This window comes from Anabrus simplex, chromosome 9, assembly GCF_040414725.1.
Source record: "Anabrus simplex isolate iqAnaSimp1 chromosome 9, ASM4041472v1, whole genome shotgun sequence".
Lineage (NCBI taxonomy): Eukaryota > Metazoa > Arthropoda > Insecta > Orthoptera > Tettigoniidae > Anabrus > Anabrus simplex.
In genome coordinates, this window is record NC_090273.1 from 11,326,894 (window position 1) to 11,615,251 (window position 288,358).

General features: G+C 40.5%; 3 protein-coding genes across 4 annotated transcripts in view; 2 read left to right on the forward strand and 1 right to left on the reverse strand.

The window, feature by feature from the left end:
- LOC136881031 (uncharacterized) overlaps positions 1–2,498 on the forward strand; it is a 5,218-nt gene extending 2,720 nt beyond the window's left edge. Inside the window, exon 3 of the mRNA XM_067153629.2 lies at positions 1,726–2,498. Coding sequence (XP_067009730.2) covers positions 1,726–2,124 — 399 coding nt within the window. The 3' untranslated portion in view covers positions 2,125–2,498. The remainder of the gene's footprint in view (positions 1–1,725) is intronic.
- A 19,676-nt stretch (positions 2,499–22,174) lies between these two features.
- Positions 22,175–112,709, forward strand: LOC136881251 (amino acid transporter heavy chain SLC3A1). Of its 2 annotated transcripts, none has more exons than XM_067154010.2 (8): positions 22,175–22,215; positions 31,223–31,449; positions 37,657–37,791; positions 41,144–41,310; positions 43,213–43,461; positions 58,919–59,854; positions 80,904–81,145; positions 110,689–112,709. In XM_067154010.2, exons 2-8 carry the CDS (start codon positions 31,239–31,241, stop codon positions 110,912–110,914), a joined length of 2,166 nt encoding a protein of 721 aa, XP_067010111.2. In that variant the 5' UTR covers positions 22,175–22,215; positions 31,223–31,238; the 3' UTR covers positions 110,915–112,709. The 2 variants fall into 2 exon arrangements, with proteins under 2 accessions (XP_067010111.2, XP_067010110.2); XM_067154009.2 differs by lacking the exon at positions 22,175–22,215 and adding an exon at positions 22,447–22,609.
- Positions 112,710–125,012: 12,303 nt separating this feature from the next.
- On the reverse strand, positions 125,013–227,648 carry ex (expanded). Its single transcript, XM_068229185.1, has 12 exons — positions 227,529–227,648; positions 204,118–204,217; positions 180,675–180,754; positions 167,826–167,905; positions 156,548–156,743; positions 154,288–154,518; positions 151,912–151,977; positions 146,071–146,245; positions 143,970–144,278; positions 137,370–139,528; positions 134,946–134,957; positions 125,013–132,865 (listed from the first exon to the last, which is right to left on the reverse strand). Exons 1-12 carry the CDS (start codon positions 227,646–227,648, stop codon positions 132,281–132,283), a joined length of 4,113 nt encoding a protein of 1,370 aa, XP_068085286.1. The 3' UTR covers positions 125,013–132,280.
- Between the last annotated feature and the right edge of the window lie 60,710 nt (positions 227,649–288,358).

Here is a 288,358-nt window from a genome sequence, read left to right on the forward strand (position 1 = left end):
CAAATTCACATATAATGAATTCATAATTTGCACTGATGTCCGCCTCTGTGGTGTAGTGGTTAGCGTGATTAGCTGCCACCCCGGAGGTCCGGGTTCGATTCCCGGCTCTGCCACGAAAATTTGAAAAGTGGTACGAGGGCTGAAACGGGGTCCACTCAGCCTCGGGAGGTCAACTGAGTAGAGGAGGGTGGTTTTCCGTGGTTTCCCACTTCTCCTAATTTAAGGCCACGGCCGCTTCCTTCCCTCTTCCTTGTCTATCCCTTCCAATCTTCCCATCCCTCCACAAGGCCCCTGTTCAACATAGCAGGTGAGGCCGCCTGGGCGCGGTACTCGTCATTCTCCCCAGTTGTATCCCCCGACCAAGAGTCTGAAGCTCGTCTGAAGCTCCAGGACACTGCCCTTGAGGCGGTAGAGGTGGGATCCCTGGAGGGTAAACAGATGATGATGATGAATTTGCACTGATGACTGCCATCAGTACCATGCTATAGAATCGCTTATAATTGAAAGAATACGAACCACTCTCTGGCGGTGGTACAATCATGACTTGTTTACCATCATGGCAATCAATCAATCAATCAAGCAATAATGATCTGCATTTACGGCAGGTGGCAGATTCTCTATATGTTTTCCTACCCTTTTCTTAAATAATTGCGAAGAATTTGGAAATGTATTGAACATCTCCCTTGGTAAGTTATTCTAATCCACAACTCCCCTTCCTATAAACGAATATTTGCCCCAATTTGTCCTCTTGCATTCCAACTTTATCTTCATATTGTGATCTTTCCTACTTCTAAAGACACTACTCAAATTAATTCGTCTACTAATGTCATTCCACGCCATCTCTCCGCTGGCAGCTCGGAACATACCACTTACTCGAGCAGCTCGTCTCCTTTCTCCCAAGTCTTCTCACCCAATCTTTGCAATATTTTTGTTACGATACTCTTTTGTCGGAAATCACCCAGAACAAATCGAGCTGCTTTTCTTTGGATTTTTCCTGGTTTTTGAATCAAGTAATCCTGGTGAGGGTCCCATACACTGGAACCATACTCTAGTTGGGGTCTTGCCAGAGACGTATATGCTCTCTCCTTTACATCCTTACTACAACCCCTAAATACCCTCATAACCATTTGCAGAAATATGTACCCTTTATTTACAATCCTATTTATGTGATTACCCCAATGAAGATCCTTCCTTATATTAACACCTAGATACTTACAGTGATCCCCCATAAGGAACTTTCATCCCATCAATGCAGTAATTAAAACTGAGAGGACTTTTCCTAGTTGTGAAATTCACAACTTGACTTTTAAACCCGTTTATCATCATACCATTGTCCGCCTCCGTAGCGTAACGGTTAGTGTGATTAGCTGCCATCCTCGGGGGTCTGGGTTCGATTCCCGGTGCTACCAGAAATTTAAAAATGGCAGGAGGGCTGTTATGTGGTGGAAATGGTACATGCAGCTCACCTCCAATGGGGGTGTGCCTGAAAAGAGCTGCACCACCTCGGGATGAGGACACGAGTTTACTTTATCATACCATTGCGTACTATCCATCTCACAACATTGTCGAGGTCATTGTGCAGTTGCTCACAATCTTGTAACTTATTTATTACTCTATACGACACTCAAGCAATGAGGGAAACTCCATTTTTTCTCAAATTCTCGTGCTATTTGTCTCCATTCCTCGTGCGAGCTTGGAACCTAAATACATATATTTCTTTTTCAGGATGAAAGTGACACAGCTTCAGAAAGGAACAATTCTACCCCAGAGCCTCGGCCACCATCACAATCATCAGCAAGCAGTTCTGTACCGGATCGTCGTCCTTCTGACGTAGGCGTGTTACCTCCTACCCCGAGCACACGCACACCGCCCAGACAACTCAAGAGGAAGAGAAAAACCGAAGTAGATAGCATACTAACTTGTATTGGAAAACAATTGACGGAAAGAAGAGCTGAGGATCGACACGACATTTATGGCCGAAATATTGCTCATAAGCTTCGGCATTTACCGAATGATCAACGCATTTATGTGGAAAAAATAATTAATGAGGCTATTTTTGAAGCAGAATTAGGGAACCTAAACAGAAATTGTTGTGTACATTTACCTACGAGGCAAATGCCTTGAAATGTGCTTGCTTATAACAACATTTCTCTGTCAGTGTACATCATCATAGGTTGCTCTGCCATCCGGCAAGTCCAATCATGGCTGTGATCTCCATATCTCTCGATCTTGTGCCCTTTTCTTTACTTCTGCATAATCTTCCTTTCTTTTTCTAATGCTGTCTAATAACTGATATCGTCTCCTTCCCCTTCCTCGTTTCCATTTTATTATTCCTTCCATTGCTACTCGTAGTAAAGTATTATGTCTTAGATTATGACCTATCCAATTTTGCTTTCTTTTTCGGATTACTGTCAGCATGCTCCTCACTTCTCGCACTCTCTTCAGAACTTCCTCATTTGAAATTTTATCTTCCCAGCTTACTCCTTAAATTCTTCTCCAAATCCACATCTTAAATGCCTCCTTTCTTCTCTGTTCTTTCTTCCTTAATGTCCATGTTTCAGTGCCATATAGAGCTTTGCTCCATACGTAACACCTTGCAAGTCCCTTCCTCAGATCTTTTTCTAGCGCGCCACAAAACAGTTTTTTTCCTTCTTGTTGAAGCTTTCCTTGGCTAAGGCAATTCGAGCTTTTATGTCTGTTATAGAGTGAAGGTCTTCATTTACAATGGCTCCAAGATACTTAAACTTATTCATGTGTTCAATAATCTCTCCCCCTATCTTGATTGTCACTTTTTCACCTTTATCTCAAAGTATCATGAATTTGGTTTTCTTCTTGTTTATGATCATTCCATACTCTTCACACTTTTCGTTTAATTCTCTCAGCATTTTGCGGAGGTCAATCACAATATTAGCTATTACTGCCATAACATCAGTGAACAATCCACATAATATCCCTTCGTACACCGCGATAAACTATCCGCCAGAAATACCGCGTTATACTCAGTCTTCTAGTGCAACCACCATGAACAGTAGCGATCTTCAAAGCATGCATTTAGGTAGTGTTGCATGAAACAGTGCTGCCGATTTTGTAAAACTTTACAAACCTGTTTAATTATATTATTAATCTTTCGCAAGGTTATTGTTAACTGCAATTATTTTAATAATTTTGTCTTTAATAAACATTGATTTTTAACTTACCTTCATGAATTCTTTGCTTAAAACCTTGTAAACGGTTCGACATGTGTGCAGAATTATTATAGACAAAGATTGATAAGAAATTGCCGTCGTAAATCTCAAGTCTCTATACGATCTTCCTGTAGCTAGAAACCTCAAAGAGCAACTCAGTCTTTCGTGTGGAGATATAGATACGCGCATCACAGTATTTCGACTTTCAATTAGAGGCGTTACCAAACGAAGCAATTCGGTATAGCCTAAATGCGTTTTCATCCATTCTTGAATAATTACGCCAGGCATCTGGATCTTTCCTTACGTCGTTCATTAAATTTACATGTGAATATATATCTCTTCCAATAGCCATTTTTTGCTCCATTTCTATCTACAATGTTTACTTAACTTCTTCTTTAGCAGCAAACAGCAAACAAAATAACTGTAGCAAAAGTAAATCGTCACTTGGTGACATTGCTGTGATATCACCTACTCGGAAGTCGAACTTCGTCTCGCGCTGTGTGGACGCTGCCGAGTGTTCAGTCGGATTTGTGCAAACTGTACCGCACAAGTAAGTAACTGACGTGTGGAGGGCTAACCAAGTGGCACATCAGGCCCACTTGTGTTACAGATCCGACCTCCTCTCTGTCCCAGTGTTGGAACAAGCTGCCAAGTTTTGTTTGTTTTTTTACGTTGCGCTAACACACCAAAGGTTTCCGGCGACGCAAGCATGGGAAGTGGGATGGTAGCGTCCGTATAGCCCCGGCTGGAACAAACAGTTGTCTGGTTCTAGATTCATTTTCACTCCTTCAACAAAATCTGTTCGTAATTCCGGATTAATCAATCACCTTTGATCTGCATTAAGAGCAGTCGCCCAGGTGTCAGATTCCCTATCTGTTGTTTCCATAGCCTATTCTTAAATAAATGCAAAGAATCTGGAAATGTATAGAACATCTTCCTTCGCCAATTATTCCAATCCCTAACTCCCTTTCTTATAAACGAACATTTGCCCCATTCCCCTTGAATTCCAGCTTTATCTTCATATTGTGATCTTTCCTACTACTCTCAAAAACACTGCTCGAACTTATTCGTCTACTAATTCATTCCATGCCATCTCTCCACTGACAGTTCGGAACATACCGCTTAGTCGAGCTGCTCGTCTGCTTACTTCCAAGTCTGCCCAGCGCAAAGTTTTCAACATTTTCCAAACACTACTCTTTTGAAAATTTCGCCTAGCGTTTTTCTGAGGAAGTTTTACTCGAGTTTAACCTCCACAGCCGTAACGTTATTATCAACCTTCATATGCTTATTCACAATCAGTCCAGTGCCCCCGTATTCAATAACATGATGATGCGTGTCTGGAAGAAAGCTACATTTCCAGTCGAATGTGATGCCTTGATTTTTCTGACAATGTGTTTTGGATACTGAAGATTCTAATTGCTCAACTCCCAACTACAAAATCCATCCAATGTGCTTATTGTCGTCTACATTTGTACTTGACAGATTTGTACAGCATGGCCCACAAACATGTTTCAGTATACGTAACGACAGTTAAAATTATAGTTTAACTAGATCTAGTTTTTACTTAACTTTTCGATAGATATTGCCAAGTATAAAACAAGTGACGATCAATTTAGTTTCCGCGCAGTAAAAACGAATGGTAGCCGCAACAACTGAATGAATGTGAATCACTCGCGTAAAGCTCACTTAGAAAATGGGAGATCTCAAACAGAGGATTATATGATCACGCGCTAGCACAATTACACTACAATTAACTAACCTAAAATGACTCAATAACATCACTAAAATTGTTATAAAATACATAACGGTATCAAGACACTAAATACTACGCTATTTGCTACATATCACGAAGGAATTTAAATAAATTTCAAACCAGTGGCGAAGCGTGCTAATATCCACTGTTACCACTGGTAACAGTTTGAAAATATAAAATTCGAATATTCTTTAATATTAATAGTTAATATTTTTGTTTCTTCACTTGGACGTGTCGCGAGAACTCTATTGCATCAGATTGCCACCGTCAAAGCTGAGCGAGAGGCTGTTACCACTCCATGCAGTGGTTTCGCTTTGAACTTCTTCTAACAGCTAGGCGAGTATTACTGCGCCAAGCAAAGACCATCTCCCCTCGACTCTGAGATGTATCCTGCTACGTTCTCCGGTCGTGTTACCACAGTGGAAAATGGAAACAAAAGCTTATATAACGTAGGAGCTGAGCTGTTCTGTCCGTTCTTTCCGCCGCGCTCGACAGTGTATTGTTATATTACTGTGTTATTGTTTTCTATTACAGTACCATGTGACTTCTCTTGTTAAAGTGTGAATTTATGTTAGGTAAGGATAGCTTATAGGACTGCACAACGTATTAAACATTAAAATCAGTGCTGTCGCTTCTACATAAGCCTCCGTGGCTCAGGCGGCAGCGCGTCGGCCTCTCACCGCTGGGTTCCGTGGTTCAAATCCCGGTCCTCCATGTGAGATTTGTGCTGGACAAAGCGGAGACGGGACAGGTTTCTCTCCGTGTACTCCGGTTTTCCCTGTCATCTTTCATTCCAGCAACACTCTCCACTATCATTTCATTTCATCTGTCAGTCATTAATCATTGTCTCAGAGGAGTGCGACAGGCTTCGGCAGCCGGTACAATTCCTATCCTCGCCACAAGATGGGGCTTCATTCATTCCGTCCCTGACCCGGTCATTGACTGGAAAACAGATGGTAGGTTTTCATTTTCTGTAGCTTCCACCTCGAAAATAAGTGAGTTGGCGGGCCCAGAATGTTCATGTATAATAAAAAGCTTAATGAATACGCCATTTTCGTTAAGAAATATTGAAGAAAAGAAAAACATAATTGAAAAAGGTAGACCCACGCCTTCTCTTAAAAATTTAGTGAAGGAATCGAAAAGAACAGTACGATATTTTCATGACTCGTGGTACATAAATCTGGACTGGTTTTGTGGTTGTGCGAAAATGAATAAACTCTACTGTTGCTCATGTATTCTATTTTCATCAGAAAATAATGCTTGGAATAAAGACGGTGTGGACAATTCAGATAGTTTCAGAGTTTTAAAGAGACGCTATGAGGTGTCTCAAGCATACATCAACGCTGTTGCCGATATGATTCAGTTCGGAAGGTCCAGAATAGAGTTCTGTTTGAGTACAGCTTACAGAAAGAAAATTGACGAGCATAATGAGCTAGTAAAAAATAACAGATATATTGTCAGCACTTTAATAGATACTGTGTGTTTTCTTTCAAAGCAAGGATTACCGTTCAGGGGTCATCAAGAAACTGAAGAATCTGATAACAGGGGTAATTACAGGGAGTTACTAGCATTAATTGCTAAGAAAGATTTCGTATTTCGGCACCACTTAGAAACATCTAGTTTTCTCAGGACTTTCATTTGATATACGAAATGATATTCTTGAAGCCACAGCTGTTTTATGACCAGCGAAATTAAAGACGAGGTTAAGAAATCAAACTTTATTTCTGTTATTTTGGATGAAAGAACACAACTCTCAACTGTATTTAAATATGTTAGTCCCAAAGGCGAAATTCAAGAGAGATTTTTATTTTCAGTGATGTAAGCGGTGACAGTTCTGCTGTTTCTCTCTCTAAACATCTCTTTGGAGTGTTACAAGAATTTCAGTGCGGTGAAAATTTAGTAGCAGAAACATTTGATGGCGCAGCAATGATGGCAGGGCAGCACAGTGGGTTGCAGGAGTTAGTCAGGGATAAATATGACCAGACTATATTTGTTCATTGCTATGGTCATAGGCTTAACTTGGTGTTACAACAATCTGTTAACCACATCAAGGAATGCAAAGTATTTCTTCAGACCTTGTCCGACTCTCAAACATGGCGAGACAGAAATAGATGTTCATAAAATTCGCGACTCCTTCTCCTCATTGACTCAATCTTTCGCTTTCCTAGTAGTTCTCCTCTTCCTCGTGCCTGGCCAACCACGATTGGGGGGGGGGGTCGAATTGATCCCATAGAACTGCCCCCAGTAGTCACAATTTTTGGAAATTATTTGAAATATACAGTTAAAATCAGTTTTAAATGCGGTGTAGAGTCCGTACTCAAAACTAGGTTAGGTTATATTTAGTGATGAAGTACGGTGCGGTAATGATTTAAACATAAATTAAATTTTAACCTTATTTCATTTTGGGGTTTCAGAATATGGTCATCATCAGCATCATCATCGTCATCATAACATGGCGTACCCTGGCGTAGAGGTACCGAATTAACAGCATTGTTATTAAATTCTCATATTTAGCAATAAATAACGAAATATGTGTTTTTGTGTTGTGTTCTGAACGATTTCCCCGAGGTACTTGAAGATGTGAACTCTTTCTATTTTACTGTGGTCTGTCTTCAAGTAATGGGGCTGCTTTGATGTTGGTTATATATTTGTAGTTTTGTTTTTCCAAAGGAAATTTGGAGTCCTGCTTTGTCTGCTTCCTGCTTTAGTATATTTATCTGTTCTGTAGCTGTATCAGTGTTTCTATTACGATCGAGAGGTCATATGCGAATGCAAGGTAGTTGCTCTTGATGCCGGTTTTTGATCCTCTAATTCGTGCATGAAAGGCTTTTGGGCGCCGCCACACCGCCTTTTCAAAACAATTTCACGTCATTTCACTCTGTAATTGATTACATAAAGAGATGAACAAATATAGCGAAGTCCAACTTATGTTATGTGCTATTCAGTTATACAATGTTATCTTTATTATTTCGGCTGTAAACATTTACCTTTTCTATCTTCAAGGAAATGGCAAAGGCTATCAGACCGTGGCTGCTGTCCAGCAAGCACGATGTTTTCTCTTTAGTCTTGAGGAGCTCGGACTGTGGCAGGAGAGCCCTGAGTAGGTCCCTACTCTTAGCAAGTGTCAGGGGGTGCGAGACCAGCCTGGAAGGACAATATCGGCTTTTCACAGAAAGGAAGAGTGCAGGCGGGTGTATGGTCTGTCCGGCAGAGCCCTACGTAAGTCCCTACTCTTAGCAAGTGTGGGGGATGCAGCCGGGAAGGACGGATATGGGCTTGTGAGGGAAAGAAAGAGTGCAGGCGGGCGTAAGAGCTGAACGGCGGAGCCCTAAGCAACATCCCCAACCACTTTGCAATGCACCTAGGCTTTTCCCCCACATCTTACAGTAATATAAAACATTTTACACAACAAAAAGAAACTAAAATAAAGATTCAAAAATAGCCATAACGTATCGGCACTATTTGTAGGTTGGTCAAATTGTTAAATACGTTTCCATTCTTTGAAATTTGAGCAAGGGGAGCGAAATTCAGGAGTGCACTGTTAATTTGTTTTCATGAATGTTATTATCACTTGTGATTGTGAAACAGTGCAGTGTCATAGTATTCGGGATTGCATTAGCTGTTAGCCTGTTAATGTGTGTGCATAAATGCCATGGTAGTGTAGTTAATTATAATTAATTAATTAATGTTTTAGTGCAGGCAAATTTCTATTCAGCCAGTGTCATCGGATTATTATTATTATTATTATTATTATTATTATTATTATTATTATTATTATTATTATTATTATTATTATTATTATTGCTAGGGGCTTTACGTCGCACCGACACAGATAGGTCTTATGGCGACGATGGGATAGGAAAGGCCTAGGAGTTGGAAGGAAGCGGCCATGGCCTTAATTAAGGTACAGCCCCAGCATTTGCCTGGTGTGAAAATGGGAAACCACGGAAAACCACCTTTAGGGCTGCCGACAGTGGGGTTTGAACCCACTATCTCCCGGATGCAAGCTCACAGCTGTGCGCCCCTAACCGCACGGCCAACTCGTCCGGTAGAAAGCCGGTCCTACCGAGTGCGATGAGGGGTCTTCATCACAGAACACCAATATTAAATATTGATGCTTTTGATAGTTACCATGAAATTATATCCAACAATCGAAATAATAGCTTCTCTACTCTTAACATAAACCGGCTGCATTATTGAAACTGTTCGTAAAATTGATCATATCGTTCTTCGTTTGTGAGGAAGTAGAATCTTCATTTAATTTGTCTTCTTAAAAAAAAAAAAAAAAAAGGAATCACTTTGGTACTACGCCCCGTGAAGGTAAAGTAAACTCGTGTCTTCATCCCGAGGTAGGGCAGCTCTTTTCAAGCACACCCCCAATGGAGGTGAGCTGCATGTACAATTTCAAACACATAGCAGCCCTCCTGCCATTCTTAAATTTCTGGCAGTACCGGGAACCGAACCCAGACCCCCGAGGACGGCAGCTAATAACACTAACCGTTACGCTACGGAGGCGGACCACGTAAAGGTGACGGACTACCTTCCAGGTCGTAGATATTTCGATTAGGGGAGAGACAAGGCAACTATTGCACCCACAAACAAGCCTGTATCTTCCCCATCCCATGCTCTTCTCAACTCTGTCAGTGCCGGAAATCGAATGCAGGATGCCTTAAGTCAAATTCTAAATTAAGGAGACCTAACAATATACAGCCGGCCCCGCAGTGTAGGGGTAGCGTGCTTGCCTCTTACCGGAGGCCCCGGGTTGGATTCCCGGCCGGGCCAGAGATTTTTACCTGGATCTGAGGGCTGGTTCGAGGTAAACTCAGACCACGTGATTATAATTGAGGATCTATCTGAAGATGAGATAGCGCCCCCGGTCTAAATGCCAAGAATAACGGTGGAGAGGATTCGTCGTGCTGACCACACACCTCGTAATCTGCAGGCCTTCGGGCTGAACAGCGGTCGCTGTGTAGGTGATGGCCCTGGAGTTTGGTTTAGAAAAGTAAACAGAGAAGGAAGTGACATCCCTGAACCAGGGGCGTATATAAGGGGGGGCCCAGGGACGCTGCCCCCCCCCCCCCCCAACGCGAAATAATGAATAAGCCTTGAAGAACTGGACCAAAATGATGGGAATTTTCGATTGTTGTTGAGATACCGAGCCAACAGTGGAGATAATATTCTTAAAGACCAATTAATGACCAGTGGTGGGAAGACGATGTACACAAGTTCTTTCATTCAAAACGAACTTATTAACACATTCGGTCACTTAATGCAATCAAAAACTGTAGAAAATGTCAGAAAGTCTGTTTTTGATTCCGTTTTAGCAGATGAAATGAAACCACTGATATCAGCCAAATCGAACAGTTTTCTCTCTGTGTACGTTAGGTAGAGGACCAAACCTTAAAAATCAAAGAAGATTGTCTGACATTCTTCCCCGTTTTTGACGTCACTGGAGCAGGTTTGGCCAACACAATATTGGAGACCTTGTCAACATTATGGTTTGACTTAAACAAAATGAGAGGCCAAGGGTACGATGGTGCTGCCACGATGAGCGGGCAATTCAGAGGAGTACAAGCTTCCATCAGAGAAAAGCTACCGTTAGCCCTGTATACACATTGTTCTTCACACACTCTAAATTTATGTTTGTCAGATGCGAGCAAAATACCTTCTATAAGAAACTGTATGGGTGTCATAAAAGAAGTCTGTGGATTCTTTCATATGTCAGCCAAAAGAACCAAAATATTGAAATCAATGATTTTTGAATGTTGTCCAGAACAAAAGAAAAGAAACTTATTTCAATGTACGAAACCCGATGGGTAGAAAGGCACGACTCAGTAATTTTATTTAAAGACATTTTGGAGCCTATCTTTCACTCCCTTTGCAATATAGAAGAGGAATTAAATGATTCAGCAACTAAGGCTCACACTCTAAGTAGTGCTATTAGTCAATTTGCATTTCTTGTAAATCTTTTTGTTTTGAGGCGGATGCTATCAACCACGCATAACTTATCTGAACAGTTTCAAAACAAAAATATAGATCTTCCACAGGCCGTGATTAACGTCACGAGTGTCTTACACCTTCCATCGAAGGAGAGGGCAAATGCTGATGGCTCATTTTAAGCCTTGTATAATCAAGTAAAGTCATTTGCTGCCAAACTTGACATTAAATAAGAGATTCCAAGAATTTGCCGCCTTCAAAAAGCACGTCGAAACGTCCTCTACACCACAGAAGAAGAAGAATATTGAGTGCCATACCTGGAGGATTTTTGTAACTCACTAAAAGAACGCTTTGAATCTCACAAGGAAACAGTTTCATCCTTACAAAACATCCTTCCACAATTGCTTATCATAACAGATTTCGGTTCACTGGAGGTTGCTTTTAGTTTCTACGAAGAAGATCTGTCACATAAAGAGATTGTGCAATGTGAGTTTATGTTGTGGAAAGAAAAGTGGAGTCAGGAAAATCCTTCAAATCTTCCACAAACGGCTGTAAGTTCTCTAGAAAATGTGACAAGACTTTCTTCCCCAACATTGATACTATTCTCAAAACACTCGCAGTTCTTCCTGTTTCTATCGCAACCGTAGAAAGAACTTTATCTAGCGTAAGGAGACTGAAGACTTACTTTAAGGAAGAGCACATCTGAAAGTAGGCTTAACGGGCTTGCTTTACTCTCTATCCACAGAGACATTATAGTCAGTGACGAAGAAGTTCTTGATAAGTTTTAAGTACCTATACCAAGAAACCTGGACTTCGTTTTGTAACCATTGGTGTACTGTATGTATGTATGTATGTATGTATGTATGTATGTATGTATGTATGTATGTATGTATGTATGTATGTATGTATGTATGTATGTATGTATGTATGTATGTATGTATGTATGTATGTATGTATGTATGTATGTATGTATGTATGTATGTATGTATGTATGTATGTATGTATGTATGTATGTATGTATGTATGTATGTATGTATGTATGTATGTATGTATGTATGTATGTATGTATGTATGTATGTATGTATGTATGTATGTATGTATGTATGTATGTATGTATGTATGTATGTATGTATGTATGTATGTATGTATGTATGTATGTATGTATGTATGTATGTATGTATGTATGTATGTATGTATGTATGTATGTATGTATGTATGTATGTATGTATGTATGTATGTATGTATGTATGTATGTATGTATGTATGTATGTATGTATGTATGTATGTATGTATGTATGTATGTATGTATGTATGTATGTATGTATGTATGTATGTATGTATGTATGTATGTATGTATGTATGTATGTATGTATGTATGTATGTATGTATGTATGTATGTATGTATGTATGTATGTATGTATGTATGTATGTATGTATGTATGTATGTATGTATGTATGTATGTATGTATGTATGTATGTATGTATGTATGTATGTATGTATGTATGTATGTATGTATGTATGTATGTATGTATGTATGTATGTATGTATGTATGTATGTATGTATGTATGTATGTATGTATGTATGTATGTATGTATGTATGTATGTATGTATGTATGTATGTATGTATGTATGTATGTATGTATGTATGTATGTATGTATGTATGTATGTATGTATGTATGTATGTATGTATGTATGTATGTATGTATGTATGTATGTATGTATGTATGTATGTATGTATGTATGTATGTATGTATGTATGTATGTATGTATGTATGTATGTATGTATGTATGTATGTATGTATGTATGTATGTATGTATGTATGTATGTATGTATGTATGTATGTATGTATGTATGTATGTATGTATGTATGTATGTATGTATGTATGTATGTATGTATGTATGTATGTATGTATGTATGTATGTATGTATGTATGTATGTATGTATGTATGTATGTATGTATGTATGTATGTATGTATGTATGTATGTATGTATGTATGTATGTATGTATGTATGTATGTATGTATGTATGTATGTATGTATGTATGTATGTATGTATGTATGTATGTATGTATTCAGCCCAAATCAATGTTTCCTTTTTCCTTACATTAATCTTCTTCTTCTTCTTGAGGCGCCTTCTCCTAGCGGAGGTTGGCGGTCCACATAGCCAGCTCTGGACGTGATGTTGCAGCATGGAAAGTATCTTCTGAAGTGCAGTTGTGCCATCTTCGGATGTCCTTCAGCCATGAATTCTTCCTCCTGCCAACAGACCTTTTCCCCTGTGTTTTACCTTCAATGATGAGTTGTAATAACTAGTACTTCTCGCCTCTCATAATGTGACCTAGATATTGGGTTTTTCTTTTTTTTTAACAGTAAGTAATAGTTCTTTTTGTTTCTTCATGCGATGAAGGACTTCGTCATTTGAAATTTTCAGCACCCACGGTATTCGGAGTAGGCGGCAATATAGATACATTTCAAAAGCATCAATTCTTTTTTCTAGATTTTGGTCAAGGGTCCAGCTTTCACATCCAAAGAGAAAAATGGAGAATACATAGCACCGAATCATTCGCATTCTTAATTGCACACTTAGGTCCGATTTTGTAAATAGCTGCTTCATATTTTCTATATTCGCCACTGCCCTGAACATTAACTTTTCGAGCATGCTGAAAAAACAACATTTCTTCAACTTTTGTGAATGAAACTTTTCATTAACTTTTCGTGTTTTCGTTAACATTTCGGTTCGCACATGCGCAAGGACGCAACTATTGCAAGCAAATTCGTACCGCGGAATAGGAAGATTTCAGTCAGTCACAACTGATCTGCATTTAGGGCAGTCGCCCAGGTGGCAGACCCCCTATCTGTTGTTTTCCTAGCCTTTTCTTAAATGATTGCAAAGAAATGAGAAATTTATTGAACATCTCCCTTGGTAAGTTATTCCAGTCCCTAACTCCCCTTCCTATAAATGAATATTTGCCCAAATTTGTCCTTTTGAATTCCAACTTTACCTTCATATTATGATCTTTCCTACTTTCAAAGACACCACCCAAACTTATTCGTCTACTGATGTCATTCCACGCCATCTCTCCACTGACAGTTCGGAACATACCACTTAGTCGAGCAGCTCGTCTCCTTTCTCCCACGTCTTCCCAGCCCAAACTTTGCAACATTTTTGTAACGCTACTCTTTTGTCGGAAATCGCCCAGAACAAATCGAGCTGCTTTTCTTTGGATTTTTTCCAGTTCTTGAATCAAGTAATCCTGGTGAGGGTCCCATGCACTGGAACCATACTCTAGTTGGGGTCTTAACAGAGACTTATATGCCCTCTCCTTTACATCCTTCTACAACCCCTAAATACCCCCATAACCATGTGCAGAGATCTGTACCCTTTATTTACAATCATATTTATGTGATTACCCCAATGAAGATCTTCCCTTATACCTAGGTACCTAGGTATTTACAATGATCCCCAAAGGGAACTTCCACCCCATCAACGCAGTAATAAAAACTGAGAGGATTTTTCCTATTTGTGAAACTCACAACCTGACTTTTAACCCCATTTATCATCATACCATTGCCTACTGTCCGTCTCACAACATTTTCGAGGTTATTTTGCAGTTGCTCACAATCTTGTAACTTATTTATTACTCTGTACAGAATAACATCATCTGCGAAAAGCCTTATCTCTGATTCCACTTCTTTACACACATCATTGATATATGTAAGAAAACATATTAAGGTACAATAATACTGCCTTTAGGAATTCCCCTCTTAATTATTACAGGGACAGATAAAGCTTCACCTACTCTAATTCTCTGAGTTCTATTTTCTAGAAACAGAGCCACCCATTCAGTCACTCTTTTGTCAAGTCCAATTGCACTCATTTTTGTCAGTAGTCTCCCATGATCCACCCTATCAAATGCCTTAGAGAGGTCAATCGCTATACAGTCCAATTGACCTCCTGAATCCGGGATATCTGACATATTTTGCTGGAATCCTACAAGTTGAGCTTCAGTGGAATAACCTTTCCTAAACCAGTTATTAATTTCGCAAACATGTCTTATACAATCAGAAAGAATGCTGTCCCACAGCTTACCGTACATGCAATGCATGTCAAACTTACTGGCCTGTAATTTTCAGCTTTATGTCTATCACCCTTTCCTTTATACACAGGGGCTACTCTAGCAACTCTCCATTCATTTGGTAAAGTTCCCTTATGCAAGCAATAATCAAATAAGTACTTCAGATAATTATGGTACTATATCCCACCCGATTGTCTTTAGTAATTCCCCGTAACCTTATCAATTCCAGCTGCTTTTTTAGTTTTCAACTTGTGTATCTTACTGTAAATGGCATTGTTGTCATAGGTAAATTTTAATACTTCTTAAAAATTGACAATCAACTCGCAAGCGAAAGTTCTAATATACAGCACCTTTAATTCTGTATGATATTCTTTTAGCTGTGTTCTAATGTAGTTTCATTTCTATCTTCGCTCCTCGCATAATGACCTAACCTCCCTTAATCGCTTGTGTATCATCAAAATAATGCTATTCTAACTAGGTTAAATGAAGATTTTCGTTATTTCGTACCTTTACCAAGAATCAAACACTTCGAACACAATAACTGATTTGCTTGTTATGATACTCTAGACCAGGGGTTTCGAAATGGCGTCCCGCGGGCCGCACGTGGCCCGCGAAGCCATATAATGCGGCCCGAGAGAGCATTTTAATAAACAATGTGAAGAATAGTTACAAAATGATATTTTATAGGTCGTTCAAAAATGTGTTCATTTTTATAGCCTATTCGTTATAGACCCAAGTTCGAATTAGTTCATTCTTTAATATCATTTCCTCTTTTTTTAAATTCACTTAATCTCAATGGATTATTTTACATTTTTTAAAATTTAAAATTCTTATTTGAGATAATAATGATTGGTTTTTACATCACACTAACTACTTTTGATGTTTTCTCGAGACGCAGAGGTGCCGTAATTTTGTAGCGCAAGAGTTCTTTTACGTGCCAGTAAATCAATCGACACGAGGCTGATGTTTTTGAACACCTTCGGAATGATTTAACATCGAACCTGCCAAGCTGGCTTCAGAAGGCCAGCGCCTCAACCATCTGAGCCACTCAGCCCGGTTCCAAATTTTATTCTATTATGCAATTGTAAAATAATATTTTACTCAAGTATTTCAAATTATCAAACCTTTATTTCAATTGAATTATGCATATTATATTTTCTTAATGGTACTTCTGTAGGCCTACTATATGCAGAATTTTACGAAAATTGACCTATTATTCAAATGCGGCCCGCAAACATGACTAAGGTTTTCAATATGGCCCTCGAGCCCTTACAAATTGGAAACCCCTGCTCTAGACAAATACAGTGACTGTCATAATTTTTTGGACAGGCAGAGTTCCTTTAAAAAAAAAAGAGATTAATAACAAACATATATAGTTTAATTTTGCTTAATTCAGAATGAATAGTTACACATACAGATACCAAAAATAAACATGCACTTCATTTCATGATACACAAAAAATTTGAATCTTATGAATGTAATTACAATAACACAAAATTGCTTGTTCATAAATATTCGGACAAAAATGCGCAAGTACAACAAAAATATAAAGGATGGAGTCCATGTAGGAATATTAATACTTCGTAATTCTTTCCTTCCTGCGAAGCACTTCAGTTAGGCATCTCGGTATGCTCTCCATGAGTTTTATTTCGGTAGAATGGGACAATTTTTCCCACTCCTCTTGCAGTCGACTCTTCACATCAGCTTTGGAATTTATGGGAAGTTTCCGGATGTTGTTTTCCAGTATATTTCATAAATTCTCTATGGGGTTAATGTCAGGACTTTGTGGGGGAGGATTTACAACTTTAGGACAGTTGTACAACAACCATAGCCGTACATTATAGGCCGTATGTTTCCGGTCGTTGTCCTAATAAAATTTAAAACACTCTCCAACTCCCATATTTTCTGTACTTTTCTTCAGGTTGTTTTCAAAAATCTGAAGATACTGTCTGTCGGTGGCCCATGTTTCCGTCTACAGAAATCAGCTCACCTACTCCCCGAACCGATATACAGCCCCACACCATAACATGTCCCCCTCCATGTTTTACCGTTGCCTTCATATTTCTTTTTTCAAACTCTTTGCTGGGCTGTCTCCAAACTATGATGCCCCCATCTGAGCCAGAAACGTTGAATTTCGATTCATCGCAGAAAATTACAGTCTTCCACCAGTTCATATCTTGCTAAGATGTTCCTTAGCAAATCGTTGCCGCTTGATTCTATTTATTTTGTTGACATAGGGCATCCTTCTTGCAGTTTCCCTGTGATAATCACCTCTATATAACACCCTCCGGATTGTACTTGCACTGATCTTCTTTCCAAACTCGTTCTCGGCTACAGCAGCAATACTGGTTGTAGTACGACGTGGATTTATTTTCACTTTTCTTACTACTGCCCTCTCTTCTCTCCTAGTAAGGACCCTCGGGCGACCTGTCTGTAGCAACTTTTCAATTCTGTATTGAAATTGGTATCAGCAGATAATATCTTTAACGGCGCTTTTCTTCGTGTTCAGTAAATCTGCGATTTGTCGACATGCTTTCCCTTTTTTTATGATGGAATATTACTAATTGCCTGTGACCAAATGTACTGTTCTTTCCTCTGCGTCCCATTTCACTCAGGTATCGTTGCATCTGCTTTGTGCATGAGGAAGGCACTGGCAGGAACCTGCCTGCACAGCGCATAACAAGTGCAAAGCATGCCTCGAGTAGCTAAACATTGTCCGAAAAATAGTCACCAGCAAGTTTTCGTATCTCAAATAAATAAAAGGTATTATTACTTTGTAAACTCACCTACAAATCGCAATTGGATAATTACAGTACCTACGAAGTGCATTAAATTCAGAGTTTAGTAATTTCGAATTTATCACCTGTTATTTTTTTAAATAACAGAGGTATTACATGTATAGATTGAAAATGAAAACCTACAACCTGTTTTCCAGTCATTGACCGGGTCAGGGATGTAATGAATGAAACATATATAGGCTATTATTATTATTATTATTATTATTTTGCTAGGGGCTTTACGTCGCACCGACACAGATAGGTCTTATGGCGACGATGGGATAGGAAAGGCCTAGGAGTTGGAAGGAAGCGGCCGTGGCCTTAATTAAGGTACAGCCTCAGCATTTGCCTGGTGTGAAAATGGGAAACCACGGAAAACCATCTTCAGGGCTGCCGATAGTGGGATTCGAACCTACTATCTCCCGGATGCAAGCTCACAGCCGCGCGCCTCTACGCGCACGGCCAACTCGCCCGGTGCTATTATTACAATGGGGTCGCCACTCCCAAGGTGATTTACTAATGAGTGATAAATGCTATGAAATGATAATGGAGAGTGTTGCTGGAATGAAAGATGACAGGGAAAACCGGAGTACCCGGAGAAAAACCTATCCCGCCTCCGCTTTGTCCAGCACAAATCTCACATGGAGTCACCGGGATTTGATCCAGCGGTGAGAGGCCGACGCGCTGCCGTCTGAGCCACGGAAGCTCTACATGTATAGATTATTCTGTCCAAAAAATTTTGACTGTCACTGTATGTATATAAGTGAAATGTCACCAGTTGCTAGGAATCTTTAAAGTTATAGATATCCTATCTGTATAAAACAACTAGCCTGTCATTAGTGGAGCCGGCTTTCCGATAATTAACATTACTTGCAATTTCAGACCCAATTACTGTCAACAAGAACTGAAAATTATCTGGGGGCATTCTCAAGATAATTTTGAAAGCCTGCTGCATCATAAATTGAAAGTTCTGACATAAGTATTCTTTCCAAACTTTATTCTACTCGCCTTTCAAATATTTTTCTTTACCACACTTTGCCTCTGCACTTTTCTCTAATTGTCATCATCATCATCATCTGTTTACCCTCCAGGTTCGGTTTTTCCCTCGGACTGAGCGAGGGATCCCACCTCTACCGCCTCAAGGGCAGTGTCCTGGAGCTTCAGACTCTTGGTCGGGGGATACAAGTGGGGAGAATGACCAGTACCTCGCCCAGGCGGCCTCACCTGCTATGCTGAACAGGGGCCTTGTGGAGGGATGGGAAGGTTGGAAGGGATAGACAAGGAAGAGGGAAGGAAGCGGCCGTGGCCTTAAGTTAGGTACCATCCCGGCATTCGCCTGGAGGAGAAGTGGGAAACCACGGAAAACCACTTCGAGGATGGCTGAGGTGGGAATCGAACCCACCTCTACTCAGTTGACCTCCCGAGGCTGAGTGGACCCCGTTTCAGCCCTCGTACCACCCTTCAAATTTTCGTGGCAGAGCCGGGAATGGAACCCGGACCTCCGGGGGTGGCAGCTAATCACGCTAACCACTACACCACAGAGGCGGTCTTTCTCTAATTGTACTCACTAAAATAATAAAAGCTGCAGCTGTAAGTATTTTATTCTTCCTGACCCTATCAATTGTAACCTCACAAGCAGCTATTTTGGTGTGGACACAATGCTGAAGAATTTTGTTTAAAAAAGTTTATTAACATGTGGAGAAATGTTTTCATTAACATTGTTTATTAACTTTCTTTTGTTAACTTTGGTGTGGACTAACCATTAGGTATTCTATACCACCTAAACACTGGAAGTTTGGACACCTATCAAAATAAAATTCACCGGGCGAGTTAGCCGTGCGGTTAGCAGTGCGCAGCTGTGAGCTTGCATCCGGGAGATAGTGGGTTCGAATCCCACTGTCGGCAGCATGAAGATGGTTTTTCGTGGTTTCCCATTTTAACACCAGGCAAATGCTGGGGCTGTACCTTATTTAAGACCACGGCCGCTTCCTTCCCACTCCCTGCCCTTTCCTATTACATTCGTCGCCATAAGACCTGTCTGTGTCAGTGCGACGTAAAGCCACTAGTAGTAAAAAAAAAAAAAAAAAAAAAAAAAAAATTCTGCATGAAGACCTACCTTAATGCCCCGCTCCCCAAACTGAAATTCTGGCTACGCTACTGCGCTGTGGTGTCAATGTTTTATAAAACAAACAGCAGTATCCAGGAGATTTATAAGGCTATGACATATTTCACAAGAAAAGTATCGTCGACGTCAGAAGTTCGAGGTCATACCGAGCCTTCACTGTACAATCACGTGGAGAACTCTGCGGTCTGTTTTATTTAAATACGTACAGAAATTAATTTTGTCGCGTTGTATATGCCTGTCTCTAAGTCTCAGCACGGAAACTGGTAGTCTTCAATAATAATAATAATAATAATAATAATAATAATAATAATAATAATAATAATAATAATAATAATAATAATAAGCTGGGCTGAGTAGTTCAGACGGTTGACGCGCTGGCCTTCTGACCCCAACTTGGCAGGTTCGATCCTGGCTCAGTACGGTGGTATTTGAAGGTGTTCAAATACATCAGCCTCGTGCCGGTAGATTTACTGGCACGTAAAAAAGAACTCCTGCGGGACTAAATTCCGGCACCTCGGCGTCTCCGAAAACCGAAAAATGTAGTTAGTGGGACGTAAAGCAAATAATAATAATAATAATAATAATAATAATAATAATAATAATAATAATAATAATAATAATAATAATAATAATAATAATAATAATAGGGATGGATACAGGAAAAGGATTGAGAGTCACCAGTGGAGTAGACAAGAGAAGGTGGATACTGAATATCTCGGAAGAAGAGCGGGAGAGAAGAAGAGAAAGGATGAAGAGGTTCTGGGAGGAGAAGAAAATGCAATCCATGAAGGAGCTGTCCGTGGTCCTACAGAGGCCGTAACGCAAGAATAATAATAATAATAATAATAATAATAATAATAATAATAATAATAATAATAATAATAATAATAATAATAATAATAATTTTCAGTCCCACTAACTACTTTTACAGTTTCCGAAGATGCCGAGGTGCCGGAATGTTGTCCCGCAGGAATAATTTACGTGCCGGTAAATTTACCATCACGAGGGGGTGATGATGGTGGTGATTATTGTTTTAAGAGGAAGTACAACTAGGCAACCATCCTCTATTAACACTAATCAGAGGAAAATATGGAAGGTATCCGAGACTTCGAAAAACGAAGGTTTCGGCCAAAGAAAGACAAGGGCCATGAAGGGCGTGAAAATGAGACTTCCTAGGCCTCGCAAACCCAACAGCGTCCGGGTCGGTAAAGAACAGGAGTTGATCAAGGGAGGTCGGATAGGATAGATGAAAGTGAGGAGCCTGGCACAAGTAAGTGGAAGCAATGTCAGGAATCAGCTAAGGGCCCCGTGGTCGCCAATTCACGCTCCCAATTTGAAAGCCCCCGGGGCCCCGTCGCTTCTTACGACAGGCAGGGGGTACCATGGGTGTTATTCTACCGCCCCCACCTACAGGGCGATACCATCACGAGGCTGGCGTGGTTGAGCACCTTTAAATACCACCGGAGTTCGTTCCCCTAAGGGTTGGGGCGGTAGAATAACACCCACGGTATCACCTACGTGGCGTAAGAGGTGACTAGAAGGGGCCCCAGCGGCTCTCGACTTGAGAGCGTGGGCTAGCAACCACAGGGGCCGTTAATGCATTGTTTCCACTTGTGTCAGGCTGCTTGCTCTTATCCTATTGGACCTCCCATAGTCAACTCTTGTTCTTTTCCGACCCCGACGGTATTAGAGCATTCGAGGCCTAGGGAGTCTTTCATTTTCACGCCCTTTGTGGCCCTTGCCGTTCTTTGGCATACTGGTACCTTTATTTTTCGAAGTGTCAGATCCCTTCCATTTTTTCCCTCTGATCAGTGTTAATAAAGGACGGTTGCCTAGTTGTACGTCTTCTTAAAACAAGAATCACCTCTACTGCCACCACCAACCCCCGGGTCAATGAAATTAACCATATGCGATTACAATCCCCAATTCGACTGGAAATCGAACCTGGAGCTCCATGAACCGAAGGTCTCAACGCTCAAACCAAGCAATCGAACAGCAAATAAAATTGGGAATATTTGGCCTATAATAAATGTATTACTACATGGGACTGTTCAAGTACCCGAATAACAAAATAAATGATAGAGCACTCGTGATACGCGATGGATAACTGCCCATCAGTTCCATCGAATTGCACGTACCAACTGTAGGCCTACTTCTTGGCTTAGTTAAAACGCTGTTTGATGAGGTTAAAATGGGCCAAATTGGCAAGAGGCAAGATAGACCTCAATCTGTTGTTATCCAGTTAAACTACCTACCAGACGCGCATTTTATAAATAGCTTGAATCAAAGAGAATGGCTTGAATGATGTGACGAGTCCGTTGGACAAGCTTCCTCTATTCAATTACACTATTTATCACGTAAGGAAAAATAGTATGCTACCGTACACGTGTTTTACTAGAGATAGAATATAAGTATTCAGCATAATGCACCATACAATATGAAAATCCAACAGGTGTCTTAGCCTATGAAACCTCGGTGCGTGCGACGATTCTGTCGATCGAATGTGTACCATCACTACATCTATTTTTACTACATCTTAACTAGACTGTGTCTTAAGTCAGTTCGCACTTGTGTGTGTACAATGACACATTAATTGGGATCAAGTGTAAGGTTAACTCAAACTTTTGGTTAACTGAAAGATCATTTCTTTTCCATACGAGAAGCGAAGCGACGTTCTGTTCATCTGTTTAGATCTGTTCCGTAGGACACTAAAACAGGATCCAAAGCGAATTTTTGACAAGCATCTCGCGGGTAAGTGAAGTCTAGCCGTTGTAAACTATGACTGTTACTCGAATTGAGGTATTACGATGATAAATAATAAATGTGAATTGTTCATTTGTCTGTATTCTTGAAATCAACATATTTTCGTTGAGTGACGATTCTAACCTCACATTTTAATGCAAACATTACATTTTTTCATGTCTGGACTTCGTGTTAGTTTTTGGTTACGATTGTGTATCGTTGGCTCTTTTACGGCACATGGTGTTCAAATGAATGATGCTAACATAATTTTGTTGAAGCCTTGTATGTTAAATGCTTTTTTTTTTTTTTTTTTTTTTTTTTTTTTTTTTTTTTTAGGTAGGATTTGGGGAAGTAGAAAAGTATATGTATAGGTACCGTTGGCAGCCTTGAAGATGGTTTGCCGTGGTTTCCTATTTTCGCACCTGCCAAATGTTGGGGCTGTACATTAATTAAGGCCACGCACGGTACCTTTCCAACCTTGGTGTCGCCGAAACTGTCGATGTGCTAGTGCAGTAGGACCTATGTCAAAATACTTATTGAATAGAATTATCTGGGTGTTCACTTAGTCTTTATGCATTATGGAGTCAAAGGACATTGTCAATCTGGTTAGTGCCCTCTCCACTTATTTACAATCAAAAAATCGTTAAAGAGGTCTTGTAAACTGGAATTCACATGCAGTAAGATTGTCTTTTTCTTCCCACTTTTCTATCTTTGATAGAATTAGGCAGTTCTCGCATTTATTTAATTCATTTGGACATCTTCCCTTTCCTAGTCATTTAAAATTCTTACCAGAGCCAGGAAACAAAACTGATGCCTCCTGTCTGTTACTGTTTTACTCTTACAGCCAGGCCTACACCCAACAAGTTAAAAAGCTCAACACTTCATTCATTTAAAACCCTGAAATTTATTTTAAATTCCAGTCACTTTTATGACACTAATCTACTATTTTATGATAAAATCTTGTGGTACCGGTACAGACTCTTTTAGGTGTCTGACAATGAAAAATACGATTTGTTATAAACAGTCTGATCGAATTAAGCCGGAGTTACAGAAACACACATGGATTTAGCCTACACTTCATGAATGAATTCACCTTCAGTTTGGTTTTCTACACTTCACTTCATGGACATCTTTTCTCATCCTTAGAAACATGTATTACCTCCCCTTGCACCAGTCACTGCTTCCAACCTTTCAGGCATGCTCCTGATCAATGCTACAATGTCCTCTTGAGGAATCATCTCCCATTTTTCCAGAAGGACCTCCTATAGGTGCTGTAAGATGTTTGAATAGTGTTTACACACCCTTCTCCTCCCCAGCTGCTCAGTAGGATTCAAATTGGGGCTTCGAGTAGGTCAAACCATAACATGAAACTCTGCTTCATCCAAGAACTGTTGGTCACATCACACAACATATGGGCATGCATTGTCCAATACCGGTATAAATGTGAACCAAGGTCGATAGCTGCAGTTGCTTAAATGCTACCAGTATCCAGTATTCGGGAGATAGTGGGTTCGAATCCCACTGTCGGCAGCCCTGAAGTTGGTTTTCCTTGGTTTCCCATTATCACACCAGGCAAATGCTGGGGCTGTACCTTAATTAAGGCCACGGACGCTTCCTTCCCACTCCTAGCCTTCTCCTGTTCCATTGTCGCCATAAGACCTATCTGTGTCGGTGCGACGTAAAGCAACTAGTAAAAAAAAAAAAAAAAAAAAAAAAAGAAACCATCAACTATCAGCAGTCCTGAAGATGATTTTCTATGGTTTTCCATTTTCACACCAGGCCAATGCTACGGCTGTACCTTAATTAAGGCAACGGCTGCTTTCCTCCCACTCTTAGCCCTTTCATATGCTATCATCCCATAAGATCTGTCTGGGTTGATGCAACATAAAGCAAATTGTTTTTGCCCATTTCTGCTTCCATGCAATGTATATCAAAGACTAAAATGTGACGGTTACAATTTTATATCAAGAAGTAAATTAGTAAAAGTTTCATTTTGTTAAAGGTAACGATTACAAGTAAAAATTGCTAAGTACGTAATCGTTAACAAGTAATTAATTAAGTAATTGTCTGTAAAGTGATCTAGGAGAAGATTGACTCTGGCTAATTGTACCTAACAACAGTTAGAAGTATTTTACATATTGCTGGCTGAAAATAGTAGGGGTAGAATGGAGGTATTATCTGACTCTGGTTAGAACTACCATTTACATAATGTCTTGTTTTACAGAGTAGTTCTATTTGTCATCTTTGACTTGGATACAGAATAGGGATCACAGACTTTGAAGTCCAAACAGTGGGATACTTTAAAAATTGTTAAAATAAATAAATATTTCGGCCTACTCATCCTTGAACTGACATTTCCAGCTGTACCACTGCTAGAAGACAAGGATGCTGCCTGCTGCCTCTTCTCGATGCTGTAAACAATGTTTTGCAGATCCACAAGTCTGAGTCAGGATCTTTTGAGCTTTTGAAAGGAATTCAAAAATTTCCCCACATGTAGAAGCACTGAAATGATTTTCAACTCTAACTACACAATGTCCATGGTATTTTGCTGTGTAGTGTACACTGCTCTCACAAGGGAGAATATGCATTTTACAGCAGCATCAGTTTCCGTAATACAGAATGAGAATTGCAACAGTTTGGTAATGTTTTTTATTAATACACTCTCTTGTTTGAAATACTGAAACACTTCTGCCAGTGCTCGATAAGAGATAATTTATTTGTTTCCCAGAATGCTTTCTTGTTGTTCATGTTAGGCTATGCTTAACATTCCTATTTTCATAACATATTTTCATTAACGGAACAATCAGTTTTCTTGTCTACTATAAGCTTGAGAGAGTTCTATGCATCTTTCCATGTATAAGGAATATATATATATTTTTTTTTTAACCAGGCAAGATCAAGAAAGACCTTTGTGAAGATATTCCTTGAGAACACAGGACTTTAAAGATATGGAGAGGCAAAATGTGCTGCTAAAGACTGAGTTAAATAGAGAAGACATATCAAAGGGGGCAAGACTGAATATCTGGTTCATGAGAGTCGTAGCGCTTGCCACATATTGGCATTTAATAATTACGTACAATTTGCAAAAAGTCGCAATTTTCGCATCTAAGTTCCTTTTTTGGACATGGTAGAATTCGCCCTTTAGGTTAAAAAATTTCTGAGACCCGAATTGGAGATAGCGTCAATATGTACCGGACCATTTTTATTTTTGTAAGGTCTTTAACTCATATTCTTATTGTTCAATATTGTTCAGAATATACCGTTTTAATCTTCACTCTTCCAACTCTGCCACTTCCCAGCTCAAGTAAATTTAACAAGTAGGCGCAGTCTGTCTTGCCTTTCTCTTTCATCTCACAATAGCACCCTCCAAAGGCAAAGCTGATGGGTGGAATTCCCCGTAACCTCACTGAAAAGATACGCATATGAAAATAGATTGCTAAATGGTTTGATCCTCGTAATGCTAGATACTGTTGGGTAGATATTGTTTGTCAATTCCCCTTCCTCCGCTCAGTAATATTTTCCTTAAATAACTTTTCTACCAAAGTTAACGCCTGTGATACACATAACTTGCCAGAAACTGTCGAGTAGAGGAAGACTTACTGCTCTTATCGCACACAGTTATCATGGCCAAGTTAAGTGAACTCCTTGACTACGTTCGCAAGTTCAGTGCTAATGTACGAGCGCAACTCAATAAATATCTGCAATTTTGCTCTTATTGTCTTTAAGTTGGCTCTATAGCGCTGTGTGCTCACCGTTGTCTACGTCTGTGATAGGTTTCAGTATTAAGAGATCAGTACAGTGTGTGCTGTTGCTATGTAAAGATGACCACGCCACTCTCTATTTGCACCAAGGAAGAACAGCATTCCGAAATCCGTTTTTTGTGGTCTTAACACTGAAACCTATCACAGATGTAGACAACGGTGCCATCTAGCAGCTGGTGAGCACACAACACCATAGAGCCAACCTAAAGACATTTAGAGCAAAATTGCAGATACTTATTGAGTTGCCTACATATTTTCAACTGATGGACATGTTTTATTGTATAAAGTCTGTGAAAAAATAGTTAATCATGGAAAAAGAAATTTTAAACCAACATATTTCCACTACTAAGCATAAAGCGGCACTTGTTGCCAGGAATGGTCAAAAGAAGATATCACTAGCAGACAGTCTCAATTTTTGCTACTAGTGTTGTGTCAATTCTGGAATTTCCTGCAAAATCAAAAAGCAGAAACAGAACTTTTATGGAAAAATATACTGGGGGAAAATGTACAAAGTGAAGCAACATCGCCAAAAAAAAAAAATTATTAACCATACGCTACGAGAGAGAAACATGAAATATTTGCAGTGAGGATCGTAGAAAGAAAATAATGTATTTCAATTGATGAAATGATGGACGTAGTGGGAAGGTCCATTGCAAATGTTATCATAGGAACAATGGAATCTGAAGGTGGAAAGCCTAAAATATTTCTGCTAACACCTGAGCAGTTAGAAAAGGTTAGCAATAAAACTATTACTCAATTATTCACCAGCCCTCTGTATTATCTTTGGTCTGAGGATATTCATCACAGTGATATTCTCCTTTTTATAATGGATACAGCACCATACATGAAGAAAATTGCAAAGGCTTTAAAAATTTTCTCTTTCCGTAAACATGCTTAGCACATGGGTTTCATAGAATTGCAGAGAATGTGCACAGTTAGGTTTCCCGACGTAGACAAATAAATTTTTAGTGCAAAGAGGATATTTGACAAAACTCCATCTCGAATGCAGGCCTTCAAGGATGTTGCTCCTGAACTTGCATTTCCTGTATGACCAGTGTTATCCAGATGGGGTACATGGGCTGCGCTTCCTGTAAATGACATCAGTTCATGGCGTGAAGAAACTTCTTACATACGCAGATGTCGGGAATCGTTTGTCTTTCATACCAGCCTATTACAGTTAATTGCTGGAAGTAATCATGAAGATTGAAAAGAGAGGAGAGGCTCCTGTGGTTTCAGTGAACATCATTGAAGAAACTGCGAACCTTATTTGGCTGTTCCAGGTGAAGTAATAAAGTGTAAGAGAGTTTTGTCTGTAAACCTAGTTTCTCAGAAACTGAGGCAAAATGCCAAGGTTTGAAAGGAGATCTCTCAGTAGATATAGATTTAAGGGGACTTGTGCGTGAACATCATAGAAAATGCTCCAATATTTGCTTATATTCAAGGTACTACTGTTACTGAAGTTTGCAATGCATAAGGTTTTGATAATTTCACAATACCTTTAGAAGTATTTTAATGCCATAAAAGTTGTGCTTTCCCAAAAATTGCTTTTGTTATAAATTTTTTAATAACTTTTTGTTTGTAACATGCAATAAATGTTGTCACATCATGGGTTGATACATGTATCTCAGAAATCGGCAACGTGACTGGAATGAAATTTTTCATAGATGTTCGCCATAATCTGATCTTCAGTGTAGACCATTATTGCAAAAAATGTTGAAAATTTTCAGTTGTTGGTCGTAACTAAATATGGAAATTAGTTCACCTAGAATCCTAAAAATGGTCTACATTTATCTAATATCTGTATAAGAGTTCTGTACAAAATTTCAGATCTCTATCTTCAATATTCTGAGATGCATGTACCAACCCATGACGTGACAAAATTTATTGAATGTTACAAAAACTCATTAAAAATTTTATAACAAAAGCAATTTTTTGGAAAGCACAAATTTTATGGTTTTAAAACAGTTCTAAAGGTATAGTGAAATTATCATAATAATTATAACCATGTGCACTGTAAATTTCTGTAGCAGGAGTACCATGAATATAAGCAAATATTGGAGCATTTTCTATGATGTTCACGTACAAATCCCCTAAGTCCATCTGTATTATCTTACTTTTAATATGCCCCCATCACATCAGTCAACATACAGCCATTCTGTCTGCTAGGAGGCAGAGTCCAAGTTCTGAGAATTTGCGGTGATATGCAATGATGTAAATTAATCTATTTTATGTGGTGATCGTACCCCAGACTTTGAAGGATCTTCTTTCAGTAATGTATAAATGTGAAAATATAATTTATGGTATCAGTATTTCCGCAGCATAACAGATAGCACTATTACCTGACGGCCTCGGATGCCCGGCTTCAATTCCCGGTACTGCCAGAAATTTAAGGGAGGGCTGGTGTAAGGTTAAAATGGTACATGCAGCTCTCCTCCTTTGGGGTAGGCTGAAAAGAGCGGCACTGCCTTGGTATGAGGACACGAGTGTACTTTAATAAATTGAAAATGAAAACCTACAACCTGTTTTCCAGTCAATGAACGGGTCAGGGATGGAATGAATGAAGCCCCCATCTTGCGGCAAGGATGGGAATTGTGCTGGCTGCCAAAGCCTGTCACACTCCTCTGGGGCAATGTTTAACAGATGAAATGAAATGATAGTGGAGAGTGTTGCTGAAATGAAAGATGACAGGGAAAGCCGGAGTACCCGGAGAAAAACCTGTCCCGCCTCCGCTTTGTCCAGCACAAATCTCACATGGAGACACCAGGATTTGAACACGGAACCCAGCAGTGAGATGCCGACACCCTGCCATCTGAGCCACAGGGGCTTCTACTTTAATATTATATATTTCAAATAGCCTCCCAAATGCAAGCTCACAGCTGTGCGCCCTAACCACACGTCCAACTCGCTTGCTTACCATTCTCTCATAATGATATTTGTGGTGGTATTGCAGACTGTATAATAATTCCTTAGATGAGATGTATGTTCTACAAACAGTGATTGCAAGCAGGAAAAGGAGTATTTATAATGTTTGTTTTATCTCAGAAATAAAATATAAAATGGCGAGACTGAATTTCAATATATTGTGGCAATAAAGGCCGAGTAGGGGGAGAAGCCTGGAATAATGCCAATGAGAGATAATAATTGCAATTCATAACTTACAAGATAATAATTGCGGCTCATTTGCGATTGTGAGCTTAATAAACTGAGAGGAACGACCAGCGAAGATCATGCTAGGAAACCATCCACTAGAAAGTGTGAAAAGCTTTATATACCTCGGCAGTGTAATATCTCAGGATACACTAGCCACAAAGGAGGTGGCAAATAGAGTGCAGAAGAACTTTCACTTTTACCAGCAAGTACGAACACTCCTCTGGGATCCCAAAGTACCAACAAAATCAAAGCTGGTGATGATCAAACAGTACTTCATACCAGTCTTAGCCTATGGTATTGAAACCTACACCCTCACTAAGAAAGTCTCATTGAGATTGCAGGCATTTGAGATGAAGTTCCTTAGGTCCACAGTTCAAAAAACCAAACTGGACAAGTTAGGGAATGATGTGGTTAGGAAGGAAGCTGGGATTGAGACATTATTGTTAGATCGGGTCAACATGTCCAGATTGAGATGGTTTGGGCATGTAATGAGGATGGAACCAACAAGGACAGCATATGTTAACTTGGAGAGACATGTGGCAGGAAAACGGATGGTGGGAAGACCAAGAACCCACTGGATGGACATCGTAAAGATGGACATTGCAGATTGGGAAGGACACCGGAGGATGTCATTAACAACAGAAAGTATCTCAAAAAGACAGAATGGAAGAGGCTCGCCAACAGTACTCGGAAAACTGGAACTGTAAAATGATGATATTGATTGAGACTGTGGATGGCAACAAGTGAAACATTAATGCTCTACAAAGGAAAGGTGCACTATTTAGCATGAAACTAACCTTTCTGCTGATGTTATAGTCTTCTTTCCTAATACTTTCTATATTGTAATTAGTTGTTGTATGCATACTATGTAAATATGATCCTTATCCTGCCTTTGCTGGCAAGATGTAGTGTTTACAGTGCACTATGTCCTCTGGTATGGGCTAGAATAAAATTGTTACTTTCATTGACCTGTCTCAGTCTTATACTTGGCTTTGACAATATGAAAGTGGCCGAGGTATGAGTGACACTAGTAATGCCATTCTTTATGCAGCCAGCCAGTGTGAACATGTTGCTCATAGGATCAGTTGGTGCATGCATTTCAGTGGGCTCGGCAGACTGATGTGCAAGAGCAACTTCTGGCTCAGTGAGGAAAGCAACGGGAAACTACCTCACTCCTCATTTCCCTAGTACGCCTCTTCAGTGACACCTAGGCCATCTATGACAGCTAATGGTGAACCTGTTGAGGATCCAACCAGCCTTCGGGCTGAATACCCGACATACATACATCCTGAACAAAATTGACAATTTCTTAGTTGTCTCACTTATGAACCAGGTGATCGAAATGTGAAAATGTAGTTTATGGTATCAGTTGTTGTATCCTGCTGTTATGAAGTACAATTCATGCTAGTATGGAGTATGATAAAGGGGCAGGCAGCTGTGAGCTTGCTTCCGGGAGATAGTGGGTTTGAACCCCGTCCCCCCTGTGGGCAGCCCTGAAGATGGTTTTCCATAGTTTCCCATTTTCACACCAGGCTAATGCTGGGGCTGTACCTTAATTAAGGCCATGGCCAGTTCCTTCCCATTCCTATGCCTTTGCTATCCCATCATCACCAGAAGACCTATCTGTGTCAGTGTGACGTAAAGCAAATTGTAAAAGAGACAATTGCAGTATGATAATTATACAGTATATATGGTTCTTTTTCTCCCTTAGGTTCAAACACTCCACTATGAATCTTGGCTCCGAGTCGGGGCTTATTAGTGGAGGCATGCCAGAGATCAGATACCCTCCTGGTGTGGAGGCTGCTGCCGGAGATAAGTCCCCGTCACCAGTCAGCGAGTTCATAGCGGATGAAGAAGCTGCTTCAATATGTCCCTTGTTGACTCCTTCTCCACCTGCAACCTTTGAGCACCCACTTGCACTCATAAATGCACCTCCAGGTAAGTCAGAAGATATAATGTAGTTTACTGACATTATTACTCCTAGAAGAAACTTCAGGCTAATTAACTTTGGACCAGGCGTCCAGAATGATCTCGAATTAGAAACTGCTTCTTTTGATAAATCCCTTCCCAGGTATGTTGTAATTTCTTTTCTAGCACAATCATGTGAAAAAATTAACGATAATATATTGTCCTCAATACGGTTCCATTATGAGATTAATTACATGTAATTTAGGCAAGTCCAGTATCACAGAACAGGAGAGGAAGTGCAGCACATTTGAAGACATTCATAAAAGAACTTTGTCCAAAAGGCCTCTTGAAATATTGTAATTGTAATAATAAAAGATTTAGCTTGCAAAGTGAAAAGTTAGGAATCTTTTCACTTTTCAAGCCTGTTACATTCCTCCATTGGTACAGAAATGCAAAGTGCAAAGAAATGAAGTGAAAAGTTTTCAGAAAACTTGCAAAGAGATGACTTCCTTTTCATCTGTTAATTAACAAGTATGTAGGTTACACTAGTTTCTTGGCATAGAATTTGGTTTAGTGATATAAACACATTACGATGAGAGCTTTTGTTAGCATCAAGTGAGGACAGTGATGAAGAATCCAATAAGAGAACCCACAAAGACAGGATTAATTTACATAACCTCACTTCAATGGAATTTTGCGAGTGATTTCGTATTACCGCAACACAGGCTGACTACAGTATATTCTTGAAATGATCGGTCATTTATTGAAACATGGAACAAAAAGAAGTCTTAGGGGTTCATCTTGGAGAACACTATAACACTGTAATTAAGCCTGAAGCATTATACACATTAGAAACCTTGATCAGTGGAAGCAGATCACTAACTAAAATTTTAGAAAAACAAGAAAGGAAAATCTTTAGAAAAATCTTCGGCTCAGTATGCATAGGAGTGTGGATGAAAAGGTCTCCAGACTTCTGAGGGAATATCAGCCACCATTAGAAAAAGACAACTGAAATTTTATGGCCATATTCAAAGAATGGACTTACTAAAAAGATACTTAATTGTGCCTCCTCATTAAAAGTCAGGAATAATTGACATTGAAAAAAACCTTCAAGAAATCAGTATAACAGGCCTGGCTTTAGAACATTGGTGGAAAAACATCATTTTGCTGAAAAAACCTGAGGTGAGAACCACCACTGCATGGATGGAAGAACACAGTGAGAGGATGAAGAGATTTTGGGACGAGAGGAAAGCTAAATTTTCAGTCGCACTCGTTGGTTGGGCACAGCGTCATATGGCCCTGTGCAGACATTTTATTTTGATGCCATTAAGGCTACCTGCTTGTTAATTTCAGTATTGGAAAGGAGCAAACAAGTGTCAAATCAAGTTGTATAAAGATAGGAACAGGAAAAGGAAGAAATAATTGGACGAACACAATGACAGTTCAGCATCAGGTGAGGGAGCAATAGAAAGAGAAGACAAGGACAATTTCCACATCTTCATACACTGCCATTGCCATCATGTTTTATCTTTTACAATCTGTATTTATCTTTATCGTATGTCTCTTCCTTTTCTTCTTATCCTATACTTCCCACATCAGTTACAGCCTCAGTCTCAAAACTTCAGACAAGGCTTGTACATCCTTCTTAAATTTATTTTATTGTGAAATAAGAATTCCGAGATTAAAATACTCTTATTATAATGCATTATTTTCAAAGTCTTGGTAAAAATGTACAATTTAAGTACTACTGTATTGAGATAACAGGAATAGAACCAGCTTTTGGGTGTTTTTTTTTTTTTTTTTTTTTTGAAAGCTATTTGTTCATGGCGTCGACCCCTAAAGATCTTTTGCTACTACTTGCACCATATGTTATGAATCTGCATGTAATTGTAATTGCAGAAGTGTAAAGTGTTGAATGTGAGGAAAGGAACGTTAAGGACGACACAAACAACCAGTCCCCAGGCCAGGGATATTAATCATTTACAATTAAAAACCCCTGACCTGGCTGGGATTCGAACCCAGGGCCGCCGGATGACAGGCGGACGTGCCGCCCCCTACACCGCGGGACATACTTTTGGTTGGTTAAGCCGTGTGCATTTTGGAGAGTTTTGCCCAGATGTGCCATTTGGGCGCATCAATTGGATTGGCACGCACATCCAAGACTCTGCTAAGCAGTGGCAGACCAACTGCTTGGTCCTGTCATGTTAGGAAGTAGGGATTGCTAACCTCCTAAAGGAGAAGTGAATTTTCTGATTCCAAAAATGTGTCCTGTTTGGTTTAAATGTTGATATTGTTTTGTTCTGTTAAGCAGTATGGTGTAGACTGTGTATTTTAACCTATTCCTCCATTTAAGTAAATGGGAGCTAAGCAGCAGTGAGCATTTATCTGATAGATGCTCACAGAACACTGCACACTACTGAGATGTTGCACTGCAAAAATTGGGAAGAAAGTGGCCACGGCCTGAATCAAGGTAGTCCCAGCATTTGCCTGGTATAACCACTGAAAATCATCTTGAGGGCTGACAAGTGCACAGCTACAAGACCCATGGAAAGTAGCTAGCGACTCAATTGCCAACTTGGAACATGATGAGTTTTGTGTAATTATTAAATTAATGTAGTAATGGTCCACCTTTCAATACTATAATATGTAATATTCTAAATTACATCAATTAGGGACTAGTTTCGACCTGGGCTGGCCATCTTCAGCCTTAATGTAAAACACCTAATAACTAAACAAATGTACATGCACACAATTGACATAAAAACAAATGAAAACAAATATATACAAAGTGACATTAAAAACTGGGATGGAATATGAATAAATTTGAAAATGAACTAGGTTCTAACATCTTGAGTATGTTCATCATTGAGAATAATTTCAAGTATTAAGTATTAATTTATATACACAGAACTGTTAGTTCTAATACTGCTGATCATTTCAATAGGAACTGGTAAATGTTGATCCTGTAGTTTGTCATCAAATCTATATGTGTGGTGTTAGCTATATGTAATCCATTGGACACTGCTGTAAATAACCACTAGCTGACAGGGAACTGTTAGATGTTGTTTCATCTTCAATCAAAATAATAAATGAGATGCTCTCATGGTGCTTGTTAAATCTTGCTGAAATCATGACAATGTCCAACAACATTTCAGCAAGATTTAACAAGCACCATGAGAGCATCTCGTTTATTATTTTGATTGAAGATGAAACAACATCTAACAGTTCCCTGTCAGCTAGTGGTTATTTACAGCAGTGTCCAATGGATTACATATAGCTAACACCACACATATAGATTTGATGACAAACTACAGGATCAACATTTACCAGTTCCTATTGAAATGATCAGCAGTACTAGAACTAACAGTTTTGTGTATATAAATTAATACTTAATACTTGAAATTATTCTCAATGATGAACATACTCAAGATGTTAGAACCTAGTTCATTTTCAAATTTATTCATATTCCATCCCAGTTTTTAATGTCACTTTGTATATATTTGTTTTCATTTGTTTTTATGTCAATTGTGTGCATGTACATTTGTTTAGTTATTAGGTGTTTTACATTAAGGCTGAAGATGGCCAGCCCAGGCCGAAACTAGTCCCTAATTAATGTAATTTAGAATATTACATATTATAGTATTGAAAGGTGGACCATTACTACATTAATTTAATAATTACACTGTACTTGCAATTCAATACGGATCAGAACCATTAAGTTTATAACCTATGATGATGATGAGTTTTATCCACTTACATAGTTGAAAATGATTACTAAACAAGCGCCAAAGGCACCAGGATCAATGGTATAACTTGTGATAATGACAGAACTCTGCAAATATCAATAATCTTGTTTCATAACTAGCATTTATCCTGTGTCTGTAAAAAACAGGCCATTTTCATATTTTATTCAAATTTACACAGTTGCATTTCATGATGTTAAAAAATAGGTCGCCGGGCTGAGTGGCTCAGACGGTTAAGGCGCTGGCCTTCTAACCCTAACTTGGCAGGTTCGATCCTGGCTCAGTCCGGTGGTATTTGAAGGTGCTCAAATACGACAGCCCCGTGTCGGTAGATTTACTGGCACGTAAAAGAACTCCTGCGGGACTAAATTCCGGCACCTCGGCGTCTCCGAAGACCTTAAAAAGTAGTTAGTGGGACGTAAAGCAAATAACATTATTATTATTATTATTATTAAAAAATAGGTCAAGGCCAACAAAAATGGAACATATAGTAACCCTATCAGTCAGTCAGTCAGTCAGTCAGTCAGCCAGCCAGCTAGTCCGTCAGTCAGTCAGTTGTTTATTTATTTATTTATTTATTTATTTATTTATTTATTTATTTATTTATTTATTTCATGTAGCCTTACAGACATCCTGCACATCTGTGAGGTTGAAGCCCCATCTATGATGAATTCTAATCCTGGAGACGGCACATGCACCCAGATCTCAAGCCATCAGAATTAACTAATGAAGGTTAAAATCCCCAACTTGACCAGAAACCCTTGAACTGAAGACCAGCAAGTTAACCATTTAGCCATTGAGTTGGACAGCCTAGCAAGTTTTATAAGTTGTATTAAGTTCTATGTTTATGAGAAGATTCTGTTAGCATAATTTTTCTTCCTGTAACGTGCAGATGATTATCAAAATCATGGAAACACTTGAACGAACACGATTAATATGACTTTGGACCATCGTTAGCCTGATGTACAACTACAGTTGCAGAATGGATGCATTCAACTCAAGAGTTATTTTCAAATTAATTTTATACCATACGTCATGCAATGCCGCTCACAGTTTCATCAGCAATAGTAGAGAAGGAAATGTACACCAGATTCTCTGCTCCGAAACTGACCACAGATGCTCAATAATGTTCAAGTCACATGATTATGTGTGGCCTCTGGAGGGACCTATTCGACTCCCTTGGGCGACCTGCACATCTGGGTGTAGGGAGAGGGTGAAACCTGGTGTCGGTAATTAAATGGGTCAGGGGAAGTGTTGGAGTTCACTTCACACCTGAACAGAGGTGGCAGAGTGAATAGGAGCGTTGTCACCTTCCAAGATGGCGTCCTTGCTAGGAAACAACATCTGTACCATATGACGAGCTTGGTCACCTGAAGTGTCCACAGATTCCTTGACCGTAATTTGTCCTTTGAGAGTAAGAAGAGGACCAAAGGAGTATCATAAAATTGCAACCCACACCATCACAGACCGGGCAAGCTGGCTGTGCAGTTAGGGGTGTGCAGCTGTGAGCTTGCATCCGGGAGTTGGTGGGTTCGAGCCCCACTGTCGGCAGCTCTGAAGGTGGTTTTCCATGGTTTCCCATTTTACACCAGGCAAATGCTGGGGCTGTACCTTAGTGAAGACCATGGCCGCTTCCTTCCCATTCCTGGGCCTTTCCTATCCCATCGTGACCATAAGATCTATCTGTGTCGGTGCTACGTAAAGCAAAAAAAAAAGACACCATCACAGAGCCTCCTCCATGTTTAACAACAGGAAAAGTAGGCAGTCCGACACATAAGTTTCTTTGGACATCCGCAATATATGTTGTTTGAACTAGGGAGAAGGATGAGTCATCGGACCGTATTACTCTCTTCCAATCATCCCTGGTCCATGTGATGTGGTCTTGGCACCGTTTGCTTCGTACAAACACGTTTTTGGTGCTGATCAGAAGTTTGGAGATTGCCACCCAGCCACAGATGTTAAATTCGCGTTTCTCGTGTTGGACTGTGATTGCAGAAACAAGTTGTTTGAGATGCTGATAAAGTTCTGACATCACTTGTGTCGCATTAGCTCTATGGTTCTTTGTGACAATCCTCTTCAATGTTTGGTGATCCCAATCACCAAGGATTCATTTGTGTCCATTATTACTCTTCGAGCTGATATCGTGCCACGAGTTGTGTTTGCAATACTGTTGCTCTCGATACATCTAACACAGTCCCCGTCTTTGATACTCTTTCTGAGCTTACCGTGCTCCAACAATCTGCTTTTGTTGCAAGTAGGTCTCCCTTTTTACCTCACCTACGTCTAGCAACTGCCCACCCACTGCCTATCGTACTGCAGACTGACATCCTTCACTGCAGTACCAAACAACAGTCACAACAGATGAAAGATCAGTGTTATCACTGTGTTCTGGAACATAGGTGTTTCCATTATTTTGATGGCCGTCTGTATATGGCTCTCTTTTTTTTTTTAAGCATATTTTGACCACGAATGTAAAATATTGTATATGTTTCAGGCATGGCTTACGAGCGTCAGATCAGCCCATCCAGCACAGATCCAGAACTCTCTGCTTTGCCAATGAATGGAGGTACGGCCTATGTTGGTTTGAACATCAGAGGCTTAGTGGATTCTGATCATGTTCCTAGTGACTGTAAGTGGAGAGCATTTCACACACCATGTGTAGGCCCTTTGAAGTTATGTCGTTTGTACCAATAATAACATTCTGTTTCTATTATTGTGCAGTCTGGTAAATTCTAGAGAGATTAATTTTGTTTTATTTGGAAGTAGTCAAATGTACTTACAGAGTTCTTTAACCCACTGATGTCAGATTGAAATATCTTGTGCATGTGTCTTAGAAATCCTAATCAAATACCCTGACAGAGAGGTCACAAGCATGCCAACATATAAAATCAACTGAATTTTTTTTTCTGATGTAGCATACGTGTAATAGAAAAAACTTTATCTCGCCAGTTATGTTGCCTTAGTACGATTGCTTGGTATGTTAGACATCAAAACATTCTTCTAAATGTAATTGAAGAATTTAGAATGGCAGCAAACAAAGCTGATACTGAAACCTTGGTCAGATTACTGAAACCAATTCTTGAAAGATATGCCACGAAGAGAAATTACTAACAAACTGGAAAAAAAGGACTAATCATAAAGATCTCAAAGAAAGGTGATACTGTGGATTGCAATGACTGGAGATGCATCACACTGTTGTCCATCCCCTGCAAATTACTATCAAGAATCATCCTCAATCAAACTAAAGACACAGCAAGTTGCAAATTGCGTCAAGAACAGGCTGGCTTCCACTAAAATCGCAGCTGTAGCGATCTCACAAACACTTTGCATCATACTAGAACAAAGAGTTGAATAGCAGAGCTTTCTGTATCTCACATTTGACTCAGTGAACTGGAACACAATGTGGAATCCACTCAATGAATACAGCATTCCAGATAAAATCTCCAACATAATCCGTGAGATGTGTGATGGATAATAATATCAAATCATCCATGAAACGAACGTAACCAAGCCTATCAGCATCTTCTTTCCTCCATTGTTCTCACTCATGTTAGATCGAGTTATGAGGAAATAAGAGGAAGTTAGTTGTTTGGCTAGGGATCACAATGACGAAGACTGGCGGCACAGCGGAAGACATCAATGCTCAAATCCACAAAGCAGAATAGCTCATTCTTTCTACTACACCCTATTTGGCAGATTAGTAACCTCTCACAAGAAAACCAAGATCAAATTTTTCAATTCCGACATCAAGTTTGCTCTCCTGTACAGATGTGAATCATGGAAGGTCGTTAAACAAATCACACACCAACTCCAGGTGTTCTTGAATCACTGTCTGTGGCTTATCATCTATATAAAATGGCCTGAAGTGAACACAACCAGAAACCCATTGATGTAGAAATAAGGAAAGGAAAGTGGGAATGGATAGGACACTCATTAAGAAAACAAAACAGAACAGTTGATAAGTCAGTCTTACAGTGGCACCCAGAAGTGTTGAAGACCTAGGAGGACTTGGAGGCAAACAGTTAGAGAGGAACTGATTGGAACTGGGGAAACATGGGATTAAGTCAAACAACTGGCCACAGAACATACCAAAATGGAGAGCTTTCCTGGGTGCCCTTTTCTTTGGAAGGAGAAATAGGAATCAGATAACTATTGAATAAAATACATATTGATGGTCTAGAACAATGTTGTTCCATCATTGTACAGGTGAGCAAGACAAGCTACAGGGAGGTGATGGTGATGAACATAGAACAGAATGGCTAGATTTACTTCAGAAATGAGGGATACAGAATATGATTCATATTAGTTATATTCATTTTAACAAATAACTGAAATACAGTACACTATCATTCTCAATTTCTGACGTCATTGATACACGGTTCACTTCAGGAAACAGTTCCCTAACTCTTTGTCTTTTAATGAGAAATACTTGTAAAGTGATTTAATGTCCTTTATCTTCTTTGCGTCACTTTTACATCTTGCAGTGGAAATTACTGTTTGTTGTGGTAAACTTACAGTAGAATTAGACCTCATCTTAGTGTGTACTAATATGTTATCTTCCTTAAAATCACTACCTGTAAATGAATTTGTATTTCAATGAACTACTAACATTTTCATATTGTATTTATGCTTTTTTAGTACAATTTAGCTAACTTTGAATGTCTTTTTTGACCTACAGTTCAAACCTGAACACAGACAGTGGAATATGGAGTTCCATATTCCAAATTTGTCATTATATAACTGCATGCATTGAATCGACATCTTGAACAGCATTATGACCAGGTTCTTGGTATTTATGTTCTATAATGTTTGTGTTATGGTTGTCCCTTTCCAAAAAATTAATTAAGGCAATGGATATATTGTGTCTGACGTTACGTTGGTATTATGATTCTTAGACATGGAACAGTATGGTCCGAAAATTAATAAGGAAATATGGTCATATAACAAAACGGTTCTGTTGATATCAGGTATTTTAAATGGATCTCCACTCTCCTTGTCTTTCACAGCATTGCTCTGGACATAGAATATTGGCTGAGCTTCATAACTAATATTTAATTAGAAATGGACTTAGAACAGTATAGTTCCCGACCATTGGTATATTCTGTGAGGATACTACTAAAATTCATTACAGAAATTGCCAACATAACAAGATTTTTTTTTTTAAATTTTAAAGTTTTTTTAACTACAGTATATTTAAGTCATTACGGAACTGAAGATGAAATTTATCACATGCAATGTTAAATTTTGTCCCCATTCATAATGCAAGCAGAGCAATCGTATGTTTCAAAGTCAAAGAATGTGTAATAATAATAATAATAATAATAATAATAATAATAATAATAATAATAATAATAATAATAATAATAATAATAATTTTGTGTGGCTCTTTCTAAACGAGTGCAGCTCTTGTAAGGCAGACCCTCGGATGAAGGTGGGCGGCATCTGCCATGTAACTGCGTGTTATTTTGGTGGAGGGTAGTGTTATGTGTGGTGTTTGAGTTGCAGAGATGTTGGGGATAGCACAAACACCCAGCCCCCGGGCTATTGGAATTAACCAATGAAGGTTAAAATCCCCGATCCTGCCAGGAATCGAACCCGGGACCCTCTGAACCGAAGGTCAGTACGCTGATCATTCAGCCAACGAGTCGGACAAAGAATGTATTATGTAAATGTAATGATGGAAAAAGTGAGTGAGAACTGCCTACTAAGTGTTTTCTGCAAACTGCTGGTATCTAGTGCATAAATAATGAAGTAATTAATAATAAAGATCTGTTGTACTGGAATATTTCACAAGAGCCATGGCTACTGATAGATCGATATTTTGAAATTTTAAGGACTAAAAAGAGAGGCTGTACTGTTGTCATTTCTCTTCTAACTTTACAACTTTCTTTCTCCTGTTTATTATTAATTTTTTGTCATTTCTAAAGTCATGTAAATCATACTGTATAGAAATGTAATGCATGCATGTCCTCAATTTTCAGCAAACGAGCAGCCATTCAACCCTGCCAGTAGCGTCCAGAGCATGGTGGAGTCTTCATCATCAGGAAGCTCAGTCCTCCAAGAACCAACAGCCTGTGCACAACTTCTCAACAACCACCATTATCAGCACCTCACCAAAGGCACTGATACAGATCTCTTCACAATGCAGGTACCTGCAAACCAGTACCAGTAATAGAAAGTAACAAATTGAATCAGTTAGAGAAAGATGGGATCTTGAAAAGGAACTCTTCCATGAACATAAAATCCACCACACTTTCCGTCTGGCTGTGGGTCTGTCCAAGGATTTTTACTGACTTTCCAACAAGCTAGGAAGTTCAAACTTTGCATACTTATTTCTTCTACACTGTAGTTTTGCCCAAAAATATTTAAACTTATGGAAGTTAGTCAGAAATTCTTTAAATAATAAGAAAAATTTGAGTATATCACTGTTTCTCAGTTCCCGCTAACTCTGTCTACCTTGCACGTATGCACATTCCCCATAAAACTCGCCTGGTAGCCATGATCATAAAGCCATCAAGTCTTTATGGTTTATCACCATGGTTACCCAGTTCGAATCCTGTTGACTCAAAGCATTTACCATCTAAGTGTTGGCAGCAGGGTAGAAGAGGCGGTGGTATACAATTTCTAATCACTAGATTGTGTGCCAAGCACACATTCCTGTTATCTTAATGTTAAAACACACATTAAAAACATTTTAGCTGTGAGCTTGCATCCGGGAGATAGTAGGTTCGAATCCCACTATCGGCAGCCCTGAAAATGGTTTTCCGTGGTTTCCCATTTTCACACCAGGCAAATGCTGGGGCCGTACCTTAATTAAGGCCACGGCCGCTTCCTTCCAACTCCTAGGTCTTTCCTATCCCATCGTCGCCATAAGACCTATCTGTGTCGGTGCGACGTAAAGCCCCTAGCAAAAAAAAAAAAAATTTAGAAAATTTAAACTTAATTATACGAAAACGTGAGTCTCCGTGGCTTAGGCGGCAGCGCCCTGGCCTCTCACTGTTGGATACCGTGGTTCAAATCCTGGTCGCTCCATGTGTGAGATTTGTGCTGGACAAAGTGGAGGCGGGACAGGTTTTTCTCTGGGGGTACTCCGGTTTTGCCTGTCATCTTTCATTCCTGCAGTACTCTTCACTATCATTTCATTTCATCTGTCAGTCATTAATCGTTGCCCCAGAGGAGTGCGACAGGCCTCGGCAGCCGGTACAATTTCCTGTCCTCGCCGGAAGTTGGGGGCTTCATTCCCTGACCCGGTCATTGACTGGAAAAAGAATATAGTACATTAACATCATTAGTTCAGCCTGTGGGCCCCATTCACACAGACACGTAATGACTGTCGTTTGTTTACTCGCTTGCGGCCTTCTCGGAAAGGATGTTCTGCAGCAGTTTTCAGTGCTGCCAACATCTGTACTTAGGAACTATGCTTCGATTGTTCCCCGTTCTTGCTGTGCAGATGGTTAAGATTAGGATAGGATCTGGACAAGGCGATTGGTCTGGACAGTTAGGATTCTTGCCATGGAGAAGACCATTGGTCTGGACGGTTAGGATTCTTGCTGTGGACAAGACCATTGGTCTGGATGATTAGGATTCTGTATTTTACATTGTTTTCTTCACTTGTTACATTTACTTGCACTTTTATTGTGTTTATTTAATTTAATTTGGAGATCAATTTAGAAAGGCACAATAGAAGGGCGGGGTGCGCATTCGGGAGATAGTAGGTTAAAACCCCACTCTCAGCACCTCTGAAGATGTTTTTCCGTGGTTTCCCATTTTCACACCAGGCAAATGGTGGGACTGTACTTTAATTAAGGCCACGACCACTTCCTTCCCATTCCCAACTCTTTCCTGTCCCATCGTCGCCGTAAGACCTATCTCTGTTGGTGCGACGTAAAGCAAATTGTGAAAAGAAAAATTAAATAAATACCACTGATCCACATAGAAAATGTAAGAGGGAAATATAATCTGCTAAGCATTGCTTAGGGAAGGAATTACCTCTTATTTCTTAGTTTGTATAAATGTATTTCTAAACATCTGTTTTCCTCTCATTTTTTAGGAAAATGGTGGAAAACCACCACTGTCTGGAATCCAGCTTGCAGTGCGGAAGTCAACAGAAGATTATTGTTTCCTAGACTGGAACTGGCCAATAATAAGAAAAGTTAGCTTCTGGAGCGTCGTCTCCCTGCTCCTAGCCTGTATGAGTGTTGTAATAACACTGGTGGCCAAGTTACCATCAACATGCAACCCTCCTCATGGCTGGTGGCAAGGAACAATCTTCTATGAAATCTTTCCAGCCTCTTTCAAGGTGAGACTTTCTGTTTATGGAGAATGAATTGTCATATTGGCCCAAATATAAAATAGGCTCACATATAAGATGACCTTGAATTTTCAGAAGTAGGTTCGAATCCCACTATCGGCAGCCCTGAAAATGGTTTTCCGTGGTTTCCCATTTTCACACCAGGCAAATGCTGGGGCTGTACCTTAATTAAGGCCACGGCCGCTTCCTTCCAACTCCTAGGCCTTTCCTATCCCATCGTCGCCATAAGACCTATCTGTGTCGGTGCGACGTAAAGCCCGTGGCAAAAAAAAAAAAAAATTTCAGAAGGTATTTACAACAAAATTTATATAACGAATGTATTTACAGTAGAACGTCAATAATTCAAAATCGGTTAATTCAAAATCCTGCCTAATTTGAAGCAGCTCTCGTTCCCGGAAACATGAGATGCGGTTTTGCATGTTATTTAAATTGTTTAATTTGAAATACGGATAATTTGTAATTCGAGAAACAATGTCTGTCCCGTTACTGAAATTCAGACTTTTAATTCAAAACAGCCTTTACATTTTAAAAAAAATAGTATTTTACTGAGTAATTTAAATTCCAAATTTATCCACGTGATGAAAGAACGCGCCTTCCGATTCATGCTGGAGTAGCTTTCTGTACTTTCACTCACTTCGGTGTGTCTATAGTGTGCTTCATATCTGCTAAGTTTGAATAAAATCGTAATTCTTTTGTATTCAGTGTTTTAAGGAATGCCACAATATCATGTAACAGGCAGTGTGCGGAGAAGCAGAATCCGCGAACAATGACGATGCCAACAGTTGGCGAAAAAGCGTGGCTCATATAATAAATTTGTACACACTGAACAATATTGTCCAATATTGTCAATGCCGATGAAACTGCATTGTTTTTCTCAATGCTGAGCCCAAACGGACTTATGGTTTTAAAGGAGAGAAGTGCCAGCTAGGAAATTGTACAAGGGTGGGGGTCATTGTACCGTGTTGCAAAGCACACAGAAGCAAAACACTTCCTGCCCTCATCATAGGAAAGTTTGATTAGCCACGATTTTTTAAGGACGTCGGGCACTTTCTGTGCAAGTACAAGGCATCTAAAAAATGCAAACAGAAAAGTAATCCAAAAAATACAGCATTTGCAGAGGGGAGCCAGCATAATTTGTCCTCGTCTTTGAATCGTGTGTTTTTTTTTCTTTTGTTGCATGAGGTTATATTTGCCAGTGATTTATCCAAGTGTGTTGTTTGAATAATGTAAATGCACCTTGGATACATTTCAGAAATAGTTTTTTCCATGGCATTTGAAAGCTTTAAACTGCAAATGAAGGTTAAATGCATTCAGTAATGGGTCTTAGAATATTTTGTGACGCAACACGGGTTGGTATTACTGAATTACGAATTGGCGGTTAATTCAAAATCACGTAATTCGGAAGTCTGATTTTTGTGTCCCAACGACTTTGAATTAACGAGGTTTTACTGCACAGCTTATTCAGTATGGCTTGCAACTAAGATAATTCAACAAACCCTAAAGTAAATTAACAGTTTATTGGTGTAATCTGCCAGTAGGCATTGTGCAATAGTAGTACAACGTTATAGGCACAGTCCTGAAAGGGTGAATGCCGCATCCTTTGTTTATACCACCCGAGGCTTGCCTTAAATTCAGTTGCTGGAACTTCTAACTCATTGATGCCTCCAAAGCCTTCATTCTAAATACTTCACAACTTACTGGATAACCCTGGTTTAGTTTCTTCTGCATGAATTAGTAACAAACCTATCAGTCTGTCTGGCCCTCTGATAAAACTTACATGTTCAAAGGTGAGAAATGCTTTGGGGGTAAACTCAGTAGAGAGAGATTAACACTGCTATTATGCTGCAACAAAAATGGTATAGAGAAATTGACACTGCTCTTAATAGGGAAGTAGAAGAATCTGCATAGTTTTAAGAATGTATGTACCTTTCCGTGCCAGCGCACAGCAAATACCATTGTTTGGATGACGTCATCAATTTTTGAGAACTTCTCGTGAGATGCTAGAATGGGAGTGAATCAGAGGAAAATTGTTTTCTTCATTGTTCGATGTGCTGTGTACCCAATTGATATATCTTATTTGAGAAATGTGCGTGTAATGTTTCTTCCTGTAAACTGTACGTGTCACCTCCACTCGATGGACTAGGGCAGGAGCAGCCAACTGCGTGTACGTGTGATGTCAGGTAACACGTCACACACTCTGCTCGGGCAGCGAAGCGATGTACTTAGTACTGTAACTGAGAAGTGAAGGCTAGAGGGGCGAGGGGAAACACAACGTCATTCGTAGGGGGAGGTCCAAGGACTGCAGGTACAATGTGGTATGTGTAGTACATATTTCTCTCTACATATTTTATTGTAACATAACTTACGAGTTATAAAGCAAGTTTATTTCTATATATACAAACTAAACTTGTTTTCTGTCGGTGCATCTTCGGAACCAATATTGAACAAAAAATTGCTGTGTTTTACAATATCATGCACTGTAAAAAGAGTGCTAATAGTAAGAAACAGTACAGTTTTACAACAAAAATAGTACAAAGATTAATCTGTAAACTCAAAACATATGTTTTACCTCATGATATCAATAATCAGTTGCCACTCATGGGTTTCCGTGATTTTTGTAGTCTTTTTTCGTGGACTAGTTTTTCAATATTAGGAGTTAATGTTTGAGAAACACTAAGTTTAAGAGCACACTTCAAATTGTGATCTCACAACTGGCTTCTCTGTTTAGGTTTAGTTGTTCTTAAAATAGAAAAGAGTTGTTCACAGGCATACGTAGAACCGAAAATACTCAACATTCTTGCTGCAAACCTATGAAATCGGGGAAACCTTTTTTGTGACAAATTTCTATAAAAGTCACACAAATCCTTCTTATTTACAAATTTATCTCTTAGTTCTCTATCACACTGTAAATCTATTAACTCTAATTGTAGGTCTGGATCAACGTTATCTGCAACAACGGAATATGGCGTGGCTAAAAGTTGAAAATCAGTTTCCAGACACTCCAAATTGTTAAATCTAAAATCAAATTCCAAATAAAGGTTTTTTTATGATTTTGACATACCTATCAATATCCTCAGCCGTAGCACATTCAAACACTGTAAGCAGTTTTTGAAAATGTGGAATAGTTCTGTTCATGAACTGACGCTCCCACAGACACAATTTTAATTTGAACGATTTCACTCTATCAAACATTTCTGTAATTATTAAACCCTTTCCCTGGAGATAAACATTCAGAATATTCAAATGACCTGTTAAGTCTGCAAGAAATGCGAGGTCACAAATCCACCTGCGATCTTGTAGTTCGGGGACTGGCACATTTTGTTGCTCCATAAATGTAGCTATATCTTGTCGTAGTTGAAAAAACGCATCGAGTCCTTTGCCTCGACTAAGCCAGCGAACAGCACAATGATAAGGCAAATCACCAAGTTCACTGTCACTTTCTGCTAGAAATTCCTTGAATTGCCGATGACGTAAGGCCCTTGATCTTATGAAGTTAGTAATTCTAACCAGTGCCGTCATTACATTGTTCAGTTCAATGCTTTTCGCACACAGATTTTCTAAATGTATGATACAGTGAATTGGAACAAGTGTGTGAGCTATATTGAGAGTCTTCATTTTTTGTATTATGAGCCCAACTACTCCAGAATTTCGTCCTACCATAGAAGGTGCACCATCTGTTGCTCTTGAAACTAGTTTGTTCCATGGCAAGGAAGCATTTTCAACAACACTTACAATGCAGTTGAAAATGTCAATGCCTTTCGTCGTATTCTTCATAGGCACTAAATCCAGTAGTTCCTCCCAAATTGTAAGATTTTCGTCAACCCCTTGTATGTATTTAAGGATAAAAATTTCATTGTTCCGTATTGAAATTATTGATGTTAAAAATTAAATAACTGGAGGTTCAACCTATTCAATACTCAAAAGAAAGAAACGTAGCAATCACATTTCTATTTAAATGGGACCGGTTTCGACCTTAGTCTAGGTCATCATCAGCCATAAAAAACATGTAAAATGTTTAAGAATGTTGGAGGTCAGTTTTTCACTGTTAGGCACAAAGACACGACATCACATTTTGTTCTGCACAAAGTCACAACATTAACAATCAACTTGCGAAGATCAAAAAGGCTTGAATTCGCAGACGAACAGATCTGTAGATGAAAGCCGCCAGCTCCCGGTGACTACGTGGCACACTCAAGGTCACGCGCTGCGGCCAAACACCAAAGTAGAGTGGAGAACGTTTCGAAGGTCCAGAACCTGTCACGGCTGCGGGAAGCCAAGTACTTATATAAAAATGTACGATGCCAATTAGTATAACCGAATGAGCACCCGTACTCCAGCTAAGATCTTGGTAAACAGTTGATTTGAAAAAAAAAAAAAATCAACTGTTTACCAAGATCTTAGCTGGAGTACGGGTGCTCATTCGGTTATACTAATTGGCATCGTACATTTTTATATACGTACTTGGCTTCCCGCAGCCGTGACAGGTTCTGGACCTTCGAAACGTTCTCCACTCTACTTTGGTGTTTGGCCACAGCGCGTGACCTTGAGTGTGCCACGTAGTCACCGGGAGCTGGCGGCTTTCATCTACAGATCTGTTCGTCTGCGAATTCAAGCCTTTTTGATCTTCGCAAGTTGATTGTTAATGTTGTGACTTTGTGCAGAACAAAATGTGATGTCGTGTCTTTGTGCCTAACAGTGAAAAACTGACCTCCAACATTCTTAAACATTTTACATGTTTTTTATGGCTGATGATGACCTAGACTAAGGTCGAAACCGGTCCCATTTAAATAGAAATGTGATTGCTACGTTTCTTTCTTTTGAGTATTGAATAGGTTGAACCTCCAGTTATTTAATTTTTAACCCCTTGTATGAACACGGCTAGTTGGGCCGTGTCAGAAATATCTGTGCTCTCGTCAATTGCTAAGGACTATGCCTGGAAGCTTTTTGTCAGTTCTAATAATTGTAGTGGACATCATCAGATAGGTCTTGAATTCTTCTCGACACTGTATGCGCGGACAAGCCGGTAGCTTCGAACTCTTCAATGATATTTGGACAAAACTCCTCAGTTGCTAGAATCAAACATTCCTTTACAAATTCACCATCACTGAACGGTTTAAGTTTCTTTGCAATTAAATATGAAATTTTATAACTCGAACTGCTGACTCACTGATCGAATGCTCGACAGGGTTATTTAATTTACCTTTTAGTTCTGTAATCACACGTACCCTTCCCTTGCCTTGATATCGATCATAATCTGCAGCGTGACACAAACTGTAGTGGCGTTGTAAATTATATCTTTTTGCATACTGTAGCTCTTTTCTACAAACTAAACATTTAGCTGTAGCATTCCTATCATTTTCAACAAATAAATATAGATCTTCCCACAAAGATAAAAAGATCGGAGGGGTAGGTAGCTTGTCCCACCATGATGTGCCCGGTTCATCCATACTTATGTACTGTACTGTACCAATACCACCACCACTTCGTAAAGCACTGAACTTGTTTACTACAAAGCGGGGCTGTCTCTTCGTCTCACTCTACGACAGCGACTCCCCACCTTCTGCGCTCATACGTCACACGGGCTCTCCGACGTCGCACGGTCCCTCTTACACCACACGCCAGCCAGTTGGCCGACTCTGGACTAGGGTATCATCCAGTGTGTGGAGCAGAAATATAGAAAGAAATATAGAACGGGTTGGCTTTCCAGGAAACGGCTTTGCGTACAATCTCAATTTTGGATGCCATGTAATTCTTAAAATGTGCTTAGGAACCTGTGAAAGAGACCACAGTTCGAAACGGTTTCCTCAGAGCAGGCTTCGTTTGTTTATTCGTTCTTTCGTTGCTGACAGTTCTTTTCAAAGTCGTTGTAGGAATGTCCAACATCCGGGCGATTTGCACAAGTTTCATGTGTGGATTAGCGTTTCAATAAACTTTAATTTTTCATCATTTTTAAACTGTCTAGCTTTTTTCTTTTCTGTTACCGTGTTTTCGTGGAGCGGAAAGAGGTGCTGGGTGGAATGGGTCTATCTACTATATCAAAGATTAACGTAAAACTTTAAAAATGAAGGTTATATTTCTTTTCAAATTTCAAACTTAACAAGCTTCTTCACTAGGTCAAGAAAAGAAAGATGAGGTACAATAACAAACTTTATACAAGAATTGGAAAACCCAAGAAAAGGGAATGTAACCGATTTGGGCTTCAAGCCCTTAATTTCCAACTTTACAATATCGCCAATTAGCATTAACATAGACAAGGAGAGAAATCTCCCAAAACGTAGCACCTTGCTCCAATCGATACAAATTTTACAGCCTCCCAGAGGCACCTCCACTGTTACAGGAAGTTTAGCAAGTTCAGAAAAAGATCTTACATGCTCTCCAAATTTAACCAAGGAGACTGCGCTCCCAATTTCTTACAAAAATCTCACAAATTTTTGGCCTCTCTAGGCCCAACTTGCAATTTTACAATTTAGTACACAGGGGTAACTAGTACCCAAACTAATGGGCCTTCGTGGAAAAGAAAAACAGGTTATATTACCGGCCTGAACACAAAATGAATGGAGGCGTACACTTGCGCTCCTAGAAAATTAAATATAAAAACCCTAATTGGGCTCTCACCCTGATGATGCAGAGGCTAATCCCAAGCTACTGAAGTGACTAGAATGAAGGTTAATTAAACGCTTTACAGAAAAGAGAAACTGTTACAAAATTGTAGTCACCTCAAACTAAGTTGAAGGGGAACTCGAGAGGTTAAGGCACTCTCTATCCCCGATTTACAGTTTAAGACTTTATGAAATTTTACATTAGCCGAAAGAAAATTTACATTTTAGAAAACAGGTGGTTACATGGTTAGAAATTCGAACCTTCCCCTCGTGTGAGCCTGCGGAGGTAGCTACAGAGAGATATAACTGGTGGCCATTACCTTGGCTGTTGAACTGCCTGGCTAAGAATGAGGCGCTCCATGAATTAGGGAATTTCTGCCCTTAACTAAATCATTTTTCTTCCATTTGTAAAATAGTAAAACTCCTGTCTTAACACACACACTCTAAGAAATACGGCGATCAAAAGACATGTTAGCCTGAAAAAGCTGCAATTTATATACCCGAGGGGATGGTTCAAGAGGGTTCTGGACTAAATCTGGACACACCCTCTCATTTTTATTGGTTCAACCAAAAACCAACAAGAAGCCTGTGATTGGCTGAAATATAATTACATAAAATTTGTTATTGGCCAGATTCAAAAACTGGCAGAATGAGAAAGTAGTGTTGCAAACCTTGAAATAACAAAATAAGTGAACGTTAATTTAGTTCAGAAACATAAGAACACAAAACTTCTTTAAATCACTAATTCTTTTACCTTGCACCAGTGTGCATTACCTCAGTTTTTGTAATGACATCTATGGAGAAAAGTTTAAACTTCTTGACGTAAACCACGACAAAACCAATAAATACAGACAGTTTAGGCAACTTCACAACAACACAATTACTCCATAATTCAATGGTGACATCTTCTGGTCATTGTCCCAATTTCATGCATTAGTTGTTTCACGTTTAGTATGAGAGATAGCGTTCCTTAAGGCACTTCTTTTAAATGTGCGGAGTTGAGGTGTACCACCCGGTACATTTTCCATAACTGAATGTCCTGCAGAACATTATGTGTAAGTACAATAGGCCTAATTTATGTACGTTGCAACACAATTCGCTTATGAATGTAAAATTAAGCACCAACACGTGTCCCACGTGTATGATTCATACTGCTGCGTACTCTTCGGCATGGTTAGACAGTCCTATCAGTCTAAACTCATCCACAGTATTGTGCTTCTTTATGACAACATTATGTCCCAGTCTGCTACTGCAAAAACTAAAATGAAAGAAATGCTCCGGACAACTGTGGATCACCTCCTTTATATACTGTACTTCCCCTTGGCAATTGGCTACACGGTACCCATCAAACATAGTTTTTATGAAGAAGTAATAAGTAAACTACCACTGCAATGGGAAGTAAAAGGGTAAACATTAATGGAGGGTATGATATGTAAAAATTGTCATTTTTATAAAAAGTGGCTGAAGTAGTGCTTTTTTAATTCATGAGTGACATGCAATATGCTTTAAATCGCGTGAGTAAACAAATAATAGGTGTTTAGTCATGAGTCATACACAATTTTTTCATTGGCATTCAGATATTTTTAAATGTATAAATTTTAGGTAGTTATGAGAAATGTAGTGTAAATAACGTAGAGTAGTTGTATGCAGCATATTTAAATGTTTCTAGAAGGTGGTGTTTGTATATTGTATTGGTTTCCAATGTAAATATTTTTGGCATCTCAGTATAGAAGGATCAAATATTTCAGGTCAGTGTCATGTTCTAGGAATTAATACCTGCATAATTTTCCCACCCTTAATTTTGAAACGGAAATTTGGAGAAAAATAAATATTAGCAAAATTTTGTCACCAGATTCTGTAAAAGATTTCAGTTATCAGTGTGATTTTTATTTACTTTCTTACAAAATGTGCAGTCGTGATAACGTATGGACATCAGTTTGAGGGCAGCAACTGAGAAGCGCAAGCAATAGCGCTGCAGTGCTGGTGTGTGTACAGGCATCACATGTACGCTACTGGTGTGCAGTGTGCAAGAAAAGACAGCCTCATCATTTTAGGGGCCAAAATAAATCCATTGTCTGGAAATTGAAAATAAAATGTTAAAATATGTAACTATATTAAGAAATGTCAGCTATCAGTTTTGTATGAAGTACTACATTTAAAGGAGCTGGAGATTCCAAAGAAAAGCACTGCCGGTATAGGAACCTCATTGTTCAAAGCAAGCAGAAAGTGGCTGTGTAGATTTAGGAAGAGGAAGGACGAAATCTCTCTGCCAGTGATTGCCAAAGAACCATAGGAAAAGTGGTGGAATTCCAACAGTATTTTAGATAGAAAATTAAATTTGCATTTTCCCTCCCCCATTTTTCAAAGTTAAAAGAATGCTAAAGAAGAAGGGAAATTATGCTAGTAAGTACGGTAATGTGAAGAATATTTTTGACAGTACCATTAAAATTAATTTTTGTTAACCTGTTAATTGAAATTGTTAAGAAATTGTTCTGAAGGTATTTTTCAGACTGTGGAAGAACTAATCTTTCCTTTCCAGTCCAATATGAGGCACTCAAAATACAAGTGCTGCAAGTTCACAGCAACTGTTAATGAGATATTCATTGTTTTAGAAATAATCAAATTTTAAAAATCAGACTTTAAAATATACGGCTGAAATTAAATACCGTATTGAAGAATAAACTTGTATGCTTAAAATGTTGGAAGTATATCACTTGGCCATATTGTTCCTATACATTTAAATAATCACTTGCATGTGACTTTTGATTCTTATACAGTTCTAATAGGTCTATCAGCTCTTCTTCTTTTTCTACTTCTCGTTCTCCTCCTCAGGTCGGCTACCATCATAGAAATTATGCAGCACTAAACAGCTCAATAGTGGAACAGTTGTACCAAGTTTTCAGATTATCAGTCCGAGAAATGCATCTTCTTCCTGGTCTTCTTTTGCCTTGTCTCTTCCCTTGAATGACCAGCTACAGTAGATGATAATTCTCTTCTCGCATCACATAACTGAGATACAACAGCTTTCTGATTTTGACAGTATTTAATATTTCCTCTCTCTTTCCCATTCACCTCATTACCGCATCATTAGTGATCTTATCTGTCCAACTCAAACACAGTATCCTTCCATACGGCCATAACTCAAATGCCTCTAATCTGTCTATTTCTCTCTTCTTTATGGTCCAGGTCTCAACTCCATAGAACAAGATGGAGAAGACCTAACATCTGAGAAGTTTAATTTTTAGATGAAAAAACAAAGGTTTCTGCTACAGAACGTTCTCCTCGTTTTATTGAATGTATTTCTGGCTTGGCTGATCCTGGACTTAATTTCGTCAGTACCGTCAATGTTGTAGTTCACATTTGTTCCTAAATACTTGTACTTTGTCACTTGCTATACTATCCCTCCATTGATCATCAAGCTCTGTTGGTGTTGTATTCGGGTCACTACCATAAAACGTGTCTTACGTTAAGTGTTAAGCCCCATTGCTCACTTGCCTTCCTGACTCGGTTGGACAGTAGCTGTAAATCTTGTGGGCTTTCTGCCAAGAACAATGTGTCATCTGCAAATCTCAAATTGTTGATTGTTTATACATTAACTTAAATTCCTGCTGTTTCTTCTGCTAAAGCTGTTTTTATTATTACCGGGTGAGTTGGCCATGCAGTTAGGAGCGTGCAGCTGTGAGCTCGCATCCGGGAGATAGAGAGTTCAAGCCCCACTGTCGGCAGCCCTAAAGATGGTTTTCCGTGGTTTCCCATTTTCACACCAGGCAAATGCTGGGTCTGTACCTTAATTAAGGCCATGGTCACTTCCTTCCCATTTGTAGGCCTTTCCTGTCCTATCGTCGCCATAAGACCTATCTGTGTCAGTGGAACGTAAAGCAACTAGCAAAACAAAACAAAAAAAAAACAAAAAAAAAGAAAAAGAAAAGAAAGCTTTTATTATTTCCTCTGAATATTGGTTAAAAAACACAGGAGTGAGGGTACAACCCTGTCTAATGCCACATTTTATTACCACTTCTTCAGAGAACTCCCTACCTTCCTCTGTGATAGCAGTCAGATTGTAATAATTACAAATAACTTCCTGAAAAAATGACAAGTTAATCAGACATAATTTCATCTTTACCCATATGATGAGCTTCAACAAGGTGCGACTGGCAGCTATTTCTTCTTTATGAGCCTGCTGAATTTATTTCAAAGTAGTCTGCTTCAGAATTTATGCTGGTCTTAGGAAAAATTGTGCTTCATCAATCACTGCTGATCTGCATTTAGGGCAGTCGCTCAGGTGGCAGGTTCCCTATTGTTGTTTTCCTATCCTTTTCTTAAATGATTGCAAAGAAATTGGAAATTTATTGAACATCTCGCTTACTAAGTTATTCCAATCCCTAACTCCCCTTCCTACAAATGAATATTTGCCCCAATTTGTCCTCTTGAATTCCAACTTATCTTTCCGTAGACTATTGAAGCCAGCAGCATCAGGCACTGTCCATTTAGTTTGATCCAAATTATTATTCCATTAGTTACACAAATAATAATAATTTCATGTGACTATTTCTAGCCAAGTGCAGCCCTTGTAAGGCAGACCCTCCAATGAGGGTGGGCAGCATCTGCTATTTGTAGGTAACTGCGTGTTACTGTGATGGAGGATAGTGTTATGTGTGGTATGTGAATTGCAGGGATGTTGGGGACAGCACAAACACCCAGGCCCGGGCCATTGGAATTAACCAATGAAGGTTAAAATCCCTGGCTTGGCCGGGAATCGAACCTGGGACTCTCTGAACTGAAGGCAGTACGCTGACCGTTCAGCCAACGAGTCGGACATTACACAAATGAAAACAGCAAACTGCAAAGTAAATAGCACGTGTTGCTAAGTGAAGTGGAGTTGCTTCACTTGTCTTCTGAAAAATCACCATCTGTTTTAATGTTCTAGTGAAGTGCTGCCATCTCTGGCCAAACCATTGCATAATATATATTACTCAATGTAATTTCCAATGTCTGCCATACAAAAAAATAACAATAGTAATCGTATGGCCTCAGCTACCGTGTGCAGGCATTTTAATTTGACGCCTTCTGGTTGTATTTTGACGTTCTGTTTTAATATGGGCCTACTAGATGGCAGAGTAAACCAAATCAATCTTGGGTGTTCATGTCTGAGTTTTAATAAATTGTCGGGTAAACACCAAATGTGTCACCAGAGATCTTACATGCCGACATCGTACGACATGAAGTGTGGAATGGACTTTTCTCCTCCCTTCAAAAGTCTGACTACCTCTGCCGTATTTGAACCCGCTATCTTGGGATCCAGAGGCCGACACTCTCCCACTGACCCACAAAGGCAGCTGTCTACCATACAGATTTTACTTGTGACTTTAAAAAAATAGCTAGCCCCACGGTGTACAGGTAGCGTGCCTGCCTCTTACCCGGAGGCACCGCGTTTGATTCCCAGCCAGGTCAAGGATTTTTATATGGTTTGAGCTTCAGTCAGCCTATGTGATTACAATTGAGGATCAATCCGACAGTGAGATAGTTGTCCCGGTCTCGAAAGCCAAGAATAGCGGCCGAGAGAATTCGTTGTGCTGATCACATGACACCTCATAATCTGCAACCCTTCGGGCTGAGCAGCAGTCGCTTAGTTGGCCATTCATTCATTTTATTATTCATATAGAAAGATCTGACACTGTTGTATCTACTAATCCTTAAACTATCAAATTTTTAAATTTTGCACTTATACCACTTGTAGAGCATTATGATATTGACATTCCTTTGATGCTAGGCAAGTGTGAATAAAATTACTTTTTAGGTAATGGTAAGAAAAAATTAGTTTATTGTCTGTTTTGATATATATTAATCTATTGAACATTTTCTTTTAGAAGTCTCATTCATATTCGATCAACCCTCATATTTTGTGTACATGGGATAATAATGACTCTTGTTCATTACTTGACTTCAAAAATTATTAATGGTTATGAATTTCATGTTTTTGGTCCGTATTGAACTGAGAATAATATATAAGTAATAATAATAATAACAACGTAAACGTTTCCACCTTTTCAATACTAAAATATATTCACAAAATTATAAATTACACGGTACTAGTTTCGACCCATCTAGGGGTCATCATCAGCCGTATTGGAGCAAAGATCACTTTTGGCGAAATCCTAAGAAAATGTTATTTTAAAGAATAACAAGTGAAATGAGATGTTATTATGGTAATAGTTAATAATACAAGGAATATACATACTAAGAGGTTTTTAACAAAGAATAAAGTATAAATGGGGTGTTGTAAAAATTATAATCATGGAAATCAGTAAGTTCTTGTATTGAAATGACATATATAAAATTATATATGGCTTAGGAAGAGGGCTTAAGGTGGGGCTGAAGGGTGCGGGAGAAAGTGTAATTGTCTTGGAAAAGTACCTTTGATTAAATTTAGGATTGAGTTTAGGTTGGCTGCATTATTGTTTCTGAGGAAAGTGATAAATAGATCGAAGAGTATGTTGGGTTTCTCTGAGATTTCATTGAGATTGTGACTGGCATTAAAGTATTGGTCTAGGTGTATGTAGTAATTTTCCATTATGTTGAGTAAAGGGCCCTTGTTTGCTAATACGAGGATGTCCATGTCTTGTTCAATATTGGTGAAATTATGGTTATAATCTTGCATGTGTTGGCCGATGGCTGAAAACCTGTTGTATTTTATTGCGTTAGTGTGCTCGTGGTATCTGATAATGAAGTTTCTCCCGGTTTGCCCACTGCTAAAGCTCTTCCCAAAATTCACAAAACCGGAATTCCCATCCGGCCAATTATCAACTATAGACCGAGCCCCTTATACAAAATATCACAATTCATCCAATGTTTCTTAAGAAAAAATTATCAATTCTTATCCAAAAAGTCTATTAAAAACACATCTGAGCTAGTAGAAAAACTAAACAAGTTCAATTTGCAACCAGATCACTCCATCCACTCTTTCGATATTGTAAACATGTACCCAAGCATACAAGTATCAAAATTAATTCCGATAATTATAAACAATTTAAACAAAAACAGCCACTTAAGCAAACTAGAGATACAAGACTTTATCACAATATTAAAACTTATCATCGACAATAACTTCACTTTTGACAATGTCATATATCAACAAAATGGTTTGGCAATGGGGTCACCGGCCTCAGGCATCTTAGCAGAAATATACCTGGACTTCCTCGAATACACCAAAATTGTCAACAAATTCGAAAACATTCTCTTTTGGGCCAGATGTGTCGACGATGTCTTTGTAATCATGAATGAGAAATCAATTAACGCACCCACCACCGTCTTAAGACTCAACAATATTGATCCTCATATCAATGATGGTTATGAATTTCATGTTTTTGGTCCGTATTGAACAATATATAAGTAATAATAATAATAACTTAAATGTTTTCACACTAGAATCCGAATCAAATCAAAAAATCAACTTTCTAGATTTAACCATCACTAGAAACTCAGATTCTTTCAGTTATAAAATTTTCAGAAAACCCACTCAAACAGCCTCCACCATTCGCCAAGATTCAGTGCACCCCCAGTCCCACAAACGAGCCACATACAACAGCCTAGTTCACCGAGCCTTCAGCATACCTATGTCCAATAAAGGTCTAAAAAACGAACTCAACACAATCCGCGGAATCGCAAAATTCAACGGCTTCAGCAATCATTTTATAGAAAGGATAATCAATAAACACAAACATCGCCCAAAAACTACCCTCAAAAAAGAAATAACCAAACCTCTAACATTTTCCACCTTCACGTTCAACAATGATATCTACAAGTTAACCAACATCTTTAAGAAACAAGGCGTTAAAATAGCCTTCAAAACCAACAATAAGAACGTGAACGTTTTATACAATACTTCACACATCAACAAGACCAGCAGTTTTTAAAAATCAGGAGTTTATAGGATCAAATGTACCACCTGTAAAAAAACCTACATCAGGCAAACCGGGAGAAACTTCATTATCAGATACCACGAGCACACTAACGCAATAAAATACAACAGGTTTTCAGCCATCGGCCAACACATGCAAGATTATAACCATAATTTCACCAATATTGAACAAGACATGGACATCCTCGTATTAGCAAACAAGGGCCCTTTACTCAACATAATGGAAAATTACTACATACACCTAGACCAATACTTTAATGCCAGTCACAATCTCAATGAAATCTCAGAGAAACCCAACATACTCTTCGATCTATTTATCACTTTCCTCAGAAACAATAATGCAGCCAACCTAAACTCAATCCTAAATTTAATCAAAGGTACTTTTCCAAGACAATTACACTTTCTCCCGCACCCTTCAGCCCCACCTTAAGCCCTCTTCCTAAGCCATATATAATTTTATATATGTCATTTCAATACAAGAACTTACTGATTTCCATGATTATAATTTTTACAACACCCCATTTATACTTTATTCTTTGTTAAAAACCTCTTAGTATGTATATTCCTTGTATTATTAACTATTACCATAATAACATCTCATTTCACTTGTTATTCTTTAAAATAACATTTTCTTAGGATTTCGCCAAAAGTGATCTTTGCTCCAATACGGCTGATGATGACCCCTAGATGGGTCGAAACTAGTACCGTGTAATTTATAATTTTGTGAATATATTTTAGTATTGAAAAGGTGGAAACGTTTACGTTGTTATTATTATTACTTATATATTATTCAAAAATTAGGTTCTGATTTGGAAACCACCATTTGATTTTCACCAGTTGATAATATCAATTATAACCTTTCTAGGCTTACTTGATTATTATGTTTGAATGCTCTACATTAGAGAAAGCAATGCATTGTGTGTTTCAGGATTCCAACTCGGATGGCCTGGGAGATCTTCGCGGTCTAGCTAGCAAAACTTCGTACTTGGAGTCTCTTGGAGTGCGAGCTGTGAGACTGAACTCTATTTTCTTGTCAGAGGACTATCCGGAGCGTTTTGACCGAATACTGAACCTCACAGAAATACATCCCTACCTGGGAACACTTGAGGACTTCCATTTCACCGTGAGGTCCCTCCATAAGCACAATATTTCTCTTGTTCTTGATATTCCAATACAACCTTTCATCCGGCAACTAGTGCTAGCAGAAGACCAAGACAGACCTGTCAGTCACAGGCGAGACAATCGAGTTCTCATGGATGAAGATTTTAATGAAAATAATCAATCTGAACTGACTACTACTGAAACTTCTGTTTCATCTGCTTATGACTCAGTTGCTGGAAACATGATATCGGAGGTGCTCAGTTTCTGGCTCAGGGCTGGCGTTGACGGTTTTTATCTCAAAGGGTTAGAACACCTTGTTGACAACAAAAATTTTGCCTCTTACGTACGGGAATGGAGAAGGGTCGTGGACAGGTACAACGGAGGAGATGATGAAGAAAAGATCCTGATGTGCAGTTTGGACGTAATAAATGCTCTTGACCCAGACACAGACATGGAGAAATTGAACGCCGTTCTGAACCGCATGGATCTGGTCGATGTGTATCTCGACCTGTTTGGTAATGGTACGAACAGTATCAAGGAGCACGTCGATGCAGTGACAGAAGGACTGTTGTATCAGAAGCCAGGCTACCCCTGGATCCATTGGCACATCGGCAGTGTGGACACAAAAAGACTGTCCTCGCACATGCACACAATAGACGGAAACTTGGCTGCCCTGCTGTTCCATCTTATGCTCCCTGGAACACCATCGATATTCTATGGAGATGAAATTGGTTTGTTGGATTATACGGCTCCACAAGGAGAGGTATGTGGTGTGCTTTCTTATTGTTTGAACTATTAACCCTCTTTCAGTCAGTCTATCTGCACGGGTCTGTTCGAAGTAGTTTTGGCTACTTTGTGTAATATTATAACCAAAATATAAAAAATAAGTAATGTATAGAACTATGAGCATTTCAGAAATGAAGGTTTTCATCTGATAGCCAAGCAGGCATCAAGTTTTGGTAAAGAGACAAAGTCTCTCATAGTGCATTGGCACTGCCGGTGGCTCCAAGTACCCTACGCAGTGGCCTCCACACTATGCACTAGCCAGCGTCTTGGTAGGTTTGCTAGGTACCAACTGATGAGCCCAACCTAGCACACGAGGGCGAAACACTGACAACCAGGAATGAGTTAGCTGGAAATTTTATAATGTCCAATAACGGACCATTTATATTGGTATGGTAACTTTTGTGACGCAAAATTTTGGATGACTCCCAGCCATAATATCAATATAAATGGTCCGTTAGTGGACATTTAAAATTTTTCAGCCAACTCATTCCTGGTTGCCAGCGTTTCACCCTCGTGTGCTAAGTTGAGCTCATCAGTTGGTACATAGCACACCCACCAAGACGCATGGCTAGTGCATACCGTGGAGGCCAATCCAATTGAGAGGTTTTGATTCCCCTCCTCAACGGGGGTGGGGGGGGGGGAGGAGGGTCGGGCCACTCGGAAGGTGATGCCTTCTCTCTGGCCAGGAGGTTTGTAGGGGTTTGGTGGATTGTGGGAGTAGGTTGCTGGGAGGTGAAGATTGAGAGGGAGGGCAGAGGATTTTTACCTCTCATTTATTTTCCTTGGTTATATACAGGTGATAGTACGAAGTTTTAAATTGGTATTTGAGAGGTACATTAGTGGGTTCACAAAACGTTACAGTACATTGTGCTACTACAATATTTACAATACAATAACAATTAATAGTTCACTGTTTAAATTGATGTTGCGGAGGTACATTGGCAGGTTAACAAAACACTATTACAACATTTTACAATACAAAGTGTTCATACAAAATGTTACAATATTTACAATATGATATAGACAGATAGCTCAATGCATTTTAAGTCACAATTGATTTCTGTAAAAATAATACATACTTGGTCATAAGTGTCTATTACATTACAATGTATGCAGCTGTTTGTTGTTTCTGCTATGGAATGATGCAAATTTAATACTTGATTGTTTTTAAAGTAGAAAATTAAAATTATTACACAGAAATGAAATAGAATACATTATGTTCATAGGGGTTAATTTTATTACAGTACATATTACATTATGTACAGTGGTTGGTTGATTAATACAAATCAGTACTTCATGTTTATAGGGTAGAACAATAAAATGATTACATAGAATTTTAATACAATACAATGTGGTCATCAGGATTCATTTTGTTACATATTATCATATATACAGATATTAGTTTTTCTACTACAGCTTAATACAAAATTAATACTTAATTATTTATAGATTGGAAAACAAAATGATAACATAGACACAGGATTTTTGGTTGTAATATGGTAAATAGAAAAATAAATAGATTAGAGTAAATAACAAACATCCGTGGAGGCCACTGCGTAGGCTACTTGGAGCCACCGGCAGTGCCAATGCACTATGAGAGACTTTGTCTCACTACCAAAAATTGATACCTGCTTGGCCATCAGATGATATAGATGTTGATTCCCATAGGGAATCTGAAATATTTGTCCCGAATGAGTAAATTTATAATACCAAATTAAATGGTCCCTTATTGGACATTATAAATTTTCCAGCCAACTCATTCCTGGTTACCGGGCAAGTTGGCCGTGCGCGTAGAGGCGCGCGGCTGTGAGCTTGCATCCGGGAGATAATAGGTTCGAATCCCACTATCGGCAGCCCTGAAGATGGTTTTCCGTGGTTTCCCATTTTCACACCAGGCAAATGCTGGGGTTGTACCTTAATTAAGGCCACGGCCGCTCCCTTCCAACTCCTAGGCCTTTCCTATCCCATCGTCGCCATAAGACCTATCTGTGTTGGTACGATGTAAAGCCCCTAGCAAAAAAAAAAAATAATAATAATAATAATAATAATAGAGGAGCAAACTTCGACTCTGACCACTATCTGACAAAAATTAAGATGAAATTAACACCAGAAAGGAGAAAAAGTAGTGGTACAAAAATTACAAGATACAGAATAGAAGATCTGAAGTTCAATCAGCAGACTGTGAATGAATACCAGAACAGGATAAATAAGATTCAAAGTCACAGTTGGACTGAGATGGCAACATCAATACAACAAGCAGCGGAACAAACAATCCTACGAAGTAAAAAGAAGAAACATCCGTGGTGGAATGAAGTTTGCGAAGAAGCACTACAAAGAAGGGCTCAGGCATGGAAGAAATGGAACTCAACTAAGAAACCAGAAGACTGGGAGTCATTCAAAGCACAAAGGAAAACAACAGCTAAAACCATAAGAGGTGAACGAAAACATTATGACACACAGCAACTAAAGAAACTAGAAGAAGATTTCGTGAAAAACAATACACGTAATTTCTACCAGACATTCAGGAGGAACTTAACAAGATACAAACCGCCAACCCTATGCTTCAAAGATGACGAAGGAAATCTAATCACTGGAAATGAACAGAATTGCCAACACCTTGCAAATTATTTCCAGAAACTACTGAACTGTAAAAAACCAGAGGAAACTTTAATGTTTGAGAAACCCAAGAACCAGACACCGGACTCAGAACCACCTAATAAAGAAGAAATCAGGGGAATAATAACAGGACTGAAGAACAATAAGACGTCAGGTGAAGATTCAATAGTTGCAGAGTTATTGAAATATGCCGGAGAACACTTAGTGACTCAGCTAGAAGCACTGTTTGAGGAGATTTGGCAGACGGAGAGCATCCCAAAGGAATGGAAGACATCATTAATACACCCGCTGCACAAAAAAGGAGACAGAACAAACGTTAACAATTACAGAGGAATATCATTGCCACCAGTTGCCTCTAAAATTCTATCCAAGGCACTACAAAACAGGACTGAAGGGATAATAGAAAAAGAACTTGGTGAATACCAGGCAGGATTCCGGAAAGGGAGATCATGCAGCGAGCAAATTTTCAACCTAATCTCCATAATACAACTACGTGCACTCACAGCCAAAAATCTAGTGATTGTATTTGTGGATTTTAAGAAAGCCTATGATTCAGTCGACAGAGCAACCTTGATAAGCACGTTAGAAGAGTTTGGGATAGATAAAAAAACTAGAAATTTAATCAAAGAAACCATCACTGACACTACATCACAGGTTAAGTTTATGGGTATGTTGTCAAAACCATTCAAGATCGAAACAGGTGTCCGACAAGGGGACGGGATGTCACCACTTCTGTTTAATGTTGTACTTGAAAAAGTGGTCAGAGAGTGGAGGAAGAGACTGATGGAATTAGGGGTGAAAAATGGAATATCACTGGGAAGATCTGGAATCAAAATTGACTGTCTAGCATTCGCAGATGATATGGCAATACTGGCAGAAGACACTGAAACAGCCAAGGTACAAATTGAAACACTTCAAGAGACTGCTGTAAAGACGGGACTTCAGATATCCTTCGAAAAGACGGAACTAATGATTCAGGACAAAAAAGATCCGACACAAAATATTGTCACCAAATATGGAACAATTAAAAGAGTACAGAAGTTTAAATATCTAGGGGAATGGATAACCCCAACAGGACTACCAGGAATAGCATTACAGGAAAGGGCAAGAAAGATGGAAGCAGCATACCAGTTATGTCGAAATGTCTACAATAAAAAATCAGTTTCATTCACTGCAAAAATCAGACATTACAACACTGTCATCAAACCAGAAAGTCTATATGCGATCGAATGTATTCCACTGAACAGGAAGGGCTTACTAGAAAACATTGAAAAGACAGAACGGAAGATCTTGAGGAAGATACTAGGGCCCAGGAAAGTGGGTCAAGAATTTAGACTGCGACCAAATGAGGAACTATACAAAAGGACCGAAAAAATCACAACATCCTTCAAGAAGAGAAGACTCTGCTTCTACGGACACATTAAAAGAATGCCACCAGAGAGAACAGCCAAGCGAATTCTGGAATACATGGAGAACAGGAAGACACAAACTAGCTGGCTTAAAGGGGTCAAGGAGGATATGGAGGAAAATAATATATCACAGCAGGCAGTATACAACAGACAGGAATACAGAAAAATCATCAACAAAATTAAGGGATTCCAAGATCAAAGTAGCAAAAAACGGACCGGCAACAACTGGTCACGAGAACGTAAAGAAGCCCACTCCGAAAGGATGAAGAAGTACTGGGCCGATCGAAAGAGGAAGAACCGTAAATGAATGATGCTTAACGTGGTCCATAGTAGACCTATTCGAAAACAAGAAGGAGAATTCCTGGTTGCTAGCGTTTCGCCCCCGTGTGCTAAGTTGGGCTCATAAGTTGGTACATAGCACAACCACCACGATTCATGGCTAGTGCATACCGTGGAGGCCACTGCGTAGGCTACTTGTCCAATAACGGACCATTTATATTGGTATTATAATTTACTCATTCGGGAGAAATATTTCAGGTTCCCTATGGGAATCAACATCTACATCCCAGCCATAAACCATGTATGTCAACTGGACAGTTTTGAAGAAAGAAAAAAAAAAATGTGAAAACTGAATTCAGCGCTCATAGCTGCAGTGAAATCTATTACTGTGCTTTAACTTAGCACTGTCCTGTCTTGTTCTAGTGTAAAGTCTTTGCTGCCAATTAGTGACGAAAACTCAACTCTACCTAAGCTAACAGCTTGCCCCTCGAAGGCGCAATATACTCGGTGTTCGAGAATTCAAGGTAATTTCTTCTTATCGCGCAATTTTTTCCGACCGACCCATGGCGAGGGCTCTTATCTCTGTTGGGAATCACATTCCATACACAAGGGATGACAAAGAACATTTTCAGGTCTGGGGAATATATCATCGTACTAAGTGGTAAAGGCGAAAAATCGGGACGTGTTAAGTGAGGTATTTTTTATACAGATTTAATGCGATGGGCGTCGGGATTTCAAATTTACGATGTGCTAAGTGGGAAAACATATTAATGAAGAACGTACTAACAAGGTTTTACTGTACTAGAAGGTGATGCTAGGTAATGGAATGGTATGGCAAGGTATTCAGGAGTGTTAAGGTTCAGTATATGATGTAACAGAGAAACAGTATGTAAATTTCATCGCTCTCTTAAGCGGAGCCATGAAAATCTATCAAATGCGGGAGAAATATGGTTGAACCTTGGTATATCTTAAATAAATCGAACACATGCATTATGTGCCTTTTGGAGCTTGATGGAAAGTGAGGCGTTCAGGTTACTGTATACTATGTCACAGTAGTCGAATATTGGTATTACCATACTTTGGATAAACAGTTTTCTTACATTTTGGGGGAGCAAATATCTGAGTTTCTTAAGGGAATGTAAGGAATAAAACACTCGCTGACATATACCTATTACATGATCATTCCAACTAAGGTTTTTGTCCATTATCATCCCTAATTTTTTAACTGTGTCTTTGAATTGTAACTGAGTGCCTCTTAATGTTACTGAGTGAGTATGAACGTTTGTGAGGCGTGCGTGGGTTTTTTTTTTAGCTAAAAGAATACACTGCAATTTTTGGGCATTGATTTTTAGTGCATGATCTTCGGTCCACTTGCATATTCTTTATTGCAGTCGGTAAGTCACGAGGATGTGCATGTGTATATATGTGTATGTATTTGTACACATGATATTGACAATGTTTAATTACTTGTGTAGCTGCACTCTTTACACTGCTTTGGTTGTGTCTTCCGATTTCAACTTCACAGTCTCGACTTGGGGAACTTGAGAAGGGCGGAATTGGCCCTGACTGACTGCTTGGTGATTTGACCTCCAGTAACCATTCCACATTCAAAGTCAGTAACTCCCTTGTTTCACCCGTTCTGTAGGTATCTCATAGCACCGAGCAGCATCCAGCCACCTTTTTGTAGCATCTAACTTACATGTACAGAATGATATCCAGATACTTTTGATCAGATAGTGTATTTCTTTACAGTCTTCTCCAGTCTCAGAGTTTATTATTTTTGCTAACTAAACTGACCAATCCTTGTATAAATCATGCAGCCGGACAGATTGGTCTTATGGATGGGGCTGGGTGTCATTGCATTTACTGAAACTTCTGTGCCACAAGAAGAATCGATAAAGTTGAATGTTTTACAAGTTCATGTCACAATACAGAAAGTTAGAGATGTATGTATGGATGTTCAGTTTCAGCCCTAAGGCTGGTTGGATCCTCAACAGCTCCACCGTCAGCTGTCATAGATGGCCTAGGCATCACTAAAGAGGCATACTAGAGAAATGAGGAGTGAGGTGGTTTCCCGTTGCTTTCCTCACCGAGCCAGAAGTTGCTATTACATATCAGCCTGCCAAGCCCACTGAAATGCATGCACCAACTGACCCTATGAGCAACATTTTCACACCATTCATAGCAGGGACTGGCTGCAGAAGGAATGGCATTACTAGCATCGCTCATACCTCAGTCACTTTCATATTGTCAAAGCCAAGTATAAGACAGAGACAAATCAATGAAAGTAACAAAATTACTCTAGCCAATACCAGAAGACATAGTGCACTGTAAACACTAGATCCTGCCAACAAAGGCAAAAGTTAGAGATACCTACACAAAAAGTAGAGACAGAATATAAGGCTGTTGTGGGCAGAAATAATTAGGACAAGTTCCACTCTGTCTTTATTTCATTGGGTACACATTATGGTAAACTTGATAAATCTGAGCATTGTACATAACAGCTGGATATTATTCTTAATTAAAGCATTTAACACATTGACGGGCCCTGAATGGAGGTTCCTACCCCATGTTGACCAGATAGTACAAGCTTCCAAGGTACAAATTACACATTTGCACTCAAATTACTGTAACTCAAAAAGCATTAAAGATATCCAGCTCAAAGTTGGCATGTGTATTCACGAGGTTGCTTAGTAGTCTGTACGGTGTGATACCTTTGAAAGCAGTAGCCACTGTGGCTCCATAAGTAGTTTTCTTAGTGTAGTTTGCACTTTCACGTACTCATTGTATTCAACTATACAAGGACCTTTTTTTTAACGGTTATTCCCAGTTTAGTGTTAGCGCTTTGTTATTAGATAACCAATTCACCGTCACTCAGTACATCTGATAACTGGTCTGCAAACAAATAATCACAATTATCGGTACCCGTCAGCAACTGAATGCGCCGCACCACCTTGACATCTGCATTGAAGCTCCAGGAAGTAGCTGTACATTTCTGATTTTATTTTGTTAACTAGGTGAAGGCTTAAAGAAAGCGACATACAGCAACAGCAGCCTTGCACTTTATATTGTATTCCATGACTACACAGTTTGAAATATGTAATCTTGCTACCAATTTGTAGCAGTGATCAAGGAAATGCAAGGTCCATAAAAACAAGGATTCACATACGAGTAATACCAATATATATTTATATTGGTATTATAAATTAACTCATTTAGGACAAATATTTCAGTTTCCCTATGGGAATCAACATCTATATCACCTGAAAGATTCACATAGCCCGTCACCTACTATCGGCTGAGAAACTGTGAATATCAGATAATGAATCTTCATATAAATCTTGAAATATTTTGTCATTACAGAAGGCACGTTGCCATGGCCGTGCCATCTTGTACACTGACTCTTGACATGTAAAAGCACCTTTGTATATACTGTATGTAGTTTTCCTGGCTACAAAGAGCGTGTAAATGGAAAAGTATATCAGCACTAACATCTATGATCCCACTACTCCATGACATGCTTACAAGTAGTTTAAAATTTGTCCAACAGATAGCACAACAAACTGAAAATGATGTTGTGTGAAAAAACGTAGATTTCTTGGGCCTGTCAAGCACCACTGGCCTCGGTAATACTGAGATCTTCGGGGCTGCTCGTCACATAACGTGATAGACACCAAAAACATAGTCCTGAGGTAATGAAAACCTTTTGTAAAACACTTATATAAACCAGTCAGCAGAAGTAGGAAAAGATAGCTTGTATAATTTGCATGATGTAGATATTTTTTATTGTAAGTAATTTCCAAAAGCTGAAAAAATAAAACAGTCCATGTAGAGTGGCCACAACCACAGGACTTTCTTCTTTTACATATGGAATCGTTTTGTCTAAGTCTTGTGTTTTGTTGCATCCTGAAACGGTGCTAATTGGATCTGCTGAAGATCAGAAGGCTTCACCTTCCTCTTTAGTATGTACATTTCCGTGAATTCTTCTATGTTATTCAGAGTTGCTCAAATTTGGAGTGCCCCTGGTCATTCAGCAGTTAATTTTAGCCATGGTGCTTATGGGACATTCACATTAGTTGTGTGTAGGTTCTTGTTAGCTGTAGCTGCTGATTTACTAGTAAATTTTAAGAAATCTGAAGCTTGCACAAGATTCAGTATGAAAGGTGTTGGGAGCCTGGCTTCTGTGACAAGTTGAACTAAATCTGTTCAGGTTTCGCTTACAGTTTCTCTTCTATCTCTCGGTCTGAGCAAAATAAAGATGACAAGACATCTATGAATGTCCATTCAGCAAGAACTTGTGTTCTATTTCTGTACTCTGTAACTGTTAGAGAAAGCATCATGCTATTTTTATTTTTCCCACAGTATTTGTCTCTAAACACTGAAACTCGTCCTGGTGGATTTGGATCATAACCTGCTGATTGCAGATGTAAGGACAAAGCTCAGACACATAGGAAAGAAAGTGATACAGTGTAAAACAAAAGCTAAAGGTTTCCACCTGTTCAATACTATTTGTTGTAACCTTAAAAAAGTTACATGTATTTGTTGAAATTAGTTTTGGTCTTACTAGTGACCATCATCAGTCAAAATCAAACTAAAGGTAAGATATAAATAAATAAATAAATAAATAAATAAATAAATAAATAAATAAATAAATAAATAAATAAATAAGCTATGACGAAGAGAAGATTAATGTTCTATGGTCACATAGTCAGGATGGACAGCCAGAGACTCACTTCAAGGATCGTCAACATTGTATCTAGAGAGAAAGCAATAAATGCCAAATCGACGAATTCAGTTCAGAAAGACTACAATACCTAAACATTGATCACATTGACATTTACAACCGAGATAAATTCAGAAAGTTAATCAAGACATCTGTCTCTCTCGAGTCACTAACAGCTATATCACTGTGTACAGGAGTAGGAGTGAAATGGACTCAAGAAAGAAAAGACATCCATAGCACTAGAATGGAGGAATACTGGGCTAAGAAGAAGAAAAAAGCTCACCAGAGTTAGAACCATGTGGTCCATTGTAGGCCTAAACAAAGAAGAAGAAATAACAAAAAAATATATATATGAAAGCATGAAATTCAAGATAAGTAAAGATTTTAAAAACACTCATCAAAGTCACATGCCCTGTGCAAGCTCTCAGCTTTCCTCCAATCGGAAGACTGCACCTCACCGAAGACCTGGTGAAACACTAAAATATCAGCACTAGAGGAATCTTCTAGAACTCACCTCAGCTGAAACAAGTATGAACAGAATGATGTTGATGGGAAAGATTTGAGATGTTCATTTGTTTCCAACATAAACTTAACCATAATAGGTAATTTATTTGAGCCTGTATTGACTTGTTTGAATCTATTTGAATCTATGTGAGTCCACCTTGTCAATACACCTTATAATTATTAATTTAACATATATGTTTCGAGAAAATCAGTTCAAGGACTGACGTCACTGATGAAGGGAATGGATTATTTTCCCGAAATATGTATGTTAAATTAATAATTTTCTATCATTATAAGGTGTATTGTAGTTTCTTTAATAGATTGTTTCCAACATGGTTCACTTTTCAGTTTTCAGGCCCTATTTATGTCACCTGTGAAATTTGAGAGGGAGTATGATCACTTAATAAGTTTTCCAAATACGGCTCACCTGGGGAAGGTTGTGAAGCAGCATGGTAGCCTTCATCTGAAACTGGACTACCCTGGCCATGTTCTGAAGCCGGCTTTAACACTGATGCTTGATGTGATGAGACAGGGTCTTGGTCAGCGTGTCCTGTTATTGGGTATTCAAACTCGAGAGTCACAATGTTGGCCTTGTGATGAAGCTCCTCCAATCAGTCGAAATGGGCCAGTTTTGATTGGTCTTACTCTGAGTCTAGAAACAGCCTTCAGTACCCTTTATAAAGGACCTCTGCCAATATGTCTGAGGCTGAGAAATTCAGAAAATTCTGGGGTAAGAAGTCTGAACTATGATGATTTCAAGAGGGAGTATTTGTGAGGCTGTGTTTTGGAGTAGAAATTATACTTTAGCAGAGAAACGTTTGGTTTGTCGTCAGATTGTTCAATTCATTTTAAACCATCACTTAGGCATTTGGGTCAATAGCTTTGTATATGTAGCTAATGAAGTGTAATATTTTCTTAATCAGTCTCAGGTTCTGCCACCCTCTATTTTTTATGGAACAGGAGAAGAACAAACATTAGCTCTGCTTCATTTATTTGATGGTTTGGCAAAACAGCTGAGACAGGAGAAGGCTATACCATTAAATGTCAGTTCAGTTCAAGGAACTTCACCTGTGTTCCATTTCTGTGAAGTATTCCCTCTTATTGCTGCTGATGTCAGCATCAAAAGGGTACAAAAGTATGTTTGAAATACTCTTCTCTTAACAGAAGATGTATTGAAACACAACAGAGTTCCCGCATGGATCCCTCCAATAGAAGGATGGTTTTGTGTTCAGGTTGCGGGTGGCATATCAGTGGGAGATCGCTTTATTAAAACAAAAGATTACACCTAATGGACTGACAAAATTCCAAGATACTGAGGAGTCTTCATATTTAGAAGAAAAAATTGTCTTCCTGTCTACAATTTGGAGTACTCCATGACCTTCATCAACAGTTTTCATCATTTGGACCAACCTGTTGCTTAGCTAAGAGATGGTTAAGTGCTCAGTTGCTGGGTCCCCTTCATTTTCCTGAATTATGTACAGAATTGCTTGTGGCATATCTGTTTACACCACCAGAACCATTTGAACAACCCATTGAACCTCAGCTTGAGTTTCTTCAATTCCTATTTTTGATTGGCAGTACTGACTGGAACACCACTCCAATTATAATGAACTTTAACTCTGAATTAAGCAGAGAAGAAGTTGTTGAGATTGAAAATAGATTCCACAGTGCTCGCTCTGCCCTTCCTCCACTATTTATTGCTACCCCATATGATCAGAGGAATTCCCTAGTAACAAGAGAAGCTCCCACGTTACAGATTCTCATTCATCTTGGAATGTTAGCTTTAGAAGCTTTGACAGTTTTGGAGAATGAAATCTTTATTGTCAAACCATCCTGACTGTATGCTTGTGTTCAAGCTACGATTAGAAGTTATGATGTCATCCATCTGTATCCTCTTCAGACTCCCAGATGCCATGAGGCTGAGGAAGTAGAGAATGGCAATGTATGAAGAAAGTCTCTTAAAGTTTACAAGCATCAGTCAGAAGAGAAGATTCCTATTGTAGGATTTGATCCAGTTCAGTGCTATCTCAGAGAACTGAGAGATGGATATGGTGAGTATGCTCTCTTCTTTCATGATTGCTCATCATCATCATAATTTCTTCGCCCCAGCAAGTCGGGTGCAGTTGTGTATGAGCCTCCTCCAGTTTGTCCTATCCATCCACAGATGCTGCTTATATATGCGACGCCAGTTCATATCTCTAATTTCAAGGTCCTCCAATATCTGTCTTCCAGTTGGAGGAAGCTGAGAGCTTGCACAGGACATGTGATTGTGATGAGTGTTTTAAAAATCTTTAGTTATCTTGAATTTCATGCTTGATTTATTTATTTATTTATTTATTTATTTATTTATTTATTTATTTATTTATTTATTTATTTATTTATTTATTTATTTATTTATTTATTTATTTATTTATTTTAAAAATTTTTACTGATGATTGGTCTCTGATGATGATGATGATGATGCTTGTTGTTTAAAGGGGCCTAACATCGCAGGTCATCGGCCCGATTGGTCTCTGATAAGGCCAATGAATAGATAGAAACCTTTAGTTTTTGTTTTACACTATATTGCTCTTCAATATGGATTAATATGAAATTTATTACCTATGAAAAAAGTGATGACCACAAACAAATTGGAAATGAAGAGACTGAAAAGAGAAGGAACTACATTGACTACAGCAGTGCACCAAAATGTTTCAGTTTGTAACAGAAAGATGATGTAAATGAGAAATGGAATAACGTGAAATATATCGTTGTAAAAAAATAGAGGCAGAAATCAGGAAATGGAAGAAATCAGAGGAATGGGAAGGACTAGATAACTTGAAAAATCCTTGACAAGATGGAGGAAAAAAGAAAATGGAAATGTGATCCCACAGAAGAATGAAGAAAAGAATACTGAATATTGACCCGAGGAGTACAACAGATAAAGCTAGAGAAGAATGTATGGAAAATCAGTGTCTAGAAATAGAAACGTTTGAGGATGTTGGCAAAATGGATAAAATGTATAGATTAGCAAAGAACATGAATAAACGAGAACCAAGATAGATAGATAGATAGATAGATAAACAAGAAGGGAAGATCACCATCTGATGTAGAAGATGTAGAAGGATGTGTGGAAAACGTACATGGAGGAACGATACGATTCATATACAGTAACCGACATGTCTGCAACATTGAAATAGAAGAGGAGGAGGAATGTGATGAGGGTACTCAAGGCCCTAAAATAACTAAGGAAGATATTAAGTCATATATATCGTAGAGAGAGAGAGAGAGAGAAACAAGGAAAGGAACACATAATTGGACACAGTGACAGGTTAATTGTGGGAAGAGAGAGCACATAAAAAGGAGACAAGGACAAACATAAAAACACAAAAGGACAAGACCATTCTCCACATCTTCGCAAACTGCCGTCTTCAAATAGATAGACACTCTCCTCGTCAATCCCAGTTCTTCATCCATCTCTTCTCAGTCCCCATGTCCAAAACCAGGGCATAGTTTGTGTGTTAGAATGGCCAATAAAAAGAAGCATTAAGTATAAGGATATAACATTAGTATGTTTTTATCATCTTTATTTAATGCCAAATGAAGTAGTGTCCAGAGAGTGAGAGTCCAACACAGATACTATTCAGAAGAAGAGGATAACACACACACACACACACACACTCTCTCTCTCTCTCTCTCTCTCTCTCTCTCTCTCTCTCTCTCTCTCTCTCTCTCTCTCTCTCTCTCTCTCTCTCTCTCTCTCTCTCTCTCAAGTTTCAACCTTTATATCTGCCACGAAAAGAAAAAAATTCCAATTTACAACCTGTCAAAGAGAAGACTCTCATCCAATTTGCAAATTACTGAAAGTTGATTCAAAACTTCTAAATAACTAAAATAAAATATCACAGTCTTCGTACTCTATAAAACCGTGGACTGTCGGTGAAATCCGTGACATAAGGCAGCCCTGGATAGGTAGGAGACATACTGAGAAAGAGAATGTATACAAAAAACTTTCATAGTGGGGAAGGTAAATAGAAAGAGGAGTCGTGGATGGAGAAGAATTGGAGTGATAACAGTTTTAAAGAGAGGCACCTGTCTGGATGATGATGTATTACTCCACATTTTGAACTGCATTTTGAGTGAAAAATGTGTGCACACAAGAAGCAATTTTGCGTCAGGCTTCATAACAAAAAAACGTATGAAATGGCTGGGTTGATATTCTCCAATATCAGGAGGCAATAGTTAAAATTAGCGATCTGCTGTAAATAGTACATTTCACCTTTCCTAAGTAGTGGAATAAAACCTTTAAGGCTTCTAAGTCTGTCTGACACAAAATTTATTAATACACTTTTCCTGTGAAAGAAAATATTTTATTGTAAACAGAATGAAATGTCCCTACAATAACATCCTCAGATTCTATCAGATCACTTTCTTAACGTGTTTATATGTGTACAAAATTGTGTACATAAACTTGTCTGTGATTATGAATGGGAGATATAATGAACAAGAGTAAAAAATCATATATGAATGCTGTCTCTCTTCAACACCTTAAAAATTCGGCAGGAAATTTGAACTTATCTTAGTGCAGCCTCTCCTACTCTATGTTTAGATTTGTGTTAGCAAGCTACTGTTGAAACCAACAACCTAGTTCAATCCAAGCATAGTAGCTGGAAGGAGCAAACATACTTTGATTGCAGTTTTCATCTCTTCCATTGTGATGTCATCCTTGGCTTCTGTATCCTCACGCTGTTCCTCTGTTATCTTGTCTAAACCACATTCAGCTATTTGTTCAAATGATCTTTCCATCTTTTCTTTACCTCCTCTTCTTGGGTTATTGTCTGTCCACTTTCCTCTTCACCTGCTTTTTGTAGACTTTTTTTGTTTTTCTTCCTCAAAGTTCTTGCAGCATCCAACTCTCTTGTAAATCCCTTCAATTACTATTCTTGCACTTAATTTTTATCTCCTGATATTTTATTTTGCTTTTGTCTTTTTATGTCTATTCCATAATTGGTATGCTTTCTTCTTGACATTTAGTGCTTTCTTTCCTCTCTCATTCCAACATGAGGTCTCCTTTTCCTTGACTTGTCGGTGTTCTACTACATGCGCTCTCTGTAAAGCTTACAGATGCGTTCTTGGACATGTCCCATGCTCTCCACCTCTGTTCTGGGTAAGTGTTGTTTCAAACTGCCTTGGAATTTATCCTTTATTTCCATATCATTTACTTTCCACACTTTCATTTTCTTCTCTCTTATTGTGTCTGTTCTCAAGTATGCCATAAACTCATCTGTTACTGGCAGTGTAGAATACGAGAGATGCAAATGCAAGAGAATATGCCTTTAGGCAAAATATGACTGCAGAAGCCATTCAAAGTGCTGTGACAGTACTGTATGCTGGTCCAACAGCTGGGTGGTTGTTCCCTCAAAGATGGGAATAATAAAATATTACTTCATTAGAAAAAATATTAGATAGAGTACTTTACTTCAAAATCCTTCATAAAAATTATTTGTATAGTATTATTAAACATGTACAAATGTAAAAGATCCACCAATTCAATACACTTTATATTCAGATAAAATTATTACCTTACAGCAACTACTACGGTAGTACATGTTTTGTCCACTTAGCGGACAACTTCAGCTAATATCATCAGTTCTAAACCATTAATGCTAAAATATTAAAAGAACATTGGAATTAAAATCTATGGGAAACTAGTGCATGACTCATTAAAATCTAAAACGAAACATCAAATTAAAATATGAATAGAAAGTGCATCTATCAAGTCGTAAAATCACATGTTCTGGCAAGCCAATCACTAAAGTCTTTAAATTGTTCTTTGTGCAACCTCATCAAGAAGAATGTACACAGACATAACAATGAAATTACATTAAAGACAAAATGAAAACAAAACACAATTACTTACCATGAGGGCAGTAGCACAAAATACAACGTGTGCAGGGCCAAAACATGGAAGATAAAGGGCAGGATCTTGATACTAACACTTGAAGGGTTGCCAGGTCAATATTACTAGCTACTAAATAAGAGGCAAGATTAAAATTAAATGAAAGAATTTTACTTAATAAATAAAAAGTGAAATTTCATAATTTTTTATATGCAGTTTATATATACTTTCTTTTGAAACCCAAAACGCAATGAAAATTAAAATGAGAAACAATATTTCATAATGAATTTTGAATTAGGATAAATGAAGCTGATATCAACAAAGGATTCTTCAAATAATCAAATATTGGAAAACTCAAAACTGATACCATTAAATAAAATTGTCAATAATGTTAACTTAAAGTATAGAAAGATTAAAATATTTAAAAAAGGAAAAATTTGTTGCAACCAGAATATTTCAACGATAAACTCTAGATAATTGCTACACAGAAATTCATAAAAAAAATAGTTGGGTGATCATCAGTATGCGGGCCCGCAACTACTAATACTGCTTAAAATTGAAATTTGCTACACTACCAATACAAATAATTACAAGGCACACGCAAAGTCACATACACCAAGAAGATAGTGGCTCCAACCCAGAATAAAAATCACACAAATTAATTAAACAAGATTAAATCACAATAAAATTATAGTGGAAAGCAAATCCAACTAAATGAGGAATATCAAGGGAAAAATACTATAAACGTTCCCACATAATAACAGAACACGGACCGGGCGAGTTGGCCGTGCGCGTAGAGGCGCGCGGCTGTGAGCTTGCATCCGGGAGATAGTAGGTTCGAATCCCACTATCGGCAGCCCTGAAGATGGTTTTCCGTGGTTTCCCATTTTCACACCAGGCAAATGCTGGGGCTGTACCTTAATTAAGGCCACGGCCGCTTCCTTCCAACTCCTAGGCCTTTCCTATCCCATCGTCGCCATAAGACCTATCTGTGTCGGTGCGACGTAAAGCCCCTAGCAAAAAAAAAAAAAATTAATTAAAAAAAAAACAGAACACAGAAGCACACAACAGAAGCTACCAGTTACCGACGCCAAGCCATAATCCCATGATAGGCATCAAAGCCACCAAAATTAAAACGTGTCCATCAGATAAGATGAGATGACACAATACGTAATAATAAACAAAGGCAAGGAACCCCAAACAATGGGTAGTATGTGACAAGAAAACGTTAAGAGAATAGCATATATTAAGTTAAATATCGACCAGCAAATTTCAATTTTTCGCAGAATTGACGTTATCAAAAATCATCGTATTAATAATTTATCCAATAGGTGATAGTACGAAATTACATTCGCTTTTGTTAAACAGTTTGCCTACAGCTTTGATAATTTAGAATGGCGGGGGTTTTGGATTACAGGTCAATAACATCTTTCCCCTCCCCAATGTTGATGGAAGGTTCCACAGCGCTCCAGCCGCTCCGCCCTACATCTCCCTCCCCTCTCCACTCTATAGTCTACTCGATTTAATCATCCAATAGGAGAGATCCACATCGCTCTACAAGGCCCCTCCCTTTCTTGCCCTCCCCTCTCCACGCGCAGTGTGGCTCACCACAAACTTTCCATGACCACAGTCCTGAAATAGTATTTGGTGACAACGGACTTAACATCGGCAGTCTAGATAAATACGTAAGTTTTTCATCATATTAATAATTGTATATATTTTATTTTTTGTCATTACTGTTTCATGCTATCACTAATCTCTCTATCATTGACAAGTTTACACTACGTAAACAATACTGTACATATATAAGCTTGTTTTTAAGTGATTTGATAGAATCTGAGGATGTTCTTGTAGAACGAAACATGTCATTCTTTGTATGTTAGTGTGTGTTTTACAGATATGTTTATAGTGTTTTAATTTACATTGTATTTGCTGTGTGGTTGACAGACTGAAAAGCCTTTTGTCACATTACGCTAAGATGCGTACATGAGGTGTCATTAATTAAAGTCCCGAACAATGCAAATAACGATCACATACAAATAATTAGCCAGCAAACGCAATAGCAACACAGTAGAAGGCAAATTCAAACAACGAAGAAAAATTAGGGAGGAAAATACACACCGAAATAAATAACAGAATAAAAATAATAATAATAATAATAAAAATCACGACAATAATAATAATAATCCCAAAGAATGAGTAAACAAATAAGGTACGAACGACAACACAGTAAGTTTAAACAACTCTTACAAAATACAACCTCATAGACGCATAATTAGCGATTCCAAATTCCCACACAGTTTAGTTACATAGCTTTTAAGAATTTGGTCCAAACCGATACAAGGTTTTAAAAATGTTTTTACGGTTGTTTAACAGACGTTGCCAAAAGGGTGCGTTATGATGTTGGTCAAATCCACGATAAGATCGCTCACTTTTAATCCATGGTCATACGAGATCACCAGAATTAGGTATAATTTTCAGTACTTACTTTAGTGGAGATATATATCCAGTATAAGAACTTACATGACTAGTACAAGTGGCATGTCAGTAAACAGCTAACACACACACACACACACACACACACACACACACACACACACATGAAGTTTTCTTCTTACACGAGTGCAATAAATATGGGTTGGAGCACAAAACAAAACAAAAATATATATACAACAGGACCAAGGCATTGCCCTAGCTTCTTCACACTCATCCAGGAGAGTCACACTCCATTTCTAACACACTCCGACTACGGCAAGATGTCTTTTTACGCGCGCGGCTTAACATAGCCATGCCATGTTGGATGGTGGAACTCACCAGACTGCTTCCTCTCTCACAGAGGCGGCGGAAGAGAGAAGCTCCCAGCATTCAAAGTCCCCACTGTGCAAGCAGGCAGCAATCGATCGATAATCCAGCGAATCAGAAAGATCCAGCAAAGACGTAATAACGGGAGATACCGTTTTTAAATTAAATGTGCATGGTAAATTCCACTTTTAGACAACAGTTCCGAACAATGGGTGATAATGTTAGATGACGTAGACATGCCAAATAAATAAATATTCGTAGATGTTTTCATATTACGCTTTGATGTGTTGTTACACAAGGTCTTGATGTGGAGAGATCCAATTTATGTGTCACATATAACAAAGTGCACAAAAAGTTTAAAATTAGGATATAGATCTTCCTTTGGCATGGATTAGTCTTATTTAATGTTGTGATGAACTTCGACAGAAACCTTTTGAATATTGAGATCTTGCTATTGACAACTGAGGTTTAAAAACAAAGAAATATATCCAAATTAATTAAAGACTAAAGACAGAGAACCTGAACAGGAATTTGGAAGTTAGGTGACGGACTAACTCTCCGCTGGCCCCGTTGGAACTTGGATTTGGATCTGTCCGTTATTGCACTGTGGACACTTTCTGTAAAATCTAAATTTATGTTTCTTTTAAACTTTTTAACATTAGCCTATATATAACATAGGTATGTACTGTATAGTTTTACCTTTATTTTGTACCTCTCATTAAACATTTTTTATTCATGCATTACATCTTGATTTGGTCTTTTTTCTATGTTATTGAAGTTTTTGTAATTAGAGGTAATTAGTATGAATTACTGGGGCTCTACTGTAATTGGCAGTTAAATATATTTACATCCCTATCAGTGTATTGAAAATATCTCCTAGCCGGGCTGAGTGGCTAAGACGGTTAAGGCGCTGGCCTTCTAACTCCAATTTGGCAGGTTCAATCCTGGCTCAGTCCGGTGGTATTTGAAGGTGCTCAAATACGACAGCCTCGTGTTGGTAGATTTACTGGCATGTAAAAGAACTCCTGCGGGACTAAATTCTGGCACCTCGGCGTCTCCGAAGACCGTGAAAGTAGTTAGTGGGACGTAAAGCAAATAACATTATTATTATTATTATTATTATTATTATTATTATTATTATTATTATTATTATTATTATTGTTACGGAGGTATCCGTGGTAGTTAGAGGTGAAAGAAGGTGCGGGCTGGAATAGGTCTCAACTACAAAAGTTTGAATTCAAATTTCAACAAGGTTATATTTTCAAAACTTAACAATGGTAACATAAAATTTTGAGCGTACAACAAATAACAACAGTTAAATCAGGTACATAGCAACTTTACAAATTCTGGGCTATAAGCCCCAAAGTATGAGCTCCCAGCTCACACCCACAATTTAACAAAGGGCAGAAAACCCCTTCATTACATGGAGCTCTTGCTCCCGCTTAATAATGTCAGGCCTCCTAGAGGCACCTTGCAAAATACCAGAAAGAGCTGACCTGCTTTCGATTTTTTACAAGCCTTATCAAAGGCCACAACAACCCTTACTCCTAACTGCCCTCAAGGCACACATACAGTGAAACAGGGGTATCTAATACCCAACCTACAGGGCCTTTGCCTGAAGAAAACAAAACATCAGGATGAGTTACTGGCCCAAAGTACAGAAAGAACTGGAGGCGTGAACTTGCACTCCAAAATACACCTTTTAAAACCTAAGTGGCTCTAGGCCGATACACAGGGGCTAGTCCCAAGCTAGGGAGGTGACTTGTACGAGAAAACTTTAATACATTAAGGAAAAGAAGAAATGGTTATAAAAACGTGGTCACCTCAATTTCAAAATGAAAGGGAGTTCGAGAGGGTAAAGCACTCTCTATCCCCGCTTTACAGTGAAAGAGATTTGTAGTTTTCACATAGACAGAAGAGGAATTTACATTTTAAAGTGGTAGGTCACGTATTAAAGGTTTTGAACCCTCCCCGAGAGTTAAACTGCTGAGCTAGCAAGAAATAAGGATGCTAAAAGGCCATTACCTTGTTGAAGATCTGCTGTCTGAAGAACGAGGCGCTTCCCGCCCCCTGCTACATATTCACCCACTGAGTTAGATGTTATACTAGTGGCCAGGAGACAGGAAAATCAGCAGTTTTTATACCCTCGTGGAAAATTCGAGACCTTTCAAGAATGAGTAGACACACCCCCTCAACTTTATTGGATAGCTTAGAGCTACATATCCATATCGAAGAAGACATACATGATTGGCTGAAAATTAATTAAAGAAATTTGGGATTGGCTAAGTTCAAAACTGGCGGAAGGAAGGATTAATATTGCCAACCCAAAAAATAAAAGAACAAAATTTAGTAAAGACAGCAACTTTTGAATACAAAATTTCTTCAAGAAAGTTCATTCCTTCGCGCCAGAGTGCGTAATCATAGTTTATTAGTAGAGACATCTGTTAGAGAATATCCACACTTCTTGATCACTAAAAAACAAAAGTAAATCAGAAACACTCAGTGACATCTTCTGATAAACCGTAGAGTTAGTTCGGTTTTTAAAGTTCAGGGTTTCTCCTGTAGAGTAGATTAAATTGGCACAAGATTTGAACTTGCGTCGTAGAGGTGTACCGCCCGGTACAATTATTATTATTATTATTATTATTATTATTATTATTATTATTATTATTATTATTATTATTATTATTATTATTATTGAAAATAAATCTTAATGGTTTCTCTTGTGTCACACACAGTTTTATGGCATGTTTCAGGTTACCACTCGTATTAACTTCGCCCATTAAAGTTATATTTTCTGTTTCCTCTGTTGTAGCATCATGATCTGCATCACCCTCCTCAGCTAGTTCCCATGCACTGGAACTCCAATCCTCGTGGTCATGGCTTCACTTCCATTGCAGTCCTACCATGGATTGCTCATTCTAGCTCGTTGTCCTTTGTGGAGTCTGGCAAACAGGACATCCTGAGGATGGTGGCCAAACTTAGAGAAACTTCACCATCGATCTACATGAATGGAGTCTTCAAGGAGAGCATGAACATCCCCAACTGTGATGTCAGGTAATGTCTGTTAAAATACGGACCTCCTGCCTCTTGCTGTCCGCTTCCTTCTCACTCCCTTTTAGCACCTGGTGCCCAAACACATCCCGTTTTCTCCTCTCTTTTTACTTTTAATATATACTTTCAATCCTGAGAAACTGATTCTAACAGATCTTTCTTCCTGCATCTGTCAGCACATTTTCTACATTAAAAGAAATCTCTTAATTTTATAATGGCATAGCATATGTAAAAATCTAGTCATTTACTACCCGGGCTCGTATGGAGCCGAAAGCAGTACCACCATGAGTCAGTGTACTGAAAATGAGCTTGTTTTCTGCATCGGAAGTTGTGTTTGTAAGTGCGTTGTTCTCTGCTAATACCAAAATGGAAGATTTACATGAACAGCATGTTTGCATCAAATTCTGCTTCAAATTGGGGTAAACAGCTTCAGAGTGTTTTGAAATGCTGAAGATGGCTTTTGAGGAGTAGGCTATGGGATGTTCCCAAATATTTGTATAGTTTCATGGCTTTAAGGAGGGCAAAACATTTATTCATAATGGTGTTGGCCAGTGTTTGTTTCAGTGTCGGGAGTGATCACAAAAGTGCATCAGACTATCACCGAAGATAGTCGTTGAACCATTAAGAAGTAAATGCACTAATGAGAATCAGTCATGAAACCTGCCACAAAATTCTAACAGAAGATTTCCAGTAGTGTTTTGTTTGTGCTCAGAGTCCTGAATGATGACCAAAAGCAACAAAGACTTGACATTTTGCTAGCAATGACTGCACCTTTCTTTCCAATATAATTACAGGTGACAAAACTAGGGTTTACGTCTCTGACCTCAAAAATAAACAACAATTCAGTCAATAGAAAAGCGTAGGGTCACCTCGACTGAAGAAAGCGAGGCAAGTCAAAAGCAACACAAGTGCATGTTGATTTGGGGTTTTTATAATCAGGTAGTAATTGATTTCAGACAGTGGTCAGAAATTCAAACTGAATCACTGTTCGTTTTGAACATGCTGCGAGAAAATGACTTCCAATATTGGCTGCGCCACTGTCTAGCCTCAAAAAGGGACCACATTGAATGTGATGGAGGCCAAAGGTGCACAGTGAACTGTTTATGAGACCAGTCTGGGAATTTATTGACGTGATCTCATTGAATAAAGCAGAAGCATAGTAGCCTTGAGAGCTTCTCACAAGACAGCCAAGATTCAAATCCTGGCAAATTCAAATGAGATTTTTTTAAAGGAGTAGTCACTTTCAAAAAAAAAAAAAAAAAAAAAAAAAAACTTTTCACAGCTGTAGATCTAAAAATCACAGGAATAGAACCAGCTTTTGGATGGTTCTATTTCTGTGATTTTTAGTAGTCCCTTTTCGCTGGTTTGGATTCTACTACAAGATCCCATCCCATCGTAACGAGAGATTTCGCCACTGCAAATTATGTGGTTTCTCACCAAAATCATCATCAGACTAATATTGCAAGTAAAATTTGTTGTCTCTTTTGTATTTCAAAGAATTCCCTCACATTTATGCACCTAATATGCCTGTTTAAACAAATGTGTTGGGTGCACGGCAAACGGTGGGTTCACACCCTACTGTCAGCAGCCCAGAAGTGTTGTGTTTATGATTTCCCATTGTTTATACCACACAAATGTCAGGGCTGTACCATGCTCAAGACCATTGCAGCTACCTTCCCTTTCCTTACCCATCACCGCCAAAAACCTAGATGAAATAGTGTGACATACAAGTAGGAAAAAAATCTTCTTGTACTGGTAAAAATTGTGATAATTTTCTTACTTTTTTTGTTGTTGTTGTGCCAATTGACTGGCTGACTTTGCAGACAGTATCGGTAAGTTTTCTGTCATCATAGTATGTAGTGAAATATATGTTCATTAAGGATATATAGGGTGGATGAAAAATGGTGTCCAGGCCATGACAGTTAAAATGAGGGTAGGAACCTATCCTCTTACCAGCAGTGATAATCCAGATTCAAACGGGGCAAATAACATAATGTCATTTGGTTCTTCTTCTGGGCTGCGCCGTGTTGTTATTTTCTGTATCTTCCATACAGTTTTAAGACATTCGAATACATTGCAGTATTTTTTGTCAAGGCGACTGAAATATCCCTACTCGATCCGAGGTAATCAGTCTCCCAGGCAGAAAACAACACAGTTCAACCCGGAAGGAGAACTAAATACAAGGTGCGTTCCATAAATAATGTGACCAAATTCATAAAAAACCATTTATTGAATATATTCGTACAAATAATCAAAAATCTTCAAAATAGCACCCTCTTGCGTCGATACACTTCTGGAGGCAGTGTTTCCATGCCTGGAAGGCCTTTTCCGGAATGTCCTTTAGCGCCGATGTAACATGCGCCTGGATTCTTTCAATCGTGTCCCAATGTTTTCCTTTCATGACTCCTTTTAACCGAGGAAACAAGAAAAAGTCAGCGGGAGCCAGGTCAGGACTGCAGGGAGGCTGGGGAACCAATGGGGTGTTGGTCCAGGCCAGGAAGTCGTTGACAATGAAGGCGCTGTGACTTGGCACGTTGCCGTGATGAACTTTCCCCGTGTCCTTGATGTCGCTTCGGCAGCGCGAGACCCTCCTTTTCAGTCACAATGCGGAAAACGGTTGTTTTTGCCATGTTTAGAGTTTGTGCTATCAATTGATGGCTCAGCCGTCTGTCAAACAATCGTGCACACACGTCACATTTTCGTCGACTCGTGAGGTTGATGGCCGTCCACTGCGAGGTTCGTCGGTGATCTCCTCTCGGCCCTCCATGAACGACTTGTGCCATCGGAAAACTTGTGATTTGGACAAGCAATCAGTCCCAAAGGCCTGCTGAAGTAATGGAAACGTTTCAGTGGCGGACTTCCCAAGTTTAACGCAAAATTTGATAGCGTACCGTTGCTCTACAGAACGATCCATTGTGCCGTGTTACATGAACTCAAAACGGGCTTGACGGAAACGCACGTCCTGACTCTCCGGCAGCTCGCTGCCGAATGAGACAAAGAGCGTTTGAAGCTAACACCCCCCTCCACCTAGCCCAGCAGGTTAGAACACGCTGCGGTGTACAGTTGCATCAGCAAAAAATTGGTCACATTACTTATGGAATGCACTTTGTACCTGGGAGCTTCACTTCTAAGAAACATAACGTCATTTTGGACAACACTATGTGTCTAGTGGTCATGGTGGATTGTCAGATTTTTTGCACGAATACAGTAGTTCCTTCTTTCGCACTGTCATTCAATGTAAAAGTCAAACTGAGACCAAGCAGAATGACCTTTAGATGAAACTACTTCACCTTATTTTTCCTGGTAGACTGAATGTTAGAGAGTTGGTTCTTATCCTGTTGCCCTTTATCATCGCTGATTGTTATTGGACGGCATTTTTACTCTACCCTGTAAAACAGCTGCTGCTGTAGTAATAGTTATTGGATCATGTAATACTTGTGTGATGTTCCTCTACCTAGAAACATTGTATGTATATTATTGTGTATAGTAGAGCAAACTGCTTCAGCACAATTTTCCTGCATGAATTACAATTTAAAATCTCATAATGAGGTTGGTGTATTATTTGTTAAGGGACTTGAACTACAAACAAGTTTCTGATATTCACCAAGTTTTAGTTTCAAATGATTAAATTGTTCATTTGGTTCTATTGAAACTTCTCCATTTTCTAAACAAACTGATTTCCATGAATATGTAGAGAAATCTTCATTCTTTACATTGGCAGTATTGTCATATCAAACATAGTTGCAGACAAATCAAGGCTGCCTTGGCTCGCACCTTCGCCTGAAGGCAGCTTCCCTTCAGTATACTGTAAAGAAAGGTCTGAATTGCTGTGGTGAAATAAAAAGGCAGAGAAAAGTATTCTCGTACTCTAAGACTTTTATCACAAATATTATAATAATATTTATAGATCCACCTGTTCAATAGATACAATACAATCCACTATTTCTTGTAGTTAAAATTTATACATAATACTTAAAAGTCATAGGTACATTTTTCACCCTTTTTTTTAATGAGCATTATCAGCCTATATCAATCTTAAAGTTATTGGATATGGGATCTTTCTTATCTTATAAACTATAGAATAAAATGTTAAACAATGATCTCATAAAATGTTATACTATAACATCTAAAATGAGGATAATGCACAGAAAGTGTGTTAAAAATACTGTAAATGAACAGTTTTGAAGATTATAACGTGGTTAATCTCGAATATTTGAGCTTTTAAAACCAAAATGGATCCTCTTCTTATACACCATTAGGACTGTGACAGCCTCGAGTGTGAAAGCACAATCATCCAAGGGGGATATTTGTTCCACTCCCATAACGTGAGTTCAAGATAGTAAGATCAATGTGAGTTATTAAAAAAAAAAAAAAAATTAAAAAAAAAATTTTAAAAAGGGGGGTGAAACATGTACCTATGACTTTTAAGTATTATGTATAAATTTTAACCACGTGAAATAGTGGATTGGATTGTATTGTATTGAATAGGTGGATCTATAAATATTATTATAATATTTGTGATATACGTCATCTTCAATACAGAACCAAAATGAGAATAGTTACTTGTAACTCGTAAGACTTTACCACAGATTAACACCTACTGGGCCACTACTCATCTCTGTAATAATTATACATATCTACATCAATCATTTACAGGTGTATAAAAGTTATTTTTCGAGACCAAGCAAGTCAAGATTGAATGTTACACAATACTTTGCTAGTATTTCAAATTTACGGAATAATGTTTTGTGATGAGTGGACATGAGTGTCATCAAGCTTTTCATCGCAGACTGATTTTAATGTGTTTCCTCTCTTTTAGATGTCTTTGTATATTCCAAAGTTTTATTTATGCCAACTTTATGTCTGAAATTTCTGGCCGTACCGAGAATGAAACCCGGGCCCCCAAGGACGACAGCTAATAGCGCTAACCGTTACACTACAGAGGCGGACATGCGCTAATATTGTGATGATAATATAACGAATTATTTCACATCCTGCAGTGTTGTTCCTTTCTCAATAATGTCTGCATTTATTTGGTCCAGCCACTTTCTTCTGGGATGTCCAACAGGTCTCCTTCCAGGTAATGCCATTTCCAAGTATTGTCTGGGGGTTCTAGTCTCTTCCATCCTTTGCACATGCCCAAACCATTTCAACTGTGCAATGCTCAGTCTTTCTTCCATCGTACAGGTCACTTGCATGTCATTTCTAATGCACTCATTTCTAATTCTGTCTCTTCTTATTTTTGCGTAGCAGATCGTAAAAATCCATATGTCATGATTGGCAGGAGGTAAGATTTGAACATTGTTTGTCTTTTATGGGAACTGCTTTGTCCCACATTAGATTTTGTACCTGATAGAAGAACGTGGAACCTTTTGTCACTCTGTTCTGGATTTCCAATTTAGCAATCCCCTGGTTCGATACAGTACTTCCAAGATAGCTGAAGCTTTCTACACATTCAATTCTCTCTCCATGAAGTTTGAGGTCACATTTGCTGAGTGTTCTACTCAATTTCATTGCTACTGTTTTCTTCTTACTCACAGTTAACTTATATGTGGAGTGCCATACGAGTGTGTAATGTCATCCGGAATTGAGTACTCGATTCTGCGCTAATCCGTACACAGCTCGCGCACAACACTACAGGATAATCAAGCTAAACATTTAAACTCCGATGTATTTGATGCAATTTTGCTGAGAATTATGAAGATTATTAAATAAATAGTTTTACAGTATTTACATTTTAATTTGGAGCACCCAGCGTCTCAGTTACGTATTAATATTATGAACCTAACATATGTCTAGGTTATGTTAGCCGGGTGGCCTGTAAAAACGGCAGGGTGGTGCGCCCATTAAAAAGGTCCTAGGGAGAACACTGTTAGTGATAGAATTTAATGCTACCTGTTGTTTTGTATTCATTTTACCACTCGCGCCACATTCCAAGGTATCTACATATATGTATTACAGTTCTTTGATAAAGGACAAGTCCTACATTAAACCTGGATCAGATGATCGTACTGCATCCCTCTATCTTACGCGGCATGACAAAGCGATGTTGTGAGCGACGTGTAGGGAAAATTAGAGTTGTTATATAGCCCAAAAGTTAAATGGGTTCTTGAACTGACCAATCACAAACCGAGATTACATCATGGAAGGAAAGGAACACAGAACATGATCTGATGTAACCCTGTCACATAACACTCTTGAATAGTCCATAGATGGAAAGTTAAGTAGTTATTTAAATTTTTAACACAGTAGGACACTCAAACATCACATAGCTGGTTTCCATAGATTACGTGTGATGAACTAATGCAGAATGGAGGTGTCTGATGGTACCACTTTTCTACAGTGAAGAGACTGGATAATTAAAGAATTCAGAATGTTAAGTGAAGGGCCATTACAGAACTGAAAGGCATTATGTCAAAATATGCCCTTTTTCTCCCCCCATGTCGAGATACAAGACTGAGCCATGGACAGTGGTGGAGAATGGAATTGTGTTAGGCCTCTCCTTGTACTAGCAAACAATGCATATGGAGGAGAAAAACATCATGACTACTTGTTTTCAGTGCTGTAATTTGTTACATAATTCATTTACAGGGTGGCGGCACTTCTATGTCCCGCACTTTTCACAACTGCGTGCATGTGCTGCTGTTTCAAACAACAGTAATTACACCGGGGATAAATCATTGTTAGTGCTCGAACTGTAATCTGTGTTTTCTCTGCCATCAGTTATCAGAAATCTTCCCAAAAAGGAAAAATGAATCTAATCCCAAACTGGGCGAGTTGGCCGTGCGGTTAGAGGTGCACGGCTGTGAGCTTGCATCCGCGAGATAGTGGGTTCAAATCCCACTGTCGACAGCCTTAAAGATGGTTTTCCGTGGTTTCCCATTTTCACACCAGGCAAATGCTGGGGCTGTACCTTAATTAAGGCCACGGCCGCTTCCTTCCAACTCCTAGACCTTCCCTATCCCATCATCGCCATAAGACCTATCTGTGTCGGTGCGACCTAAAGCCACTAGCAAAAAAAAAACTAATCGCAAAAGAATGTGATTAAGAATGCTATTATGAAAGGTTTGGAATACATGAAATATAGTGACCAGCATGTTAGTGAGATTTTTTTTTTTTTTTTGCTAGGGGCTTTACATCGCACCGACACAGATAGGTCTTATGGCGACGATGGGATAGGAAAGGCCTAGGAGTTGGAAGGAAGCAGCTGTGGCCTTAATTAAGGCACAGCCCCAGCATTTGCCTGCTGTGAAAATGGGAAACCACGGGAAACCATCTTCAGGGCTGCCGATAGTGGGATTCGAACCTACTATCTCCCGGATGCAAGCTCACAGCCGCGTGCCTCTACGCGCACGGCCAACTTGCCCGGTTTAGTGAGAAAAGAACAGGAGAAGATTACAGGTTGGTAGTAATATAAACATGCTGTTATATGCCAGCCCCATGGTAGCCCCTTTCGCTACTTCCAGGAAGGGGCTGGTGACTCAGTCGACCTGGAATCTCCCAACTGGCCTTTCCGTGTATTGTTCTCGTCGGCCGGCTTACCTGTGAGTTCCTTGGAGATTCAACGGGAATGTTCTGCCTCTAGCCACCTCGCGAAAATTCTGGCTCAAAATCACCCAAGCTATAAAAAGAGAGGCTAACCGCAGACAGTGAATCGGTGAAAAGATTCATTGTGTTAGGGTTCGGTGGCTGGGCTGAGGGCGACAGAGGTGTTGGCTGTCACTAGTGTCCCACCAAGGTCTGAACCAGGAGCTGTTGTTGTGGTGTCGGAGTGTCCAGTGAGTAGATGGGGTGGAGACGACGGAATGGAAGATGTGTACTGCCTGAGAATACTTGTGTATTTCGGTGAACTGAGGATTGCCGTGAGTCAGCGAGGATAAATGGACCTGCGTTAATGTTCGCTGTTTTGAGTATCGTCCTGCTGTTGAAGACTGTTGAGCTGTTTAGTTGTTCACTGCGTGTGACTTTGTGAATTAGTGGACTGTCTGTGGAGTCAAAGCAACAGACAGTCGTCGCGTGTCTAGTGGCCCGTAGCCCTGTGTTCAGATCCAGCGGTCTACACACAGTTGTTGTATGAGGTGACTGGACTTACATAAAATCAGCTTCATGGTCCGTATCGCACTTCAATAGATTCACAATTAAGTATTTATTTATTTTCCACCTAGTCGATACAATGATTGCTTAAGGCAATTTTTAATGGTCAAAAGTGGTACATGTTTCGTATATTATCAACATCTTCGGCCACATAACACTGTTTAGATGAAAAATATATAAAATTGACAAAGTAATGCTTTAGAGGAAGTGTCCTTAAAATTAACATAAGATTGACAAGATTAAAACAAACAAATAACTCAAGAGAAAATATATAAATTATTTCTACAATAGAAAGCAGTCGTATAATTTTTAATTTATAAATTGATCTTTTTTCATGAATTATTAAGAAAAGAATATTTATTAGGACAATTTCTCTATGGAATATACTTAAAATATTTCTGAACAATCGATGATGAGTAGATGACGATCTTATATAATTCACGACATGAGTTACAATTTTCATGACCGAGCTCGATAGCTGCAGTCGTTTAAGTGCGGCCAGTATCCAGTATTCGGGAGATAGTAGGTTCGAACCCAACTATCAGCAGCCCTGAAGATGGTTTTCCGTGGTTTCCCATTTTCACGCCAAGCAAATGCTGGGGCTGTACCTTAATTAAGGCCACGGCCGCTTCCTTCCCACTCCTAGCCCTTTCCTCTCCCATCGTTGCCGTAAGACCTATCTGTGTCGGTGCGACGTAAAGCAGCTAGCAAAAAAAAAAAAAAAACAATTTTCATGACATGATCGAACTTTAAAACCTTTGCGCATAAAGCTTCGTGGTGAATAATACAATGATAAGAAAGAAATTTTGGAAATGATTCATCCTTAGCACAAAGAGAAAGAAATCCATTATATCTACCAGTCATAGACGGTGCCACATCTGTTGTCATAGCGACAAGCTTTGACAGTGGTAAGTTACTCTCTTTGGTGAATTTAACGAAAGCATTAAATATGTCTTCTCCCCTAGTGCATCCATGAAGTGGCAATAGCTTGACAAATTCTTCCTTTACTGTAAAATCATTAAAAACCATTCTAGCAAATACACACAACTCAGCAGTGTCAGACATATCAGCACTTTCATCAAACTGGAGTGAAAAATGTTCACACGATTTCAAATCCTGATGTAACTGAGATTCCATATTATTAGAAATCTGTTCAACCTGCCTAGCAACAGTTTGGTGATACAACTGAAGTCCTTTGATTGAAGATATCAATTCAGATTTATCTTTGTGAGATTCGAACAGAGATTCAGCGGCATTTAGCATAGCTTCTTTCACTACTTCCCCATCAATGAAAGCTTTTTTCCTTTTAGCTAGGACGTAACAAACTTTGTAAGAAGCTATTGTCACGTTACGCATTTGCTGAACTGGCTTCTTAAACGCACATTGTTGCAATGCTAATTTAGATTTTAGGTCTTTCACTTTGTGTTTTCTTAGTTCAGAATTAACAGCAAATTCACTGTCAAATTTTTTGTGATTAGTCAAAAAATGTCGCTGTACATTACTTCTTTTAGAAACAGACACGCTAGCATTACACAATAAACACACAGACTTTCCTTTGTTTTCAATAAAGCAATACTGGTCCTCCCATTCACTGTTAAAGTTATAATTTCTTTGCCTTTTAGCCATGTTAAGAAGAGTTATGTTTAATGAAATATAACTGATTATAAACTGAATGATTTAAAGTTTAAATATTAATGAAAAAAAGCACACGAAACATGTTGACTGTACAACTTATCACAACACAAGGCACTCATAACGTATTCCATAAGCTCTGCATTAGCTCACAAGTAATACTGAATGTTTGCCTGAAAGCTAGCAACTGGGAACATTCCAATTGCAAGACTTTCATAAATCGTTTGTTCATTGTTTACGGCACAGCTTTGTTGGGATTAAAGTTACTTTGGGGGCAAATTGGGTGTCCCATTGTCGTCCTGGTGAAACTCTGTCATGGTAGGTAGTTTATGGCATTGCAATCAAGCGAATCATAAGGAAGCGGGTCTGTTTGGCAGAATAAATATGCGGCTATATTTGGCTCCGTGAGTAGAGAGGGCCTTATACCTGGTGCTAGCCCTCCCATAGTGAGAGGTTTGTGGAGGATTTCCCTTTGTCGCAACTACTTACATGTCGAATAGCTCTCTTTCTGAACCTTTCTTCTACCTCTTCACTAATTGCGGACACGAGTCAGTTAGGCCTAGATCACTTTTATGGCTTACTCAAAGCTCTTTGTGTATTTGGAGGTACGGATATAACAAATTTCCTGACTTTGAGGACGGTATTTTTAAGAGAAAAGTAAGAATATTTATTGAAATGCAAAAGCATTGTTTTCAAATAATATTAAGTAAAATTGAATTTGGAAATTAATTGCGAAGGGCGCCATAAAAGGGCACCTCGGGCGCCGCGTTGGACAGGGCTCCTTTAGATCTTTTGGTACACCCCTATTTGACCGTATTGTTCCACATACGGCAGTGTTCTGTTCCCGTACTTGTTTCGCGAGTTCAACGCTATTGTAATAATTGTCCATATAGACTGTATACCCCTGGCCAAGATAATTTTCAAGCAGCTGAAAAACTGTGCTTTGTATATTTGCACCACTTGCATCATATATCATGAGTTTATAGATGTACCCCATGTTAGATTCGCAAACCATCCTCACTAAAATGCCATATTTTATTATTTTACCGGGGTTGTATACGCGGAATCTTAGGCGCCCTCTCCAGGCTAGCATTCCTTCGTCCAGAGCAATTGTCTGTTTGGGGGTATAAAGCTCTGTAAATCTGTCCAAAAGTTTCTGTAAAATGGGTCTGATTTTATACAATCTGTCAGTGCTGTGCTCATATTCGCTGCTGTCACTAAAGTGGAGAAATGAGAGGATACTTTCGAAGCGATTTCATGACATTGTCTTTGAGAAAATAGGAGTGGAGAATATTGGATCTTCTGTCCAGTACATTCTGAGAAATGGTTTGCTAATGATGCCGGTAGTGAGCATCAAACCCAGGAACTGTCTCATTTCTGAAACAGTCACCGGACTCCACGTTTGAGCAAGAGAGTGTTTAGAGAAGGGGCCGGCGCAGCACTGATTACATGACTCGCATACACATTTGTTTGCTCGCATAGGTATTCGAGAAATTCAGCTTTGAGAAATAGATTTACAACGTTAGTGTTTTCTGTTTCAATATGTATACCTGGTTTAGCAGTAAATGGGATTGCAGGGGGGCGATATAAAGGCAAACATTCAGGTACCGGTACTGTGTTTTCTGTCACGTGTCCAGGAGAATTGTCTTCACTGTCATCACTGTCACTTTCAATTTCACTTAGTTCAGGTATCAGTTCATCACCTGAGTCTTCATTGAAAAAGATGTCGGCAATTTCGTCAACACTTGCATTGTCCCTACACGCCATGGTTGTATTTCAGAATGTGCCTATACACCTGCTTGTACAATCACAAACCAACTACGCAGCTAGTTGGGCCAGTGCTAGGCTACCTTCGGAAACAAAAACAAAACAAAAACAAAAAAAAACAAAGAAAAGCCGGGCTGAGTGGCTCAGACGGTTAAGGCGCTGGCCTTCTAACCCCAACTTGGCACGTTCAATCCTGGCTCAGTCCGGTGGTATTTGAAGGTGCTCAAATACGACAGCCTTGTGTCGGTAGATTTACTGGCACGTAAAAGAACTCCTGCGGGACTAAATTCCGGCACCTCGGCGTCTCCGAAGACCATAACAGTAGTTAGTGGGACGTTAAGCCAATAACATTATTATTATTATTACAAAAAAAAAGTTGCATTGGGAAGGAAAATCGCCGTGGCCATGTCGTTTCTGGTGAGTAGAAACATTCATAAAGGTATTACCTTCATCTCTCCCGCACATATTTGTGACCAAAAAAGATCCCAGCTGCGTAGGAACGGCTCCAATTCAAGGTTGCACTTATCCGGGCTAACTCGGATACGGTCCACAGCATGGTCACGCGCTCTAGGCAATAACTCGGATACAGGCGTGAATGTGTTAAAATTATAAAGTAATTTTGTATTGTAAGGTTTACTAAACTGAATTGATTATTCTTTGTTTTTTGTGTGTTAAAGTTTACAACACTTCTGTCTCTTCCCGCCAACTTAAGATGTTGGCCAATAGAAAATTTTGTATATTTATTTTTCAGCCTATTGACATTTTCTGGTATTTATTTAATTAACCAATAAGAATTGGGGGTGTGTCAGGCCTTAGCCCAGAGTTTTCGGGAACTTTCCCGTTGGGTATAAAAGCTGGTACATTTTCGGACCAGGTTGTCCTATTGATTGTTCCAGTCTACAGAGTGTGTGTTTATAAAGGAGATAGGGAAACTCGTCCATCTCCGAGAAGTCCATCAGCTCAAGGTAATGGCAGTTCTGACTTAACTAAGTGATAGTCTTTGAAAGCTAGCTCGAGGGGAAAGTTTCCAATCTTTAATAATGTAACTTTAAATTTCTAAACTGTAAAGTTCAAACTTTAAATGTAAATTTCAAACAAGCCAAAGGGAATAGAGAGTGAGCTACGCTCTCGTGTTCCCTATCAACTTGATTTTGAGGTGACTATGATTTTGTAACCTTTTCCAGTTTGTAATCTTTGTAACTTAAATTTTCTCTCCAGCTAGTCACCTCAGGAATATAGGCTTAGCCTCTGTAACTTCAGGTCCTAAGCCCAAATAGGGTTTTAAGCTTTTCATTTCAATTTTCAAGAAGCGCAAGTGTGCACCTCCTACCATTTGGATTTTTGGGCCAGTAACTTTAACCTGTTGTTTTTTACAAAAGCCTTGTAGAATGGGTACGTGCTACCCCTGTTACAATCAATGTCTTTCCTTTTAATGTTAAAGATATCAGACTGTTGAGCATTCAGGACAGTGGATAATCAAGATAAATGACATAATTGAGTAGTATAATGTGTTAAATATTTTTCAGTTATGTCATCAATGTGAATCGTAACATGTCAGAATATGCCAGGAAAAAACTTCCTGATTTTTTACTTTTGAAAGTTGACACGTCTGTATATATTTCAGCTCCGCCTTTAGTTGCTTGTTCATCTGTCTTGTTGTTATATCTATATTACTATTTATTTCTCACATATCTTATTAATTTGTCCTGCCATAAAAATTTTTATCAACTGATTGTGGCACCATGAATGAAGTTATTATAAGGGGCAGTCAACTGAAAACCGAACACCCGCCATAACACACATTTTGTGCAAAAGGTAGCAACACTGTTGTTATGTGTCAATACTGCCATCGTTGTGGTAAGAGAATTGCTTAGTGACATCTCACAGGTGCACGCATTTGTTGGGTGTTGTCTTTGTTGGTGCACGGACTGGTCTAGTGTGTTTGTCAAGTTGTAGAAATGAAGGCAAGCAAAGAGGAGCAGAGCAGTGTGGTTGATTTTCTGGTGGCTGAGGATCCTGCAGTCCATGTCTGCTGTGTCCATGACGAGTGTGCACTAGTGGCATAGGAGATTCCGAGATGGGTGTACATCACTGCAAGGCAATGCACGCCCTGGACAGGCCCATTGAGCCGTTACTCCTGATGTGATATGCCGGATTAATAGCCTTATCCGGGAAAACCAAAACCTATAAATCACAGAGAAAGAAATTCGTGTTCCGGTCGGCATTAGCCGTGGCTCCGCGCATGCCATTATCAAACCTCATTTTCATTTCCAAAAAATTTGCATGCGGTGGGTTCTGCATCAACAGATAGAGGGACAAAAGATTGACAGAATGGTGTCATGTCCGAGTCATTTGCAGCGGTACCACGAGGATGAGTATGCGTTTCTGTCCCGTGGTGTCACCATTTCGAGCCCAAGAGCAAATGGCAAAGCCAACAATGGAAACATCACAATTCTCCCCTGACAAAGAAATGCAAAGCTGTTCAAACAAGTTGCGGTAAAGTCGCGATGACCTTCTTTGCCTGCTTGTCAACTTCTTCGAACATGGAATCTCAATCAGTGTTGCCAGTGCTATGAAGATCTTTGCAGAAACTGTGACACACCATAAAGTCAAAACACCTTGGAATACTGTGGGACAGAGTTAGCATGTTGCATGATAATGTTCGCCCCCATACTTCCAATCGGACGAAGGCTACCCTTCAGCGGTTTGGTTGGGAAACACTTCAACATCCGCCGTGCAGCCTGGATCTTTCACCTTGTGGTTTTCACATTTTTGGTGATTTGAAGAAAGACATTCGTGGACGTCTGTTTTGTTCAGACGAGGAAGTGCTAGAATGGGTTGTGGATCCATCAGTGACCTACCTCTTTCTACAAAACTGGAATTGATCATCTCGTCTCCCAGTGGAATAAACATATTAACGCTTTTGGTAATTACTTTTGAATAAAACCATCCCATGTTCATATTGTAGTGGGTGTTTGGTTTTCATTTGTCTCCCCTATAAGCATCAGACATGATATTTACCACAGTGCTAGTTCTCCTGCTCCTCACCAATTGCGCTTTCCCATTCTCCAGCCTTCTTTGTATGAATCTTGCTGTAACCTCTAATTTTCATTTAGTACACTCCAGGTGCTGATTTCTTTCTGATTATCTTGTCATGTTCTGTCCTCTGCACCACTAATATATGACTCTAGAAGAATTTGCAACCAAATTGTTCCGTAAATTATCTCTGGTTAACCATAAGAAGGTGCGGCCCTCATAGGATCTGGACTATGTAAGGATGGAACCTACCCAGAGGACAAATAGTGGAACCGGCAGGAAAACAGTATAACAAAGTTTATTAAGCAAGGAAAACAAACATCGAAGAGAATAGGAAAAATGTTAAGTGTTTCAAAAACTAACGTCCCTGAGGGTTTACATTGACACGTGTCCCGTAGAATTCACAGGGAACCAGCCCTGTTCACCATATGACATGCAGTGGACTCGAAAACAATAAATAACTCTGTCTACATATACCATCAATAATACGCCACTTCAAAGTGACTCAAGAAGGGGGAGCGCAAGGTACCCTTAGCGACCATTCAATGGTTTCAAATGTTTCTTAAAAGAGCAAATGCTCTGTCCAACATCATGTCTTACACCTACCAAGGAGGTACAACCTTTCGAAAACATGCTCTAAACTGCAGGAATCAGAACGCATGGTTTACCGAGAACTTGCTAATATACACTTGCTAGGTTTTAAACAACTTGGCTTTTAAAATGCCTTAAACCAATCTTTAGCGCCCATCAAGGGGCTTAGAAGAAATGAAATGTCCTCCCATCATCCACAATTCAATGAAGAGTCAAACGCTTACCTCCCATACCCCAAGCGGTCCTGGGTTCAACGGAGCCGTGCGGTGCTCAAGATGGAAAGAGAGCCGGGCACGAAGTGAACAGCTGCTCACAGCGAGTCCGTGCAACCTCGCTAAACGAGGCAATCACGCAAGACGACTCTCGCAGGCGGAGTAAAGAGAGCACGGCGCATCCGCAGGGGTAAGGGAGGGAAACAAGGGGAGAAGCATAGGGCAGATCGCTCCTAGGGCGGAAAGCTCCTTTACCCTAGGGCCATAGTTTAGGAAGATAATTTCATTTTGCCCGAGGGCATTACACAAGGGGAGAAATACCATAGTTATGCATAAAATAATCAGTAAACATTAAAATAGGCATAATAAATAGAATAAATTGAGAGGGGAAATCAAATTCATGGCACACAAATCGTTATGGGAGTTCGGCATAAATAAGTTAATTAATCTGAAATGGTTGATATTAAGAAACAAGGTTCTTTTGACACCAGACAACCGTGCAGAATCCTTCAAATCTGTGAATATCCACATTAGTAAGGCGTATCCAGAGATGCCCAGGCATTTTCTTGTTAATAGTTATTCTGTGCGGGGCAGACAAATGATTTGCCCGATACCTCGAAATCCCTTGTACATGATGGACAAAATACTGACATCCCCACGCCACATTCTAACTCCATTGAAACTCTAATAAAATCATGGGAGGAGCACATAAAGTAATTACACACGACACACCTGATGAGATTCACTTCAGGTAGTTGAAGCAGACTCATTCTTTATAACCCAAATGAATAAATTACCTGGGCCAATATATCCTGCCATCAAGTATTTTAATATGCATCAGAAAGGAAAACTGGGTCAGAAATTTACTCATTCTCTAACTAACCCAACTTGAAGATCAAAACGAGAGAGGGAAAAGAGAAAACAAGAATGCAGATATGACATAGCACAGTACAACTGTTGCAGTCGCAGAAACAGAGTAGTCGTGTGTGTTACGAAGAGCAGATCACAGCCTCAATGTCGTTTCCCATAAATTAAATTGAATACTTCACAGTAAAGACAACTTCAGTAGAAATTGAAGATAAACTTCTTCAAGTATTCAAAATATGACGATACCGTAGGTGACATAAACATATTCCTTTCCGGTATTCGGCTTGACACAGCTCCCAACCCAGACAAAATGACTGAAGTTTCGAAATGCCTAAAAAGCAGGAAAATTTATAGCTTTGCTGGGGACCACAATGATTTGATTGAGCATTGTTCCTGAAGATTTAGGAAAGGGAGGACAATTCTGATTTTCAAGGCTGGAGATCCAAATGACTTGAAAAATTGGGAGCCCATAACAATTTTCTGTATCATCAGAAAAATGATCAAGCAAAGATGATTCAGGACATTAAAAAAAAAAAAAAAAAACTACACAAGTACATAGAACGAGTGGTATTGAACTTTCAATGGTGAATGATAAAATTGACACTACTCTGAAATTATTGTGAGTTGACAACATACTGCATTTCATCTAATAAATGTTCAATTATTCTGTTTTTAATTTTCTTTTGTTATTAAACATAAAGTTTGCAGCTATAAGGAATTACATCATCATTATAAAATGACCTGTCTTGATTCAGATGCTTAAGATATAATATCTCATCCTCGATGCCATCGAAAACATTAAAACGTGTCACCTTCTTAATGTGTTTGTAGATTTAACCCACATCATCTCATTCCCTCATTCATCTTGGATCATAATCGATACACCGGAATTTTGAGATGAATAGATTGAATGCAGTGAACTTTTGATCAAGAATGGTGCATTCAGCCATCAGGTACACAAAGAGGGCTTGAATACTATCCTAACTGGTACTGAACTCGGAGACGACAATGGAGCTGTGACACCTGCTCCTTCCGGACCTGAACCAGACAACTCGCGCAAGTTTTTCACGCCTTTCAGCTAGTTCCAACGTAGGGAATCCTGTGTTATTGATTGGCTAACTGTACTCCTTGCATCTTGTATATCAGGGGTTTCCAGTTTGTAAAGGTTCGAGGGCCATATTGGAAACCTTGGGCAGGATTGCGGGCCACACTTTCACAAATAGAGCAGATTTAAACTTAAAAACTTATTATACCCAGGACAATTGAATATGGAAGAAGAGCACCCAACAGTGTCAGTTCATTTGAATTAATATTTGACAAATGGCAAAACGTAAAAATATATATACCTAAAGACAAACTGAAATGAATAATGTAGTGAAAAAAAACTTAAAGGAGGACAATTTAGTGGCTGTAGTGTGAAGTAAACTATGATATACAGTTGTAAGAGCAGTGTACTACCAATGAGAGAAGAATGAAGAATTGAAACTGCTTATTACATCAATGGCAATTAAAGTATTTCTTGGTATTCATTGCATGCTATATTGCATAAAATGTCCACAGTAAGGTTGGCATGGAGTTTAGGATTTGGTATGGATCCCATAGCCAGTTTTATAATGGTTAAGACCTAGCACTGGCATTTATGAGGGCTCATTTTCTGCTGAAGTTTGGATTTTAATTTTTTTATAAAAAATAATTATTCAGACCAAGTAAATACTTAAAAAAAAGGAAATAATATTAAGGAATGAATTAGTTCTGACTTGGGCCTATAAAGAGTAGAAAAATTAATGCAATTTTGAATATTTATGAAATATTTTTTGTACATTTTCTTCACCTCGCGGGTCACAAAGTGTGGCCTTTTGGAAACCCCCTGTTGTATATATACCGTAAGTACAGGCAACAGATGGAGAGCAGTGACTTACTGCTTAAGCACACATTGATAGACTGTACATAAAAGAAAGACTTGTCCAAGATTTGTTGCTGTAGCATTGGTAAGTAGAGGACGGACACTGCACTGCACGTCCTCCAACATCTTCTACCAACATTGCCCGCAGTACCTGGATCTTCCCGTCCAGATTTACACCTGGCAACATTTGATGATTGTTTCACATTTACCTCCATCTTCCCACCCTCTTGCCCTTAGATTCTGCAGTTGGAGCTCCACTGGTACTCAGGCTAGCCTCTTCACGTTGCTATATGAACCACATGCCAGTTCACCGATGGAGTTCCTGATGTATCACATCCTTGTTCATCCCCTGGGTCTCTTTCCCGGTACTTTACCTTCAATGATGGTTTGGAGAAGAGAGTCAGTACATGTCCAAGGAAGTTTGTTTTTCTCTTCTTTATCGCATTTAATAAACATCGATTCTCTTTTAAGTTCTTTAAAACAAGGTCATTTGTTTCTTTATCTGTCCAACATGTTTTTGTAATTCTTCTCCAAAACCACATTTCTGCAGCCTCAAGTTTTGTTTCCTCCTGTTTCCCTAATGTCCAGGATTCGCACTCATACAGTAGCACACTCCAAACAAAGATCTTGAGAAATGATTTTCTGCTCTCCAAACTGAGATAGTTGTTTAGCTATAAGTTTTTCTTACTTTGAAATGCTTGTCTTGCTACCACTTGATTTCTGAAAGGGATCTGTTATGAGATGTAATTACACTACCCAAATAGGAGAATTCTGTGACTTCTTCTATTGGTGTATTATTTAATTTTAATTTTAAGTGTTTTCTACCTGTAGGATTATTTTTGTCTACTATCATGAATTTTATTTTCTTTATATTTATTTTCAGAATGAGCTAAGATAGCAATATCATCTGCAAAGTGAATACTGTGCACCTGAATACCATTAAAATTCACCCCTTTAATATGCTCTTTCATTTCTCTAACTGTATTTTCTATAAACAGGTTAAAGAGGTAAGGTGACAGTGGACAGCCTTGTCACACTCCTGTTCTAATTTTTGCTTCTCTTGTAGTACTATTTGTCGTGACCTACCTGTCCTGTGAGACGATCTCGTAGGTTGGTCACCAGGTACTTGGATGTTGAAGTATTACCTGACCTGCCGAGCGGAATGTAGGGAGGTAAATTGTAGGTATGACTCGTCCCGCAACTCCCGAAATAAAAGATGAAATTATTTACCTGTCCTTTATTACTGAGGACAACTACAACTACTATGTACAGTATATTTACAAGTCTGAATGTAATGATCTGTAGAGAGAGCGAGCTTGTTCCACGCGCCTACTGTTCTACTACGCGTCTATCTGAATCTTGCCCTACGGCACTTGGGCTATGCCCGAACAGAATCTCGTTCTGACAAGTACGACTACTAGCTGGAAGAAGGCCCCGCGCCATCTTGGCCAGGGGTTATATCTCCGCTTCTGAACTCAAAGTTCTATCCCTACCTCCTACCAAGGGGTTGGGTCTTACAGGCATTGCCAAACTGATCATCTTGTCAGTGGCTCCCTCAAGTGGCTATTCTCAATAGTTGTCACAGTAAGTGCTGCTACCTAGGCACTACTGTCTTCTGTCTCACTTCGTCCTCATCCTTCTTTGTTTCCTAAAGTGCATCAGTACTGACCCTGAATGGCTGTGTACTCGGCTTTGTTCCTTTGTCGGTTATCGAGCGGGCCGCCTGGCTCGCTGGCATACTAGCTCTGTTTGTCGATACACAGTAAATAACTTGTTGTGATCAACAAGTCCCCGCTCTTAGTCAACACTTGTGTAAGCGCACTTCGCAAGCTCTCTCCATTACATGTAACTTCTTGAAATATTTCCCTTTTCTTACAGTAACTAAATCTGACTATAATTATTATTCAATTTACCTTAATGCTACAAGGTGTCCCCTGTCCTTGACCATCATTCTAACACTAATTAATCTCCTCTGACACCTTGAGCTCAAGACTCGGCTGCGAACCCCGGCTGCCTTCCACCTGGCAGTCCGCCGGTTCGAGTCCGTGGGAGGTCGGTGCACGACATCTCCCCTCTTAGGGAAGAAATGGATGCAACCATACGTTGCGTCCATTTCTGTCCCACACTATTTACACTCTGATGTTACTTGTGCGTAACGATCGGCGACCCAGTGGTGAAGGGGAAGGTTGTTCTCTACTCTGATTATCACTTGCATCCATTTCTGTTGCTTCTATAGATCTCACAGGCATACTAGGGCGTCCCCCAGCAGGCCTGGAGTGTAATTTCATGATCTCCGCAGACATCTCCGGGCGTCCCCGGATCCGCCTGGACGTTGGAATATAGTTAAATCCTCATCTGAAGTCTTAACCTTATCTCCCTTCGTGATTACCGTTTGTTTTATACATATATTAGGGCAATGAGCCCGTACATCATCGAACCATCTCTTTGCTGGAAACCCTAGTTTCGGACAGCAACAATTACAACAATAACAAATTAAAATTAAACTTATGATACCAACAACTATCCACACAATATATTTGTACACGTTAAGATGCTGATAGACCATTTGTCTTTGCAGTTCTTCTTCTTTTTGTCTCACCATATCTTCCACTTCTTGTGACTTATGGGTAGCCCATTGTAAATCGTTAATGTGATTTAGCAAATTATTTAATGACAACTTATTCATTTCGGGTATCTGTTCTAACTTGATTTCACTACCTATCTGTTCACAACAGTCATAATCAAGTGTGACTTCTGGTACAAAGTCTTTACTTTGTGTAGTGTTCACTTCACCTACACCTTGTATTTTACTATGTGGCCCATATACTGTGCAACCTGCACTTAAAACAAGAATACCAGTGCCTGATAACCTGATATCACTGGTGGTATCCTTACACATACATGTTACCTTAACTTCTTCTGGGGATACATATATATATATCTCTTAGCTCTGATAGGTATCCACATGAGCTGTTGAACGGGAAGTACTCTTTTATCACAATTATCTGGAATTTGACTAACTCCTAAACTAAGCTGGACAGCACAACTCTTTTGAGTGTACACTGTATTAATAGGGAATTTAACATGACATAGTTTCCAACTGGGTGTTACTACCTTACATTGATTTACTTGATCTTTGTCTAATTGAACATAAGTTTGTTTCTCTTTGTCCATAAGGATATAGTCCTTGGTCTCTTGAAGATAAACAAAATGGTGTGGATTACTCTTCATATATGTGGGGAATGGAATCATGTGATACAGTGTATAAGTTACCCTATCTGTAAGGGGTGTCTTGATGACGTACACTAGATAATTTTTGTTAGCGAACACTTCCACTGTGGCTACTTTGTAAATCAAGTAGCCGTAAGCTGATTTTAAATCAAATGGCAAGGACAATCATTTAGGGAAATCTCCCTGAGCTTTCTTATAACCTTTAATAATATCATCTGGTGAAATTATTTGCACCTGAATGACTCCTACCTGAGCATTCATTATACCTGATAATACAACACTGTAATGCTCATACAGTTGTATGAGAAGGCCTTCAATCTCAATTAAATGCCTGTTCACTGAGTTTTCTAATTCTACTTGCTTAAGTGACTCTGTAATCTGAAGCGTGCTATTGGCAAGATAGGATCTAATTTCTGCAATGTTTTGAGTTAATCTCTGCTCATTGGCTGTGACATCGTAAATGGTGCTGTTCATAGATTGCAATGTTGATTTTACTACTATCATCTGGTCTTTTGCAATTTTCATAATTGAAAGCTGTTCCTGCTCTAACTCACTAATTTTTGACTCATATTTATCAGCATCTTCTTGACTTATTGTTCCAAATAACGCCTTTGCGATGGAACCTACTGCGTTAATTAGGCCTCGTTTTCGCCTAGTGTTATCCGTTTCTCCTATTGGTTTAGTAATCCTCGTAATTAATTCCTTCGATTCCTTAATTCTATCTAATTGTGCACTTAGCATTTTAACATCCTGTTGACATGTTAGATTAGTACTTCTTTCTAACTGTGTACATATTAATTGAGTCCAGTGTATGTGTCTCTTGACATTTGAAAATACATCACTTAATTTATTCAGGTTTACATAGGTAACTAGTGTCCATTCCGTATGGTATAACTGTATCTCACCCTGATTGTCGAAGTATGCCCCTGGAGTACTCTCATATGGTGTCACCTTGACATCCAGTACTTCTCTGGCTATTCTGTAGCGGTGTGACGTCACGACTATCATTGCTACTACGATGGACAACAATCCTAGCATTCGCGCCATATCTGCTGTCTACCTGCAAGGTAAAGACAGGATATGTCTTACCCTTTTATCTGTGAATACATTCGCTTCCCAGTTCTCATTTCACTTATCTACAAGTACAATTTCAAACGGTTCTTATGTACTTTAACTCGTTTTCCTTTCTTGTTCAACTGTAGGGTGCAATTCACCCCTGAAACATCTACTATTTCGTACGGACCTTCGAATGGTGGGCTTAGCTTTCTGGATTTTCCTCTTCGCAGTGCGTCATTGCGTAAGAGAACCTTATCACCTACCTGAAAGGTGACCTCATGTTGCCTTTTGTCGTAGTGTTCTTTCTCTAATTCCTTTCGCTCTATTAAGGTCTTTCTGGCGGCCTCGTGATTTCGCCTAAGCTGTGCCGTCAGTTCCTCCACCACGTTCTGGTGTTCATTGTAATTCATCTCAGGTGGCTTTTGCAGCACACCTGGGATATTTGCCTTCCTTCCAAAAATTAATTCGTAGGGTGTGAACCCTGTACTTGTGCTCTTTGTGGTATTATACACAAAGCTAGCTGTAGGCAAATACTTGTCCCAGTCATTCTGCTCCCCTGAGCAGACATAATGCCTTAGGTACTCCGTGAGCACCTTATGGGATCTTTCTATGCTACCGTTCGATTGTGGCCTGAAGGCCGTAGTGTGTGTTTTCCGAATGCGCAGCATTTTACACAGCGTCTTAAACACATCACTCATGAAATTACTACCCTGGTCAGTGAGAATCTGCTCTGGTATCCCGTAGATACTTATTACGTTATTGATTAGCGTCCATGCCACGGTTTCTGCCTCCTGATTAGGCATGGCACTCGCTACTAGGTACTTTGACAGCTGATCTTGGCATGTCAGTATGTACCTGTTTCCTGCCTCTGTCAACGGAAGAGGTCCAACTACGTCTAGGGATATCTTCTCAAAGACTGTGTTCGGGGTATCCGTGATTCTCATGGGAGCCCTGACGTCTGGTCTGGTCCCTTTATTCTCTTGGCAGGAGGGACATGTGCGTACATAGCGCTCAATGTCCCCTTTCATGCCCTTCCACTGAATTTGTTCACGTACCCTGGCGTACATGCGCGCTATTCCTTGGTGGCCTCCCACCAAAGAATCATGACATTCTTTCAAAATGGCTAGCTTTTCAGCTTCGCCTAATTCGTCCTCTTCCTCAGATGAGCTACCTTCGGGCGAAATCTCCTCTGCGTTAGCGTCCTCGGAAACCTCGCTACCGTTCGCTTCAATTCCCTCTGCCGTAGCGTCATCGGGTTTTGAAGACAGTACCTCCTCTCTATTCTCGTCTGAGGCCTGAGTTTCTACTGTTGTCTCTGAGTGAGACCTGTGCTGAGCCGAGTTAACCACTCGCGCTTGGCACTTGGGTTCAGTGGGATTTCTACTCAGTGCATCTGCATTGCAGTTCTGTTTGCCCTTCTTATATACGACGTCGAAGTCGTATTCCGCTAGCTTCAGCCTGAACTTTAGCAGGCGTGAAGACGGATCTTGCACGTTGAAGACCCACTTCAACGGCTTATGGTCTGTCACAACAGTGAATTTTCTACCAAACAAATATGGTCTGAAATACTTTACTGCCCACACTATTGCCAACAATTCTTTCTCAGTTACGCTGTAATTCATTTCTGCTTTGTTAAGTGTTCTACTTGCATAGGCTATTGGAAGGTCTTACCCGATAGGTCCTTGTGACAATACTGCCCCAACCGCTTCGTTGCTCGCATCAGTGGTAACAACGAATGGTTTTTCAAAATCCGGATACTGCAATATAGGTTCCTCAATTAGCTTTTGCTTTAGCGTCTGGAACGCTTGTTTCTGATTGTCTCCCCATACAAAGGGAATGTCCTTCTTCACTAACTGATACAGCGGTTTCGCGATTTTGCTGTAGTTAGGTATGAACTTCCTATAGTACCCACTCAGTCCGCAGAACTGCTTGATCTGGCGGCTAGTGGTCGGCCTCGGAAAGTCCTTAACGGCCTGTACATTATGTGGGTCTGGTAAGACACCTTCGTCAGTGATTACATGTCCTAAGAACGCTACTTCGGTTCTTAGGAATTCACACTTATCTGGCTGGAGTTTCAGCGTGTTCTCTCTCAGCCTTTGAAATACGTCCCTTAGCTTCGCGTTGTGCTCCTGGATTGAACTCCCGTACACAATGACGTCATCCAGGTAACACAGACATTTTATACCCGTTAACCCTGTGAGCACGTTGTTCATCAGCCTCGTAAACGTGGCTGGCGCGGCCATCAAACCCATGGGCATTTTCCTGAATTCGTACTTGCGGCCTAGCGCAGAGAATGCTGTCTTTGGCCTGTCTTCAGGCTTCAACAACACCTGGTGATAGCCACTCGCGAGATCTAAGGTCGAAAAATATCTCGCCTTGCCAAGGGCGTCTAACAGTTCTGAAATTAATGGCAGCGGATAACTGGTTCCTATCGTTATCTTGTTTAATTTTCGAAAGTCGATCACGACACTCCATTTTTGTTTCCCTGAGGCGTCTAATTTCTTCGGAATTAAAAGTAATGGCGCATTCCAGGCTGATGTGCTATGTGTGATAATTTCATCATTCAGCATCTTATCTATCTGAGCTTGTATCTCCCCTTTCTGTGCTTCGGGAATTCTATATGGTTGTACATTAATTGGAGGTTGATCTTGGGGTGTAGGGATCTCATGCTGTAGTACATCAGTGTGAGTTAGTTTGTCTCCCTCAAGATGGAAGATATCATTGTACTCAGCACAGATGGCGTATATCCCTTCCTTATCTACCTGCGTGAGGTGATCAACTCGCAAACAGTCTATCACCCGCTGTGAACGGGGCTTCTGGGTGGCCCGTTCTCCGATTGCCACTCTACTGTTCTGCTCTACCTTTCGCACTTGTGCTAGGCAGGTTTTATCTACCTCCTGTATGTGCACTCGTGGACTGTGTAAAGTCACCGCCTTTTCAGTGGTATTCATCATGCTAACCACTGCTTCATGGTGCTCTGATTTGGTTAGGCACCCTGCGAGGTACACCCCTGGTATCACCTCTTCCTTCTCAATAATTCCTAAGGGTAGATTTCGATCTACTTCTATAACAACGACCTTCTGGGTCCTTGGTTCGAGACGGATCCACTTCGTCTCTCGCGCCCCCATAGGGTATTGTCGCCCTCTTATGGTGACATGACCTTCCTTATAGTTAATCACGCTATCTGTCAGGATGTCTCGCCCAACTATACCATCCTGTGTTAATTGAAAATCACTCCCTACCACATGAAATGTGTGACTTGTGTTTCCAATGGCAAAACGTACAGTACCTTGAGTGTAAATTATTCCCTTACTTACTCCCGCTAATTCAATCGATTTGCTCCCGTCAATCAGGCATTCCTTGGGTACCGATTGCCTCTTTACTAGGCTGACATCGGACCCAGTATCTATTAAAAATCTCAACGGTCTTCCTTGGTTTGCGACCTGAATCAGCACCGTGCCTTCTACGTCAGAATTCTTGGGACCTTCTGGTCTGCGGGCCTCCGTAACTGTCCCCTTGCTACGGGCCCATTCTAGTTTGTCGCCTGAGCCACGGAGGTTTTCGTGGCGTGCGTACTACCACCCTTCTTTTTGAACCAACAGTCCTGGGTTCGGTGTGACCATCTATCACAATGTTCGCATTGGGCTCGGTATCTTACGGCCTTGCCCCCTATGCGATCACCCTGAGTCTGGCCTTTCATGGCCCTGTTGCCCGTGGACTTGCCTTGGGCGTTTCGACAATTTCTCTGAATGTGGCCCTGTTGGCCACACGAGTAGCACCTACGGCTATCCGTTCGCATCACCGGAGTGTGTGCACCTTGCGTGCGTGAACCTTGTGTGTGTGCACCTTGTGTGCGTGCACCTTGAGTGTGTGCACCTTGTGTGCGTGCACCTTGTCGACAATTCACCTGTATGTGACCTTTTCGGCCGCAACGATAACAAGTTCTGTTTTCACCTGTCACTGTGTTTGGTTGTGTGCGTACTATGCGCACTGTTTCTCGTACCTCTGTTTCCTTGTCCCTCTGTTTCTTTCTACAGTCACGTTCAATGTGCCCTGTCTTCCCACAATAACGGCATTTTAATTTACTGAAGGTGCCCCCTATAGCTGTATTGGAACTAGCGGTCTGTGTGGTGTGAGCCCCCTGCGTTCCTGTGTTCTTACAGTTCCTTGCTATGTGGCCTTCCTTGCTACAATTGTAACAGACCACCCTAACACTAGCATGTGTTGGCTTAGTATGCCACTTTGGTGCTGCACTGCGCTCCTGTTCTGGTTTGCGCTTGCTAAACCCTGAACTATGTTTGTGTTGTAGGCCCTCTCGTGCCTTCTTTGACATTATTACGGTTTCCTCCTGTTGAGCAAGTGCAACTGCCTTTTCGAAAGTAATGCCCTTTTCTGACTGTACCTTAGCTTGTATTCGAGGGTTGGCTAACCCTTGTATGAAACTAGCAACACATATTTTTCTCGTTATTTTCAACTGTGCATCGCGGTCTTCCTCTAATTCGCCTTCAAGTATTGCCTCTCTAAAAGAAGCTGACAATGTTTCTATTTTGTGTGCCCAAAGTGCGACTGATTCTCGCGGGTCCTGCGCTGTTTGGAACATTTGACAAATGTACAAATCTAATGTGCCTTGCTGGCCATAATATTCTGTTAATGCCCGTTTGGCTTTCTCCCAATTATGTATATCACGTCTGTACAACAACTTATCTCGGGCTCTGCCCGTAACCTTAGTTAAAATGTACTTGAAAAACAACTCTTGATCCTCATCCTTAATCATACGAACAGCAGCATCTACGTTAGCTATGAACTCATGCAATCTATCTGGTTGACTGCCATCAAACTCTCGTCCAATGAGACTATGTCCTTCTACTACTGTAACAAAAGGCCCACTCATACTTACTAATTCCACCTCGTCCTCGAGCATCTCAGTGCCTCGGTCTGCTGGTACTGAACTGTTCTGTCGTGCCATTTGAAATAAATATTCAGCTTACCTTAATCTGCAATGCTGCTTCACTGCTGGGCTGGATGAGTAGTCGGCTGTATTGCTGCGTCTCCACCGGATGGCGTTGTCTGCTACTGGACTGCTACCCCTCTGCTGGGCTGACTTAGTAGGCTGCGGTAGTGATGCTCCTCTTCTGCGATGCGCGCCACACGAACGAAACTACGCGGTAGCGCGGTTCGGACAATCTTCTGCGAAGTCGCGATTTTCTCACACGGAAATCTTCTGCGAAGTCGCGGTTCTCTTACGGACAATCTTCTACGAAGTCGCGGTTCTCTCACGTTATTTCGGTGAGTTGACACTGTTCGAGGATCGAATCCGGGGACCCCACACCTGACACCAAATTTTTATACGTGCCTGTCGTGACCTACCTGTCCTGTGAGACGATCTCGTAGGTTGGTCACCAGGCACTTGGATGTTGAAGTATTACCTGACCTGCCGAGCGGAATGTAGGGAAGTAAATTGTAGGTATGACTCGTCCCGCAACTCCCGAAATAAAAGATGAAATTATTTACCTGTCCTTTATTACTGAGGACAACTACAACTACTATGTACAGTATATTTACAAGTCTGAATGTAATGATCTGTAGAGAGAGCGAGCTTGTTCCACACGCCTATTGTTCTACTACGCGTCTATCTGAATCTTGCCCTACGGCACTTGGGCTATGCCCGAACAGAATCTTGTTCTGACAAGTACGACTACTAGCTGGAAGAAGGCCCCGCGCCATCTTGGCCAGGGGTTATATCTCCGCTTCTGAACTCAAAGTTCTATCCCTACCTCCTACCAAGGGGTTGGGTCTTACAGGCATTGCCAAACTGATCATCTTGTCAGTGGCTCCCTCAAGTGGCTATTCTCAATAGTTGTCACAGTAAGTGCTGCTACCTAGGCACTACTGTCTTCTGTCTCACTTCGTCCTCATCTTTCTTTGTTTCCTAAAGTGCATCTGTACTGACCCTGAATGGCTGTGTACTCGGCTTTGTTCCTTTGTCGGTTATCGAGCGGGCCGCCTGGCTCGCTGGCATACTAGCTCTGTTTGTCGATACACAGTAAATAACTTATTGTGATCAACAAATCCCCGCTCTTAGTCAACACTTGTGTAAGCGCACTTCGCAAGCTCTCTCCACTACATGTAACTTCTTGAAATATTTCCCTTTTCTTACAGTAACTAAATCTGACTATAATTATTATTCAATTTACCTTAATGCTACAAGGTGTCCCCTGTCCTTGATCATCATTCTAACACTAATTAATCTCCTCTGACACCTTGAGCTCAAGACTCGGCTGCGAACCCCGGCTGCCTTCCATCTGGCAGTCCGCCGGTTCGAGTCCGTGGGAGGTCGGTACACGACATATTAATATTAACCTCCATAGTTTGAGCTTTATATAGATTCAGAATAAGGTGCCTGTCTTTCCAGTCAAGTCCCATATTCCTCATTACTTGAGAAAGCAATTTCCACTCAACATTATTGAAGGCTTTTTCCAAGTCAATAAATGCTGCATAAGTTTTCCTGTTGACTTCTATGTTCTTTCCAGAATTTGACATAATGCTAATATAGCCTCCCTAGTTCCTTTCTGTGTTCTAAAGCCATATTGATTGTTATCCAATTGTTCTATTTTCTTTCTAATTCTGTCTTTAATGATGATAAGTAAAATCTTAGAAACGTGAGTAAGGATCGCTAATGTTCTATAATTCCGACAATTACATGCCATTCCTTTTTTTTTTTTTTGGCGTCTTATTTTTGTACTTTTAATAAAATCAGACGGTAAAGACTGTATATATTTGGCTCCTAGTATGCTATGTCTGACTCGTTGGCTGAATGGTCAGCATACTGGCCTTCGGTTCAGAGGGTCTCGGGTTCGATTCCCAGCCGGGTCGGGGATTTTAACCATAATTGGTTAATTCCTACGGCACGGGGGCTGGGTGTATGTGTTGTCTCCATCATCATTCCATCCTCATCATGACATGCAGGCGCCTACGGGCGTCAAATAGAAAGACCTGCACCTGGCGAGCCAAACCCGTTCTGGGAGATCCCGGCACTAAAAGCCATACAACATTTCATTTCCTAGTATGCTATATCCAACTTAATTTATGAAGCATATTTCTGTGAACTCAGATGATAAGAGGTGTGTTTACAAATGTTTTGCATAATGATGTTACAGGACTGTTGCTGGAGCTATAGCCATCCTGGAACGTTGGTATCCTCGTCGCTATTCCTATGTTGTTGTCAGCAACTTAAGCCCCCAGGAGCAGACCAGAGATCTATCAAGTATCTACTATGGTGGTGAGATCCTTGTGGATCAACATGGAAGGGCAGGGAAGTATATAAAGTTCCAGTCACTTGTTATGCATCCACAGGAATCCTTCATTATCAAACTAGACAAATAAGACTGCTCAGTATTACACAATAGTAGTCTGTGAATTCCATTTCTTGGTAAGATCAGTTTATATACAATGTCCTGATCAATCAGTCATCGCCACCACTACTGTTGAGCAGCACAATTATAGAGGGTGGCACAGAAGTCGCACGTGTGTTTGAATCCTCGTCGTCATATTCTTTATATCTTTTCAGACATGTGGTGGCTATATTGTTTAGATGTGGTGCGTCTGGTACTGCTTTTCGCTGCAGTGTTCAGCCAACCGAGGTTGGTATTGAACGAGGTTTGTACGAGGTCAGTCCAGTGGCTTAGTAGCCTGCCACATCATTCCTTCACATTGAACTTCCCCTAGACCACCAGCTTATCTATGTTGGGGGCTGTGATTGATATGCCCAAAGAATGTAATGATCCTGTTGTAGACAAACTGTGCTACGATCAGACTTCCACAAGGACAAATGCTTTAGCTCTCTGTGTTGTCCATGGAATGCGAAGTATACATTGCCAGCAACCAATCCTAAATGCCTGGACGCAGTGGTGGTCAGCCACACATTAAGTCCATGTCACTGATACATAGAACATAAGCGGGAACTCCGGAATGTTGACAGATCAATTTTCATTGCATTGGTTATTGAAATGTTATGCTAAATTTTTATCAGCTGCATCACGACAATATGTGCCATTGTATCCATTTACATATCTCGGGCTCACCTACCGTGTGGTTCACCACGTCATATCTTCCAATCCTGTTGATGTTTGGCCAATTCTATGTAAATATATTTGTTTGAATGCCTTTCTTTCAAGTAAAACCTACCGTACTGAACAAGCTCATAGTTGGTACCTTCAGTCAGCATACTCGCTATCGCACTATTTCTTAAGGGGACCATACAACAAAAGGAAGTGCAAGTCTGTGACCATTTAAAAGTGGACATAGCACATATAGGCCAACTTGGAATTCAAACCAATCAATTTGTGTATTTTCTTCCCAACTCTTGGAGTTTAATTTTCTTTGTTTTGGCTCATATTTTATCCAATGGAAACCAAACTAACAAGTAAACTGTTAGTTGAACAAACCAAAGGTGCATACGTACAAGATTTTAACTTCAATTTCGTACACAAATGCTTGTATACGTTTTCTTTTTAACTCTAGCAATTTACCAGAAAATAATGCTTTTTTTATGTGTTAAAAGAGCAATTTGAGTATGTAGCAAAGGGTGTTTGCACGTCCAACGTGGGATTAGGAAAACTGTAAGTAAAATCCAGGGAAATGTTGAAAACACCCAAGATCTTCTGAAAATGAACTACACAATAAGGAATCAAGATAAAAAAGAATATGTATTTTTGATCAGCAGTATAAGTTTAATAAGCACTTCTTCTACAGCAGAATCAGATCGCTTGCATGCCAGGTAAGGAACGAACTCCCCTCCTGTCTGCACAGTGATGAAGGCAAAGAACAAGGAAAGGTAATTCGCTCCCGCAAGTCCCAAACTTCCAGTTTCTTTTGCCTTGCAGGAAAGTAGGCAGGCGTGACATACTATTGGTTGAAATTCATATCAATCCATGTGTGTGAAGCATAGGTAAACGCTAGTCCTTTGTAACTTTATTTTGAAAGAAATGCCAATGTTTCTGTCACAAACATTAAATACTTGTTTTGAAAATGAGTCTGCAATTCTTGAAAGAATTTCTCATTTAAATGATCACCACTTCCTTACAAAGATGAGCTCATAGTTCCTAGCATCAGTATCTGCTCAATTATTGTTTCTGGTTGCTGGCTTGTTAATTTAGTTTTGTTCTTTGAGATATTCACACACACACACACACACACACACACACACACACACACACACACACACACACACACACACACAAAATCCAAGGCTGCCAGATCTGGGGATAAAACAGAATTATGGACTGTTGACGTGCAAAGTAAAGTTCAGTCATTTTATCCGCTGTTTGGTATTCATCCCTTCCGTGGTTTCTTTCCTGGAGATTCCTTAGAAAACTGTAAAAGAAAAAGGGAATGTCATTGTAAAAACAAAGCTATGAGGTATTGTAACCCATCCATGACTTCTGTGTCACTCTGTATGTGTTCTTCCTTTCCTCTGACTCATTCCTCTTTCATTTATTCATCCCTTTATCATCATTATCTTTTATATTGCCGTTGGTATTCTCTCCTCATCTATGTTCTGGTTGTAACTGTGCTACTACTGCCTTGTGTTCTCATTATTGTGCATTAATTCATTCATTCTGATAATTACTCAAAGAAATGGAATTTATGATAATAAATGTTCTTTGCCTTCCATGTACAATTGTATAATATCTTGCCAGATGTTTATTAATCTTCTGTTCTGAGAGACTTGTGGGTTTCTCAGAACTTATTTTTTGTTAATTTTGTAGCGTCACATTTCACTACTTAAAAGAAGACTGAATAATTTGACATCCTAATGTTAGAAGTGAAACACTTCTACAACTTTTATTATGGTCCTTTAAGTGCATCTTCAGTTATGGTTAGTCCCAGAACTGATACATTGTTGTGTAGGGACAGTTAAAGAGAATCTCAATACATAAATTAACTATTGATTAGCTCCTTTATAATCCTCAAGGTCATTAATCTATGTGGACTTAGAAATGTCTGTAGGAATTTCAACTGGCAACTGAATATAATTTATAAAATGGAACAGGCAGGAAATTTTTATACATAGGCATGTGGATAGAAGCAAACATCTCCAAGAAAGAAGCTTTCTTCTCATGCATGAATAACGAAGAGATGGCATAAAGCTAATCAAAGTCATGTATAACAAAAGATCACTGTGACACTACCGCACTGTCAGTCATCCAGCCATAAGTCCTGTACACTGCAGAATGCCTCTTAATGAAGAAGAAATTTCTGGTTGATAACCTGGAGGCCAAAGAAAAGAGGATTTTGAGGGAAATCTTGAGCCTGGTCCAACAATTGTGACTACTGTATATAGAAGAACTATAAACACATGTGAAAAAGATAAGCTATGTAATTTGTAAAAGAAGTATTGTCTTTTATGGACACGTGACATAAATGATCCTATGAAGAGTGACCAACCAGATCTCTTCCTGGATCACTGAGGTGGGAAGGTGAAAAAACTTCAGACACACCAGGGTTTCCAAGAAAAGCCAGGCTTGAACTGAGTGGAGAACAACTTCAGGAGTACTAGGTAAAAGTTAAAGCCTGAGGAGGGAGGGTGTTGAAATTATGTGGTCCACAGCTCGCTAACAAAATGAATAAAAGATTGAAATGTTCAATTCTTTTAATAATTGTTTCTTGGAAAGAGGGTATTTGTGTATGGTGTAGGCTACTAGTCACTTGTCGCCTCAAACCGATACAGAATTGCTTTCAGATATTGAATTCTTTGCTTCTCTTCTCTTTAAGCACATTTGTATGTTCTAGTTAGATCTTAACAACATCCATAACTTTCCTACTGTCGTTGTTAATCCGTATTATGCTCAGATTAGGTTTTCTTGAGGATTTTTCTCAGTACTCCTAAGTTACTAGACATGTGTATGGTATTACTTAAAATATGTTTGTTAGAAGCAAGAGATTACAATATATTCTGTTTCATGCTTCTGCAAATTAAATATTATCTTCTAGTCATTTATTGCTTATGAAATTCACTTTTAACAAAATAAAAAATATTTTTTGTGGATTTTGTTGAACAAGTGTTATACCAGATTCCTTTTTTATAAGTTCAGAGGGCTTCTGGATAGAAGCTTTCTCTTCCTCCAAGAGTTGTGAATTGGGGAAAAAACTCTACAAAATGATGTGCTAATAATTTCAAGAATGTATAGTCTTCCACTAAGTATAAGAATGTAATTACATATCTTTTACACAATTCCTCCTCTATTTGCTAAATATACAACCTTTGTCCGGAAAGTTTCGAGACTGAGGCTGTAACTGTGATGAGATATTTTGTCGGCAAGTGGTACGGTAACCTGTAACCTTGAACTCGCACTTGGCTATGATTCCAAGCAGTTCCATCAGTGGCAGGACAGCGCTCTGTAACGCAGGTATCTGCGCTGTGGGGATATAGTTGTCTGGGTGGTGGTAGAGCATGGACATGAAATTCGAGCAGTGTGCAAGCATAAAATTCTAAGCTAAGAAAGACAGCATCCTCCTGTCATCCGTAAAACTCATGTACCACTGAAACACTTGTGCTTGTGATAACGACTGCACACCGTAAGCCTCCTGGATAAGGTTCCAGGTTTCTGTGGCTAACTTTCTTAACTTCACACAGAATTATATGCTAACACACTGCTCGATTATCACATCCGTCCTCTTAGTTTTCAAAAGCTTCAAGTTGATAAGTATGACAAGTAGGCGGTCGATCTTCCATGTTATACACAACACCTTCTCATGCTACTTGCCCCTACCACAATGCCCCCTTGATCCACCTTAGACAACTCCCCTTACTCCCTGACTCCTCCCCCCTCCTCCTTCCCCTACCTCTGCTCAATTTCTGTTCTTACTTCCTCTTATACTTCATTGCAAGCTAAACAAGGTGAGCCTCATAGTATTACTTATCTTACCATTACTCCCTGTTTTTATTTCTAACTTATTTTCCTTTTTTTCTATGGATCTCATAAATCCATAATCAATACTGATAAGTTCATATCCTACAATTTACTCTAGGAGTTTTATTATATATCATTATCCACCTAAAAACAAAATCATGTTATTCGTTACCTAGCAAGAAGTGTATATTCCTTGCCCAGCAACAATTGTAAATTAAGCTGCATTCTTCAAGATCCTTTTTAACTTCAAGATCTAGTATATTGACTTCAAAGCATGCAGCAAGAATGCTCAAGAATGTCACATTGCTTACAATCTCCATAAAAAATTTATCTTCATGGAAAAGTGTTACATTTTACTTGTATCCTTCAGTTCTTTTAACACTCACAGCAAGAGTGTAAAAACTATATGAATTCCAATTCACTTCTTCATGAAAGTATTATATATTGTAACGTGTTGGCAGGGTAAATAAGTAAATAAATGAGTACAGAACCTGGTAGCAACCTATTTCTAATATTTATTAACTAAGCACTACAATTACAGATTTACACACACACAGACGATAGCCGAGCCACAACTTACACAAGCACACGGCTACACACTTACATGGTTCGCGCGCTCTCTCTTAGTTTCTCATGTCCCATCTACAATGACACACACACACACACACATCGATTATTTACAGTACACTCTCTGTCACTCAGTCACACTCGTTAGAGCTGTCACGATCCACAGCCTACACATCAGTCTCGCAGCTCGGGATAGTATCCGCTGTTCACTCAAACCGTCGAACTCCGCAGTCTTCACACGTCGGCACCCAGTGTTCTCTTCGCGCTACTCCAGATCACCCAAGGTTCTTCTCCAGCAGCCGGTCCCAAAGAGATTCACACGCACGTTGTCAAGGAAACAGGAACGAGTCCTCGGCTCCAACAGGCAGATACTCCATCAGGCTGACACCTCATCCCAGGCTATCACTGACTGTGCTCTTCACTAACTCACACCAGCGAACTCAATCTTGCTCTCACTCACTCACTAACTAACTCTCACTGACTGCAGGCAGGTTGTTCCTCTCTTATATACCTGCACTGGCCCTTCTGGAATCGTCCGGATGTTCGATGGATCCAGGAACCTCGCGAAATAGAAGACTCCAGATTAATCTTCCAGTCATTTCTGTAGTCCTCTACTGCGGGACCACGGGCGGAAGCGAGAGAGGCTGGCCTAGCACTTAAGTGCTGCATGTGATTGGCGCGGCTGAAGTAAGGGGAAGGGCCGAATACGGTGACGAGGCGGGCCCGTAGCAAGTTGGCATGGCGGATGCTATAACCATTACAATATGTTACAGTTATCCTTTAATGTGTTTTTTTGTGTGTTGATAATTGTATACTTCTTGCCCTGTTTTTTCAATCGGCTGATGATGGCACCAAATATGTGCCGAAACCGGTCCCGAATTAAAAATGTAACATAAGTTTGTACAACTGTATATCAGTGTATTGAATAGGTGGAACCTCTCTCTTTTTAACATTGTTACCATACCACCTGCCAACAAAGTATCTCCATTTAATTTTAATTCTGGTTACAGTCTCAGAACTTTCAAGATTGTATGGTAGAGATTCTTATCAAAATTCCATTAGAGTTACAGAAAAAAAGAGAGAGTATGCACCGTTTGGATGTATGGATCAGTCTGCCATTACCTCCTGCCACAAGTTCCAGTACCACTTTGGAATGTTACTTCCACGAAAGGTCACATATCCCAAACTGGTAATGTTGATTATGATTTCGTAAATTGTGTTGTATGCACAAATAATATCTTGGATTATAGATAAATGTTATAAAATGATGGATTGTTAGTTAAGTACATACTATTGATATTCTGTGACTGTGTAAATATTGTAAAGTAGATCGTATAATGTATAGTACTGTTCTAGTCATTGGACAAAGTGTTAAATACAGAGCAGAGAATCAGGTAATGTTTTAGCCTAAAGTTAAACTAGTACAGCAAAAAACTTGTGTATATTAAAGCTTTGTGACTCAATAAACTGCCAAAAATGTTGCCAAGTGATTTTTTGTGTTCTGCTGAAATCCTTCACTGAACCAGTCCAGCCACAAAGTATTTCATTAAAGAGAAGCACTTTTCACTTGGATAATTTTTCGCAAAGAATGTCGCACATCTCTGGTCCTATTCTTCTTTCGCCACCCTTATCCAGGGAGCCCCTGTATCGAGCATTGGATCATTGACCTCCATCCACTCCTCGCACCTGCCAGGAGATATAAAAGATTTGCATAGTTTCTGGGGTATTCCCGAGATGTTCCAATACACTTTGACGCTTCATATAGGCTACTGTTAAGATGGATATGCCGCACCCAAAGACATTTTATACCTAACTGTCAGGTTTCACCATGGCTGCCTCTAATTTGGGGCACAGACGCTGCCTTCTGGGTTTCAGTGCATTTCCTTCACTGGGAGGCCACCCAAGTAAAGGAGTTCCTCCACCCAAAACCGTCTCTTTAGAGAGTGGGGGTATTTATCGCCGCCCAGCACTCGGTGGTGAGTCGCTGGCTGTATGGTCTACTCCATCCCATAGCAGGTCTGGTCCTGACATTTCCCCCTGTCGGTGGTGGTGATTGTTTTAAGAGGAAGTACAACTGGGCAACCATCCTCTATTAATACTAATCAGAGGAAAAAAATCGAAGGGATCAGTCACAGCAATAAACAAAGGTATATGCCAAAGACAAACAAGGACCACGAAAGGCTTGAATGCTCTAATACTGTCCGAGTTGGAAAAGAACGAGAGTTGACCATCGCTCTGTGGGTGGGGGCGGTATCCTCTGTCGGTCATCAGAGGCATCTAAAAAGGGAACCAGGAGCTCTGAACTTGCAGCTGTGGGTTGGTGAAAATCCCTAGCTGAATCTGGCAGTGCTTCCACTACTTCTATCACTTTCATCTTTCCCTCATCTCTAAACTGCTAGTGGCTTTATGTCGCATCGACGCAGACAGGTCTTATGGCGACGATGGGATAGGAAAGGGCTAGGAGTGGGAAGGGAGCGGCCGTGGCCCCAGCATTTACCTGGTTTGAAAATGGGAAACCACGGAAAACCATCTTCATGGCTGCCTACAGTGGGATTCGAACCCACTATCTCCCAGATGCAAGCTCACAGCTGTGCACCCTTAACCGCACGGCCATCTCGCCCGGTCCCTCATATCTATAGCGCACTATTTTACATTAAATGTTACTGTACGGAAACAATCATACGTACAATATTGAAAGTTTCAACATACCTTGAGGATGATTACTAGTTGTGCTTGAGGCTATGCTACGAGGTTTGACATTTCCCTGGATAGAGAGGCACACCACACTTTCCGCAGAACCACCTGGTTTCATGTCAGATGTTGCTTTTTGCGCACACTCTGCACCGTCTAGTTGGGAAATTGATTTCATGGCTGGGAATTATTATTAAGTACATGCTCTTTTGTTTTCCCATCAAGTCGATTATTTTTTTAAGTTTGGATTGGACTTCTGGAAAAGCATTAATGTATTTAAAAATGTGCACTCAAAGTGTAGAAATAAATTTTTTAAATTTAAAAATCATGTTAAAAATTTACTCATCCGGGACAAAAATATTTCAGGTTTCCTAAGGGACAAGTTAATATCGATCTCGATCCACCTGATATTGAAAATTTTTCAAGATCTCATCTATCAACGCACGGCCTCAGCCTTACAATAATTCTTGAACAACACAAAAATGCAAAGTTCAAGCTTAAATCATATGAGATGTTTTAGAATAGCTACACAAAGACTGTGACATTCTAACATAAAAAATCTGTATATCATAGAAATTTTGGGAATACACACTAGGTGGAACTGTTTCACATAAATATGAACAAATACCCTAATCCCATAAACAAAAGGAACAATGTTCTAGAAATTAGTATTTAATATAGTACGTCAGATAGTGTATAAAGACTGAAGATAAAGTTTTAAAAAGAACACCTTGTACTCTTCAAGGCCATTCACATATATTTTAGCTGTAAAATTTTTGTTGACACACAAGAAAGTGTTGTGTTTTATGACGTGTCTAACATCTTAAAAGATTAAGCGATCTTTGTATTTTAATCACACATATTTTAGTGTGTGTGTGTGTGTGTGTGTGTGTGTGTGTGTGTGTGTGTGTGTGTGTGTGTGTGTGTGTGTGTGTGTGTGTGTGTGACTTCAGAACACTAGATAGCATGCTCTGTATATGTTTCTATACTGCATAAATATCTCATGTAATTACCTATAATACCTTGCAAATTTTCATGGGAGATGCCGAAACCGGTACCATAATAATAATAATAATAAAAGTGTGATATTTTAAGTAAATCACTATGTCAATGTATTGAACAGGTGGAAACCCTTTATCCTTAATCAACATTGTAAATTTCAATTCAATATGGACCATAATGAAATTCTTAACATTAAATACTGTAGTAATGTAGATTTTTTTGTCTTTTCAATGGACAGGTAGGTAGGAGGTTTAGGAGATCTGATTCTGAGAAAGTACTGCTGTACAGACGTCTCATTGTCTAGGATGTCACTCTGATATATTTAGTTCAAAAGCGATTAGCACACAAGGAAATTTCATTATTTCTCGTCCAGTTCATCTTCGATGGTTACAGCCCCCTTCCCCTACCAACGAATTTCAACATATTTCAATATATTGGTCATGCTTGTAGTGCTGCAGTAAACCCCATCATACATAAAGTGAAATGCACTTCATTATCATTGTACAGTTCCAATTTCCCAGGTACTGTTAATGAGCCTCTTCCATTTCTTCCTGTCCATATACAACTTGTCATGGAGAACATCATCCACTGTCCATCCTCTGGCAATTTGATCAACCTTGATCATGTGCATCCATCGAGTTTTAGGTCTTCCTGCAGGTCTTTTCCCCTTAAGGTATAAAATTAATTAACTATGTGAAAGAGCACTGACAGAACAATTCTTTTTTGTAAAGCGTGTGAAGTTAAAATAGCAGCAGTAAAGCACAAAAGCTGCATGAATCGAAAGTCTTCTCAAGAGCGCAGCCAGGCTCTTTTGTTTGATACAGCAAAATCTTCGTGTACCAAACGTTCTGATTCTTAACAAAAGATCTGTACAAAATGTTATTTGCCAATATCCTGCTTAACAAAGTGAACAACGAGCAACTATACATGATGCAGTCTATCCCAGACGAAGCAACATTCTTAAAAGTTGCACGGTTTTCACAGGATTCTTGAAGAAATACTGCAGAACTTTCCTGATGTTGGCCGGTTATTATCAAATGTTAAGAAAATATTCCTGAAGGCTCCATTAAGGGTGGCCAAATTCAAAGATCATGTGCCTTCACTTCCTCTTCATCGTCATACAGTACTCACCAGATGTGGGCGTGGCTTAACGCAGTGGAGTCCAATAACCATTTATATTGGTACCACAAAACTTTACGAGAAATTGTTTCTGCTTTTGACAGTAGTGAAGCATAGTCGATAAAAATTGTATAGGAAGTGTTTTCCATTGATTTGTTGGGAAAATTACCACATATTACTTCAAATTATACAGATTAGTCAAAAACAACATCTGGCTTAAGAGTTACGTGTGAGTTTGGGAATAGTAAGGGACATGGTATACAAAGTGTCAGGTATGGTGAAGAACAAATTCAGTAAGATACTGAGTGCAAATGAGAGATATGTAACAGTATGGAGAATTAGTGCCCTTTAGAGGGTAGTGGATCTGGCTTTGATAGTATCTATAGACAACTCAGATCATACTCTCTGGCCTAGATGAAAATGACCCACAGCTAAGCAGCAGTGAACTGCAGAAAGCTCAGGAACTGCGAAGTTTGTCTGATGCCTGAGACCTGCGTAATTTCTATGCAGGAATAAAACAATTATATGGGCCAACTCGCCCTTCGTCCGGGACACTGAAAGCTGCTGATAATGCTACCACTATCACTGATAGTTGAGAAATCCTAGAGCATTTCTCCATTCTTCTCAATCGGAGTTCGAATGCAGCTGAAGACTTTCTCGATGAAGTGCCTATACTTCCCCAACAACCATGGATATCTCTCCCACAACATTCAAGGAATTCAATGCTGCTCTCAGTGATCTGAAACCTCTGCAAGGCTCCTGACCCACGTAACATTCCTCTGGAACTGATTCAAAGCAGAAGCCTACCTCTAAAGACCAGACTTCATATGCTTATCCCCTTAATATGAGAAACCTGCGAAATACCTGGTGACCTTAAAAATGACACTATCATTACTCTTTTCAAAAAAAGTGATCGTAGTGTTTGTGGTGACTATTGGGGTGTACCATTGTTATCTATAGCAGGTAAAATTCTTGCTAGAATTTTGCTCAGTCGCCTGCAAATTATTTCTGAGAGGATTCTACCCAAGTCACAGTGCAGTTTTCAAACGTCCAGAAGCACAACAGATATGATCTTCTGTGTAAGGCAAATCCAGGAAAAATGCAGAGAGCAACAGACTTCTTTCTAGCTAGTGTTCTACGACCTGGAAAAGGCTTTCAGCTCAGTCCCGAGACCAACTATGTGGACAGTACTGAAAGACTTTGGCCAAACAGTGTAATCCTGGAATATAACTACGGCTGCATCTTTCTTCCTTTAAACCTTCATGTATTTAACAAAGCAATATTGGATATGTAGAGTTATTACCTGGAGCTCCAGTGCACATTTAGTTGCTGATGGATACCGATATTTGCAATTAATTATGTGCAGACCAGATATCATAGGTACTGAGTGACAGTGAATTTGGAAAAAAAAAAAAAAAAAAAAAAAGAAATGGCATATGGCTTTTAGTGCTGGGAGTGTCCGAGGACATGTTCAGCTCGCCAGGTGCAGGTCTTTTGATTTGACTCCCGTAGGTGACCTGCGCGTCGTGATGAGGATGAAATTATGATGAAGACGACACATTCACCCAGCCCCTGTGCCAGCGAAATCAACCAGTGTTGGTTAAAATCCCCGACCCTGCCGGGAATCCAACCTGGGACCCCCGTGACCAAAGGCCAGCACGCTAACCATTTAGCCATGGAGCTGGACGGTGAATTGGTCATTTCTAATGTTTAACTGCTAACATTAAGTGGGGAATAACCGTAAAAAGAAATTCTTGCATACTTGAATACAATAAGTACACAAAAGGCACAAACAGGGCATTCCTATTACATTGTGCTTAGAAAGGCTTTTAAATGGAGTCATAAACAGTACTGCTTTGAAATGTATTACACCGTACAGACTACTAAGTCACATAGTGAGTACATGTTCCAAGTTTGAGGTCAGTATCTTGAATACTTTTAGAGTTTCAGTAGTTTGATTGCATCAGTGTATCCGGTATACATATGGTAGCAGCCTCCGTTCGGGGCGCGTCCTCAGTGTGCTGATTTACATTAGTGTCTACCTCAGGTGAAGGGTGGGGAAAAGGCCAGAAAAGAAAAAGAATTCACTGGTTCATCAAAAAAATATAGTCCAGACAAACTGTGTGAGGTGAGTTCCTTCCCAGCTTATGTAATGAGGGTTTGCTTTCACTAAGGAAACAATGTTTCTGATGCATGAACACAGTCCATCTTAAAACCACCTTCGCATGGGACATTGTATTTAGGAATTGTGCTAACAAAGCACAACACGCTGTGATATACTGATCCTGTGGCTCCGAACATTGGATTATACGATCTGACTTTTACGGTTAGCTTTGTTATCTTCAGCATACCTTGCTATTCTCCATTTTACTTTGGCGTTTGAAACCACAGTGCCTAATGTTGAATGTGTCGCGCTGATCACCGGGAGCTGGCAAGTTGCTTCAATGGATCTACTCGTCTTCAACTCCTGCACGATTATGGATCTTCGTATGTGTTCGATTGTGATGTGACTTTGTGCCTGACAGTGTTTAAAAACTGGCTCATTTAACCGTTCTCCGCTATTTGTAAACATTGTGGGACTTTGCCTAGCGCTGCGTGTGCCATGCTGCCGCTTAGAGAATTGCGCACTGTTTTCTTTTGAGTGACTTGCATTTTACTTCTTCTGAGTTTTACAGTGTCTACCCCCGTTCATTTTTATATCGTCTCTTCTACTGATCCGGAGTGTACTTGGTTTTTTATTTCCTTTTCCTATGCATTGTTTTTCATATTTTAATCGGCTGATGATGACCTGGACTAGGGTCGAAACTGGTACCATTTCTACTTAATATTAAATGGGAATGTAATTCACTACATTTCTTATTCTTTTGTATTGAATAGGTTGAATCTCTTTATCAATTATTTCAATTTTTAACTGTAATATTCTTCAATACGGAACAATGAAATTTTTAACTTTAAATACCTTGCTCATAGTTAAATGCCACTTTCACAAGACATTGTTCATTTGAAGCAGCAAGTATGGTACATCCGTATCTCCTTGCTTGCCTGCCTTAACACTGCTTAAACAAAAAGTATGTTCCTCCCATTCAATCAATCATAAATAGTTACACTTGTGACTAAATGTTAGGAAGCGTGGGGACATCTCAACTGTTCATGTCTGTACCTCTTTGCAAACATGCTAATCCTGAGAAGTATGGTCAAGTAGAACCTGTTTCTACTAACACAACCAGTCTGCCTGTCTTGGTACCCCACTGCACCTCCTCTAAAAGTTGAGTACACCAATGTGATGAGATACCTTCATTGTTTAAGATTTTAGAGCATGTTGACAAAATAAAGTAAATTGTCCATTATGTAGTTTCTGATATTCCCAGGCTTCACTTGATATAGGACTTTGTCACAGATTATACAGGCCTCTTCGACCCTTCTGTGGGCTACCTCAGTTTATGTGCAGCCTTTGTCGTTTTGTCTTTTCCCATTTTGTGTCATCCATCTTTTTTCTTAAATTACTTCCCTCTTCAAGAAAGATGTCTCCATTCCTGATGAAGCTGGGAAAATGGACTGCTGAAAGACCTTCAGTAACTTGGGGTCTGGAAGAACTTGAACCCAGCTACAAAAAACTCCAGTATCTTCAGATTGCGAGGCTGGCACGTGATCTTGAGCACCGATTAAGTAAGTGGCTGCTCTGCTGTTGTTCTGACAGAAGTCTTTTAACTTCAAAATTGCCTGTTTTGTATTTTCTTTGTTTACTCTTGAGCAACTCATAAAACATCTACAAGCATTTGTGATAGTAACATCTTAATTCTTTAGAATATTTAAAATCCCTGTGTTTGCAGGGAAGTGTGATAAGTTGATGATGCTCAGCACAGGAGCTCCCTTGATAAAGGTGATGGAAGAAGAAATAATAATAATAATAAAAAACTCATTTTCTTTTTCAAGTTCAACCAAAATACAGAAACACATACTGATCGCTTCTGTTTTATAGCGATGATTATTGCAACAATAAAAAGCAAATCACATTCTCTTTAGTGTGCCTGTGCCGTTATTCACTCTGACGTGGCCAGACGACTCGCAGGCTTGTAACTAAACAAGAACAGCAACATAAAACTGTACAATAGCTAGCCTCCCAGAATACTTAATCTCCGTCTACAAGTAAAATACTGAAGTGGGTAGGATACTAAGGAACAGTAACACAATAATTTTTCTTTTCACTTTATGTATGAATTAAAGTACATGATTATGATTAAACATATAAACTTGAGCAATTGATGTTTCTTACAATGAATGGGGAGACAAAAATAACATTAAAAAAAACAAGATTTACATACATATTTAACATTTAGATTATATTCTTAATAAAAAAGACTTATGGGAAAATAGAAAAATGGCACCCTGAGAATGAGAAGCCTGGTCAAGCTTCAGTGACGACAGATCTTGTTAGTTGAGTTAAAAAAAGTTTTGAGGCATTCAGTGTTCTTTGAGGAATGTTTGATATTCAAGCACCTAAATGTTTCTGGTTAGTAAATATCCAACTATCATACAAATTAATAAGATACTGTACAACTTAGTAGTCAGAACAGGCACTTGAGACTAGAATGCAAGGTACTGTCCCGAATTTCAAAGGTTTCTCACAATGATTGAAAATAATCCAGAATTACTTAAGGTAGCCTCTCCATCCAAGGGGGAGTTATCACAATATTGCACATTATCTAGAGCCTACCACTATACACATCTTTTTCTCTGCTTGTGTAAATTTCATTAAGAGTTAGGTTCCAACCTATTGTGCACTACAACAGACACGTTTAGATTTGGGCAGATTTTTTAAGGTCACATAAATAATAAACAGTGAGGAGAACTCGCCAATTTTGTCACTCATTTAGGACTTTAGAGAGACCACATGAGAACCAATTATGAGGAGCTTCTACCTACGTGATTTTTTTCTTTATAATCCATGGGACTCTGATTTCTATGACATATTTTTTATCCTGGTCTCTTTTTACAAACAAACATATTTTGTGAACATAATAAAACTTTTCATTGGTCATATGCCTGCATATCTTACCTTATTTTATCATTAAGTCATATTTAACCAAAAAAGAATGGGATAACAGCTTTGTTTTTAGTCACTGGTTTAGTCATTCTCCAAATATTATTGAAATGTTTCATGTGGTCGAATGAAGTTTGAGCAGTAGCTGTCAACATAGACAGACAAAAGAATGTTTGCTACTGGTCGGCCTCACCTGCACCCCCTTCGCTTCTTCCGAGCACTCTCTGTTTCTGTTGCCGGGTAGCAATTCTGAGCAGTCAGTGACTTATGCAGATGACAGGTGTTGGACATTTTCAGTCTTCTCTATAGAGAAGTGTGAATTGAGTTTTTGACACAATTTCGTGTTTCTGAGAGAAAAATTAATTCATTTTATTCTATTTGTTTACATGGCAAACAGTCTAATTTGGCCAAAAGGAATTAATTTTTCCCTTTTTCTTTTATAGTTTATGAAAGAAATGGTCTTTTCAAAGCAATTTTTGTATAATATTTAATTCCTTTTGCAACATACTTTGCAACTTTGTAAACATTTTGTATCACAACTCTTCATGCACCATGATGCTAAAGAAATTTTATATTCTTCTCTACTCAATATACACTCAATCATTCCTCTATTTTTTCTCCCTTTATGTGACCAAAAATTGTTATCTGCAATGAAAAAGAATGCATATTTTAGAATATACCCCCTAGCTTTTCTCTTCCCTTTTGTAAATAATCTTTCAACGCAATAGTGGCCTACCAACATTCACAATGTTTCAGTACAACAACAGGCTTGTGTCACAAAGGGCTATTATAGGCTGACATCGCACTTCATCCACAAATGTTGGTTAGGCCACTGCTGTTCTGATAGCCTCAAATTAGTTTGCCACTGCTTCAGTACATGTTTTAATAATTCCAACAAGCTACCTGTAATCTTTGTTATCATTGTGAGAAACTGTTAATGATAGTCACCAGAACTGCAGCTCAGCTCTGTGACTAGCAAAGTTCAGATCTGTTGCAACAATACCTTTCTTTATCTGTACTCGGCTAGTTCTACAAACAATAACGTACAATGTTAGACAAGTAAGATGCTAACGACATTGCTTGCATTGGATAGGTGCCATCAAATGCATTTCATGTCCCAGCCATTCTTGGTCTGCTAGTTCCAACAGCCACCCACAGTGTCTTAACAAACCACAGTTTGAACTGCACATAACTGAAGTCAAATTTTATTAAATCAAAATTAATTTGTGTATAGCGCCAACTCTTCCAATGTTTCATTCTTTTAATTGTGAGCTTTCTTTCAAAAACTCTATCTATTCCATCCATATATTGCTCTAATTTAAGGTGTAGAAGTTATGATTTAAAATTGTCTGTGCAAATTTTCTTGGCGCTCAACCTCCTAGTCATCGCTTGCTACTTCCCAATCAACTTCATGCGCGGAGCCATGAGCTTTGGCCGCCCCAACATCTCGTGATTTTACTGCTAAGCATTCGGTCTTGTCATTATTATTATTATTATGGTTAAATGGTTAGCGTGCTGGCCTTTGGTTACAGGGGTTCCGGATTCGGTTCCTAATAGGGTTGGGAATTTTAACCGTAATTGGGTAAGTATGCTGGCATGGGGGCTGTGTGTATGTGTCGTCTTCATCATCATCATCATGATGACACGCAGGTCGCCTGTGGGCGTCAAATCAAAAGACCTGCATCTGGCGAGCCAAACTAGTCCTCTGACACGCTTGGCACTAAAAGCCATACACCATTTCATTATTACTATTATTTACTTATTTATTTTCCAAAAATTGTTGCTACAATTTGTGGACGGCAGAAATGCCATGATAAAGCATTTTGTTCTCGTGATTCATGGCGGCCATGATCGTTAGGGTCTGACACTGTCGTTAGCAGTTTCAAATCCTAATTAGTGGAAATAATTTTCACCATCAGAATGTTGGCCAACAAAGTAGGGAAGGTGGTGGTGGTATACAATCACTAGATTGCGTGCCAAAAACCTCTCCACGGTGCTCAGATGGAATTAAGGCACATGATGCTGTTAATGGCAATTTGTCCGTTATATGGGCGTAAAGCATTGGGCGGACCCCTGGTGCTATTCGACATTAGTAGACCATGTAGTGGCACCGGGTTTCACCCTCTCCCTTCCTATTACCGCATATCACGTCATTCATTTCACCTCGTTAACTCCTGTAATGAAGATATCGGTCATGCAAACTTGCTACAAAGATTCACCTAACTTCATAGCCGACCCCGTAGTGAAATAGGACAAGGGTTGGACATAACATACTTGTCTTCCATGACCAATCAACAGCTGTCTATCACCAAAATTCTATCATTTTTGTGGCATCACTTCCATTTTATCACACCTACTTGCACTTGTTTTTATATCATCTCATCAGAATACAGGACATAACTGATGAAGCCAACATATTTGGAGACTGTGGCCTGATGAGTTTAAATGCAAAAATAAAACAGTATATATACGTGCTGAAAGTTTTGTTATCTGTAAACCCATGTTTTTGACTTGTTTCTTATTACTTAATTAATTTTGTGGTTATTCGCTAAATAGTCAAAATAAATCCAACTCAGGTTCCAGATTCTGAAGCTCTCTTTATATCATAGCTTGTTTTTGATCGTTCTTTTGAAAGTGAATTACATTACCACTAGAGCTGATGCAGCACAAAGCACATCACCTCTACCTCACTCTGAAAGGTACTCGTACAACCAACATGGCATCATGTAGGAGAACTTTTCTCATAATTCATTCGCCTTGTATATGTTAGTATTTTTAGGGACTTTTATATTTAACATCAGAAATAAAATATTTTAGCGCACGATTCCCTATGAACACTTTTATCACAATGCTGCGAACATTTCTTGGGACAGCGAAGTGAATGCAAGACAGACTTACATTTGCCCCCATTTCTTTCTCTGTTTGTGTATATATGTAAAATAAAGTTGCATGAAGTAAATATGGTTCAGACCGAGTTCGGTTTGTTACATTTCCCCATTTCACTCTCTTTGGTTGGCAGTACTGTGGAAATGAACACCAAACTGGCACTCTTTTCCCTCCCCTGGCCACACTTCTCCGTAAAAACATCACCCAACAAATCTTTCTCATACAGTAATTTCCAATACAAACTTCAATATTTCCTACAGAAATACTGTATCTGGATAGTAATTCACAATTTTGATGGTATATTTAAATATTTTCATGTACTTCAACGAATGTTCCTTCTACAGTAAAATATTACACAAAAGGATCAATATATAAATATCTGGAAAAAGAGATTTGGAAAAAAAGCTCAAAATTATGTTCATGATAGAAGTTTATATGAAAGGTCATTTCTAAAACGTTGGGGAATTGCATAAGCAGATAAAGTTGCTATATCTTCACTTAAACTGAAAAATAATATTCAATGGCTTGAATATTACACAGTTTATTGCAGTACTTTGTCCGCTGTGAGGCTTCAAGTCCAAAAACTGTGGTTTGTTTTCGGAAAATGTCACAGAATGAATGATTGTTAATGGTATTTAACAATATTCTCATGTTTTCTGAAGAATTCCTACTCCTTCACAAGTAATTGTGTACACCGCAAAGCATATGGACAAAATAGGCTTCTCTCCTTCCTCCTCATTTACCTTAATTTTTTCAATTCAGTATGCACCTTTTTCAAGATCTTCAATTGTGACAAGTCAGTTACTGAAATGTATATTGTGGACCAGTCTGTGTCATGCAAGAACAACTGATGAGCTATCCGACAGGGAGATGGCAGCCCCTGACTAGAAAGCCAAGACTCTCTATCAACTTGTAATCTGCAGCGGCCCATCAAGGCTGGTTTCTCTCACAAGTGCATATCAATGTAATATTCTAATTTATAGTTCTAACTAGAAATCCCAGTTGCAGTGGACCTGCTTGGAATCATATTAAAAGGCCTATGTCATGTAATGTTTTAAACAATAGTTCAAATTATATTAGGCTTATTATAAAATTTGTATAACTTGAATAATACAAGTTATCTAAAGGTGGAAAACTAATATAATAGTATGGTACATACATACCAACATGATTGTCCACCACAATACAAAATATCAGAATCGGTTCATGGTCCAACAGGTGTAATTTTCATTTCACAACACAACCATTTAGGTGCCCCCCATTGCCGATACTGCAAGAGATTTGAAACTGTTAGGAGGGCAGATACGTGGTTAAAAAGGTGTCTAAAAAGAGACGCACCACTTCAAGGAATTCAAAGTCACAAGTTTACATTACCTTTGAAAAAATGGCTTCCACCATTAAATTACTGAAAACGATAATACCAATGAACTTAATTATTTTCTGAAGGTGTTCCACACTCACAACTGTGGGGAAACCAGGTCGCTTCTTATTTCTTAAAATGATCCTAACAAATTCTTCGTTTTCTTAGTCAACATTTTCCCTCGCCATTTAGATGATTCCAAAAATATCACATGTTTGTTATTATGTCTTCTTGATCTTTTCCCCATGGATCATTAAAGTGCTTTGGAAGTACTGAGTTGAAAGGGTAATAAAACATTCAGAGAAAGCAATGTGCAAGTCTACTGGTGATTTTTGTAACCTAGTATGAAGTAACACATTTGCTTGTAGCATCATGGCTGACTGGATGGGAGTGAAACTGACCACTGCTTGGATTTGAGATTTCAGATACAGTACGGAGAATGGGACATTGGCTGCTGGAACTGTGGCGAACACTTATTGACTGCACTTGCTATGCCTCAGTATAATATGGATGTTTCAAATTTAACTAGACCTTATCAGTAAAAGTTAATACACATATAAATTGTGTTAATAATAAAGGAATGTATTGATTATCAATACATTAATGCCTTCACAGTCAGTCTTTACCTCTCAACATAACCTCATTCAGCAAAGCTCTTGTGCTGGGCCAGTTTGCACCGAGTCTTTGGACACTTTACCTAGGAACATATTTTGACATTCTGAAACATAATCAGGATATCAAACATGTGTTCTGTAAATACTGTTTTGTCTGGAGGCATAGCCTAGCAAACCAGCCTCCTCTCCACTTAACATCTAGAAAAAAACTACAAAGAACTACAAAAAAAAAGAACTTTGGATACATGTTAAAATGCAGACCATATGGTTGTGAATTCACAACTTTAAAAACTTTAAAAAATACTAAGAACATCATAACAACTCAATGTCATGCTACTGTGATCACAAGGTGGGAAAACATTTAAGATTAATAAAATTAACTAATAATAAGCTGTTGGCAGTACAGTATCTAAAAGAAACCAGTGTGTTCTGGAATTTAATTTGATTTGCATGTAGAACCCCAAAAATACAGACTTTCTTACTTCACTGGAGTAGATATCATTTCTAATTTAAATACAGTAGTATTTAATTGTAAATATAAAAATAGCAACAAAAAACTGTACAGAAGTTTAAATTTAAACAATGATATGAAAAAAATGTCATGGTCCATTCAAACAGGAAAAATAAAATATCAGAGTTCTAGATATAAATAACAGATGCATATAAGCCACATAAGTTCTGGTTCCGTCAAGGTGCAGGGTTGCCCGTCCTCGTGAAGACTAAGGGCAGCACAGTATACAAGCCTGTCCTGTGGCCATTAGTTGGAATAATAGTGTCCCTAACACTGTCATAAGGGGGAGGAGAGGCATATTAATCCTTAATTTCCTTCTTTACCTGCTTTTATTGACAATATTAGCATCTCTTAAATATCTGTATCAACTGGAACTATGAGATGCATACAAAAACTACAGGAATATCTTAAATTGAGTACATCCACAATTATTATTGGACGGCAATCAACAAAGCAACATTTTTAACGTATCCTCTATTACAGCTTCTTTTTTCAATAACTTTGTCAGTAATTTGGAGAATGAGAAAATGGTAAGGCAGCTTTATACTTCTTTCAGCACTGAAGTAAGGATAAGATCAGTCTAAGTAATTTATCATCAATCTCTCTCATTCCTGTGGGCCAAGGATTTGATGCTTTTGTTTATCTTAAATTGTTGAAGTTTAAGCCACCCACCCTATGAGAGAGATTGAATGTGTGCAATCTACATAACCCATAAAATACAATTACGTGCATGATGGAGAATTTTATCTATGATATAGAAGTCTACTTGCATCATTTGACAAGCCTGGGGTTCTACATTATCATTCGCTTACCGCTATTTCCTTTACTTGTTTAAACTGCTGGTGCTATTTGAGGGCTCAGCAGTAAAGCTAATGAGGTTATGTCAACAGCCGACTGTGGCAGGAAGAAAAATTATATAGTAGCCTCGAATAAATGCCTTCTCTTGATCTGTTTAAAAAAAAAAAAAAGTACAGTTTATGACGTGCACTTGCAAATATAATGTTCACTGCACACATCAGAACTAAAGACGCAGGATGTATATGGTATCAAGGCACTATGGTGTCCCTGTGTTGTATCACACCCGTTCCACTGTTGTTGCTGCCGCTACGACCCAGCTGTTTCTTGCCGACACTCGACGGCTGTGCCTGGACGACTTTCATGAGGTCGTGATGTGGATGGATGTGCGTGCTTGCCGACACCTTGCGCTGTGGTTTGGAAATCTGAGTGGTCGACAGCCCAGACACCGGGTATTTGAGTTTACTGTTGCTACTACCAGACATCGACCTGTTGGAAAGTAATGAGCTAAGAAGTGTCCCAGTCCCTTTCTGCTCCATCGCCACACTCGCTGAGGAAGCAACCTTAGATGTGGAGTCCGTGTGCCAAGAAACAGGTCGTTCGCTGTCCACACACTTACGCCCCCCCGACGTGGGATGCCTCGGCATCACAAATGCGTTCGTCTGCTTAAGGAGAGAACGGTCATTGCACAAAGCTGAGATGAGCGGTAGATCCAAGTTCTTGCTCTTCTCCCTAAGAGTCCGAATGTCCAACATTGCTTCTGCTCCCTTGGCAGATGGTGAATGTGCCACGTCAGCTGGTGGGGGTGGTGGGGGAGGCTTCTCACTCAGGCTTACCTGTGGAAAAAAAAACAAGTATTTATACAAAATACAGTATCATATTTTAAATAACTGGCGTACCCATGTGAGAACTCCCGCATGTGGAAACCCAACCCACCTTCTTCCATATGAAGGGTTATTTTTTATTTATCGTATGGTTTTTAGTGCCGGGAGTGTCCGAGGAAGTGTTCTGCTCGCCTGGTGCAGGTCTTTCTATTTGACACCCACGGGCGTTTGGATGTGGGATGATGATATTGAGGTAGGGAGAGGGTGAAAATCTGGTGTTGGCCAGTAGCCTCCTCCTGTTGAATAACACCAAAGGATCTGCTCAAAGCTTTATGTCTCCATCCGACAGACAAATAAGCAACAACAGAGTCATATGCCCTCACTCCTCACAAACACTGCAAGGGAGGTTTGGAATTTAATCCAGGCTTTTGGACACAATAATCTAGTGATTAGAAATTGTGTACCACCACATTTACGGTGAATATATACGGTATTTACTCGAACATAAGACCCAATTTTTTAACACAATTTTAGTCCCAAAATAGGAGGGGCTCTTACATTTGCAGTCCGGTCTCGAGAGCCAAGAATAATGGCCGTGGGAATTCATCGTGCTGAACACACGACACCTCGTAATCTTCAGGCCTTCGGGCTGAGCAGCGGTCGCTTGGTAGGCCAAGGCCCTTCCAGGGCTGTTGTGCCAGGGGGTTTGGTTCTTGCATTTGCAGTGGGTCTTACAAACAAGTATTTCAGAAAATAAAATCAATAAAAGTGTACTAAATATTATGGTGTATTAAATTATGTTTTACTAAACACTAAAGTTATACAGATTTTAAAAACCTGTTACTCGGGGCTACGTGTCACGTGACATCAGACTGTGGCTCTGTTCAGATTCACAAGTACTGGTCTGAAAACAGTAGCGAGTTTTTTTTTTTTTTTTTTTTTTTTTTTTTTTTTTTTTTTTTCCCGCAGCTTTAAGTTTATCTCTGTGATTCCTCTCTAGTAACAAACGTTCAATGGTACCTAAAGCTTATGGCCCACACATCTTTTTTTTTTTCCCCCGGTAAATTCCAAACCATCTAGCTTCACAGTGAAACTCTTTCGTGAATTAATTGACAAATACAGTAAAATAAAGCATTCTGACTTGAAACCAGGTAGCAGGCAGAAAGGTAGAAGTTGCTGAGTGAAGGTCAAATTTCCATCACCTCCATGCTAATAACTTTTTTTTTTTTTTTTCAAACACTTGAAAGCTAATGGTATGTACAGTAGCAAAAAAATTCTGAAGAAAATATTTTCTCAGAATTACATCCTTTCCAATAAGTACATTTATGGATCTAACATTTGCACATATATTTATTTTTCTAAAATTTGGCTTCAAAACTTGGAGGGTGTTACAATTGAGGAGGTCTTATTTTTGAGCAAGTACAGTATTTTAAATGACAGATTTTTTATAGTAAACTAAAGCAAGGGGAACTCTTTATTTTGTTGAGGAAATATGACAGACATGGACACAAGAGAAGAGTATATAGTATGTTGTGCTGGTATGAAGGGCATTGTAGTCAATGTTTTTTTACATGAGAGTACAAGCAGTTGACTGGTTAATTTCTGAAATGTCTGCAGTAATGGCACCTAGTGGAAATAAGTGCCAGCAGAGGAGACAGAGCCCACTTCATCATAACAAGTCAACAGTGAAAGGTTATTACTTGTAGGTCATTCCAGTTTCGTCAGCAATACCATATTATTTGCATAATTGAATAGGTGGACCCTTCCAACCCTTTGATAGTAATGAATGCCCTTGCATAATTTATGCATTCCAATATTTTTGTGTCCAAAGTGGAGAAAAAGAATGGTCACATATTGCTCAAACATCCATCACGCAACCGGATGCGTTACGGAATAAAGATGTCAACTACTCAAGTAGTAGCCTTCCTATTGCAAAAGCGGGCATTCCAAATACAGGGCAACGTGCTGTTATTAGCCAGTAGGAAATACCATTGCACTAGTTCGATGAGAAAATCAGCCCAGAAGTGCCTAGTGATGCTCTATTCCAGTCTGCTACAAAGATATTTCACGAGTGTTTCGGGTATGGACATACGTTTTCTGTGATCTCAAAGTTGTTTATTAGTCCACAGTGAGCAAGTATTAGAATGATACTGCATCATTTAAACTTGCGGTGATCAATTACGCCCTAACATACGGGAATAGGGCAGCGGGCCATAAGTATTAATTGTCCGAATGCAACGTGCGCTACAGCGGCAATAGAAAAGTGCACTTCGAGCGACCAACAAGTCTCGCAAAACATTTCGTGGACCAAAAAGCGGCAAGTTTCCGCGAGTAGAGGAGGACCTGTTAAATAAATGATTTCGTTACGCAACGTTGGATGTGCCGTTTCTCACAAAATGCTGTATTTTAAAGAACGAAATAGCCACTGCACATGGAATCAGTGTCTCAGATTTGAAGGTTAGCCGTGGCTGGATGATTAATTTTATGAAGAGAAAGTAATTTCTCTTCAACGAAGAATAACATTATGCCAAAAAATGACGAATAATTCCAACTAAAAAGTAATTGATTTTCATCGCTTAGTGATTGAGAAGCGTAAAGTGAAGAAATATTTGATCTCCCAAATACGAACTGCAGATCAGGCGCCTCTCAGTCACAAAGTCGAACAATCGATAAGAAAGGGACATCGAGTGATATCGTTCGCGTTACCGGAAACAAAAAACAATGATGTACTGCATTGCTTGTTGTAACAGCTGATGGCAGAAAGCTTGCACCTTGTTTTAAAATGAAAAACAATGCCTAAAGAAAAATTTCCGCGAGGGATCCACATTCATATACAAGAAAAAAGGGTGGGGGAGAATATAGCAGGGTCTCTCCTTAGATTCCCAGCCCTTCCCGTGTTGGACAGTTTTCTTTCTTTGCCAGTGTGTCACTGTTATGACATTACATGAATTGCACTTTTATTAGTTCATGTTTATTTCACTTCAAGTCATATTGTCAGCTCGTAATGGGAAAAATATTTTCCAGTGTTGATACTTCAAACCCACATGTCCAACTTATCTGATGCACCCTATTTGACTTTCCAGAAAAAATCTCACGCCGGAATTTTATCGCAAGTGACGATAACCGTAAATGAGTAGAACCAATTGTGTTTATATTATATTTGATGTATCTTTTAAATGTAAATGAATGGTAAATAATTTTTAAATATCTGAATTCCTTGAATAATTTACTCATCCAAAGTTTTCGCCTGTATTTTTCGTCAAAAAATTGCTTTAATTACGCGAGAAAATACGGTATTATGACATTCAAGGCCTAGGCTTTCCAAAACAAAATACTATATGATGAAGTGAACAGACAGTTTATACAAGCTCCCTCTGTATATCCCCTCCGTGGGTGGGGGTGCCACGGTATCCCCAGCCTGTCATAAGAAGCGACTAAAAGGAACCCCAGGAGTTCTTAACTTGGGAGCGTGGCTTGGCAACCATGGGGCCCTTTGCTGAGTTCTGGCACTGCTTCCATTTACTTGTGCCAGGCTTCTCACTTTTATCTATCCTATCCGACCTCTCTTGGTCAATTCTATTTTTTCCGACCCCGACTATTAGATTGCGAGGCCTTGGGGTTATTTCATTTTCATGGCCTTCGTGGCCGTTCTCTTTCTTTGGTGGTTACCTTAATTTTTGAAGTGTCGGACCCCTTCCATGTCTCCGATTAGTGTTAATAGAGGGTAGTTGCCTCATTGTACTTCCTTTTTAAACAATAATCACCACCACCACCATGTCTGTATATCATTGGCAGACTGTCGGCTCCATTTTCCAAGATCATGGGTTCAAACCCAGCAGTTGTAGTCTTATTTTTGAATGGCAGACCGCATGTCATACGATGTTGACACATAAAAGATTGTGGTGACATATTTGGTGTTTGCCCAATAAAATTCATTTTTAAAAGTCAGTCAAAGACCACCAATAGAGATCCCATTAACTCTGCCATCTGGTAGAGTAAAATGGAACATCAAACCTGACGTGCAGGCAGCCTAGGCGACATAAAATTAAAATGCCTGCATACAGTAGCTGAGGCCATTTTATTATTTTTTATTTTAAGATGGCTTTGCATTCTACGCAGTGAACAAAAGGCAACCACTACAGTTGGCAAGAAACCAACAAAGTGAACTTTCTGGTCACACGGTGAGATGCACATGATGAAAAATGCACAGTGTGGTATTTGTGGTCTGTGAGGGACCCGTAAAATTAATTTGCTTCTCTGGCTGTGAAGTGCTATTGTCAAGATTAAAGATGTGATTTCTCAGCTCCTACTTAACAGATTGAGATATTTTAATATTGGCAAGTTTTATAACAAACATATTAGCAGTTCTTGCATTAATTCAACTCAAATAAAATGAAAGAACTTTCATAAATGATTGATGTCATTTCCACAACCCACTCAATATCTGACAAAGAAAAAAAATGTACATACAAACAATACATTCTTATTAATAAAATGATTATTTTTGTTAAATTACCTGTTGATCGTAGGGCGGAGGAGGAGGTGGCGGTGGAAGACGTCGGTACTTGGGTCTCTCCAGCAGAGTAGCAGGCTTTTCATACGAGTTGAGTATGTTGTCATCCGATCGAGCACGTGTGAAACTGCTGAGTGGTGTTGGCGGAGGTGGCCGCATTTTCGATACTCCCAATTGGTGCAGTAGCTCCGAGAACTGCTGGTGGGAAGGTTCGTAGCGTAAGCTCTGTGTAGACGAAGACGAGTACGATGCAGCGGCTGAATAGAGGGGCGACGTTGAAGCGGAGTAATGACTTGGTGTCAGATATTCAGCATTATAACTTGGCTCTGAAGACAAGTTCTGGTTTGAAGCATATTTGACTCCTGATGGTATAGGTGCATTGCTGAATGTCATAGGCAAATAACCACCAGCTGCAACAGCAACATTGGGTGTACTCCGGTACATGTAGTGGCCTTTTGGACTCGTGTGGTATGATGGATAGGGTGGGGGAGGATAGTGGGCAGCAGAGTGAGCAATCATAGAGCCTTGTTTGGCATCTATGTATTCTTGTTTACTTATAGCTGGATCTTGCATTGGGTAGATGACATAATCAACATCAGAATACATCTGCTGCTGAAACTGCTCGATCTGACTACGAGTCACCTGAGATGTGTAGACGGTAGCAAGGTTTGGTGGACTGGTTTGAGGGGGAGGAGGTGGAGGTTGCCGAGGATGAATTACCGGTGGGGGAGGTGGTGGAGGTGAGAAATGTCGCTGGTGGATCTGGTAAGATGACGAAGGTGATGACATTGTTACCGTTGATCGCAGCAGACCCACACTGGCATTGGTGTTAGCACTGGTTCTGGAGGCATGAACATCCAGATAATTGTTTTTGCCAATGATAGGAACTAACGTCTGGACAGCTGCAGGCTTCATCTTGGCTCCAGGATCAGGAACAGCACTGTAACTGGAGTACGGTGTGGAAGCCACTGGCGTCTGCGGAACAGAAACTCCCCGCGGACTTGCCACAGTTTTGATGTGAGTAGGTGGATGAGTACGGGCATCGCCCGGTGGGTACAACCTCATCTGTTGTGTGCCAGAGGGCTGGTAGGTGAGGGTGGGAGCTGCAAAACTTGGGGCTGCCGTAGGAGCTACCAACGTCGTGTGTGCCGTCAAGATGTTGATGTGCGGTCTCGTAGTGATGAAGCGTGCGTTGGCTTCTTCCGCAGGTGGCACGCGGGAGAGGGGCGGTGGAGGGGGGAGAGGTTGGTTGAGGAGCTGCTGCTGTTGCGACAGAAGGGACTGCTGAGACTGGGACAACAGCTCCAGATTGGGGATAGTGGGGAGAGGTTGAGAGTTGTACGGTGGGGGCGGTGGGGGGGATCGAGCTTCTTGCATGTTTTCCACAGGAGACACACAAACAGGTTCCAACATCACGTAGTTTGTATCGCTGTCAGTTCTCGGTGGGGGGAGAGGAGGAGGAGGTAGAGTCACGTAATCCGAGTCCGAATCCATGTTCACACTGACGGTAGTCCGTGGTGGGTACACTCCGCTGGTGTGTTCGCTCCCAGAACCTCGACCAACGATGAGGTCCGAAAGTTCTTCTGCTGTTAAGGGACTCCTAGGTCCTGCATCGGACGGGTCGCTCCCGTCCCCACGAAAACTACCCGAAGCACTGACGACGGAGGCAGCACTGCTGCCGCTGCGGTCTCTCATACCACCCGTGCCAGGGAACGCACGCCCACTATCGGTACTGTCATTACTGCATATGGCGTACACACCACTGGTCTCCGAAGAACACGGGTTTGTGTCTGCCGTAGTAAGAGTGTAGATGCCGCTACTCGTATGTGCACTCTGCACCGAGTAATCCAGTTCTAGACACGTGCTGGCCGAGTCTGACACGGCCGAGTTCTGTGCAGTGTGGCTGTAGCCCAGCTCTAAGCTACTGCTCGTGCTGGCACGTCTCCTCATCAGCTCGCGTGTTGTCTGACTGGTGCTGCTGCCGGAAGGTGCTAGCGTGGCTCCTGCAACTACAACGGTAGAACACGAGCTGGAGCACTGACTACCATCAGTAGTGGCTGGAGTGGCAGCACCACCTGCCCCTGTACTACTGCTGGGAGACGACTTCTGCGGGTGAGCGCTCACACCAGCTGACGACACTCCCTCCAACTCGTCTGCATCCCCTGAAACATAACCACAATGATCTTATTACTATATATTAAGTGTCTGTTTCTCATTTAAAACTTCCATCCCTAGCTAGTCAGAATATTATGAAGCATCCTCAAATGTAAGCCACTCTTTCATTCCATTTTTCTATTTAACTGGCATAAGTCATTCTCATCATATAATCTTCAAAATGTACCAGAACTGTGCCTTTACTGAATATGTAACGAGGCCATGAAATGAGAACTTAACCCAATATGATATTAATTAATCACCTCTGTGTCATGTATCTAAATTCTTGGATATAATATTGATATTTATGATAGAAGAGAGTAACTTATGAATTTATTCATGGTGGAAAGCCCAACGCCCAAGGCACTAATAGTGCATGAAGTCTGTCAGCTATTGAGTGATATGTAAATATTCCTAATAATGCAATTGCATGAAGAGAAATCTGCTGCTATTGATGAGAATAATGCTGGTTTACAAGGAGACATTAGTCTAACTAAAGTGGAACATTTGAATGTGTAAGAGATTTCATAAATTTTTTTGCAAGCCACTTCTTTTTAGTTTCAATCTAATTAAGTTATTCAACTGAGTTTTTCAGTGTTGAAACTAATTCAAGACAAAATAAATGTAGAAAATACCTTAAAAAAAGAAAACATTTAATTACAGATCATATACCTGAAAAAGTTATCATTAACTGCAAACGGAATGACATATTGGAAGGACATCATCAGAATGAATCAAAACACACTTTTAATTTTTTTTCTGATATTATCAGAGTACTGATATTTTTACAACTTTAGTACAGATACCAAAATATCATATCAAATGTAGCATCACGACATGTTCTTCGCTTTTTAGCTTGTACCCTTGGTGTGATGCCTTGTCAGTGCCGGCGCTCCAACATTGTCAAACTCTCAACGTGATTTATTTCAAGAAGTAAATTACAAGTAAAAATTACATTTGGTAAAAAGTAATGATTACAAGTACAAATTATTTTCAAAGTCTGTTACAAGTAATTACCAAACTACTTTACTGAATGTGTAACGAGGCCATGGTACGTCAAGTGACATTTCACCAACTGTTTTCACCAGAATTATTTTTAAAATGTACTTTGCTTGTCACGTACATTGGTTTTAATAGAAAGATATTCCTGTATTTTGTGCGGACTCCTACTGTTCTGTTATTCTGACTGCGGCAACCAGAGATGTCAAGTAGTCAGCTGTCTATACTGCTCAACCTCTGAGGCCAGAGTTTAGTTCGATGGTTGGTATGTCCACTGCTACAGTTTGTCTGCAGAGAGATGTGCGGGTGAAGTATAGAGAGAGATATACGTTTCTTCTTTACTGCTGTGCTGTTTATAATAATAGTGTGTGTTTTATTAGAAACGCCACGTTCACATTGTAAAGATGAAGATAAGAAATAATTTTTAATTTTGGGCACTCTAATGAATCTCTACAAATATGTGGTACCAAAAAAAAAAAATTCACGTAAATACTACAATATTAGTTTCAAAGGGTCGTGCTTTGAGGAATTCCCATGATTGTGCTGCTCTCCAACTCTGCAGGAATTGTTTTGTTGGCCATGCTTTTTTTTTTTTTTTTAAGCAATGTCTGAAAGAGCGAAGGATTTGCTACTTTGTTGCAAATAACACGATTGTTACACAAATACCACTTGAGATTCAGCAGAGCATTCAAAGTGCCAGGTAAATTTAAAAAAAAAAAAGTTAAAATAGGCAGGCATATAGGCACTAAAAATAGCCAAATTAGGCATGTAAATAAGCACCATTGTGTTACATAAGCAACCAAATAGCCATTAAAATTGGCGGTGGGCTGCCGCTAAAGTAACGGCCTCAGGATTTTGAGGGTTTCGTAGACTTACTTATTAGAAATAATATACAACTGATCCTGATGTATTCACGACGACAGCTGAGCGCGCGAGTCAACACAGCGCCATCTCATAACAGAGTATGCATGTTTAGCACAGATTTTGCCTTACTTTGAAGCGCTACTTCATGAAAACTATATTTCATATTTTCATTTTTATGCCTACTTTGGTTGCAACGGATAGCTTCGTCCTTTATCTGTCAACTGAGACATTAAAAATAATCATAAGTTGAATACTCTCGGTGATATATGCATTCTACTCAAACACTAAAAGTGTCTTAAAATTTTCTTTCCATGTACCCATTGTCGAGGAGCGTAAGTGTACATTAAAACTTCGAAACAAATTGAAACACAATTTCAAGTCCCTGAAGGAAAGTGATAGACTGTAAACAGTGCAGTTCAGTGAAAATGTAAATTTGAACAAACTTCCCCAGCTGTTAGTGATTGATGCAGTACTTTATTTAAGTAAGTAAGAATTATGTTGTTTGTTTTTTTCCCCCTAATAGCTCTTTGACTAACTTCATTGATTAATGTTTCTATATATGACTAAATTATAAAAGAGGTTCTTAGCTAGGTTTTGCAGTATTCAGGATCCGTGTTTAAAACACAAGCACATGCTGTGCTTTGGATAACTGTAAGCAAGCTTCAACCGTTTTATAATCCATTCTACTTAATAGATGTCAGCGACCTTCCCTGTAGGGATTCATGAGCAGTAGCAAGGCTTCAGACACTGCCTGTGACTCAGCAGTCTGTGTGGGGGTTCTTCCATTATTCAATTATAATTCAATACAATCATATCTTGTCTCCTTGAAGGAGACTGGGAAAAGGTAAACCTTCCTTTCACTCATCAAGTTAAACAAAATAGCTACTGTCAAGCAATGGGGATATCAGGCCCAATACTTGGCAGTAATCTGCTTTCAGACTGTGGTGCTCAGATAACCCTCACTGCAACTATTGCAAATTTGTTGCTTTAGAGTTTAGATCCCTAGCTCTAAGCTGATAGCTATTATTGTCATTTCAGCAGGCTCGACTTGTGGAGTCACGATTGACCCTAGCGGGCGAGTTGGCGCGCAGCTGTGAGCTTGCATCTGGGAGATAGTCCGTTCGAACCCCACTGTCGGCAGCCCTGAAGATGGTTTTCTGTCGTTTCCCATTTTCATACCAGGCAAATGCAGGGGCTGTACCTTAATTAAGGCCACAGCCACTCATCATTGCCATAAGACCTATCTGTGTCGGTGAAGAGTAAAACAAAATTGTAAAAAAAAAATATTGATTGACCCTACCATTAAAACTGAGGATTCTGAAACTAACTAGCAGATGTTCATAAAGTAACACTAAGTTAACATGTATAGAAGTAGTGGTATGATGACACCACAAATTCTGCCAACTGTTCAGACTGGATAACATATTTATGTCTGGCTCATGGCTAAATGGTCAGAGGGGTCCTGGGTATGATTCCCGGCAGGGTTGTGAATTTTAACCATCATTGATTAATTTTGCTGGCACGGGGGCTGGATGTATGTGTTGTCTTCATCATCATTGCATCCTCTTGATGATGTGCCTACGGGAGTCAAATCAAAAGACCTGCACCTGGCGAGCCGAACATTTTCCTCGGACACTCCCGGCACTAAAAGCCATACGTCATTTCATTTAAAATGTTTATGAACATGGTGAGCTTGGTGGTTGTAAAGGGTATGTATAAGTTACGAGTGACAAGTGGAACCAATTGGCCTTTCTGCTTCTACAACACATCTTCTTCATAAGCCACTTATGTCTTGTCTAATGGGCAGCCTCTACTAAAATGGCATTTCCTGTTCAATAATGAAAACATCATCTTGGTTGCTCCCTCTGTGAATCAGTGATACAGTGTCGTCCTCCGGATCCCAGATCACGGCTTCAAACCCGGCAGAGGGAGGATTTTTGAAAGACGGAAAGAAGTCCATTCGACACTCCATGTCGTTCGATGGCGGCATGTAAAATACCTCTGGTGACACTTTAAGGGTTTGATTGGCAAAATTAATTAAAACCCAGTCATAGATACCCAAGAGAGATTCGGTTTATTCTGCCATCTAGTATGCCTAGAGTAAAACAGAATGTCAAAATTGATGAGCAGCCAGACAGTGTTGAATAAAATGCCTGCACATGGCAACTGAGGCCATATGATTATTATGATCATCATCATCATCATAGTCCTCATATTCGACTGTGAACCAATATAGCTCTCCAGCGAAGTCTTTTGAGTTGAAGCCCATATTGGGCCCTACCTAACATAAAACTCAATGTTGAAGAAGACACAAATATCCAGTCTCCGAGCCACAAGAAATAATAAATTGAGGTTACAATCCCCGTCTAGCCAGGAAAGGCATGGAGCTGGACACTGAGGAACACAAAAAGTAAAAAGTGATTTGCTACCACTTTGAGTTTATTAGGGAACGAATCAAGGTCCTCATTTATTACTGCCCTGAAAGGAAAAGGCTGGTTATGTAAAATCTACCTCGGCTACTTCGACTCTCCTTAGCAAACGAGTATTGTCCTCTAAACAAAGACGGTTATTTGACGTGCTTCATACCTTGCAACTGTGGTGAAGACTGCCCCATGTCGGGGGCATCCCGCAGATGCGCCAGAGCGAGCGATTCTACCGAAGGTGCTGGAGGGGAGTTGATCATGATCTCGATCTCCAGATCGTCTTCGCTCTCGTCCAGGCTTTGTACGCGGTCCGACACGATGCCAGAGGTCGTGTTGGAAGACGTGTTACTGATGACGGAGATGCGCTGGTCGCTATGATGCACCTTGTAGTTGCCACCCAGCTTGGCCAAAGTCGGAAAATCTGATCCTAAACTGCGTGAATACATGTAACAGTCGCGCATCCTTTTCCTCTCTGAAAACAAAGAAGTCTCTCTTAAACTTGATAACTGATTGCAGCACAATCCACCAGCTGGTTTGGAATTATAACAGTTATATATAAATATAGTGCCCCAAAACTACTAGGACATTCCCTACAAGAAAAGGTGTAAAAAGTGAACAATGCTCAACAAACCTGGCCCAGAAGGACACCATTAAATTGGAAACAGTCACCATTCAGTTATGACCAAAGAGCTTGTTGAATTCTTTCTTAGTTCTAAGTGAGACCCCATGGAAGGACACTGAAGACTAATACAGTAGAGAACTAGAAGTCAAAAATAGAGGAATACTAAACAAGGTATATGGAGATGGGGGAAAGGATATGAATGTCAGGATCATTATAAAAAGCTCAGTAGGAGGGGAAAAAAAAAACAAAGAATTAGTTTCAAACATATGCACCGAAAACAGGAAATAAAGAAGACCAAGAGCTGTTCCTCAAAGAAAATTAATTAATGACGACAGAAGCTACACAAATAAAAAAAGAGAAAAGATCTTGGGACCTTACAGATCTGGACATGCGGAGAAAATAAATGTGCTTCAATTAGCTGATGATATACTTATTTAGGGGAAAATGAGCATGACATCAAAAATGTGCTACAAAATATGAAGTATATCGTGGGAGAATAACCTAAAAATTAACAAAGAGAAAAGAAAAATCGTGGTGTAGTAGACAGAGAATTCCATGAACAAACACAAAATTGAATAGGCCAACCGTTTAGGAGGTGGGAGAATTTACGTATGTAGAAAGCAAAATAACAAAAGATGGAAGACCCACAAAGGAGATTATAAGTAGGATCCATCAGACAAAATTGCCCTCCCAGAAGAGGAAAGCTTTGCTCACCTCAGAAAACATTAGCCTTGTGATAGCAAAAAATTAATGCATATTTTCTGTGGAGCATCATTTTGTTCAGTTGCAAATCCTGGACAGCAGGAGCAACAGACGCACGTTAAAGGACAGTTTAGTAAACAAGACTACAAGTGAGGATTGGAAGAAAGGGAAACTTCTAGGGGAGCCTTGTGATGGAACTGAGGGGCTATTTGAGAATACTGTGAAAGGAAAGAACTACAGAGGAAGGCAGGTGTGTGAAATTAAGAGGAAAGTCCAGAATAGAGAAACGTGCAGAAGTGCCGCCAACAAATGTAAGGATTCCACCTGATGATGATAGATTTGGAAGTAAGAATCAAGAACGGGATGTGCAAATAGATTTTTACTACTAGAGGAATCACCTGGCAATAGGGAACTCTGATTAGGGACAAAGTGAACCAGAAAATAGCTGGAGAGGTAGAAGAAATTATAACAAGAGTGATGATAAAATGAAGACCACAGTGAATGTGAAATTCATGTAACATAAAAGCTTTCCAGCCTGTCCAACACTACACTATAACATACCTGTAAAAAAAAACATCATTAAACAAGGAATAGAAATACATGCTATTATTCCTTGTTTAATAATGTGTTTCTTTTATAGGTATGTTATAGTGCATTGTTCGACATACTGGAAAGCGTTGATGCTGGATAGTAAGTTATGGCTTCCTTCTTAACAAAATACAAAATTCTTGTCTTTCAGATGAAATGTAAGGGAACAAGAGAATATCAGCAACATCTTGTAAATGAGAACAGTCCAGTAGGAAGGTGGAGTTTTCTCTAAAATAAAGATCAATGTGAATATTTCATCTTAATTCGTAACCAACACATTGGACCAGAAAAAAATTGTGAGAGTTACAGAAACATGTGTAATAAGTTCCTTAATTAAAACTAAATCCAATACCTTCTTCCTCACGACGTCGAACCTCAGACAGCCGAGGTTGAATGGCCATACTGAACTGATGAGTAACTCGGCACAGAAAGAGAAGGTGTTTGCTCTTTTCGTCGCTACTTGTATAATACGTGAACTTCTCTCCAGATGCTGGCCAGTTGAGGGCTCTGATCTCAAACTTCTTCCTCTGAAACACCAAAAACAAGAAATATAGAAACACAATAGGATTTGTCTCCTGTCTGTTCCTGTTGGGACCCTTTTCTCCTTCTGTGATCGGCCTGCTTTCCTGTGTATTCATACTGTGTTGAAGCCTGCCTTCCTGATAAAGGTTGGAAGCAGAAATGATCTTGGTGGGTGCTGAGAAGAGCTAGGACTAATGAGGAGATAGTCTTTTTTTTTTTTTTTTTTGGTTTAATATTTCACCTTGTCCCGTCTTTCTGTTGCTCCTTCCAGTTTCATTGCTGTTATCCTGTTGGCTATTGCTAGCTTGGTGAGGGTAGGATGCATGAGAACTCCATGTTACGGTGTTTTGTGTGTGGTGTGCGAGTTGCAAGGATGTTGGAGGCAGCTCAAACGCCCAGCTCCCGAGGCAACAGAACTAACTGTCTGAGATCTAGGCAGGAATCAAACCCAGAGTCCTGATGACCGAAGGCCAAAATACTGACCACTCAGCCATGGCAACAGACTTTAACAGGAACTTCTCTGCAATGTTCTGGGCGCGTGACTTTGCTGATGGTGATTTGTCTGTCAGATGAGGACATTAAAGCCTTGATCAGCCTTCCTGGTGCTACTCAAAAGGGATAGGCTATGTGCCGACACCGGGTTTTACCCCTGTCCCTCGTCATCATCCCATATCCAGACATGCAGGTCGCCCAAAGGTGTCAAATAGAAAGACCTGCACCAGGTGAGCCAAAGATGTCTTCGAACATAAATTAAATAAATAAATAAATCTGTAAGCTATACATTTTTTCTGTGTTACTGTGAAATAGAATCTGTGGATTGATTGATTGATTGATTGATTGATTGATTGATTGATTGATTGATTGATTGATTGATTGATTGATTGATTGATTGATTGATTGATTGATTGATTGATTGATTGATTGATATACGGTTCAACCCAGAAAAAAACCAAATAAGCCTTTGTACTTCTAGTGGTGTAATTTTCCTTCCCGAACTCATTACCTCATTGCGACAGGCACTGGATAAAAGTATTAATATTTAAAATAACAGTTGTAATTTAGAAAACAAGTGTGAAGAAGTTGGGAAACACTGAACTAGAGACTGTTATGTTGTATCCACAACGTTTTCATCCCATGTGTAAACGTTAACAAGCCAGAAAAGCTAAATTGTAGCTGCTTATACAAATGCCTTTTCTGGTTGCACAGCATAGTTTTTGTGGTGTTTGTATGAAATAATAATGAAGCTAAGGTAATCTATCAGGAACTGTGTAAGCCGTGTGAACTGGCAGCTTATTACAGATTCCAACCACAGGCTATAACCGAACATAAATGTTATAAAAGATATTGAAATTTGTCTGTCATCTCTAAAGAGCAATAGCTGCTAATAAACCTAGCTTCATTATCAAAAGACCACATGGATTACAAACATCGCTATATCGAGAACAGCTCTACACCTCTATCAGAAACTACAGAAGGTGGTGCTTTTTTCTTCTTGCATGCCCTGCCCATCCAGCCTACATATCTTTGTGAAGGAGATCATGTCAGGTTCTTTTAAATAATTGTTCCAGGTTTGGTAAACACACAACAAAGACTCCAGTATGTGCGAATACAGGAATAGGTGAAGAGCCAAAATAAAGATGCATTGTTCATCAATCAGTGTCAAGGGCTAGGGTGGATGATGAACCAGGTGAGAAAAAGAACATCCATTGTAGTGTGATGTCTTCCTAAAGGAGGCCTCTCCGACGTGCAGCTAATACATTCTGGGTGTGACCGTCTTGCAGCCTTGATTCAGATATACAATGCTAATTAAGAAGACAAGAGTTTCCCTTTGTTCCCCTTATGGGACAAACTTTATCTCTCTACTTCCAGCTGGAATCATTGCTTCTTAAAAGGAAATTAGAACTTTATTTCTATCATCAGTTATTGGTTATCAATTGTACAAATAAGCACTGAAATACAGATGTGAGAGGGATAGTATGTATTTTCAACAGAAAATGGGCTGACACAAGCTAAAACTTTATGAGTATGCTTACAATTTCATCATCAGAGATCGGATTTTTTATGACCTAATAAATGTTGAAAAAGTATCTATAATATTACTTTTAAAATCTTCATAAATGATTCAAAATGATTGCAAAAATGACCCAAAAATATAAATGAGAACATATATTGCCCTTATTACCTATAACTTGTAATGGACTGTATATAATTAATAAGTGTTGTCAAATAATAATAATAATAATAATAATAATAATAATAATAATAATAATAATACAAAACACATAATATTTAAGTCCTCTTTTAGAAAGCAGTTCTTGCAAGCAAAATAACAGAACATCTATATGTTGTCATTGTTAGTATACTAATTATGCAATCTACTGACATTCCGAATACCACATGTCTGTTGTGACCCATATGTTTTATCTGCTGCCCCTTTCACTTTGCATATTTCTCAGAAAGATATTCGACCATCTGTAGAACTCACCAAATTGTGAAATCATTTTCCTTCAATGGACGGACAGCTAAAGCATTCTAACACTAAATAAAACTCGCACTCTATAAAACGATACTAACAAGGACGTGTATGTATGTTAGTACTCGGACACTTCAGTAACCTGAGTTAAATGTGAATTTGTACCCACTACAGTGACAATAGCCCCCTCTCTCACTGCAACCCATCCAGATCAGAAGCCATGTCTCGTCGCTCTGTAGGGACGTGGATTTCCAAACAGTTCGGAAAATGGTTGTGGAAGGTTACCTTATTTCATTGTTTTCAAACCGACTACTGAATCTTTTGATGTTTGAGTATTGTCCTTAATTGAAAGCTCAGAAGAGAGTCAAATATGTTTAATACCCAACATAAATGCATAAAAATGGCTAAAAGATTTTACTTGAAACACTAGTTATGCCAGTTTTTTTATTACTGTGATACAGTTTACATCGACAGCACTGATGAGCCACTACATAAGTTAGAGCGCACACAAAATGTAAGTGTGAGGTTCATCTGCAACCTCAAATACACAGACCATTTGACATCGTCGTACACCAAACTCCGCTGGCTCCGCACTGTCTAACCTTACTGCAACAATCTGTAAATGTCAATTCTCCTCCTTATCTGAAACTTAATCTCACATTACACCACGAAGAAAACACAAGAACACAGAACATGTATATTCTTACCATAGCCAGTCACATGGCAATTCCTTTACAGTGACTGCAAATGGAACAACCTGCCTCAAGACATCAGTGTCCAAGGAATTTAAAAGAGCATGTGCAAAATGTTTGATGGAAAAGTACAAATAGCAAGGAAGCATCACTTTCCTACTTCCTGATTTTCTTTTCTTTAAATCCTCTTCCTCCCATCTACATTATCCTTACTCTGTACCTTTCTTAACTTGGGTGAAAACTCACAGAACAAGAGCTATATTTCACAGATAATCCTATTTTGTTTAGTAATTCTCTTTTTGTTTTTACAACTTTAATGTTTTATATGTATCTTAAAACCTGCACTCCTTTTCTGTACTATTGTGCTCTTTCTCCTTGACTTTTGTACAAGTAGTTACTGTTAGCTATAATTCTACACAGTTTATGATTGATAGGTTACTTTTAAATGTAATTAGTTATCAATGTTATTTTGATACTGGTTAAATGTTAAACAGGGACAGCTGTCCCTAACTTTGCCAGGATAAATAATCTATCCATCTAAATGATAATGCAAAACAAAGGGAAAAGACTTATAGAGACAAGAATTTAATGTAAGAAACTGCTGAAAAAGACAAAACAATAAGGCAAAATGAAAAAAAATAACTAAACATAAAAAATGGCAAAAAAAAAATACTCCATAAATATGTATTTCTGTAATAAGGGTCCATGATCAGGATTTATGTGTAAGTTAACAACATGTATGATGGACCAGTTTAAAGACAACATGTCGTCAAATAGTTTTTTTTTATAACTGTTAGGTTTTTCAGTGCCGGCCCCGTGGTGTAGGGGTAGCGTGCCTGCCTCTTACCTGGAGGCCCCGGGTTCGATTCCCGGCCAGGTCAGGGATTTTTACCTCGACCTGAGCGCTGATTCGAGGTCCACTCAGCCTACGTGATTAGAATTGAGGAGCTATCTGACGGTGAGATAGCGGCCCCGGTCTAGAAAGCCAAGAATAACGGCCGAGAGGATTTGTCGTGCTGACCACACGACACCTCATAATCTGCAGGCACTCGGGCTGAGCAGCAGTCACTTGGTAGGCCAAGGCCCTTCAAGGGTTGTAGTTCCATGGGGTTTGGTTTTTTTTTAGGTTTTTCAGTCACCGAAACTAACTTTGAATAAATAAACAACTTTATTACGTTGTTTCTGTTATCGTTTTCAAGTAGTTTATAAATTAGTTTCTATAGAGTGAAGAACCTAACCAATGAGATGAAACTGATACTACATAAATCATGTCATCAAAACAAAGGCCCTGTTCATCACAGCCTTCCACCTTCTTGAGGATGGTATGTGTTGCAACAATTGCAAGAGATTTTTATTTTTATAAAACAGTTCTAGGCTAGAATCTTTATTTCGAGCAGGAGGGTCACAAAACATCTAATCACAACAGTGAGCTAATTCGATAGCAGCCGACAGCTAAGTGGTTTGTTCTCCTGATCAAGAAAACCAACATTCAATAGTGAGTTTGCCTTCTCCTATGGTAGCTCGAGGTTAACTCAACCCGCAGCAGTGCTATAGGGAGGAGTGCTCATACTGACTACTCTATTGCCACGCAGGCACAGGGAGTATTTAAAGAATTCACTGCCATTCCTGCCCTGCTTTGTATTAATTTTTTTTTTTAATTTATAAAATATTAAAACTAATTATCAGCAGGTCCGCCTCTGTGGTGTAGTGGTTAGCATGATTAGCTGCCACCCCCAGAGGCCCGGGTTCGATTCCCGGCTCTGCCACGAAATTTGAAAAGTGGTATGAGGGCTGGAACGGGGTCCACTCAGCCTTCGGAGGTCAACTGAGTAGAGGTGGGTTCGATTCCCACCTCAGCCGTCCTGGAAGTGGTTTTCCGTGGTTTCCCACTTCTCCTCCAGGCGAATGCCGGGATGGTACCCAACATAAGGCCACGGCCGCTTCCTTCCCTCTTCCTTGCCTATCCCTTCCAATCTTCCCATCCCTCCACAAGGCCCCTGTTCAGCATAGCAGGTGAGGCCACCTGGGCGAGGTACTGGTCATTCTCCCCAGTTGTATCCCCCGACCCAAGGACACTGCCCTTGAGGCGGTAAAGGTGGGATCCAATGCTGTGTCCGAGGGAAAAGCCGACCCTGGAGGGTAAACGGATGATGATGATGATGATGATTATCAGCAGTTATTATTTATTGTCTGTCAGTAAAGTTACCAGCCTATACGCTGACTGAAACCTTGATCCTGGCAAATAAAGATATGATTGCACTAGTCTATAATTATAGTCAAACAAAGTCAAGTGAAAACAGGAAAGAAGAAAGAGGGAGCACGCTAGACAGATGGCGTTGTGTTGGAGGAAGTTTATGACTAGTATGTGAACAGGATATTAGAAGAAAGTTCAATTTTGTGCATGCAAATGAACATATTCGAGGACAACAACTAATGACAAGCAAGAAAAGTCAGCGCTAAGATTACATCTAACATCTACTCTGAATAGAAAGAACTTTATACTTACATCAAAGCACAGCTTTCCTATGTTATTCCACAAAAAGGTAGCCGTTAAGGTTTTGGTGGAATTTTCCTGGAAAAACAAGAAATTGCATATCAAATAAACAAATTGCAGCTATCTTGTGATTCCTTGAAAACAACATATTAATGTCTTCATACAAAGCTCCTCAACACAGCTGAATTTACTTTGCCGGCCTGCTTAACAATTAACATTGTTGTTTTAAAGAATGCCCCACTGAATTTTCCACCTTTGTTGATTTTAGCCCAATTTAGAGTAATTCAGAGAGACAGTTAATAAAATTAAGAAAATGAAAACTTGGGATTAAATTGAGCAATTAGTTTCAGAATTTCTTCTGGAAATGAATAGTGTCCAAAGAATAGGACTTGTATTTAGCAAGTTCTTCATCAAGCTAATCTAACATAATGACCTATAATAATAATAATTTTGTGTGGCTATTTCTAGCTGAGTGCAGCCCTTATAAGACAGACCCTCCGATGACGGTGGGCGGCATCTGCCATGAGTAGGTAACTGCGTGTTATTGTGGTGGAGGGTAGTGTTATGTGTGGTGTGTGATTTGCAGGGATGTTGGGGACAGCACAAACACCCAGCCCCTGAGCCATTGGAATTAACCAATTAAGGTTAAAATCCCCGACCCGGCCGGGAATCGAACCCGGGACCCTCTGAACTGAAGGCCAGTACGCTGACCATTCAGCCAACGAGTCGGACACATAATGACCTGAGAGATGAACATCAGCATATGTACTATGTGTGACCATAAGAAATGCCCGCACATGTAATGTTACAATTTGTAAAAACAATCAATTATTCGTATACACAAATAAAGACCTGCATGGACCAGATTAAAACTCCCACTTCATGGGAGGAAAATGCAAAAGTTTCCTCAATGCCCAAATGACAAAATGAGATAGTAGACAAATTCTGCTGCCTCAGTAACAACAAAACCACAGACAACAGAACAAGGTGGTGCTGGTTTGTGCCCCTTAAGGAGTTAAAAGAAATAACTCAAGTTGCTCGCTCTGCCTACTGTGACCAACACTGTGGTCAATAACCCCATTGATGTGTAGTTCCATACAACTCTCATGACTAAAACAAAAAGCACTACCCTCAATTTCAATGTCAATTAAGAGCAGAACCCCAATTATTCAAGGTCTTTCCTAGGTTTTTTAGTAATCAATCATCCCTGCTAAAATTCTACGTGTCCACTAAAATATAATAAAGCATCCACAAAGAGATCCTGCTTGAAGCTACATTTGACATTCACAACACGTGGCATTTTTATTTGTTGAATAAGCATAAGCCTTACTGTCTGTATTCTAAGGTTTTGGAAACGATGATAAAAGTGGATGTGTGTTAAAATGTTGGTGGATTATTATTATTATTATTATTATTATTATTATTATTATTATTATTATTATTATTATTATTATTATTATTATTATTATTATTATTATTATTATTATCCTGGTGCAGGCCTTGTAAGGCAGACCCTCTGACAACAGAAAACGACATCTGCCATGTAGTGGGTTGATGACCACGCGACCCTTAGCTGAGTCCTGGCATTGCTTCCACTTGCTTGAGTCAGGCTCTTCACTTTCATCTATCCTATCCGACCTGCACTGGTCGACTCTGGTTCTTTTGCGACCCCGACATTATTACGTATGGAGGCTTAGGGAGTTTTTCATTTTCACACCCTTGGTGGCCCTTGTCTTTCTTTGGATCCTGTCCATTTTTTCCCTGAGATTAGTGTTAATAGAGGATGGTTGCCCAGCTGTATTGGTTGCCCAGCTGTATTTCCTCTTAAAACAAAATCACCACCACCACTCTGCCATGTATGGCAAACTGCGTGTTAGTGTGGTGGAGGATGGTGTTAGGTGTGGTCTGCGAGTTGCAGGAATGTTGGGGACAGTACAAACACCCAGGCCCTGAGGACCAAAAGTCAGTATTGGCCATCCAACTAAGAAGCTGGACAATAGTGGTGGAGAAAATCACCAGTTTATTGAATGTGAATGAAAAAAATCTTAATGACTGGCTGGATACAGAGTTTTGGACAAAAAATAAAAAGTTAACGGCATTAATGCTGACCCTTTGTGCGAGGCTACTACCCTGAGTGACAGTGGTAAGAAAGGAGGAGACTGTACTCCTCTACAAATTGCACTTGAATCAGCAGAAACTTTTACAAAGTTTATGAAGCAAAAAGATAACACTCCATTCTCAGACATTCCTTTACTCTGGAGGATCATAACTGTTGGTAGCAAAGTTACTCCTTTGAAAGAACTTAAAATAAGGTAAGAACAAGTCAAACAGATTATCTCTTCCTCCCCTCCCCTTCACTATGATGGATGATTGCAGTACAGTGTTTACCTCATATATGTGTATGCCCTTGGCACAGATAGCGAGCCACACGGAGCCCTGGCCCTGTTCCTGCTTCTTGTGTTTAAGACGATACAGGTGGGAGTTGTGGGTGAGCGGGGACACTTCGGGCGACGACGCCTCTCGGATGTACTGCCGCTCTGCCTCGCCCTTGCTGATGCCGCTGTTGTCGCGGTGCAGTGCTGGCACGGTCTGCAGTAGCTGATTCTCCCCTGACACCATCTGCAATGTTCATACACAACTTACAATTTTAAAAAAAGAACACTTTTTATTGGAATAATTTTACATCACTTCATAACTTTGCTTACATAATACCCACTCCTCACAGATGTGACAAGAATGAATTACAATGGCTCCTCTTGCTGTTATTCAACAACAACATCATCATCATCGATTCTCCATTCCAACATGCCAACTGTGGGAAGAAATAAGCTTCCTCCAGAATCCTCTGCCTTGTCCTCCAGTATCTTTTCTTCCTGGCCAGGTTTCCTCTTCCTTCCATTTATCTTCCTTTAGCCTTGAGTGTTGTTAATGGTTCCATTTTCATTTTTAAGAAAAGCCCACACCACAACAGTCCCCAAGGACCATGGCCTACAAAGTGACCGCTGCTCAGCCCAAAGACCTGCAGATTATGAGGTGCCGTGTGGTCAACACGACAAATCCTCTTGGCCGTTATTCTTGACTTCCTAGATTGGGTCCATTTTCATAATGTGCCAAAAACATTGCAGTTGTAGTTGAAGAATATCAAACACAGCTCTGTTGTAGCTTTGGTTGGAGGTGGATTTCTGGTCTTCTGTATGCTCGAACTAAGAACTTCATACCTGAAGCTTGTTGATGACTATTGCACCTACTAGTTAGAATTGCAATTTCCAGTCCATAGGTCAGAATGAGTACCAAATATATCTTATAAAGTGATGATTTTGCATCACATTAGTTGTGAAACAGAACTGTAGAACACTGCATCCGTTTTAACCCTGCTGCTAATTTCATATGTAACTGTGTTGTCTGCTGACAAAATACTTTCAAGGTATCTGTTCAAGTCTCCATTAGAGTGCTTTCCTTCTTCGGCTCATCACCAAACATACTGTTTAGTTTGACTGATTTTAAATCCAAACTTGTTGAATTCCCTTGTAATCGCTATTACTTCAACAGAAAGCATACGCTAATCTTCATGCAAGAAGCTTTAGGCACATGAGAACCATGTAGGTACAGTAAACAAGGCTCATTCTGTGTGTGAATCTATATGGACATGTAGCAAGTGCTTTGTTCACGTTTTTTGAACAGACTTCTTTTTTAAACTGGTGTGCACGTGTAGATACCTATTTCCAAGTTAATGTTATCTTTTTCTGCTTCCGTTCATGTGCAGTCAATATTTCTATTTACCTCCGTCAGTAACCCTGTGCTGTGACAATAGCTTTGCATGCAGAGTTTGTCCATCTTCTTCTTGGTCGTACTCTCTCTACCTCTTCCTCCCATATCTGTGCCATTCCTGCCCATAAGGTGACGATACCAAAGCAAGCATTCCTCTTTCACTATTTTAGATATTAAGGTTAGTAATAAAATAATAATAGTATATACAGAATGGTGTAAGAGTAACTTTATACCCTGTACCTGTATATTTAATGTCCCATCAACTGCTACAATGTTTAAATGAATACTCTGAAGACTGGCATATCCTGGAGGCACTGTTTATTTCAACTCCTATGTGAACTCAACACATGAATTACACATTGTGTACTGATGTAGGGCAAGTGAGAGAAGTGAAATAAAGAGAGACCACACAGAAGGCCAAAGGAACAGTGGGAGAGATTGAGATCTGAGGTAGAGAAACGGTGACTTAACGCTAAACCAGAAATGTTCACTCCCTGATATCGCTGCTGAATTTAGTATTGTTGTTGATACAAGAAGAAAACAGTGGATATTAAATACATTGTGTGGTGTTCTTGTAACAATCCTTTGCCTAACTAATAAAAAAAATAGAGATTTAATTTATTGCAATATTTAATAAATAACAATAAATTATCTTTCTCCATGAGGCTGCACTTACACATATCAATGAAATTCCATTAAACAACAACAATGTACAGCACATTATAACACACATTCAATGATGAAATGAAATAAAAATTGAGCTAAACACTTACTTTCTGTAAATGTCCTTCTACCATACATTGTGAAAACAAGTAACAACAACTGCATCAATTCAGCTGTGCGGTCTATAGGACCGTTGGCCTTGCGGTCTGTGGCTTACCTGCTGAGGGAAGTAATCTGCAGGCTGAAAATAGGAGCCCACATGTCGCTCTTCATTGTAGTCTCCCAGGTCCGCTTGGAGAGCATAGCCTGCCAGCAGGTAGAGCACCTCCTGGCTGGAGCAGGCGTGTAGCAGCCCTCGGTGCAACACATTGTCTCGCAGCTGCAGGTAATAATGGTGGCGGGTCACCTCGTCCCTATAACAGTAACTTGCTATCAAAATATCTCCTTGATTTTACATCACACTAACTACATTTTTATGGTTTTCTGAGATGCCTAGGTTCTGGAATTTTGTCCTGAAAGAGACTTTTTACAGGCTGGTAAATCTGTCAACATGTGGCTGGCATATCTGACCAGACTAACAAAGGAACCTCCTGCCTTCAAGATTCACTGAGGAGCCCATCATAAATGTTGATTTGGGAAGTGTAGTTTAAAAAGAAAGCCAGATAAACACAAGAAAGGAGAAGAGACATAAGATAAAGATCAATGATGGTGATTCAAGACCAGGAACAAAGGACAATACAGAAGGAGATAAGGATCCCAAGAGTCAATATAATGTATGTGTTCCTTTCCATTACTACTGTAGGAAGAAGTGGGCTACTTCAATAACACCATCATCACAGACGCGCAAGTCGCCCGTGCATCGCTAGTAGAGGAACAAAGAGCAACTCATTACGGCAGTAACAAGACACACCTCAGTGCATGCTGTCCCATTACTATGTACATTTGATAAATGGTGTTCAAACAAGCTTGGCAGCAGAAGATCTGTTGGCAGGCAAACCACTCTTGTTTGGAACACAACCAACTGAATGTATCGTATCGCTCTGAATGTGTAACCATGTGATGTATTGTTCTGATGTACATCTCATTGAGAAGAACAAGTGTTGAGGGGAAAGTTTTATGATGTGAATGTTGAACATTTTGCAGGTGCGTGTCCAAAGTGTTTTTATTTTATTCCAGTTCCTGATCATGGAGAAGGACAACAGTTGCAGACAACCAAGCTGCGTAGTGTTTGAGAGTTTGCCTCACATGATGGGGCTCCCACAGGATACCTGCTTTGTTGGTATTACCAATTTTGTTGAACTATCCCATCCCATCCAATTCACTTTTGATGCCTTCACACGTCATATTTAGTCTCACAATTCATATATAGTATATTTATTTATTTATTCATTCATTCATTTGATGGAACCATCAAGAACCATGTTAAGTCTTGTTACATTTGGCAGTGAAGTTTGATTTCTTTTGAGCCCAGAATTCCCTTTCTTTCTGAGTGGGCCTGCTTGCGTTCCTCTGTCCAAGGGAAAGCGTGTCTTCTTTTTGATTGTTCATTTCAGTTTAGCCCATTCATCACTATCTTTTTTTCGGAAAAGTCCTGTGTCAAAGGCGTCTTCTGGTTTAATCTGCAGTACTTGAAGGTCTTCTTTGGTATTTCTAAACCAAGGCATCGTGGTTTTACGTGTTGAATCAAATAAGTGAAAAATTTGTTTGGTCAACCTGTTTCCGTCCATTCGTTTGAAGTGACCGTAAAATCGTGCCCGACTTTTGCGGATAGTGTCCGTAATTTTTTCTATTCATTTGTTTATTTATTTTACATTTTATCACATACACTGGAGCACTCTAGTCAATTATACAGAGGAATTTTTGCTTTTCTATCAGGCCAATGTTTCTTCATTTTGAGAGATACTGCCTTTCTTTCTACAAATGAAAACACCCTTCCATTAGACCTTTTATTAATCTTGGTTTGTAGCCGAATGTGTGTGTCTTGAAGTATCTTAATTTTGTTTGTTTTATTCTTAAGATTATCTATTGTTATTTGGATTTTAGTCCTTGGAAGAGCCGACCGAAAACTACCTTTCAGCTGAGCAATTTGAAACAAGAGTAGGCTACGTAAATAAACTAAAACGCGGTGACTCAAATACAAAGTTCACAAAAGAAACAGCGACTATTTAGCAGTTCAAATCAGTTATAAACAGCGTAGGAAACGAATGATGTTGAGTTGTCCTAACAGTGCCCACGGCACCGCAGTATTCTTCCCTTATTCGTGTTTTAAGATATCCCTTTCCGAATGAATTCAAAACTTGTTTCTAAAGTTTTGCAAACATGCCACCCTGTATTCGGCCCTGATGATCATTCATCTTACAAAATATTATATTGTTTGTAGACATAACAGTGAAAGAGATGATTATATAAGATGGGCATAGTTCGTTTCAATATTGCTGTACCAATCGTCACGTTGTACTGAATGTTATATTTTCACCACTAAGTAACCAACTATTAGGTCGCAGAAATCGAATCAGTGTGTGTTTCTGAAATGAAAACAGCTTGTAACTCCGACCACCGTTTCGAAACTCGTTTGCGTGATGTGAAGTATTGTATTACCAGTGCTGCTTTATGGTGTCTAAGATATACATCAAGGGCTTCGTCAACGAACTTACTGAATGTGGATGTATCGCGGAATGATGAAGATCCCATGGGAAGAGCGGGACACCAACGAAGAGGTACGGTACTGTGTAGCGCCGGGAAACATGTGAAGTCTCAAAACACAAGAAGGCGGCCTATTTCGGTCACATCTTCCGAAATGACAAATGAATACAGTCTTATACAACTGATCGTTGAAGAGAAACGTGGAGCTGAGTGGGGAAGATCACCGCGGACTCGGAGCCTCCGACACTGATTCGACATCCACGATACAGCGATTTTGAAATGGGAAACACAAAATGGGAACAATTATTCCAGCCTTCTGTGAGAAGTTCGCATCAGAAGAAGAAGGAGGCTGTGTGCCGTGTAGAGTACAGGACTTAATACAGAGCTAAGATGGTGTGATTCAGACACAAGCGCACTTACAAATTGGACCATTCAATCTCCCTATATCAAAATAATTAGACCTTTTTCGATATGAATATGTCTTATGGATGGAGGTCATCCGAAAATTTGTGTAACGTGACGCGACAAACTGTGACGGAAGTGACGTCACATTAGTCGTTAATGTAAGCCTTGGCCGCCAAAGATGCTGTGGCTACAAGTTAAGTTCCTTCGACGTAGAGTTGCAGTTCTCTTTGATATGACATGTGAGTTTCATTTATTGAAAGACATATTCATGACCATTAGCTGTTCGCAAAGGGAAAGTGTATGCTGTAATGACCGCCAGAAGGAATGTGAACGAGGATAGTGAAACACAGATCTATGAAAACCGTTTGTAGCGTGCACATGTGTGTCTAGTTTACTTTAAACGAGCTTCGGGCAGTTTCATTTTATCTTTTTTAATAGCCATTATGCTAAGCTGGTAGTCGTGAACTTGTCTAGCATGTCAAATTAAAGGTGCAAGCCTAAGATCCCTTAAAACAAACCGAACAGGAAAGTTGTAAAATGAAATGGCATAGTGCCGGGAGTGTCCGAGGACATGATCGGCTCGCCAGGTGCAGGTCTTTTAATTTGACGTCCATAGGCGACCTGCGCGTCGTGATGAGGGTGACACATACACCCAGCACCCCGGGATTCGAACCCGAGACCCCTGTGACCAAAGGCTAGCAAGCTAGCCACGGAGCCGGACAGGAAAGCTGTAATAAAGCAAGAGCGAGTATTTTGAAGACCGTCCTTGAGCGGGGTCAGTTCAGATTGAATTTATTTAATTGAAGATTTGTACATTTTATGCTTGTTTGTACTCTAATTTATTAGAATAAAACACGTTGTTTTTGCTTGAAAGTCATATCCAGAGGCCTAAAACGACAAGTTAAATGTTCCTCAGCACTTGTTTGCACGGCCCCATTTTGTCCTTTGAACTGTTCTCCATGTAGCATCTTGTTTTATACAGAATACTGTTTGTTAATGCATGTGCTAGCCCTGTTTGCGCAATAAGTTTCTCTTTGTTTTCTCCCTGTTTAGGGGATTATCAGAGAACATGCACGTTGACTTCCTGTGTTCAGAATGCCTTGTCAAAAATAAAAAAGAGTTTGAGCAAAATTCTGGGAGAAAGAAAATGATTATATCTATAAATACAGTATAATTATTAGTGTAACTATTGTAATTCGTAAACCAATGCACACATAGTAGAAAATAACCATCATAGTGATAATAGCTGTTCTCCAAGTGTAAATATGGGTGATGCCTAAAAAAAAAAAAAAAAAAGGAATCTTCGCAGTGGCCATCACGAAGTCTGCTACTGTCTTCAGGCCATATCAGTGTGAATAGTATGAATGACAGTTTATGTTAAGATAATGATTCTGCCAGTAAAAAAAATGAACGGGAACATTATAATTAATATTGAGCTGCTGCCAATTGCTGTGTGGTCCATGTGGCAGCATAATTTGTTATGAAATCAGTAAAACGTCGTGCTACACTACACAATATACAGATGTGAAAGTTCCACTGCTTCTTGGCCAATATAAACAAACATCGCACTTTTTTGGATCCCAGAAAAATTAAAATATTTCAAAAATGGAAAAATAATGAACATTTTAATTTCAGGTTCATAAAAATGGAACAAAGCAAGGAAAGAACAGATACTGTAATCATGTGCTTAAAGTTTCATTTTTACTGATTGCACAGCAGGTACTCTATTCTGTATCTTTTATTTTCTACCTTCGCACCCTTTTTTTCAAGCCCATTCTTCAATGAGTAGGAACATGTATTTTGTTCTCTGCCTGCTTTTTCTTCTTCCAACAGAAATGCTCAGCACAAAAATGTAGGTTAATGTGCGCTGTTGAGTTTTGCTGACTTACACTATTTTTTCTTTAAACCATATAGGTGCAGGATGTTTGCATTCCTGGAAAGTAAGATGTTGAAGAAGTCCTGTAAGTGTCCTTAAAAGTTGTAGAGTCAGCGCGGAGTGTCCGAGCAGATAATCAGATTCAGTGCCAGTGACCCATCAGCACCCTACTTGGCACTTCTTCTTGATGTGGACTTGGGAAACCCTTTTGTTTTAGCTGCAAGCTGGCAACAACAGAACACACTTCTATATCTCCTAGGCACATTCAACGCAGATTACAAATCGTGCCATCAGTCGTTTATCTCAACTGTCCCCGATATTGTCCAGTGCCCTGTCTCCGTTCGGGCTTTTACACTAAAATTAGATAATTTTTGTTTGATCTCTATCTCCTATCATTCTCTCAATTTTGAGGATCGTGATCTCCTGAGAGGCTACTGGTCAGCTGTCTCAATCTCTTACGGTCCTCAGCCAGACGTTTTCAACCCAGTTATATTCTGGATAATGTTCGACCATCGAGTGGGGACTCGACCTTGCCGGGAACATTTCCAAGAATGATCAGTTTTTCTGTGCTGTCACTCCCACGTCGCATAGTGTGTCTAAAGAATTGTAAAACTTTGTTTATATGTTGTCGATAATCTGATTCTGGGGTTGTGTTGATTTATAATGGAATCATTGGTGCGAAATACAGTCCAAAGTTCGGGTAACATTCTTCGCCAACACCACATTTCAAATGAATCGATTTTTCTTCAGGACTGTAGCACGAAGAGTGGACGTCTCGGCTCCGCGGAGGAAAAATGAAAATACCAGACTGGACTTTACTCTCACTTCGAGTGGTAACAAGATAGAGCGATCCTTCCGTTTAATGGTCATGGCCGTTGTTCTATTAATCTCACAAGTACAGCTACCTGAAATGGAAATAACTGAACCAAGGTATAGCATTTCTGAGATCCTTGAAGATTTCTGTTCTGGCTCATTTAACAATCTTTATTTTGGTCTCATTTGAGCACTGACATTTTTGACACGAAAATGAGCTCTGCCATTTTCTTTCTCATCAGCATTAATGAGTGCAGTATCGTCTGCTAATGTAGGTTGGACATTTTCTTACCACCAACAGGAAATCAGTCATCCCATTCCTCAACTGCAGCTCTCACAAAGATAGTGAAGAACGCGGGTGACGGTATACAGCCCTGTCGGACATCCTTCTGGATCTTGAAATTCTCGAACACTTTGTTAGTTATGTATCTATATATATATATACACATATATATACATATATAAAGCAGAATGTCTGTCTGTCTGTCTGTCTGTCTGTCTGTCTGTCTGTCTGTCTGTCTGTCTGTCTGTCTGTCTGTCTGTCTGTCTGTCTGTCTGTCTGTCTGTCTGTCTGTCTGTTCCTTATACAAATCCATACTGTTCCACCAATCTGAACCAAATTTTGTATACTTACCTTTTAGGACCCTGCGGGTAACCCCATCTACAAGAAATTTTAACATCCCTCTCCATTCCATAGATTTAGGCCCTTTGGCACATTATCATAGACTAATATAGGTGAAATATTCAATTTATCGTTCAAGTACAAAACAAAGCTCATTTTAAACGCCACGAAGCGTAGAAAAAACTCGGTAAAGGGGGCCCGAAAACCATGTTTTATGGGCCTAAAACCAACCGTTTTGGAGATATTAGCACCACACTACCATGCTCTAGGAATTGGATGAAGAAATGGCCAGCAGTAACCATGACAACGTCATCTCAAGGATTCTGTAGTAGAATACAGGCCTGGTGTTCGAAGTAGGCACGTGCGTAAATGTAGGCTCGACCAAGGAAAGATTCTGCTACACATATGGCTGTCTGTAGAGATAGGCCACCCCTACGGGTTGTGGTCGGGGGAGGGAGGCATATATAAAAGTAACCGAAAATAGTGTCGAAACCATACGTTTCCGGGTCGCTGAGATAAACGACATGCGGAGTGTCCCTGTTCAAGTCCAAGTTCAGTCCCCATCGGCATGGGGGTGAGAAGGGGTGAAAAAAGAATGTCCAAAATGACCCAGTTTATGGATTTATGTGTGTGCATCCCTCTGAGCGGGAGTGCAAAGGGGGTGAAGTATAAAAGTAATAGGAAACGACCAATATTAAAGTAGAATCCATAGTTTTCGGTATCGCTGAGATGAATATTGACATTCCAGATGTCGTTTAAGTCCAAGTTCACCCGCATCGGCATGGGGGTGAGAAGGGGTGAAAAAAGAATGTCCAAAATGACCGAGATTATGGATGTATGTGTTATATTCCAGCATTATTCTATCACAGCTCTCAACCAAACTCGGTACGGATATGAGTTACTATCTCGAAAAGATGCTGTAGTGGTAAGACACCCCTGGGGGAGGGGTTGACATGTAAACTAATCGAAACCAGCCGATATTTGTGTCGAATTCATAGTTTCTGAGGTCACTGACATGAATAGTGTTACTCCGGGCGTCATTTAAGTCGAAGTTTCGCACCCATCGTCATGGTGATTTAGAAGGGGTGATAAAGAAAATACCCAAATTCACCGACATTAATGTTCTTTACACAGTTTTCGGTGTTGCTCGGCTGATTGTTCACAGTCCCAGTGACAGTTGGAATCGTGTACCGTAAAATGGGGTGAATGGGAACGGTTTTATAGTATTTTCTGTCGCTGTTTTCTTGATTTAGATAATTTAATAAATTTCTTCGTGTAGCAGTATTGATAAGGTCAGATAGCTAGTTATGGTACATGAAATGAACAGATTGGTACAAAAAGTTACGTGATATTGACTGAAAAATTAGTGTTCCCATTCACCCCAAATATGGGGTCAATAGGAACAGATACTTAAGTGTCCCGTCTAAACCTATTCTCCTCATACTGGGGTGAAAAGGAACACTGAAAACCTTTAAAAATGTTATTTAAGATCTGAAAAATGCATAAACAGTAAGAACTAATACAATAAGGTAATTGTCAACCTAAAACATGCTCCAAAATGTTACCATACGTGGAAATTTACATCGAATTTCAGGAGTCCCTTTCTAAAACGATTAGGGTGGTGTACCACACCAACAACGCTTGCCTTATCAATTTCACAGACATTTTCATGTTCGGACCACTTAAAAATGTGTCTGCTCTCAACTTTAGTTGGCACATACAGTAGGCCTACTTCAGAAACGTTACTGTGAAGCATTCCTAGTCCAACACTGGTGACTGTTTCAATGAAATAGGATTACTCTGAAGAATTTGGGTGATTTGATTAATGATCTGGATGGAGAAGTAAAATCTACCATAACCCAGACACCTTCTTCAATTCGTGCTTTCTTGTACACACCTCTCATTATTTTTTCAACCGGATGTAGTTCTCAGTTGCAGTCCTGCCTTAGGTGTGATTTGGGGTTCTGATTCTGGCATCCTTTGGTTGGGATTGGCAACTTTCTTTTACTAGCATGTTTATCAGTAGGAACTTCATTTTATTTTGAGATCTCCTTCTGCTGTTGCTAATCATCTGACAGATGTCCTTCTTGGCTATCATTTTCCAAGTTGTCAGCTTTCACACTCTGACAAGGAGGAATGTTTAGCTTTCTCTTTCTAATTTTTACTGTCCCAGGACTGAACCTCATATCATTGAGTACAGAAACAATGCAGTCATCAGTGATACCATTGTTTTCTTCAACATCATCCACCGTTTCTTCTGCTGATGAACGGGGCAAGCGACTTAGAATACGGTCTCTGTTCTGTTTAGACATATTCGTTGAGATAAAACATTTCCATGACGATTAAGGAAACTGAGTGCAAAGTCATAACCTGGCATATTGTTTCTGAACCTCTTCACAGTGACTCACATTCTATCAAGGTAAGCCTTAACAATACAGCGGAGTTCGTTATGCATCAAATAGGTAATCAGAGGAGAACACATCACCAGCTGATCAACCAAATGCTTTTCAGTATCTAAACAATGTCTGTCCAACTTTTGGCTATATTTCTATTCCTCCTTCACTTTTATTATATTTCATACGTCTGTTTAACACTGTTGTAGGAATGGCATACTTCTCTGAACATTTTCTGTATGATAATCCTCTTTTAATATCCTCTAATGCAGCAGAAAGTGTTTCTGGTGGGTCTTTCCTGTGGATTTTGCCCCTCTGATCTGGTTTATATTGCCTTGGCATCTTTCTTCAGCAACTGGAATACAGATAAAATAAGGGATAGAATTACCGAATAGTATTTATATGAAGACTGTATTCACATTTAAGCTCATTTTACACATCATCTCCGTGTTCCCATTCACCCCATTTTTCAATGATTTTGTTCATTAATTGTGCATAGTGTTAACGTAGAAAAGTGTGCTTGTATGTCATGGTAAAATTATGTTTAATTGTATCAAAACATGGCATAGTTACTTATTCTAGACATTAAAAGCACTTACCTCCACGTGATTTTCTAATCCAGAAGAAGATTTTATGGTCTTTAATAGCTATAAGAAATTCAAGGTTTCCTTATTGGGCACTATTGTTGCTAAAAGTTATTGTTATCCTTTCAGAGCACATAGAAATGGCGGGAAATAAGGATAGGGAATATTTTGGGTGAAAAAAATTGCACTGAACTGCTTTACATACGATGCAAACCTTCCATAAAATAAATTCCCTACTGTGTGTTCCCTTTCACCCCCATGTTCCTATTCACCCCATTTTGGTACATTATATCTATAATAAAACCAAACCAAACCAAACCCCATGGCACTACAGCCCTTGAAGGACCTTGGCCTACGAAGCGACCGCTGCTCAGCCCGAAGGCCTGCAGATTACGAGGTGTCGTGTGGTCAACACGACGAATCCTCTCGGCCGTTATTCTTGGCTTTCTAGACCGGGGCCGCCATCTCACCGTCAGATAGCTCCTCAATGCTAATCACGTAGGCTGAGTGGACCTCGAACCAGCCCTCAGGTCCAGGTAAAAATCCCTGACCTGGCCGGGAATCGAACCCGGGGCCTCCGGGTAAGAGGCAGGCACGCTACCCCTACACCACGGGGCCGGCTTATATCTATAATGCGACGCGTAAATACATTACGTTATAACGTCTTATTTTTATTATTGTTTGAAAGGATCTACTGCTTCCCAGACAATCTGGACTGCCACAAGGAAATACTTTATCAAAATAATTTCAAGCTAAAACGTAAAATTATACACATAACACTATTTCTAAATTTAGAAATTGATAAGAGAGTCCATAAACAATTAAGCAACGTCAAAATTAAGAAAAAGTAAAAATAAAACACTTGAAACAGGTAATACAAATCCTAAAAGTAAAAGGTATGAAAGAGAAAATCACCAAAACTGTAAATCTAGGCGTGCACAGTATCAACAGCTCTCAACCAAACTTCGTACAAATACGACTTACTCTCTCGAAAAGATACTGGAGGAGTAAAACACCTAGCAAACCTCGGGGAGGGAATGACGTACAAGAAAACGACCAATATTAGCGTCGAATCCATAGTTTCCGCGGTCGCTGAGTTGTATTGTGGCACTCTGGATGACATTTAAGTACCAGTTCAGTTGCGTAGGCTTGGCGAAAAGTGGTGATGAAGAAAATGTCCAAACTTACCGAGATTAGTTTGATTAACGAGAAACAAAAGAATCTATAAGACTTGAAATTAAACACATAATAATAAATTCTAAACTAACTTACAAAATAGTTCCTAATCAGTCAATGTCACAACAACGAAATCTACAAAAATTCACTTCACACATAATTAACTGGTAATAAAATACCTAAAAGTAAACGATCAATAAAATGCCCGGGCAGCGCCGGGTAATATAGTTAGTTTTAACTATAAATGAGTTGGCTTCATACAAATTCCTTATGAACCAAAACCAGATGTGCAGAACACCCATTTCCAACAAAACGTGTGACACAGTCAGAGGCCTTCCGGTAGTCTGAAACGATGATGAGAGGAAGATGACATTTTTTTCAATAAGCTGACGGATAAGGACTTACGTATGGTAACCGTTTGATTTACGGGCGAGAAATACCGTGTCATCAGGCTCATCCTACTCACTGTTCCTTGTTTTGTAGTGTATAACAGACTGATATCTGACAAAAGTTGGGATAAGGGCCGATCAAAAGCATCTTCCAGAACTTTAAACAAAATTCTGTGTACAAATATTTTAAAGCTAGCCGATGGTGAAGGTCAGTACTACACGAGCACTGGCCGGCTGATGTATTACGCATTACGATAGAAAAGTGCATGACGACGAATATTTCTCAGTTAAGAAGAACAATATTTTCTTAAGAATATAAAAATGGCCTGACTTGTCAGTATGCAACTACTTGATGTAGGTCTACCTGAAGTCTCAAGTGTACATTAATAAACTGAGGAATATTAGGGACACCTATGCAGGAAACATTTAAAACCGAGAGCAACATCTCCAGGGAGCCGAGTAAAACTTATCGGGGGGTGGGGTAGGAGAACGTTTGAAAAATGAGTGGACGTATATGTAACAATAAAGAACAATTGTATTTCATAGTGCTGATTACGGTCCCGGGACCTATTGTCCACAAACACGCATTCTTACCTGAGCAGCAGAGGGCTGTCAACGTAGAACTGGACTCGGAAATACAACACAAGTGATGGTCTGCCGTTTCCATCCAAACCCTGAAAATAAAAGAACATTTTGCAATGAAAGATGATATGGACATACAAAAACTATCTATATTCAAGGCTTCACAGACAGCTCAGAAACTCCCTTATAACAGCACGGTAGTTGAGTGCAGCAGTGCCAATACATTTAAATTGTACAAAGAACGAAAAGATTGAATAATCATGAAACAGAAACAAATGAAACTTGGAAATTATATTCATGAAAATAAGGGTAACCTTATACTGCGAGTCACCATTAGAAATGTCTGCTCGTATTTTGATGAAACAGTAGTGTTTAAGATTCACAGTGTGTGCGTGGTAACTGACCCCGTCAGTGATAATCTGATTAGTCTGTGATGAACTAAAACGGTCGCCGTTCGAGCGAAATGATCCACATTACATGCTGGGCTTCCTTTTGTTTTTTAGCGGATAAAACATTTGCACGTTCATTAAACATCCACCATGAGAGATTTTTATTAGAATAGGCTTGTATTTGAACTGAATGTCTGAGACATATCAATTCAAAATGTTAGCTCAATTATTCCTGAGCGGGAAGAAACAGTCGACATCTCATTTTAAGCTGTTACCTGAATGTTGTAAATAATTTCACGAATAATACAGTTTCAGGTCAATATTTTGAGACAAAACATAGTCATGTGACGGCTGCCTCCGAGATTGTTCGTCCAAAATTTCATGAAATTCGGACCAGCGTAGAAGTGATGTTGCGGAAAGCAGAGATTATCTTCTGCTCATGAACACCAATGATAAGAAACGGACGATACTAAGACATTTGTTTCTTTTCTGGTCCGCACGCACAGTAGCCGGCCAGAGCGCATGCCTGCATGCACACCGACCAGCTCCTTGATTATGGTCTTTACAACATTCCAGCCCTCCACAGTTTCCATGTACGTGCCATCCTAAGGCCGCCACTGATTTCTTTAAGGGTCTTCTCTTCTTTCCTCAATCCAAACATGTGTTTGTTCCTGAAACAACATTGTATTTTAAAATGGCTATTTAAATATGGTGTCATCCCCGTCAACTATCACCATGACAGCTAGAGCGAACAAACTCCTTCAATTCCTACAAGGTACAAGGAAGACTTGCACAAAATATTTTTTAAATAGCAGGTATGTCACTAACCAACATCACATTTTGAGAGCCCATTTTAACAGGGTAAAATACCTTTTAGATTCACTTATAATTATTCCTTATAGGCGGTAGTATTAACACAAAAATACCGGTAATTACGATTCGCAAAGAAATATCTTGCACCGGTACCTTAAGTTGAGGCAAACATTTCAATTTTTGATTGTGATTTGTTGCTATTTCCATCCCTGTTTGAGAAACCAAGGGAGAGAGATACTTGATATTATGCATGTACGCATGATGTTAACAGATAAGAAAAGTTTGGTAGTGTCGGAACAAATAGTTTCGCAGATATGAATCCATAAAATGGACCTTAAAACACGCATGTTTCACATCCACGTGGCCTTAAGAGAAAGTTAGAATGTTCCATCTTGCCAATGTTATTGTCCCTTTAGATCTGAAACCTTCAGAGATAGGACTTGAAAACATTTGTATCTGTATTTAACATCTGTTGAAAGTTCACTGAAGCAGAATTAAGTGACCTTTATGTTTTGTATATTAAGATTTATGATTTCCTTTCACATACAGTACCAGAGCGCATTCTTGGCTTACGCTACCTGAAACGTCAAGGATTTGTAGAATAATATTGGTGAGCAAAAGAAGAAGAAGAAGAAAAAAAAAACCGCTACAAACCTCAAAGTTAGAAACCATGTTATTTACAGTATGCAATTTGCATGAATGGTTTCAGAGTTATCGTCGTATCGGAACTGCACATACCGGTACTTGTATGTACAATATAGCCCTGTTATGGGCATTTATATTGTAGCTTACAGTAAAAGTCTACCTTGAAACAGGAACCATATGAGATGAATCACGTAACTTTTTCAAAATAAATTATTTATTCACCTAAATCTTAAGATTTAAAAAAAACAATAGCATAAGGCCTGTAATCTGCATGGATAGAACTATCGTTTTAGTGGAACTGCAGGAATGGTTTTTGTATATCGCATGACGAGATAGGCAGGCCTTTCTAAATCGCGGCTAAACTACAAACAATCTTCCCTGAGATAAAAAATCGAAGTATGGGCCAAAAATATGAAGTGCAGACAAAACTATAATTTTATTTATGCAAATAAATGGCTAGCAAAAGAACCGCGCTGAGAGAACTGTATTATTCGGTATTACAATCAGAATTGGTAACAAGAGCGCTGATGGATGATGCGACAAGTTAGCGACAACGGAACGTCTATATCACTTGAATTTCGGTAGCCGAGGATATTTTGGGTGGAGACATAGCATGCATCCACTGTAGTCTCGGCGACTCTCCCGGTGAACTAGCTACAATATTTGTGAATTTTGAATCTAAGGATCTCCCTGTTTTGGATGTCTTCTCGTGTGATTCCTGTCAATTTTGATTTCGTCAATCGATTTCGCAGCATCTGTCCCTGTTTTCATAGAATTCGACTATTAGTTTGACGCAAGTGTGATAAACTGATATAACTTGAAAACAATATTCTCTCACCCATGAGTAAATAATGCAAGTATCGAGCTAGAATTAGTATTTTACGATTATTATTATTATTATTATTATTATTATTATTATTATTATTATTATTATTATTATTATGTTATTTGCTTTACGTCGCACCAACACAGATAGGTCTTATGGCGACGATGTGATAAGGAAGGCCTAGGATGGGAAGGAAGCGGCCGTGGCCATAATTAAGGTCAGCCCCAGCATTTGCCTGGTGTGAAAATGGGAAACCACAGAAAACCATCTTCAGGGCTGCCGAGAGTGGGGTTCGAACCGACTATCTCCCGATAACTGGATACTGGCCGCACTTCAGCGACTGCAGCTATCGAGCTCGGTATTGTTATTATTATTATTATTATTATTATTATTATTATTATTATTATTATTATTATTATTATTATTATTATTACCTGTGATGTACATCCACTTATTAGTATCATTATTAGTTTACGATCGCATTATTTGTGAGGTTATGTCATAAAACATTTGTTGTATATAGATATTTATATGAGTTCAGTTAATGTAAGAACCTGTATATAATTTATTATTTCCTGAATATATGATTTGTAATCCACTACAGAATTGTGAAATACACTGTAACATCCAGAATGGTAGTGGGTAGACGAGAACTCTGTAGAATATTCTGTAAGGTACATTATATCTGGGCCTTAAGCACTCTAGAATTTATGAGAAAATGTATCTTTCCATAAGCCTGGCCAGGCACATATATAAAGAGCTGGTCTTGATGGTAGAGACGAGTTATAGTAAGAGTTATGGTTTAACAGGAATTATACTTGTGACCACGTGTTATGACATGCTGATAAGCAGTCAATTGTTTTAACGTTGCATGCGATCTCCGTGTGGCTTAGTCACTGCCTGCTGGATCTGCATCCGATGGCTGCTTATACTGCCTGCTCATTCCATGTTCAAACGTGTAACGCGACTTACAATTGATCTGCCGCTAGATGGTAGCACCAACCGTACCCAATTATCGCGTGAATACAACTAGATAAGCATACAAGCGTACAACAGTAACAGAAAAATTAAAGAATTTTCCGTATAAAGTGCTGCTCTAGGGAGTTATAGCTTTAAGACTTTTCGAGAAAGAGGTTTTGACGAACAAGAAAACCTTGAAACTTTTTCTGTATGGTACTTCCCTACATTACTAAGTAGAGGTTTCACGAATTTAGCAAACACAGCTTCCGGCACAAGTTCCTGGTGCTTATTGTTACTAAAACACTTTAAAATGTTACACTGGCACAAAGAAGGTAGAACATAGTTTTTATAGTCTGGAGCAGACTTGCAGATTTCTTGCAGTACGGTAGAGCCGCCTCAACAAATTTCTGTAGCCCAATAATTAGGCCAATAAATCTTTGCTGGGGATAGCGCAGGCCTCCTCTATCCGACTGTCTGATTAAGTGCATCAATGGGGAAGCGTTAACTGAGGTGGAAACGTTATTCAAGCACGTACTGCATTCTGTTTTTTCTTCGATTATCCGCACTAAATAACCACACACCAATGCCTGGGATGCAGTTTCCAAAGTGACACACACTGACTCAGGGGGCTCACAAATATCTTCTAGTAAATCAAGTACATACTCAGGGAGCAACACAGGTTTCTTTTTGCTAGGGGCTTTACGTCGCACCGACACAGATAGGTCTTATGGCGACGATGGGATAGGAGAGGCCTTGGATTTGGAAGGAACCGGCCGTGGCCTTAACCTGGATCCGCCCAAGATTGAATTTTTTGAGAATAAAATTGTAACTTTTAGCGTTGGATACAGTGCGCGCGGTTACAATAATAAGAGTCCAAGAAGACTGTGTAGTTTGCCGTGCCATATATGGCACGCTGGGCGGATTCAGGTTAATTAAGGTACAGCCCCAGCATTTGACTGGTGTGAAAATGGGAAACCACGGTAAACCATCTTCATGGCTGCCGATGGTGGGATTCAAACCTACTATCTCCCGGATGCAAGCTCACAGCCGCGCGCCACTACGCGCACGGCCAACTCGTCCGGTATTTTATACTACTAACAAAGGACTTGTAATGGAATATATGACAGCATATTATTCTGTTTTGTACCTTCATATTAACAGTGCAATTGTCCCCAGATTTTTTTTTTTGCTAGATGCTTTACGTTGCACTGACACAGATAGGTCTTATGGCGACGATGGGATAGGAAAGGCCTAGGATTTGGAAGGAACCGGCCGTGGCCTTAAATAAGGTACAGCCCCAGCATTTGCCTGGTGTGAAAATGGGAAACCACGGAAAACCAACTTCACGGCTGCCGATAGTGGGATTCGAACCTACTATCTCCCGGATGCAAGCTCACAGCCGCGCGCCACTACGCGCACGGCCAACTCGCCCGGTATTTTATACTACTAACAAATGACTTGTAATGGAATATATGACAGCATATTATTCTGTTTTGTACCTTCATATTAACAGTGCAATTGTCCCCAGAATTTTTTTGTTTTTTTGCTAGTTGCTTTACGTCGCACTGACACAGATAGGTCTTATGACGACGATGGGACAAGAGAGGGCTAGGAGTGGGAAGGAACCGGCCGTGGCCTTAATTAAGGTACAGCCCCAGCATTTGCCTGGTGTGAAAATGGGAAACCACAGAAAACCATTTTCAGTGTGGTTCGAACCTACTATCTCCCGAATACTGGATACTGGCCATTTACTTCCTTTGCTGTTTCCTTCCCTGGATATAATACTTAACCACTTTCGACGCAATTACGTACTTGAAGGTATTTATGAAATACCACGGCATTCTGGTTTCCCTTTCTTTGATTTGCAGAAAGGCACGCAGCAGTAATCCATTTTCACTGAAAACAAGTACAGTACTACCCTATTTCCCGCTATTTCATTCCGACAGGTCTGGAGCCGGTTGGTGCTGCCACCTGCTGTGGGTATTTATAAACGGAGTGTTTCATTTAGTGCCATGTTAAAATGTTGTAATGAGCAGGCAGTATAAGCAGCTATCGGATGCAGATCCAGCAGGCAGTGGGCTTAGTGATAGGCATTTGTTAAACATGGCGGTTTGTTGATGTGTGTATTTTGTTTGCAACAGCAGTTGATTAGGTTATGTGTATGTTTATGTGAAGTTAAGGTGAAATAAATAAGTGCACCAACTGACAGCATTTTGTGTGCGTCTTTGTGGATACATCAAGTTTAGGCGAAGTTTAAGCTCCGTCTTGTAATATTTGCTTATGCATTGTATTGTTGGGCCTAGAGTTTTCCTTACGATTTTTTCTCCATGTTTTCGTACATAAAATGAGTGTTCGGAGACACATTCGGGTTAAAATGTCCAGGCCTTCGGTTCGGAGAGACCTCGGTTCGATTCCCGGTCATTTTGACTGCGTCGACACTGTTAACTCCTCTGACGACTGGACGTTTGTGTTTGTCCCAACACACTGCTCGTCAAACGCCAAAGAAGCACGCAGTATTGAATACCCTCCGCCCCCCGCACATTAACAGGGTCCGCGTATTGCGAAAAAATATGGTAATGTCTTAGTCTTGTGTGCCTGGAAATGCATTTTTTGTTGTTGTTTTGCTGTTTCCATTTTTGGCATGTAATTACGTTTGCTTTACTTCCGATTTTGATCATTCTTCATCCGAAAGAGAACGGTGCCTGCCTCCATCCATGAAGGTCCAGGATGACAAAGCAAAATATATTGTATAATTTATGAAACAATGCATATCTAAATACTGTGTAAGACAAAAAGAACCCATATAATGTCATATAAATGACTGTTCAATATATGAACAGAATCCTTCAAGATTTCCCTTACAGTGCTCATATTCCAGGCCGCACAAACCTAGTAGACTTAGAACATGACAGGTCCTCAGAAAAGATGTCCCACAAGCACCGAAAAGAAGACCCTATGTGTAAACAAGTGCGCCCTACAGGGCAGATAACTGTACAGCCCACTGAACGTTATTTTCAAATCGAATGGTTGGGTCAAGAATCACAGCTGTATATGTTATAAATTATGATGTCCACTTGTTTACTGCTGCCATCTACCAAACAATGAACCTCTTCATAGACCTCCACCGCTTGTGGGTGGGGGCGGTAGAATAATACCTACGTTATCCCCTGCCTGTCGTAAGAGGAGACTAAAAGGGGCCCCAGGGGCTCTGAGCGTGGGTTGGCGACCACGAGGCTCTTAGCTGAGTCCTGACATTGTTTCCACTTTTGCCAAGGTCCACATTTGCATCTACCTATTTGATCTCACTTGGTCCACTCTTGTTATTTCCCGTCCCCGATGCTATCAGGTCCTAAGGGCTAAGGAGTGTTTCATTTTCACGCCCTTAGTGGCCCTTTTCTGTCTTTGGCCAATAGCTTCAATTTTCGAAGTGTCGGACTCCTTCCATTTTTCTTCTTCTGATTAATGTTGACAGAGAATGGTTGCCCAGTTGTACTTCCTCCTTAAACAGTAATCACCGAGCTCGATAGCTGCAGTCGCTTAAGTGCGGCCAGTATCCAGTATTCGGCAGATAGTAGGTTCGAACCCCCACTGTCGGCAGCCCTGAAGATGGTTTTCCGTGGTTTCCCATTTTCACACCAGGCAAATGCTGGGGCTGTACCTTAATTAAGGCCACGGCCGCTTCCTTCCCACTCCTAGCCCTTCCCCGTCCCATCGTCGCCATAAGACCTGTTTGTGTCGGTGCGACGTAAAGCAAAAAAAAAAAAAAAACAGTAATCACCACTACTACTCTATGGTATAGTAATATATTTATTGCAGAACCTAATTAGAGGGCTTTTCCTTTCTGCACACCTTAGTACGTGATAACGAACACACACAAAGCACACATGCAACCCTCGTTTGGCGAGCGATACTTCGTCGTGGAGCATAGTTTGAAATGAAAACCATGCACAGCTAGTTTTGTTACGTGCTGTAACTCGTAGTTGGCTTCATTCCTTTTGTCGTTGATTATCGCTTCCATACTGTAGAAATCCAGCCAGATTTCCGATTTCTTTCTCTGACGTTCGCGAAATAAATTTTGGTATGCTGGAGTTGATGGGAGAATGAATTTGTCCCTTACTTCCTCCAGAGGCATCATTTCCCTAGTTAGCTCATACACCAGTCTCGAAAAGGTAAATTTCGACAAACATAGGGCTCTCTTTAAAAATGTTGCTTTTATCTTCTCCACATCCTGTAAGTTCCTTACTGACAGATACTGGAGATGCCGTACGTTATTACAGGTGTTATTTTCACTCTGCATAACTTCAAACACTCTATGGTATGACATCGTGGTTAGCCGGTTCGAGTCCCGCTGGTACAATGTTCATCATAATGTTGGCCGGCAGGGTAGGAAAGGTGGTGGTATACACTACATTGCGTGCCAAAAGCCTGGATTTAATTGCAAACCTCTCTGCACTGTTCATGTGGAGTTGTCTATATGATGCTGATTCATCCGTCGAATGGTGACGTTAAGCCTCAAGCAGACTATGTGCCGACACTACGCTCACACTCAGACCCGCAGCACGCCCATGCACGTCAAATAGAAAGACCTACACCAGGCGAGCGGAACATATCTCGGACACTCCCGGCACTAACAGCAAATGCAGGTTTATTATTATTATTGGGGCAATTCTTTTCTTTTGGGCTTCAGAATAGTGGCGGATGACATCTCTCTCCCCGGGCGAGTCACGCCGCTGTATTCTTTCATTGTCACAATCCTTCCTCATTTCATGAATGATGAGAAAGTTAAAATCCCTCTGGTAATTTTTTTCTCTCGAGAAAATGAGGTATTATTAACAGAAACTTCATTCATACGATAAAAAAGACACTAAATCTAATCACAAACTGTTTTTATTTGAATATCGTTTAGTAGATGAAGGAAGGAATGCGAGCAGGGGAGGGGAGTAGTATAAAACCAGAGTGGTACGCCTCATATTGGAATGCACTGATAATAGAAACCGAAGGCATACGCCTCCAAAGCGGGAAAGCGAGTACATTTGTGGCCTAAGGCAAGACAACTTGGCATTCTCCAGTTACACTGCAACCCAAAAACATGCTCGAACACATAACTCCCTCTGTCGGTCCGTGGTAGAGTGACAGACCGAGGATACGAACCCGGCAGAGTTAGTTGGATTTTAGAAGGGTGGAATGAAACTCAACGTCGGTTTGGTGTTTACCCGGCACAATTAATTAAAACTCACGCACAAATCGCCCAATCCGACAGATTAAAACTGACTGGCAGGTGGTCTAAATGGTGGCAGAAGTCAATCTTCCTGGCATTTTCCCCACTTATTTAAGCTGGATACTGGACGTGGATTTGGCCCAGGGTCAGAACAACCTGTGGTGTCAAAGTTTCACGGAATTTGCGTGTACGTTTCGGTATTCTTCAAGCTTCCAGGCTCTTAGGACACTAGCGAACCAGATTATCACACAAACGTGGCCTTCTCGCACGCGAAGCAAATGCATTCGACAAAATATAGAGCCAATTGGAATGCGTAATTCTATAACGTGATCATTTGAGGAAAGCTGTTTTCCTAAATCTGTGTAAACGGCTCCGAGATTTTTAATAAAATGCCTGATGTGCCATCTTACGTCATAATTTATAAGTGAATTTTAATAAAGTTTTTTTACTGTTACCGTCTGTTTTTTCTTTCAGATGGTTTATAAGTTTTACTCAAAAGTTAGCAGAATAAAGACCTGACAACAATATTACTATAACAAGACCTGAAACAAATGCGACAGAGTGACCAAAACCGACTCTTATTTCTCAAAATGTAGGATATTTTCGAATTGGTGAAAATTCCTCCCAGTTCCCGAACAGGCTGCTCGAGTTGTGTGTGAATATGTCCAAAGGGCATAATGCTTTCAACACTCCGCACTCAACCACATTTACCTTGACAGAAGTTTTCACATCTTTCCAAACAGAGATTCGATCCTCATAAAAATCACGAAGATTTATTCAAAAACCGTAAATAAGCATTCTGACACAAGCATACATGATTATAAAAACAGAGGCATGATCGGAATGAATTGCATTTTAAAAATCTGCCTCTCACATCAACAATAATGTTTTGAAAAGTTTCATTACATTTTAGATCGTTTTTAAATTCGCGTATGTAAAAATGATAGCAATTTTTAGTCTATTGTCTCTTGAAAATTGGCACTTTACATTAAATCGCTAGTCCTAAGCCCAGAAGATCTAAGTACGCCTTCATGTTTAAATGCGGAAGAGAAATTTCTTCAGTACTAGGGCTCTCTAAAGACTAGGTATGCTCGCCCGCCATTATGGTTCATTCCTGCACTACGTTGGTAAGGCAGTTGACCACCCCAGCCTTGTACATCCCTCTTTTTTTACTGTTCTCCATGTACTCTCCAAACCAAACCAAACCAAACCAAACCCCATTGCGCAACCGCCCTGAAGGGCCATGGCCTACCAACTGACCGCTGCTCAGCACGAAGGCCTGCAGATTACGAGGTGTCGTGTGGTCAGCACGACGGATCCTCTCGGCCGTTATTCTTGGCTTTCTAGACCGGGGCCGCCATCTCACCATCAGACAGAGAATTCTAATCACGTAGACTGAGTGGACCTCGAACCAGCCTCACATGCAGGTAAAAATCCCTGACGTGGCCGGGAATCGAACCCGGGGTCTCCGGGTAAGAGGCAGGCACGCTACCCCTACACCGCGGGAGCATGTACTCTCACTGGATAAATATTAGAAAAAATAGCTTTCTAATAAATCAGTAAGCCTTCGCCGCGGTACCGTCAAATAAAATGAGGGACACCGTGGAATTGATATAGGCTACTCTTATACATAAATCGTGGAATTTGACGCGGTAATCAGTCCGTGTCGAAGATATATAAACTGTGATAGAAGATTTTGATACCATATGATCTCGGTCGGTATTTCATACTTGCGTGAAACTGATTCAGCGCTATTTTCATGTTGTCGAAATAATAAGAAAAAATATTCTTCGAACAAAAATAACGCTGAAATGTGATGTACGAAGATGAACACACACAAGTAACTGGGATTCTTTAAGTTTATTTCTTTCTTCTAAAATTCAGTCCCTTTCATTATTTACCAGTACAGTATTTAAAAAAGGCATTCTATGTGCAAAATAAACTTAATTTTTGGTGAGTGTTATGAATCTCACCAGCTTATGCAGTTGTATGAACAGAGGATTTTAGTTTATTCAACCGAACATTCATGAAGCAAATGTTATGTTATTATAAATTACATTCAGGAACAAAATAGGAATTGAGTAACTACTTCTATAGCTGAATCTTCTCTCCTAACCTGAAGTATTGCACTGATAATCAGTCACCAGTGACTTGTAAGAGGAGTGACCCACGAGCTGTGGAGAATATTGAAAATTTTTGATTTTTGAAAAAGGTAACAGTACTTTTTTTTTTAACAGAGATTCCTCTGATTTGAGGAGAAGTAGTATGATTTCTCAACACGATTCACTTCATTATACTTCAAAGGGTTGCAACATGGTTAACTTGCTCAGGTAGCACATTTAAAAAAATGATACTTATTAAGTAATATTTTACTAATTTACTGTCTCCTTTTATTACAGTATTTACAAAACAATAACATTCCATTCATTGTTAACGTTTTTCTCTTCTTTTCCGAACCAGTCTCATACATTTAATTTTCCGCACATTCTTGTTAAAGCCCACAACAGCAGAGGATCGAATTTTGAAGAAGTATCTAACATTTTTTCTTTTAAATTACAGCACGTTGGAGAACATGTACTGGTACGTTTATCATTCAAATTTTTCTCCATTACAAGATTTGTACCATTTCGCATTATACGTATAATATTTATAGTCCCTATGAAGACCTCACAGTCACAAATTAATTTCATAACTTCACAATCTGGTTTCTTTAGACCGCCCAAATTAAAAAAATCGAATGTTTCAGAGCTTGAGTCAGAAAGCTCATAGTTTAAAACCTGTCTGCATACAGGCCTACCACAGATCTTGGTTTTCAATAATGCATCTGTTGTAGGCCTACTACCACCAATGTTAAACAAATTATTTCTGTGATATGGATTTAGTTTTAACAAATATTGTAACTGTGGTGTTTGTATGTTGAACTCCTGTTGCCGGACTTTGGAGGCAGAACTGAATATTGTATGATCAATGTGACTGTATTAAGGGGTACCGTATAGTAATGTCAGTGGAGGCTGGCTGCAGGTTTAAGTCACCAGTTGAAGTAGAAGGTGTGGCAGAGGCAGTGGAGGCATAATCTGTATCCCACAGTAGAGACATTACTACAATTAGGTGCAGAACAACCCACCATTATGTAATAAATATCCACACCAATATCAATCAATCAATCAATCAATACTGATCTGCATTTAGTGCAGTCGCCGAGATGGCAGATTCTCTACCTGTTGTTTTCCCAGCCCTTTCCTAAATGATTTCAAAGAAACTGGAAATTCATCGAACATCTCCCTTGGAAAGTCATTCCAATCCCTAACTCCCCTTCCTATAAATGAATATTTGCCCCAGTTTGCCCTCTTGAATTCCAACTTTATCTTCATATTGTGATCTTTCCTACTTTTATGAACGCCACTCAAACTTATTCGTCGACTAATGACATTCCACGCCATCTCTCCGCTGACAGCTCGGAACATACCACTTAGTCGAGCAGCTCTTCTTCTTTTTCCCAATTCTTCCAGGCCAAATTTATTCTGTGATTAAAGCAATACGTTCAATGTGACGAAGCGAGCGCTCGTAGGAGAAACTAGAGTTTGGTCACATGGCCCGTTGCGCATGTATGAACCAAAATGGCGGCTAAGCATACCCATCTTATAGAGCCTTATTCAGTACATGTTCGTAACACTTCGCGTTATTTTCATCAAATTCCCGCGCAAGTTCGATTACCAGACTGTGACAACTTGCAGGACACGTGCTGGTCACCCTGGGTTGCGTGTTCTGAGGACTTGGCTGTAGGCGAGGTTCAGAGGTAAGAGCAGTGGAAACAGAAAGGATAACAGGAGCCCTCACACACTGAACGCTAGCGTCGGTAAGGAAAATGCATTTCCTCCGTACGTAGAATAACACGAAGTGAGCCTACTTCCACCAATATAGCAATGCCACGATGGATTCCATTGCTCTGACGTCATGCGCTAAGTGTTTCTGAACATTCTTTGGAGGCAGTGAAGGTCACTACAACTTACGTGTGTATGCGAAGATTTCCAGTGTTTAGGCGCGTACTTGGACAATTTGTTCTCGGGATCGACGAACAGATATTCTCCATCTGAAACAGACGACAAACAAGAATAATTAACAAACAGAAAATTAGCCATTTGCAGGCAGGAGCTCAATTTTGTTTGCAAAACAAAAATGATGAAATACAGCGACAGCCGCTGAAGTAAAGAGGCTCCACCAGTCAGGACAGCTAGGGACCTAGCAGAAAACTGCCCTGGAAGTAAAAATGTACTACCCCATCGCGCAACAGCCTCGAAGGGCCATGGCCTACCAAGCGACCGCTGCTCAGCCCGAAGGCCTGCAGATTGCGAAGTGTCATGTGGTCAGCATGACGAATTCTCTCGGCCGCTATTCTTCGCTCTCTACACTGGGGCGCCATCTCACCGTCAGATAGCTCCTCAATAGTAATCACGTAAGCTGAGCGGACCTCGAACTAGCCCTCAGATACAGGTAAAAATCCTTGACCTTTCCGGTAATCGAACCCGGGGCCTCCGGATAAGAGGCAGACATGCTGCTGCTACACCACTATATATTTTTTAATTTATTTATTTATTTATTTATTTATTTATTTATTTATTTATTTATTTATTTATTTATTTATTTATTTATTTATTTATTTATTTTCAGTGTCGTGTGCTTTATCAGGTGTTCCACGGTACGCTTGGACACACTACCTCTGCTTCCCAATAGCAGATTCACCGCAAACCACTTGTCTGGTCTCACTCAGATATGGGATGCTCTCCTTTTCCTGGTCAAGTTCCTTGGCCTGGGATAAGTCTTTCAAACCGGATGTTTGGAGCGTGTCTGCTGCTGGATGGCAACAATATATGTTCTTCTGTTGGACTCCGTGTTAGAGATAGTGTACTTCTTCATAAACTCTCCAATTTAAATCTTTCAGAGCAGATCTCCTTTGCGGCACAATGCTAGCAAATGACGAAGAGTTTCATTGCCGCCAGTCTGGACGACTAACTGCTCGAACCGGCGAGATGTGGGCACCGCGAAGAAGTTCGACGGTATTCTGTGAGGAACAGCCGGTGTAGCCTGCAGCTCTGGCTACCTGGCTTTACGTTCCACGCTTTATTCATTAATTCACTCTTATTGGGAGGCTATGTCTCTCTCTTTAATTGCTCTTATTTTAATTAAACTCGTACCTCGCTGGCAGCAGTATATAAACATCACTCCAGCCCAAATTCGAGCTTCGAATAGCGCATATATTGCCCGCAAATTTAGAATAGAATAAAATCGAATAATTTTATTGGTAAGAAAATACAGTTATAATTGACAAAGCCGGCGTTATAGTAACATAATCTTTCATATGCATGTAAATAAATAATTAATTTTTAACTAAACCAATGCTGAAGGCTGTAAAAACCAAAGCAAACCAAACCGCACTTTGCTACACTCCTCATGCCCTTGGCTTCACAGCCCGAAGACCTGCAAATGAAAAGATAATGCATGGTCAGCGCAACGAATCCCAGTGGCCGTTATTCTTTGCTTTCTAGACCAGGGTCGCCATTTTATCGACAGAGATTCGTGATCGATACTTGTAAATGCTAGTGTTGTTTTCTGGAATAGACCACATAGCATCACGTGGATAAACTGTAGCTGACGTAAAACTGTTCAAGGGGAAGTGAGTATTCAATGAAGATTTGCAAAGACTGTTTCCTTTCGGGAAGACCGTGAACAGGGTGCGAAATCGCGGGGGAATGGGGGTTTCCCCGCCACCACCGACAATTTTATCTCACAGGTTCCCCCCACTAAAATTATAAAATAATGAGGAAAATGTATAACACATATATTACTGAAATGAATATTCTTGCGGTACATATTGTCATGAAAACATTGGCAATAATACACATAATATAGAAATAATAGAATGACCGCCAGACTTTGAGCAATGTAGCGGTGGCAACTCCGCGCCTGCAGCACAATCTGGCAGGACCATCTGAAACTCCGGCACACCACTCCTGTACTTCTTGGAGAGGGTGTGTTTCCGATAGGTAGCCAATAGGACAATATTCACTTAAGGAGTATACAAACTGACAAATTTGTTCAGTCAGAATTTAGCCCTGATAGAAGAAGGTTCCACTAATAAAACAATAAATCAGGACAAGCTGCGCCTCGCCTGGCCATTCTTAAGCAAGGGACAGTCTCTGATAAACCTCTCAGCAGATTTTCTTTCTTTCTCATTTGCTGCATCGACTTCTCTCGTACTCCGTAGAACAGCCCTCCCGTCTGCCGTTCATCATCGGCAGTCGGTTTACTGAGCGTCGTGTCCTGTCACTTCATTCGTAACTGCATTCTTAACGAGATTCTTCCATCCTGAGCGGTCTTCAGCTCTTCTTAAGATATTGTGAAGAGGTAGACCGGTGATCTTCTTTGCTTGGTCTAACCATCTACTTGCTGTTCTGCCTCTTGTTCTGATGCCTTCAATTTTGCCTTGCAGAATGGTCTTTTCTAAATTGTCTCCTTCTCTCCTCAAAATCAGTCCCAGGAACTGGAGGTAACTTTCACTAACGCGGGAAGATAAACGTTCTGTGATGCTCACTTCTTCTATAATGGAGGCATTTGTTGTTCTTTCTGTCCATGGTATACGGTACATTCTCCGCCAACACCACATCTCAAAGGCATCTATTCGGTTCTTGTCACTAGCCTTCAGAGTCCAGGTTTCACAACTGTACAGGAAAACAGAAAACACCAGTGATTTCACCAATCGTATTTTCACTGTTTTGGATAATGCCAGGTTCTGCCAGATCTTTGTAAGTTTAACCGTTGCGGCACGACCTAGGAAAAACGGTCGTTTTATTTCTTTATCACAGTTCCCCATGTTACTGATTATGGAGCCCAGATATACACAATCATTCACCAACTCCAAATCTTTCAGGCATCTTGTCATTTGGATTGGCATTTGACTTTGCCGGTTGATAACCATTAGTTTGGTCTTTTTCATGTTAATTTCTGGACAAAATCCGAACTAATGATTTTCACTCTAGAGAGCAATTCATCAAGTTTTTGTTCACTTCCTTTAATGAGTGTAGTATCATCAGCGAAGCGTAAATTGTTGATTTTCCTACCACCGATTGAAATTCCACTATCCAGCCATCCAGTGCTCTTCTCATTACATACTCTGCATAGATATTGTAGAGTTGGGGTGACAATATGTAACCTGCCTCACTCCATTTGTCACATTGAAAAATTCTGAGCATTCACCATCCACCCTTAGGTTGCATTATGACTATTATAAAGACCTTTCAATAATGATGACGTTAAGTGTTTTGGGACTCCACATTAATTGAGCACTTCCCACAATTTGTCCCACTTGACACAGTCGAAGGCCTTTTTATAATCAAGGAAACAAATATAGGCAGGGACACAGAACTCGCGGTATTTTTCAATTATCTGCCTGATGTTTGTTATTGACTCTCATGTACCTTTACCTGCCACAAAACCTGTTTGTTCAGCAGAAATCTGGGATTGCAAGAAAGTTTTTAGTCGTTGATTCATTATGTACAGCAGAACTTTGCTAGCATGTGATATTAATGCTATGGTACGGTAATTAGAACAGTCTCTAACTGACCATCTTTTGTGAAGGGGAATAAGAACATGTGTAGTCCAGTCTTTAGGCCATTCTCCAGTTTTCCACACTTTATTACATATTGAATGTAAAGCATTGAGGCCTTCTTCTCCGATTACTTTCAGCATTTCTCCAGTAATACCATCTATGCCGGGGCTTTGTTGTTTTTCAAATGTTTGATGGCGTTCTCAATTTCACTAAATAGGATTAAGAATAGTTTAATTACTAACTTCTTTAAAACTGGTAATGATAATATACAGTCACTACCAGTCACGACGCAAGTTCGACATATGATAATGATGTGCAGGAAAAATCCAATAAAAACCTAAATGTGACGAAGTGTTATATAAGGTGACTGCAGAATGTCCTTTACACAGCGAGCACATTGTCGAATGCAACAATGAAGATAATCCAGGATCACCAATGCTGGTGGCAACCGAGAAGTTTTCGACGCCTTGGCAGAAAAATCGAGCCTGGTTGGTGTTTACTACCAATGAGAAAGACTGTCAAGTAATGATGTGTATGTAGTGTGTGTGTTAAACAATGGCAACACGTGTGAAAAATGGTAGGAACTGTATCTAATGATTTACATTGGCCAAAATACGGTGTAATGAGGAAAAATAAAAGGAAGAATCTGGACGCTGTTTATAAACACAAAATAGTGTAATTCATTCTCACTGTGTGCAGCAGGATGAAATGTGTAAGAAACAGGTTCCAGAAGCGTGTGCAGCGAGTGCTCGTGATTTGTTCATGAAAAGTCGAAAGGAAAAGTTAGATACAACTGTTAAAGTATTAAGGTCAGTTTATGTAGCAGCGAAAAGAGAGTGGAGTTTGCGTGATCATCCGCAGCTTATAAATCTACAGATCGCAAATGGCTTAGACATGGGAACAATCTTAATACAGACAAGACTGCGGCGGCAATGACCAATTTTATTGCGGAACAATTACATTTAAAATGAGTGAATTTTATCGAAGTGACTGACTGTTTTTCCATTTCTGTGGACGAGTCTACGGATAGGTTTTCTGAAACATTTGATTTTGTACATTACGTACGTTGACGAACAGAATGACGCTTATTGCTGTTTCTATAAGCTAGTACCTGTTCAAAATGCTGATGCTAAGTCGCTGGAAGAGAAAATTGTCCAAACCTTGTCAGACGATGATATAGATGCAGAAATGCCCAAAGATAAACTTGTGGGGTTTGGTTCGGACGGAGCTGCAGTGTTTACTGGCCGAAATGAAGGTGTTGCTGCTAGAATCTACACTTGATCAGCGTGCATTGTATGGCTCATAGAATGGACCTTGTTTCAGAACAAGTTTTTAGTGTTGTGAATGCTGTTCATAATTTTGAATGCGGACTAGACGAACTTTATAAAATTTTCAGTAGACCTTCTGCAGCTGCTGAACTGAGACATATTGCGGCAGTCACAGGTGTTCCAGGGTTCTTGAAAGTCAAAAAACTCTTCCAAGTTCGTTGGATTTCAAGTGAGAAGTACTGTTTATTGGCAGTTTTCAAAGACTTCCCTTGCATCATGGAGTACCTAATCCGTGAATCTGAAAACCGTGAAGTGTTGAGTAAAGATCGTTGTAAATTTGCAGCGCTGTACAGAAAGTTGTCGCAGAGAAAAAATATTATTTTGTTGGATTTTCTGTTAGATGTATCGTGGGTACTCTCGCTCCTAAGTACAACAACGCAAAAGGAATCGGTTTCTTATGGTGAAATCGAAAACAAGCTTAATTCTACAATGCAGACCCTTAAAGAAATGCGCGTGAAAGACAATGTTTATTTGACGCTTTCCAAGGAAAAGTATTTAACGTATTACAAATGCGATTCTGAGGAGGATGAAAAGATAGAGTTTGACAGAGTAAGAGGACAAATAATTCAGGGCTTAGTAGATGAAGTAGAAAGAAGATTTCCTTCAAGTGAAGTACTGAACTGCTCTGCAGTGTCTGAAAAAAGAAATAAGTAGTGATATGAGTGGTTTGGATGGTGATACTGTGGTATCGCAATGGAGGGAGTAAAAGATAGGCTCTAAAATCCTAAATGATTTGGTTCATTTGAAAGGATTAATACGAAAAATTCGTTCAGTGCCTATGTCAACCGCCATTCGTGAACGAGGTTTCAGCGTTGCTCATAGCATCAAAACAACCGAAAGAAATCGCTTGTTGGTAAACACTTTGTAGGCTCTGATGACTACTAAACTCAATGGACCTCTTTTGAGATTGTGGGATGCTGTTACCATCGCTGATAAATGGGTCAGGGCATCATCTGACAGACCAACGCTACTCATTGAACAGCAGCGAGGAGAAATACAACCTCAGGATGGTGGTGGTGATCTTTGTTTTAAGAGGAAGTACAACTAGATAATCATCCTCTCTGAAGATATTAGTGGAAAAGAAATTTAAAATAAAATTAAAATATATATTCAACGAAGGAATTTGGAAACGCAGTACAAAATAAAACAAAAAAATATTGAATTAGGCCGAAAAATTACTAACGAATCAAAAGGGAACGTGCGTTACCTGAGTAACGGTACACTTGTAACTTAAATACTGTACCCTTGATTAATCCACTGTCGCACATAAAGCGGATGACGAGATCAGCAGTAGTCGCGTCATCGGCTAGAATGCGTTCGAGAGTTCTCTGCAGGCCGATGCTCCGTCTCAGGCCAGAGAGATCGGCACACACTGTGAGGATGTGGGCCACGGTGAAGTCGGCACCACAAGAGCACACTGGGGGTCTTCCCTCTTTAGGAGATAATAGTGCGTAGATCGTCCATGGCCTATCCTCAGCCTATACAATACTATGGCCTCTTTCCGTGAAGGCCGGAAAGAGGGCCGCTACACGGTGGTTGTCTTCTTAATTGCTCTCAGCTTGTTGGGAGTTCGGATAGCTAGCCACTCCGATTCCCAGGACGCCAAGATGGTTCGACGTAGCTGAGAACAAATATATTTAGCAGGTACCGGTACAATGATAGGTCTTGGAGGTAAAAGTACTGCTTCCTCTGCAGCTTCATCCGCAAGTTCGTTTCCCGCAATCCAATGTGGCTTGGAAGCCACGCGAAAGTGATTATGGTCCCAGCATCAACTTAAACTGGCTAGAAGATCATGAATCTGCTGCACCAGTTGGTGTAGCGAGAAACAAGTTTCAATAGACTGCAGAGAGCTTAACGAATCGGTACACATAAGAATGTGGCTTCTTTCGTCACCCAGTGCAAACTGCAGAGCTTCTAATATGGCGTAAAGCTCCGCAGTATACACGCTACATACATTAAGAAGCGAGATCTTCGTGCTCATATCATCGGTGACGAAAGAGCACCAACATTTTCTTCGATTTTAGAACCATCCGTGAAGATATGTACATCTAGACGTATATCCGGTCACGGAACCAACCACGGAGGTACCTCACTGAAAGTTTGTTCAAGACAAGCACCGATATCGATATTTAAATCACAACACAAGCTATCAATTCGAAACCCGACCGGCCATGTGGCATTCGGCCGGTCGTGGTATCTCTGGTGGTAATGAGTACTAAAGATGCATTGATAGCTTGGATGTAGCGGCATTTCACGAATTTTGGCAACGTACGTGAGGAGTAACTGTTGCCTCCTTATCCGTGAAGATGGAACTCCCGCTTCAGCAAGTAGGCTGGGAATGGAGCTAGTACGCAAAGCTCCCGTTGCCAGCCTAACTCCACTATGGTGAATACTGTCCAAAAGGCTCAGAGTAGATTTTGATGCTGAGCCATAAACCGCACTTCCATAGTTAATTCGGGAGAGGACCGTTGCCGTGTAAAAACCTAGCAGCACTGCACGGTCAGCCTCCCAAGAAGTGCCGCTGAGAAACTTAAGCAAGTCTCTTCATGCAGGCAACCTTCAACTGACGGATGTGGGACTGCCACGTTAGTCTCTTATCAAAATGGAGTCCCAGGACACTGTTTCGCAAGCGGAGTTCTGGTTCATGATGTACAGGCCGACATCGACAGAAGTGTACAACTGAGGTTTTCGCCGCTAAAAATCGAAAACCATGTTGCAGGGCCCATCTGTCGACTCGGTTAATAGATTGCTGTAGCTGTCTCTCACCAAACGTCACCTTCTGGAGCTGTAATGCAGAGCTAAATCGTCTGCATACAGCCATGGAACGACTGCGGGCCCAGCAGCGGCAACTATGGCGTTGACGGCGATTGCGAACAGCGTGACAATCAGTACCGATCCCTGAGGTACTCCATTTTCCTGAACGTAATATTGATAGAATGCATTCCCTACTCGGACTCGGACCTTCCTTTTCTTTATACTTTCCCTATCTTTCGCTTTTTTCTTTTAACTGTATGTAATTTCTAACACGATACGTCTTACAGTATTAGTACTGAATGAAATGCTACTGAAGTAAAACAGTGCAGCCTATATCTGAAGAGGCTCCGGACATGTCGAAATCCTCATATCGCAATATTATAATCAAATAAATTATCCATAAAGGACACACAGAGAAAAATAATTTAAAGATTAAATGTATGTTGCACGCCACAGTTCCCCAAATTACAGAATAGCCGTATGCTCTCTTGTAGTCGTACCAGAGTGTACTATGCTCTCTTGTACTCGAACCAGAGTGCACTATGCTCTCTTGTACTCGTACCAGAGTGCACTATGCTCTCTTGTATTCACACCAGAGTGTACTATGCTCTCTTGTACTCGAACCAGAGTGCACTATGCTCTCTTGTACTCGTACCAGAGTGTACTATGCTCTCTTGTACTCGAACCAGAGTGTACTATGCTCTCTTGTACTCGTACCAGAGTGCACTATGCTCTCTTGTATTCACACCAGAGTGTACTATGCTCTCTTGTACTCGAACCAGAGTGTACTATGCTCTCTTGTACTCGTACCAGAGTGCACTATGCTCCCTTGTACTCGTACTAGAGTGCAATATGTTCTCTTGTACTCGTACCAGAGTGTACCATGTTCTCTTGTACTCGTACCAGAGTGCACTATGTTCTCTTGTACTCGTACCAGAGTGTACCATGTTCTCTTGTACTCGTACTAGAGTGCAATATGTTCTCTTGTACTCGTACCAGAGTGTACTATGCTCTCTTGTACTCGTACCAGAGTGCACTATGCTCTCTTGTATTCACACCAGAGTGTACTATGCTCTCTTGTACTCGAACCAGAGTGTACTATGCTCTCTTGTACTCGTACCAGAGTGCACTATGCTCCCTTGTACTCGTACTAGAGTGCAATATGTTCTCTTGTACTCGTACCAGAGTGTACCATGTTCTCTTGTACTCGTACCAGAGTGCACTATGCTCTCTTGTACTCGTACCAGAGTGCACTATGCTCTCTTGTACTCGTACCAGAGTGCACTATGCTCCCTTGTACTCGTACTAGAGTGCAATATGTTCTCTTGTACTCGTACCAGAGTGTACTATGCTCTCTTGTACTCGTACCAGAGTGCACTATGCTCTCTTGTACTCGTACCAGAGTGCACTATGCTCTCTTGTACTCGTACCAGAGTGCACTATGCTCTCTTGTACTCGTACCAGAGTGTACTATGCTCTCTTGTACTCGTACCAGAGTGCACTATGCTCCCTTGTACTCGTACTAGAGTGCAATATGTTCTCTTGTACTCGTACCAGAGTGTACTATGCTCTCTTGTACTCGTACCAGAGTGCACTATGCTCTCTTGTACTCGTACCAGAGTGCACTATGCTCTCTTGTACTCGTACCAGAGTGCACTATGCTCTCTTGTACTCGTACCAAAGTGTACTATGCTCTCTTGTACTCGTACCAGAGTGCACTATGCTCTCTTGTACTCGTACCAGAGTGCACTATGCTCTCTTGTACTCGTACCAGAGTGCACTATGCTCTCTTGTACTCGTATCAGAGTGCACTATGCTCTCTTGTACTCGTATCAGAGTGCACTACGCTCCTTTATACTCGTACCAGAGTGTAATATGCTCTCTTGTATTCGCACCAGAGTGTACCATGCTCTCTTGTAGTCTACCGGAGTGCACTATGCTCTCTTGTACTCGTACCAGAGTGTAATATGCTCTCTTGTATTCGCACCAGAGTGTACCATGCTCTCTTGTAGTCTACCGGAGTGTACTATGCTCTCTTGTACTCGAACCGGAGTGTACTATGCTCTCTTGTACTCGTACCTGAGTCGTACTATGCTCTCTTGTACTCGTACCAGAGTGTACCACACACAGTGCTCTCGTACTCGTACCTGAGTCGTACTATGCTCTCTTGTACTCGTACCAGAGTGTACTATGCTCTCTTGTACTCGTACCAGAGTGTACCACACACAGTGCTCTCGTACTCGTACCTGAGTCGTACTATGCTCTCTTGTACTCGTACCAGAGTGTACTATGCTCTCTTGTACTCGTACCAGAGTGTACCACACACAGTGCTCTCGTACTCGTACCTGAGTCGTACTATGCTCTCTTGTACTCGTACCAGAGTGTACTATGCTCTCTTGTACTCGTACCAGAGTGTACCACACACAGTGCTCTCGTACTCGTACCTGAGTCGTACTATGCTCTCTTGTACTCGTACCAGAGTGTACCACACACAGTGCTCTCGTACTCGTACCTGAGTCGTACTATGCTCTCTTGTACTCGTACCAGAGTGTACCACACACAGTGCTCTCGTACTCGTACCTGAGTCGTACTATGCTCTCTTGTACTCGTACCAGAGTGTACCACACACAGTGCTCTCGTACTCGTACCTGAGTCGTACTATGCTCTCTTGTACTCGTACCAGAGTGTACCACACACAGTGCTCTCGTACTCGTACCTGAGTCGTACTATGCTCTCTTGTACTCGTACCAGAGTGTACCACACACAGTGCTCTCGTACTCGTACCTGAGTCGTACTATGCTCTCTTGTACTCGTACCAGAGTGTACCACACACAGTGCTCTCGTACTCGTACCTGAGTCGTACTATGCTCTCTTGTACTCGTACCAGAGTGTACCACACACAGTGCTCTCGTACTCGTACCTGAGTCGTACTATGCTCTCTTGTACTCGTACCAGAGTGTACTATGCTCTCTTGTACTCGTACCAGAGTGTACCACACACAGTAGCTGCCACATCGAGCCAACAGAGATATATTTTGTTCTGGCGTCCCTCCCTTCTTCTCCTAACATTCCTACCCAGCTGGACCATCATCTTTTCTTATCTGGTTTTGAAAATAAAACGAACACAGGTAGCTAGTTGGCTCCGCAGCACAGCAGGTAGCAAAGCGAACGAGAGGTCACTTAAACTCGGTTAGTAAGAGACTATGATACCTTTCTACACAAGCATTTAAACCACTATTCCTCGTCATTTTAACCTTGGATGTCTCGAAATTAGATGAGGTGGACAGTTTTCTCACACCTTCCGTAGATTTTAAACTATATATTTTGAACTGTTTTAAAGACACGACAATATTGTCGAATGATTAAACAAAGACAGCAAAATTATTTAGTTCTATAAAATATTTATCAAAGAAAACTAAAATAACCACTAATCCACGTGGTGAATGACGGGGTATACACTTCTAAGGACACATTTGAACATGTAATGTACAAGTGGGGAAGCTAATTGTAATAAGGATTATTTAAAACACGTTGTGTTACAAAGAACTAGTTTCAGATAAGCCGGGACTAGGGGATATCACAGCGTATATTTAGCTATTATGCCAAAGTTTTTCAGAAATAAGAGTAGTGTAAACGAAAGTATATAAGAATACGTAGAACACAAAGAAAAGCAACCGAAAATACGTAATTTCTCAATTATAGACACCCACTGCATCACCATCACGTGTAGAAAGAGATTGTTTATACTTCCGGTGCAGTGCATTCACAACTTAGAATAAGTTAGGGGAGAGAAAGCTTTCAGATGGGTATTTCTAACAAACCAGTGAAACAGGTGTGAGAAGTAATCTGATGAATAATGTAGCCCCATAATATGGTGCACATGTACCGTCCTTGTAGCTTCTTACATCTGAAGAACGTATTGATGCCGTCAAGCACTGTCCCAGCCATGATTTCATTGATTAAACCCTCGCTTCACAACCACACTGGTGATCTCCACCCAGCTTATTTTATCCAAACGTCACCATCCCAACATCTCAAAGACTTCTAGTGTTTTATGTTCGATGTTCAGGCTTCACCACACGCAGGTCTTCACAAGCTTGTCCCTTAAACTGAGGTAATCAGAGAATGCTCCTTTCGCCATCGATAAGCGACTTTCAATTTAAATTTCGCAACGAAGATCTTCTATGGGTATATATCATTTTATTCTGAATTGCTATACTTTTGTATTGTAACTTTATACTATACAAACATTTTTATTATTCATTGATATAAATAAAATTATCAGTATTTACACTTTTCAGATCTTTCAATTTTCATACACAAATGTAGTAAAGAAGTAGCATTGCCAATCTGTAGGAGCCAATGCAAGGGTTAAATTTCGGACAATAAAAAGAAAATTACCAGTAAATAAAAAGTCAGACTTAACTTTCTTTAACCTGATTTTTTAAATTTAATGTTTTAAAAATCCCTAGATCATAGCATACTTTCCTCTCTGCTGTACAGTTGACGATTGTGACATGGAAGGTTTTAGACGCAATCGCCGATTTGTCCACTGTCCGAATATCTGAACGACCACTTTACCCAGTATTCACAACGTGGTCTCTGCGTGGCAGAAACAGGACATTCCAGGAATAATTAATGAACAAGCGGAATGTGTATGCGAGGATCTTCAAAAGGCAGAAGTATTCAGTCAGCAGTATGTAAAGATTGTTGGTTACAAGGATAATGTCCTCATAGAGCACGTGACTAATGCTAAAGAAGTATTAAATTTTACCTATGATAACAATGGCATTTACAGTAAGATACAAAAGTTGAAAACTAGTAAAGCGGCTGGAAATGATAAGATTTCTGGGGATATACTAACGACAATGGGTTGGGATATAGTACCATATCTGAAGTACTTATATGATTATTGTCTGCATCACGGAGCTATACCGAATGAATGGAGAGATGCTATAGTAGCCGCTGTATACAAAAGAAAAGCTGAAAATTACAGGCCAGTCAGTTTGACATGCATTGCATGTAAGCTTTGAGAAGGCATTCTTTCTGATTATATGAGACATGTTTGCGAAAATAATAACTGGTTTGACAGAAGGCAATTTGGGTTTAGGAAAGGTTATTCCACTGAAGCTCAACTTGTAGGATTCCAGCAAGATATAGCAGATATCCTGGATTCAGGAGGTCAAATGGAATGTATCGCGATTGACCTCTCTAAGGCATTTGATAGGGTAGATCATGGAAGACTACTGGCAAAAATGAGTGCAACTGGACTAGACAAAAGAGTGACTGAATGGGTGGCTATACTTCTAGAAAATAGATCTCAGAGAATTAGAGTAGGCGAAGTTTTATCTGACCCTGTAATAATTAAGAGGGGAATTCCTCAAGGCAGTATTATTGGACCTTTATGTTTTCTTATATATATAAATGATATGAGTCAAGAGGTGGAATCAGACTTTTTGCAGATGATGTTATTCTGTATAGAGTAATACATAAGTTACAAGATTGTGATCAACTACAAAATGACCTCGATAATGTTGTGAGATGGACAGCAAGCAATGGTATGATGATAAACGGGGTTAAAAGTCAGGTTGTGAGTTTCACAAATAGGAAAAGTCCTCTCAGTTTTAATTACTGCATTGATGGGGTGAAAGTTCCTTTTGGGGATCATTGTGAGTACCTAGGTGTTAATATAAGGAAAGATCTGCATTGGGGTAATCACATAAATGGGATTGTAAATAAAGGGTACAGATCTCTGCACATGGTTATGAGGGTGTTTAGGGGTTGTAGTAAGGATGTAAACGAGAGGGCATACAAGTCTCTCGTAAGACCCCAACTAGAGTATGGTTGTTCCAGTGTATGGGACCTTCACCGGGATTAGTTGATTCAAGAACTGGAAGAAATCCAAAGAAAAGCAGCGTTACAAAAATGTTGCAAAGTTTGGGCTGGGAAGCCTTGGGAGAAAGGAGACGAGCTGCTCGACTAAGTGGTATGTTCCGAGCTGTCAGTGAAGAGATGGCGTGGAAATGACATCAGTAGACGAATAAGTCTGAGTGGTGTCTTTAAAAGTAGGAGAGATCACAATATTAAGATAAAGTTCGAATTCAAGAGCACAAATTGGGGCAAGGATTCGTTTATGGGAAGGGGAGTTAGGGATTAGAATAACTTACCAAGGGAGATGTTCAATAAATTTCCAGTTTCTTTGAAATCATTGAAGAAAAGGCTACGACAACAACAGATAGGGAATCTGCCACCTGGGCGACTGCCCTAGTGATTGATTGATTGATTGATTGATTGATTGATTGATTGATTGATTGATTGATTGATTGATTGATTGATTGATTGATTGATTGATTGATTGATTGATTGATTGATTGATTGAATATTTCGGCTACTGGGCGTGTTGACAAAAATTCACAACTCATTGCCTGTGTTTTACTGCAGACAATAGTGGAAAAGTGCTATTTTTCTGTCTGTCTGTGGCTGTACAGCAATAGTACGTAGATGCCTACAGCGCATTCGTTCAGTATACAAGGTGGTTGGAAACAACGTGAGCCGGCTATATGAGTGTTGAAGGGTTGGTCACACTGATAAATAATTGGAAAAATAATTAGATATCTCTCGCCGTCATCATTTTATCAGCTGCTGAAGTTAGCCACTTCAGAGGGCTTTGCAAGGCGGTGTTGCTAAATCTACACGTGGCTTGAGAGCGCCAATAGAAGAAATAAACTTCTCCAGGGGAGGGACCTCCCTGCTGATAGGCTCGGCCCATAGCAAGCACGCTACGGTGCCACTGGCTGAAAACCGCAGTGTGTTACTCAAGCGCGACCAAGCCACGCGCAGATATAGGAACAGCGCTTCGTAAAGCCCATTTCAATTCGCCCTCGAAGCGATCTGACTTCACCAGCTGATAAAATGACAACAGGGCGAGATATCGATTTTTTTTTCAAATTACTTACCGTATCAGAATGAACAACGCTCTCGGTTCGCGTTATTTCCGACCATTCTGTACAGAAGGAAAATATCCCTCCAGATCAAATCTCACGTGCAACACCGTAGTAACGTCCGTAACGATCATCCGTGCTCGGGGACCCGGCTCCGATTCCCGGTACTATCAGAAATTCAAGAATGGCAGGAGGGCTGGTATGGAGGTGTGGCTGAAAAGAGCTGCAACACCTCAGAATGAGGACACGAGTTTACATCAATAATAACGAATTGCTTTAATTTCCCTTCGCGTGATTTAAATTACCACCTTGAATTATACAGTTTTGAAAGTATTATGCACACTAATAATAATAATAATAATGGTGCGCAGCCTCCGGAGAGGCCTGGTGTTGACGCCTGCGCGTCTGTATTGGGCCCTACCAAAGACGAATTCTAAAGTTGAAGCCTCAAGCCAGGCGAATTAACCAAGGAAAGACCCGACCGGGCACCGAACCTGAGACCCTTGCATGAAAGGCCAGCACGCTAACCATTTAGCCTCGGAGCCCGACTTTTGCACACTAAAAGAAAGATTTGAAGTTCAATTTTCTCTGCTTCAAAACATTTAAGTCGCGGTATTTCTTAGGCAACGTTTAAATGTATATTTATTGTAAAGATGTTGTGTAACTGTACCTCAGTCAAACTCATGGCTGCTGAGGGCTCTAAAATCACTGGATGAGGCGGGTGAATCAGTGGACGCTTTTCGCTCACCACCCTCTAAAATTAGGCGTGCGCTAACGATTCCTTTTTTTAAATGTAAATATGTCTAGTTTTAAACATGATAATTATTTTACGAGATTCGTTTATATTTAATTGAGGCGCATTTGTTGAATATAATGTGTTATTGAATCGTCTATAAATGTGAACATATAATGTTGATGAAAAATACATGATCTATTTTCTTTGGTTGAACTTCCTAAAACGCTTTTCTTTAATACAAAGTACAGTATGTACTATAAAAAGTCATCTAATTTTACAACAAATAAGGACATAATTTCTGCTGCACTGTGATAAACGTGCTCACCTTTGGTCCAAGGGGTCCCCAGTTCGATTCCCGGCCAGAGCGACTCTCGAGCACTGTGATATTAAAATCCATCATAAGTAAGGCTCATATCCTCACAAACACGCAAGCTGCCTAGAGACCTGCATCAGGCCACGCATCTCGACCGTACCTGCCCGCCACATCACCTTTCGAACATACACACTAGGACGGGCACACATACATATGACTGTGTTACACCTTATCCTACAATATTCAACTCGGCTCAGAGCTTTATGCAAAGTGAAGATTATTCCACCTGTTTACTCGGAACTGTCGCTGGGACACACCGGGTTCTGATACTGTCTCGTGGTGACTGATTAAGATTCCGAACCACGCCATTCTGCAGTATGTTCAAACTGTCTGCTGGCGAGATCAAGTCACACGATACAAGGTTTCTCTTCCATACCAGCGTTCGATTCTTTGAAACGACATTCGATATGAAATCTCCCATTGTCAGTGCACTTCCTTTATTTCTCATGAACAATGTGTATGGATTTTGTGATCAAAATTATGTAAGAAGTTGTGTGGCTATTATTTATACCACTTGGGCAAATTCCGAGCACACGAATGGCACAAACTGTAAACAGGTAAGCTTAATCATTCCTTTCACAATGCCCTTCTCGAAATATCGGAGGAATATCAGAATTATTGGTCATGTAAGATTATCTGTTTGACATAAATAAGTCTCATGGCTGGAGGGGTTCACCTGAAAATTTCCGTTACGGAAGTTAGTGTCACAAAATGTGTGTCGGAACTGTAACCCTAGCAAACGTGCAGGCTGTGATATAAGGTGTGGATGGATGGTCAGACAATGTTACCTAACAACCTGCAGGCTGTGATGTAAGGTGTGGATGGATGGTCAGACAATGTTATCTAGCAACCTGGAGGCTGTGATGTAAGGTATGGATTGATGGCTAGACAATGTTACCTAGCAACCTGGAGGCTGTGATGTAAAGTGTGGATGGATGGTCAGACAATGTTACCTAGCAACCTGCAGGCTGTGATGTAACGTGTGGATGGATGGTCAGACAATGTTACCTAGCAACCTGGAGGCTGTGATGTAAAGTGTGGATGGATGGTCAGACAATGTTACCTAGCAACCTGGAGGCTGTGATGTAAAGTGTGGATGGATGGTCAGACAATGTTACCTAGCAACCTGGAGGCTGTGATGTAAAGTGTGGATGGATGGTCAGACAATGTTAACTAGCAACAGTGCAGGCTATGTCTTATGGCTGGTGGCCATCTGAAATTACCAGCCGCTGATGGATAATCATGACCGAGACACATATTTATCTTCATTTGATTTTCGAAAAGTGAAAAGTGGTTTCTTATTCACAATTTGCTTTGCGTCCCACAAACAGGTCTTATGACGACGGTTGGCCTGGGAAGGAAGCGACCATGGCACAGCCCCAGCATTTGCCTGGTGATCAAAATGGGGAAACCACGGAAAACCATTTTCAGGGAGGGTTCGCATCCACTAACTGCCGAATGCAAGCTCAGAGCTAGGTGACCCAAACCGCGCAGCGAATCTCTCAGTGATGATACTAGTATCAGTCAGAGATCGTCGAGTTATATAGATGTATCGATTGTGTTTCAAATTAACGTCATATCCCCTAATAAAAAGGCATGGTACTAGAACCCTGGCTGGCGGACTTTGGCCTACCAAGCGACAGCTGCTCAGCCCGAAGGTGTCACGTGCTCACGTAACTCGAATCAGCCTTCAGATCTGAATGAAAATCCCTGTCCTGGCCGGAAATCGAACCCGAGGCCTACTTGTAAGAGGCAGGCTCACGCTACCCCCCCCCCCCCAAACCGCGGGGCGGGAAGTAGATTTGTGTTCTATACTACCAATCCAAAAATAACATTTTCGTCATTAATTGTTAGAAGCCTTATCAATCTCGGGCGAGTTATAGTTGTTCCTCCCACTAATCGGTCTTTGACAATGACAGCGCTGGAAGTCATCCTCTCTTAACATAAATCAGGAGTCCAACACTTCGAAAAATGAAGGTATCGGCAAAAGTCATGAAGGGCGTGAAAATAACAAGAGTTTTTGATCTGAAATGAAACAGATGCAGGAAAAGTAATTTAAGTCGCGTATATGGTACGGTACGTCAGGAAATCCCACAACAGACGAATTCCATTTCACCGTGAGTTGTACTTGAACCTAAAACAGACCAACTCATTAGTCTTTAATTTTAAAAAAATTTAAAGCAACGTTAATTTCAGGATATAAATTATAAGTAGTTTCTTTTTTCACAAGTTGCTTTACGTCGCACCGACACAGGCCGGTCTTATGACGACGATGGGATAGGAAAGGCTAGGAGTGCAAAGGAAGCGGCCGTGTCCTTAAGGTACAGCCGCAGCATTTTCTTAATAATGTTATTTGTTTTACGTCCCACTAACTACTTTTTACGGTTTTCGGAGACGCCGTGGTACCGGAATTTAGTCCCGCAGGAGTTATTTTACGTGCCAGTAAATCTGCCGACACGAGGCTGTCGTATTTGAGCACCTTCAAATACCACCGGACTGAGCCAGGATCGAACCTGCCAAGTTAGGGTCAGAAGGCCAGCGCCTCAACCGTCTGAGCCACTCAGCCCGGCTAGCATTTTCTTGGTGTGAAAATGGGAAACCACCGAAAACCATATTCAGGGCTGCCAACAGTGGGGTCCGAACTCACTATCTCCCGGATGCAAGCCCACAGCCAACTCATCCGGTAATTATAAGTAGATTTATAGACGGTAACTTAAACATATGTTACGCTTTCCTGTGTGTAATCATTTGTATGTGCGCGCTTTAAAGTTGTGTTGGATTTATGAAGCAAAACTCCAACTTTGCAAACAACGTTACCGTTTTCGTAAATACAGTATAAGCAGACATTCTGTATGGAGTGAGATTCCAGCAGTAGCCAGCCCACTTCTGATGGAATCTGCTGCGACGGGACATCTCGGAATCTTGGGCCGGGCCTAGCCTTGGACGGCCGTCCAAGAGCACTCCCCGCCAGAGCTGCCAGCACATTGTAAACAATGCTGGATTTTTTATTTCGAAAAAAAAAAGCAGGACAAATTATTTAGGGGTATGCAGAGCACACAATATGGAATGGTAATGTTGAGGCGTTGAGCTGATAGTCCAACTCGTCCTGGCTATGTAATGTTATATTCCCTCCGACTTTGTGCAAACTTGAACTGCGCAACCACTTAGCATGTGGCGAAAATTGTTGTAGTGATAAATTTGTCATGTATTGTAGAAAAAAAAAGTACATATTAGGATGCTGATTAAAAGCAAACTAATATTACACTTCGGTACATTACTTTTATACATTCAATCCGATGATATAAAATGATTTATCGTGTACTAATGTCCCAGTAAAATGATATGGCCTAGGGCTTTTAGTGCCGGGAGTGTCCGAGGACAAGTTAGGCTTGCCAGTTGCAGGTCTTTGATTTGGCACCCCTAGGCGACCCGCGTGTCGTGATGAGGATGCAATGATGAAGACGATACATACACACAGCCCCCGAGCCGTGGTTGAAATTCCCGACCTTGCAGGGAGTCGAACGAGGGACCCATGTGACCAAAGCCATGGAGCCGGACAGTATAACGATGATGATGCGACATTATTTTCACAAATTGTAATGTTGAATAATTTCCTTTTTTTGTACATTTCAGGTTGCCTCCGTAAAAACCCCATGCTTTTACACATATATTTAAAAGATCACGACTTCATTCACTGATGAATTATGATTATTCCTCAACGCCGAAGAAATCCTCGAATGTCACCTGGTGACCAGACGGGTTCATGGCTTAACAAAACGAACTTCAAATGATGACGGGACGGTCTATTTGCTTACGTTGTGAACGGATTGGCGACGAGACGTGCAGCACCGATTAAGCCTCTGTTGTCTTGAACCTTCTTCTTCTTCGTCTTCTTTCCTGGCCATATCTGTAATCCCAACGTTGTTTGTGGTCAGGATGTCTAGTTCTGAGACTGTATACTTTTCTTCCTGCTACCAAATCCTTTGGTACCCCTTCTTTCTCTTGAATAGATCTTCTCAAGGTCGCCTTTGACCTTCCTTCTCCTCTGCTCCGTTCCTCCATGTACGAGGTGGGCTCGCTGATACACGGCCCTCAGAACCAGTCCTTCAATGTTATGCCAGCAGAACCACCACTTTCTTGTCTGTGAAAACATTTTTTTTTTTTTGCTAGGGGCTTTACGTCGCACCGACACAGATAGGTCTTATGGCGACGATGGGATAGGAAAGGCCTAGGAGTTGGAAGGAAGCGGCCGTGGCCTTAATTAAGGTACAGCCCCAGCATTTGCCTGGTGTGAAAATGGGAAACCACGGAAAACCATATTCAGGGCTGCCGATAGTGGGATTCGAACCTACTATCTCCCGGATGCAAGCTCACAGCCGCGCGCCTCTACACGCACGGCCAACTCGCCCGGTTGTGAAAACATTAGGGGCAAAGAAAACGAGTAAATGTTGTGCGATGCAGCACTGGATCTAACTGCGATATGCCACCTGTCGACCTTTGCCTCGCGATCATTACGTCCAACTTTAAAACACGAATACTTGAGCGTCAAATACTTAGAAAATTGAAATTTTCGTTTCCGAGTTCCACTTCAACCACTTTTAGTTTCGGGCAAATTCGTATTATCTTATTATGAAGATATGACAAAAAAACTGATAACTAGTCGCAAACTAAAAACAGTAAAATCCGGTTCTGAGAAATCGTGGTCGTAGCTACAGGATCTCCAGTTATGTGGCTGTTGATATGGTGTCATAGCCACAGGATCTCCAGTTGTGTGGCTGTTGATATGGTGTCATAGCCACAAGATCTCCAGTTATGTGGCTGTTGATATGGTGTCATAGCCACAGGATCTCCAGTTGTGTGGCTGTTGATATGGTGTCATAGCCGCTTTCGATTCATTCGCAAATTTCCTAACATCTTCCCTCCCCATAGGAGTATTGCGTTAATTAGTAAAGAAGTTCCGTACCACCGGGTCCATTCTTAACAAGAAATCACGTAGGAGACGAACCGTTTTAACAGAGGAAAAGCTTGACGAAATTGGAGCTCTCTTGGAAACAACTCCAACAAAATCCCTGTCGCTTCTCGCCGTACATGCTAATGCCCACAAAGCAATAAAACTGTTAAAAGAAAAACCGTACAAACCCACCCCTCCTCAATATTTAAGAGGACCTGACAGTTTCGCTAGGGTTCGGTATTATAACTGGTTGCTTCAGTCAGTTCACGATGGGTATGTTGACCCAGAACTTTTATTTTATAGTGATGAAGCATGGCTACACTTATGTGGCTGTGTAAATAGTCAAAACACTCGCTACTGGTGTGCGGAAAATCCCCCCCCCCCCCAGCTGCATGTCCGTCCACTTCATGATGTAAAAATAGGAGTTTGGTGCGCAATAAGTGCTCGCAGAATTATAGGGCCTATATTTTTCCGTGAAACAATAAATGCTGATCGATATATAGACCTCATTCTCAGACCATTCTTTCAAGAGCTAACGGAAGAAGAAAGGGGTATGGTTACTTTGTGCAAGATAATGCGACGGCACACACTGCTAATCGGTCTTTAGAGGTAATACGGGAAGTTTTCGAAGATCGTGTGATTAATTATCCCCGTAGATCTCTTCATTTAAATCCCTGTGATTATTACCTGTGGGGGATGCTGAAGAGAAAAGTGTATGCGAACAACCCTCACACAAGAGAAGAACTAGAAAAGAACATTACACAAGTTATTTCGAACATCACACGGGCTGAGATTCGCCGAGTGTCTGCAAACCTATTTACGAGGTGTCAGGCGTGTTTGACAGCTGAGGGACAACATTTTGAACATCATATGTAATGCCATGTAGGTTTTAGACTGATAGCACTAGAAATTGATTTCTATGAGTGTGATTTGCCATGAGTAGTGGGGAGGAGGGAGGGAAAGCACGCATTATACCGGTTAGTGTCATTGCGCCAGTCGTGCCGTGCACTGAGTGGCGCTACGGAACCAGCTAAAAAAAAAAAAGACCCTGTACCTGTTATTTTTCCGATTTGCACTTATTTAAGACCGAGTAAGTTGGCTCTGCGGTTTGGGTCACGTAACTGTGAGCTTGCATTCGAGAGAGTGAGTGGGTTCGAACCCCACTATCAGCCTGAATATGATTTTCCATGGAATCCCAATTTCAGTCTAGGTGGGACTGAATCTTAATTAGGCCACGGTCGCTTGCTTCCCAGTCCTAGGTCTGTCGCCATAACAACTGTCTGTGTCGGTGCGATTAAAACAAATTGGCAGTAAAGTGTCATATTACCGTTTGGGAAAATAAAATGATCATAAATATGTCTTTCATTGAATTAAACTCAAATTGAACAATTGATTTATTTGCATGTAAGGAATCGTTTTCGAGAATGGAATTTGGAATCGACAGGTGTAGTCCAATGCTCCTCTTTGATAACATGTCTCTCACTACTGGCCATCCATCAATACTTCACATCACAGCCTAAAATATCATATCGACCATATGTACCCTAATGCTCCTCTTTGATAACATGTCTCTCACTACTGGCCATCCATCAATACTTCACATCACAGCCTAAAATATCATATCGACCATATGTACCCTAATGCTCCTCTTTGATAACATGTCTCTCACTACTGGCCATCCATCAGTACTTCACATCACAGCCTAAAATATCATATCGACCATATGTACCCTAATGCTCCTCTTTGATAACATGTCTCTCACTACTGGCCATCCATCAGTACTTCACATCACAGCCTAAAATATCATATCGACCATATGTACCCTAATGCTCCTCTTTGATAACATGTCTCTCACTACTGGCCATCCATCAGTACTTCACATCACAGCCTGAAATATGATATCGACTAACGCAAGTGTTCAGATGATAATGGCCTGGTGCAGGTCTTCGAATGGACGTCCATACGAATTTTCAGACGACCCCCATCCATAAGACATATTTATGTCAAAAAAGAAAACATTTATTACGAGAAAATGTTTCTTTCCAAATGATAGGAACGGGGGGAATTACCTTTGGATTGTTACCAGAACTACTTCTTTTGAATATGTGTATGTATAAGGAACAGTGGGTAAAGACTGTAAATAAATCGTCGGGAAAGGGAACCAAGTTCAATTAGATGAAAGCAAAACTGCCGCGAATTATCGATAAAAGTCGAAAAACTGGAATCGTGGAGGATGAATTTTTAAAGCAGCTCACACCTTGGAAAAGCAGGAATGCCGATGACGTCTTCTGAAAAATGTCAGGAAGATGTTTTATGGGCGGGTACGTGTTACTTAAGAATTATGAGCAGTTGACCGATAGTACGTAACAAACATACCAACAGCTTCCACCCCACATGGAAGGGTCTGTCCTGTAATAAATACCGAATGTCTACAGATTGGAAACCAGACTAGTAAATATTTCCTGACGTGAAATATTTGGACATCTCGTCACAGATTTTGTCCTCAAATAACGTAGTGCAAATTGCTCTGCTTTTAACATGGATGGGGCTGGGGGTTGCTTTCGTGACCTTGATCACCATATCAACAGCTACATAACCGCAAGACATTCTTCTTCTTCATACACACACAACACAACCAACAACCAATCATCACAGAAACACGCAATTAGTGAATGCATCCCTCCATTTGCGGTTGGCATCAGGAAGGGCAGCTCTGGCATGGAAAACAATAAATAGAAAATCTTACTCCACGTTGGTCGCCAACTTACCTGAGACCGTAGCGAGGCCGAAGAGCTCACAGTCCTGCATGCCCTGGCTGCTCAGGTGAGCACATGTCTGACAGTACAGTTCCTTGGCTCGGGACTTTGCCTGCAACAGCAACAAGCACAGAGTGGTGATGATTATTGTACAACAGAACAGGCATCCTATATCAGCACTAATAGTGGTGGTCATTGCTGTTTTAAGAGGAAATACAACCAGGCAACTATTTTAGCACTAATAGTGGTGGTTATTACGGTTTTAAGAGGAATTACAACTAGACAACCATTTCTATTAGCACTAATAGTGGTGGTTATTACTGTTTTAAGAGGAAATACAACTAGACAATCATTTCTATTAGCACTAATAGTGGTGGTGATTACTGTTTTAAGACGAAGTACAACTATCCCCTATTAACACTAATAGTGGTGGTGATTACTGTTTTAAGACGAAGTACAACTATCCCCTATTAACACTAATAGTGGTGGTGATAACTGTTTTAAGACGAAGTACAACACTAATAGTGGTGGTGATTACTGTTTTAAGAGAGTACAACTGGGCAACCATCCTATATTAACACCAATCATAGGACAGGAGGAAATACACTCGAAGTTCCATTATAAGATTACATGACATTTCCCACCAACTTTCTCCTTCTTAAATACCTTCTTACTTCGTAAATGATGATTCGTGTATGTTGAGTGCTCAGTCCGGAAGTTAGTTTGATCCTCAGCACTCCATCATCTGCCGTTGAAAAATAAAGGACAACAGGTGCGCGGGGGAGGAGGTCACTCTTGCCGTGCGTGACGCTCTAGTATCAAGTTTTTGTTGCCTAGGCAACACGTGTGACTTGTTTTCTCCCTGGAATGTGGTATCGTGAGTGACAGTCAATGAACAGTAATGATGCAACTGGTATCAATGACGTGCATCATGGGAAGTGACTGATAGACGTCAAGCAACGCAGCCAAAGCGACCTGACTTGCTGTTTTCCTGGCTTTTGAAAGGTTCTACGTGGAACAAGACTTTCAATTAAAGAAATCCGTCCGTGGCTGCCTATTGGCTGGCTCCCTCTGTAGATCAGTGGTAGTGTGGCGAGCTGGCCTTTGGTCACAGGGGTCCCGCGTTCGATTCCTGGCACGGTTGGAAATTGTAACCATACTTGGTTAATTCCTCTGGCATCGTCGTTACGACGCGCAGGTCGCCTACGACTGTCAAATCAAAATACCTGCAGCTCGCGAGCCGAACATGTCCTCGGACACTCAGCGGTAGTGTGTGGGTGTTCGCATCCCAAAATCACGGGTTCAAATTCTACGTCGTAGAATGACGGCATGTAAAACAACTGTGAATGTTTGTCTGTCATCTGTTAGCATCAAACGCAGGCAGCGTGCCCTTTACGTCCCACTAACGACTTTTACGGTTTTCGCAGACGCCGAGGTGCCGGCCCCACACAGGTCTCCCATGGGCTTCACCTGGCCACACACTACGCAGTTGTAACTCTCGTTGTGAGTTTGTCCCTCGGCAGGATAAATTTGTCCACAGTCACGAATAACGTTCCAGCTGCAGCGTCAGCCTCCTGTGTCATTAGACTCGTTAACGAAACGCAGCTTTAGCAAGAACTGTGTCTCACATATCAGACATCACTGACCCTCCTCGAACTGGCTGCGAAACCTTGCCAAATACTGCCTCCTCATTAGCATGAGTTTACCCAGCTCTCCAGGTCTTGTAAATATCTATACACAAAGGCCTCTAGGTTCAGTTTAAAATTTGGTTATTATTTTTGGAAATTAGTGTTATTTATTTCAGGCGTTTTTTTGAATCATCTATAATTGGGCAAATAACCTGTTGATGATAAATAAATCCATCTACGTTGTCCAGTCAACCCCTCTCGACAATGATGGCAAAAAGACAAACAGAAAATGAAATGTCCCCAAATATCTCGACCGCAATTATTATTATTATTATTATTATTATTATTATTATTATTATTATTATTATTATTATTATTATTATTATTGTCTCACTCTTCAAGAGGCCATGCGGCATAATGAGTGCTGGATTTCACAACAGGCAGAGTACGGTGCCGCGTATTGGCCCCGCCCTGCTCGCGGCCCCAAGATCAAATGTAGACCCCTGATAGTAAATTATGTGACTGTGTGAACTGCAGATACGTTTACGATTAAGTTTGCGAGTAGTTTCTGAATGACAATGGCGAAAAATGATCGTCGTGAGAACAGCACTTGTCTCGTCACCTGTTACACACAACGATGTCCCGACCGATCAATTTTTACTTACTTCGGTGTCATACAGCCTCGTTTTTTGAAACGAAGTGCAATCAATATTCTCAAATGAATTCATAGCACCGAGGATTTATACGAGTCTCAAGATAACAAATGTTTCTGCTGAATGGACATTTTTCAATTAAAACTTCCGTGGCACAAGAATGACTAAATTCTCTTGCTACTATTTCTGCCGAATATCAGATCTTGGCAAAAAAAGATAGACCTTCGAGATAATCTCAATGAATTCTTTGCAAGAAAGTAAGGAAAGAGAGGTCTGTATGTTGAAATTGAGCATGTTCTATAGTGCTGTATTAGCTCACCTAATCTTGTGTAATACTGTTTTTCTCTAAAGTATCTGGACTGCATTTGATAATGTTTGTTTTTGTTAGATGTTTTGTTGAAATTTGGGGATACCGGGAGAGTTGGCCGTGCGGTTAGGGGCGCGCAGGTGTGAGCTCGCATCCGGGACAATGGGTTCGAACCCCGCTGTTGGCAGCCCTGAAGATGGTTTTCCGTGGTTTCCCATTTTCACACCAGGCAAATGCTGGCTGGGGCTGTACCTTAATTAGGGCCACGGCCTCTTCCTTCCCATTCCTAGGACTTTCCTCTCCCATCTTCGCCATAAGCAAAAAAGAAAAAAAAAAAAAAGAAGGATAAAGTTACATACATGGTAGGAGGTATTTGTGTAGTCGCCACCCGAAGATCGGAACGGGGGACTATTTTACCTCCGGAATATTTTATCCGGGAGGAAGCCATAATCAGTATATAATTCATTCGGGCACAGAACTGCATGCCCTCGGGAGTTAGTTGCGGCTGTAGTTTTCCAGAGGGCCTCAGGTTGCATTCATGGCCAGACCGGGGGGTTTAAACTCAACTGCTTAATTCCTCTGGCTCGGGGACTGGGTATTTTATACAACACACTACACTACCAACCGCCATGGGAACAAGAGTAATTAATACATCCGTCCACAATGGATTGTCGTCAGAAAAGGTATCCATTCGACCGTAAAAGTCGATGCATTTCTAATCATTTCACTTGTTCATCATATATGATTCATACCACAATGACAGACATTCCATGTGAGATTTGTGCTGGACAAAACGGAGGCGGGATAGGTTTTTCTCCGGGTACTCCGGTTTTCCCTGTCATCTTTCATTCCAGCAACACTCTCCATTCTCATTTCGTAGCATCTATCAGTCATTAATATATACATCACTTTGGGAGTGGCGACCCCATCGTAATAATAGCCTATATATGATTCATTCATTATATCCCTGACCCGGTCAATGACTGGAAAACAGGTTGTAGGTTTTCATTTTCACCACACTGACAGAAAGACAGGTCTCGCGGAGGAAAGAGGAATGACTTGGAGAAACTGACGTTCATCTGTTAAAATCTCTGCAGTGCTCCGTATAAGGACAGGCTATCTTACTGCTCCCACACCTCCATTTGGCACTCCCTCAAGCACTCTCATATTAGGAGAATCTCCACGCCGCCCGGGACGGTTATCAACCTCTCGGCTCTTTCACTACAATTCACCAATGCACCGATACTTAAAACCCATTCAGTCGGAGGTTGGGAGGACCCTTCACTTACACAAGTTTAGTGACTACAGTACAAATATAGACAGTAGCCTGGGACTATTATTGTCATTGCGCTTCTTTGCATCAGTCCACAGACTGATTTGATGCAGCTCTCAATGTCACCCTACCTATCCTGTGCTTAACTTTACACTGGAACGTAACAATTATATCCAAAAGCTATTCTAATCTGTTTGTCATATTCATGCGTTCTCTCCTACAAGAAAGAAAGCAGTGTCGTTTCCGTAAAGGCCACGAGGGTCCTGGGTGGGCACTAGCTGGGGTAGAGTGGTTAGTTCCTCGCCGGTCGCCTTTTACTCCAGGAATTAATTTGGTACTCGTGAACCCCACGGCCGTATGGACCTGTGGAAATGGAAATCTCGTCTCTTGCATTTATCGACTTCCTGACGGGCAATCGAACCCACGTCCTTCCGGTCTTACCACTTACACCTCCCTCAAAAGTCCCTGCGCAAAATCGTTTTGCTCTCAGTGTATCTAGTTCTTTCTATTGACACAAGATTCTGCCATTTTTCTGCCTTAGACTTTTTCTCTCGAAATGCTTTTTCCATCTGAGCTCTTAACTACACCTAGGCTTTCTCTTCCAAAGGTTTTCTTGATTTTCCTACGTGGAGCATCTAGCTTTCCTACAACTGTACAACCTTTAACACCCTTGTACTTCTATTTCAGCCGTTCTTCCTTAGCCGTACTGCAATTTCTAACTACTTCATTCTTTAATAGCCTGTATTCTTTTCTGCCCTCCTCAGGTTTCTTTTTCTTGTTCTTTCGCTGTTCGTCAATCAGATTTACCATCTCCTGAGTTATCGATTGATTCTTGCCGTTCTTCGTAACATTTCTTCAGCAGCCCTACTAATTTCATTCTTCACGACAGTCCACTCTTCAGCTGCTGTGTTTCCTCCAGCATTTTCATTTAGTGCTCCGTCCCTCTTTTTTCCTTCGTCTTTTCTACATCCCGTCTCCTTGCATTCTTTCTTTCTTTCTTTCTTTCTTTCTTTCTTTCTTTCTTTCTTTCTTTCTTTCTTTCTGTGTTATTCAACATCCACCCTTTGCAGATCTCTGCAGCAAGAATCGCCAACTGCCGATATATCAGAAATGCAATCCTTGGATCCAGAAACCTTTCATGAAAGCTTGGTGAGGAGATGACCGAAGTTCACTTCAACGTTGATCAGAAGAAAATCCTGGCCATCTAGGTACTATCGCCCATCCTTGCAGACGACCACCTTACAAAGAACGGTGTTACCAACATTGTGGCACCGGCCGAAATCTGACGGGGTTGCAAATTTAGCACGTCTTTCTAGTCATCCAAATTTAGTTTTACCAAGTTTTCAAAACTATCCTACTGCAACCAAAAATTATCTACTGTCTGAACTAAAGCATGATCTTTCTGGAAGAAAGAACCACGGAAGATGTATTTCAGGTTGCACAAATGGGAAAAACTGCTGTGAGAGTTCCTTCTGTGACTGAGACAACGTACTACATGCAGCCATTGAACGATCTATCTAACCAGCCCCCAGCTGGCTAAATACACTAATCTAATTTAATTATGTTGTTTGTTATAACAGTTTACAAGGTCACGTGCCAGATGCGGCCGTGCCGCATGCGACCCATCAATCACTTATTATTGATCTGCATTAAGGGCTGTCACCAAGTGGCAGATTGCTGATAAGTAGCTAACTTGGTCTTTTCTAAAATAAAGGTCTGACACCGTGGTTAGCAGGTTCGAGTGCCGTTGGTCGAAAGAAAAATATAATAATGTTGCTGGCTTTACGTTCCAGTAACTACGTTTATGGTTTAAGGAGACGCCAATGTGCCGGAATTTAGTCCCGCAGGACTTACTTTACGTGCCAGTAAATCCAAGGACACAAAGCTGACGTATTTGTGCACGTTCAAATACCACCGGACTGAACCAGGATCGAACCTGCCAAGTTGGAGTCGGAAGAGCAGCATCTCAACCGTCTGAGCCGTCTGAGCCACTTAGCCTGGATGAAAAAAAATTACCATCAGAATGTTGGCCGGCAGGGTAGGAAAGTTGGTGGTAGACAATTTCTAATCACTAGATTGCATGCCAAAAGCCTGGATTCAAATCCAAACCTTTTCGCAGTGTTCAAATGGAGTGAGGGGATATGATGCTGTTGATGGCGATTCGGGCGTCGGATGGCGACGTAAAGTATTGAGCAGACCCCTTGGTATTATTAGAGAGGAGTAGGCTACGTGCCGAAACCAGGCTTCATCTCACCTTACTTCATTATCATAATCCCACATCCAGAGGCGCAGGCCGCCCAAGGGAGTCAGGTAGAAAGACCTGCACCAGGCAAGCAGAACACGTCCTCGGACACTCCTGGTACTGATAGGACACGATAAGTAAGTAGGCCTAAGTCGTAAATAATTTCAGGGAATTAGGATCTTTTCTTTTTTTTTACTAGTGGCATTACGTCGCACCGACACAGACAGGTCTTAAGGCGACGATGGGATAGGAAAGGGCTAGGAATGGGAAGGAAGCGGCCCTGGTATTAATTAAATTACAGCCCCAGCATTTTCCTGGTGTGAAAATGGGAAACCACGGAAAACCATCTTCAGGGCTGCCGACAGTGGGATTCGAACCCACTATCTCCCGGATGCAAGCTCAGGGCCGCGCGCCTCTAACCGCATGGCCAACTCGCCCGGTGGGAAAAGACGTAAACGCATCACCATGTTTCGTGTTGTAAAACGAGTTTCCCCCAGAAGTGTTATGTAAAGTAGGGGCAGTAGCTGCTTTTAGGACTTATTGAAATGGCATTGCACTACGTTTAGCTTACCTTATCTTTGGTGATGACAAAACTTATCAAATGACAATTTGCTTGTCAGCGCCGGTCGCATCCGGCACGGTTACAGATTATGCGGTCGCTAGTGGCACGGGTCGCATGCGGCACGGTCGCATCTGGCACGGTTACAGATTATGCGGTCGCTAGAGGCACGGGTCGCATGCGGTACGGTCGCATCTGGCACGGTTACAGATTATGCGGTCGCTAGAGGCACGGGTCGCATGCGGCACGGTCACATCCGGCACGGTTAGAGATTATGCGGTCGCTAGTGGCACGGGTCGCATGCGGCACGGTCGCATCCGGCACGGTTACAGATTATGCGGTCGCTAGTGGCACGGTCGCATCTGGCACGCCACCGTTTAAACATTGCAATTCCACTGTATTATTATTTCGACTAAACAATGAGTAACACGTGCAGATTGTTACGCAACGCACAAACGCAGAAACCAGAGCGTTTATCTGTTAAATGTCAATGTGAACCAGATTCCTGCGATAGCGTCATCAAGGTGACAGGAACTGTCATCATTACATTCTGAGCGCTTCAAATTCCTGCGACCTGGGAAGCGAAACTGTGGTCAGTTTTAACAGTACCGCCTGACCATAAGTAATAATAATAATAATAATAATAATAATAATAATAATAATAATAATAATAATAATAATAATAATAATAACAACATCTTACAGAAAGATATCCAGGAGAGTGCCCCACTTAAGAAAACACTCCAAGAATATCAGAGTTTCCAACCAAAGCCGAAGATGAAAACTGGATAAGCATGGACGGAAGAGCGAAAGGAGCAACACCGTATACGAATGAAGGAATACTGGGCCAACATTAAAGCTCAAGGGAAACAGTTGAAATGACGTGGTCCTTAGTTGGCCGAAACGAAACAAGAAGAAGAAGAAGAATATCTTACAGAAGTCGATGTTGACACAGTGACGACAAGGACTACATACAACAAAAGATTAACACCCAAGAATCAGACGGCAACTAAAAACTAAAGACGGCATGGACACAAGAAAGACGACTGGTCGATAAGTTTTGAGAAAATAAGAAAAAGGTCAAGATGAAGAGTACCAGTGCTATATAATGGTTCTACGAGCTCCTTAGACGGCTAAACGTAAATAATAATAATAATAATAATAATAATAATAATAATAATAATAATAATAATAATAATAATAATAATAATAATAATAATAATAATAATAATAATATAGTCACCTCCTCTATCTAGACATCATCCTTGTAACCAACAATGTTTACATACTGCTGAGTGAATACTTCTATCTTCTGTAGATCCTCACACACTCCTCTTGCTCATTAACGATACCTGGAGTGTCCTTCTTGGAACCTGTTTCTATCTTGATGTTCCTATACATACCCTTCCAATTTTTACTAAAATGTATATGCCTGCCAATTTCCTAGTACTCGGAAGTTCCTTTAATTTCTCCGTACTTTCACAACCATTTTTAACTATTTCTTTCCAACCTGCACCTCCTTCTTACTCTCTTCATTTCTCTGTTATAATATAGCGGGTCTCTACCATTCCTTACCACATTTAAAAGTTCATACCTGGTTTCACATTCCTCAACAATCGCTTTAAACCAAACCCACTGTCTGTTTACATTTTTATATACAGATTTCCACCGACCATAATTTTTTAACTCCCTCACGACTGCCTCATAACCCTACTTTTACAACTACGACGAAAGTAGCTTCGTGAACACTAATGCCATCTATTATTTCAGTCTACTGTATATAGAGCTCATCTGGGTTTAGCAGCAGCACGCCCAGAAGTTTCTTCCCTCTAATCGGTTCCGTCACTTTCTGGTTCAGCTGTCCTTCCCAGATTAACTTATTTGCCATTTGTTGGTCGCATTCCCTGTCATTGCAATTCCTTCCCAACTGACATTCGGTAAACTGAGATCAACCCGCAACAATCGCGTTCCTTGCCGTATCGTTTCCCCACATAGCTGATTATCTTATCAAATAATTCCGATCAATGTCTGCGCCACCCTTTCCAGATCTGTACACTCCAAAAACATCAAGTTGCCTATTATCTTTAGAGATGAGCCTTACGCCTAAAATTTCATGTTTACCACCTTTAACTTTTACATAGCTTACAAAGTCTTCTTTCACCAGAATGAATACTCCCCGTCCCACCATTCCTAGCTGTCCCAGCGATGAATACTCCAGTTCTGTGAGAAAATTTTTGCATCCATATCATTTTTTTCTTACAAGTTGGTTTACGTCGCACCGACACAGACAGGTGTTATGCCGACGATGGGGCTGGGAAGGAAGCGGCCGTGACCTTAATCAAGGTACAGCCCCAGCATTCACCTGGTGTGAAAATAGGAAACCACGGAAAACCATCTACAGGGTTGCCGACGGTCGGATTCGAAACCACTATCTCCCGAATACTGGATATTGGCTGTACTTAAGCGACTGCAGCTATCGAGCTCAGTCCATTATATCACTTCTTAGCCATGTTTCAACTCCTATTACAATATCTGGTAAGTATATATCTGTTAAATTACTTATTCTATTCCTGTCTTTACAATACTTCTGCAGTTCAACATTAAAATTTTTATGTTATCCGTACTTGACTTCCAAATCCCTGTGCCCTTATCACCGCTCTTTAGACCTCCCTGTAACCCTTCTAAACAACTTCTTAACTTACATGTACCATTCCGGTTTAAGTGAAGGCCATCTGAGCTCAGGTTCCTATCTCCTACCCACCCACTAGGATCTAGATATCTCACATACCCACTTCACCCCCAATCACCTCCTACACAGTACAATCTCCGCTTCCTTCAACTTCACTCGTGCTCATTTACCAGATCCCACACATCCGAATTATGTTGGTACTTATTACCTGCTTGCCTTACGTTCTTGGCATCAACATGAAAAATTACCACCTTCTCCTTTGTCTCATTTTTCTCTTCTACTTGTCCTCAACACCTGTCTTAACACTCTAACCACACACTTTTCCGAAATGTCTAACAATGGAATCCCCATGACCAGAGCCTAAACCCTACCAACCTCATTTGATTCGCTCCCCTCTTGGTCTCCCCGATTTTTCCTGACGGCTGCAGAAGCTACTTCCTCCTCCCTTTTATCCCTCCCATGTCCCTGCTCCACCTTCTTTTCCTATACACTACTCCACATTTCCCTTTCCTACCTTTTCCCATGTTCTTCAAGAAACAGGTGAAAAAAAGAAGCCTCATTAAAGAGAAGGCAATGGCTTCCTTTGGAACGTTTTCGAAGGAAAAGTTGTAGGCAGGAGGGGAATAGAGTGTTGGCCGCCCTGAATGTTGCCGGCCAGTACAGTGGATGCCAGCGCGTGCACGCAGGATGCTGCAGGTATTTGGAACACTCACTTTCACTACGACCGATTGCTCGCTGCACGGTTTCCCTCTGTGTTATGTGACCGCACTTGCTCACACAACACATCTCAACCTGACACTCGCATTAGCCATCTCCTCACAAACTGTGAGAAATCCGCTTCTAGACTTTTCGTAGTTTACGTATTTAATCTTGACGCACTATTACAGAAAGACAAAGTGAATGAATGTCAATAAGTTTACGAATCAGTATTTAAGTATTGTAGCCAGTTAACAACATGAGGAGTAGATATGATATAGGCTTTTTGGCTTATGCCGTGTCAGGAAAATACGGTGAAATTCTTTACGTTTCGCAGAGAACTTTGCTCTGGGTCGTCAGAAGAAAATCTCGACTGTCTTCGAGAAAGTATTCTAAAACAATGAGCTTTGAATTTAGACGTTACCCAATAGAAGTGGAAATGGTACGTTCATTCGTCACCAGATGGCTCCTCGGACGCCGTACAGCGCTAGCGTTCGAAGCGAAAGCTGACGGAACCATCAGAATCAGTCTGAGAGGGTCACATAACATAACAGGCGTATGCACATATGAAGGTATGACAGTGACACAAGCCTGGAATGAAACATCTGGCGATGAGGAGCGTACGAATTTGGAAAACACCGAAACTAAATAACAATATTGAAGGGACGGGGAAGGGAACTACCTACATAAATCCTTAATGGCTGGCAACCACGTATCACTTAATTGACAGCCAGTGTCCCTGTTGAAATTGTTAGGATTTCTACGGATTTCCACAGGTTCCCGTATAATCTGGACCTGTAGCGTCTTGTGTGAGTAAGATAGCGCGCATCTTGGAACATGACATCATGACCCAACGATAGAGCGTGCTCAGCTATTGCGGATTTGTCTGGCTGGTTGAGACGAACATTACGTTCATGTTCCTTGATACGAGTACCAATGGACCGGCATGTTTGGCCAATGTACACCTTACCGCAAGTACAGGGAATTTCGTATACCCCAGGATGTAAAAGTGGGGACAATCTGTCCTTGGTTTTACGCAGACTGTGAGCAATTTTAGTGACGGTGCCAAACACTGTTTTTATGTTGTGTTTGCGGAGAACCTTGGCAGTTCGATCTGTGGTGTTATGAATGTAAGGCAGGTAGGCAGTTCCCTTCACTTCTTCCTTCTGTGAGATTTGCTTGGTCGTTTCTCTGGGATGCAGGACTCTATGAATCTGCAAATCGCTGTAACCATTACCCTTGAACGTGACTTTGAGTGTGTCCATCTCCACCTGGATATTTGATGGCTCACAAACTCGTCTCGCCCTCTTAGTGAGTGTCGTGTCCGGCTCCATGGCTAAATGGTTAGTGTGCTGGCCTTTCGTCACAGGGGTCCCGGGTTCGATTCCCGGCAGGGTCGGGAATTTTAACCTTAATTGGTTAATTTCGCTGGCACGGGGGCTGGGTATATGTGTCGTCTTCATCATCATTTCATCCTCATCACGACGCGCAGGTCACCTACGGGTGTCAAATCAAAAAAGACCTGCATCTGGCGAGCCGAACTTGTCCTCGGACACTCCCGGCATTAAAAGCCATACGCCATTTCATTTCATTTCAGTGAGTGTCGTGAGAATGCCTTGTTTTTGTGCTGGATGGTGGTGAAAATCTGCATGAAGATACCGATTTGTGTGGGTAGGTTTACGGTAGACGGTATCTCCCAAGGATCCGTCCGGTTTCTTACTAGAACATCCAAGAAAGGAAGGCATCCGTCCGACTCCATCACCATAGTGAATTTAATTGAAGGATGTTGCTGATTCAGGTGGTTTAGAAATAGATGAAGTTTCTCAGGACCTTCTGTACAGAGCACAAATGTATCATCAACCAACCTCCACCACATCATAGGTTTGACGGGCGCCGAAGCAATAGCCTCCTCCTCGAAATGGTCCCTCCATAAAGAAATTAGCCACTACGGGCGAAAGTGGACTTCCCATTGCCACTCCGTCCGTCTGTTCGTAAAAATTCCCACCCCACAAGAAATAACTAGAAGTCATGCAGTGGTAAAATAGCTTAGTAATGTCCTCAGGGAACAGGTGTTCAATGAGAGAGATGCCCAAGTCAAGCAACACTTTAGTGAACAAGGACTCCACATCGAAACTCACCGAAAGTGCATTCGGTTGAAGGGTTACAGTTGACAGCTTGTTGACGAAATACCGCGAGTCCCCGACGAATGATTCAGTACGTCCTATGTGCGGCTGAAGCAATTTGCTTAGGTATTTAGCCAGAGCATACGTAGGAGAACCTATCGCACTAACAATAGTCTGAGGGGAACATCTTTCTTATGGATCTTAGGAAGTCCATGTAAGCTAGGTGGCACAGTGTGCCCCGGGGACAGATGTTTAGCCTCCTCTTTTGGAACTGAAGATTGCCTTAAGAGCTTCACGGTGGCGCTGGACACACGAGTGGTAGGGTCACGTGAGCTCAGTCTATAAACAGGGTCTGACAATATAGCCGAGATCTTATTCATATACTCGTCAGTGTCCATAACCACTGTCGCATTACCCTTAACAGCTGAGAGAATGGTCAGTTCAGAATCATCTAAGTTCCTTCAGAGCTCTCCTCTCGCCTCAAATTGGGCGCGGGTACAACAGCGGACCTTATGAGTCTCACACATTTCTGTCTTAACTCCTCAGCCTCATCCGAAGGTAGTTTGTGGATGGCTGCCTCAATGGAAGTAATTAACTCCTCAGTGGGAATTTTAGAGGGAGCGACAGCAAAATTAAGACCCTTAGCTAGAACTGCCGTTTGGTTCTCGTCCGAGGATTTCTTGGAAAGACTGACGACAGTTTTACTAGCATCCGGGTTCGTGCGAAAGACTGTTTCTGAGCTAGTCGGAGGAACTTAGATTTCTGTCTGAATGACACCTGGTTGAATTTGCGCTCAGCCTGTATAACAGTAATGCGATCGAAAGACAACCACAATTCCTGGGAGAGAGTGTTGCTTAACAACAGATGTAAAGGAAACTACTCTCGGGAGACTGAGTCCAGTTCCTTACGAGTGTAATGCACTCTCTCGATCATAAGAACCTTGCTAGCACTTGATATATTCTCCTGGCCTTCGGAGTATTTAACGTGTGCTTCAGCTTCACACAGTTATGTTATGTTATGTGACCCTCTCAGACCGATTCTGATGGTTCTGTCACACTGCCTGCTCGATCTGCATCCGATGGCTGCTTAAACTGCCTGCTCATTCCATACTCAAACGTGTAACACGCCTTACAAACAATCTGCCGCTAGATGGCAGCACCAAACGTACCCATTTACCGCGTGAATACAACTAGATAAGCATACCAGCAAAATTTAAAATCTGAAAGTAAGAGAAATATTAAAGAATTTTACGTATAAAGTGGTGCTCTAGAGAGTTATTGCTTCAGCACTTTTCGAGAAAGAGGTTTCGACGAATAAGAAAACCTGGAAACTTTGTCTGTATGGTACTTCCCTACATTACTAAGTAGAGGTTTCACGACTTTGGCCAGCAAAGTTCCTGACACAAGTTCCTGGTGCTTATTGTTACTAAAACACTTTAAAAACTTACATTGGCACAAAGAAGGTAGAACATAGTTTTTTATAATCTGGAGCAGACTTGCAGATTTCTTGCAGTACGGTAGAGCCGCCTCAACAAATTTCTGAAGCCTCATAATTAGGCCAATAAATCGTTGCTAGGGCTAGCGCAGCTATCAATGGGGATGAATTAAATGAGGTAGAAACGTTATTCAAGCACGTGCTGCATTCTGTTTTTTCTTCTATTACACGCACTAAATAACCACACACTAATCCCTGGTAAGCAGTTTCCGAAGTGACACACACTGACTCAGGGGGCTCACGAAAATCTTCCAGTAAATCAAGTACATACTCAGGGAATAATAATAATAGACGTCCTATTAGGCGACTTGCATATCTGTGAAGATGAAAGCCCTACCTAGGATGATTTCTAATGCTGAAGATGCCATACACACCCCAGCCCCCGAGCCACTGGAATTAACCAATTAACTAAATAGGCCCTACTTGCGTAAATAACAATAGTAATAAAAAGAGCAGTATATTGACACGATATTATACTGCTAGCAAAAGACTCGTAATGGAATCTTAATCTGCTTACCCTCCAGGGCAGTGTCATGGAGCTTAAGACTCTGGGTCGGGCGGATGAAACTGGGGAGGATGACCAGTACCTCGCCCAGGCGGCCTCACCTGCTATGCTGAACAGGGGCCTTGGAAGGGATAGACAAGGAAGGGTGAAGGAAGCTCCCGGCATTTGCCTGGAGGAGAAGTGGGAAACCACGGAAAACCACTTCCAGGATGGCTGAGGAGGGAATCGAACCCACCTCTACTCAGTTGACCTCCCGAGGCTGAGTGAACCCCGTTCCAGCCCTCGTACCACTTTTCAAATTTCGTAGCAGAGTCGGGAATCGAACCCGTGCCTCCGGCGTTAGCAGCTAATCACACAAACCACTACACCACAGAGGCGGACAATGGTATCTATGACAGCATATTATTCTGTTTTGTACCTTCACATTAACAGTACAGTGTCCCCAGATATTATATTACTTAGTATGTAATACTTCAAAACTTACGCTTACCATTTTCTGCAATGGTGTTTGAAGAGCTATTGTTAGACGTCTCTGTGCTTGAATCCCTTCTCTTAATCATCGCTGAAATTAGCGGTTGTTTATAAGCTGGATAATCAGGGAAAGGGCTGGGTACAGATCCTGTTTTTAATTTTCGCGTTTTGCTGGTCACTTTGAAATCGTCATTTACGAAATGTAGACTGCAAACCACGGAATAATCAGAAGGAATCCATTTACTTCCCTTGCTGTTTCCTTCCCTGGATATAATACTTAACCACTTTCGACGCAATTGTGTACTTGAAGGTATATCATGGAATGAAATATCACGGCATTCTGGTTTCCCTTTCTTTGATTTGCAGAAAGGCACGCAGCAGTACACCATTTTCACTGAAAACAAGTACAGTCTATCCTATTTCCCGCTATTTCATTCCGACAGGTCTGGAGCCGGTTAGTGCTGCCACCTGCTGTGGGTATTTGTAAACGGAGTGTTTCATTTAGTGCCATGTTAAAATGTTGTAATGAGCAGGCAGTATAAGCAGCCATCGGATGCAGATCGAGCAGGCAGTGTTCTGTCAAGTTCCCCTACGAACGCTAGCGCTGCACCGCGTCTGGGGAGCCATCTGGTGACCAAGACCCCACACCGCTGGCTACGCAGAAGCGTGTGACTGAAGAAGACATGTCCACGCGCGTACCGCCATGTTGCGGGCACTTTTCAGCTTGACGCGGAGATAGTATGGAAGTCATGCTTTAACTTTAATTTCGCACACATGAAAACATCCGCCCTACAAAATTAATGACAGTCATACTGCCGTGTACACACGCAATAAATGTACATAATATGAAGATTGTGGTAATATTAAAATATATTTCTGTAAAAAAAAATTGAACAATCTACACAAATCCTTTGGATAGCCCTTAGGTGGTTCACCCATAAAAAAATAAAAAAAACTTTAGCAGACTGAATAAGAAGACTGTAAAATACACTAGCGGAACCTAGAAAATGATCATGTCGCTCACTTTAATATAAGGGTCATGTTTGCAACTAATGTGTTTGAACATTGTTCGTATGGCAAGAAGGCCAGACTCAAAGGACGAGGATCACGTGACAATCTGTCTCTTGAGAAACCTAGACTCTACAATTCAGCTTTATTGAAAATATGAAGACATGTTCAAAAAGCAGTCTACAACTTAAGTATGATTACATGTCGTGAGATAAAAATTGCCTGTCTCTCAGCACACTGGAGAACACATACATTAAATATTTACAAACTCCTGTACCGATAACAATAATCTTCAATATCAACAAAAAAGGAAATCTGTGAAATAACATCTTTCTATGAAAGGTGCATAGCTTATGATTCCTCTCTGATAGGACCTAAGTCATTAGGCGTACAGCAATTTTTTCTTATGCTAGGGGCTTTACGTCGCACCGACACAGATAGGTCTTATGGCGACGATGGGATAGGAAAGGCCTAGGAATGGGAAGGAAGAGCCCGTGGCCTTAATTAAAGTAAGCCCCAGGATTTGCGTGGTGTGACAATGGGAAACCACGGAAAACCATTTTCAGGGCTGCCGACAGTGTGGTTCGAACCCACTATATCCCGGATGCAAGCTCACAGCTGCGCGGTCCTAACCCCAGGGCCAACTCGCCGGTTAGGCTTAAGTAAGAATGTTATCATTTAAGATGTAAAATCCTCCTCATAATATTATCTCATTCTGAATTAACATTATCTGAGCACATAAATATTGAAAGTACGTTCTAATTTTTCTCTAATATGAGCACCGTGATTTACACCAGAAAGAAAATAGATGAAACTGACAGTAAAGCACTTGCAAACAAAAAGATTAGTATCATAGTGAACAATAATTTTGATTAGCGTTTTCTAATGCAGACTAGGATTGACAAGATTGTAATGAGCTTTATTTAGACTTTATATTGTCAGATTTTTCTGGAATAGCGGATTAACAATTGTATTCTTTTATTATAAAGCAAATGGGAAAAATTGGTGAAATGAAGAGATACGATACTAATAAATCATTTTTCAGATAATTGATAATTTGAAGCAATACCTTACCCCAATATTAAAAGGTTTTATCAAGTTATATCAATCATATCTTACGGATTCTAGGCCCAGGTTTATCAGATTTGTAATACCGCTACACAGTTTGTGTGAAAAATATGTTGCCTTTTTCAGAACAGCTGTTTAGTTCTAAAACATTATCTCCGATGAATTGGAAAAAGGCAAACAAAGAAGAAGCCTAAATATTCTAAATTTCATGTCCATGCGTTCTCTGAATCAACCACCCTATAACCAGTTTAGTTCTCGATTATGGTAAATGAAAGTTATTTTATAACAGTTCAATTCCTACTCACATGTGAAAATAAATACCAGATCCCTTCCGATAGCAACCTGTTCAAATGAAGGCTGCGCACGAATTCACCCTCGTGAATATCTTTCCATTCCACAGGTAAGGCCCAGCTTTATGCCTAATATTGCCGAAACTACTGTAATGTATCAGTTCCCACATTCCTTGAAAATATTTGACAATATATTATCACTCCGTCACACATAATAGTAAAACAGATCCATTAACAGGCATGATTCAAATCGAAAACATGCAAGAGTCTGTAAACATTACCACGTGCTAGCCATGCATTCGAAACTGAAGCGCCCGCAACATGGCGATGCGCGAAAGAATTCAATATTCCGCATAGCATCAGCGCGCTCTGTGAGTCTAGATAAGTACTATTAAAGTCTTTGCTGGTGACGAATGAACGTACCATTTCCTCTTCTATTGGGTAACGTCTAAATTCAAAGCTCATTGTTTTAGAACTCGAGGACAGTCGAGATTTTCATCGGATGACGCAGAGCACAGTTCTCTGCGAAACGTAAAGAATTTCACCTTGTTTTCTTGGCACGGCATATATCATGTGAAAACATCAATGGCAACATGAGGAGTATTCTTCTTGGCCCAGGAGTACGGTCGGGTGCCAACCTTATGCGGAGGGATATATTACCATTGCGCATGTCACTGGTGGGTGGTGGTGGTGTGGAGTGTACTAGGGCGGACATAAATACAGAGTTCCCGAGCCAGAGGAATTAACCACGAGCATTCAAAATCCCCTATCCGACCAGGAATCAAACCCGGGGTCCTCTGACTAGCTAAGAAGCCATTACAGCTTCCAGAACAGGCCACTCACCGCTTATGACACAAGTAGGCCTAGTTCGCACAGAGGGCGGGGGGTGCTATTCGTCTCATCTTACACCCGGTCTCGTAGATAAACGGGACAAGGGTTCGACGCAGCATAACCTTGTAAGGCAGGTGGGTGGCACCTGTCGCAGATGGGGAAAAGCGTGTTCGTGGGGTGCGCGAGATGCGGGAAACATCTAGTCCCCGAGCTAAGCGACCCAGCCGGGAATCAAACGCGAGGACCTATACACACTGATCAGGCGGAAGGAAGACTCTATTGCTCTCTAGTCTTACGATTACCTTCGCCCGTACATCTTAACAGTGGATGTTTACTTTTCTTTTAACACTAAACATGTCGTAGGTCTCTCCAATGTATCAAATGTTAAAACGTCAATTCCAATTCTGATTGTAATAATGCACGCTCTCATTGATAATCAATCAGCTGGCTTCCTCAATATTCGTGCTGTATCTGGAAGATAAGACAGGACGTGATCCTGATGTATCGTGACGCTACTACTCCCTTGAAGCAAACACAGTAAAACCTCGATAAGACGCCGCGTAATAAGCGATATGTTTCTTACCGTGAAGGAGACTACATACTGACTATGAAATACCGATGTCGCGGCTGTGGTCATTGAGTCACGAAGACCCTCGAATTAGCGAGTTGTTTCTGTTTAATGTTTCCATCCTGCTTTCACAAAATTCCCAATTCATCCTATAAAGAAAGCGTTTCCCTTATCACTTTCAGACAAGCTTCACAACAAAACTGTCCAGGTAAGCCAGTAAGCGGTGTGATGAAAGGGTTTCTCCTCTCGCTTACTTACATATGATTTCTACATCGCTATTTAACTACTTGTTTCCAAGAAATTCTAAGTAGGCCTCTTCTCGTCCCTCTCCCCCCTGGAAAGCTGATGGCGAGATCTCTACCTGGCCTTTAACATCACGTAAGTTCCTAATTTTCTTTCGCTCCGTCAAAATTCTCTTGGCCGTCCTCTACAACACTTTTGTTCCATCTGCTATTCTTTGTTGTACTTTTAACAACTCTCTTCGGGATATTATACTTTCGTTTCATTCCTTTTTTTTTACAACTTGTTTTACGTCGTACTGACACAGATAGGTCTTATGGCAACGATGGGATAGGAAAGGGCTAGGAGTGGGAAGGAAGCGGCCGTGGCTTTAATTAAATTAAGGTACAGTCCCAGCATTTGCCTGGTGTGAAAATGGGACGTTTCATTCTTACTCTCCACGGATTCCTTATTCATAAAACTATGCGCACTGAGAACAATCTCTCGCGTTTGTCCTCTTGTCGTAAAATTCAGTTTAGAATTTTCAGCGTCGCACGAACGATACAAAGAAACGATTGGTTTGAAGCTACTGACCGCATTTCGCAAGGAGCAGCCCCTTCCCTTCCTGCATTCTACAACATGCAGTAGGTCCAGCAGCAGGCTTTTTTTTTTTTTTCTGTTTCAAGCGCCGAATTTATTGACTCGACACTTCCGAGCAGGAAGTAAAATTTTCCATTTCACCTGAATTTTGCTAAATTCACCGAAGAATAATCCCACAAAAGAGAGTGTCTTAAACGAGAGCTAGGTGCTATATAACTGTACTTGCTAAAAGCGCGTAATACAGGGGAGAGCGTTAAACATGAGCGATGTGTTCCTGTGCTTCATAATTTAATACAATATAGACTTCTCCTCCTCTGCATTCATCTTCGTGCTGCTTCTTTTTCCCTGTAGGCCTAATTCGCATTCCACGTAGGTCTATGATAACCTCATCAAGTCACAAAAAATCTATAAGCTTGCTTGTTTACGTAGGGTCGATGTCAGGAAGGGTATCTAGCAGTCAAACTTGGCCAAGTATGCGCCGCGCGGATCTCACTCATGACTCCACCTCGTTAACACGAAATTCCAAGAAACCAGAAAATCAGCAGTTCGTGTTAAACGAGTACCCAAATTTAAGAGTCAGAATATCAGTCACAGAAGAATAAATTTGTTACTTTCACAGAGCTGTGTCCGTCTCATCCTTGGCTTTAAAGTAAATTCGCGTTCTCATCCCCAGGTGGCGCAACTCTTTTCAGGCACACTCCCAATGGAGGAGTTGCAACCATATACCAGCCCTCCTGCCATTACCGGGAATCGAATTCTTAGAATTTCCTGGCGGCCAAAAGGAATTACTGTACATCGTCCAACCTCTAATAATAACAACTGTTGATCTTCGTGCACGTTATTGAAATGAGTTTGTAGCTTATGAATACAAGCTGTTCGTTGACTCGGTAACGTTCACGACTGTCGATGCAATTCCGCCAAGAAACGTAAATGTTTATCCAAATAAACTAGAGTCTTCGTGTTATTACAGCCCGGCGTCTAGCTCGCTCAGGCAGGCGAGTTGCATACATTTTCTGGTTTCTAACAGGCCATTTTTTCTAATACGTATGCAAAACTCAAAGCAGAAACGTTGTGCGGGCTAGCAGATACTTGCTATTCGCTTAAATGAATGTGCATTCTAACGTAATAATGCTTAGAAATCGCTGCATTACTATTAAGATTAATTAAATAAAAAATCCTCGTAGAAGCGCAGATCGTCCATTGCCCTCAGCCAGACCTCTCAAGAGGCCGTGCGCCATTATTATTATTATTATTATTATTATTATTATTATTATTATTATTATTATTATTATTATTATTATGGAAGTAGCGCGGTATAATGTGCATACACTCAAATATTTAATGAGACTATTCGGAAGGTATCGAACTAACAGCCCTACCAAATTGCTACTGGTCGTGCTGTCGTTAGCACCAAACATCCCAGCTAGAATACTTTCCACCTTACAAGTTCTACGGTGTTTCTATGTTGACTCACCAGCATCATCGGAACATTCGAGTGCTACAAAGCCTCCCTTGAAAAGTGCACGCACACCTGTCTCGTTCCGCGTCATATCCGCCCCAAATCAGAACGAGGGTATTAGCCACAACTATCAGTTTTACGAAACCCTCCGTACAGTAATGGTTTGCGGACAGCATATCCGCTCGCTACCAGGAGATCGCGCTCTTCCCGATGACGGAGCTTCACAGCTTGGTACCGTATAAGGCGAAAAAAAAAAAAAAAAAAACCAGACTGAAGTGTTATTTAATTGCGTTGCTTCAGAATCTCTTCAAACCATAAACCATCACGTCCCGCACATAGTTCATAACATAACATTTCTGAACATTATTTAACATGTATATTAAGAAACGACCTTGCAGTGACACAAAAAATGACGTTACCTTATCGCATAATGGGGATATATTTGTAGGCGAGTCTTGAAAATTGATTCTTTCAACATGCCCCATACTATATGTAGGTATCTGGAGCCGTGAGATCCGGGAAGCAGGAAGAGTAGGGCAATGGAGTTCCACGAGAAATCAGGCTATCTCCAAAGTGTCGTCGCTGTGGGCTATAGCTCCATTGTCGTTGGAGAGGTAAGTTTATGCCACAAATCCCGCACGAAGGGGGTAATAATGTGGTCTCCGTTCACTACCCGGTCACAGTTTTTGGATTTCTTACAGCATCCTCGACGGAATAAGGGCCCAGTATTCCATGACCGGCCTAACATCTTTTAGTGTAACATCAGGCCGTTCAAACCTTCAAAAAGTAGTTGTTAGTCTATTAACGTAGCCATCGAGGTGAATATGGCTTTCATCTGAAAATCATATTGTGCAGGAAAAATCTGGATCCTCACACGTCATGAAAAACATTCGGCTGAGATACTGTAATAGGGGTCGCTACCGAGCTCTTTAAACATCCGCCGCACAGACCTTTCATTCAAACCGAGTTTCAGCTATGTTTGTCGTAGACTACGCTTTAGGAAGTGTTACACCTGTAGGACTTCTCGTTTGTGGTCACTGTCTTGAGCGTCCTGTTGAAATATGACGGAACTTGGTGCCTCCTAATTAAACCGCTCCTCGAACTGTTCTTTAACTCGGCCCATTCCACAATAAACACCTTCTCCTCTGTTGTGAGAGGTAAAACCTACAATATATGCAATAAGTAAATGCTTCGTTGGTGGGGAAACGTGTACAGTAGATGAACAATAATTTCAGTGTTGTTTATTCTGCGTATATAAAATTGCTAGGAACAAAGAAGGAAACAGCATACAACAAGGAAATATTTCACCTTCTTACTTCTGAAACTGCAGCACATGCAGTTCGACTTGTGCTCAGCCAGCTGATCTGGAGATGGTGGAGTACCACATCCTCAGCCGTATTTGCTGCCTTCCCTACCGGATTCGATGCCTCTCGTATCAGAAACCTCATCCGTTGGTGTCAGGTACTGAGAGAATCCCTGACTGGGTTGGAATCGAACCGACGGACTACGGGTAACAGGCAGACAAAGGCTATTAACTCTACACCACGGTGCTAGCTAGAAGAAGAGGAAGAAGAGGAAGAACAGTGTGTGGCCTTCGGAGGCCTGGTGCAAGTCTTTCGAGTTGGCACCCATGAGCGACTTGCACGTCTGTGAAGATAGGTCCCTATGTAAGATGAAATCTAATGCAGTCCCCTACACAGACCAGACCGGTAATTGAACCCGAGTCCCGCTAGGCAGTTAGCTACACAGTCGGGAGTCACTTTGACATCCCGTTCCCCATTATCAGATAGCAGAGAAACAGAAATGTCTATGGCTTGGTTTTAATTAATTTTGTTAGTAAACAGTAAACGTGTCACCAGCGATGTTCTACTGGACCACTTCAGTGATCATATTCTGGTCATCTTCTTCGATAAGTTTTCTTTTCGAATTGCCAAGTAGCTTTTCTGTCGTTCCTCAGCTGTAAATACTCTTTTCATTGGATGTCGTTTGTCTATTTTTAGTATAAATCTTATTTTTATGTTTCACAGTTTTTGTTGTGTTCTGCAAATCGCCGAGAGTTAATTTTAGTTCTTCCATATCCTCTAATTCTCTTACTCCATCCTACTTGTTGCTTCAGATTCCAGAGCTTCTCTATAATTTTTCTTGATAATCTGATTTCTGTTGTCATAATGCGACCTCTTCCGTATAGTAGGTCTATCTGTGATGGGCTCCAGTTCTCTGTACACACACCATTATCCACCTTTTTTTATTATTATTTATGCACGTCCTTGCTATTCTTCTCTCTACTTTTACGATTTTGTCGATTCTATTCCTCCGAGTGACTTTACAAAGAGTTTCGCTTCCGTGTGTCACATCTGATGAAGTCAAGTTTATTTATTTATTTATTTATTTATTTATTTATTTATTTATTTATTCCTGACTTATATTTGTGGTGAAGTTAGGGCTCACGGCCCTCTCTTTCACTTAACCACTTTAAACAATAAAATTGAAAAATTGAAATACAAACGTTTAGAAATCTTTAAAAGTCTAATAGAATAACAAAGAGAAAATAATAATTTACATTCTTACATTATTGGAGAAATGTGGAGGAATGCACAGTCGTTTACAAGTTTGTAAATGGATGAAATATTTATCATACTCAAGATGCTGCGAAGTCTATTATGAAGGGTTTGAATGACGATCTGAATGAGTTGTGCTGGTACAAAGTCAGTGAAGAGGAGAATTTGCATGAGCTACTCACCTCGACAACGAAGTACAGTCTCTGTTTGGTGAGGAGCTCCACAGCAGCGTATTTCTTACTCGAGCTTGTGAGAGGCGCGCCGCAAGACTGCACGGGAGCACTGACAGTGCAACTGCGCATGCTGTCTACATCCCGACAGCACTCGGTCCGCAGCCGGCTGGAAAAACACCAACATAACAACGTTAGGCAACTTTCACAAGATAACATTTTTGCAAATGCCGCATAAAGTTATAGGGTTTTTTGCAGCGGTCAGTGAAGATTAGAGTTGTAAAGCCACCGTAGTATAGTGTACAAAACCAAATGAAAGCCTAGACTACGCCATTCTTCCAAGTAGAACTGGAAGAGTTATCGGTATGTTCAGCTGCACGTAACAATAGAGCGAGAATGATGGGTAGATATTGTAAAACTGCTGGCTGAGACTAAAACGGGGGCAGGAGGTGAAATTCTAAGATTAGCATAGCATAGCATAGCAGCACCAAATGAAACATCAAAATGAGGGTTACTGGGTGGATGGGTGTGAAGAAGTTACTAGACGACAGAGGAATGGGGTACTACTGGGAAAGAGATTTATTAAGGTATGACAGGAGATTATGTAAGAAAGAGGTATAACGGGTGAATAACATAGAAGGACAGAATGTAATAGCACGAGAACACAAGCAGAATTGCATAAAATAAATGAAAGTAAATTAGAGGAATGATTGGTGGTTGATGGGAGTAAACTTTTTTTTTTTTTTTTTGCTAGGGGCTTTACGTCGCACCGACACAGATAGGTCTTATGGCGACGATGGGATAGGGAAGGCCTAGGAGTTGGAAGGAAGCGGCCGTGGCCTTAATTAAGGTACAGCCCCAGCATTTGCCTGGTGTGAAAATGGGAAACCACGGAAAACCATTTTCAGGGCTGCCGATAGTGGGATTCGAACCTACTATCTCCCGGATGCAAGCTCACAGCCGCGCGCCTCTGCACGCACGGCCAACTCGCCCGGTGGGGGTAAACAAGAACAAATCCTTAAGAGGAAAAAAAATCAATGTATTTTTGTCATATATATGTATATACGGTATTTATATATAACAGATACATCTTCTAAACGAGTGTACAGATAATGGAAAAATCAGAGAGAAATATAGGGATAGATGGGAAAGATAACTTGACACACTTGCCGAGCTATTAAATAAAGAACGCAAGAAACCAGGAAGAACAGCAAAATTATGTAACATTATCAGAGAATATGAGAAAAGAAAAGTAAATAAGCCGAAAACTCAGAAAATACATGCAGTTAATGAAGGGTATATTTAAAGTTCAGAAGGTTACGGCTGTCCAACTTTTAAGATACAACCTGTGTCTGAAAGGTTCGGTGATGGTCGCCTAGGTTGTACACCGTGCTAGTTCGGGCGATGCGCTCGCGAGACTTGACACCAAGTCCGTCAACTCAACACAATTAAACGGAGTTGAACGCTGCAACACATGGCACGGAATCAGTGTGAGGACTCGTGTCATTGCAAAACGGCAACGGAAACACACGCACTGTACCACGCTCAAGCAGTGAGTAAAAAGTGCGTATTTGACTAGTTTAAACGCTTTCGAGATGGAGGAAGGTGTTGAGGACGAGGCGCGTTCGGGTCTACCAATCACAAGCACATCTCCAGACAACATCGAACGAGTGCGACAGATGCTTGCGAATGATCGGCGACTGTCCTTACGAATGACAGCAGATGAAGTGGGTGTAGGCAAGGACCATCGTTCACCAACATCTGAAAAAGCGGAAGATTTGTGCCCGGTTTGTACCGCACAACCTGACAGACGAGCAGAAGCAAACTCGGATGGAAACGTCGGGAGGTTTCACTGACGTTTGTGACCAAAATCCGGAGGTGTTAAAAACCATAATTAGAGGAGACGAGTCGTGGGGCTACCAGTATGATCCGGAGACCAATAGACAGTCAATGGCGTGGTGTTTAGCGTCTTCTCCGCCTCCCAAGAAAAGTCGGCGCACAAAGTCCAAGATTAAGAAAATGCTGATCGCCTTTTTCGACAGCAATGGTGTCATTCATCATGAATTTGTACCCCAGGGTACACCTGTCAACGCGGAATTCTACGAGGGAATTTTGAAACGGCTACTGCAACGCATCAGACGGGTTCGGCCTGAGCTGTACCGGAGTGGATAGTGGAAGCTCCTCCACGACAATGCCCGTCCGCACACCGCGATCCGAGTGACCCAGTTCTCGCTGAACGCCAGGTGACTGTTCTTCCACACCCTCCGTATTTTCCGGATTTGGCGCCGGCAGATTTGCTTTTGTTCCCCCGTCCTAAATTAGACCTGAAAGATCACCGGTTCGACAGTGAAGCAGGTATCCAACAACGCGTGACAAGGATTTTCGGGGAGATTCCAAAATAAGCGTTTGCTGCCAGCTTCCAGCAGCTTTACAGTCGATGTCTAAAGTGTCTTGTAGCTAACGGAGATTACTTTGAGGGCCAGTAAAGGAGTTCTGTGTGTAACTTGCGTTGTCTTTATTTCATGACACCATTCACCCAACTTTTCAGACACAGGTTATATATCTGAATAATATTCATGGGATATGTTAGTGAAATATGTTTGGAATTTTTCTGATACTAACATTAATTGTTACGAATTCTCTGTTCCCGGTTGGTGCTCATCCAGTTCTCATTCATTGTTACCTGCACATCAGGCGGTCCCATGTATTGATTCCACTGTAGTCGTTTCAAATCGATCTCGTTCACAAATGTTCTTAGAAACAGGAAACTAGAAGCTGTGTGAGGGTATATAAACGATCGCTTAGCCTAGGGATCAAAAACAGATCTTCAGCATGCTTCCTCGTTCATCGGATATATTAACACTACAGGGAATTAACCCAACCCGACTAAAATATTCGGCCCATTCGCGAATCTAACCTCAGGCCCTCTGAACCGTAGGCCACAACGCTGATCATTCAACCAATATCCGGACGAACATTTCATATGAAAGTTGCTGTGTGTGCATGTCAAATGAACTTGAAACACAAACAATTAGTTGTATCATTTACTACACAATTTCTGTATTCTACTAAAGTTATCAAACTGGTGGAAGAACACTGATGTGTGGATATCGGAGAAGGCGACTGCTCGGTGCAATTAGGACAAGTTGCTCAAGCATTACCGCATGTTTGTCACGAGCATTGAGATCCGTGCTATTTCATAGCCTCCTTTGTATCACACTTATTATTCATATCTCTATTCATACCGACCGATTTGGCCGTGAGGTTAGAGTCGCACAGCTGCGAGCTTGCATTCGGAAGATAGTGGGTTCGAATCCCACTGTCGGCAGCCCTGAAGATGGTTTTCCGTGGTTCCCTTTTTTCACACCAGGAAAATGCTGGGGTTGTACCTTAATTACGGCCACGGCCGCTTCCTTCCCACTCCTAGCCCTTTTCTATCCCTTCGTCGCCAAAAGATCTATGTGTCGGTGCGACGTAAAGCACTTTTTTTGATTCGTTATGCCCAACTAAGGAGAGCACTTGAACTTATTAGCATTTTTTTTTTCTTCTTCTCTTCCCAATACCTCTTCATCCTTTCGTTGTGTTCCTTCTGTTCAGTCTATCCTGTATTTAATCGAGTGGGTAAAGTTCTGAATTTAATTCTATCTGAAGGGCTTGCTCATTTACTGCAATTCACTGATTTCTTTTAGCCTATTATTGTGATTTTTCAATGATAATGCTAAATTTACAATTTCCTTTGTGAGCCTGTTATTATCTATTCTATATAAGTGACCATAACATTTTAATCGCCGTTTCTTGATGGTATCTGTGATTCCTTCCTGTAACTTGATGGGCTTCATATGATTTCTTTTTCATCCAAATTCCATTTTCACATTTTAGTCCTACGATTTTTCTGAGGATTTCCCTTTCTTGTTTTCCGATCATCGTTATTCGAAACTTGCCGCCAATTATAATAGATTCAGACGCATAAAGTGCTTCTGTTTTAACTACTGTGTTACAATGTTGTAATTTAGCCTTTTTTCATATAGTTCTTTTATTATATCTGTTCTTTGAAGTTTTTTTGAGTGTTCTTTGAAGTTTTGCAATTGTTTCTTTTTTTTTACGTCGCACCGACACAGATAGGTCTTATGGCGTCGATGGGATAGGAAAGGCGTAGGAGTGGGAAGGAAGTGGCCATGGCCTTAATTAAGGTACAGCCCCAGCATTTTCCTGGTGTGTAAATGAGAAACCACGGAAAACCATCTTCAGGGCTGCCGACAGTGGGGTTCGAACCCACTATCTCCCGGATGCAAGCTCACAGCTGCGCAAGCCTAACCGCACGGCCAACTCGCCCGGTGCATTTCTTTCTTTGTTAGTTTACTTATTTAACCCTGCTGGTTCAATAATTTCGCCTACATATTTATATTTGTCTACTTGAGCGAATTTTAAAGCAAACTGTAAACAATAAAAACCATTATTATTATTATTATTATTATTATTATTATTATTATTATTATTATTATTATTATTATTATTATTATTATTATTATTATTATTATTATTATTATTATTATTATTATTATTATTATTATTATTATTATTATTATTATCTGCCCAAAAAGGAAAAGATCTGACAGCAGTAAACTATTAGTGAATTAGCTAGAGTCTATTGAGCGGCACACTAGAAGTTTAGACCGAGACGTACATGTTCTATCACAATAGAATTTCGCAGTTTTAATGCAAGCGAATCCTGCCACTGTGCGGGAATAACGCTAGGAAGATGAAGATGTGGTGATGATGGTGATTATGATTCTTGTTCTTTAAAGGGGCCCACATCTAGGTCATTGGCCCCTTCAATGTAAGGATCCTCCGCGTGAATGTTTTATCTTGTTCACAGCTTAGATTTCCTTGTACAAGTTAACGACGGCGTCCTGAAACAGAGCACGTCGCTTTCCTTTTTTCATTTTAGAGGAGTTCTTACAGATTTTGTCTTGTTCCTTCGGGCATCTTGATGAAATGTAAACAGGAATTGAACGAAATAACACTACCACTGTCTCCTACAAAGAAGTCATTCGTCAATCCTACACGAAATAGGCATGCCACTATTCTGCTTCCCGGGCATTATCCATATAGATGTATAATCCTAAGAGAAATAAAACATCCATCAATTTCACAGTGAAAAGTACCAAACTTTCATGGGACAATATAAACGTTGCTAGTAGTGAATCATCACGAAAATCACGGGGGGCAATGCTGCCAACACACCAGATGAAAGATAACAGCAAGACGTACCGGACTGTATGGGTGGCAATGCGGAATGTAACCCAACTCTACATCAGTAGTTTCTGTCCCTCAGGGATCAAACTTACGTGACCCTAACTATATGTATACAATTATCTTTGTTAAAACACTAAAACGCCTACCACCTCTTCCCCGCTTAATGGGTGCTTTGTCCCCAAAGTGGTCTGGTGTGGGCTGCGAACCGCTCGCACACACATTCATACCTTCACTTCCGGTGGTGTCAATGTAGTGAAAGGTGCGGACGTGATGCTGTTTAAGGAGCTACGGATTTCCTCCCATTCCTTCAGTAATTACCGAGTACACAAGAGCTGGGAGCAGAGACACTGCTGCTCACCAGTTCTGCTCAGTTTTGAATTCACGAATAATGAGCGAGATGGCTTCCTCGTATAGTGTAAACGTTGCATTCGGGAGGTTGTCGATTCGAACCACATTTAACATGGCAGCTTTAAAAGATCACTATCCATGATTTTCCACTTTAACACCAAGCGAATTCTGCGGTTGAATCAATCAATCAACACTAATCTGCAGTTAAGACTGTCGCCAGGCACGTATTTAGAAATGTATTTTGGGCACTTCTAGCATCATTTTCTGAGAGTTGATACTTTGCCTAATTTTCGCGAATTATCTTTAAAGTACTCGTACTGTTGTATAAGATTTACAGAGAGGTGATAGGACATACAAATTAGTATTGAATGAGCACAGTAAAATAATTACCGTAATTCTTATGATTTAGTTACGATAAAGATTAAGTATGACTATTTGGTAATCCGATAAAACTATTTCTTCTTTGCAATCTTAATAACAAACGAAAATGTACGCTATCCTACTCCAGTCCAGGTCACTGTACACTGCTACCGGAACCTGAAGTTCAGGAACATTTCTATGTTGATGTGTAAATTAAATGCTTTACAGACCGTATTACATGGTTCTTCAGACAACGCTAAATATAGCGGAGGTTGATCTGCTTGCAACGTAAAGTATTGACAAATTCGCCTACGTCAAACTATACAAAAGACTGAGGAACTTTCGGAGAGGGTCTGGAAGCCCCGCTGTCGGCCAGGTGGATACTAGACTTAACTAAAGTTGGCGTCTGACAGGTAAGGTTGGAGGGAGGAGCACTGCACGTGCCATTTCACGATGTTGCCACATTCCAGCATTCCTTTCTACATACTCTTACCCCTCGCTTCCGGCTCACTTGTTCCCTCCTTCATTCTGACCGCTGTGATCTGTTGTACACTACCTGGCCAGGCGGTGTCGTCCCATTTGCGATCACTCTTATACAAACAAGCAGGTTCTTATCAGTGATAGTGACAGGTTTGGCAACTCCCAGCAAGACGAGCTGCCCTGAAGTTTTATCTCCATGGCAACCTCAGTCGCCCCACCCTCGTTTCCATGGCAACCACACAGCCGCTCCCTTTATCCCGCCTTGGCAGGCAGTAAACGGACCTCTCTCTAAGAAATGTCAGACACCAACTCTTATTATTAGCAGTATACATACTTTGAGCACTACGGTGACACATTTCAGCTTGGACACGTTCAGTCCTATCCATGATGGAACTCCCAACAAAGAGATGACACTAAGGAATATGTGCAGGCTATAATCAGTTTTCTTATTCTCAAAGATGTTAAATGTTTTGTGCCGCCAAATGCAATAACATTTCCTTCATATTGGGCTTCTTTCTTCCTTTCTGGCCAATAGCGGACATAAACTATTTGCAAATGGCGGCAGCCCGTAGTCATTTGTTTTCCGTGCGTCAAATGTAACGTTCAAATTCATATTGAAACAAAAACTGAGTTTTGGTAAACTGAGAATTTTTGTGATGAACGCAGAAGTGAACGTTATCCGAGATAATGACATTACCAGAGTTTATGACAGCAAAAGTAACTCACAATGGTTGCTTGGCTGTCTGAAAATATATTTATTTATTTTATTTTTGAAACTGCTTATATTTTCGAATGCGCCCTGTAGAATGCATATATACCGTGGCACATTTTCCCAAGGAGAAGCTAATACTTCTTGGTCTAACTCCGTACACCCACCAGGCTGCTCCCAGGTCATCCGTCTGTAAACTTGAACAAGGAACCCTCACGATGAAAAGGCTCTTTCTTGCAGTGCTTTGTGTAATCATGATTTTAAATTTCTTATTAAAGTGATGTTTTACTCTTTTATTGTCTGATTCCGTATTTAATATGGAATCACCCACAAGTTCCCCTATAGCAAACAAAGTTTGAAACGGTTAGTTTTAATACCTGGCCTCTCCCTTGATTAAAATATCAAGTAGAATGAGGCTCAACAGCACCTCCGTCGCACAACGCCAAACCGCTTGAAAAAAAAAAAAGTCAAAACTTATTGCCCATCCTCCTCCATTCGCCGCACATTGCCCTACCACCGAGGCCAGTCCATACTTACAACTTCAACCTTCGAATTTATTCCAAATCAGCCTTTACTTCCTCAACACGCTACCCTCTTGTCATTGTTCCCACCTGTTTTACCAGCGATCATTCTCGCTACCTTCATGTTTTGCTCCCAACTTATGAATTACATATCTTGAGTCTACCCAGAATTCACTTCCGTGTAGTAAAGTCTGCCTGTTAGTAACTCGCTTGTTTCTTACAGAGTACCGTTGAGTTCATTCTAGGTACTTCAACCCCAAACCCCATGGCGCAACAGCCCCGAAGAGTCATGGCCTACCAAGCGAGCGCTGCTCAGCCCAAACGCCTGCAGATTACGAGGTGTCGTGTGGTCAGCACGACGAATCCTCTCTGCCATTATTCTTTGGTTCCTAGACCGCGGCCGCCATTCACACCGTCAGATATCTCTTCAATTGTAACGACGAAGGCTGAGTGGACCTCGAAGCAGCCCTCAGATCCAGGTAAAAACTCTGACTTGGCCGGGAATCAAACCCGGGTCTCCGGGTACGAGGCAGGCACGCTACCCCTACACCGCCGGGCCGGCCTCCAGTAACTTTGCTGCACCTTTATTCTATTTCTCTTCGTACACTACCGTCCGGCTCCGGAGCGCGCTGGTCTTCGGTCCAATGGGTCCCGCAGTCGTTATTTTCTCTGACTCGGGGAATGGGTATTTGTGCCGTATTCAGCATCAGATTTCATCCTAGGTAGGGCACCACCCTCATGGACGCGCAGGTCGCCCAAGGGAATAAACTCGAAAGACCACTCCGGAGGCCATGTCATCCCTTCCTAAAAATACCTGGAATGGTCCACCTGTTCCAGCTTTGTATTCCTCAACCTGACATTCAATCCTCGCAGTTTCCTTCCTTACCGATTTTCCCTGCGGCTGAATAGCGTTCAAGTTATCACCTACCTGTCGTAAGACACGACTAAAAGGGGAGCATGGGTTGACGAAAATGCGGCCCTCAGCTGAGCGCTGTTGCGCCAGGCTCCTCTCTTCCATCTATTCTATACGACCTCCCTTGGTCACCTCTAGTTTTTTCCGACCCCAACGGTGTTCGGTGTCGAAGCCAATAAGTTTTTCATTTTGTCGCCCTTCGCGTCCCGGCTGTGCAGTTTTCTCTCTGATTAGTGTTAACAGAGAATGGTTGCCCAATAATCACCATCCCGACTGACATCACTTCAGGCATGGAAATGCTAATTTTCATACTGCACATCGTTTCAAGCAATAATAATAATAATAATAATAATAATAATAATAATAATAATAATAATAATAATAGCATCCTGTGTCTGCCTGCCGATCATCGCATTAGACTATACTGTAAATACATGAGCGGATTTTAGGTTAAAGGTCTTCATCCGTTCGTCTCTTTAACAATACGCTCCACGCAGCCACGCGTGATGCTCGGTTCACGGGAGTTACCTTGGAAGTGCCTCTCCTCTCAGGAATAGACAAGAGAGGAATTTCCGCTCACAAACAATCGCTGAGAAAACGAAAATCTAATGAGTAATAAAGCACGTAGATACCCACTTAAGTCTGAGAACCGACAGAACGACGCAAGGAATTACCTTGAAGTTCAGTGTGGGAATCACCTACAAGTCTGTGTTGGACACATTATCTACGGTTATAGTTTCCCGGAATACAGAAGTGACAGTACTTTATAATCACTTAATTTCATCTTTAATTTGCACTTGAGGCACGAGGAGAAGGTATTTTGCCACTGTTTTCCTCGTTGGGTTAGAAACTGCTGCATTAGCACGACCTGCCCATAACATTCCGAGCGCGACTAATATATCCGGGGTCGGTGTCTCGGGCCACAACTGGTCCAACAGCTCTGCACTCCGACAGAGGAGGGGTGGCCACGGCTCTACGGCGGCTAAACTCCTCTGTATTCGGTCCACACCGTCGTCTGTCCTGAGAATGCTTTTCCGTGGTTTTTCATTCTCCTGCAGCTCCTAGTACCGACTGATCTTCTCCGCACATCTCCTACACCACAACAAATCTCCTGGCCTGAGAGACGGCGTTAGCGTCTAGGAAGCCCGCCTCCCCCTTCAGGGGCGGAATGAACACGTGGCACTAGTATCTACATCACTCGTCATTCTGTCTAGTACGCCTCATTTTCGAGCCACCATCAGAATATGCAGTTTTCCCATAATCTTTGGTGTTGCTGTTTGAGGACGACACCAGCCACTAGACTGGAGACACATCTTTCAGTGCTATCTATCAACGCCAGTGTTCGAGCAGTCCTATCGTGTAAAAAAAAAATCAGCGTGATTTATCAGTCAAATGATAAACCGCTCTGCATCTGAATTTTTCAATGTTTTTGTTCTGAATAATGGTTTATTTAGGTCGCTGAAAGGGAATATGTAGTTTTGTTGCTACTTGTTGAACGCCGCAGTAACATATCGAACGGGACATCACGTCACATTTTCCTCGAAATTAACTTTTGGCTTTTCCGTTCCTTTACCTTTCATTTATTCATCGTCATGTACTAACTAACTCTCCGATTTTGAAAATACTTACATATTTGAACTGTACGCAGTTGAAGTTTTAGACCAGTTGTATTAATTTGTCCCGTTCTATTTAAAAATATGGAGTTAGTATCAATATCTCGGTTATTAATCACCCCATGAGAATACCTGGCACATTATTTTACAAGCTCCTGGGTACCATTTACGAATATGGAAACAGAATGCCGATATCTTTAATGGTTTAAAAGTTATTTCCGTGTAACAAGTTAGGCGAATAACCCTGTTCATTAGGTTTATATTCTGAAATAAAACGTAGTCCTGTGACAGACTCCTCTACCCAGTTTCATGAACTCGCGCCCAGTGGTTCAGACGTGGTGTCATTTCATTTTTAGATAGATAGATAGATAGATAGATAGATAGATAGATAGATGACTGACTCGCCAGCGGCGACATGAGATGCTGTCCACGTCTTATTGTCAATTCCTCAGAAGAGATCCATAACATACGCATGTGACAGCCGCAGCATGTGAATGAGGGAAGATCCGGGAGGGTGCAGCTGACTCAGTACCTAGTCAGTATGCTGCTGGAGCATGCATAGCGCCACTCAGCGGAACGGGCGACTAGCGACCACGGGCCCTGCCCTTCTATCCGACCTCTCTTGATCAACTCGTGTTCTTTTCCGACCCCGACGGTATTAGGTTGCAAGGCCTTGTGCGGTTATCTTCATTCTTGGAAGGCTCCGACTTCGTCCATTTTTCCTGCGATCAGTGTTAACAGAGGATGATGCTCAAGTTGTACGTCCTCTTAAAATAATAATCACCACCATTGGTAGCTTCATCTGTGGATCAGCGGTAGAGTGTCGGCCTCCGGATCCCAAGATAGCGGGTTCAAACCCGGCAGAGGTAGTCGGATTTTTGAAGGGCGGAAAAAAGTCCATTCGACACTCCATGTCGTACGATGTCGGCATGTAAAAGATCTCTGGTGACACATTTGGTGTTAACCCGACAAAATTAATTAAATCTCAGCCATAGACGCCCAAGAGAGTTTCGGTTTACTCGGTCTGCCATCTAGTGGGGGCCTAGAGTAAAACGGAACGTCGAAATTGACGAGCAGACAGCCAGATGGAGTCAAATTGAAATGTCTGCACACGGTAGCTGAGGCCATACGATTATTATTATTATTATTATTATTATTATTATTATTATTATTATTATTATTATTATTATTACCACCATTGGTTACCATGACGACTGAACAATATCTTCAGTGTTCGCTGAAAATGGTTTTCCGTGGTTTCCCATTTTCACACCAGGCAAATGCTGGGGCTGTACCTTAATTAAGGCTACGGCCGCTTCCTTCCAACTCCTAGGCCTTTCCTATCCCATCGTCGCCATAAGACCTATCTGTGTCGGTGCGACGTAAAGCCCATAGCAAAAAAAAACACTGTATGTTTAGTCCTCAGCCCGAAGGCTGGTTGGATCCTCAACAGCTCCGCCATCAGCTGTCATAGATGGCCTATGCATCACTGAAGAGGCGCACTAGGGAAATGAGGAGTGAGGTAGTTTCCCGTTGCTTTCCTCACTGAACCAGAAGTTGCTATTACATATCAGTCTGCCAAGCCCGCTGAAATGCATGCACCAACCGACCCTATGAGCAATATCTTCACACCATTCATAGCAGGGACTGGCTGCAGAAGAAATGGCATTACTAGCATCACTCTAGCAAATATATATATATATATATTCTCGCGTATATCCGTTTGTTTCTGTGATCACAGGCTAACACTTCGAGACATATTCTTGCGATTTCTATCCATTTTCCAGTCAACTGGAACATTCGCATCATACACACTGATAGAAAACATGCAACAAATTACCAATACAATATACTACAAATGTAAATTAGTTCTGTACCACCAATCCAGTAGCTACAAGAAAGATTACGAGTAAGCTAACCTCCAAGAATAACAAAACATTTACTGTCACTGTCGTGAAATTAAGTTATTATAAAAATATAGATTTTAAACAGCAAATTACGTTTATAAAATTATTTTCATATTCAATTTGCATGGATTAACCCTGTACCATTGCCTATGGTATGAAGTTTGTTATGACAAATCTAGCCTCACATGAATACATGCTCACACTAAGTTTTCTTCACTAACTAAGGACTTTTCACTTATAATGCAGTCGATGACGACTGAGTAAACATGCGGCCAACGATAAAAAATTTAATAAAACAGCGAAGAATTCACATGTAACTCAACTAAGTTCCACTCCGTTCTACTTCTCAGTCCAGAATTAAAATCTTGAACTCGCCGGAAAACGAGCTTGGGGCATTGGAATAAGAGATAACCACGATGCATCTACAACACAGGGCTGGGTAATAATAATAATAATAATAATAATAATAATAATAATAATAATAATAATAATAATAGGGTAGGGAGGGGTAAATATGACACAGAAGGTGGGGCAAATAAAAGACAAGCTTATTATGAGTACCATTTACTAGGAGAAAAAAAAATTGTATTTGATTCACAGCATTCTTTAATATGCATAGAAGCACATCTTACAGTGAAATCATATAAAATAGATTTAATAAATTTGCACCGAATTAAATTTTGTATGCATGAAAATTTTGGCAGGAAAACTTTCGGTTTATCTTTGGAATGCTTCCGAGTTAATGGTGAAAAGTGCTGTTTCCAGATTTCCCATTCAGTTTAAAAAGTATATAATCAAGAGGGGGTAAAAAAAAGAAAAGACAGTTCAGGTAAGAGTCCGTGCAGATATTCAGAATTAGCCTAGGTCTATATTGGCACTAGTGAAACTACCGAAGAGCAATATTGTTTTCCACAACCTGTTTCCAGTCATTCGACCGTGTCAGGTATGAAATAAATGAGCGGCGAGGATAGGAATTGTGGTGGCTTCCGAAGCCTTTCGCACTCCTCAGGGGCGATGATTAATGTATGACAGTTGAAATGAAATGATATTGGAGAGTGTTGCTGGAATGAAGTATGGCAGAGAAAACCGGAGTACCCGGAGAAAAACCTCTCCCGCCTCCGCTTTCTCAAGCACAAATCTTACATGGAGTGACCGGTATTTGAACTACGGAACCTAGCGGTGAGAGGCATGCACGGAGGCTCTCTCAGCCTGTTGATGTATTTGAAAAATAATGTCTGCAGGTTATCTACAATGTTTGTTTTCAATATTTTCTTGAACAATCAATTGTTATAAATTAGTGCCTAAAACACATCAGCCGATTTACATCTTATAAAAATTGACTTTTATTGGAAAAAATTATATTTTTTAAGCACATTATAGTAAAAGAAATATGCTGGGTCACATTTTTAGCTCCTGTTGCTTTTTTGTATAGAGATAAAATTATGTCTTTTATATGCCTCACGCTGTCTTCTCTTTACCCCAATTGTCGGGTAAAAAAAGGACAGTTTTATTTTCCTTAACAAAGAAGTACATATAATAGAGCAATATTGCTTTTAAAATTGAATTAAGCATGCCATTTAACATAATTTTAATCACTTACAATAAAATTAAATATATATATTTTTGTATTCCAGAAAATTAAAAATTAAAGTTTTGATTTTGTCTCATATTTACCCCTCCCTACCCTAATAATAATAATAATAATAATAATAATAATAATAATAATAATAATAATAATAATAATAATAATAATAATAATAATAATAATAATAATTAGATTAGTATTATATTGACGAGGTCTCACCATACCATCTGCATGTCGTAAGAGCCGTTCTCTCGTCTCTTAGCCCAAAACACACACCTCATTCTATGTGTAGTGGAGAAAACATACAAATTTTATATTGAACTGATATTTCTTGAGAAATCTGAAAATTGTTTGAAAATCGCAATAGTCACAGATCTCCGTTATAACTTCTGATCCGCTAAAAACATACGCAGCATAAAAGATCGGAAACGATATTTTGACAAATTTCATTGTTTACACTTGTTTGACAGATTCCTTCTCGTCTCTGGCCTCTTCCAAATTAACGACCACGCTCGGTTTCAAGCACGGTTGCCCTTCCTAGCGCATATCCTCAGTCCGACGTGTCTTTCCATGTTTTCTGCGGAGGACAACGGGTTCCTGCCAGGGAAAGCCGAGAGATTTCTCGGTATTCACATTGAAGGGAATGAAATTCCAAACCTTCTGATGTAGTATGGACAGATGGCAGGTGACAATTGCGGAACGGCGTAAAACAGACATACTGTATTTGCCGAAAAAGGAAAGCTTGGGCGGATAGGCTGATTCAGCCATTGCAAGAACTTGGGACATCGGGGGAGAAAGATTCAGACCAACATTCCACACGGCATTGCCATAGTCTTCACTCTTCCTCGACCACCCTCTCCCATCAAGAATGCTCCCGGGAGTCTTTGAAGTCGCTGGAAATAATAATAATAATAATAATAATAATAATAATAATAATAATAATAATAATAATAATAATAATAATAATAATAATAATAATAATAATAATAATAATCTTTTCTTTTTCTACCGCTTTTCCCACACCTATGGGGTCGCCAGAGGGAACTGTCTCGCACATGTAGATATGGCCCTGTTTTACGGCCGGGTGCCCTTCCTGACGCCAACCCTATATGGAGGGATGTAATTACTATTGCGTGTTTCAGTGGTGTGTTGTCTGAATATGAAGAGGAAACTGTTGGGACAAACACAAACACCCAGTCCCCGAGCCAGAATTAATCAGGCGCGATTGAAATCGCGGACCCGACCGGGAATCGAACCCGGGACCCTCTGAACCGAAGGCGTCAACCCTGACCATTCAGCCAAAGAGTCGGACAAATAATAATAATAATAATAATAATAATAATAATAATAATAATAATAATAATAATAATAATAATAAATGGTGATTTGGTCCGGGAATCGAATTCGGGACCCCCTGAACCGAAGGCCTCAACGCTGACCATTCAGCCAAAGAGTCGGACGAATAATAATAATAATAATAATAATAATAATAATAATAATAATAATAATAATAATAATAATAATAATAATAAATGGTGATTTTACAAAAAACTGCTACGGTTTTCGGAAAAGTTGACGTGCAACAGTTTTGTTCACAGGACAGTGTGGGTTCAAACCCCACCATTTTCACACCAGGTAAATGGTGGGACTGTAGCTTCATTAAACCGTTAACTGCCAAATTTTCTTCGTGTAATTTAAACTATTTCCTAATTGTCTTAAAGCATCCAGTAGCCGGGAAGAATAACTCCATGACAGTTTGAATAACTACTGTATCACCTACCGTGAACTCGGAATGAGGACCAATCATCAAATACCTCACCGTAACAACATGAGGTGAAAACAAACAAAATAATATCCTTGAATTATAGATCGTATATGACGTACAGCTTTCTTAAAACCACGAGAAACGAGGGAACGTTGAAAATCCTGTTATCTTCCTACAAGATGTTACAAAAATAGTTGCGACGATCACTTCACGCACAAGTTTGATCAAGTTGTGGACAGCAGCGGAAATAAATCGCCAGTGTCAAACTAAGGAATGTCTCCAAATCTATCTTGCAAAAGAATCCCCGAACGGGTCGGTGCGGCTAGAGGAAGCTTCACCCTGATTAGCTGGTCCAAGGTCAATTAGCGGGGAATGTTTGTCACACACATTCCTGAGCGTGACACGTGCGTCACTCGGCACAAGTGGCCCAGGGACCCGGAGACAAGTGTGGTCAGTTCCGCCGGCGATTGGCTTCAACACTTCACGTCACAAGAGTTGGAGCGCTAACAATCAATCGTGTAGCGTATTACTTGTTATGAAGCTCTCATAATTCATGGTGTTCTAATGTGCAACATCTTTCAAATTTGAGTCGGGGGGGGGGGGGGGGGAGTCTCCAGCAAAAAGTAGATCTAATGGTTAGTCCACACCAAAGTTAATAAACAATGTTAACGAAAACATTTCTCAAGATGTTAATAAACTTTTGTTAACAAACCTCTTTAACATTGTGTCCACACGAAAATATCTGTTTGTGAGGTTACAATGGATAGGGTCAGGAAGAAGAAAATACTTACAGCTCCAGCTTTCATTATTTTAATGAGTGCAATTAGAGAAAAGCGCAGACGCAAAGTGTGGCAAAGAAAAATATTGGAAAAGCGTTTAGAATTAAGTTTGGAGAGGACACCTAGGCCTATGTCAGAACTTTTAATTCATGATGCAGCAGGCTTTCAAAACTTTCTGAGAATGTCCCTACAAGACTTTTGGTTCTTGTTGACAGCAATTGGGTCTGAAATTGAAGAAATTATACAAATTATCGGACTGTCATCTCCAATAATGTTAGGCTAAGTATAACTTGAAGATTCCTAGTGACTGGTGACTCCTACTAAGGATCATGTAAGAGAAATACTCCTACAGTTCAGTTATGTATTTGTATGGTGTATACGAGTTGCTTGCGATTCGACAGTCGATTTCGAAAAATAAAATAAAGTATTGTATTCCACGCTACATATTTGCGTGTTCTAATTGCGTCTTTGCGCATGTGCGAACCGAAATGTTCATGAACAATGTTTATTAACAAAGTTAACAAAAACATCTTGGTGTGGACGCACCTTAACACTCTTCATGAAATAAAAAATGGTGATTATAAGTCATACATATAAGGGAATGGTTGGCACATTACCACCCACAACAAAATTGCTGCTTTTCTCTGAATCTTTTCAAGTTCATTTATCAAATAATCCTGGTGTGGATCCCATATGCTGTAATGGTTACTCTCATAACCATATGAAGAAATCTTTATTTGCAACCTCGTTAATGAAGAACTTTCCCTATCATCAAATACTTCACCATAACAACAGGAAATATGATGTGAAAACAAAGCGTAATCTACAAACTATAACAAACAAACTGTATATAATAATATGACCTACAACTTTCTTAAAACCACAAGAGACGAGGAAACGTTCAAAAACCTATTATCTTCCTACAGGTTGTTACAAAATACTTCCGACAATCACTGCACACACACAAGTTTGATCAAGCTCTGGTCAACAACTGAAATAAATCGACAGTGTCAAACTAAAAAAACAAAGGTCCAATAAAACTGCCCTGTGGAACCCCCTCTTAATCGTTACATCGTAATTCGTAAACATATCATAAACTATTAACTGTAGCTAATGAAAACAACATAAGTAGGTTTCTGGTAAGAAGTAATTACATTTTTATCGTAAAATAAAGAACAGAGTTGAAAAATTACTGTGCGACTCTAAGTAGTAGGTGATGCGCTGAAGACAGATACCGACAGTTCTATTTTAAAGTTACATAAAGCACTTTATACCGAAAATGAGATTTTGACAACACGAACAGAATTTCCCCTCTATAGACTTGTTACACTAATACATTCAGAACATGAATATTTCACAATACAAAAAACTTCATGATCGTTTATAATGGAAACTAAAATATTATATAGTTTGAAATCTGAGGCACCTGTATATAAACGTGCCTTTTATTGATATAACATGTTATTAGCAAAATGCTGGGTTGTGGACAGCAGCGATGTTCTCGTGTCTTCACTGATCATCATAACGAGTTTCAATCCAATGGATGCCATGTTTCATTTAAAAGTGCAGCAACAAGATGTCCTAATTAATCCTCCTGCCAAGTTTTATTGTAATCAGTGAAGTTCAAAGCAAACAGTTCCCTTATAAATCAAAACTACTCTGTTTCTAATGAGACCACCGTAGTCCCAAAACAAGAAGGATGTGTGCATTACACTTCTCTATTCACGTTCGTAGCAGTGCTGTAAGAAATATGGCTGCTACAGTTTGGCATTTGATTTGAAATAATTTAGACTTTGGTTGTTTGATTATTATTTTGTTAATTGTATGTTCAGCCCTTGTCCCTTTTCTCTACATGGTCGGGTAATAAACAATATTAATGAAAACATCTTTCAACATAGTTAATAACCTTTCTTAACAAACTTCTTCAACATTATGTCCACACCCGAAAAGCTGGTATAGGGCCAGGAAGAAGAAAACAGACGCAAAGTGTGGCAAAGAAGAATGTTTGGAGAAAACACTTATTCATACGACTTTCAGTTCTTGTGGACAGTTCATGGGCCTGGAATTGCAAGAAAAGATACAGATTATCGGAAAGCCAGCTCTACTCGGGCATTTCATTTGTCTAGAGTATCAAAGTAAGCAATTCCAGTTATTGTGCCTTTATACAACAATCTCAAGAAACTGGCAAAGGTACGAAATAAAGAAAATCTTAATTTAACGTAGTTAGGACACTATGTATCATTGTGATGATATAAAGTGAAAATGGGAGGTGAGGTTATAAGCTTGAAATAAAACCCAGCTAAAAGAATATTAAAAATACTGTATATTAGAACTTTTGCTTGCAGTCTGATAGTCAATTGTTAGAAGAAATAAGAAATCATCGTATTCCGCGCTAGAAATTTGCGTGCTCTAATTGTGTCCTTGCGCATGTGCGAACCGAAATGTTAACGAAAACACGAAAAGTTAATGAAAAGTTTAATTCACAAAAGTTGAAAATATTTTGTTTATCAAGATGCTCGAAAAATTAAGGAACAAGCTATTTTGTTTATTAACAGTCAAAAATCGTCATGAACATTGTTGATTAACAGCTTTTATCAACATCAAAGTTAACGAAAACATCTTGGCGTGGACGCACCTTTATTACACTTCAATAATTTTGTAACATTTGTTTAGTTGGATTACCGCTAACATTTTGCATTGCATTCTCTCCCAAGTGGTGTTGCCCGCGATTGGGAAAGAGACACGTGTTTTAATGCCACTCGCAAGGTTTGCAAGGTTTTCGGCGACGGTGGAAGTCGTAAGAGCTAGGATCAGGAACAAACCAGCTATGCATTTAATTAAGGTACAGCCCCAGCATTTGTCTGATCCGAAAATGTGGAAATACGGATAAGCATCAGCCATGAGGCTGGAAGTTATCTGAATCTCCTCCACTGAGAAGAAAATGTGATTCCTCGAAAACTCTACGACTGTGCAAGGCATTCTCTAGCTCAGCAGAAGTAGGTCTGAAGGCTGACGGAATCTTATTAATGAACAAGGAATGCTTGACACAAATATTTCTCTAATTACGTCAAGTGGCATTAAAGCGAGCACAACGGAGCAGATCAGAGAACAGAACAGCCGAAAGTGAGCACAGCTTTTGTTACGCAAGGGTCAAGGCTTGTGGCACCTGCTTCCACTACTAGGCTACTGACATGTCCAAGGACGAACAGTGGCCCTTCTAAAGCTCATACACAATTCCTAGCCTAACATACATACGCCCCTCTAGATATAAAATCTCTAGTCGCTCAAAAAATAAATGAGTGCATCGTTTTGTGTTTTATCAGATTTAATTTGAATTATTATCGCAATATAATTCACTATAACGTAGACAGAAACCCTGCAGATACCCACAAAAACCATCTTATAATAGGTTCAATTGTTTTTAAGAAAAGTGATGCGTTCCTTATAGTTTCTGAGCGCCTATGTAATTTAGTTTCGTTTGAATGTAGGTGATGGAAATGAAAATCCTGAACCTGTCATTCGACCGGGTCAGGAATGTAATGAATAAATACCCCATCTAGCGACGAGGATAGGAATTGCGCCGGCTGTCGCACTCCTCTGGGACAAGGATTAATGACTGACAGATGAAACAAAATTATTGTGTTGGAGAGTGTTGCTGGAATGAAACACGCCAGGGAAAACCGGAGTACCCGGAGAAAACCTGTCCCGCCTCGCAACACAGCGGTGAGAGCCACGGAGGCAATGTAGGTGGCACTACGTGACACACAAACATCTCCTCTGGCCCTACCATAAACTTTAGACTCTTATTTTTATATTTGCTACCTGCTTTACGTCGCACAGACACAGATAGGTCTTATGACAGCGATGGGACAGAAAAGGCCTAAGAATGGGAAGAAAGCGGTCGTGGCCTTAATTAAGGTACAGTCGCAGCATATGTCTGGTGTGAAAATGGGAAACCATGGAAAACTATATTCGAGGTGGGAATCGAACCCATCACCTCCCAAATTGAAGCTCACGGCTACGCGAACCTAACCGCGCGGTAGAAGACAGATTAAAATGCGCTTTCGTCTCAGATGACCTCAGTAAACTTCGACAAAAATTAAGATGTTCACTTGAGTTGAGCAGAGGGAAGTGAGATTGTTTGTTGTTCTGCCTGCACTCAGCACGAGATGCTATATAAGGAGGAGACTACAGTAGTCTTTCTTTCTGCGTGGGAATATTTACCCACGAAGGAATTGTTTTGTTTCCATTAGCGCTCCACGGTGTCAATATTGAATGTTATCGCAAGACCGACTTTTCATTTTCCGGAGAACACTCAATAGTGACTCGCAGACATCAATAAAATATCAAGAGATTCAAATCTGTCGTGGAGAATCAAAATAGAAATATGGAATTCTCTACTTCGGAGAGGTGTAGAGAGGGCGTACAAGTAGACAGTAATCAGACGCGCGACCCTTCAAACAACCTTGGTATCGGTAAAAGAAAGGGTGTGAACCTCAACACTGAGTAAGAAGAAAGTCACTGATCCATATTTCAGGTAACTTTAAATCCTTCCAATAGCCCTTGGTTGACATGAATATACTGAGTGTTATTCTCCACTACTCCTTGAAATAACAAACCCAACAGGAGTTCCGCTAAATATGACCCCTTCTCGACATCCTATTTTCGATCAGTAAATTTAAGAGTTTTCGTATTTGAGGAAAATTAAAAGCAAACGACAAAATAGGCTTTTGCCCCACCGAAGAAGAATTTAGTCTTGGTCTGTCAGTGTCAATGGAATTGTGCATTTCAAAAACGGTTTGCCTTTTCAACACTATCAATATAAATCTACGTATATGAAAGTTGCTGGCAAGTAAACACCTGGACATGCAAGTCAGAAAAAAGTTTTGGAAAATCTCTTGTCCGGAGCGTACTGTTATAGGGTTGTGAATCCTGTACATTAACTAAACGAGACAGGGAACAGCTAGAAGCTTTTGAAATATGGATCTGGAGATGAATGCTGAGAGATCAAATGAAAGAGACAGAACTACTCACCATAATGAAGAAAAGGGCGGCCAAATTCCTCGTGCTTCATGACTAACATTACTAAGGGAAAAGTTCTGGAAAAGAAAGGGCGGCCAAGACCAAGGAGCAAGTATCTTCATGATCTGATGTTAAATCTTAGATTATAGTTCCTACCACGAGATGAAACATGAAGCTGAATACGGGAGATTGTGTTTTCATCGAGGAGACGTAGCCTTTAGTAACTAATAATAATAATAATAATAATGAAATGCAATCGTATAAATATATAAATAACACTGCTTCTGTTAATAAAAGTTGTAAAATTACAATAAATACATTTCAGTGAAGACTGAAATAAATACTGTACTAAAATTGTATTAAAAATGCACGAATTCCAATTTGGCTCGCCTACTACACAACACAACAGGGTTCATTACGGTTTAGTTAAATATTCCTAGAGTTGCTCGAAGCACTCCCTTAAAGGAACTAAACATGCGAGGTGTTGTTGTTTATATTTTCCAGCTCGGTGCTCGTCTAGAGTTACGTTGTGGTCAGCTCGGCGCGTGGTGAGCATCCTTCCACTGCACCAACCTGTCCTGATACAGCACAAATGATGAAGCGCCGCTATATTTTTCAGATAAAGTCTCAGCTACCATAATTCTATTCCATTGAGATGCTGACACTACCTGGATGATTTTCCGACAAATGCCCACTTTCTTGTTGTCCCTAAGGCGACGTTCATAACGAACGACCGTAGCTTTCATTGTACACATACTGTAGTATCCTAAAGGTTACGCAAAGCTGAAATAACCCATAGACGAGTCGTGCCGTATGCGAAAAAAAAACCGACACAGTATGAGTTCAAAATGTGTACCATCGCGTGACACACACAGTTCATAAGATTTTCATGACCAAAGGCTGCTGTACGGAGACCAAAAATGACGTTCTTGAAAACTTGATTCTTTCAAGATGCCGCATATGTAGGTATCTAGGGCCCTGAGATGCAAGAGGAAAGGTAAGGCACTGGAGTCCCACTAGAAATTAGGCGATCGCCAGTGTCTGTGGGCTGTTGATCCATCTTGCCGTACCCATTGTCGTTGGAGGGAGTAAGTTTCTGGCGCGACAAACACAGCGCAAACCCCGGACGAATGGGGTAATAAGGTGGTCTCTAAACTACCTGGTCCACAGGTTTTTTTTTTATTCTGGAGGAAATAAGGGCCCAATATGCCACGGTGCACGAAATCTTAAATCCCGTACTGTGTAGTGGTTTCTGTACAGCATCAGGCCGTTCAAGGCCTAAAAAACTAGTTTTTAGACTATTAATGCAACCATCAAGCTGAATATTGCTTTCATCTGAAAAACAAATGTTTGCAGAAGAAATCTGCCATGGACAACACTGTAATCGGACTCGCTTTTTGTTAGACGCTGAGTAACTTGAATGCGGTATCCAGATCCACCCAGCTCTTTAAACATTCGTCGAACAGACCTTTCTCTCAAACCGAGTTACTGCGAGGTTTTTCAAAGACTGCGCGTTGGGGCCTGGAACACCTGCTGGAGAAGTCTCGTTTGTGGTGACGATTCTTAAGTGTATGACGTTGTTCAATTATGTCGTACCTGTTTAATAAATCGCTCATCGTAATGTTTGTAACGTGAAGAAAACTCGGCCCGTCGTGAAGCCACACTCAGCATGATCGGAAAGAGTGTTCGACAGTGAGAAGCATAATCAACACACCACGGTATATCGAACGCAAGAAATAAATACTTCGTTCTTAGAGAAACGTGATCGATTGTTTCGCTCCACCAAACCGAGCGAGCTGGGTTCGAACTCTACCCGCAGCCCTAAGATGGTTTTCCGTGGTTTAGAATTTTCACAGCCTTTAATTCAGATTATGATCGCCATTTGTAACTCTGTCGTATCCCAGAAGTCGATTTGGTGAGACGCAAAAGCAACAAGAAAATATTAGCACCGGTCTAAGTGACTCAGAAAGCTTTCTGAGCCCAAGTTGGCAGCTTCAATTCGGGCTCAGTTGGAGGTGTTCAAATACGTTAGCCCCGTGTCGGTAGATTCACTGGCGCATAAAAGAACTCCTCTAGGACAAAATTCCGACATTTCGGCGTCTCTGAAAAACGTAAAAGAAGTAGAGTAGGACCTATATTATTACTAGAAAATATTACCCTAAAAGGACTGTTCAAGAAACATTTCTCTGGGGAAACAAACCATTCAACTTGAAAATAAAACATAAGCGGATGCTCAAAGGACAGCCTGTCTTGGTGCCGGCCACGCACGGTCTGAGATACTGGATAGCCCTGGCCCTCAGGAATGTTGTAATGTGTTATTGTAGTTCCTGGAAGAAGAATATTCTAGGATATATTGATTGCTCATCAGCGGGGACCCGCAGAGTGGTGGAAGGTCAACAGTCGCTAGTCACATTCCTTGACTGGTGACTGCAAACCTTCACAAAGCCACCAGCAAAGACAGAAAAATTCATTGACTTCCAACGTCCAGTTTTCTATTTCTTCATCTGGACTTGATCCGTAAAGAGCTATTTCTGAGGCCTGACAATCCAGCTTACAACTAGTGGGGGTTGTAAATAAAGTAATGAATTAACTTGTACAATTCCATTATATTCCTTCTGCCAAATGTCCGGGCCGTTGGAGACCGTTGGCAAGGCGCCCTACTGCGCGGAGTACAAATGCCACGTCAGGAAATGGGCGGTTCCTTCATCTTCCAAAACAGGTCGAAGTCACAACAACTCATGTCTGGCGAGTACGGAGGGTGTGCCACTGTTGCAATAAGAGCTTGCCATTATTTGCGACACGATAGGGCGATCGTCTCGCAATAAACATGGACGTGACGCACGCAGATGACGCTCCAGAAATCGGCAACAACAGTATAGCATGCGTACGAATAACACTCTCGTAGTCGTATGCCGCAGTCATCACCCGACTGGCTTCTTTGCGAAATTTCTATGGATGTGGCGAACCTTGGTGACTCCATTACTTGCACGCTCGTGTCCATATCTCAAAAATACGCTGCAGAAATGCGTCTTCTTCGTTGCGATATCTGCACAGGTGGATGCCAGCCAGTGCCATTGCTGTGCGTCGCGTCGGTGAGTTGATGTGAAACCCAATGGGAAACAATTTTCCTCATGTTAAGACATTTCGTCAGTGTGTGTCAGGCCGTCTGTTGACTGAGATCAATCTCTACGGATAATCCCCGGGCAGTCCATCAATGGAGACCACTCACGAAGTCAGTCTGATCCGCAGTCTCATTTAACGCCTTGACCCATCATCCTGTGCGGTAATGCATTCTCACCACAGGTTTCACGTAATCCTCCATAAAATTCTGATGCATTTTTGCCATGACAAACCTCGATTTTAATCCACGAACGCTGATCACCTTTCGAAAACACGATTTATAGCGGTGACATCGACACTCTTCACTTCACCTCCACACTGCCAACTGGATACAACACACAACACCAGCGCCACCTGACCGCTATCTCCTGTTGCCACTGCTTTATTCACAGCCCTCGTATTTAGCATACGTTTACTGCCGGACGTGTCCGAGGAATGTTCGGCTCGCCTACTTGACACCCATGGACGACCAGTGTGAAACCTGGTGGCAGTACAGAGCCTACTCCTACACCAAGGGATGTACTCAATCACCAATAACAGCCTCATATACCCTCACTCCATATTAACAATCCAAAAGGGTTTGGCATTTAATGTAGGTTTTTGACATGTAATGTAGTGATTAGACACCACCCCTACCCTCCCCGCCAGACCCGAACCAGCTAACCACGATGCCACGACGTCGTAACGATCACCGTTATTGTCGACGAGAGAAGGGCTGTTTCAAGGCCAGCCAAGGTTCCGTCTGCTTCCATAAAAATAATTGAATTCGGCCATTATAGGTTACAGGACATTCCGTCCACTGAAGGGAAGAACTTCACAAGAGCAAGTCTACTCTGAAGTGAAGGGGTAGCAGACACAAGATTTAGGCCTACCACGGAGCGACGGTGGCCTCAATAAAGGTACAGCTGATGTGAAAATGAGCACACTACGGAAAACCATTTTGAAGGCTGCCGACAATGGGGTTCGAACACACTATCTCCCGAATACAAGCTGACAGGTACGTGACGGAAAACGCGCAGCCACTTATTATATATTTTCTTCCATATCTGTGGGTGATTTCCTCGGTCTTTTAAAGTTATATGTGACGTTTTTTAGGTAATTTTATAGGTCAATTTTCGGCATTTATTAGGTCATCAAAATTGGGAGCTGGTAGTAATCATATCTATGCCGAGAGCTGAGCAAATATGCGCAGTTCTGACTTTAGGTCACTCGGTCACCAGCCCTACCATGCTGTTTAAAAGAACCCGAATTTATGACGTTATTTTTCTTTAAGATATTTCGTAGCGTTTATACGTTACGCTCTTGTGATCATTCGCCAGCACCGTATGCACACCTACAGCTGCGGCTGGTCCGACAGCTCTGCACTCCGCCTCTCCATTCCGGACTGGTCCCCACCGTCGGCAGTCCTGAGAATAGTTTTCCGTGGTTTTCCATTCTCCTGCATTAAGGCGAATGTCGGGACAGTTCTAGTATAGGCCACGGCCGCTAACCCCATCTCCCGGGGTGAGAGACGGCGTCACCGTCTAGGGGGCCCGCCTCCCCCTTCAGGGGAGGAATGAAAACATTACAGTAGTAGTGGTGGTGCCACTGGCCCTAGCGGATTCGAAATGTGTTCAGCAGTGCGAATTTAAAAATATATATGTTTGTTCATGTAGGGATTTAGTGGATACTTGTACTTCTAGCAACATGTAAACACTTCATTTAATTTACGATAAAGGAATTTAGCAAATGTTCGTTTCGTCCTTGTCGGTTTTCTATACAATTGTGTAGACAAACTCTAGTGATAACCAGGAAGTCAATACATGGTCACTGTTTATTCCAATATGCAGTTAAGGTGAATATTTTTTTAGAAAAGGTTTTTGTGGATATTCACGTGTTATTTGTCAGTTATAGGAGGTGACATATTTACAAATTAGAACTCTAAATCACGAGGACCGATTACTTGCAAAGGAATTAGGTCCACCACGACCCGAAAAAGAAAAGATAGAACATATAATAGGAAGTTTATAAAAACATGCAGGAAAATGGGATTGGATGTTAGCTAACTCACTCCGCTAAAAGACCTCAAACATTGTGCCCCATATCTTTTGAATCCCACGAACCACCACTGGGAGCAAGTACCGGTACTTCTTTAGAAAACTTTCGTCGCTTTAGCAAGTCTAGATGCCATGCCTCCTTTGTTTCTAGCGATGTCACTATCCAAGTATCAACAGTCAAAACCAGAATGGGCAATGCAAGAACAGTTTTTCTGAAATGAAAACATGTGGTGTGCAACTGTGACCTCGTTGACGTGTCGTGCTGCTTTCTGGTGTCGAAGGATAGACACAACAGAGAAAGAAGCAGCATTCATCCACTATGTTCAGATTTAATTTCGTAACCAGCTATCACCTGATTTTATTCGACTGCATTCCATGAAACTATCTTAATCACTCGAAATGCCATGAGAACGTAATGAAGTACACACACACATTCCAGACTCGAAGACCTTAACATAATTCTACTTTTATTGCCACCGTCACATTCCACTGCTGCTTTCCGCACCCTTGTTCCAGCCACTCAGAGACGGTATTTGTAGAATGCACCGTTCTGAGAAGCACATCTTGCGAAAGACACACGCAGATGGCGTGTCCTTGGCTGCGTTCACAGCAATGCGTGTAATGTGAGAGTGGTCACTTCAATCATTGCTCATTGCACTGATGGTGACTGTAACTTCGACAGAGCCTAACCTCATTATACACAATAAGGAACAGACGTATTTGCTGTTTTTCACATATCGCGCCTTGTATTTCTTTAACATTTATGTCTACATTGTACCATAGGATCATATATTACAGCAAACAAAAGGTATGTTTACAATCGGCACAATCCTAGTTCAAAGTACAGTAGTTACAAGGGTGTAGTCAGTGGCGTGCGGTCAAGACATTCGCTACCCCAACGAAAGCAATCGCAGCCCCACCACTCTCTCTAAGGCCAGCATTACTATTTCATAAATTCACTCGATAACTAAGCGGAAATATAACAAGCAAACAGATCAGAACATGAATAAGACAATCCGGGTACTGAAAAAATTACGAAATTATAATTCACTTCAACCACATACTCGCACATATTTCACGGCAGTGACGAAACCTTCACACCTTAAGCTACAGCAAACTGTAGACACTTTACTTACTATCGCTTCGTAACAGCACAGTTGTGGTTTTCATATTGGAACGAACGTTTGTTTTAAAAAAAGCCTAACCAAAACTGAATGAGTAAAATTTAGCAGGTATTTTACCGTCACTCGCTTACTGAATGTGGGCACAGTAACGACAATGTTCCTCATGCCGTATTGTTATATTCACCAAGAATGCCACAGAATTCGCGAAACTTCACCTATAATCCAAGGGGAACGCTACAAAAATTCACAATACACTACAGCAAACCCACTCGTACAGACCAACCAAATAGGCTACAACATTTTTTTCTACTTCAAGCTGCGCAACCTAATTATTCTTCCGTGTGTTTCAAAAATCTTGCCTACCCGTGCCATCAATGAATGGCCTCCCAAAACGTCATACATGCTGAAATTCAACAATAAAATACTTGTATTGCAATTAATTTCATAGAATGGCTATTTCTATATGCAAGACTATCTACCATCTTGTAGCCTCTGGTGTGTACCCAAGCTAGCTGCTCCCTGTGAATTTCGCTATTACCCCGCCTCCCCGAGAAAAGAAGGCTTGAACGCATACGTCAACCAAGCGACTTGAACTTCGCTGGAGTGGCTGGGTGTAGTCTTTCGCCATTATTGTTCACAGTATACAGTACATGGATTATTTACTGAAATTATAGACTAGCAAGGACGAGTTGGAGTGGAAATGTGATTTGTAGATTGGTATATCAATCAACCAATACTGATCTGCATTTAGGGCAGTCGCCCAGGTGGCAGATTCCCTATCTGTTGCTCTCCTAGCCTTTTCCTAAATGATTTCAAAGAAATTGGAAATTTATTGAACGTCTCCCTTGGTAAGTTATTCCAATCCCTAACTCCCCTTCCTATAAAAGAATATTTGCCCCAGTTTGTCTTCTTGAATTCCAACTTTATCTTCATATTGTGATCTTTCCTACTTTTATAAACGCCATTCAAACTTATTCGTCTACTAATGTCACTCCACGCCATCTCTCCACTGACAGCTCGGAACACACCACTTAGTCGAGCAGCTCTTCTTCTTTCTCTCAATTCTTCCCAACCCAAACATTGCAACATTTTTGTAACGCTACTCTTTTGTCAGAAATCACCCAGAACAAATCGAGCTGTTTTTCTTTGGATTTTTTCTAGTTCTTGAATCAGGTTATCCTGGTGAGGGTCCCATACACTGGAACCATACTCTAGTTGGGGTCTTACCAGAGACTTATATGCCCTCTCCTTTACATCCTTACTACAACCCCTAAACACCCTCATAACCATGTGCAGAGATCTGTACCCTTTATTTACAATCATATTTATGTGATTACCCCAGTGAAGATCTTTCCTTATATTAACACCTAGATACTTACAATGATCCCCAAAAGGAACTTTCGCCTACGCCGGCAATCTTATATCTTGGAGCCTGAATATAGGTGTAGTCAGTATGATATGAAAATTAGCATTTCCAGAACTAAAGTGATATCGGTAGGAAAGAAACCTAATAGGTTTAAATATCAGCTAGAAAATACGGAACGGGTGAATTATATGTTTGTCTCATGATGAACTCAAATCCAGTGAGCTCACAGTTGCTATCAACGGCATGCTGTAAGAAAGAAAGTTCTCGGACGAAACTACCCTTGCTGTACGGGTGTGGAAGCAGGGCGCAAACAAGTGCGACCAACGGCAGGATCTAAGAGCAAAAGCCAAGTTAGGAGTGAAGCTGAGCATATAAACTAGCTACTGTGATGGAGTCATGTGAGGCGAATGGAGGAGGTTACTGGGCTCTGTCATGAAGGGTAACAGAACTAGAGGAAGACCAAGACGACAGTTTTAAGGTAAGAAGTGTGGGAATAAACTAGGATTGTAGAGTCGCGCCTTAATGCCGGAGTACGTGAACAATTTTCCCACCCTGATAAAATCCACGGAACATATGCTAGCGTATTGTCGCTGAGACGGTACAGTGTGTGGTTAATTCCTCTCGTTCGAGACACACCACAGGGGGTACCTCCTGCCGCTCTACTTCTCCTCCACATTCCTCGCACACAATAATCCAACGACCCTTCCCATTCCATCCCCCAACTGTTTGTAACACACGAGCTTTACCCCCATCTTCCCCTACGACGACTTGCATATGAAAATGTATAGTTGTTATTGATTTGTACCCTCGAATCAGAGAAGAAAGCTTTCTTTCCAAATTTTCTTGTTTAAAATGGGATTAACATATTCTGCAGGTAGAAGGATTCTAAGTATCGTTTTGAGAATGCGTAAAATTGAACATTTCCCTGCGCCCAGTTTTGTGCACTCGAGTTTAGAGTAGGCCTACCTCATATTATACCGACATAAATATGTTTTATGGCTGTGGGTCGTTCGAAAATGTGTAACAAGTGTAACCATAGCAACCGTGCAGGCTGATGGTGATCTGAAATTAGACCGAGAGACATATTTATGATCATTTGATTTTCGCAAAGCTTAAGTTTATTAATTCGTCTGCTGACAGTGCGCGTGAAAAGTGCTAAGTGCGACTGCATCTTGTGCTTTGTGAATAAATAAATAAATACATATTGGGATCACCCAAATGAAACTAAGACTTTGATGGTTTCTGTATTAATCGTTTGTAAATTTTAGTCGTCTTATACTTTCAAGCAGTGTGTCAGCGGTCCACTTCATGACGGAACTAAGTCCGTTGCTTGGGAACCGGCATCCCTTGATTGTCTTCTTTTCATTTTCCCACAAGGCTGACCTGGTTTTGGCACGTCCTTACTCGACCATGATGAAATTCCCAATACCATATAACAATGTGATACACACTCATTCCCACACACATCTAAATACTCTTTGGAAACAACTGAGGAGTGTACTGTCTGTTCAAAAAGGTGCTAATTCCACTTCCAAAAAATAAATCAGTATTTCGTCCTCATGCATTACAATAGTTGAATATTGTCGATTGACATGACTAATCCGGACCGGAAAGATGTAATTCCTTAAAAGTTTTACCAAACACGATCATGGGTAAGTTCCATGCGCCTTTTATTTTACGTTACTTGGACTTCTCCCACAATTTTCACCCGGGAAGGGTCGCGTCACAGTCTTTTAGACCGGGCTCATATTTTTTTTATTTTTTCGAAAATACTTTCACAGTACAAAGCTTCATCCCTTCCTGTACCTTTCAATGGACTCATCCACTACACATGCTTAAATTCGCTGTTCCCCACATGCATCATCAGTCAGTCAGAGTGACGCTTTTTCTGTAAGCCCGGTAGTTTGCACCGTGCGCGACTCCTGACGTTGCCTTATTACACGGTCCTATACACCGCGCGCGACTCCTGACGTTCACCGTCCGCGGGCTTTGTTGTCGGAATAGAAGAGTTTTGTGAGTTTCATGGATATATTTTTCTTTAATAATAGAATGTGTCTTGCTACAAAAACTAATATTGAGTTTTATGGATATATTTTTCTTTAATAATACAATGTGTTTTGCACTAAAACTGGTATTTTGTTTCATAGATATGCTTTTCTTTAATAATATAACATGTTTTGCTGTGTATTTTGTTGCATGGACATATGTTTTGCTATAAAAGATAGTATTTTGTTTCATGGATATACTTTTCTTACACAATACAGTGTGATTTGCAAGAAAAACTGGTATTTCGTTTCATGGACATGTTTTTCCTTAAAGATACAATGCGTTTTGCTACAAAAACTGGTATTTTATACTCCCTGGTCAAATCGACCGTACGCGACTCATCACGTAACCCCTTTGAAGCGAACCCTCGCGGGTAAAGGTGGAAATAGCACCTTTCGAACAGACATTCATCAGGTGAGCAACAATAAAATGTCATCATTTCGCCACCTGGCGATGGAGCCTAGGCTCTGAAAAGCGCTGTGAAGAAGTTTCAAGAAAAATTGAGACTGGTAACGGATGTAACTGTTTTCATCTTGTGCTCCTTCTCGAAGACTGTGTCCATACCGTTCAGATCTTCTTCAGACTCGGATAAAATAAGAATATCGTCGGCAAATCTCAGAGTTTAGATTTCCTCTCGTTGGACTCAGATAACCTTTCCAAATTATTCATTTTGATTTACTTTACCGCTTGTTCTATATGAACATACATACGACGGTAAATGTCGGCTCTACTAACATATCTGCCACCACCAACTGAATAACCGATGCTGGGCAATTCTGGACAAATTCATGACAAATTCATGACAAAGCTATACCTAGTCACTTTGCCTCCGCAGGTACAAACAGCACGCTTACACCTTCATACGATATCAAATCTCTTCCTGGTATACGCATGTTCAATGTTTGTTATCTTTCTTCGAATAACTACGCTCATAGTAATAGTAATGTCCCAGTGTCACTTCGGCAACCTTTAAATAAATAAATAAATAAATAAATAAATAAATAAATAAATAAATAAATAAATAAATAAATAAATATCTCGTCCAAATCCAAGAGCTAACTAGGAGAAGAATCATGAGGAACAGTGGAAGATATTTTCTATCTGGGGGTAAGCGAACGAAGGAACACAGTACTTTGAATGGGCCAGCGAGTCCGAATGGGGGAAGAGATGAGAGCTGTTAGGGTCGTGGGGTCGGGTCGATGTTCTTGGCGCGGGCTGAAGGCCGCCCGCATTCCTGTGTCGGCGGGCGCGGGGCTCACAATGTAGAGGAATGTACAAGACAGTCCCCTCCCCACTGCTCTGACTGCACCTCTATTCGCAAGAGCATGCCACTCGCTCGCCTTCGCGCAGCATTGCGTCATTCGCGCCGTCTTCTTCATTCAGGGACCGTAATGTTGCTAAATCGCATTCAGTGGCCTACTGCAGGAACCAGGGGCTTAACGTCGCTCTAACTCTCGCAGGACTGGGAGGAAGGCGGCCGTCACCTTTACTGATGAACAGTATCACCATTCGCCTGGTGTGTAAATGGGAAAAGACCGGAAAACATTTTTAGGGCCCCTGATGATAGGGTTCGAAACCACAAGCTCACAGTTGCACAGTGCTTAAGGCGCTGACAACTGGTCGGTCTCTACACGTTGGTCTAGTCCTTACCGAACCACCCTGGATGCGGTTACCAATGTTCTTTGTTTATCTTCTTTTAAAAAAGGCACATAAGTAATGATTTCAGACAAAATTCTACTTCTGCAGACCGCATTCGTGCATTTGGTTACTGTTCCTGAGGCATTGGGATCGATCCTCGCTGAGGTCGTTGTCTAATGCGACAACTCCCTGTCCTTGACTTCCATGTGACAAAATAGTCAGCATTTGATGATGATCTCGCAAACAACTTGTGCAAGACAGCTTCATCGCAACATTTGAAAAAGAAGAATATGGTCCATGATGTAGAATGAATTACTTTCCCCTTTGTTCCAGATAATTAAAGCTAGATATGATTATAACGAAGTACGTTTATAGGCTCACGTTTTACAACATAAATTTGCTACTCTGATGACATCAACTGCTAGCATGGGATAACGTACGCATCACATGTCTCAAAGCAGACACCGTAACTGTAACAAATACGCACTCTTACATCAGAAGGAGAAAAAATATATAGAGCATATTCTAAGCAAAGTATTTGTATAGTCAGTTGGTGTGAAAAAAAAATTGAGGATGATTCTTTTATTCAGTTTGAGTTACGAAACCATAGAATTGAAACATGTATATAATTGTTATTTTTATTCGAAATACTGCCATTGCCTTTAAACAAATTCTAAAACGACAAGCCTTAATGATTCAACCTATGTACATTACAACTTGAGCGGACAATCATCAAACTTTGTACACCTCGTCCTGTCTTATTTCTTGTTTAGGTCCTCTTTAGTCCAACACACACTTCGCGCAGCTCTATTACGTCAGTAACGTTTAGGGCAATTTATAGCGAATTCTGGTGTAAAAGAACAGAAACGCGGAGAGTGTATACTGTAGCTCCCTCTGCAGATCAGTGGTAAAAGCCCGCACATGGTAGTTGAAGCTATTAGATTATTTCCGAGAACTCTATAATAATGTGCTCCTTTCGTTCGGCTGTGCTTGGCAGGAAATGAACTTAAGAAACATACCAGATTGAAAACAGTTTAAAAGGTACGAGGTTCGAGAAGCACGTGAAACAGACTATGTATTCCAGTTAGGGGTTAATTGAAGGAGGAGAGATGCCTCTTGAAGTTGTAATGAAGCAGACGGTTAAGAACAGCTATTGATGTCAAATTCCATTTAAATCAGCCTTGATCTCCGCATAATAGTAGACTGGGAATTTGACAGGCCAGCATTGACGTCATGTTTGATTTAGGCTTGTAAGCGTGCGCTGCGGGGTTTTTGTTGTGTGTGACAGAAGAAGGTCCTCCTCACTCGTGGCACATTCCACAGGCACAAGGAGCGTGCCCCACACAGGGGTGTCCACCACTTTCAACCGGAGAACGGACTTCAACATCTTCCACACTGGCGATGTTTTATAATTCCAAGCATTCAAGAAAAGACAATACTTAACATTAACTCTCCATTTGCCGTAAAACTCAAATATCCCCGTTTCCTTTCAAGGGTCGATGACCTTAGATGTTAGGCCCTTTAAACAACAAGCAAATTCAGCAAGCGCTTCCTTTCAAACGCTTCTCTTTCCTAAAATATAACTGATACAGTCCCTAATGGACAGTGCAGTACTTACGGGCATATCTCAAGACAGTACGATACTCGAACGAAGTTACAACGCATTAGATTCATATTGAAGTCGATGCCGCGTTGTAATGTCGAGCAGGCCGTGGAAACCATCAATGAAAATTAAAAATATTAAATTACTGTAAACTCTGCAGAAAAAAAAATTCTTTGACATTAAAACTGACGTAAACTGACCACATACTGCAACTGGAAGAAATAATGGAAGGATATTTTCCACACGTAAATAATATGGAAGGTTTCCGGGTGGTATTAAGGATATGCAGGGGTTTATGCCTCCTTAACCATGTTAAATGTATTAAAATAAAGAAAATTATAACTATAGTTATAATACCAACTGACAAAGTATGTTTGCAACAAGAAATCTCTATCCATCAATGGAAAAGTTAGAGAGTACAACAAGGTGGTCAAACCAGAGTGCCTAAACGCAGCAGCATGCTGGTTGACGAGGCTGATATCAGAAAGAAAGAAAGAAAAATATTGAGAAAATCTTAGGTGCACGTAAGAAAGATGATATGTACATTAAGAGAAGTAACCAAGAATTACATAGAAAGCAGAGAATAAGATATAAGCTACAATGGAAACAAGGAGACTGATGTTTTACGGACACTTAAAAGAATGAATGATAATAGGCGGCGGCGGTGGTGGTGGTGGTGATAATTGTTTTAAGAGGAGTACAACTGGGCAACCATCCTCTCTACAACACTAATCAGTGAGGAAAAAATGAAAGGGATCCGACATTTCGAAAAATGAAGATATCGGCCAAAGGAAAACAAGGGCCACGAATGGCGTGAAAATGAAACAGTTCCTAGGTCTCGAGTGCTCGGGATCGGAAAAGCGGCAATAGGCTAACTATCAGTTCAACAACAACCCAAAGACAAAATGCACCTGGATACTAGAGATACATAAAAATATGGAAGAAACCATCATTCAAGAGGGAGACAGATTCAGAGACTGAAACTGTCGAAGGGGTTCAAGATAGAAACATGTGGAATGAGGAGAGGAAACGACAGACAAGTGAAAGGATGAAGTTGTTTAACGTGGTACTTAGAGCTCTCATTAAGGGAGTTAGGGGAAATAACTGCTGACCCTGACCTTCTTGTGGATGAAGATATCCTTACAGTCAATAAAAACAGGCTTCGATCCTGCTGCCCTCCGATAGAAACCGCACAGACTGAGAAACAATTGAGTCATAGAGCGAGATGGCCGTGCGGTTAGGGTCGCGCAGGTCAGAGTTCGAACTCCACTGTCGACAGCCCTGAAGATTGTTTTCTGTGGTTTCCCATTTTCACAACAGGCAAATCCTAAGGCTGTACTTCATTGAGGCCACGGCCGCTTCCTTCCCACTCCTATCCCATCGTCGCCATAAGACCTATCTGTGTCGGTGCGAAGTAAAGCAGATTGTGTAACAGATCGGCAGTCAAAGTTCTACCCCAGGATTGAAGATCTGATTCGTCCTTAACAGGATGTGAACAAACTCTGTCTTATGATGCTGAATGTCACAGAGTTTCGTGGCGACCCAGAGAACAGATAAATTCACCTCCTTCATGGCCTTTTGGGGTATTTAATGGGATGTTGGTCCAGTTTTACGGCTGGATGACCTCCCTGACACCAACCTTGGATGGACAGATGTATTTATGTATTTTTTCATTATTTCTTGTTTATGTGGTGGTTGGAAGTGTGGTGTGCTTCATGTTCATGACTAACACAGACAATGAATCCCCGAGCCAGGGGGATCAACCATACAGAGTTAAAATGCCCGTCCCAGCCCGGAATCGAAACCGGGGCCATGTGAACCGGAGGCCAGCACGCTGACTATTCACCCGAATTGATTATCTTTGCAATTTAGACATATGCAATTTCTTGAGTAGTGTTATATGGACGCCATCTTTATTGGGTTAGTTACAAAAACTCAGGTTCCCGTTTGTTAAATAAACAGACAATTATGGTCTTTATTTCAATCGCAAATTACAGTCACTAATGCGTTTGTTTAAATCAGGAGATGTAAAAGTTTGGAACCCAGAAACTGAAAGACCACAAGTGAGAGCGGTAGCCCAAGCAAGCAGTGTCTGCAGCTCCACCCCCAAGTCCACAAACATGAGCGGGCGGGACTGAGACACACCCTCACACGTGTACATCAACACCCACTCTCGTGATGGTCGATACTTCCCGGCACAAATAATTCACAGATAGTGTGACAGTGACTTAATACAAGACTACCCACTGGTCTCTTTTAGCAACTGACGGTGACTACTTCTTGCCGTGAATACCAGTACGTGCGTGAGTTGGTCACCGTAGCAAGTCCTTTCTCCTTACACTTTGCGAATTAAATAGGTAACCTTACACTCCCTGATTTAAATTAGCCTACAGCGATAATAAGTGTTACTAAAGAGACATTCTTTGCAAAATCGCACCCGTTTTTATCCCTTTAAATTTCAATTCAAATAAACCGAAGGACAGACATGAAACTATTCAAGAAATCACCATACTTGTGTAGAAAATTAGTGAGTCAAACGAAAGGTGGCTACATCTTGCATGCTTTCTCTACACCTTCTCCCCATGCAGGAATCCTCAACAATTGGCAGTTCTGATAGGAACATATTCGAACGGGGATATGAACACGAAACTGATATTTTTATTAATTACCGATGATAAGTAATTTATTGCTTAAGATGGCAGCCATTCTTTCCAACTAACAGAAACATTTACTCTCGAGAATATAAAGGAAAGAAGAGACGATTGGATCTTAGATATGCAGTTCTACAACATACACTCTGCTGCTTGCTCCAAAGCCTCAGTTCTGCTATGGTTGGCAACGCCGATCTATCAATAAACTGATGTTTGTTTTTTGTTTCTTTAGGTGTTTTTTTTTTTTTTTTGCTAGTTGCTTTACGTCACACCGACACAGATAGGTCTTATGGCGACGGGGAAGGGCTAGGAGCGGAAAGGAAGCGGCCGTGGCCTTAATTAAGGTACAGCCCCAGTATTTGCCTGGCGTGAAGATGGGAAACCACGGAAAACCATCTTCAGAACTGCCGACAGTGGGGTTCGAACCTACTATCTCCCGAATACTGGATACTGGCCGCGCTTAAGCGACTGAAGCTATCGAGCTCGGTAGGTGTGTTTTAGTGTTTTCATGAATGTGTTGCTTGTGTTTGACAAACCGGAAAACTCAAAGTTTATCGTATTCTTTTCTAAATAATCCAAACAAACGAACAAAGAGAAATGTGGGTACGAGGTCCCAAAAGCATGTTTCTCTCATCAAAAGTTCGAACGTGAACAGACAAATCGTCCCGCAACACTTCGATAAAGCCAGTGTTTGTGGTCAGAAAAGATCTTCTCGGACATATATTTCGTGCCAGTATGCGACGTCCTATGCAAACACATTCGTCAAAAAGACCCGTAAAGAAAGCGTACCTTAAGGACAAGAACAGAATAAACATTGTTCTTGCAACACAACATTTGTGGAGTTCAGTATTTGAAAACAAAAATGTGCACCTTGACCGATTTGAGAGGAGAGTGACGCAATGCACTTTCTCTAGCCACTGCGGGTGTGGCTCACATGTGCATCCATCAGGTGCATTCTAGGGCCCTGTGTATTGAGGTATTACTCGTTAGCACGCTGGCTTTTGATCAAACGGGCCCTCGCTTCGAGTCCCGACCGAGTTGGTAATTTTAACCTTAACTGGTTAATTCCTCTAGCTCGGAGTTTGTGCCATCTGCAGCAAAGCTTTCTTGTACTTAATTAATTACTCTACGTCCTGCAACTGTACAAATGAATTTTCAAGGTTCTATTCCATAAAAGTATTACGTCACTGTCTCGTAACTTTTATAGATTTCTCTACAATTGAGAAAATGTTTTTCAAATACCAATGCAATTTGAATAAGAGTCATGTGTTACTCAAGGAAATATATGAATGAAATAAATAGTATGAGGTCTAGTCGCAATAATGTAAGTGATGATAATGACAATATGCGTGTGTACAGTATAAAGAAAGGATAATATATCCAAATTTTCACACCATCATCTTGTTTTTGGGTTCATACACATACATATTTTAAATATTCACAACAATAAAGTACACTATTTGTATTTCAAGTTTCACAGAATTTAAAAAAAAAACTTATGTCCAGTTCAGCTATGCCGTGTCATCGTAAAGAAATGCAAAAAAAGTTCGTAATTTCTTTCTCAAAAAGGAAGAAAAAGGTAAGATTTTTTCATTACACCAGATAGCATAGGCTGAACAAAGTTACGAGGTATTCTACGGAGTAGATTTTACGGTGGGTGGGCGAATTTCTTCCCACCCTAGAACGCGGACTATGGAATGTCGCTGTAACTTAGTCATCGGCTCTATGTAATTTCACTGGTGTCATCAAGGAAGTGATTCATCACAATTATTTATGGTATAAAACGCATTCGATGAAAAGCAATGCCTCTTTTTTTTTTTGCTGCACATTCCAGAGTAATGATTTTTTTACAGTTACGCATTGAAAAACTCCATTTAGCTTATCCCAGTTGTTTTCTGGGGTCGCTGAAGTTTCTGTGGCTTCTGTATATCTCTATATATATAATCCGTATTTCGTCTGTCATTGACAGCGATGCTGAGAAATGAGTGTTTCAACAACTGAGAGTTAGTTATAATTCCTTACAAGAAGTGTGTGATGACATCTATCGGCACAAGTTCAAACTACGTAAATCTTGACTTCTGTTGCCTTCCACACAGATACTGTATTGAGAGGCTGAAACTGGCAGAAGAATGCAATACTGGAACATGTAAGTGATAACTGCCACATTTCAGTAATGTGAGTGAGTCTGGCATATGTAACCACGTTATCTCCATCTATAACAACGACATAGAAATCCTTCCCGTGAGTTTTGGGAGTGACATCCATCATACTTCGATCATGAATGCTTCGTTATGGTAGAGTTATTCGGGTGAGATAGAATTTTGCATGTTGTTTAGTTCTCAGTATAATGCCTTTCATTCAGCGAGGTGAGATTGTCATTTTGTTGTACGTAATGGCATTAATGTCATCTATTGGCATTAGAGTGAAGCAAGTTCTACTGCCTTCTTTGAAGGTCTTACGTACTGAAAGCGATTAAAAACAAAATAATAAGAATTTATTACAGCCGAATGGCCATAATTAGTATATCTAAGTTTAATCCATTAAACATGATAATAATACCGAAAATATTGCACATACATTCATTATTTTTTCACTTTTCTTTATTATGGTCGCTCACTATTTTAAGTCGTTTGGAACACTATGGTCACATGAGTTTTTGCACAAAGTGCACACACGTTGATCGCTCGCATACACAGTTTACGGTAAAATCCGTGCACCGCTAGTCTTGTGATAGCACTTCTCATCTGACACTTCGGTCCCGTCCACTTCCTCTTACACTTGGCGTGGAAATAACCTTCTATTTTTTTTCTAGTTTCATCCACCTGATATTCAATACTTCTTGTTAAATATACATACAATATAAAAACGAATGTTGGTGTTTCTGTTTGTCTAAACACATTCCTCTTCAAAGACACTAGAAACCACTACAGAAACACGCATTGCGCGTACATCTCTGCACACAGAGCCGCGTGAAGAAGGGCATCTAGCCGTAAAACAGGGCCCAGTCCACACGTGCTACCCCACCCGAGTGTAAGAAAAGCGGAAGAAATGCTTCTAAATTTTTTGATGTCTTGAAGTGTATCATGAAGATTTCAATTGGCGAGCTGAAGTGGAGGGAGTGGCTTCTAACGAACTGCACGGTTTTGCTACTTCCACGATTGACCCTAGGAACAGGAAATTTTGGGAGCGCCAGGGAATCAGAATGATCCAATTCCACCATTTATAATTTTAGGAGCCAGGGAATCAGAATGATCCAATTCCACCATTTATAATTTTAGGAGAGTCACGGAATCAGAATGCTCCAATTCCACCATTTATAATTTTAGGAGAGTCACGGAATCAGAATGCTCCAATTCCACCATTTATAATTTTAGGAGCCAGGGAATCAGAATGATCCAATTCCACCATTTATAATTTTAGGAGCCAGGGAATCAGAATGATCCAATTCCACCATTTATAATTTTAGGAGCCAGGGAATCAGAATGATCCAATTCCACCATTTATAATTTTAGGAGAGTCACGGAATCAGAATGCTCCAATTCCACCATTTATAATTTTAAGAGCCAGGGAATCAGAATGATCCAATTCCACCATTTATAATTTTAGGAGCCAGGGAATCAGAATGATCCAATTCCACCATTTATAATTTTAGGAGCCAGGGAATCAGAATGATCCAATTCCACCATTTATAATTTTGCACAGAAAGGTCACGGCCTCATTCTCCCTTACGATCTCGAAGATGTTCAATTTTACATTCAGAAGAAGTTCGCTAGATGGGCTCATTAACGGATAAATTTAAACTATAACATTCTGAGAAATGATTTCTGTAATGTGCATTTTACATCTAGGACTCCATACAACCCTTGTATATTACAATTTTAGCCTCATGAGAGTACTGTAAAAGTGATTGTAAGGACTGGCATACCTCTTTAAATGATTTTATGTTCCTCAGTATAAAACCCAGCGTCCTGTATACTCCAATCATTTTATGAACACGACTCTGTTTAGCGAAACATTTAAATAGAGAGCGATATGTAAAATGCATTACAAACATAACTTTTACACTAATAAATCTCTAGTAGAGGCTGGCGAGTTATGTTTGAAGTGGCAAAAATCACCAGTAGTAAGCTACATCTTCCTATCAATATTCCGACGTACCAGATGCGGGAAACTCTTTGGGAGTTGAGCAGTTAGGCCTATCAACGTCAAGGAAAGTACGGCGAAGTGTCATTTCTCACTGAAGTATTCACCCACTTTCACCGACTGATTAGGGCATAGTAGACAGGAATGCACGCATGGAGAAACGTTCGTCAGTAAGTTGCACCACTTCCAATCAAACAAAGTCTTGGGATTCAATATTAGGACGTCTGATGTAACGGATTTTGGTATCAAAATGTTCTCCTAATGAAACCATATTTATAATAATCCACGTACTATGGTCCAATTCGGGAGGGAATTATATTTTGAACTCCAACGTCGGCCATTCTTGAAGGAATGTTCCTTAGTTCTCCTACGTCATTTTCAAGGACAACCCCAATTAATTGCAAATACCTACACTAAGAGAGCATGAGCACAGTTCTGGACGAGTATAAGATTAAAATAAATACACCTAAAACAAAGTAATAGAATTCAGTCGAATAAAGCCAGATGATACGAAAATTATTAGACTAAGGAACGCTTGAAAGAAGTAAACGGATATTTTTATTTGGATAGTAGAATAACCAGTGATGGTAGAAGTCAGTTAGAGTAGCCCGAGCAAGGGAGGTCTTTCTTAAGGAAATAAATCTGCTCATTTCAAATACGTTTTAAACCCATACCGCAACAGCCCTGATGGGCGAGCGCAGATTACGTGATGACGTATTACTGCTCTCGGACGTCATTCTTGGCCTTCCAGACCGGGGATGTCGTCACACCGAGAGGCACCTCATCAAATTGTTTTTACTTAGACTGAGTGAACCCCGAACTAATCCTCGGATTCAGGTAAAAATCCGTAACGTGGTCGGGAACCGAACCCGGGGCCTCCGTATAAGACCCAGTCATCTCATATGCATCTAAGGACTTCTGCACGGAGCGTAGCATTACATGGAAGTGAAGAAAAAGAATAGAAACTATTGAAACGTGGTTTTTACGTGGAAACGCTATTCAAGTATGAGGATATCGGTGATAGAAAGGGAAGGATCTGGACAGGCAGGGAATACCATGGGTGTATTCTACTGCCCTCGCCAACAGGGACGTTCCGTTGTTTTCAGAGGTGAATATTAAGGGGGTGGCCAAAATATAAATACAATAATACAGTGAATGCAAGACGTAACAGCTATTGTAAGTACAAACAGGATGTAAAAGGCATAGGGAGTTGATCAAACTAGACTATGGACTGGTTACTTCAAAAACACTTCTTTCCGAAAGAGTCACTGCATTTTTCGCTGGATACTTTTGTCGGCAGTCGATGACCTAGCTGTGAGGCCCCTTTTCTCGCCACGCTCCAACTTCAATGAATATCACCGTCAGCGCTTAAGTCTCATCATGTGTTCTAACGTCATCATGGAATACCGAAATAAAGAGAATGGCAAGAAGAAATTGAAATTTGCAGGTCGGGCAAATATTTATGGCGATTTACTAACCGAACCAAATGTATTTATTTTGTGAATGGCAAATCACATTTATATATTTAAGTAACTATTTACATTACATTCAAATTCACAGATTACCACCCTCCTGTCCAGTAACAGGCCTAGTGACTTCTTATGGTGTCTGTTCCAAAGAATCTTCTGTCTCGTGGTACAGAGCCAAGGACCTGCCTTCCTATTCTAGAACTTTCCACCCGACGGACATGCTGAAGTCGGTAGATTTGTATCTAGTCTAGATAAGCGTTAAACATTAAAAACAGTTTTGTATCACCTTGGAACAGAGTTACTGACTCTTTAAAAAGTAGAGACCCAAACATATCAGTCAGCGTTATTTATTGGTTAACAAAACAACGAATGTTCTCTCAATACAGCTTCCCCCTGTGGGTGCGTGCGGTAGAATAACACCCACGGTACCCCCTGTCTGTCGTAAGAGGCGACTAAAAGGGGCCCCAGGGGCTCTGAAGTTTGGAGCGTGGGTTGGCGACCGCGGGGCCTTTAGCTGAGTCCTGGCATTGCTTCCACTTACTTGTGCCTGGCTCCTCACTTTTATCTATGCTATCCGACCTCACTTGGTCAACTCTTGTTATTTTCCGACCCCGATGCTATTACGTTTGCGAGGGCTAGGGTGTCTTTCATTTTCATGCCCTTCGTGGCCCTTGTCTTCCTTTGGCCGATATCTTCATTTTTCGAAGTGTCGGACCCCTTCCATGTTTTCTCTCTGATTAGTGTTATATAGAGGATGGTTGCCTAGTTGTACTTCCTCTTAAAACAATAATCACCACCACCATCTCAATACAGCACAAGATAGTACGAGGTAACACGTCCCCTTGCATTCAAACATGGCCGAATTTGTCTTGCCCTACTGTGCTCCCCAGTGGTGATGAAGAGTGACGTTCAATAGGAGTCATGTCTGGTGAACACTGCGGCCACACAGTTAAATGACACACAGCGGTGATGAAAAACTATTTTGATGTGTGTATTTTCAATTCTTCGGTTATCTACTCAGTTCCTTTGTGACTTAATAAATTGTAATCTGAGTTTTTTTCTCAAATTTCATCATAGCTGTGCTTAGCCCTTGTCTATCTTGTTTCCGAAATAGTCTAAGCCTGGCTGTCATGAGTGAGGACAGGTCACACCATAACTTTACAAATCTTATGCACTAAAATGCTTCAGTTATTATACACTAAGAATGTGTGTGTGCCTACAAAGTAAAGAAATATGCACTCAAAATGTGTAATTTTATCATTCGACTGTTTGCAGGTATCATTCTCTTAGCATCACAATAGCAAGTAGAAGTCTTATGTTTTCTGGAGATAAACTGCGTCTATTGTCAATCAAAAGGAGTTTATGGGCTGACGTGATTGGACAGTATTTATAGGGTCTCGGAGCATTCATCTGGCAGAGTAGCCTACTGGTGGTCGTGGTCGTTAAGGTGTACGCTGTGGTTAGTCGGTTCGAGACCCGTTAGCGAAAAAAAAATCACCATCAGAATGGTGTCCGTCACGGTAGGGGAGGCGGTGGTACAGAATTTCTAATCACTAGAATGCGTGCCGAAAACGCGGATTAAAATTCCAGACCTCTCCGCAGTGCTCTTATGGAGTAAGGGCCTGGACAGTTGTGTGTAGCTTTCTCAAGAGTACGCAGATCCACAGAGACGCTGGAGCACGGCACGTACGTGCAAGGCGAGGACAGACGAGCCCAAATAAATGATCACACCGAAAAGAATGGGACGGGTTTTGATCAAGGCCAAGACAAGACAACGAGAGAAAGAAGAAAAAGAAGAAATTCGTCGCGCGCGCAGGAAAGAGAGCCATTTCTTACCATCTCTCGCGCTCTCTCCTTCACGCACTCGCGGTAAAGCGCTCGCTGTATACAGAGAGAGGTGTCGTACTTTAAATGGTAATCTTATTTCTTTGTACTTCTGAAGTCCAACTCCTGGTCAGCGTCGAAATCCTCGTTTCGGAGGACTCTGTGTTCGATTCCCGGCCGCACGGCGAGTGGCTAATTGGGAACATGCATCATTTTCAAAAATATTTTTTTTGAAAAGTACACCAATGAAATAGTACGTAAACGTATTGCATTGTGGTATGTTGCCTTGTTTCCTACCATTAAAAAAATATTTAATAGTGCCTTTCCGCAAGGCGAGTGAAACGGCCTCTGACGTAAGCGGCGCGCTGTGACGTCACGATCCAGTACCGCATGGAGCTCTACCAGCCGTTGTGCATCAGCCGTTGCTAAAAGCCGATTGTTTATTATTCATGATCGCGAATAACTTCGAAATGACAGAAGAAAGGTTCAAAACAGCACAGTCAGACAATCTACAATGTGTAGATGTCATCATTCTTGAAATGTGCGACTTTTGTGGCCCCAGAAATTCGCGGATAACAAGCAAGTTTGTAAGTGGCGTCTTTTATATATGTGCAATGTACTGTAACCCATAGTATTAGGATAACAACGAACCTGGATAGATATCACATCACTTTCAACATTTCCTTCTAGACTGATTCCCCTATTAAAGAATAAAATTACATTTTCGGGCTTTCAGCATTAGTAAAGTAAGAAATCGGATTTCAGCACTAACATAAACATATAGGTAGCATTATAGTACTAGTCCGCTTCTGTAGCGTAGTGGTTAATGTGTGTTACTCCCGGAGGCCCGGTTTCGATTCCCGGTTCTGCCATGAAAGTTGAAAACAAATAGTACGAGGGCTGGAACGGGGTCTACTCAGCCTCGGGAGGTCAACTGAGTAGCCATCCTCGAAGTGGTTTTTCGTATTTTCCTACTTCTGCTCCAGGCACCTAAGGCCACGGCCGTTTCCTTCCCTCTTCCTTGTCTATCCCTTCCGATCCTCCCATCCTCCAACAAGGCCCCTGTTGAGCATAACAGGTGAGGCAGCCTGGGCGAGGTAATGGCCCTCCTCACCAGTTGTATCACCATACTCAAAGTCTCACGTTCCAGGACACTGCCCTTGAAGTGGTAGAGGTGAAATCCCTCGCTGAGTCCGAGAGAAAACCAACCCTGAAGGATAAACTGATTAAGAAAGAAAGAAAGAAAGAAAGAAAGAAAGAAGGAAAGAAAGAAAGATCATAGTACTATAGAGCTATAATCTATCATTCCCAAAAAATATATATATTTATGGTTGGGACAACTGGCCTACCCACTTCCGGGGCCCATGAAAGAGAATTAAATATCTTTGTGGAGGGAAAAAGTTAAACATGATAAAGATAAATATGACTTCATCTAGTTTTCACAAGTCGGGCTGAGTGGTTCAGACTGTTGAGGTGCTGGCCTTCTGACCCCGACTTGGCAGGTTCGATCCTGGTTCAGTCCGGTGGTAGTTGAAGGTGCTCAAATACGTCAGCCTCGTGTCGGTAGATTTACTGGCACGTAAAAGAACTCCTGCAGGACTAAATTCCTGCACATCGGCGTCTCCGAAAATCGTAGTAGTAGTTAGCGGGGCGTGAAGCCAATAACATTAATTACATTTGGCTTTTAACAAGCTGAGCATATCAGGAAAGAAAAGTGTCCTGGTGACATTTTAGTCGCTCAATACAGGAATGTCTTTGGGTGCTGTGACTTTTACTTTTCTTTTTTTTTTTTTTTGCTTTACTTCACACCGTCACATATAGGTCTTATGGTGACGATGGGATAGGAAAGGCCTAGGAATGGGAACAAAGCGGCCGTGGCCTTAGGTACAGCCTCCGCATTTGCCTTGTGTGAAAATAGGAAACCACGGAAAACCATCTTCAGGGCTGCCGGCAGTGGGGTTCAAAACCCACTATCTCCCGGATGCGAGCTCACAGCTGCACGCTCCTAACCGCACGGCCAACTCGCGCGGTATTTTTACCCTTCGGTTTATTGAGTTGGCTTGTATAACCTAAAACTTAGGCTAAGTTGGATATTTTAAACACCTACATCACTATTTTCACCTGTGTGCAATTATGTTATTTATTTCATTAATATTATGATAATTATTATAATTGAGCATTGTTAACTTATAAGACCCCAACAGACAAGCATTGGTTTTGTGTAGAGTTATACATTTGTTAAATTCACGTTGTTTCCTTTCATGATGTACACGCCTATTCTTCGTTACATTATAGAGTATTTAGATATAGCCTACATTTCTTAACCAATTAAGCTCTTCAATAAAGACATACATAACTGTCCCATGCCAAGATATATTGGTAGAATTAGAGCTGTCAAAATGGTTCATAACCCCTTTGATTTATTATCTTGACATGGATCACCCGAAACATAGGTTAGGTTTGGAGAATAATTTAATAACCAGCATTATTTAATGCACTGTTTATTACTTTCATATTCCAAGATGTAATTGAAGCATTTAAATAAAGCATCATACATTAACATTTTAAGTTTTAACACTAGAACAGCTGACATGGAAAAGTGATTTGAAAATTCAAACAAATTCATCTTACGTTAAAATCTTCAAAAGCGGCTGTGAGCTTGCATCCGGGAGATAGTTGGTTCGAATCCCACTATCGGCAGCCCTGAAGATGGTTTTCCGTGGTTTCCCATTTTCACACTAGGCAAATGCCTAGTGTACCTTAATGTACCTTAATTAAGGCCACAGCCGCTTCCTTTCAACTCCTAGGCCTTCCTATCCCATCGTCGCCATAAGACCTATCTGTGTCGGTGCGACGTAAAGCCCCTAGCAAAAAAAAAAAATCTTCAAAAAAAAAACTGTAGACTTTTCCGATATACCACCAGCATTTCTCCGGCTCGCCAAAATCCATTTCTCCCTAGTTTTAGCGTCTTTGGAACGTTTATAAACAATTTGTTTGGTATGGTATGCGATGTGCTATTGCACATCGGAACTACACACCATTTATAAGTTTTCTGCCTCACTGTCTGCGCAGGATTCATTTTCAGTCTAAAATATACCACTCAGATTATTATCCAATGTATAGACCTCGAATTTAACCATACCAGACACTAACGTAAAGTAGAAATACGCGAAGTGTATCCTGCTTCTCACAGCACACTATGTGTTATTTCGTCTGCTAATTCAGTCAACCTGTACGATGACGTCAGACCAATGAGATCGCGTACTTGCGTGACGTGACATTTTCGTAGATTTTTATCATGTTTGGAGTTATTATTTGTACATTCTGATCACATTTTTGAATTCTGCATGAAATTTTGAATCAGATTAGCATATTTTTAATTAAAACCCCGGATCATGCATGTTCCCTATTACTCTAGCATCACCTTGTTTAGGATGTGTATTCCCAAGAATGGTAAGTGTACTGAATAAAGGTTCAGAAAAGCCAATGCAACGAGCTGTCGGTCTCATCTCAGGCCGACTTGACTGCGATGGATGCCTTAGCCGTAATAACAGAGAGGTAGCTGATACAAAGAGGCAGGAACACTAGCAGAAGAGTAGTCGGAATCAGGAATTAAAGGCTAACAAGGAAACCATCAGATGGTCACATTAACGATGTTTTCTTTTTCACTCTGTGCATCTGTAGAAGGCTATGTACATCACCATTGTAAAGTAAAGAGTACCTCCCAACCAGCGAATCAAATTCAAAGAATACATTATACTATACCTATTTTATGATTTGTTCACAATGGACGGGGCAACTGCTTGCAAACACTTCTCCCTGAGGATCCTGGAGTAGCTGGTTTAAACCAGTCAATTTCTACATCATCACGGTTCTGTTTCTGTGAATTAATGTTTATTGAGTTCTTAGTGAGTAAAACAGACGTTTCTTACACGGCTGGGATACGATCCTAGTGCAGCGATACTGCAGATCCGTACCACTCGACAACCACTGACGAACTGGCTGTGGGAGTATAATACGAATACAATTTCCTCAAACCATTTACTATGCTAATTTTCATGATTATTTTCTTGCGAATGGTTAAGAGATACACTTTATTGCTTCCCATTTCCTTGTATCTAATCTGTGCTATTAATACACGAAGTATCAATAACATGGGTGACCCCCATCCTGAGGAATAAACTCTATGGATAAAGCAGTACGCAAAAACCAGCCAAGACTGGTTGGGCGAATGAATGAGGATAGGTTACCTAGGAGAATATGGTCGCGTCCATGAAGGGCAAGAGAAGTAGAGGAAGATCAAAGCGATCATAGGTAAGTGTGGAAGTAAACGAGACGACAGACCTAGTTCAGACAGAGGGTTGTGGAGACTCATCTATAAAGTGGCGACGTCTCTTACACGTAACCACATACAATTTTTAGATTTTTACAGCAATCATTAAATATCATGGTAATCAATTACAGTTTATCAGGTAAGACGAGTAAGTCAGATAAGGAGTAACAATAATAAGATTAATTAATTCACAGAGGCTTGCAGACTGAACGCCGAAAACCATAACGGTATAGTTACGATGTATGTATGTATGTAGGTATGCATAACCATTGTTTCACAGCATCTCCAATTACATGACAGTAATACTACATGCTTTGAGTAATTATTATATTACAAAAATTAACTTAATTTCCCAACTACACGTAAGATACATCCGTAATTCGATGACTGTTAAGATGTACTTTTAAATGTGTAAATAAAACGGTATACTTTTTTCACTGTTAATCATGTTTAACTAAGCTGCTCTTGCTCACCGGCCTTGACTCTGGACCTAAAATACCTTGTTTTTGTTTTTGTTTTTTGCTAGTTGCATTACGTCGCACCGACACAGATAGGTCTTATGGCGACGAAGGGACAGGGAAGGGCCAGAAGTGGGAAGGAAGCGGCCGTGGCCTTAATTAAGGTACAGCCCCAACATTTGCCTGGTGTGAAAATGGGAAACCACGGAAAGCCATCTTCAGGGCTGCCGGCAGTGGGGTTCGAACCTACTATCTCCCGAATACTGGATACTGGCCGCACTTAAGGGACTGCAGCTATCGAGCTCGGTAAATACCTTGAATTAAAACGCTTCTTTCTCTTTTAAGTAATTCACACTGGAATAATACATGGTCCACTGATCGCTGGCACCGCATGGACACAATGGACCATCTAAAATCTTGATACTGTGATAATAGGCTGTGAATTTCCCACGGATCCTTAACCACTTTCGTTGCAAAAGTTTGTCTTGTCACAGTGGGGAAGAACGGTTCAGTATGTGAACGAGCCACTTTCATCTCTCAAAGACTGCCAGCTCGTTACCGTACAGCTTCCATCTTCATTTGGCGGTTGTCATTCCTCCAAACAGTTTCCTTCGTTACCAATGTTTCAAACGATTCCCGTGCTTTCAGACTGAGAACTGCTTTTCCAAATTTCTCTTTGATTTCCTTCATCGCCTGTTCTATGTAAATACTGAAAAGGAGGAGGAACAAAGTGCAGAATTGCCCCACTGCTTTGTGGATTGCTGCTGCTTTTCCATAGCCTTCGTTTCTTATCACTGCAGACTGATTGTAGATAATTCTTCTTTTTCGGTATCTGATCCCCATCACCTTCAGAATCTCAAATGGCATAATGTATAGAATTTTTAACAATATTTAGATAATTTTTTTAATATTTATGCATACATTACTCATTTTCAGTTCACAGATGACAACATAAACAATTATAAAAGTATCTTACATTTTGATAAATTTGCTAAACAATTTTCAAAACCAACCAAACTGACCAGCAGTTGTTGGTGACTAAAAAATGATTTATACCTATGACACTCTTGTGTTTCCAAGATTATGAGCAGGAACACAATACAGAAGTCAGAAGTATTTCCTAAGCAAAAGGAATGCACCCGCACGGCCACGTCTTGTGCAAGAACCATCACAAACTGTGAATGACGTGTTTATTGCAGCACATTAAACGTAACCTGTAACCAGTGCGAAGAACAACAGGTTATTCGAGAGCACGACATCCAACAAATCATTACGTCTATTTTCTTCTTGCGTTCCGGCCTTCTAAGGACCCCGTTACAATTTAAATTCCTCCTCCTTAGTTCTTTTCTTTTCTTCCAGTATTCTTTCATTGTTTCACTGTGCTTCTTTTTCCTGTCTTCAGTCCACTTTGTGCCTGTTTTCTTTTCCTTCCTCCTTTGGAATCCTTCCATTTGTAAAACTTTCTTCCTAAAAATCTTTCTTTCTAATAATTCTTCTTCTCGTATGTTGTTCCTTTCCAGGTCTTTCTTGACTTCTTGAATCCAGGTGGTAGTTGATTTCTTTTCCCAAAGGTACTTGAAGATTCGTTTAGTTAGTCTATTGTCAACTAATTCTGTAAATGTGTCCAAGAAATAGCAATCTCCTTTTTATTATTGTTTCTGATATGTTTTCTACGTTCTGGTAAATTTCATTGTTACTTCTTAATTTCCAAAACTCTGCAATTCTTAGAGGACCTAATATTTTCCTTATAATTCTTCTTTCTAATATTTCTAATTTATCGAGCTTGTAGTTCAGTGCTAGACATTCGCTGGCATAAAGGCATTCTGGTTTCACTACTGTGTTGTAGTGCTTTATTTTAAGTTTTCTTGATAAGCACTTTTTGTTGTAAGTATTCTTAGTTATACCGTACGCTCTTTCCATCTTTTGTATCCTCTCCTCTATAGCAGATTTTTCTAAACCATTTTCTTGAATTGTCTCACCCAAATATTTGAATTTCTTTACCTTTTCTATCTGACAAATATCCTTTACTAAAAACTTTGGGGCACTCTTTATATTCGTCAAAAATTTTGTTTTCTGGGTAGAGATTCTCAAGCCTGTCATGTTGGCTGTCTTTTCAAGGAGACTGACTTGCATTGCTGCATCTGTAAGGCTTTCTGAAAGTATGGCAAAGTCATCTGCAAATGCTAGGCAATTTATTGCAACACCTTTGTTCTTCTTCCCCAGCATGAGTGGCAATATTTTAGATTCTCTCAGTTTTTCATTCCAAATTCTTACAATTTTCTCCATGACACAATTGAAAAGGAGTGGAGATAGACCATCGACCTGCCTGACACCTGTATTTATTGAAAGGTCGAGATACTTCACCCATAAATGTTACTTTCGAGATAGTGTCTGTAAGTGTTTCACGAATTAGGTTTGCCAATTTAGTTTTAACTCCAAATTCCCGGATTACTTTATCTAGGGTTTCCCTATCAACAGAGTCAAAAGCTTTTTTAAAGTCAAAAATGTTACAACTATGTCTTTGGAGTTTATTAAGCTGTGTCGAATTATAGATTTCAGGTTGAAAATCTGTTCAGAGCAAGATCTCCCCTCTCTAAATATATTTATATAAACTGCCAAGTAAATTAGGAGATACTTATGTAAAAACAAGACCTGTGCGGAGAACAGAACAGAGACATATTACTTGTAAAACCATTGTTACATAGTCACCAGAATTCACTTCAGTCAAATATCTTAAAGTCATTTTTTACTTTTTTAATAGAATTTCCCCATAAATTTAAGGGCATTTTAATGATCATTTTCAGTTATTTTTATGTCATCAACATCTACCTCATAATTGACCTCACTAAAGCACCGATAGTCCAGTTCCCTTGCAGACTAAACGATAATGAAGATGCATATTAAATGAAGGCGCGGTCCGAAACAGCTGCAGATGGCAAGGCCATGTTCTGTAGCTCGGCCGACAGAATACACGAAGGTCGAGCGGGCAGTATCGTTACCGAGAACCTTCAATGGCAAGGCTGAGGAAACAATGAAATTCACGGCCATAAAGTGACATGTTACTGAGTTTTACGACAGCCTAATTCACATCTTCCATTCATAAGTTCATGGGAGAATCGGTAATTGGCTGGGTTACGGCCACACATAATGGCTGCCTACTTATGGATTTCACATTCCAATCTTACACGGCACTGCTGAACGAAGTGCGCACTCAAGGCTTCGTCTTCCCTTCGTTGTTTGCATTAGAAATAATAATAATAATAATTATTATTATTATTATTATTATTAAAGGAAGACAGGTACCCTCCGGACAATGGACAGGAAGGAACAAATCAGCCAGGGGATGCGTAATTACTGTACAAACATCAAAAGCTACCTCAAACGCAATAATTGAATATCGTGGTCCTTAGTCGGTGTATACAAAACAAGAAGAAGAAGAACTCAGGGCAGATGACCTCAGGTTCAAGAAGTTTGCATCCCCGTTTAGCTGTGGAGACAACCTCTCAGTAGGCACAAAGGAGAGGATAGTAGTGTGGTGGTGGTGGTGGTGATTGTTTTAAGAGAAAGTAGGCCTACAACTAAGCAAGCATCCTCTATCAACATTAATCAGACCGGGCGAGTTGGCCGTGCGGTTAGGGGCGCGCAACTGTGAGCTTGCATCCGGGAGATAGTGGGTTAGAGCCCCACTGTCGGTAGCCCTGAACATGGTTTTCCGCGGTTTCCCATTTTCACACCACGCAAATACTGGAGCTATACATTAATTAAGGTCACGGCCGCTTCCTTCCCATTCCTAGGCCTTTCCTATCCCATCGTCACCATAAGACCTATCTGTGTCGGTGCGACGTAAAGCCAATTTAAAAAAAAACATTAATCAGAGTGAAAAATTGGAAGGGACCCGACACTTCAAAAAAAGGAAGCTATCGGACAAAGAAAAAAGGGGTACGAAGGCAGTGAAAATGAAATACTCCCTAGGCTTCGAATGCTCCAATACCATCCGGGTCGGAAATAACAAGAGTGTACGAAGGGAGATCGGAGAGAAGAGATGAAAGTCAGGAGTCTGACACAAGTAAGTGGAAGCAATACCAGGATTCAGCTAAGGGCACCGTGGTCGTCAACCCACGCTCCCAAGTTAAGAGTACCTGTGGCACCTTATTCTCGCCTCTTACGACAGGCAGGGGATACCGTGGGTGTTATTTTAGAGCCCCCACCTACAGGGGGTCGAGATGCATATTTTCACTTTGTTTTGAGGGTGAACTCTTCACGCCCCGATGTTTAGGGACATCTTGTATATTTATTACTCCTTGGGAAAAAGGAGACTGGCGAAGAGAAACGGTACTTATTTTTGAAAGAAGAGTTACGAGGACTGTGCCAGCACTCGCCAGTGGAGAGTTGGTTTTTACCGAATAAAAGAAAAAGAATCACCAATTCATAACAAGCTGAGCATAAGTTGAGTGTCACCATGATACAATCAAGAAACCTGAAAAGTGGTTCGAGGACTGAAGCAGAGCCCACTCAGCCTCGGGAGGTCGATTGAGTAGAGGGCTCGATTCCCACCTCAGCCATTCTCCAAGTGGTTTTCCACTTCTCCAGGCAAATGCCGGGATGGTACCTATCTTAAGGCAACGGACGCTTCCTTCCCTCTTCTTTATCTATTCCTTCCGATCTTCCCATCGCCGCACAAAGTCCCTGTTCAGTATAGCAGGTAAGGCACTGGTTCTCCTCCCCAGCCCAAAGTCTCACCCTCCAGGACACTGCCCTTGAGGCGGTAGAGGTGGGATCCCTCGCTGAGTCCAGCCCTGCACGGTGAACAGATTAAGAAAGAAAAGAAAAGAAAAGAAAAGAAAAGAAAAGAAAAGAAAAGAAAAGAAAAGAAAAAAAAGAAAAGAAAAGAAAAGAAAAACCTTCATTAAAGATAGTCTAGTTCAGAGAGGCTTGCACACTGAACACTGAAAAGCATAACAGAATGAAGATGTACCACAGAAAGTAGGCTACGGCACTAAAGGAGATGCACGCTAAAACACCAAGTACCTGTAATTGAGACGGTGACATTCCTGAGCAAGGCGAGCGGGCTGTCGCACGAATACCAATGAACAATGCACCTTAAGACCGGAAGAACAAGTAGGAAGTAACTGCGACATTACAACGCCAGGCACGAAGTTACTCGCTTCGCTAGTTCTCAACCAGGCACACACAGGGTGCTCTGGAGCGATCTTCCTCAAGCCATCCCACCTGTGATAGGGTTGCTGGAGTCATCGTCGCTCACCCTGCTTTTGGCCGGATGTTGAGTTTTCTGGTGAAAATTCCAACCGAGGATCGGCCGGTTTCGCAACTTGCAACCTTCGCCTGCAAAGCCAGCAGCTAGGCCACCCACTAGACACCCTCCCCTAGCCTGAAATATCCGAACAACTGTAAGTGCGCTCTATGGATTAGTGGTAGAAAGTCACCCTTCGCAACCCAAACCTGGCAGAGGTAGTCTGATTTATGAATAACATCCACTGTATCCCCTGCCTCTTGTAAGAAGCGACTAAAAGGGGCCCCAAGTGCTCTTAACTTGGGAGCGTGCGTTGGCGACAACGGGGCCCTTAGCTGAGTCCTGGCATTGCTACCACATACTTGTGCCAGACTCCTCACTTTCATGTATCCTGTCCGACCAACCTTGGTCAACTCTTGCTCTTTTCCAACCCCGACAGTATTGCGTTCAGAGGCCTAGGGAGTTTTTCATTTTCACGACCTTCGTAGTCCTTGTCTTGTTTTCCCTCTGATTAGTGTTAATAGAGGATGGTTGCCCAGCTGTCCTTTCTCTTAAAACAATAATCACCAGCACAACTGAAATGACACATGCGACAGGCTTACAGGTGTCTGTTATTGTTTATCCTGTCATTGCAACTCGTTTCGAATTGCAGATTCAGGTCAGTGCGATGTGTGATATTGTTTTTATTTTTTTTATTTTTACAATTTGCTTTACGTCGCACCGACACAGATAGGTCTAATGGCAACGATTGGATACAAAAGGGCTAGGAGTGGGAAGGAAGCGGCGTGGCCTTAATTAAGGGGAGTACGTACCTCATTTTTTGCAAAAATTTGCGAATTTCATTTTAATGTATTTTGGTATTCTTTGGTATGTGTACAATAGAGCACCGTTTTTTATTTCAGTGAAATCGCGTTACAAGTGCCCATAATTTGGATATTCCATGGACCCTCCCATTTACAAATGCCACGCCCTCTTCTGACTGTAGGTTGGGTTTTACTTTTTGATAACTTTATAGTTCTAGGAAATAAAAGTCCATTAGTGAACCGCATAGACTATGTTGGAGCTTCTCATCAGTCGAAATCGTACGAAGAAAAGTTGCCCACAGCAACAAATATTCAAAATAGCACAAACAGCATCAGTACCGAAACTTCCCAAGATTAAACAGAAAAAGAGAACAAACTAATATGAAGTTTTCCAAGACGTAATTATACCGTATGATGTACAGATAATATCTAGGATCTGAATACGTTTAATCCACCTTCACAATCTTTTACAGGTAATCTCTTTAATCCAACTTCAAGTTATAGCAATATTAGGCTAGATTTTTCTTCATGGTTTTTATGTTAACTTATTATTTCGAGTTACTGAGTTGCTTGTCGTGGTTCTTGGTGCACGTATAATAAAGACAAAGAAACCTACAAACTCCATGAACTTCCAGGAGGAGTGATGCTTCCGATTAAGCCCATTTATAAGGATCTTGCACATCCCGATTTATTGAAGAAATGTTTGCATTGGAAAACCCAGAATGTAAACGAGTCTTTTAACAGTGTTATTTGGAGCCGTGTACCGGTACCCAAAAATATTTTTGTTGGATATAAAACCTTAAAATTAGCAGTACATGATGCTGTTTTATCACTTAATATGGGAAATTCAGGCAGAATTAAAGTTCTAGAACAGCTGGGGATCCAACCAGGGTGGAATTCGCTCAGTGCGTTTCAAGCTTTTGATGTTCGTCGAACCAAAATGGAGGATAAAAAGCAGTTTATAGTGGAAGCCAAGATAAGTAAGTCAATGATAGCAATGAAAAGGAGTCTGGAGGATAAGTAGAATGAGGAATATGCAGCAGGAGGGTTCTAGACTACACCTCAACTACGATTTATATAAGCTAAATTTTAAAGTTAATTTTCTCTGCATTTGTTTCTTTCCTTATATAGGTACGCTCAGTCAAAAAACTATAAAAGGTAGAAATCTGAAATAATTATCAGTGATACTTCCATACCTTCTCTCTGTAAAGCTACCGGTTTATTTTAGATATGTTGATATATGAGACCAGAAAAAATTATTATTACTCAAATTTTTCATGAAAATTTTTTAAATTTGGAAAAAAATTCCCAAAAAATAACCATGCATCTAATCCTAAAACTAAAGAAATTAGGAAGTTCATACAATAACACTATACAGTTTCAAATCTGTAGGACAAAGGACCTTTTACCTGAGCGTACCTAAAAATGGAGAAATTACCATTGTCAGCATAGGCAGTACGTACTACCCTTAAGGTTCAGCCTGGTGTGAAAATGAGGAAACCACGGAAAAATCATCTTGAGGGCTGCCGACAGTGGGGTTCGAAGCCACTCTCTCCCGAATGCGCGGCCACTTGCTCGGTGTGATATTGTTTAATTATCCGATTTTTTTCCCCGTTCCTTCAGATGTTGCAATCGAAACTCGTTCGGGAATAAGATAATGTTAACACGGATATGGACAGCTGAACGGACCCGCGGGCTCGGTACTTCAACAATAGCAAGTAGGGCAGAGATGAGCGGTGGCGCCAGTGCTCAACATCTGGCACACACCAACGGAAATGAAACTGGTCATGTTACATGAGAGGTAAGTGGTGCCTAGGGACTTCATGGGGACATTAGCTCCCTGAAGCCGAGTTTTGTGCCCGTCACCATATCAGTAATACCATCACCAATATGCTACCAGACACGCTTGACCGCCATATTCCAGTTTGCTCTCTATTATTGATCAGTTTAAGTAAATACAAGAATTTCGCATTATGATTTGGGTGGTTGAAATCGAGTTACAACTCAAAAGGAGGGCATGCACTTAGGATAGAAAATCAGAAATGTACATATAAACAACAGGAAATTGACAACGACAATCTAATTTCTCAAGAGATGTGTTGAAGCACTTAAAACGACTTCAAACTTCAGTGCCAGCAGGATTTTATATCCTCGCTGTTTACGACCCCAGTACAGTCAATTTTAAAATATCCTACCATCTGGCGCAAAATGATTTTAAACTAAAAATAGTTCAAAATGTCTGCAGATCCCATAAATTTCTACAACTCGGCAATGGAGAAATAGGCTAAACAAAACAGTGTCATGGAGATTTCACACAACCAGAATTCAAAACATATTGTATAATATTTATTTTCGCTTCCTTCACATCGTTGAAAATTCAATTCAACAGGTTCTGAACATGTTCAAAGGTGATAAAATAACCTACAGTTGCTCAAAAAAACAATGCGTGCATTGTCCTGTAAGTACGCTTTTGGTATAATGTGCTGATGTTTAACGGAGCTTGACTATCGAAGACAGGCTAGTAGCCTATATTTGTCAATTGAAAATGTATTTTTTTTTCATGGTGGTTGTACTGTATACGGTAAGAGTGATGACCTTGATATTGATGCTCCTCTACTGGTCATTTTCTTGTAAGCGTGAACCAATTAAAAATGCATGATCGGAGCTTCTGCACAAGCAATCAAGAGAAGCAAGACTCTATAATTCTTAGTTTACTACAGGCAATAAACATGCACAATCTACAGGCTCGACACCGCCACTATTCCCACTCGTGAGTTTCTAATTCCAGACAGTAACACAGTAGGTCATTTGCTTTTAGGGAAATTCCAATAACCATAAGTCAATCCCGGCTGTAAGTTTGATGCTGATATCTGCAGGTACTGGAGCGAGAGACAAAGTCTCCGACACGTCGCCGTCTACAGAAACTCGTAAATAACCCTATACACATAATCATTAAAAACACATATTTCCGGAAACAGCAGAGCCTTAAACTTTATTTACATTTCATACCAATATATATTTTCTTTCTTTGTTTTTGAATGTGACGTAGACCTGTTGAAAATATCGTCCCACTTGCTGAAAATAAAATCTTTCTTTCATGAAAGAAAGAACAATAACGGAGTTAAATCTCAAATGTTGTTCGTTTCGGTTTACAAGGCGTCACAAACAATGTAGGATTACCTCATATTTTCTTATATGAGTTAGGAATTAAAGCTCTATGTTGCTAGTTGCTGACTTCCTTTGCTACGACTGCTATTTTGTCCCTTTCATGGCGAATCTTGCAAGTGGGACAATCCCCTTACATATTCGGACAAAGTGTCCACCACATCGTAACTTAACAATGGCCCACGAGATATCCGCACGTACGCCATAATGGGCATGGTGGGACATGGACACCCAGAAACTGTGTACAATCTGACCATTACGGTGCAACAAGAAGCAGCTGTTTGACTGACTCCATGCCACGAAGATATCATCAATAACCGAACATAGTGCGGCCTACTTAACTGTGGGATATCATCGTTTCGAACCCCACTGTCGCCAGCCTCCGGGATAGATTTCCGTGGTTTCCCATTGTTAAACCATGCAAATGCTGGAGCTGTATTACTTTTCAAATTACGACTGCACTTACGCGAGGCGGCGCTAGCAGGTCGAAGTCAGCGAGATGAGCAGCAGGCACATCAGTGGACCTAGTACAGTCATCGCATGAGTCTCACATTACCGTCAGGACAAGGCAAATTCTAGTGAACATTTTGGAGTGCTTCAAATGTAAAAATAATAGGATGAATTAAGGAATGTACTGCGGCTACCGACGTTAGAGCGATAGGAACCGCTCTTTCACTGAGCAGTTAGCAGCGACAGAACACCGCAGTATGGAAGTGTGTAACCATATTTTGAACACATAACACTTTAATTAAGACCCGGTTCTTTCCTATGCCATGGTCGCCGAAAAGCATGTGAGCACTCCCCAACCCTCATCCTGTATGCAATACCCACTGGCTGATGTTGTAGTGCCTTACAGTATCTCACGCACCGTTCTGATTGACGAGCCGTAACGACACGTACACTGCTGCAGTAGCGAGCTTAATTCAAAGTCAGGCACCATTCTATGCAACCATCAAGATGTTGGCCATTCACGATATCTCCTGCGTGTTCCCCTGCCTGTGGTAAGAGGCGACTAAAAGGGCCTCCAGGGGGCTCAGCGTGGGTTGGCGACCACCTCGGGACCCTTAGCTTCAAGTTACTTGTGCCAAGCTCCTCACTTTCATCTATCCTTGGTCAAGTCTTGTGCTTTCCCAACCCCGACGACACTAAGTCTCGAGTCCTAGGGAGTCTCATGTTCATGCCCTTAGTTGCCATTGTCTTTCTTTGGCCGACCCCTTCGATTTTTCCCTCTAATTAGCGTTAATAGAGGATGGTTGGCCAGCTGAACATTAATTGATTAATGGTATGAGGAAACCATCCTCTATATAACATTAATCAGAGAGAAAACATGGACGGGATCCGACACTTCGAACAATGAAGGTACCGGCCAAAGACAGACAAGAGTAATTAAAAAAGAGGATCCCACGAGCTCTCATCTTGCAAAAAAAAAAAAAAAAAAATTTCTCTACAAAAGAAAGCACTTTTCACTCGTTCTTCCTCTTAAAACAATCACCACCACCAACATCTCCCAGTCATGGTCATAAGACATAATTATGTCAATATTAGTATGGCACGAACAACATCCAAATTTATTTATGGGAAGCTATTTTCTGTTCGAAAGCGCGTTTTAATAGAGTTAAATACTGCACCCCCTGACTAGGGCTAGATTTATGTCTCTCATATCTCCATTTCAACAACCTCTTTGTTTGGAGACGAGGAAGGGACCCCTATGTCTTGTGCTTTCAAGGAAGTGCTAACAGGCGAGGAGACATTTCATTTATAATGTTTGTGAAGGGAATTAATGCTTAAATAGACTGCCGATCAGAGAAGAAGACACCCTTAACACCAGCCTCCAGTACCACGCAACCTAAAAAAGGTCCTACACTGGCGGCGATAAGGACCCCGCTAGGGGGGAGAGCATGGCTGTTTCTTACTTCAGTACCTGAAGAGTGATTTTACATATTGATAAAGCTACAGCACACAACACAGTATTACTTGTGTTAAAGAGGGTTATTCCAAACTTAGGCCGTCGTAGTGCAGAGCTTCTTAGCGCCGTTACTGTCTGGTTTGTCGGCCCGACCAAGCTCCTGAACACACATCATGCCTCCCGAAACGCCAAAAACTGGATTCTGATGAATTCCGTATGGACTGCATTGTTACACCTGTCTTCTTCACTATCTCAATGTCCGGCTCCATGGCTAAATGGTTAGCGTGCTGGCCTTTGGTCACAGGGGTCCCGGGTTCGATTCCCGGCAGAGTCGGGAATTTTAAGCATGATTGGTTAATTTTGCTGGCACGGGGGCTGGGTGTATGCGTCGTCTTTATCATCATTTCATCCTCATCACGACGCGCAGGTCGCCTACGGGAGTCAAATGAAAAGACCTGCATCTGGCGAGCCGAACTTGTCCTCGGACACTCCCGGCACTAAAAGCCGTACATTTCACTATCGCTATCGTCCCGCCGCATCCTTGTTCCTATACTTCTTACTCCACGTGAGTGAGGTAAGTTTCCCGTTGCTTTCCTCACTGAACCAGAAGTTGCTATTGCATCTCAGTCCGCCAAGCCCACTCAAATG

Coding starts and splice junctions, on each gene's coding strand:
- LOC136881251 (XM_067154010.2), top strand. CDS start 31,239: ATGAATCTTGGCTCCGAGTCGGGGCTTATTAGTGGAGGCATGCCAGAG. Junction 59,855..80,903: donor ATACGGCTCCACAAGGAGAG/GTATGTGGTGTG, acceptor CCTCTGTTGTAG/CATCATGATCTGCATCACCC. Junction 81,146..110,688: donor ATCCCCAACTGTGATGTCAG/GTAATGTCTGTT, acceptor ATGATGTTACAG/GACTGTTGCTGGAGCTATAG.
- ex (XM_068229185.1), bottom strand. CDS start 227,648: ATGCGCAGTTGCACTGTCAGTGCTCCCGTGCAGTCTTGCGGCGCGCCT. Junction 151,978..154,287: donor AGGGCATACACATATATGAG/GTAAACACTGTA, acceptor TTGTTTTTCCAG/GAAAATTCCACCAAAACCTT. Junction 139,529..143,969: donor GTCTTCACCACAGTTGCAAG/GTATGAAGCACG, acceptor GTTATGTTTCAG/GGGATGCAGACGAGTTGGAG.